At 47.9% G+C, this 286,038-nt stretch overlaps 4 protein-coding genes and 2 long non-coding RNA genes across 54 annotated transcripts; 2 read left to right on the top strand and 4 right to left on the bottom strand.

Moving 5' to 3' along the window:
- Window positions 1-15,337: 15,337 nt before the first annotated feature.
- On the top strand, window positions 15,338-16,363 carry LOC103547899 (olfactory receptor 10AC1-like). The gene has a single exon (XM_008515390.1). It carries the CDS (start codon window positions 15,338-15,340, stop codon window positions 16,361-16,363), a length of 1,026 nt encoding a protein of 341 aa, XP_008513612.1.
- A 6,666-nt stretch (window positions 16,364-23,029) lies between these two features.
- LOC103547892 (zinc finger protein 300-like) lies at window positions 23,030-43,258 on the bottom strand. Of its 48 annotated transcripts, none has more exons than XM_070567397.1 (9): window positions 43,072-43,258; window positions 42,582-42,865; window positions 38,078-38,191; window positions 35,052-35,226; window positions 33,723-33,765; window positions 26,987-27,113; window positions 26,615-26,710; window positions 26,342-26,527; window positions 23,030-24,432 (listed from the first exon to the last, which is right to left on the bottom strand). In XM_070567397.1, the coding sequence occupies exons 4-8, from the start codon at window positions 35,105-35,107 to the stop codon at window positions 26,514-26,516; spliced, it is 336 nt and encodes a 111-aa protein (XP_070423498.1). In that variant the 5' UTR covers window positions 35,108-35,226; window positions 38,078-38,191; window positions 42,582-42,865; window positions 43,072-43,258; the 3' UTR covers window positions 23,030-24,432; window positions 26,342-26,513. The 48 variants fall into 48 exon arrangements, with proteins under 48 accessions (XP_070423498.1, XP_070423504.1, XP_070423506.1 ...); XM_070567403.1 differs by having other exon boundaries at window positions 35,052-35,192; XM_070567405.1 differs by having other exon boundaries at window positions 35,052-35,192; window positions 42,582-42,699.
- Window positions 43,259-74,896: 31,638 nt separating this feature from the next.
- Window positions 74,897-227,916, top strand: RNF216 (ring finger protein 216). 2 transcript variants are annotated; one of them, XM_070567366.1, is made up of 17 exons: window positions 74,897-75,087; window positions 91,738-91,873; window positions 97,306-97,439; window positions 108,389-109,069; window positions 110,545-110,621; window positions 117,554-117,656; window positions 118,795-118,959; window positions 126,105-126,219; window positions 130,447-130,586; window positions 133,839-133,889; window positions 135,070-135,207; window positions 136,861-137,009; window positions 137,522-137,600; window positions 202,082-202,179; window positions 209,320-209,542; window positions 223,886-223,955; window positions 224,840-227,916. In XM_070567366.1, exons 2-17 carry the CDS (start codon window positions 91,807-91,809, stop codon window positions 225,160-225,162), a joined length of 2,613 nt encoding a protein of 870 aa, XP_070423467.1. In that variant the 5' UTR covers window positions 74,897-75,087; window positions 91,738-91,806; the 3' UTR covers window positions 225,163-227,916. The 2 variants fall into 2 exon arrangements, with proteins under 2 accessions (XP_070423467.1, XP_070423466.1); XM_070567365.1 differs by having other exon boundaries at window positions 74,913-75,087; window positions 108,218-109,069.
- Window positions 201,728-208,699, bottom strand: LOC103547893 (uncharacterized). Its single transcript, XR_544122.2, has 4 exons — window positions 208,082-208,699; window positions 205,698-205,814; window positions 202,049-202,838; window positions 201,728-201,958 (listed from the first exon to the last, which is right to left on the bottom strand). It is a non-coding gene; the product is annotated as an uncharacterized lncRNA (long non-coding RNA).
- An 11,373-nt stretch (window positions 227,917-239,289) lies between the features above and the next one.
- On the bottom strand, window positions 239,290-249,273 carry FSCN1 (fascin actin-bundling protein 1). The gene is made up of 6 exons (XM_070566231.1): window positions 249,126-249,273; window positions 247,793-248,721; window positions 241,573-241,729; window positions 241,367-241,488; window positions 240,960-241,127; window positions 239,290-240,500 (listed from the first exon to the last, which is right to left on the bottom strand). Exons 2-6 carry the CDS (start codon window positions 248,622-248,624, stop codon window positions 240,298-240,300), a joined length of 1,482 nt encoding a protein of 493 aa, XP_070422332.1. The 5' UTR covers window positions 248,625-248,721; window positions 249,126-249,273; the 3' UTR covers window positions 239,290-240,297.
- An 8,528-nt stretch (window positions 249,274-257,801) lies between these two features.
- Window positions 257,802-268,841, bottom strand: LOC139074693 (uncharacterized). The gene is made up of 4 exons (XR_011524330.1): window positions 268,714-268,841; window positions 259,915-261,756; window positions 259,485-259,573; window positions 257,802-258,260 (listed from the first exon to the last, which is right to left on the bottom strand). It is a non-coding gene; the product is annotated as an uncharacterized lncRNA (long non-coding RNA).
- Between the last annotated feature and the right edge of the window lie 17,197 nt (window positions 268,842-286,038).

Below are 286,038 nucleotides of genomic sequence, written 5' to 3'. Positions count from 1 at the left end.
CTGGGAACAGCTGGCGCATTCTGCGTGGCAGCATCCCTGGGTGGGGACTGCTCGCTGCGGCAGCCAGTTCATCCTGGTGCCAACCTCCCGTTATCACCCAGACCTGTGCTTGCAAACTCTGTGGGTAGAGGAGGGGGAGGGGTCCCCGAAGCCACACAGGGAGGATCCACAAGCAGTCTTCCTCCTCAGGACCTGCCCCCAGGATCCTTGGGTCTGGAAAAGTGAGAGCTGAGGTGAGGGTCCTGGGGAAAGGAGGGACCCCGTTCTCACTGACGCCGCGGACCAGCCCCGAGGCAGACGGAGATGGAGGCAGAGAGTTTCAGATACAGGACCTACATCAAGGAGTCAGGCTTCCCTGGAAAGAATTCCAGAGCCCTCGAGGGGATGGACTGGGCCAGTGGCTGGAGAGGGGGCAGCTTCCCCCAACTGTACCCAGATAGGAGTCTGGGTAGTGTGGGGAAGAATGGGGAGCCTGGGGAGGCCCCCTCCAGCTGGAGAATGTCCACAGTTCAGGAGTAGCGCAGACTCACCCGGCCCCTCCCAGGCAGCAGCCACTGTACAGAAGCAGGATGAGGTCCAGTGTTGGGAAGTGGGTGTGAAACGGGGGCCCGTAACACAGGCCCAGACGTCTGGCTCCAGTCCTGCCCCAGGATAGTCTCTGCGGAGATGTGACCGCCCCTCCTCTGTAAGTCTGGATCTCCATCTGCCCATCTGCAGAATGAGGACGGGCCCCCCAGTTCCCACAAGAGAGCATTCCGTCCTCTTGGGCTGCTACGCTTGGCCCAGAGTGTGGAGCCCAAGCTTGTGACGAAAGGGGTGTTCTAACCTATTCTTACACATTTAGTTATGGATGATCTGGCATCCGTTGATCGCAAGGCCAAACTACCAGCCAAAGCTGTTTCCATCTCCCCTGGGGTCTGGCTCTTGCGGACAAGCGAAAATCGCCTTGCAAACCCTTCATCCACAGACCCTAACATGTGCGTTTCACTTCCTGCCGGGTCACAAACGCCTCCACCTGGCTGCTCCCCACCACAGCAGCAGTGACGGCACGGTCCCAGCTCCTCTCTGGCCCTGTGTCTCTCCCCATCTCCTGGGTGCGTTGAGGCTTCGCCTGGCCCTGCAGGGTTCCATGTGCCCTGGTTTCTGCGGAACTTTGAGTAATAGACTTCTTTCAATGGCATGGACCTCTCCCTGTCTTCGCTCAGTCATACCTAGAAATGAAGTCCCAGGTACATTTTAAATCAAGGGGGACCCTTCCGTCCCTCCAATTTCCAGAGCCATCTGTGAGGGGTTCCTGAAGAACTCTGAGGGCAGTGCCCCCTTCATCCAACAGAACAGCGCAGAGCCCTGCCCTCTGGGGGCAATAGGTGGAGGTCTCCCCTGTGATCCGCTCTGCAAATGCCCTCCTTCTGCCCTCGGACCTGGGAAGATAGCGCGGCTCCTCCAACCCCACGGATCTCTGACGCGAGGGCTCCACCAGGCAGACAGAAGACTTGAAATTCCAATTTGTTGGGGCAAGTGCCAAATTTCCATCCGGAAAGTTCCACTCCCACCAACTGCGTGCGAGAAAGCCCATTTCCTCTCACCTTTGCCAGTGCTGGATTTAGACATCTTAAAGCTTTTTGCTAATGTTTGTGCAGAAGCAAAATATTGCATCTTCATGTTTTTCATGTATTGAATCGAGAGTCAATCTGAGGGGACAAGCCCTTCCAGAATGGAAGAATAAGGACCTCTGAAAATCTGCTCCTTCATAAAGGCAACAAAAACATTGCCAAGAATCGTCAAAACCTTTTCCAGGACTTTGGAAATTAACCACAATTTGGGGGGAGTTTATTCAAGAGAAATGGCTGAGTATCTATAAGAACTGTGAACTTCAGAGCATTTTAATTTGCCCTATTTCCATCCCCTTCTCCCCAGCTTTGTGGTAGCCTTGGAAACCAGCAGGCTTGGAAACACAGAGGCTGTGAAAAGCATCAGCCTACCAGCCACTGGAGGGGGCCACATGGGCTTGAAGCTTCCCCCAAAAGCCCCATCCCCATTGTGAGTACTTGACCTGTATGGCGACCCCCTAGAAAATCCCCATCCACAGGAGTTGTCCCCATCCACATTCGCTCTGATGAAGAACTCACACAGGGAGTAAAGCTCTCTGCCCCTGGCATTTGTCAAAAACAATCAGTGGCAGCTGGATAATGTTGCAGCTGCCTGGGGTGATGGTATCAGGTGAGGCAAACAAGAGGCTGACCAAAAAAAGGGAAAATTTTGGGAAGGAGAAGCCTGCAAGGGGCTTTGCAAGGCTCTGACATATTGTTCCTGGAGATCTAGAGGGCCGTGCCCGTGCATGGGGCTGTGCACAAGCCCAGGAAATGTTTAGACAGCTGTAACCTCTCACACCCGGCTGGCCTTGAGACTCTGAGCAAGCAGGAGGTGAGAGCTAAGGCAGAGTTGTGGACTGCAGGGGCGTTGAAGGTGGCTCCAACACACAGGGGCCTCTTGGCAAAGCCTGGGAGACTTATTGGTTTAAGGCAAATAAGGAAAGCTCTGTCCAGTCATTAGCTGAGAGCCAAGATAACTGAGCAGGGCTTCACACGAGGAATAAGATCACAGAATTTACAGAATCCATCAAAGAAAATCACTTAAGCCAACAGCATGACAATAACAGAGCAAAAACAACAAACTCTGAGAGGGGGAAGGGAATCTGGTTACTAGAGCTGCCATATCATGTTATTTGAAATGTCTAGTTTTATGCCAAAAAAAAAAAGAGAGAGATTCATGCAAAGCATGTATCATGTATCATCATCATGTAAATGATACATGATACATCTCTGCAAGTCTCATGCAGAGAAGGGTGGCCCATACACAGAAAATAAAAAGCAGTCAATAGAAACCGGCCCTGAGGAATCTCAGATGTTGGATTTACTAGACAATGACTTTAAATGAGCTATTATAAATATGTCCAAATAAGTAAATTATTAAAACTGTGTTGATGGGCTCGTAAGACATAATTAGTAGGATGATAAGAGACAGAGCAGGGGGGTAGAGAATGTAGGTATATTGGAGGAGTGTTTTTGTATTCTATCAAAATTAGGTTGGTATTTATCCAAGCTAGATTGTTTTAAATTAAGACGTTAATCGTAATCCCCAGGGAAATCACTCAGAAGATAACCCAAAAAACATGTATTAAAGGAAGCAACAAGGGAATTAAAATAGTGCACTAGAAAATATCTAATTAATACAAAAGAGGACGGTAAAGGAGAAATAGAGGAACAAAAAAGACATAAGATGTATAGAAAACAAGTAGCAAAATGACAGAAGTGTTTCCTTACCAGTAATTACTTTAAATGTAAATGGATTAAACACTCCAATCAAAAGGCTGAGATTGGCAGAATGGGTTAAAAAATGATCCAACTATATGCCATCTACCAGATTATCACTTTCGATTAAAAGACAAAGATAGATTGAAAGTAAAAGGATGAAAAAAGATATACCGTATAAAGAGTAACCAAAAGATAGGTGGAATGACTACACTAACACCAAACGAAATAGACTCCAAGACCAAAAATTGTAACTGGAGATGAAGAATATTTTACAGTGATCAAAGGGTTGATCCATCAGCAATACATATGATTATAACCATATATACACCCAACAACAGAGCCCAAAAATATGTGAAGAAAACACGGTCAAAGAAGAAATCAAAAAGTAAATGAATAGGTATTTTGAACTGAATGATAAAAATGCAATGTATCAAAATTTGTGCAATGTAGCTAAAACAGTGTTTGGAGGGAAGTAGCCATAAACGCCTATAATGGAGAGGAACAAAGGTCTAAAGTTAACAAAATCAGCTTCCACCTTATGCTGCTAGAAAAAGATCACACTCACCAAAAGCAAGAAGAAGAAATGACATAATATTTGAGGAGAAATCAATGAAATAGAAAGCCTAATAGAGAAAATTAATGAAACTAAAACCTGATTCTTCGAGAAGATCAATAAAATTAATAGTCTAGCCAGATGAATTGGAAAAAAGAGAGAAGACAGAATTTATCACTGTCCAGAGGGAGAGATGACGTAGCCAGAGATCCTGCAGATATTAAAATATGTCAGCAGTTTTATGTCAGTAAATCCAACAATTCAGATACAGTGGACCAATTCCTCAAAAGACACAGACACCAAAGTTCACTCGAGCTTGTTTGTTATTGATTAAGCAGAGGAAATTCCTTTCTCTCTTGGGTTTGCTGAGAACTTACCAGGAATGGATGTAAGATTTGGCCAAATGTTTTCCCTGCATCTATTGAGAAGAGCATATGGCTCCATTTCTCCACATATTACCTGATTTTGATAATTTGTGTCTTTATTTTTTTCCTGATCAATCTACCTACGGGCTTATCAATCTTATTGCTCTTCTCAAAAAAATAAACTTTTGGTTTTATTAGTTTTCTCTATTGTGTTTCTATTTTCCATTTTGGTGATTTCTGCTCTGATGTTTATTTTTTCCTTTCTTCTACTTACTTTGTATTTAATTTGGTATTCTTTTTCTAGTTTCTTAAGGTAGAAACTGAGCTCGTTGATTTTGACATCTTTTCTCTTTTCTAATGTGGGAATTTAGCACTCTAATTTTCTCTCTAAACCAGCCGTTGGCAAACTATGACCCATTTGACAAATCCAGCCCAACACAGGTTTTTGTCCCACCCCTAGCTTGAAAACAACTTTACGTCTTTAAATGGTTGAGAAAAATCAAAAGAAGAATAATAGTTTGTGACACATGAAAATTATGCAAAGTTCAAATCTCAGTGTCCATAAATAGAGTGTTATTGGAACATAACCATGATCATTCACTTACGTAAGGCTGCATCCACACTACGAAGGCAGAGTCAAGCAGTTGCAAGAGAGACAATATGTGGTCTCTGTACTGCCATATGTATCACTGTACTGCAACATTTTTTGAACTTACAAGTGTATATCTATTCTGTAAAACAAGAAAAGTGGGCTTCAAATACTGTGCTTTTAAGACCCAGTGGAGGGGGGCCAGCCCCATGGCCAAGTGGTTAGGTTCGCACGCTCTGCTTCGGTGGCCCCAGGTTTTGCTGATTTGGATCCTGGGCACAGACCTAGCACCACTCGTCAGCCACGCTGAGGTGGCGTCCCTCATAACAGAGCCAGAAGGACCTACAATGAGAATATACAACTATGTACTGGGGGGATTTGGGAGAAAAACAACAACAAAAAAGAAACAGAGAAGATTGGCAACAGATGTTAGCTCAGGTGCCAATGCTTTAAAAAAAAAAAATTTAATAAAAAAGACCCAGTGGAGTGAAGACTATTTTGTTATAGATTTCGATGGCAAAGCACTGTGTTTATTATGTAACGACACCACAGCTATGCTAAAGAATACAAAACACATTAACGTTACTAGACTAAACATTCATCATCGTGATATTCCCAATTCACCGGAAAGCAACAGTTAGAAAAATTTGAAAGTTTAAAAGAGAACAACTGGTCATATCAGAATATCTTCACAAAAATAAAAAATAAAAATGAGGCTGTAAATAAATGAAGTTTCTGAGTGGCCCATTGTATTAGCCAAGCAAGGAGAGCCACTTACCAATGGTGAGTTCATTAAATCATGACGGAGGCAGCTGAAAAAGAAAATGTGTATGGAGAAAATAGACATATTCTAAGATTTTTAGCCTTCTGGCGAGAGGAGTCATTCGAAGAGCTGAGGATGTTGAGAGCAACATCAATAGTCAGTTTCAAAGTAAGGCAGGTAGTTTCGAGTGGGTTTCCTTGCCTCTTGATGAGTTGACGGTTTTTACTAATACTGCTCAGGTTTGAAGTGATTGAAGAATTAGCCTCTATAAATAGCAAGTAACAACAACAGGTGAGAATATTTTCAAAGAAGAAGATTAAGTTCAGAAGAGCAAATAAAGTTCATGGTGGACGCCACTGGTTTATAACACAACAGGCTGAAATAGTTATCAAAAGGTACTTGCTGATAAATAATGCAGTTAATAACCGTAGACTATAAAAACCTTCTATCTTCACAAGCCTTGTACATTTGTCAAACGAAGCCTTTTGCTGCTCTGCAAATACTTTTGCCAACGTCAGTTGCAACACATCTTAGAAGATTCACAGCCGGTGATGAATTATTTGAGCCTTTGTACATTCAGAAATTTTAAAATTTTGTCTTCTTTCTCAAAAGATATTTTCACTGGGTACAGACATTTTTTAATACTTTAAAGATGTCCCTCCACTGTCTTCAGGCTTGCATTGTTTCTGAAAAGAAGTCGGCTGTTGCTCCTGTATTTATTCCTCTGTATACAGTGTCTTTATTACTTAGATATCTTATATTTTCTTTTTGCCATTGGTTTAAAGCTATTTCATTGTTTTCTTGATGTTTCTAGTGCTTGGGGTTTGTTGAACTTCTTGGATTTGTGGATTTAGTTTGCATTGAACTTGGAAATTTGGGGATCATTATTTCTTTCAATATTTTTCTGCTCCCTCCTCTCCTTTCAGATTCCGATTACACACATGTTAAGTTGCTTGAATTTGTCTCTAACTCGATGACTCACTTGATTTAGTCATTTTTTTTCTCTCTGTATTTCATTTTGGATCGTTTCTCCTGCAATGTCTTCAAGTTCATGAATCTCTTCTGCATCGTCTAATCTACTCTTAATCCCATCCAGTGTGGTTCTCATTTGGACGTTGTAATTTTCTTCTCTAAAAGTTTGATTTTCTTCTTTTTTACATACTCCATGTCTCTCCTTAACATGTCCAGGCTTTCCTCTGGCTTCTTGACTGTGTGGAATGCAGTCAACAATAACCGTCTTTATGTCCTTGTCTACTGAACCCATCCTCTGCGTCATTTCTGGTTTGGTTCTGATTGATCGATTTTTCACCTCATTATGGGTCATATCTTCCTGCTTTTTTGCATACCAGGTAATTTTTTATTACAGATCGGACATTGCAGACAGATAGCTTGTAATTTATTCTCCACAGCTAAACTCTGAAGGTTTTCTGGTGAATCTAAAAACACTGAAATTATTTTCTCTGATACCACTAGCCAGCCTACATAAAGTCAGACTTTTCTGACCTCCTTGCTAGTTTACAGCTAATCAATGGACCCGAAAAAATGTGCAAATAGGATTCGCTCTTCCCAGACCGTCGGCAGTGTTTATTCTTTCCTTTCCCTCTTTCTTTTATTTAAATCCTGGTTTTTGCTGTTGTTGTTTTTGAGGAAGATTAGCCCTGAGCTAACATCTGCCGCCAATCCTCTTTTTGCTGAGAAAGACTGGCCCTGAGCTAACATCCGTGCCCATCTTCCTCTACTTTATATGTGGGACGCCTGCCACAGCGTGGCTTGCCAAGCGGTGCCATGTCTGCACCCGGGATCCGAACCGGCGAACCCCGGGCCACCGAAGCGGAATGTGCGCACTTAACCACTATGCCACCAGGCCGGCCCCTGTTGTTGTGGTTGTTTTTTACTTACTTAGAATCAGTCCATGGTTTGGGTCTCCGTTGTATACAACGAAACGGGGTACTGATAGTTCACCATGTGTCTGTAAGTTTTTCCTTGCCTCCAGACACAAAAGAATTTGTACTTTACAGCTCAAAACCAAGCAAAACTAATATAAGTTTCTAACAAACAGAATAATCTTTCCTTTGGGGAAGAGAGAAGGCAACGGTAAGGGGGGATGAGGAGAGTTTGTGGAATTCTGCTAATGTTTTATTTTGTCACTTTGTGAAAATTTATCCAACTGGACTGTTATTTTGTGCACTTTTCTTAGGTCTGTTATATGTCAATTATAATGGTTAGTTTTTAAATCATCTGATTAAATCATCAGATTTAAAACATCTGGTAAAAACCAAATTGGATTCCCACCCCACGTCTTAAGGGATAAAATGAATATGGGTCAAACATTTAATTGTTAAAAAAATCAAACCACAAATGTTTAAGCAGAAAACATAGGCAGATAGTTTTTAGTTGCAGAGTGTGGCTAGTCTTTCAAGTATGACACACAACCTGGAAGATATAAAAATATTGATAAATCTGACTACATTGAAATAAAAAATTCTGCAGTGCAAAACCTGCTATTAACACATCAGAAGACAAGTGGCAAACCAGGAAAACGATTTACAATTCCTATACAGACTAAGTTTAATTCCTTTAATGTGTATATTAGAGACTACTTAGAATCGATAGGAAAAAGAGTCAAAAGCAAAAAATATATATATTAGAATAATATAAACAGTGCAAAAAATACAAATGTCTTTTTAAAATATGAAAAGAAGGTCAATGTCACTTGTTGAGAAATGCTAATTAAAATTATACCTGGACACCGCATTTCTGTCAAATCGTCAATGACAAAACCATGTGATGAGCACTGGGTTGGTGAAGGGGTGCAGAAACAGGTATTTTCATATATTCCAGGTGGGAGCGCAATGTGCTACAATAGCTGTGGAGAGTAACAGGTCAATAACTAACAAAAAAGCTTAGACAGGGCCGGCCCTGTGGCGCAGCGGTTAAGTGCACAGGTTCCGCTTTGGCAGCCCAGGGTTCGCTGGTTCGGATCCCAGGTGTGGACATGGCACCACTTGGCAAGCCATGCAGTGGCAGGCGTCCCACATATAAAGTAGAGGAAGATGGGCACGGATGTTAGCTCAGGGCCAGTCTTCCTCAGCAAAAAGAGGAGAATTGGCAGCAGATGTTAGCTCAGGGCTAATCTTCCTCAAAAAAAAAAAAAAAAAGCTTAGACAATTTAATATGTACAGACCCTTTGACCTACTAATTGCACACGTGACAAAGGCCATAAGGACGAGGTTATTCATTGCAGTATTGATTGGAAGAGCCAAAGATCAGGAACCATCTAAATGTCCTCCAATGGAGACTTGTTAAATAAATTATGGCCTCTACGTAAAAGGACATGTGATGCAATGTGATAAAAGGACAAGGACACTCTTCATCACACGGAGGCACAGCAGGATAGTTGAAAGCCTGGGCACACGACCTAAGTCCAAATCCTACCTCCCCACTTAGCAGCTGTGCGACCATGGCCCAGTTACTCCCCATCTTTATGCCCGAGTGCCCTAGTGATGATAATGGGGCCTACACAATAGGGTTACTGCCAGGATTGAATGGATCGATGGTTTTTTATCACCATAGAACAGTGTCTGGGAGACAGTAAACACTACGTAAGTGTTTGTTAAACTAAAAAATATCGCTATCAAGTGATTTCCAAGATTTACTGCTAAGTGAAAGAGGACATATACGTAATAGTTTGGGGACACTGCTAATATTTTGTCAATTAAAAACAGCAAATAACACATCCATGTGGGTACTATCCTATATAGACCTCACATCTCTCTGTCAGGAGAAACGCAGACCTGAGCAACGCTGTTGCCTCCGGGTGAGTCAGGAGGCAGGATTCCTGGGGCAGACTCGACGTTTCCACCCTTTGAATTGTGAACCAGGTATTTCATATCTTAAAAGATAAATGAAATTAGCACTTGAAATGGACAGTTCAGAAGAATACGTAGCAACGTGGAAAATGTGTGGAATTCAATATTAAGTGGGAACAGCATGACCCAAAACCACACACTCTGCATTGCTATAATTTTCTCTGCAAATGGACAACGAGAACACAAGAAGTCTGCGTTGTGGGGTTTGGTTGCTCAGCACGTTGGAGTATTTTCCGGTGACGATGATGGTGATGAAGATGTCTGCCCCCGTCGACCACACCAGTCAATCCATCCTGAGATCTTCAGTCTCTCGGCCACCCTTGGTTCAAACTTTGGGAAAATGTGGAGAGAGCAGTAACTTTCCTCTCTCCAGGGAGCTGTCTGCCAACCTGCTTCATGCTACTCGCTCCCCCGGGTCCAAGTTTGCCGCCAGCTCTTGCTGCAGACAATCTCTTCATCACTGCCGGCAGGTGGCCTCCTGTCCCCTTGGCCCCGACATCTCAGACTCTCCCGGGAGACCCCAGTTAGGGTTTCCCAAGTCATTCCTCTTCTCATCCCTCCAGCCTCCAGCCTTCTGAGACCCTCCTGCTCCTCAGGGTCCACGGTAGGGGGAGAAGATCACTAATGAGGCCCCGGGGCTTTGGATCAAGCCAGACCCTTAAGTGGGCCCCGGGAAACCTATTAAGTGACTCTTCTCTTCCTGCGAGTCCCTGGGAGCAGGAGGGCGAAGATCAGGCGAGAAGAGGGAGAATGATGCGGTGGCGTCTGTCTGCTCCCCTTTTTCTACAAAATCCTTCCACGATCTACTCTGCTACTTTATTCTTTTTATTCACAAACGAGCTCGCATTTGATCTTGGGCCATGAAGAATGAGTAGATTTCCAGGTGGGGAAAGGTCATTCTGATATGGAGAATTAGTGTAAGGTCAGGGAGAAATGAGCGATGGTGGCGCGTGCAGGTTGCTGTGTGGCTTGCAAGGAAGGAGGGGGGCAGAGGATGGTGGAGGATGAGAAGACAAAGGTACAGTGGGTCCATATTGTGATGGTTGGAACCTGCATCTCTTCCAACCAGAATTCAAGTCACTTTCTCAACCCAGACTGGGTCTCCTCCCGTCTCAGAAGTCATTGCTGGCACGTCTGTTCCCTCCAGGACAGGAGGCTGGGCAATGCGCCTGGCCAACAAGGAGCTGAGGATTTAAGTCGAGCCGCAATTCGGGGTCTGATGGCCCTGAGTCTGGAGGTCTCCTTTAAGTGAATTTCCATATTCTGGTCTTTTTCCTCCAGGGACGCCATGGAAGATGGCTCCTGTGGGGTGTGGGTGCCAGGGATGGAGTGCAAAGCCCCAGCCAGAATTCACCAACGGAAGCCCTCGTGGGCAGGGAAGCTTAGGGCCAGAAGGCTGGGGGGCCACGGGAGAGTGTCTCTCTCTCTCTCTCTCTCTTTGTCTCTCTCTGTGTCTGTCTCTCTCTGTCTCTCCATTTCTCTCTGTCTGTGTCTCTCTGTCTGTCTCTGTCTTTCTGTCTCTGTCTCTCTCTGTCTCTATCTTTATCTCTTTCTGTGTCTCTGTCTATCTCTGTCTCTCTCTCTGTCTCTCCCTCTGTCTCTCTCTGTCTCTTCACCTCTGTCTGTCTGTGTCTGTCTCTATCTCTCTGTCTCTCTCTGTGTCTCTGTGTCATCTCTCCATCTCTGGCTTTCTCTCTCTGTTTCTCTGTCTCTGTGTGTGTCTGTCTTTCTCTGTGTCTCTGTCTGTCTGTCTGTCTCATCTCTCCTTCTCTGTTTCTCTCTCTGTCTGTCTGTCTCTGTCTCTCAGTTAGCCCAGAGCCTGGTGCACCCCTGGGCTGCGGATGCTCTACCAAACAGCACACGTCTTCACTCCGAATCTGTTGGCCACCGCCCTCCGCAGACTCGCCTCTGCCTGTTTCCGGGTCGTCTGCCTCTGTGTCTGTGCCTCTTTGCCTCTGTCTGCTTCTTCTCTTTCCTCCAGTCCCTCCCCATTTCATTCCCCTCATTTGGGCGGGGAAGGACCGACAGATAAGAGAGATACAGAGAAGAGCAGGCTGCCCCTACTTAAGAGCACAGACTTTGAAACCAGTCAGACCTGAGACAAATCCTAATTAAGGGAGACGCTGTGTGTCAGCTTCCTCGTCTGTAAATTAAGAATCATAGTAATCCCCACTACTTCTTAGCGATCTTGCAAGGATTAAACAATACTGTGCATGCAGTGTGCTTTGAACATACCTGCACATTATCAGGGCTCAACAGATAGCAGTAACGGTAATAGCAGTGGGTGTTGTTGTTTTGAGTCTGTTCTCTCAGTCCCATCGGTGTTTAGAGGGAATACAGGGCTATTGCCAATGAAAGGCAAGTTGGAGGCAAGGTCAGTGTCTCTGGGCCATTTTCCAGGAGGAGAAGCTGGGGGAGGGACTGGGGAAGAGAAACAAGTGGCTGGAAACGTGAAGACATCCGGGTCTTGGAATCAGAGCAGAGAGGGAAGGTCATCTGTCTACTGTGGCCTCTGCCACCCAGCGGCCCGCGCTTCCTTCTCCCCCCTGGCTGTCCGATTTCTCCAGATAACCCTTCTATGCTGAGCCTCTCAGCCGGGTGGAACGCAGCAAACACACAGGGAGCCGGAAGCGAACCAAAGGACGAAGGGTGTCTTGATATTGTGGTGTTTTTCATTCAGTTATACTTCCCGTAGGCAGGGACGGCTGTGCGAGGAGCTTTCCACGCATCATTTCGGTCAACCATTAAAGCAATTCTGTGGGGTGGACGAGGCTGTGGGTGCTTCAGAAAGTTAACAGCTCTCTAAGCTCTCCGTGCTGGTCAGTGGAAGAGCTGAGATGAAAACCCGGGGGTGTGTGAACCCAAAGGCCCCATTTGTGCGCTGTGCCATCCTGGCTCCGAGAGAAACAAAGAAGAGAGCCCTGTCCCCTGAGAACTAGACAGTTCTATCTTGGGGGCCACAGAGCCTGAGTCCCTGAGCAAGGGGGACAGATGAGGAACCCATGACCCAGAGAAAGGATGAGACTTGGGCAACATCACAGGTAGGACTAGAAACCAAACCCCCTTCACGGCCCCTAGACATCCCTGTTATCCGAGGCTGGCCCAGAGTGGAGTGATGAGGCAGAACGCATCCCACAATGCACTGGACACTGCACACACATGTGCAAAGGGACCCTTACACGAATGCACGGGTATGTCTAGGAAGAGCTGTTTTGATATGTGCACTGATCTAAGATCCGTAAATTGACGTCAACTACGTTGGGCCTGAGCTAACATCTCCCTTGCAGACCTAATATTCTAGATTAAACTGACGTCTTCAGACTTCTTTATGGGCTCTTGAAACACCAAAATATCTTTCAAAAAATGGTCTACCTTGGGAATAAAAGCATAACCATAAACACAACTTTTGATAGAATCATAAAATATCAGAACTGGAAGAAACTTTAAAGATCATCTGGTCCAACTCTCTCGTCTTCGGGTGAGGAACCAGGCACATCATGGTACGTCATGACCAGCTCCCCGTCACACGGTAGATGGTCAAGGATGGGTTTCATGGTTCGCAATGCAGTGGGTGTTGGTCCAGGCTCTATAAAAATGACCTCGATGCGCTGCCAGCCTCCCGAGAGGAGAGGAGCCATTGGTTAAATGTCAAGGAATGACTCAGTTGACAGCAGAATGGCAGCATCAACATCGATGCCAGCCTGATCTGGTAGTTTGCTGGGCATCCACTATGTTACATATGTAAGTGCCTGAGGTAGCGATTTGACCTCACCAGGTAAGGCTCTTTAGGAAAGAGGAGCTTGAATTAGGTTTCAAAGGGGTCAAGTTTTAAGATTAGGGTGTATGAAGAGAAAGAAGAAGAGAAAAATGCGTCCCTTATTTGAGTGAGTTAAAGGGAAAGCAGGACGATTGATTGACATTTGATGGCTGGGATAGGAGATGAACATGATTCTGGTAGTTTGGGGGGGGGGCCTTGACCCTGAAGATGACTGATTGCATGTACTCCATCTGAGACTGATGGCAACATGGATGGTAAACGCCGAGGGGCATTTTCGGGGAGGAGATGACAGAAGTTGGGGCAACTGGCTGTCGTAAAGGGGTGAGCCTCTGACTCTGAGGTTCCAGGACCAGAAACTCAGGTTAGGGACCTAATAGGGACACTGAGAGGAGGCATACATTTGGGAGAAATGAGGATCGAGCAACTAATTCCTTCACTTAGAGTAATCCAGCAAACAACAAATACGACTCAAACCTTTGATTCCAGGAGACTGAGTTTAGTGGAGTTGCCATAACAACCGTGGAATCAGAGGATGACACCAAACCTGCCTCAGGGACCAGAGACTTCACCCAGGATGCGGCGTGTGAGTTCAGCCTTGGAGGTCGAACAGAATTTTTCCAGCTTTTCCAGGTAGACAAGGAGGGGACTCCAGAGGGTTCCAGGACTCGGGAAGAGCACGTGCAAAGGCACTGTCCACTGGGGACTGGTGGGTCACTCACTCCAGCTCGAGCCTGCGGTGCGGGAGATGAAGCTGGAAGTCCCAGTGGGAAGGGCTGAAGGACCACGGGTGCTGTGCTGAAGACTTTGGACTTGATCTTGAAGGTAAAGAAGGGAGAGTTAAGCAAAGAATTAGTATATGCAGCTTAGAAGGGTCTTTCCAGTGGGTGGCACAAAAGAACGATGAGAAGGAAGCAGAGTGGAGGCAGGAGGACCAGTGGGGATATGTTGTAAACATTCAGGAAAGAGAAAACAAGAGTCTGTGAGGGAAAGGAGAAGAAATTCTGGAGTCTGAGGTGCACTTGACGGGACACGGTGCCCGGTTGTCCTTGACGGTGCAGAAAAGGGAACTCATCTACATGACTTCCTGATTTCCAATTTTGGCGCCGGGCTAACTCTGTGCGCAGAAGAAGGGGGCAGTTTGGGTTAGAAATAATGCCTGTAGTCCGGGACGGATTGCACTGGAAGTGTCGGTGGGACGTGGTGGGAACGCTTGCCGTCTGCAGCTGACAGAAGGGAGTGGGTCCTGAGACGCATTTAGGGTTTTCATCACAGCTTAAGCCCCGGGAGTGGGCGCTATCGCTCGTGAAGTCTACAGTTCATGAGAACACGGGGAGGGGTGGACCGTTTCCCCTTGTCATTTTTTTCCCTCTAGCTGAGTCAGAGAGAAACGACAGGCCCCGGATTACCATGTGTTTGTCCTGAATCCAGCTAAGAGCAAGAAAACAAAAACATCAAATAAAAAGCAAAGATCAGGGCAGGTGAAGAGAAGATTCCACCTGGTCTGGCAGCCAAGCCCTGGGAGGGGAGTCTCCCCCGGGCGTGGAGAGCGTGGGGGCTCAAGTGGGCCTCGGTGAACAGGAGATTCGAATGCCGCTCGAGCCCCTGACCCCATGGCTCTGTCTGTTGGAAGGACCCTCTCTCTCACTCGGGAGCAGCCCCCTCAGTGAAGAGGTTGTCGGTAGAAATCTGAAGCCTTCAGTCATTTTCCACCCTGGTGCTCAGCCCTCAGCTGCATCACTGGGGGCAGGGACTCAGGACGCCTGGCTCCTTGGACAGGGGCCATGTGGGATTTAGGACACTGGAGCGAACTGCAGGGTGGGTGACAGGCATGGAGGAGACGCCTGGATGCCTGGCAAAGCACGGGGCACAGGAGGCCAGAAGGGAGAGCGGACAGTGGCTCCAGACATCTGAATTCCTGAAGGACACTGGACTGCGGGAAACGAGGGGTGGAGAGTACTGGATTGGGGAGGAAAGCCTGAGTCCCTGGGGGAGGGTGGAGTGGAGGTTGTGGGAGACAAGGACAGGCCATAGAAACCTGAGAGCAGGTTCCCAGCCTAGCAGAGGCCAAGGATGCGTATTTTCTTGGAATGGGGTTTGGGAGTCACCATGACTCTCCTCTCCAGCCTGCATGCCTGTCTTCCCCCAGGTCCCAACATGAGCCATTGGCCCGAGTCAAACTGGACCGCCCCACAGGAGTTTGTCATCCTGGGTTTCTCCAGGTGGCCCCAGGGGCTACGGGGGCTGCTCTTTGCCTTCCTCCTGCCGCTCTATCTGGCCACACTGGCGGGAAACCTGCTCATCCTGGGCCTGGCCGTCACGGACCCTGCCCTGCACACGCCCATGTACTTCTTTCTGGGGGCGCTGTCCGCTGTGGAGGTGGCCTACACGCTGGTGCTGACGCCACGCATGCTTGCTGGCTTCCTCCTGCCTCCTGGCGGCCACGCGGTGGCCCCCTCTACCTGTGCTGCCCAGATGGGCCTTTTTGTGGCCCTGGGAGGCTCCGAGTGCCTGCTGCTGGCTGCCATGGCCCTGGACCGCTACCTGGCCATCTGCCGCCCTCTCTACTACCCTCAGCTCATGACCACGGGGCTCTGCTGGTGTCTTCTCGCCTCCTGCTGTGTTGGGGGCTCAGTCCTGGCCTTAGGCCTCACCACTGCCATATTCCGGCTGCCCTTCTGCCGCGGGGGCTCGGTCAACCACGTCTTCTGTGACCTCCCGGCGGTGTTGGTGTTGGCCTGTGGGAACCGGGACCTGCAGGAGCGCGTCCTGCTGGCAGCGTGCCTGGTGCTGCTGGTGTTGCCCCTGGCCCTCATCCTGCTCTCCTACTCCAGGGTGCTGGCGGTCATCCTGGGGGTTGGTGGGGCCGCAGGCCGCCGCAAGGCCTTCAACACGGTGGCGTCGCATCTCACCGTGGCCGTGCTCCACTACAGCTGTGCCACGGCCATGTACGCCAGACCCCTGAGCAGCCGCTCCCTCGAGGAGGACAAGCTCGTGTCCCTGATCTACATCAATCTCACACCACTGCTCTACCCGGCCATCTACACGCTGCGGAACCGGGACGTGCAGGGCGCGCTGCAGCGGGCGGTCAGCCACAGGACACCGGGGACCGTCCGCCAGGCTGATGTCACCTAATGCTGGACGCCAGGTGGTGTCTGCCCTGAAATCCTCCCCCCCATGGATGGAAATCTCACCACTCCAAAGCCATCTGTGGCTCCCCAGGGCCCACTGAACGTAAACCTGAGTATGGCATATGAGGACTCCAAAATCAAGCTCCAGCCTCGTTCTGCTGATATGGGCTTTTTTTTTTTTTTTTGGAGGAAGATTAGCCCTGAGCTAACATCTGCTGCCAATCCTCCTCTTTTTGCTGAAGAAGACTGGCCCTGAGCTAACATCCGTGCCCATCTTCCTCTACTTTATATGTGGGACGCCTGCCACAGCATGGGTTGCCAAGCGGCACCATGTCCGCACCCTGGATCCGAACTGGTGAACCCCGGGCCGCCAAAGCGGAACGTGCGAACTTAACTGCTGCACCACCAGGCTGGCCCCTGATATTGACATTTTGAGCTGGATCGTTCTCCACAGTGGGAGGACATCCCATGCATTGTAGGATGTTTGGCAGCATCCCTTGTCCCAACCCACTAGATGCCAGTTGCACACACCACCCGGCAAGTTGTAATAATCATAAATGTCATCAGACATTGACAAATATGCCCTGGGGAGCAAAATCACCCCTGGCTGAGAATCATTGCTCTAAACTGCAGCCACATGGTATCTTTTGAAGAAAAAATGAGTACCAATGGACAAGGAGTTTATGGCAGCATTATTTACAATAGACAAAACCTGAAAACAATGCAAATGTTCATGAGCATAGCATAGATGCAACTTGTGGCATATTCACGCAATGGAATACTACACAGCAAAGAAAAAGAAGGAACTAAAGTTACCAGCAAAAAACAAGCACAACAGAGACATACTACGGAGCATAAGAAGCAAGACACAAAGAGTACGTACTCCATTGATATAAAGGCCAATGACACGCTAATCTATGGCGGTCGATGTGATAAGAGTGGTTGCCTGGGGGAAGGATTCGGATGGCAGGGGGCATGGGGAGATTGGGCACTGGGAATGCTCTCTATCTTCATTTGGGTGGTAGTTACATGGGTATGTACGTGTGCAAACCTTCATCAAGATGCATACTTAAGATCCGTGCCCTTTGCTAATTGCTTTATTAGTCAGTGATCAGCCCAAATACCATACCTGCTAGAGACTGAATGTTTTTGTCCCCCCAAATTTATATGCTGCAACCTCATCCCCAGTGGGATGGTTTTAGGGGGTGAGGCCTCCTGAGGGTGGGGCCCCCATTCACAGGATTAGTGTTCTTATAAAAGAGACCCCAGGAGCTCGCTCGCCCCTTCCACCATGTGAGGCCACAGCGAGAAGGCAGCCACCTATGAACCAGGCGGCAGGTGCTCCCAGGACATGGACTCTGCTGGAGCCTTGATCTCAGCCTTGCAGCCTCCAGAAGCGTCAGAAAGAAATGTCTGTTGTTTCTAAGCCACCGAGTCTGTGGCAGTTAGTTATCGCAGCCCGAACGGACTAAGACGGTAGCCTGTCCTTCCTCCGCTCAGATACAACTACTGTCACTCTGAAATATCATTTTAGCATCTGCTTCACTTTCCACTCACCTACCCCCCCACACACACACACAATTAGCCTGTGAGCTCTTTGAAGCCAGATCCTGGACCCTGTTTTTATGTTTCAAGATCCATGAACTTGGCAGTTCTCAATAAACACTTACGGAGGAATAAACCATAGAGAAGCTCTGGGTTCTCTGGGGGTCTCACATATCGGCTCTCGGGCCAGAGACACAGCTCTGGAGAGTCTGTAAGACTGCATCCCGCTCCGGGATCTCTTCTCGGAGCATCAGAGCTGGCTGCGAGAACTCCATCCAGCAATTCTCGGACCCAACTTCCCAGCGCAAGAAGTCTCGGAAGCAACAGGTGTGTAACTTGGCAAGTTAACTGCACTCAGAGACCTTCATAGCCCTGACGGTACCCCCAAGGCCGGAGTCCCAGATTCCAGGAGGGGACTTTTCCTAAAAATATCCCCTGGAGGGTCCATTCAGGAACTAGGAGTCTTAGAGGTAGCATCAGTGTGGGTAAATTCTGCCTACTCTTGACTGGAGAAATCGAGCATCCGTGAAGGCTGATTCGGAGCCCGGGAAGAATTCTATCTTCTGTGCAGGCAGCATGGAACGCCAAACACGGAGCTGCCCACTGCGTCGAAGTCCCATGAAAGGCGGTCTCTGTCCGTCCGTCCACGCCATCTCCATTCTGACCTCCTGCTTCCCCCTGAGGTGGGTGCTCAGGAACCTGGTGCACACAGGAGGTTCTCACTATGAAGCATAGACCCTCCCCCTGCCCCCTGGCCCCCTCCACCTCCTCCCCAAGCCCTCCAGGTATGAGGATGTCCTCTCTCCTCGAGAGAGACCCAGGGATGGCATTCCTAATAGAGCCTGCCAGCCCCTGGCACCCGGCCTGCTGTGGTCGTTGGACACGTGGTTGATTTCGTCCCAGCACATCTCCGGAGGCAGGGTTAGGCCCCAGGGTTCTCCTAGCAACCCTGTTATCCAGACCGTACGTGGTAAGAGCAACAGCCACAGCCAAGGGGACCATTTGCCTTTGACTTGGGCCTCCTTGGGGGAGCAGTCTGGGCACTGACCAAGGGGGGTGTGGCTGCTTTGGGGTCTGATGCGGCTCACCTCTCCGTCTAAGGTCAGGTAGGGGCCCGGCCTGTGTCTGCTGAGACTGGCCCGAGATCCCAGGGGTCTTTTAAAAGTTGGGGGTTTTGGAGTACAGCTAGTGGCCGCATTTCTGTGGCCATGAGTAGCGGCTCAGAGCCAGCATCAAACATGCTCCACAGCCAGTCAGCCCCTTTTTTCTGCCTCCTGTGGCACAAAGTCTTTTAAAATATTTTGAATCTTAAGACACGTAAACTATCAATTTTGGTTTCTTTTTTAAAAATGTATTTATTAAGGGGGCTGGCCCCACGGTGTAGTGGTTACATTCGAGTGCTCCGCTTCAGCGGCCCAGGATTCACACGTTTGGACCCTGGGCACAGACATAGCACAGCTCATCAAGCCACACGGTGGTGGTGGTCCACATAAAATAGAGGAAGATTGGCACAGATGTTAGCTCAGCGACAATCTTCCTTAAGCAAAAAGAGGAAGCTTGGCAGTAGATGGTAGCTCAGGGCCAATCTTCCTCACCAAAAAAAAAAAAAATTTATTGAGGTGTATTTGACATACAACATTATATTAGTTTCAGGTGTACAACATCATGACAATATTTGTATATGTTGCAAAAAGATCACCACAGTAAGTCTGGTTAACATCCATCTCCTGAAAAAGTTACCAATTTTCTTTTTCTTGTGATGAAAACTTTTAACATTTACTCTCTCAGCAATTTACAAATAGCAACACAGGTTCAAGTTTCTCATTCTCTATCATCTCTCACCGATTAGACCTTATGGCTCGTTACCAGAAAGATCCGTGGAGGACGTCCCTGGCCAGGAGACTCATAGACGGCTGCTCCCTGTCCAGGGTGTCCCCATTGACCCCCCTGGAATTAGGGTCGCCCCGACTAGCATGAGGGCGGCAGGATGGCTGGGGCGCCCCGCACACCCCCAGGCTGTGGAACCCGCACTTTGGTGCGTCGGTGCATCGAGGCGCAGCGCCCAGGCTGGTCCCCAGGCCTTTGGCATCCAGGGAGGAGCGTGCTAACCTCCTCCAGCCTTACGGGTGGCGCTGGCCCCAGGCACTCAGGCCACTAGATCTTGTGGCACCATGCGCCGGAGGGGGCACCCACGATGTCCCATTGGGTCTGGGGAGGTGGTGCAATAGCGGCAAGGTGTGCAGCAACACAAGGGCCCCTGCTGCACTCGCCTTCTTGGGGAACCCTGCCTCCTGGAGCGTGGGTGCCCCACTTGGAGGGGTTAGGACTGGGGTTAGGAGTGGGATTAGGACTCGGCGTCCGGCGCAGCGGCGAGCACTGCCATCCAGGGAGGGGAGTCTGCCTGTCCTCCTGTGAAGGGCACTCTGGGCGCCTTACTCAGGTAGCCTGTCCTTTGTTGGGGGGCGGGGTCTCACTCGAGTGTCCAGCTGTTAACAGCAGGCCCTTGTGAAAGCCATGGCCTGTCCTCCCACCAGTCCGCAGCCGGGTCCTCGCTTGGAGGAAACTCACTGAAGCCGAGCGCCTGCTCGTGTCTCCGACAGGCGCAGACACATGCAGGTGCCTCAAACGAGCCTGTGACTCCGCTTGCTTCTTCAGAGCTTGCACGTTGGGATGGGCAGGCGGCGCCGATGGATGCCAGCAAGTGGTGGGACACACCCCCCCGCCCCCATGTCCTCCACCCGGCAATAGGACTACTCACTTCGGGGAGCCAGTTAGCCAGCCATTCGCATCTAAAACGCATGGCCAGGTCACTTGTGTGGCCAATTATTATGACTTCGTTAAATTAACACTTGTTCAGTCAAGCTGGATGGTGAGCGGATTCAACGACAAGCACAACGGAAACTGACACAGAGACGTTTATTACTCCCAGGTCCCGGAGGAAGCACATGACACAGCTCGAGGGGACGCACGGGGAGGTCAAAGCAGAGCGCAGACATGCACACTGGATTCAGGGCACAAGCCTTTCTTAGCGTCCCTGGGTGGAGGGCTTTGGGGCTCCCCGCTAGTGCCGGATTGGGCAATTCAAACCAGAAGAGCAGGGTTTTGGTAAGCGCCAGGGGGTCTTATCTAAGGGGCGCAGAAGGCACACAGGCACCCGAGACTGCTGATCACAGGACAGTTGGGGAGGTCAGCAGGAACGTGGGTCTGCCGGTGACCCTGCAGCTGCTGTCTAGGGTCTGCGCTTGCATGAAGGGCTGGCGTCAGTTTAGGGACGCTGCAGACCCCTTGGCCAAACAAAACGGATGCCGAGGCTGTACCACCACCGAGTAGCTTAGCTAAACTCGGACACTAGACGTCTAGATGTTAATCTGTTTGCGTTTATCTAGCTAGGCATACATCGTGCTGCCTAACACGTCTTTTGTCAAATCTGAGCCATCATATCTTTGGAGTATTTACTTGTCTCCCATTTTTTTCTATTTTGTCTTCCAGGAACTCCTGCTTGCTCATCTCATTTTAACCCGTCTGTGACGCTCACCCACTTTTTCACATTTTCCATCTCTCTATATACTGAATTCTATGAAGTGGCTTAGCTCTGTCTTCTGTTCCCTTTCTCTTCAGGGGAGTTTAATCTACTGTTTATGTTGGAGTATTTTAATGTTGTTTTAAGTTTCAATGACAGTGTTTTTCATTTCTAGAAACTCTATGTAGTTCTCTTCCAAATAAACTAGTTATCCTTGTGCCTTGCTTTCATATGGCTTTAATTTTTTGTTTTTAATCATTTTTAAAGATAGTTTTTCTTATACAATTGCAAATTTTTCTATTACCTAAAATACTTGAGGCTCTTATTTTAAAAGTTAAAATGTCTGTTGACTTTCATTGTGCATTATTTCCTCACATTCTGTAATTCTGGATTGTGAACTCACCTGGGGTTTACACGTCAGAATCCTGAGAAAAGTGGGTTGAGAGGGTCTTCCTTCAAAAAGATTTTGTGTTCGCTTCTGGAAGTTGTTTCAAAATCAGGACAAATCTCTACATTAACTGTTCAGCTTTTCAACTGGGATATGAATGGGCAAATTCAAAATTCTTGTATGAGGTACAGATCAGGGCTTATGAATCAGGAGGGTAAACTCTTTCCCCATCTGAGCCCAAGGAGAGACAGATAACTTCTTGTGCAAGTAAGATTTTTCTCTAGTCCACCCCTTCCCTTTATGTATGGACTTTTGAAATTTCTGAATTTGTTTCAGCCCCAACTTTCTGCCTTGTGTGGCCCCAAGGCCTTGTCTCCCGACCCTCTATAGTCTATGACACCCAAGCTTCTGGGTAAACAAGATTAAAGCCACGGGGCAGCAGCAGCATCAACTCACACTGTATTTCTGGTTTTCAGTTCCCTCTCCCTACCTGGCACCTGGAAACTTCACTTACTTTCTTGCAAGCTGAGTTATGCATTTAAAAGAACGTTATCTGTTACCATCCGTCATTTCTAGTTGTTTACTGTGGAATGGTTTTCACTTTAGATAGCCCACCATTATATCGCCAGAAAAGGGAGTCCCAACCTTACACACTTAATATAAACGTAACTTATACACTAGTTGAGAGGCATCAGAAGATGTCAGGAAATTGCTGGTTTCCAGATCCAGGGGGCTCTGTAACATGCCAGCAAACACAAGAGAACTGGCATGTGGTACAGTGTGTGGACTCTGGTTTAATAATAAGTTCATGTTGTTCCAGTTATAAAGTATATTACAAAGACAAAAAGGTATGATTTAGTGTGGAAAGTCTTGACAGACGTTGTTCTATGTGTCTACAAGTTCACAATTATGTTCCATTACAGTGCAGTTCAAAAATAAATGAAATTCTTGGGGCCGGCCTGGTGGCATAGCCGTTAGGTTTGTGTACTCTGCTTTGGCAGCCCGGGGTTCGCTGGTTCGGATCCCAGGCATGGACATACACCCCGCTTCTCAAGCCATGCTGTGGCAGCATTCCACATATAAAATAGAGGAAGATGGGCACGGATGTTAGCTCAGGGCCAGTCTTGCTCAAAGTAAAACAGAAACTTAAAAAATTATTTTTATGTAGGAACATAACCCCTATATACCCCTGGGATTGTTCTGATGGGGATTAGATCTGTTGTCTTAATGATTTAATTTATTCACATACTTCAAAGATCAATATCCACAGTTAATATAGATACAGACACACGTTGTAATTAAGCATATCCTATAAAAATATACCACTCTAGAACATTAATATCCTTCTATTATTAGTTTTAAGAGAACAAGTTTTTCCTAATTCTCCAAATGGGTAGAATTTCACCTCGGTGTGAATGTCTGCCCACAGTGGCACTGGACTTCTTGCTGAAGGGTTTCCCACATCCGGAATATCCACAGGTTTTCATTCCTAGAGGTGTCGTGACTTCTTAAAGAGACCTCCTCCCACCTCACCCATACAGTTTCTCCCTGGTGTGAATTCGGTGATGTCTGATGAGGTTGGCCTTCTGGGAGAACGTCTTCCCACAGTCAGAGCACTCGTAGGGCTTCTTTCCCATGTGAGTTCTCTTGTGGATGATAAGGCATGAGTTCTGGGAGAAGGCTTTCCCACACTCACTGCACTCATAGGGTTTCTCCCCTGTGTGAGTCCTCTGGTGGAGAATGAGGTGTGACTTCTGGAAAAAGGCCTTCCCGCACTCGCTGCATGCGTATGGCTTCTCTCCTGTGTGGATGCGGTAATGGATGATGAGGCACGACTTCCGGGAGAAAGATTTCCCGCATTCCTTGCAGCCGTAGGGCTTCTCTCCCGTGTGAGACCTATGATGTTCGATGAGACGTGACTTGTGCGAGAAGGTTTTCTCACACTCTGTACACCTATAGGGCTTCTCTCCAGCAAGAACCGTCTCCGGGACAGACAGGCTTGTCTTCTGAGAGAGCGTGTTACCACAACCACCGTTTCCACTGTGTCTCTCTTTGGTGTGATTTCCCCGTTCGTTGAGGCAAACTTCCTCCCTGAAAGCAGACCCCTGTTCGGTGCATCCATTGGATTTCTCGCCTCTGTGGACCCTCTGATGTGTAACGAGTTCTGATTTGTGGGAAAAGCCTTTTCCACACTCAGTACATTCGTGGGGTTTCTCACCATTGTCGGTTCCCTGATGGGCGTTAAGGGCTTGGTCATGGCTAAAAGCTTTTCTACAGTGGCTACATTCACGGGCATGCCCTCCGGAACGCGGCGTTTCCAGCTTAGAATAGAGAAATAAGGTCCCCTGTCCATCACACTCAAATCTCCTTCTTGCAAGGTACGCGCTAGGACTAATGTCTACGTTACATTTCAAACTTGTCCCACATGAGTCACATTGGTGGACCTGTTGTCTTGAAGGAACACCGTTTGTGTTCTGACACGTTTCTTTTTCAACTGGATGACATTCATGGTGCCCTTCTGTGGTTGACTTGTTCTTGTCTAGGAATGCAACTTGCCTCAAAAGCTTGTCTTGGTGTTCCTGTTGTCTGTCTTCTTGGGTATCAACTCGCAAAGCTTCTTCTAGGAAAAAAAAATAAGGACACAAACTTGTTAATCTTTTCAGGATCAGATCACAGATCTAAATTATTTCAGAAATGTTTGGAGGGAGGATTAAGTTTGAGGTTTCCAACCTAATTGTCCAGATTAAGTAACCATAATCCTAATCCTACTACAAACACTTTCTATTCCCTTGGCTTTTGTGAAAAAAAAAAAATGAGATGCTGGAAATAGGGATAAAACATTCACGAAGAATGGAAGTCGCTTTGCTATCAACAAGTCTGGCACAGTAAACTGGGAAGAAAGCAGAAAGACACGCAAGGAAAAGTGAGTAAGAGAGAAAAACTGGAAGAGCAGTGGATTCAAGGCCCTGAAGTGCTGAAGAACCAGCTCCGCAGGGGCAGGAAAACCCTGATGTGTGGCATTCACCAATTTCCATGGTGAAAACACACCCCCCCCACCAGGGCCAATTTCAAGCCACCAAGATGACGTCACTGAGTGCAGAGCTGGGAAGGGTCAGGCACAACCGGCTGTCACAGGCCAGCACCAGCTCTAGCATCCCTCGATGAGGGGGGCACATAATAAGGAGGTCCCATCAGGAGACAAGGATATTCGAGCAAACTATGAGCAAAGACTGAAGAAAGACTAGAGTTTCCAGGGGAACCTAGAGAGAAGGATGTTTCGGAAACATGAGCGAAGGACTCAGGCTGAAAGAAGTAAAACCGAATGTGAGTTCCCTCCCTTTACTCCCAGGTTACAGATAGGCTCTTCAGTCGTCTGCACGTCCTGTGTCCTTGCCACCTTGTGTTCCCCTTCCTTCTGCCTCCCGGATGAATTTTCTCGAAGCATCGAGTCCTTTCTTGTTAAAGGACTTATCTCAGGGCCAGAGGTCCATTCTGCAGCGATTTAGTCTCACAGGGACCTACAAGATCTTTCTGATGTCCAGTGTAAGGACACAAGAATAAGTACCCTAGGCACAACGCTAGCCGTCCTTGCTCCGGCAGACTCCCCGTTGTATTCTGATTGCTGGGATGACCGTTTCCTTCAGTCGTGGTTCCCTGATACCAAATCTGGCTGACAACCAAGTCCTGTGTGCCCTTCCCATCGGTCTGACGGCCTTGGCTGCAGACCGGCCCCTCACTAAACCCGTAATAACGTCCCTCGGGCGTGTTGGTTTCCACGTCACTACGGAATCTACTGTGAGAATCTTAAATGTTGGGTTCTCCACCCTCTGCTTAGATCCCTATTTGCTTTTGTCTTCACTGATGTTTGAAACCACATGTGGTACATGTTGTTTCTCCCTGGTACCCATACGCCAATCAAACCATGGAACCTGTTTGTCTACAGATGTGTAAGCCCCAGTGCTGAATTCCTAAGAGACAAAATCAATGCCTCCTGATCTTTCCTCATCAGATTTTCTGGGTTGGGACCCAGCCTGGGGGTGTTTTCCAAGTTTCCCAGGTGATTCTGGTGTGCACCCATGATTAATAACGACTGCCCTGAACAAACGCTTGATAAAGGACCGTTGTCCTGGAAAGAAGAGGGAGTTAGTCAGTGTCCACCATGTGCATCCCACAGAAATAAGGACGAACAAATTAAAGGTCTTCTCCCCATGGGATTACACTGAAGTGGGGGAAAAGCTTTAGTTATAACCTATTAGGCAAAATGGGACCACATTACATGGTTTTGAAAGAAGGGGAGTTTAAAGTCATATAAAAGGTAGCAAATCAGTGTTTGAGGCATTTCAGGGTAAAAGAAGGAAGAGAAAAGAAAAAAGAACGAAAAGAAAAATGAATCCCCCAAAATGACACAGTTATTTTAAAATAGGGCAAATCTACGAATCCCTGAAAGTATAAGAAAGTCTATTTCATAACCATGGGGAAAAGTGTAAGACGGAAGATTCTAGAGAAAGACTGAGCAAGCAAGGTCTTACATGGGGAGAGCAGGGTAGAACCAAAGGCTAAATAAGAATAGAATATGTCTTTCTCTAAAAATCCAGGAAAGGAGAGTGATCATGCAGTGATGTGTGCAGGTGGCAGGAATCATGCGGGCGTCTCAAGGTCTCGGGCCAAATGTCCACAGCTGCTTGCAAAGATCCCAGGCTTTTAAGAACAGTTGCCTGAAACAAGAAAACATCCAAGGTTCTGCTTTGTGACCTCCCGGAAACTGATGTCCACCGTCCCCCTGCAGGATGGTTCTCTCTCACCTGGAAAGCTCCATTCGAGGATCTCTTCGTCCTCCACCCATGCTTCTTGCCCCTGCTCCAACCTGGAGATCACAGCTGGTTTGCTGACTTGACACCCTGTTCATGAGAAATAGTTACAGGATTTATGCTGAGCCACCGGGGGACCATCGAAGGAAGCAGAAGGTTGAGGCTGCATGAGGACCATGACACCTCAGCCAAAGAACAGATACTTCATTTGGGAGGGAAATTCACAAACAATCCGGGTGAGAGGAAAGCAGGACTCATTGACAACTGGAACCCCGGGCCAGACACTTTTAGCACTTAAGATGTTTTACGTGACTGAGAAAGGAAAGGAGCTCAGACACAATCGGGGACATGGGAAGCCTTCCTCACCCACTGAGACCAGGTGGCTATAATTCTCCAGCATGACATCCCGGTACAGGGTCCTCTGCGTGGGGTCCAGCTGCTGCCATTCTTTACGAGTGAAGCCCACGGCCACGTCTCTGAATGACAAGGACCCCTGGAACAGCACATTCCTGATTAATCTGGAGCGCTCGGCACAGAGTATTACAGCAAAGATGGATCTTAGCACCTTCAGAGGTGAGCTTCCCCCCATGTGAAGTTATATGGGAAGCTTAGCATGCCCCTAACTTTGTGCCACATTTTGTGGGAGAGAGAAAAAAGATCATTAGAGAAGATCTCAGTTCTGGATCTCCATTCATTCATTTCATTCATTCAGTGAGAAAGCATCTACTGAAGACCCAGTATGTTACTGGCATTCTGCTTGGTGCTTGGGGTCAAAAGCTGAATGCATGCAACACTGCTCCTGTTCTAAAGGTGTTCACAGCCTGGTGGAGTGAGATGAACATGAAAGATTTCTATATCGTAAGATTACCCTGAAGACTGTGACGGAAGTAGATTTAAGTCAGAACGGACACAAAGAAGACAGCAGGCAAATTCAACGTGCTGACGTCTAGTTAAGCTTCACCGGAGGTCTGGTTTGAGCAGAGTCACAAAAGATGAACAGTGTGTTCTGATGTCAGAACGGTATTCCTATCAAGAGGCACAGCACGAGAAAAGGCCAAGAGTCACAGGAAAATCTGGTGGGAAGTGCAAACAGTTGGGAACGACAATATAAAGTATAAGGGGTGTGTGTATGTGTGAGAGAGAATTTAATTTATGTAGAATATTGTAATACTCTAATGTTGGTGTGTAAATCATTTTTAACACAAGTATAGAAATTAAAAGGCAAAAGTCTAAGAACAACCATATTCACAGATTTGTTAATGAAACACAATGTAAAAGGAAGTAAAACCTGCCATAAATAATAAAGCGTGTGTGGGCCGAAGTAAAGTGTAGAGTTTCTGTATGTGATTCAAGTTAAGTTGTTATCAGGTTAAAATGCTGTTCTAACTATAAAATATTCAGTGTGAGCCTCCTGGGAACCATGAAAAACAATCTATAGGAGATACACAAAAATAAAGAGAAAAGAATCAAAGCATATCACTATAAAAAAAAATCCTCAAACCACAATAAAGAAAACAGAGAGGAACAAGAGAACGACAAAACAGAAAACCACCAACAAAATGGCAATGATAAGTCCTCACCTGTCGGTAATTACTTTAAGTATAAAGGAACTAAATTCCCCAAATTAAAACAAACAGTGTCGCCGAATGGATAACAAACCAAGACGCATCTACATGCTGTCTGTAAGAGACTCACTTTAGACTCAGAGACATACACTGGGTGAAACTGAAGGGGTGGAGAAAGATATTCCGTGCAGATGGGAATCAACAGAGAGCTGGTCTGGCTATTATTATATTAGAAGAAGTAGATAGTCAAAAACTGTCACGAGATGGGGCCAGCCCAGTGGCGCAGTGGTTAAGTTCACACGTTCCAGTTCGGCAGCCCAGGGTTCACCGGTTTGGATCCCAGGTGAGGACATGGCACCACTCGTCAAGCCATGCTGTGGCAGGCGTCCCACATATAAAGGAGAGGAAGATGGGCACGGATGTTAGCTCAGGGCCAGTCTTCCTCAGCAAAAAAAGAGGAGGATTGGTGGCAGATGTTAGCTCAGGGCTAATCTTCCTCAAAAAAAAAAAAACTGTCACAAGAGATAAAGAAGGTCATTATATAATTATTAAAGGATCCATTCAACTGGAACATATAGGGATTATAAATATATATGCACCCATCAAAGCACCTAAATGTATAATGCAAACATTGACAGATCAGAAGAGAGAAATAGATAGCAATACAATAATAGGAGGAGACTTAAATACCCCACTTTCAAGAGTGGATAGATCATCCAGACAGAAAATCAATAAGGAAACAGCAGAAGTGAACACCACTACAGACCAAATAGCCCTAAAAGATATATACAGAACATCCCACCTAACAGCAGCATAATACTCATTCTAGAACATTTTCCAGGATGGAGCATACGCTAGGTCACAAAACAAGTCTTAACAAATTTACGAAGACTGAAATCATTCCAAGTATCTTTTCTAATCACAATGGAAGAAAACTAGAAATGAATGATAGAAAGAAAATAGGAAAATTCAAAAGTACGTGGACATTAAACAACACACTCTTTTTATTTATTTATCTATTTTTTTGGTGAGGGACATTGGCCCTGAGCCAACATCTGTTGCCAACCTTCCTCTTTTTGGTTGAGGAAGATTGGCCCCGAGCTAACATCTGTGCCCATCTTTGCTCTACTTTGTATGTGGGAAGCCGCCACAGCATGGCTTGATGAGTGGTGTAGGTCCACACCCAGGATCTGAACCTGCAAACCCAGGCCACCAAAGCGGAATGTGCCAAACTCAACCACTACACCACCAGGCTGGCCCCAAACAACTCACTCTTAAACACCACTGGATCAGAGAAGAAATCAGGGGCCGGTCCTGTGGCGTAGTGGTTAAGTTTGCACACTTCAGCAGCCCAGCATTCGCCAGTTCTGGGCCCAGGCAGGGACATATGCACCATTTAGAAATGGGTACATTTCTAAAAACACACAACCGACCAATACTGAATCAAGAAGAAATAGAAAGCCTGAACAGGCCAGCAACAAACAGAGAATGAAGTATTAACCAAAAGACTCCCAACAAAGAAAAGCCCAGGACCTTCACGGGTGAATTCTACTGAACATTTAAAGGAGAATTAATACCAATCCTTCTTAAACTCTTCCAAAAAGTAAAAGAGGGAACACTTCCAGACTCATTCTGTGAGGCCAGCATCACCTTGATACCAAAAACAAAGACACTACAAGAAAAGAAAACTGCTGGCCAATCTCCCCAATAAACACTGGTGTAAAAATCCTCAACCAAATAGAAGCATATCAAACTCAACAGCACATTCAAAGAATCAAACACCACGACGAACTAGGATTTGTCCCTGGGACGCAGGGATGGTTCAACATTCGGAAATTAATCAATGTGATACACCACATTAACAGAATGAAGGATAAAAATCACATGATCATCTCAATAGATGCACAAAAAGCATTTGGCGAAATTCAGCACCCTTTCGTGAAAAAACTTCCCAACAAATTAGGCACAGAAGGAACTTACCTCAACACAATAAAGGCCATTTATGAAAAGCCCACAGCTGACATCATACTCAATGGTGAAAAGCTGAAAGCTTTCCCTCTATGATCAGGAACAAGGCAAGGGTGCCCACTCTTGCCTCTCCTATTCAATACAGTACTGGAAGTCCAGCCAGAGGAATTAGGCAAGAACCAAATAAAAGACATCCAAACCAGAAAGGAAGAAGTAAACGTGTCTCTGTAGATGACATGATCTTACTGAGTGCAAGATCTCCAAGAGACACCTGCATTTCCATGGTCGTAGCAGCATTATTCACAACAGCCAAGATACGGAAACAACCCAAATGTCCACCAACGGATGCATGGATAAAGAAAATGTGGTCCATACTCTCAATAGAATATTATGCAGCCACGAGAAAGGAGGAAATCCCATCATCTGTGACAATATAAAGAGATCTGGAGGACATTATACTAAATGGAGTAAGCCAGACGCAGAAAGACAAATACTGCAGGATCCCACCTCTACAGGGAACCTACAATAGTCAAAGTCACACAACTAGCGAGTAGCATGGTGGTTACCAGGAGCGGGAGGAGCGGGCAAACGGGAGGTGTTGGCCAGAGGGGTCAGTCTCGGTTATGGACGATGGGTAAGTTCTGGAGATCAACTGCCTACAGTTAACACTAGTGTATTACATACTTAAAAGTTTGCTCAGAGGGTAGATCTTCTGTTACACGCTCTTACCACAAAAGAAATAAAAAGTATTGAAAAAGGCGGGGCAGGAAGAAACTTGGAGGTGACGGGTAAGTTTATGGCCTTGATTGTGCAATGATTTCATGGGTGTACGCTTAGCTCTAAAGTCATCAAGCTGGATACACTAAATATGAGCAGATTTTTGCATGCCAATCATACCTCAATAAAGTGGCTTAAAAAACCAAAATTTTCTAGTAGTCATCTTTTAAAGTAAAAAAAGAAATGAGCTAATTTTATAAGCCAGCGAGAGAAGGATAATCTGTGTATGACTCCACTCATATGAGGAATTTAAAACTATGGACCAAGAACAGTTTAGTGGATACCAGGGGAAAGGTGGGGTGGGGGGTGGGCACAAAGGGTGAAGTGGCGCACCTACAACATGACTGACAAACATTAATGTACAATTGAAATTTCACAAGATTGTAACCTATCAATAACTCGATAAAAAAAAATAATAAAAAAAGAAATGAGCTAATTTTAATAATACCTCTTATTTAACCCAATATATCCAAAATAATATACCAACATATAATCAGTATTTTAAAATCACTGATACATTTTTGATTCTTTTTTCATACCATGTCTTCAAAACCTAATGTGTATTCTCTACCTACAGTACATCTCAATTCAGAAACTATATTTTCAATTTCCCTTTAGCGAAATATAGTCCTATCAAAATAAAAAAGCTGTGTTTAATGGGAAAATGTTTGACTTTGATTCAGTTTTAAATTTTAAATGTAAATTAAAAATTTGGGCCCACAGTTACGCTAACCGCACTCCGGGGGCTCGGTCCCCACCTGTGGCTAGCGGGTGGCCAAGGCAGGTCTGGATCACATCCTCACCACTGGACTCCCGGGCTGGGGATATGGAACCGGCAGACAAACCACAGTTCAGTTCAGTCCCTAGGGGCCCAGTTCTGCGTCTGTCTGTCTGAATTCAGGTCCCAGCTCCATCCCCTAATAGACATGAGAACTCAGCCAACCTGCTTAATACCCCCAGCCTCCATTTGTTCATCTGTAAAATGGAGGAAGGGTTAACGATAACATCTGTCTCACAGGTTTATTCACCAAATAACATATCAAGAACAGAGACCGGCACATAAGTGTTGGACAGATGGAGTTTTATAACTTTTATTGTCATTATCTTTATGGCAGGCAGCCCTGCAAGGAGAGGTACCCACTGAGAGTAGGTTTCCTACAAAATAACAGCTTCCCCCAAAAGACACCACATCTGGCCGGCTTCGCATCACGGGCGCGTCTGACAGCCTCGAGTCACAGTCGGCTCTCTCCTCTGAGAACGCTGTGGAGTCGCCAACTTGTGTTCAACCCCTCCTACCGGTCCTGCCCCAGATGTTTCTGGTATTAACCACCGAGAGAGTCCTAACTTTCCTAAGCACAGACACGTCGGTCAAGACAGGGTCCTGAGCTAGAAACGAAGACCCTGTGGACGCTTTTCTTCCTGGAGTGGACAGCTGTAACGTCTGCCCACAAGGCCTCATCTTCCTCTGGGACTAATGTCCCCACCCCCCGCCCCAAGCACGCGGTGCTCCCAGGAGCTCCCCAGCACAGACCCAGCCCCTCAGCCTAAACCTGAGCTAAGCTGGACCACTGCAAACCTTCCCCAAAGATCCTGCAGACCGCCTCCATGAAAGGAGACTTGGACCCTTTCCACGGCAAACTCGAAAATGTGAGGCATGGGAGCCGGTGGCCATTCCATTTCTGGCCACATGGATGAAGTCAGTATGAGAGAAGGAAGTCACAGAAACAGGGACAAGAAAGACTCCTGGGGATAGCTGGGTCCAGCTGCACACCTGCTCTTCCCACAGTTCGGGGTGCTGGCCTTGATTCTGTCTTTGTCCTAAACCAGTCCTAGCTGGGTTTCCGGCTCTTATAACGTCAAGGGTTCTGACCAGTGCACTTGACATTCATGCATCCCGAGAGTCCAGGGTAAAGAGAAAAGCCTTTAGGAGCAGAGAAATGCGAGAACACAGACAGGCTGATGGCAAACGAGGATGCTACTGACGTCTGAAGAAAAGCAACGATGAGTGAGCGAGCAAGGACCCAAAGGAGGCCAAGTGCACATGGGCGAGGTCTAAGTCCCGAAAAGAGAGGGAGGCCGCCTCCCCAGACTGGAGGAGAAAAGGCCAGGAGAGCTCAGCCCATCTTCCCTCCCCGGCCCTGTCAAAGACCAAAACTTGGAGCTGTTCGCTCTCCATCTGTGTCCAAAATTATTATGAAAACTAAACTTGAAGAACACGCTTTGCATCCATCCCGCTAGATAATGCCATGTTTATCTAGGTCTCTTTGAGCCATAACAAGGCTGATTATGCAGACCTGAGTATTCTGATTCCCTAAGCAACTGTAATCACAGATTCCTGCATTGGCATAAGATCATCTGTTTACACTGAGGAAAAGGTCACAGGAGATTTGCTGTCGTGCTTATTTCCATGTTGCTACTATTAAGGAACCCGCCTGCGACATCGCACGTATGAAGACCCAGCACATAACTTTCTGAATACCTGAAAAAGCTTTTATTTCCCTTGAGAAGTTGACACGCTTGTCCCAAACAGACGACACAAGTCATATATTGGACGGAATCCATCTTCTGAGAGTACCAGAAATGTCAGACATAAATATATGGGGCCAGCTAGTAACTCCAGCAGCCTCTGGAGCACGTCCACCCCGCCCCTCCCGTGGCCTTGCTCTTCCATCCACTTTCCATCTTCACTGATCCTGATTTCCGCCTGCATCTGGTTGTATCGGATGCATTCTTGTAAGCATCCTGAAATCTTTGGTAAAACAAAGCCCAGTATAAAGGAATCCCACACTCACCTGGCCCATGATCCTTGCCGGCTGGTCTGGGAAGAGGAAACACCTGTGGGGGCAGAGATTGGGGTGGGGGAGGAGAGGACGTGAGAGGCCAAGCTTGCCTTCAGCCTCAGACCCAACTGCTGGAACCCCCCCAGGCGCAGACGGAGAGGCTCCCCCCAGGACCCCTTTGTCAAAGCAAAGCCCTCACCTCGAAATGTGATGGGGACACAATCTTATGAGGCTTGAACTGGATTTTTTTTTCCTACTTAATGAATATATGTATCTGTGTCTCAGTGATCAATATGCAATTTACTACCCTCTCCTCACCATTATTGGTTCTATTAATAAATTAATAGAAATTTATTGTAAAGAAACAGTCATGAGTTCAGGCAAAGATTTAGCTGCCAATGTATTTATTCAATTTGGTGAAACTCTGAAAAAAACAGAAATAACTAAATATCCAACTACAGAGGACTAGTTGAATAAGTCTACTGCATCCAAAGGGAAATAAACATTATGTAGCTATCAAAAACAAAATCATAGAGGGGCCGGCCCGGTGGTGCAGCGGTGAAGTGCACACGTTCCACTTCAGCGGCCCGGGGTTCGCCAGTTGGGATCCCGGGTGAGGACATGGCACCGCTTGGCAAGCCATGCTGTGGTAGGCGTCCCACATATAAAGTAGAGGAAGGTGGGCACGGATGTGAGCTCAGGGCCAGCCTTCCTCAGCAAAAAGAGGAGGATTGGTGGTAGATGTTAGCTCAGGGCCAATTTCCTCAAAAAAAAAAAAAAACATAGAAAACTATTTATTGGTAGCATCCTGATAATTGAAAAAGGTGGTTGAAAACCATTTGCTCCAACACACACACATGCACACACTCTCACTCACACACTCATACAGAATAATCTCTGAAATGATGTAAGACAAACGCTAGTAGTGATTAGCTTTGGGTAGTTGGATGATGACCATTTTTAAATTTTTTTCTTTGTACTTAGATACGTTTTCTAAGCTTTTCCATGACATTTATATACGAAATTCCTTAAAAGTTATTTTTAAAATATCTGTAGCCTACTAATGTTCTAACCCAAAGCCTCTATCACCAGTCCTGCCCCCGGTGTGGAGGAAGATAGAAAAATGGGTTCTTGAGGGCACTCCATTAAATGGAGCTCAGCTAAGGCCACTGGGGGCTATGAACCTGGAGTGCTCACTTCTCCCCAAGGATCTTGCTAAGTAAGCTTTGTTTATTTCTCCTCTGCAAGTCGCAGTTTGTCAACGATAACTTTTATTATCACACAGCTAAAGTGTGCTGCTCTCTGCCCAGGAAGCGGTCTTGGTCTGGCTCTGCCACTTACCAAACATGGGACAAGATCTGGTGACTTCTCCTGAGCCCTCCTTCTCCTTTCCTCATTTTCCCAGGGAACAGGAACACGAAGGTTCAGGAGCAAATTTACTGTGGCCGGAAGCATCAACGGGACCCCACACCTATCTCTCTCCTGAATAGACACGAGGTCGGTCTTAGGTACGTTCCTACTCAGGACAGAGACACACTGGAGTTTGATCCAAGAAGTCTGCAGAGACACTAAAACTCTAGAATTACCGAAAACTCCGTAAAGAATTCTGAGGGAGGTTTTAAAAAAAGTGGAGGCTACGGAAGTGCTTAAAAATAAGAGATTGGTTAATCAATTATGATACAATTAAAGCATGTCAAGCTATGAATCAACTTAAAATATTACAGAAGAAATATCTGACGTGGAAAGATCTTCCAGCAACACCAGTAAGTGGAAAACACAGGGTACATAAGCATATGATTCACAGATAGGTAACAGGAGGATGGCTGGGATTTTCCCAGGTGCCTTAGAGTTTTAGCTAAATCCCAAATGCCCCAGATTCTAAGGAGGAGCGGCTTGACACATCCTAACAGACTCCTTCCTCTGGGAGAGGGAAAGAGCTGAGGGAGAGCTGTCTATTGCGGGAGCATTCTATGGGATTTTCCTCCCCTCCCCACTGGGGACTGCTGCCTCCCAAGCCGGAAGAGAGGGCTGCACAAGGACTGTTCATGGAGACTGGAGGGAGCCTGACAAAAGGGGAGAACTCACCTCGCACCCCAGGGTGGACATGTGCCCAGCTGCAGAAACTCTTAAGGCACATGGTAGTTCACCAGAAGGGAGCATGAGAGAGCTCCTGGGAAAGTTTAGGGAGTGCCGGAACCCACAAACAGGAGCCAGCTGAAGAATTGGCTAGTTAGAGGCTGGCTAAGGCCACCCATGGTGGCCAGGTGGGGGGGGGGGGGGTCACAAGTGGGAACCACCTGCAGAGCCTGCATTTGCTGGAACAAGAATGCAGGAGTTCCCAGGTGCCAAGAGGATGGCTCTGAACTCAGCGGACTTGACCTTTACTGCAAGGATGCTGTGCAAGCAGGCTGCCTGCAGGGCGAGGACAGCTGGCCCTGAGAGGCAGGACCACTGGGCCAGGAGCTGGGGGTCAGCACAGAGGTCTGCTACAGAGCCCCTGCTGGCGTCCTAGGCTGTTTGCCCCACATAGAGCCATCCTGCGGCCTCCTGCATAATGGAGGGCAGCCAGGATTAGGCAGGTGAGAGCGACAGATAGCACCAAGAAAGGAAAAATTGGTGTTATTTTCCCTCTATCTCCCCACCCCCATACAGAGCCTGACCCTGGAGGAGAAAGAGGAAATCCAGTGGGTTGAAGGAGAAGTTAAGGAGAAGCAGAGACAGAACAGACCACAGGCCCTTCATGTGGGGAGGTCCCAGCCTAGGGTTCCCCTGGCAGGAGGCAGAAGCTTGAAACTGGCCGTGAGAGTCAAAGGTCCCTTAGACTGAGGCCACGTGAGAGAGACCACTCTTTACGACAGCCTGAAGGACTGGGCAGCCGTGGGGCTTCCCCGAGACCCCCTCCTGGAGGGGAAGTGCTATGGGTTAAATTGTGTTCCCCAAAGAGATCTGTTGGGGTCATAGCCCCCAGGACCTCAGAATGTGACCTGACTTAGAAACAGGGACTTTGCAGCAGATCAAGTTAAAATGAGGTCATTACGGTGGGCCCTAATCCAGTATGATTCGATTGGTGTCCTTATAAAAAGGGGAAATTTGGACACAGAGACACACACACAGGGAGAACGTCAGGTGAAGAGGAAGGCAGAGGTGGGGGTGACGCAGCAGAAACTAAGGGACCCCAAAGATGGCGAGCAAAGCTCCAGGAGTTAGTGGAGAGGACTGGACCAGAATCCCTCACCGCCCTCAGAGGGACCCAGCCCTGCCGACACCCTGATCTGAGGCTTCCGGCTTCCAGAACTGAGAGAGAGGATGTTTCTGTTGTTGTCTGTGGTGCTTTGGCGGCCCCAGGAGACTAACATGGGGAGGAGGAGGCAAGAGCGTGGGTCAAAAACAGTGGTCAGATACCCTTCACCCAGCTCCTGTTTGCACAGGAAAAATTCCTTAGGAAACGCATGAAGTGTTAACAATCGTTACCCTTGCACGGTAGGGTTTGTTTGTCTGTTTCTACATAGTAGCATTTTCTAAGTTCTTAAGCAATAAACATGTACTCGTTCAATCTTTACATAGTTCATAGAAATATGCATATATCATCTCACTGGGTTTTCTCTCCACCCATCAGAGTCCTGCCCCTGGAAGTCCGTGAGAAAGTCTGAAGCGAGGAGGAGGGAAGGAGGAGAGAAGGGGCAGGCATGAGCGCTGCCAGTGCACACAGGAGGGAGCCCCCTGGGGACAGGCGCCTGGGGCTGCAGCCCGCTCAGCCTCCACAAAGCTGGGTGACTCTGAGCATCTCTCATGCCCATTTTCCTTCATCTTTAACATGAGAGGAAAAATGAAATTCTCTTAGGTTGAGAAAGCGACTTCCATGCCTTGACAAAAGTAGAAGGGGGTGACACATCCCCAGAAGTCGGATATGGGGGCGACACTGGGATGGGATGAGCTGAAGATCTAGCCAGCCAGACAGGAGAGATGAGAGCAAAGGCGTATGAACGTAGAGAAATCGGTGGTCGGGGGTCATCCTCTGAGAGTCACGGGGATCCCTTCATGCTTCTCCCCCCATCTCCTCCCAGCACACCTTCCCCTTAACCGAACCCCAGACGACCCGCCCCCCCAACAACGACATCACCCAAATTCCCTCTGTCAGCAAGCGGGGCTGGGTGTGTTAGGGACATTTTTCTGGGGGCCGCCCATATTGTGAGCCTCCAATGTCAGCCCTACGCTATGGGGAGGTCTCAGAGACGGACCCCTCTTTCCAGAGTAGATTGATGCTCCCCGGGTCGCCGTCTTTACAAGGACCATTTCTGGGATGCCTGGAGCTTGAGGATCGGGGCCAGTTCAGCAGCCAAAGCTCTGCTCTCCTGCTGAGAACTTACCAGCAGCTGGAGGCTCCCAGACTCAGGGGTAGGAAAGAGCCAGACTACGCGGACAGGACTGAGCTGCCTTAGTTCCAGGCTGATTCTAAGCCTTGGCAAAGACACTAAGAAAACCTGCAAACAAACAGACGACATGGTGAGACGCACGTGAAAACATCAGCAGGACCCCTGACTCTGAGTCAGAAGCCGACCGGGCGCAGAAGGGGACGTCGGAAAGAGTGGAAACCCAAGAAGGAGCCGTGCCCCATTTCTGGCTTGGAAAACGGACATGCCAGTTGCTGGGAGAGGACCTCAGCTGACAGCCAGCAAGGAATCAGGGACCTCAGGCCTCAACTGGTCAGAAACTAACTTCTCCTGACGCTGGCAGGAGCCTGGAGCAGACTGCCCCCCAGATCCTTGCGGCAGAGGCCAGCCCGGCCACCGCCTTGATTCCGGCCTCCGGAGGCCTGAGCAGAGCCCAGCCACACCCACCTGGATGTCAGCCTGTGCAACTGTGAGCTAATAATCAGTGATGCTTTAAATCACTAAATGTGTGGTTACTTGTCACCCAGAGATAGAGAACTAACCCAGATCCCCACCAAGCGCTCTCAGGAATGACTAGGGCTGAGGGGGAGACCACAGAGACCCCCTGGGTACGAAGTTTGGAAAGAGGAGACTGGCTGCCATTGTGGGAAACATGTAAAGCCCCATCCGTCCAGAAATTTCTCTCCTGAGAACAAAAGCCTTGCGCTACTGGGGGAAGGACAGCAAACCCCGTGGCTCCCCGAGCACAGGCAAGCCCTAGGGCATCTGGCAGGGAACAGGGGAAACCCTCTCCTATGGAGTGGCACGTGGCCTTGGCTGACTTGGACAGCCTCCTACCACTGGGCGGGGCAGCATCCCGGACAAGGCCCCCGGCCCAACTGAGGGACCCAGGGCTCTCCTGAGACCAAGAAAGAAAGAGCAGCCGTGCCCCTCCGCCACTGGGCTGGCCAGCACTGAGGAGCGAGCAGGAGGAGAGAGCCGAAGGAGGGAGGCTGCCGGGCGCTCCAACAGGAAGCAGCCACTCTAAGCACAGAGCCAGGCAGAGAACTGCGAAGCCGGTGGCCTCATGGTAACCATAGCGACAACAAATGCCAGCCAGGCGCAACTCCCGACCAGTCCAGTCGCATCGCAACCAACCTCCTGGCCTCCCAGCTCCACACACATTAAGAGCCGGAGTCTCTGCTCTCCTACAGACGATGTCCAGCATTCATTAAAAAAAACAGACATGCAAAAAGCAAGAAACCCATTGCAAAGAGACAAAGCAAGGACCAGAAGCCAACCCAATCTCAGGTCTGTGCGCACCAACAAATGTACGTGAGGCATATGCATCTCAGACGCTCATAAAACAAACATTGACGACACGATTTGAAACTGATAAATCCTCTATTACAGTAAAAAGATTTTAGTATACGCTTTCAGAAACGAAGATCTAAGCTACCAAAAAAAACAGTAAGGATATACAACAATTGAATAACAATTTAAAAGCTTGATCTATTGGGATCAGACAGAGGAATGTACTTGATAATCAGAGAATACACATTCCTTTTAAGCAAATCTGTGATGGCTGTAAAAATTGACAAGCTAAAAAATAAACCTCAAAAAATATTTTAAAAAATTGCTATTGTATTGATGTCACTCTCTAAACCAAAAAGCAGTAAAACTAGAAAATAATAAAAAGAATGCAAAAGTATTTATAATGACTACGAAATACATTACATATCAAAATTGGTGGATATTTACAAAGGAAAACTGAAGTCCTAAAATATGCATTAACTGAAAACTGAAAATTAATGACCTTCAACACAGGAGGCTAACACAGAAAAAAAGAGTAAACCCAAAGACATAAAAGAAAAGAAAGAAGTGTGAGCAGAGATTTAAAAAGAAGAAATCAAAGAAATAATCAAGCAGGTGAAAAAAAAATCTTGCCACAAATGTATGACTTCAATCAAATCACGATGAAACACTACATAAACCTAAACTGAGGACCATTCTACAAAATAACTGGCCTATAGTCTTCAAAAATGTCAAGAGACAATGAAAGATTGGAGATTGTCACAGAGTAAAGGGGACTAAAGAGGCATGAAAAAAAAGCAGTGTGTGAGCTGAGATTTCCTTTAGCTAGAAAGGGTATTAATCAGATGACTAGCGAAATCTCAGTAAGATCTGTGGGTTAGACAATGGTATTGTACCAATGCTAATTTCCTGATTTTGATCATTATACTGGGGTTGTGCGACAGAATGTCCTCATTTTTGGGGAAATGCACACTGAAGTATTTGTACACGCACATATGTATGGAGGAGGGAGGAAAAGAAAGATAAAGCAAATTGTTATATAAATGAGCCAAAGATGGCCTCTGTAGAGTGGCCCCTAGGTTATTTCTTTCTTCACAGCGGGCTGAGACCCTTAGTTCAAAAGACCAGCAACACCAAATTCAAATGTCAACACATGCAATTGTCTTAAACAGAGCCCAAACATAAGGAGAGTTTTAGTCATTTAGAACTTGCCTGCTTTGCCTAGCCCGTGAAACCGGACCCAACATCTGGGAGCCACAGATAAAATAAAGCACACGGCTATAAAGACCCCAAGTGCTGATCCAGATACCCAGGGTTTCCTGGTCCTCCTCCCTTCTGGGAAGTCCCTGGGTCCCAGCCTTGGGATGGTATCATGCTGCGAGGGACCCCTCTCCCCCAATGCACATTCATAAATAAAGCTCGCTTGTGCTCCGGCCATCTCATGGTTACACCTTTTTCCTTCACTGGCCCTGAAACCCCTCGGACTCCCTTTTCAACTGTGGTAAAATGTTAATATTTGGGGAATTTAGATGGAAGGTATTTAGGAATTCTTTGTACTATTCTATCTACCATTGCAACTTTTCTTTAAGTCTGAAATTGTGCCCCAAGAAAAATTAAAAAGAGAAAATTAAAATCAGTTCCTGGAAAGGATTTATTAAAACCAATGAAACAACTGATCTGTATTTAAAACTAATAAAATAGACTAACCTCAGGCATGAGTGATGAAGAAAACAAGAAGGCAAAAATAAACAATTTTTAGGCATGAACAAGGAGACAATTCCAGATACAGTAGAGTTTTCTTTTAACGAGACTACTATAATTTAATGCCATGAGTTTGAATTAAATTGGACAACTTTCTAGATGTTACTGAAACTGACAAAGCAACAAAAAACCAAATAAACCACTAAACATTAAATGAAATGGATCCATACTCAAAAATATATCCATCAAAGAAACACCAGCCCCAACCAAATTCCATTCAAGATTTTCGCAATGTGCATAAGCCAAAATGGATTTGTATCCAGAATACATGAAAGAAAAATACTAAAAATAAATAAGAAAAAGACAACCCAAAAGAAATATAGGCAAAGGTAACGAACACACAAAATAATCTTACGTACTGTTTATGGCTACATTCACATCTAGTAAGTAAAAAACATGTGAGGATACACAGCAATTCCCGGAGCTGTTACCCCTGAGCGAGAGGAAGGAAAATGGAATACGGAGGGAGCAACATTTGCTCAATCTGGAGGATGAGTACAAAAGTTTTTTTACTTTGCTATGCATCTGAGATATTTCCTAATATTCCTAATTAACAATCGTAAGAAAGAGTTATGGATTGTAGCAGGGAAAACCTCCTTTATTAAGACCCAAGTTCAAGTCATAATGGAAAAAAATTGATACATTTGCCTTTATCAAGATTTAAAATTATACTACCGATTTCACTGCCCCCGCCCCAGCTCAGGTCTGTCCCATTTAGATGAAAAAGCCTCCAAGCAAGGCAGCTCCTCCTCCATCTCTGCACCACTTCCCACCTTCACTCACCCAGGCAGGGCGCTGCCACGTCTCCACAAACCCGAGATACAGCCCCTACTCACTTCTCTCATTATCTCAGTTCAGTCCCCACCAACTCTCCTCACTGCTGATAAACTCTTAAGGACAAAAGACAAACATAACCAACCGTGCCACTGTCTTGCTTAAAACGCTTCAGGCACTGACAGGACCCAGTCCACACCCCCTAAACTGGCTTGATCTGCTCCCTGAACCACCTCCAGCCTCACCTCCAGGAGGCTCCTCCCAGGCGCCAAATCCAGCAGTACCCACGCGTCCTATGCCTCTGACCTTTCCATATGTTGTTGCCTCCTCCCGGAATACCCTTTTGCCCCCTTGCACCTGCGCAAGACCTTATTTTTCTTAAGTCTCACCTTGAGTCACGCCTCCCCCAGTAGAACTGACCTCCCGCCCTGGGGGTCCATTCATCCACTAGGGACAACTATCAGGGGACCCTTATCTGTTCACATGACCGACATCTCCATAGGACTCCAGCCAAGGATGGAACCCGGTGCTTCCCCAGGGCCTGACCCAGACACTCAAGAAAGGTTTGTCGGATGAAGACAAACACTGTGGATCCCTGACATAACCATCATCGCACATCCTTCCTCGGGGGCCCCCACAGCTCAGAGCCTACCGTTGGCCGTGATGTGGGGTCCGCAGGAGTGAAGGAGGGTCGGAGAGAAGGGGGGCTTTTCCTCAGCAGTCCTTCCTCGCCCACAGGAGGCTCAGACGCCTGAGTGAAGTTCAGGGACCTGGATGCGCAGAGAAGCTCCAGGTCAAGCGATGGGAGCAAATCGACTATCGGGAGAGAGGGGTGACCATTCGGGGGTGAGCTAGCCCCCAGCTCACTGGGGCCAAGGCTGTCACTGGGTCCCCTGCACTAGCCCCCTGTGGATGGTGGGCTCCGAAGAGGCTGAGCTGCGGGAGGACAGAGGAGCAGTGAAACCCCGCTTGCCCGCACCCCCCGCCCACCCCGAAACCAGACAGGAACCCCGACCCTCCGCAGCAGACGTCAGACGGAGCCGCCCACCCGGACCCTGGCGCCGAGCGCCCGCCTGGCTTTGCGGCCGTGGACTCCGCCACACGTGCCCTCTCCACAGCTGGGCGCGGAGGGAACCACGGACCCGAGGGGCAGCGGATGACCTCAGACCCGACCAGGTCCGAGGTGGAGGCCACCGCGAGTCCAGGCTGGGGTCCGGAAGTGCGCAGATCACACTCAGAGACCTCCCAACACCGCGTAGGCGCCCCTGGACTGGGGCCGAACTACGAGTCCCGGGGGCCTCCGCGGCGAGGTGCTTCCGGTTGGCTGCTGACGCGTTTCCGGCCACGGGGCGGCTGCGCTGGCTAGCGTGGGCGGGCGGGCGGGCGTGGCGCGGGGACTGGCTGGGAGAGGAGTCTCGTGGCAGTCCCAGTAGACGGGCGGACTGTCAGGGAAGGCGGTGTATTGCACGTTGTTGCCACGGCAGCAGAGGCCTTGGCAGCTTCCCACCCGATCTGATCTGCTCCCTTCCCAGCCCTGCACCATCTGTAGGGACGGATTACGGCTGCCCCAGGCTTGCAAGTCTAGCTTGGGCCTGGCCTTAGGTTCATCCCAGAAGATCTACTGCCCGAGAGGCTCCCCGTCGAGCACTTAATTTTTTTAAAAAGGCCTATCTTTCAGTCCTCAGGACAATCCCCGAAATAGGTATCTTTATCCCCATTTAGCAGATGAGGAATCAGAGGCAGCCTTTCTCAGTATTTTTACTCTGGAGGAACCCTTGAAATAATTCTCAGGTCTCAGGGAACCCCTGCATAAATATTCTATCAGCAGCTCATGATAGAATAAGGCAATCATAAAATTATACGTGAGACACTGAATATACAAAAGGACAATGGCCCGAGCATATATAAAAACAGAACTCTGACCTACCACCCCTGGCAACCTACGCTGAAACCAACTCTTTCATCTACAACAAACAGCCCAGGGAGCCAGATAGCTATCTCCAGTCACAATCTGGGAAGCTAAACAATAACTTCTCTAACAATTGGCCCCAGGTGACCAAGACTTGATCAATATCTGACAGCTTCCCTAACTTTTGTCCCACTTATAATTTAGGACCAATTAGAAGAAAGTCAAATATGCTCCTCTAACCAGTCACCCAGGAAGCCCCACTTCTAGTTAGCCAGCCTCCAGCTTCCTTGTGCCGACACCCTCCAGTGAGGGCAATACCAGAAGCCTCCCCTTTTTTCCTCTGTAAAGCTTTCCCATTCCTCTGGCTGCCTTTGAGTCTGCCAAAATGCAAGTGACAGCGCTCTGAGTCAATAGACTTTGCCTGTTCTCATTTGATTGGTCTTGGTTTATTTTCAAAGATAGAATTGTCAATACTTTTCTGTCGATTCTGTTTGTTTTGGCTAGCTACTCTTTCGTGGGGTTTTCCCCTCATCATTTGCCATTAAAAATTTATTACTCAAAATTCACAAAGTAAGTGAAGGTAAAACAAATTTAAACTTTAAAATGATGCTTTTTATATGCTTGTAGCATTTATACTGTTAAAGTTATTAAAGCTTCACACTTTGGGATATCCTATATTACATGATGGTGTTAATAAATTAGACATTTTACAGTGTTGCTGGAATTTCCTGTAGGGTTTAACAACCGAGTATGATATTGGTCTAAAATAGATATTCTTTATGATAACGTATCATGTGTGAGAGACAGCGAGAGGTTCAGGCAATGAATGTCATCATGTGATTTTTAAAAAACTAATAAACAATCATTTTAGCTAGCTATTAATATGTTCAAATGGTAAGTTTCATATCAATTAATCTATTTTGCATTATTAGATACAGCCCTTAAGAACTTTTAAAATATACTGGTGGATTCAGCTCATGCTCTTTTTGAAAAAAAAAAAAAGTAATCCTGTTCTTTTGTAGCATAGGATTGCTTCCCTTTTGTTTCTACTTCCTGTATCAGGTTTGGACATCAGCGATTGGTGTCCTTTGCAAATTCAGTTACATAGCTTTCTACCTTTTGGGTTGTTCTAGACAGAATTATAAACAGTAGAAATTATCCCTACTATTCTTTGTGAAACTTCTGAGCGTAGAACCTTTTACAGGATAATTCTTTGGGAGTTTTATGTCTTTTGTTCTTTTCTTCCTGTTTAACCAATTTTGGTGATATATTTTTTTCTTCCAAATTGTCCTCTACTTCAGTATTTTCAATTTTTTTACTAAGTTTTTTGTTACACCTGTTACTTTAAATTATTTAAAATTTCTGGATCTATTTGCAAGAAATGGTATCTCTTTTGTATGAATTAGCACAACCAGAGATTTGTCACTTGCTTTTTTTTTAGACAAAGCTTTAGATTTGTTTACTTCAATTTTTCTTTTCTTCTCTGATGAGGAAGAAAATAAAACTGTCACAGTTATCATCTTCCAACATAAAGATGACATGGGAGCTACTGTAAAATAAATGGGGGAGGGGAGCGTTCCAATTCTAATTACAAAAGGAGAACTAAAAATGGATGGAGCTGTATTATTTAGGATGTGGATAAAAGTGCTGTAATAAAGATGCCAAAACAACAGTGCCTTAAAAAAATCACAGATGATTATTTCTCATAAACCCATCTGCCCAGCTCCAAGGGAGTTAGAAAACTAGGCTCCTTCTAAATTACTACTCTACCATCCCTATGGGGTTTTCCTAATCCATATGGTTCAAGATGGCCAACACCACTTCTGTATCTCAGGCAGCCTTAAGAGGGAATACGGATGTGCATAGACGCTCTTTCTTTTAAAGGCGCAATCCAGAAGAGGCACACGTCACTTCTACTCACATTCCATTGGATAAGTCATTGTCATACGACCACTACTATCTACAACAAAGACTGGGAAATGAAATCTTTATTCTGGGAGGGCAATGTTCCCAGCTAAAAATTGGGGATTCTATTAGAATTTAGGAGTGGAGAACAGATACTGGGAGATTACTAGTAGTCTCTGCCATAGGGGACGAGAAGACCGGAGATGTCACAGAGAATGCCAGCCACACGAGTTTGTGATATTGACCATGAACCACCCCCCACCTCATCGAGTTAGACTATAGATAGCATGGACTTTTATTTATTTTCTCCATTTCACCAGAGGACAAAATTTAATCTTCTAGGGATGGGAGTAGACAAGATAAACAATAATAGCTACCCAGATATGCTGGACAGAGCTGGAGACAAGAGAATCTAAGGGTTCTGATTATAGATTTTCACGTTTTTCAATTTACTTGAAAAACATAATAAAGGTATGGTGTAATAAATCAAACAATTCAAATACAGAAAGCTAATCCCCCTGTCTCCATATTCCAAAGCAACAAACATAAATGGCCTAGTATCTATTCTTCCATATAATTCTCCTGCCTCTATGTGATCAGATAAAATCAAAGACCATTCATATTTAATATGATTATTAACGTGGTTGGGTTTAAATCTCTCATCTTGCTATTTGCTTTCTATTTTTTCTTTATTGTTCTTTTCATCTTTTCCTGCCTTCTTTTGAATTGAATGTTTTTTACAATTCCTGTCTCAGTCTGTTTGGGCTGCTATAACAGAATATCACAGGCTGAGTGGCTTATAAACGACAGAAATTTACTTCTCACAGTTCTGGAGGCTGGGAAGTCCAAGATCAAGGTGCCAGCAGATTTCATGTCTGGTGAGAGCCAGCTGCCTGGTTCACAGATGCAGATCCACTCACTGTGGCCTCACATGGTGGAAGGGGGAGGGAGTTTGCTGGGGTCTCTTTTGTAAGGGCACTGATCCCATTCACGAGGGCTCCACCCTCATGACCTCATCACCTCCCAAAGGCCCCACCTTCTAATACCGTCAATTGGGAGTCAGGTTTCAACATATGAATTAGGGAGGATGCAAACATTCATCCTATAGCAATTCCATTTTATCTCCTTTGTTAGCTTATTAGTTATAACTCTGTTTTATTATTTTAGTGGTTGCTTTAGATTCATAGTAACCATTTTAACTTATCATAATCTGTCTTCAAGTGATATTGTAAGATATCATGTATAGCCCTCTCTGGCGTTCTGTCCTGAGAACTCGACTGTGATCTCCCGGGGCTTCAGATCCAGCTGCTCAACTCAGGGAGTCCACTGGACTTCACCTGAGTTACCCTCTTTGTGCCTAAGCCCGAAAACTCTCCCAAGGCTGTACGCTGGGGTAATCGCAGGGTTCTGTCATTTATTTTCCAGGTCTCAGGAATCACTCTTCATTTCCTCACGTCCAATGTCACACCAATAATTGTTTCATGTATTTCGTCTTTTTTTTTTTTTTTTCCAAGTGGAAGAGTAAATCTGGTCCCTGTTACTCTATCTTCACTGGAAACAAGCTTGTCTTCATTTTTGAAAGATATTTTCTCTGGGTACAGAATTATAGGTTGACAGGGGTTTTTTTTTTTTCTTTCGGCACTTAAAACAATGTGATTCCATTTCCTTCTGACTTGTTGAACATCTTCTACTGCATAGAAATTGCATTTTTTTCCTGTTTTTATTTTTATGCTTCTATATTAGAATTTTAGAAAAAGAACCACAAACTAAACCCAAAGAAATTAGAAGGAAAACGATAATAAGATTGGGGGGATAAATTGATAAAATAGAAAATAAATAAAAGTAGAGAGGACCAAAAATTCAAAACATCTAGTTGTGAAAGGCAAAATTATATCACTTTTAGAAGATATAGGAGAATGTCTTCACAATTTTAGAATGGGGAAGATGATTTCCTAAGAAAAACACAAAAATCATTAACTATAAAGGAACAGATTGGTAAGATTGTATCACGAGTAAGGACACCACACAGAGAATGAATGAACTAGCCAAAGAGCAGGAGAAGCTACCTATAATATGCATGACTTACAAAGACTTATCTGCAGTATTAAGAATTCCTACAAATCAGGGAGCTGGCCCAGTGGCGCAGTGGTTAAGTTCACATGTTCCACTTTAGTGGCCCGGGGTTCGCCAGTTGGGGTCCTGGGTGCGGACATGGCACCACTTGGCAAGCCATGCTGTGGTAGGCATCCCACATGTAAAGTAGAGGAAGATGGGCACGGATGTTAGCTCAGGGCCAGTCTTCCTCAGCAAAAAGAGGAGGATTGGCAGCAGATGTTAGCTCAGGGCTAATCTTCCTCAAAAAAAAAAAGTGGAAAACATTTACACAGCGTAAAACAGCATGACCAGAGTAAAAAGACAAATGACTTACTGGGGGAAATATTTTTGATGGATGTCACAAAGTGTTCCTGTGCCTAATACAGAAAATGCTCCTAAAATTAGAGAAGAAAAAGACAGAAAGCCTATATAAACCTGGACACTGGATATGGAGAGACAGTTCACAGAAAAAGGAAAGCAAATCCTCTTCAACACATGAAAAGTTACTCAAGCTCATTCATTATAAGAGAGACACAAGGAGAGACCGTTTCTCACCTACCAGATTGGCAAAAATTCAAATGTTTGACAACACAATCAAAAAATATTCATTAATTGCCTTTGGAAGATACTAGGAGACCAAGTCATTATTTTGAAAACAGGTGTATTACAGAGGGAAAAAAATCGAACATTTATCTTGTCTTTCTTGTATAAATAGTACCCTTAGGTAACCAAATAACTCATAAGGGGAGATCAATAAATTAGTAATTGATAATCATAATATTTATCATTTCACAATCCCTAATGAACTCTTAGGCAATGATCTCCAATGACCGCTGACACCTTTTTTAAAATATGAGAAAACCAGACATTCTGTTTATCTATGTGGTTGTACACATTACCTATGAGTAATCTTGAGAAAAAAAAAAAAAAAAACCCAAAAACCCGAGTCTGACCAAGCCTCTGGATCTAAGGACCAAATTACAGGAAAAACAAGGGGCAGCAGAAAAATATGTCAAATAATACCACGATAAGACAACCCGCAAAATCCAGGCTGTGGGAGATTCCACACTGTCTTCAACACTTACATTAGCTTCTCCACTGCCCTTCCCTCTCCCTCAGGGTTTTTATCATTGTTATGTTCATTTTACAGATGTGTAAACTGAGGCTCAGAGAGCTAACGCACACAGCACTGAGATACGGGAGAAACTCATACATACAGAGTTGGCCCAGTCATACAGGTCGGAAGTGGCGAAGCTGGAATTTGATTCGATCATCTCGTTCTGAAATGTCCTCCGCCACCTAATTTGCTTCTTGATTCCCCCCAAAATAGAAGCCACAGAGGCCCCTGGGTGCCTGATGGCTGCCAATGTCTTGCATTACGTGCATTTTTTACACAATCGGGCAGCCTCTGGTCTCCTCCCCGGCAGAGCTCCTACTGTCCCGTTTCGAGGCACACCTCCCATGTGCCTGTCCCCTCTCGATAGCCCTGAGCTTCACCACCTGCGTTCTGCACCTAGGGAAACCGTAGCCTGAAGAGGTTAGCGACAAGACAGGGACTAGATGCCTACTCCTCTATCTCCTACTCCGGTGCTATGGTCTCCTGACACCTTTCCCTGGAAGGGGGGAGGGCAACAAAGAAGGACAAGACGCCCTGGGACACCCGGATGTCCTGGACTGAGGGAGAAGGAGGAGGAGTCTGACATGACCATCCTCAGAGCAGGTCTAGAGCAGGGGGTGGTCGACGCGCACACGAGACAAGAGCCCAGACATCACCCCTGCCTTGAAAAAGCAGGCAACACACACTAGCCAATGCTAAACTCGCTCTCCACCATAGAAAAAGCATTTTAGAGACGCTCTGGGGCTGTTCTCCAAGGCTGCCTTCGCCCTGTTCAGTCTGACGCATGGCTTTTATTGAGATAAAATTTACATTTTATGTGAATGCACAGAGCATAAGCATGCAATGTGGTGCGGCTTGACAAATACACACGCTCATGTAACTAAAAGCCAGTCAGGACGTAGAATTGTCCAGCATCTCAGAAACTTCCCGCATGCTCCCTTCTACTCAGTGTCCATCCTACTCTTGCACCACGAGTCTGAGAGGTTCTAACACCTTCTGGAGCACTCGAGTCTTCTCGGTCTTTCCGCTCACCAGTGGGTCCTTGCAAACCACGTAAGCATGAGGCTGCCAGGTCCCTGTGAAACGGAACTAGCTTTCTGAACACCGTCCACGTTGCTGGCTGTCACCACGAGGCCGCCCAGGTCAACCACCTAGTGGAATTTTTCACTTCCTCCAAAACCTTCCACAGAGCTGATTTTTCCTTCTCTTTCGTGGCACCTGAGGCCCCAAGCTCATTTTATCCCACGGCTAAGATCTATGACAAAGCAGGCTCTGATGGAGCGCATGAAGATGCCTGCAATTACCTTAGCAACGGAACATGCTGTGCAACTGAATCATATAATTCCATCCCCATAGCAACCCAGAATCCCAGAATCCTGACCCTTTGGAGCCCAGTGGCAATAGCACTCATAGTCCAACCCCTTAGATTAAAACAGAGCCAAAACCAAAACAAAACAAAAAATGTCACTTTCAGCTCAGACAGCCTTCATATCCTTGTACCTATTCTTGATCCGGATTGTTTATAATGGATACTGACACAAATGAGATAAGCCCAGGAGTGTCCATTTGGGCTCTTGATTCTTAGGCTGACTTTAGATCTAAAGCTTTGTCCTACCCTATTAGGAACAAAGGGGGATTATTTCATGGACGGAGGCAGAGCAAGTCTGCCAGAGAAGAACGTAGGTATGTTGGTATCAGAGACCACAGAGCTGTGGCAAGAATTCCTCATTCAGGGGCCAGCCTGGTGGCGCAGCGGTTAAGTGCGCACGTTCTGATTCTCGGTGGCCTGGAGTTCGCCGTTTGGGATCCCAGGTGCGGACATGGCACCGCTTGGCAAGCCATGCTGTGGTAGGCATCCCACATATAGAGGAAGACGGGCACAGATGTTAGCTCAGGGCCAGTCTTCCTCAGCAAAAAAAAAAAAAAAAAAAAAGAGGAGGATTGGCAGCAGATGTTAGCTCAGGGCTAATCTTCCTCCAAAAAGAAAACGAATTCCTAATTCATTTATCTCTTAATGTGTCTTCATAAGCAAGATTGCATCCTCCTTCTGCCTCTGAGGTTGGCATGTTAGTAATGACCTTCTCTTTTATCAACTGGGGTTAGGATGGTAATAGGAAAATATATTCTCTAAGGTCAAAATGCCTTCAACTCCTGGGCTCAGAGCAGCTCTCCAGGCCAGACGGTACTTTAATACGAAATGTAAACATGGGGTCTGGAGAGGTGGCACCTCTTCCTGGTATCTGCTCTACCTTCTAGATACATCTTGGTCTCATTCAGCACCAAGAACTCTGGAGCAGGGTGGTGTCTCTCGGCCCGCCCTAGGAGGCCGCTACAAGCTGAGATTTACAGAGCGGGGAACATCTGAGCTGGCCCTTGAAGGATGCATGGATTCCCTCCAGGCAGGTGGGCTGGCAAGCGCCACAAGAGAGAGAAGGGGTCTGCCTGATTTGCTGCTGCATCGCTGGTGTGAAGCCCAATTTCTGGCATAGATAAGTCACTGAAAAAAAATATTTTAGTGTGACAGGTAATGGTGATAGGTTTGTCTTGAATGTTCCCACTTCTAAAGAACTGAACAAAGCCAAAAAGGATAACGGGGCGGGGGGGGGGGGGGGGGGGACCGTGATATCCACAAACTATACCTGGTCAAATCCCCACAAATTTCCAAATTCCCATAAAGGCGGACAAACTGCCTAAAAATGGACAGGACTCTAGCTTTCAGTCCAGCACGTAAGGAGCTTGGAAGTGGCCACTCCATCCTAACAACAAGTGAAAAGCTGAACAAGCTGAAAAATCAACAATTCTTCTTAGATCCATCCTGGAAGCGAGGTCAGGGGGCAGAGGTCGGGGGCAGAGGTCAGGGGGCAAGCCCGCTGCCCCTCAGGTTAGAGAGATCGACAGAGAATACGGAGAACCATAACTTACCAGAGCAGAAGCACACAAGCAGAACCCTCCAAAGGAACCAGTGCCGGGGAGCAAAACCTGTACTGTAATTGATGAGCTGGAGGCTCTGCGTGGACAAGGCTGAGAGTCAGAAACTCCCAGTTGGGGGACCCCACACTTTCCTGAGTTTTACCTCCAGAAGCTCCACCAGATTCTCACAGCAAATGCCGGGGGAAATCCCTTCCTGCTTCCTGCAGGGGGAGGGGGAAAGCAACGATTTTGAAACACACCAGAGCATTCTGTCCCTCTTAACAAGGCCTCCCCTCAGGAGAAACTAGTTAACCACAGCCTAACCTGCTGGGGTCTTCTCAGGGTCTAACCCACCTGGGGAAGGGAACGACCTCACTCAAGCTGACTGTAGCCTTCCTCATGGGGGAAGCGACATACCCACTGCAGCCCACTCTAACTACACTATCCCCTCTAAGCCGGAGGGGGCTGAGAAGCACTTGTGAGGGTCACGCAGTCCAGTGGCACAGGCTCGCTAAAAAGACTGAGACCTAATCATTGGACTATAGACCACTTCCCCTCCCCCAAAACTCACCAGCACATTACCAAAGGCCTATTTATAGCAGTTCCTTCTACCCAGTACATGATGTGAGGCTATCAAGAAAAAATTACAAGGCATACTTAAAGGCAAAAAAAAAAAAAACCAGTTTGCAGAGAGAGAGCAAGCATCAAAACAAGACTCAGATATGGCAGGGATGTTGGAATTATCAGACCAGGAATTTAAAACAACTGTGATTGATATGCTAAGGGCTCATGGATAAAGAAGACAGCATGCAAGAAGAGGTGGGCAGAGTAAGCAGGGATATGGAAATTCTAAGAATTAAAAGGAAATGCTAGAGTTCAAAAACACTGTAACAGAAATGAAAAATGTCTCTGATGGGCTTATTAGTAGATGGGACGCATGTGAGGAAAGAACCTCTGAGCCTGAGGATATCTCAACGGAAACCTCAAAAACTGAAAAGCAAAGAGGAAAAAGAATGAAAAATACGGACTATCCAGGAACTGTGGGACAACTGCAAAAGGTATAACATATGTGTAATGGAAATACCAGTAGGAAAAGAAAGAGAGAAAAGAACAGAATCAACATTTGAAACAATAATGACTGAGATTTTCCTGAAATTAAACCACCAAACCAAACCACAGATCCAGGAAGCTCAGAGAATACCAAGCAGGATAAATGCCAAAAAACAACTACAGCTAGGCAGATCATATTCAAATTTCAGAAAATCAAAAATAAAGAAAAGATTCTGAAAGAAGCCAGAAGAAGAAAACAGCTTGGCTATAGAGGAGCAAAGATAAGAATTATATCTGACTTCTCCTCAGAAACCATGTGAGCAAGAAGAAAGTGGAGTGAAATATTTAGAGTGTTGAGGGGGAAAAAAACTCTACCAACCTAGAATTCTTTACTCTGCAAAATTATTCTTCAAAAGTAAATGAGAAATAAAGACTTTCTCAAACAGAAATTGAGGGAATTTGTTGCAATAGACCTGATTTGCAAGTGATGTTAAAAGAAGTTCTTTAGAGAGGAGGAAATGATATAGGTCAGAAACCAAGATGTTCATAAAGGAAAAGCATTAGAGAAGGAATTAGTGAAGGTAAAATAAAAACGTTTATTTTTCTTATTCTTAATAGATCTAAAAGATAATAATTTGTTAAAAATAACAGGAACAATGTGTTCAGTTATGCTTGCTTTATTAGATGAAATGAACCAATTTCTCAAAAGAAACAATCTGCCAAAATTCACAAAAGAAGAAATAGACTATAGAAACTAAAGCAATTGAATCAATAATTAGTAACCTTCCAAAATAGAAAGCACCAGGTCCAGATGGGTTCACTGGTGAATTCTACCAAACGTTTCAAGAAGAAATTATACCTAGTATCTACAATCTCTTTCTGAAGATAGAAATAAGAGGAAATAGTTCCTAAACTCATTCTATGAGGCCAGCCTTACCCTAATACCAAAATCAAACAAAGATATTACAAGAAAATCACAGCTTATACCTCTCATAAATATAGATGCAAAAATCCTCAATAAAATATTAGGAAATTGAATCCAACAATGTATAAAAAGAATTATATGCCACAACTAAGTGGGATTTATCCCAGGTGTGCAATGCTGGTTCAACATTTAAAAATCAATTAATGTAATCCATCACGACAACAAAGGAAAAATCACATGATCAAATCAATAGATGCAGAAAAGGCATTTGACAAAATCCAACACCCATTCGTGATAAAAGCTCGCAGTAAACTAGGAATAGAGAGGAACCTCCTCAACTTGGTAAAGAACATCTCCAAAAAAACCTACAGCCAACATCATACTTAGTGAAGAGAAACTTAAAGCTTTCTCACTAAATCAGGAACAAAGCAAAGATGTCCCCTCTCACCACTGCTTTTCAACATTGCACTGGAAGCCCTAGCTAATGCAATAAGACAAGAAAAGGAAATAAAAGGTATATTGATTGGGAAGGAAGAAATAAAAGTTTCTCTTTTTGCAGATGACATGATCGTCTATGTAGAAAATCCAAAAGAATCAACAAAAAAACTCCTGGAACTAATAAGCGATTATATTAAGGTCACAGGATGCAAGGTTAATATGTACAAGTTCATTGATTTTCCATATGCCAGCAAGGAATAGGTGGAATTTGAAATTAACAACACAATACCATCTGCATTAGCAACCCCCGAAAATGAAATATTTAGGTATAAATCTAACAAAATACGTACAAGATCTGTATGAGGATAAGTACAAACTTCTGATGAAAGAAACCAAAGAAGAACTAAATAAATGAAAGGATATTCCATGTTCATGGATGGGAAGACTCAATATTGTCAAAATGGCAGTTCTCTCCAACTTGACCTACAGATTTAATGCAATCCCAATCAAAATCCCAGCCAGTTATTTTGTGGATATCAACAAACCAATTCTAAAGTTTATATGGAGAAGGAAAACACCCAGAACAGCCAACACAATACTGAAGAAGAGGAAAGTTGGAGGACTGATACCACGCAAATTCAAGATTTACCATAAAGCTACAGTAATCAAGACGGTGTGGTATTGCTGAATAAAATGCAAGCTGTTACACATTATACCTCCTACTATTAAGAAAGAAGCTGAGCATTTGATAGGCCTTTACAGATTTTGGAAACAACATATATCACACATGAGAACAGTTTTACAATTTTTTTTTTAGGTGACTCAGAAGGTTGACATTTTTTACTGCTACCCTGAGCTGGTGGTTCCCAGCAATATCTAAGAAGATTCCACGTTTAGTGAGGGCAGACCAGATTTCTGGGATTAAGAAAATGGAGATTGGCGGGGCCAGCCCCGTGGCTGAGTGGTTAAGTTCGCGTGCTCCACTTTGGTGACCCAGGGTTTTGCCAGTTCAGATCCTGGGCGTGGACATGGCACCGCTCATCAGGCCAGGCTGAGGTGGTGTCCCACATAGCACAACCAGAAGGACCTACAATTAGAATTACGCTTCTCAAAGCAGAAGGGTAGAGAGCGACAGGGGCCTCATCTAGAAATGAGTGAGTAGGTTTGGAGATGAAAATTTGAGGGGGTCTATGAAGCATTCGCCAATATAGGCTTTCTGTTGATGGGAGCTGGGTAATGTAGGATTTTCCTCAATTTAATAGAAAGTAAGATCGAATTATGGGCAGGCGTAAACCCCATATGGAGGGCTGGAAAAGCTGGTGTGGAAAACGTGACACACTTTGACCAAGGGAAAATAAGGACTAGCAGAGTGGGAGACCATGAGACGTAGCGGCCTCAACCCACATTGTTGCGGGAGGTTCCTCTGCAGCCCACAGGAGGAGCAGAAGAGTTCCGGGCTGTTTTCAGGGCTGGATGTGTTCAGTTAGCAGATGTGCAAAGTCAGGCAGTGGCAGGCTCATAATTCCAGAAGGCCTCTGAAGTGCTGAATGGTCATGGAGACTGAGCCAGCACTCTAGAACTGGCGGGCAGCTGTGGATGGGGGAAGGGGGGTGAGGATGGAGGAGGAAGTTCCCAGGGGTAACCAGGGCTTACCCCCATACATCAGAAATAAAGCCTGGAGCAGCAGGAATCATTTACGATTCCAGGAGAATAGGAGATTCCAAAATACCTCCTGTCTCGGCAGTGGGGGGCAGGATGCAGCTCATATCAGCTTGCAAGAGATGGCTTTTGCATTTTTAAGAATTCTGCAAGCCAGTGGACATCAAGTTGGTGGTTGAAATCGGCCACAGTGGGAGGATTTACCCACCCACAGAAATCATCAAACAATGCAAGTCGTGGATTTTTTTCTTTTCCTGGAGAGCAGATGGTGAAACATTTCCCAGAAAACCACTGTGCTCTGGTAAAAGTTGGCCCAGAAAAAGAGGAAGTGTGAACGTGTCAGGGCAAGGTCCACAGCTGCTCCTAGCAGGAGAAAGCCTCTCCTGCCATGTGTCTGTCACAGCTGGGGAAAACCCGGAATGCAGCCAGCATGATGATGAGTGGCTATGCAAAGTGGAAGCACACATCTATGCCTGGCTCACACTAGTCCCCGTGATATAACAAACTATTCAAAGTGAGGTTAAGAACATCCAGGAAGCAATTAAACACAATGGAGGGTACCACCATCTCTAGGGGAAACTCTAGTGATCCCCGGGAAAAAGGGCATGAGTAAGTGCTCTTGGAATAGCTTCCACTTGCATGTCCCAGCCTTGGCCGTTACCAAACTTGGCCCATTCCTACAACACAAGGCTGCCATTCACAAAATTTAAGAAATCGGCCTTCTGGGACACCAGTGATGTTGAGGCTGAATCTTGTTGGGTCTGATAACTCAGCTCTGATCCTGTAATTGGCATTTGGACCCCAGGTGTCTCTCCATCTTTTGGTTGACTTCATGGGCCATCTCTGATCAGAATCCTCCATTCTAGCCTTGGGGGCGAATACATCTTTCTCTTCCTACTGGGTGGGCATCCCAACCAAGTCATCCCAGTATCACCAGGACAGGCAGGGGATGGGGCTGTCAAAGGAGAGGCATTCGGTCATCGAAACCAAGAATCTTTGGTTCCAGAGTTCAAGCTCGTCTTCTTGACATTTTCAAGACAACCACGGCATGCGTCCCTTCTGCTGCATTCTACCAGTCAAAGCAAGCTCAAGGCCAGTCCAGATTCAAGGGGAGGAGAAATAGATGGCATCTCTTTGGAGAGGGGTGACAAAGTCACACGGTATCTTACATGGACACCAGGGAGGCATGATTCATTGTAGGGTTATTATGGTGACAACCAACAGTCCTTGGTTTCCATTTCCATAGCTGAGCCCGCTCTTAGAGAGACTCCCCCAGGCTCCAGCCCCCTCCTCATGGCCCAGCCCCCTGTGTGGTCCTGAGCTTCTGCTCCAGCTGAGCACTGCCAGCGGGACCCGGAACTGAACCATGGCCTTTTTTCCCAGGTAACTGAATAAAAAATTAACTGGAGACAAACTTTTTTGCAGTTAAACTTTTTCTTTCATAAATGTGGTGCAGCTCAATTTCTCAAACTGTAGCAGGAGTTCTCAAACTTACTGGCCTCTTGAGCCCTTTACGCTTCTAAAAAATTTTGAGACCCCCACCCCCACCCCCACCCCCGCAAAGAGCTATCAATATAGCTATTTCCATATTAGGAATTAAAACTGAGAATTCTTTAAATGTTTACTTATTAACTCATTTAGAAATAATAATGAACTCATTACAAAGTGAGAAAAAAAATAAGGAACTCATTGCAAAGTAACATACATTTTTATTTTCATGGAAAATAACTCTATTTTACAAAACAGAACCCAAAAAAGCGTTAGTGAGGAGAATGGCATTGTTTTGCATTTTCTCAAATGTCTTTAATATCAGATTTAATAGGAACCCAGCTGTATTCTCATATCTGCTTCTGCATTCCGTCTGCTGCAATATATTGTTTTGGTTCAAGTGTGTGAAGAAATTATGGCCTGATACATATATATGTGATTGGAAAAGGAAGGAGTTTTGTTTTTTTTTTTTTGAGGAAGATTGGCCCTGAGCTAACTGCTGCCAATCCTCCTCTTTTTGCTGAGGAAAACTGGCTCTGAGCTAGCATCCGTGCCCATCTTCCTCTACTTTATATGTGGGACGCCTGCCACAGCATGGCTTGCCAAGCAGTGCCATGTCCACACCCGGGATCCGAACTGGCGAGCCCCGGGCCGCCGAAGCGGAACGTGCGGACTTAACCGCTGTGCCCCGGGGCCGGCCCCAGGAAGGAGTATTTTAACAGCTTTTTCAGATTGTTGTGGATGTTCTTCTTTGATATCTTACCAAATCTTACGTGCATGATTTTGTAACATCAGGCATTGATCATTTGGAAAATATTGGTTCGCTGAGTTATGCGGCTTTTCCAAGTGTTGACACATTTCACAAACTATCAGAAAATCACATTCATTAATATCACCCCCATCTCATCAGAAAAGTTTCTAAGTATTGGTAAACTGTCAAGCTCACAGTGGCAGATACAAATGTTCCAAAATTCTAATTTTCTCTCGAAACCTCAAATTTTTTTTTTTAAGATTTTTATTTTTTCCTTTTTCTCCCCAAAGCCCCCCAGTACATAGTTGTGTATTCTTCGTTGTGGGTTCTTCTAGTTGTGGCATGCGGGACGCCGCCCCAGCGTGGTCCGATGAGCAGTGCCATGTCCGCGCCCAGGACTCGAACCAACAAAACACTGGGCCGCCTGCAGCGGAGCGCGCGAACTTAACCACTCGGCCACGGGGCCAGCCCCTCAAAACCTCAAATTTTATCACTGGCAGCAAATACAGTTATTTTCCTTCATTCATTTTTCAGAAAATGTCTGCCAAGTACCCAAGTCTGAATAATCATAGTTTGTCGGCCAGTCATTCTTTCAAGAGGATGTTCCATAAAGAAGGTAGCCAGTTTAGCTCGCGACTCAATGACACAAGGGCTTTCCCTCGAGACAGCCACTGTGTTTTGTGCATACTTCCCGTCTCACTATTCAGAGTATGAAAAAGACGTGTACACAAGGGTCCAGATTTAATGACGTCAATACTTTTCTTGCTTTTAATGAAGTACGTTCTTGAGTGAAACTGGACTTGTTTCCTTGCAAGCGTATGGTGTGAATAATACAGTGACCACGAGTGTAGTTTGGTGCCGTTGTCTTGATTAGTGCTAAGACACCAGCAGTTTCCCCCATCATTGCTTTTGCATCGTTAGTGCAAATAATGCCAAGTGTTATTATGAAAACAGTTTTGACCCTGTGGACTCCCTGAGCGGGTCTACGAGACCCCCGGGGCTCTCCAGACCACACTTTGAGAATCACTCTACAACAATGAGAATGAATGATTTACAGCTACATGCAGCTACATGGGGATGACCCTCACAATCATAATGCTGAGATTATATATTGTATGATTCTATGTATATATAGGACATAAAGGGTCAAAAAACTTGAAAACCCAAGCTATGGCATTAAAAGTAGTATAATGGATACCCTTAGAGAGGTGGGTAGTGCCTGAAAGGGAGAAGAATGGGGCTTCTGGGGTGCCAGTCAAGTCCTTTCTCTTGTCTTGGATGCCAGCTATACGAAAGCGTCCACTTGGTGAAAACTCATCAAGCCTAAGATATGTGCACTTTCCTACATGCATATTATTCTTGAATTAAAAGGCGTTTACAGCATGGTTTACAGCAGTATCAAGTGAAAATAAGCATTCCCCCAAAACCAACAACAACAAACCCTGAAAGATTTTCCTAAATGAAAACAAAATGTCTCTGTGGCAATAACCATGACAAATATTTGCCAAATATATGTTCATAAAGGGATCTCCCCAATAATTCTTTCATTACTTATGTGGCACCTCCTACCTGCCGAACAGGTGGGAGAGAACCGCCCGCTGGAGAGGGATGACAGTGGGGGGCGGCACCTGGAATGTTTGCACAACGTTAAGCAGGGGCATCTTTGTAAATTTCTATCAGAGATTTGGTCAGAAAGATTCAGGATGTTGGGGTATGTCAGCTGCTGCGTGCACCTTTCCAAAAGTTCCCTCAAGAAAGAGACAAGCTGAGGCTCAAAATGACTCAAGTGAAAGCAGAGAAGGTGCAGTTCTGGGAGAAGAGGCTCCTTGCCTCGGGCCTGCTTTCCAGGAGGAGCCAGACTCCACCCTAGGTTCCAGGCAAAGGGAGTGAACATTGGAGGGTCCAAGTGTGCCTGGGGGAAAGTGGATTACCAGGCTGGTCAAAAGCACCTCCCTTTGGGCGCCCTCACCCGACGGGGGTTAGCTGACTCGTGATGGAAGACAGTGAAATGGGCAAACAGTTAGCCATTGATGATTAAGTAGCTAGAACTAAAGGTTCTTTTCCTTTTTTGCAATGACTGATTATAGCTTTTAGCTGTTTTAACCCACTTGTTAAGTGCGCTGCTTAGGCAATATGCTGACTCCCACTAGGTTCCTATGGATAATATCTCCCTGGAGCCTGGGTCACCATGGTAATGGGTGTGTGAGCTGTTCTTCAGGAATTAGAACACCTTTGTCCACTCCAGGCTGGTTGAGACCACCAACTCATCAACTGGGCCCATGCAGATGTCCAACAGGCGACCTTTTGATGTCAAGAGGCTGAAAACTGCACCCTCAAATCATGCTCACGCCGCCATTTTGTGAACACGGGCCCTATGAAGAGGCACGGAGTCTGACCACGCCTGCACAGATCATCAATGACCTCACCTCTCCTCACCTCCAATCACCTCTCTCCACATTTCAGACCACCTTGCCCCCATCCCATAAATATCCCTGAGTCCCTATTTTCGGGGAAGCAGATTTGAGACTCACTCTCTCGCTTCCTTGCATGGCTGCCTTGTGATTAAACTCTCTCTCTGCTGCAATCTCGTCATCTCAGTGTTTGGCTTTCCGAGCGGAGGGAAAAATGAACCTGGCACAGTAACAATAGCTGAGGTGCATGGGGGCCCAGCATCTCAACCCAGACTGTCCCGGCTGAACTCACGGCTTTGCCCTCCAGGATGGAAGCTCCTCTGTGCCCCATCTGTCTAGTTCCCCAAGTCAGAACCTTCATCCCCCTTCCCTAGTCACATGAAGCCCTCAGAATCTCTCCTGGGAAATGGCCAGGGAGTGACCCCAGGCGCAAGCAGCCCTGAACATCCAACTGACCCCTCCGGATCTCTGCCCAGTAATGACTCAATATCTTGTTAGCTCTTTGACGATTTTAAGAAATTTTCTTTATGTGACATCCAGATTACTTTTGTCGTCTCCAGTGGAAGGCTTGCCTGAATGACCTTTGCTCTTATTAAATGGACAGAGCCATCCTCCAGGTGGGTTTTTTAAAAGGAAGCCTGTACACTTCCACTGGCTTCTGACCCTTCTCCGCTGCTCTGTTTGCCGCCCCCAATGAAGTTCAGGTTTCTGAGCTTGGCGCTCAAAGCCTTTTGTGATTTCTTTCCAGGCTTTCCATTCCCTGCCTCCCACCTCCCGCCTCCATCTCTACTCCCTGTGTTATTTCTTCAGCCTGTACATCCTCTGCTCACTGTGCTCCTTCTAACCATCAAGGCTTTGCTTCAGAGCATCCTTCACACTCTCCTCTCCTCCCCCAGCCCAATCTCTTCACCTAATAAATCAGTGCTCATCCTTCCAGAATCTGTCTCACCTGCTGTGGATGGAGCCACCCCTCATCCCTCTCCCAGGAGTGAGTGATCGCCCCCTTCTCTGCATCTCTACAGTCCCTGCTACATTATAGATTGATGCAATTTTTTTTTAGTATCATGCATTACAACATTTATTAACAAAGTTTTCCCCATTTGAATATCTCTCATCATTTCTTTACTTGATTAGTACTGCTAGTTGCCTGTATCAGTTGGCGGGGGCCGCCATAGCAAAGTACCACAGAATGGATGGTGACTGAAACAGCAGAAATTGATTTTCTCACAATTCTGGAGGCTGGGAGTCCAAGATCAAGGTGTCCACAGGTTTGGTTTCTTCTGAGGCCTCTCTCTTTGGCACAAGATGGCTGCCTTCTCCCTGTGTCCTCACACGGTCTTCCCTCTGTGCATGTCTGTGTTCTCATCTCCTCCGAGTCATATTGGATCAGGGCCCACCCTAATGACCTCATTTTAACTTAATTACCTCTTTAAAGACCCTGTGTCCAAATAGGGTCACATTCTGAGGCATTAGGGATTAGGACTTCAACACATGAATTTGGGGGGACACAACTCAGCCCATAACATCACCCTACTAAGAATTTGACACTAAGCTTATTATTAGAGACGAAGCACGTTGTTGCTGCATTCCGAAGTCGAGTGAAGAGCATTAGACACCTATTTTAATTTCAAGCAAAAGCACGAAGGAAGTTATTTCAGCACCTCTCAGGTGCCTTGCTGGCTCTCAAGGCAAACAAGCTGAGGGCGATCGTTCTGCAGAGTTTCTCACGGGCAGGCAAAGCATTGGAGCCCACAGGGGGACCGCTGTCCTCTTGAAAAGGCAGTTTGCTGTCCTGGTGGGCAAGCCCCTCACCAAGGATCCTCCAGTCACACTTTGACTACTAACAAGAAGGGTTTTGTCCTTCAAGGTTCTGTGTCCACTTCTTCTTCTGCAATGCCAACAGCCGATGAGCGGTGAAATTCCCAGGATCACTGTTAGGATGTCAATCCTCGCCGTCCTTCTTGGATGAGATGGTCCCTCCATCTGCTGGCTGGCCGTGTGTGTGTAAAATTCCTTCTTTGGTTCTTAATCTTTTTGTTCTCCCTGGTCTGGAGTCCCATGATGGTCGAGACTTTGGATTTCTGATTGGTCATCTGTGACGGCTGGATCTCAGGGCAATATCAAAGCTCACATCCCCTGGTGATGCTGGCTAATTCGGGCGGCTTCAGGGTGCCCCGGAATTCTTCCAAGGTGGAGACTGAAAGGTAGCTGGCATCATCTCTCCCAGAGGGAGCTACAGGACCAGATGCCACATACTGGGGTCACTACTATGGATCTGAGGTCATACTTTCCAGCTCTTTTGCTTTTTGGAGCTCAACCAGGAACCTGATCAGATCATGAACATGCATCTCCTTGAGCCTTTAGTAGTTTACGCCTTCTCTATTCATGCTCTTGTTACTATATTCATTCAACAAATATTTACTGAATGCCTTTTATGTCCCAGGCATTTTGCACTAGAGGAAGAGTGGTGAGCAAAAAAAAAAAGAGAGAGAGAAAAATGAAAGAAACCAGCCCCGGCCTCTGTCCTTCTACAGTGTACCACAGTGAAGGAGAAAGCATTAACCAAATAATCACATAATTTCAAATTGTAAATAGGCTATGAAGGAATGTTTCAAAAGGAAACTGATCTAGCCTGAACTGTTGGAAAAGGTTTCCCTGAGAAAAATAGCATTTGATCTGATAACTGAATGATGAATACGCAAAGAGTAGGCCCTCAGTACACATCTGTGGAATCTGATTCTTCCTCTAAAAGCTTCCTGTGACCTTGAGCATGTCACTTGCCCTCTGTTTTCCACCTATGTATACCACTTAGAGATTAGACGGGGCGGATGCCACTGGTGCCAAGCAAAATTATTTTAATTGGTTCATGTTTGCATGTTAATAGTTATTTTAACATAAATACAAATAATATAAGTACCATATAAAATCCATGACTTCAAAAATATGACTGCTCAGGAGAAGGTTAAAGTAAGAAGTGCTGGGACCTCCACTTTTTATGTTGATGAGTAATAAGGACTAGAGTCATCATCCTCCCACAGTAAACACCTAGAAAACTGAACATAGTTATGAACAACAGTTTTCAGACATTGGACAGCACGCAGCACAGGACCCGATGCCTGAGAGAAAGATAACAAACGAGATGAGCCCCATGACCACCCCAGCTTCTGTCTGGAAGTAATTTCCGGACCAGAGGCACAAAGAGGGAAAACCTAATCAGAGCTCAGGAGCCTTACTGGGTGGAGGAGATAGAGATCAGAACTCAAGGAGACTCAGGCAGCTTGAAGGTGTCGGGCATGATTTTGGAAAGGGTAGAATTGTGGAGTTCATATTATCTGTGGAAGTAAAAGCACAAAAGATGGGCAGGGGAGATGAAAGCATATTCTTTATAAGGGTCTCAGATTACACATAAAGCAGCAGAACACTATGGGAAGATGGGTTGTCCTAAGGTAAGGATGCATGTTGTAAACCTTAGCGGGATCATTAAAATGTTAATACAAAGAGGAATAGCTAATAGGCCAACAGTAGAGACAAAATGGAAATCTCAAAATTACTCAACTAAATCCAAAAGAAGGCAGGAAAAGAGGAAAAGAGAACAAGAATATGAGGGTCCAGTAGAAAACAAATACGAGGCAGCAGATTTAGATCCAACCATATCAATAATTACATTAAGTTAAAATGGCCTGAACACTTTGACCAAATGACAGAGATTGTGAGATTGCATAAAAATGCAAGACCGACTATATGCTATCAATAAACCTACAACGATAGTTGGAGATTTCAAGACTCCTCTCTGACTAATTGCAAGAACAAGGAGACAGAAAGTCAGTAAAAATGTAGATTCTAACACTGACCTAGTTGACATGAATAGAACACTCCACTAAGAACAGCAGAATACACATTCTTTCCAAAGGTACACGGGAAATTCACTGAAATAGACCGTGTCCTTGGCCACGTAACAAGTCCTGATAAATGTTTTCAAGTTGGCAGCATGCAGAGCGTGTTCTCTAGCCACAAAGAAAGTAAATTAGAAATCAGTTACAGAAAGATATCTAGGAAACTCCCCAAGTTATAAAAAACTTAAAGCACAGTTCTAAATAATCCATAAGTCAACAGAGACATCCCAAGGGAAATAAGAGAATGTTTAAATTGAACGGAAATTTAAAACATATATCAAAACTAAAACTTCTGGGGACCAGCCTGATGGTGCAGAGGTTAAGTTTGCACGTTCCACTTTGGCGGCTCGGGGTTTGCCAGTTCAGATCCTGGGCGTGGACCTACACATCGCTTGCCAAGCCATGCTGTGGCAGGTGTCCCACATATAAAGTAGAGGAAGATGGGCATAGATGTTAGCTCAGGGCCAGTCTTCCTCAGCAAAAAGAAGAGGATTGGTGGTAGATGTTAGCTCGGGGCCAGTCTTCCTCAGCAGAAGGAAGAGGATTGGCGGTAGATGTTAGTTCAGGGCTAATCTTCCTCAAAAAAAAAAAAAAAGGCCAAAAGATTGAATAGACATTTCTCCAAAGAAAATATACAAATGGACAATAAGCATACGAAAAGATGCTGAATATCATTAATCATTAGGGAAATGTAAATCAAACTACAATGAGATACCACCTCACACCCATTACTATCAAAAAAACAGAAAAGTGTTGACAAGGATGCCGAGAAATTGAAATCCTTGTGCACAGTTGGTGGGAGCATCAAATGGTGGAAAACAGTAGGACGGTTCTTCAAAAATTAAAAATAGAATTACCATATGATTCACCACTCTGCTTCTGGGTGTATACACAAAAGAATGGAAAACGGGGTCTTCAAGAGAGATTTGTACACTCATGTTCATAGCAGCATTATTCACAACAGCTAAACCATGGAATTAACCCAAGTGCCCATCGACAGATGAAGTGATAAGCACGATGGGGTAATACACACAATGGAATAACATTCAGCCTTAAAAAGGAAGGCGATTCTGACATATGCTACAACATGGATGAACACTGAGGACAAATATTCCAAGTGAAATAAGCCAGTCACAAAAAGACAAATACTATATGGTTCCACTTACATGACATATTTAGAGTAGTCAAAATCATAGAGACAGAAGGTAGAACAGTGGTTGCCACGGGCTGGGAGAGGGGGAGTGGGGGGTTATTAACAGGTATAGTCTCGGTTTTACAAAACGAAAAGAATTATGGAGATGGATGGTGATGGTGGTAGCGCAGCATTACGAATGTATTTAATATCACTGAAGTGTACACTTAAAAATGGGTCCGATGGATTGGGGCTGGCCCCGTGGCCGAGTGGTTAAGTTCGCGCGCTCCGCTGCTGGCAGCCCAGTGTTTCGTTAGTTCGAATCCTGGGCGCGGACATGGCACTGCTCATCAGACCACGCTGAGGCAGCGTCCCACATGCCACAACTAGAAGAACCCACAACGAAGAATACACAACTATGTACCGGGGGGCGTTGGGGAGAAAAAGGAAAAAATAAAATCTTAAAAAAAAAAAAAAAAATGGGTCCGATGGTAAATTTTAGGGTTTTTACCACAAAAATTAAACATTTGTTGAGCAAAAGAAACCAGACACAAGAGGACATGCTTTATGATCTCATTTATCTGAAATTACAGGGAAAAGAATTCTAATCTAAAGTGACAGAAAGCAGATAAGTGGTTGCCTAGCACCAGGGATGGGGGTGGTGGATGGACTAGGAAGGAGCATAAGGGAACATTTTGGGGTGATGGAAGTGATCTCTGTCTTGTTTGTAGTGGTGGTTACGTGGGCATATAAATCTGCCAAAACTCATAGAAACATACACTTAAACTGAGTGCATTGTAATGTATATAAATTATACCACAATAACATTGATTTAAAAAAAAAAAAGCAGTGGGCCAGAATGGCAGGAAATTACTACTTCTGAAAGCAGACAGAGTTCAGGAATAATTTCCTCCAAGGCCAGACTAAAACAGCTTCATCTAGATAAAGCTGATGGCAATACTCACAGCTATTGGGAACAAAGTGACAATGCACAAATTGTGTATCATGGCAGTCCTCTACTTTTATAAGTGATTTTACAGGTCACAGGCACATTAAACTAATTGCAACCAGACAATGAAATAAACGAAGCAATGCTGTGATGACTCACTGAAGGTATGAATTATACCACAGCTTTCTGGAAGGCTTGGAGCGCTCATGTATGTTTCACACCGTCCGCCATCACTGCGTGGAAGTGTAGTCAGTATGGATGATGCCAATTTCCACGCTTCTCCCCAGGAAAATAGCAAAATCACTTGTTGACAATAATTTTGTCTGCAAGTAGATATCTTTTGCGCTTTCTGATTCTTGGTGTTGGTTAACGTTGAAAGCAAAAGAAGTGACTCCTCTTATCGACATAGAACTCATTTTTCCCTTCAACTGAAAACACGGACCAACTATCCCTCTACTTCTAACTGATCACAAACTATTCCATTCTTCTCTTAAGGAAGCTTATTTTCAGTTATACGTTTCCCACCTTGATTTGATTTAACTTTTACTTGTAGTTCATTGGTTTCTTTACTCTAATCATGTATTTTTAAAAATTCAATAACATTGCTTTATTTCATTGCATCTATTTTCACGGTTCCTTTCTGCTTATGGAAAGTGAGAGTTGTCTTCTATTATAGTAGTGAACTAAAGTTTCCTTTTTAAATAAATATCTTTTAACAAAAAAATGAATCAGTCAAAAGAAAAATACTAAGAGTGGGTAATAAGCGGATTAGGCAAAAATTGTGGTGGTACTGCCCAAATGTCTGAGGTTTGGGAAAGGCTGTCTCCTTTTCAGCTCTACTGTGTTGTGGTTCTATGAGAGGGTGGGTGTGGGCTCGCCTGTGGCATCTTGATAAGATGGGGCAACGTCAGTCTGACTTGCTGTGGGACTTGGACATGTCCCTTGTCAACTCTGGACCACCTACTCCCTACAGCCCTTTCTGGCCCTCACATCTGATGACTCCATACCTCTGTCCCTTCCTGTTGGCCCTGTCTTACTCCCTTCACCTGGTTTGTGTGAATTTCAGTGCACAAACTCCTTTGTGCAGAACATACCACTTTTCTAATTATCTAGGACTCAATTTAGTTGTTTTTTTTTTTTTTTTTTGAGGTCCCGATACAGTGAGAGGTCAGAATCTAAGTCCCAGATAATTCACTGTTCCCCACACCTTGCTTCCCTGCTTAGGGTATATCTAAGGGTTTGGGCAGCACCAAGATGGTGATGGAGAGTATCTGGTACTCATGTCACCTGCCCGCAAAGGCACCTATTATCCATCCATTTTCCAATGGAGTGCATCCAATGCACTCTTAGCCAGGAATCAACCATGCAGGTCACCTCTGGCTCCTGCACCCTGGTTCCTTCATGTCAAGTGACTCTTGGTAGCCACTTGCATGACACCACCAGGGCCTGCCTGCCTGGACGCAGCACCATATATCCATTCCCTCTCTGGCCTACTCCCAGAAACTGCCTTTGGCCCTACAATCATCACCACTCTCAACATTTTCCCTCCATTTCTTCCTTTCCCCAGCCCAGAGGGTTCCTTTGACTAATCTCCATGATTAGTAAAAATGACAGTAGAAAATCACTTGGTATTTTCTCCTCAAATGTACGCCTTCTGTGTTGAAGTCTCACTAAGAGACACTTAGCATCATCTCTCCAGTGGGGTTAAGCTTTTAGAAGACAAAGGCAACAAGTCAGGTCACAAACCTTCCCAAAGATAGGAAGAAAAAAGGAGAAATTTTTTTTTTCAGTTTTTTTTTTATTGAGTTATTGATAGGTTACAATCTTGTGAAATTTCAATTGTACATTAATGTTTGTCAGTCATGTTGTAGGTGCACCACTTCACCCTTTGTGCCCACCCCCCACCCCACCTTTCCCCTGGTATCCACTAAACTGTTCTTGGTCCATAGTTTTAAATTCCTCATATGAGTGGAGTCATATACAGATTATCTTTCTCATGCTGGCTTATTTCACTTAACATAATTCTCTCAAGGTCCATCCATGTTATTGCAAATGGAATGATTTTGTTCTGTTTTGCAGCTGAGCAGTAAAAAAGGAGAAATATTTGAAGAAAATCTAAGACAGGAAGTTAATATTGCAAAACATTATCCTGCCACACTTGTAGCCTTAGCTAGAACCAGTTGCCATGGGAATAAAGGCCTGAGGCTTCAAAGATATGCAGAACCATTCCAGGAAACCAGGAAGGAGAGAAAAGGCTCCCTATTGCCCTCACTAGAAGATAATGCAGAGATGGCGAAAAGAGCCTTTATGGTTCTTCCAATGTTTAAGACACCACCAATATCTAGACAAATAACTTCTCAATTCATACATGATCCCATTTTATCCTTGCAAGAACACTGGGCAAGAGATAATATGAAAATACATATGTTAGAGAAATTACAACAGATACCACAGAAATGCAAAGGATTATAAGAGAATACCATGAAAAGCTACACACCAACAACTTGGATAACAAAGAAATGGATAAATTCTTAGACTCATACAACCTCCCAAAACTGAATCAAGAAGAAATAGAGAATCTGAATAGACCAATCACAAGTAAAGAGATTGAAACAGTAATCAAAAACCTCCCCAAAAATAAAAGTCCAGGACTAAATGGCTTCCCTGGAGAATTCTACCAAACAAAGAAGATTTAATACCTATCCTTCTCAAACTACTCTGAAAAATTGAAGAGGACAGCATGCTTCCTAACCCATTCTATGAGGCCAACATTACCCTGATACCAAAACCAGACAAGGACAACACAAAAAAGGAAAATTACAGGCCAATATCGCTGATGAACATAGACACAAAAATCCTCAACAAAATTTTGGCAAATTGAGTACAAGACATTAAAAGGATCATTCACCACAATCAAGTGAGATTTATTCCAGAGATGCAAGGATGGTTCAACATCCACAAATCAATCAATGTGATACCCCACATTAACAAAATGAATAATAAAAATCACATGATCGTCTCAATAGATGCAGAGAAAGCATCTGAGAAGATCCAACACCCATTTATGATGAAAACTCTCAATAAAACGGGCTTAGAAGGAAAGTACCTTAGCATAAAAAAGGGCATATACGACAGAAGCACAGCCAACATCGTACTCAACGGCGAAAAACTGAAAGCTATTCCTCTGAGAAAAGGAACAAGTCTAGGATGCCCACTCTCGCCACTCTTATTCAAGATAGTACTGGAAGTTTTAGCCAGAGCAATTAGGCAAGAAAAAGAAATAAAAAGGATCCAAACAGGAAAGGAAGAAGTAAAACCTTTGCTTCTATTTGTTGCTTCTTTGTTGCTATTTGTGGATGACATGAATTATATATAGAAAATCCTAGAGAATCCATCAAAAAATGATTAGAAATAATCAATGAATACAGTAAAGTTGCGGGGTACAAAATCAACATACAAAAATCAGTTGCATTTCTATACACTAACAATGAACTAGCAGAAGGGGAACTCAAGAATACAATCTCATTTATAATCACAACAAAAAGAATAAAATATCTAGGAATACATTTAACCAAGGAGGTGAAAGACCTACACACTGAAAACTATAAGACGTTATTGAAAGAAATTGAAAAAGACGTAAAGAAATGGAAAGATATTCTGTGCTCATGGATCGGAAGAATAAACACAGTTAAAATGTCCGTATTACCTAAAGCAATCTACAGATTCAGTGCAATCCCAATCAGAATCCCCATGACATTCTTCATGGAAATAGATCAAAGACTCCTAAAATTTATATAGAATAACAAAAGACCCTGAATAGCCAAAGCAATCCTGAGAAAAAAGAACAAAGCTGGAGGTATCACATTCCCTGAATTCAAAATATAAGACAAAGCTATAGTAGTCAAAACAGCATTGCACTGGCAGCAAAATAGATACAGAGATCAATGGAACAGAACTGAAAGCCCAGAAATAAACCCACACATCTATGGACAGCTAATCTTCAACAAAGGAGCTGAGAACATACAATGGAGAAAGGAAAGTCTCTTCAATAAATCATGTTGGGAAAACTGGACAGCCACATGCAAAGGAATGAAAGTAGACTATTATCTTATACCATACACAAAAATTAACTCAGAATGGATTAAAGACTTGAATGTAAGACCTGAAACCATAAAACTCCTCAAAGAAAATATAGGCAGTACACTCTTTGACATCAGTCTTAGCGGTATCTTTTTTTTTTTTTTTTTGGCTGGGTAAGATTCTCCCTGAGCTAATGTCTGTTGCCAATCTTCCTCTTTTTTTTTCCTCCCCAAAGCCTCAGTACATAGTTGTATATTCCAGTTGTAAGTCCTTCCAGTTCTGTGCGAGCTGCCACCACAGCATGGCTACTGACACATGAGTGGTGTGGCTTGGTGCCTGGGAACGGAACCCAGGCCGCCAAAGCAGAATACACCAAACTTTAACTACTAGGCCATCAGAGCTGGCTCTTCACAGTATCTTTTTGAATACCATGTCTACTCAGGCAAGGGAAACAAAAGAAAAAATAAACAAATGGGACTGCAGCAGACTAAAAACTTCTGCACAGCATAGGAAACCATCAATAAACAAAAAGACAACCCACCAAATGGGAGAAAATATTTGCAAATCATTTATCTGACAAGGCGTTAATTTCCACACTATATAAAGAACACATACAACTCAACAACAACAAAAAATGAACAACCTGATAAAAAAAAAAAGTCAGAGGATCTAAACAGATATTTTTCCAAAGAACATCTACAGATGGCCAGCAGGCACATGAAAAGATGCTCAACATCACTAATTATTAGGGAAATGCAAATCAAAACTACAATGAGATATCGCCTTATACCTGTTAGAATGGCTATAATGACCACGACAAAAAATAACAAATGTTGGAGAGATTGTGGAGAAAAGGGAACCCTCATACACTGCTGGTGGGAGTGAAAACTGGTGCAGTCACTATGGAAAACAGTACGGAGGTTTCTCAAAAACTTAAAGATAGAAATATGATATGATCCAGCTAGTCCACTACTGGGTATTTATCCAAAGAGCACGAAATCAGTAATTCAAAAAGATATATGCTCGTTGCAGCATTACCCACAAAAGCCAAGAAGTGGAAGTAACCCAAGTGCCCATCAACAGATGAATGGATAAAGAAAATGTGGTATATATACATACAGTGGAATACTATTTAGCCATAAAAAAGACGAAATTGTGCCATTTGCGACAACATGGATGGAGCTGGAGGGTATTGTGCTAAACAAAATAAGTCAGACAGAGAAAGACAAATACCTCATATATGGAAGATAAACAAACAGATAGATAAGAAGAATAGATTAATGGTTACCAGAGGAGAAGGGGGATGGCAAAAGGGATAAAGGGGCACATATGTATGGTGACAGATAAAAACCGGACCGTTGGTGGTGAACACAGTGCAGTCTACACAGAAACTGAAATATAATGACGTACACATGAAATTTGCACAATGTTGTAAGCCAACATGACCTCAATAAAATAATTTTTAAAAAAAGAAAATCCTCATTTTACAGACGAGGACTTCTCAATTCAGCAAGGTAACGATTCTGGGAAGAGTACGTTTCCGTCAGCCTTCACACCAACCACAGCAGGGTTCAAGGGTCCAGGAAGATCCTTGTACTCCTGCTAAGACCACCAAGCCCCACTTCTCAACATTCCCTGCCTCGACATTACAAATGGATCATGGGAACGGTCCCAAGAAGGGGGCTATAACTGAAAGTGACTATCCGAACCCGCCCAAAAGGAGTGGCATGGAGGATAATCCCATCAGGCCAACGCCCCTGTTTTACCCACCAGGTTATCCCAAGACCTCATCTTCCTAAGTCTCAGTATTAAGCTCTCACTCCTGTCTGCCCTGTAAACTCTCCCTTCCACTGCGCCCTCTGGAACTCATGGTCTGCTACCAGTAAAATCCCCATATCCGTACCTTCTTCTCTAAGCAGCTTTCACCTTCTCTGTCACTGAAACATGGCCATTCCCTCAGGACACTGCTTCCGTGTAGCCCTCTCAAGCAGCGGTCACGTCCCTCCAGGGTAAACCTCCATAAGCCACGATCCTCTGACCTGGAGGAGGGGTACTCATCGCTGCATCCAGACTCTGGTTCCTCCTACTCCCCTTAAAACAAAGCAAAGCAAAAATGACAACGATGACAGTTAACCGACTCTTCGGAAGCACATGCCATCAGACCGACTGGACCACCTTCTTGCCTGTGCAGCTGTCTGCTGGCCTGCTGGTCATTCCTGCTCATTCACTGATATCTGAGGAACTGTCTTATTCCTTGCCCCCTCTCCTCATTTCTGTCATCTTTCTTGACGATTTAACATCCTGTTAAATAATCTATCCATACCCGGGTCTCTTAGTTTCTTGATCCCTCTCCTTCAACGATCGAGACCTCCTCTCTACCCCAGTCAGCCACTCTCACAGTCACACCCAAGGCTTCGTCATCACCAGCAACTGCACCATCTCCAAGACCTCAAGTTCAAGCACGCCCCTCTTTGACCCCCTCCTATCTCTCCAGTTCTTCTATTTCCTCTGCATTTAAGCAGGTGGCTGGAGAAAGACCCGCATCCTTTCTGCCTGGCCTCACTTTACATTTATGATCACAGAACTCCAGGGCCAGCAAGCCTACTGCATTCTGCTGGTCATTTCCCTCTCTACTCTTTCCTCCACAAACCTCCAAGACACTCTCTCTGACCTCACTCTCCTTCTTGTTTCATTGAGACTCAGATCCATTGTACTCAGTCTCTGAGCAGCATTTGGTACCACCGCTCCTGAGAACACTTTCTTTCCTGGGCCTCTGGGACACCACACTCTTCTAATTTTCCTCCTCCTTCACTGGCCTTTCCTTCTCAGCATCTTTCTCTGGACTCTAAATGTTGAAGTGACCTCCGTATTCAGCTGTCCTCTCTCCTCTATCTACACTCATTTGCTAAGTATAAGTATAGCCAGTCCCATGGCTTTATATATTATCTATATCTTAATGACTCCCAGTATAAATCATTAGCTTCCAAGTCCTCCCGTCTTTCTTAAGCTGCAGACTCATATATCTAATTGCCTGTTGACATCTCTACCTGAAAGACCACTTGGCAATTTAACATGTCCAAAATGCGTTCACGTCTCCCAACCTGGACCAAAATCTGTTCCTTCTGATTTCCCCCCATATTTGTGAACGGAACCGCCATTTACTCAGTTGCGCAAGCCAAAAACCTCATAGCTATCCTTGACTGCTTTCTTTCTCTCTCACCCCACCCCCAACCCATCAGCAGATTTCTCTATTCTACTTTAAAAAAAAAAAAAATCCCCCATCTGACCATTTCTCACCACCTCCTCCCTGACTGTACTACTCCAGGTCACCCTCACTTATCATTTAGACTCCTGCAATAGCTTCCTAACTCACTTTCCAGACTCACCTGTCATCTCTCCATAGTCTGTTCTCCAAAGAGCCACCCCAGTGATCTTTGGAAACCATGGGCAGATCAACTCACGCCCCTGCTCCCAATTCTCTAATAGCTTCCCACCACACTTAGAAGAAAATCCAAATCCCTTATTAAGACCTTCTATTATTTGACCCCCCGCCACCTCGCCAAACCCATTCCCTACCACTGGTAGCGGTAGGACATCCCTGCTGTTTTTCCAACACACCACGGATATTCCCAGCTTGGGGCCTTTGCCCTTTCTATACCCTCAGCTTGAAGGGTTCTTCCTCCGAGTGGTCACCAGGGCTCACTCCCTTACCTCATTCAGTCTTCTGCTCAAATGTCCCCTCCTCAGAAGCTGCTTTCCCTGATGACGCTATTATCCCCATCACTCTCCATCCCTTTCTCTGCTTTATTTTTCCTTTTTTCTCAACACCTCCTGCCTGAGGCAGGATTTTAGTTAGTTCGCTAGTTATTGACTTGCCCCCTAAAATAGAAGCTTCATGAGCCCCGGGACCCTTTATACCGTTGCATCCCCATTCCCAGAACAGTGCGTGGCACATAGGAAGCCCTCCAAAAATATGTGTTGCATGAAGGACTTGCCAAAGACAACGGATGCAAATAGGTGCCTATCCAGATTTCCACGGCCACCTGCCCCCACGCCCTTTTCCACTCCAGGGAGACATGGTGACACCTCAAGGGGTTCAGGGGGCCTCCGCTGCTTTCGTCCTCCCGCCTAGTGGGGGAGTCAAGACTCAGTGGGCGGTGAGCGGGGTGGTGGGGTGGGGTGGAAGAGCCGACGGGCGCCCCTCTCTATGGTCGGAGTCCCCAGGCTCCTCCTCCCAGCACCCGGCGTGCCTCTATGGTTCTTCCTGTCATTAGTCGGGAGGGGGCGCTGTGCGCAGGCGCGAGGTGACGCCGCGGCGGGGCCGGAAGGAGCGCGGCGGCGGCCTCGGCGGCGGCGACGGCGCTATCGGCGGCTGCCTGTGGTGACTGGAAGCCGCGGCGACAGCGGCCACCGAGCCCGCCTCGTGAGGGGACGAGCCGAGTGGCGAGTAAGTGTCGGCCGCGGGGCGCGCCCGGCTCCTCGGCGGGCTCTGTGAGGCGAGTGGCGTCTCCGCCTCCATGAGCCCGGGTGGGGGTGGGGGCGTCGCCGTGAGGGGCCGCGGGGCCGGGGGCGCGGGGCTGGCCCGGCGGCGGCGGCGGCCGCACGCGAGCGGGCCCGGGGCCGGGGTCGAGGCGGGAGCCACAAAGGCGCGGGCTGCCGGCGGACCCTCCCGCCGCTCCCGCCACTTCGGGAAGTTTCGCGGGCCGGTCGGTCGGCCTGCTGCGCGGCTGCGGCGGCGGACGCGCCGAGAGTCCGCGAGTCCTCGGCGGCCGCGCGCGTGGGGGCGGCGTCCGGGGAGCCGAGCGCGGCCCGGAGCCGCGGGGGGCGAGGCGCTGCGACTTGCAACTCGCCCGGGCGGGGCGGGGCGGGCTCCCCCTTCCCCCGACTCAGCCCCGGACGAGTGTCCTCCCGGGCAGGGCGCGACTCCCCTCCCCGCCCCCCGGCGCTCTGCGAGCGTGCGGACCCCCTGTGCGCGCGGGGAACGTGAGCCCGACACGTGCGCCCGGAGCCCGGGCGGCGGGCGAGAGCGACGCTCCCGCGGGGCGGGCGGCCGGAGCGCGGCGGAGCAATTGTCAGACTTGGGGCCGCTTCCGTCCGGGGTCCTCCCCCCATTCCCCGCCGAGTGCCCGCCGGGTCCCGACGTTTCTAGGGGGGTCCCATGTAACCCAGGCGGGGGGCCCCCGGAGTGCGTAACTGGAACGCGCGGGGATAAGCGCCTTGGGATGGCGCGATCTGGACGTTTGGCTACGGCAAAGAGATGACTTAGTCGGCTGGGGGAGGACAGGGGACCCCTTGGGACGGACCCCAACCTGAGAGCGCTATGGAATGGCTTTGCTGGGTTTTGTTTATTTGTCCTAGTGCTTTATTGTGGCTGGGAGTAGGGAGTGGCCGAACTTGAACAAGTAGCTGGAGGGCCTGGGGCCAGACTTTGGACCTCTCTGTAGATCGAAATGGAGGCTTTAGATTTTTTTGTCCTGGAGGCTGGCAGCGGCGGAGAGGAAAGCCTTGCAGCCGCTACGGAGAAATCTAACGCTGAAAGTTTATGAAATCGGTTAAACGAGAGAGCCTCCGTTTGCCAACTAGCATAGCCCCTCCTTGATGGGGGTTTACTATGTTCTAGGCTGTGTTAAGGTCTCAAGGAATGACAGACGACACAAGTAATTCTCACGCCTGACAATGTTGTTGTTTTATCTTCGTTGTTAATAATAATAGGACAAAACCTATGCTGTGTGCCAGATGCTGTCCTAAGATCTACCATATATTAAGACTTTTAATCCTCAGTGACGTAGATTCTGTTAACATCCTTATTTTAAAAAGGAAGCAGACACGTGCTGAAGAGCGGCTTAGCGCGTCACGGAGCTTGTAAGGGTCGGAGCCGGCACTTGAACCGAGTCTGGTGGCAGAGTTCCCGCCCCTGATTATCCTGCTCTACGTACTGGGAGGGACATTTGATATTTATTCTCAGTTCATCCGGAGCATCTGCTTGGTGTCAGGCAGTGTGCTGTGTCCTGGGGCTCTGGGAAGAAATGAGGGGCAGGATCCGACGGTCTTGGACCTTGTTTTAGCAGAGGAGATAAACGTGAAACGTGGTTTCCTAAGCAATTCTGTGATTATTATTGTGCTCAGTACTTGGAAGAAGTGAGAGACGTGTGAGTGAACGCTGGGGATAGTCAGGAAAGGTTTTTCTCTGAGGAAGTGACTTTGAAGCTGAAGAGCTGAAGGATGGGTAGAGTTAGTTGGGTCAGAGAGAGGCAGTGAAGAAGAGTAATCCAGCCTGGAGTGGAAGAAAGGAGCGTGGCATGTTCAGGGAACTGAACCATTGTCACAGGAGAATGAGGAATGGGGGGAGGAGGTATGAAGCGATGCTAGCTGTGTCAGCAAGGGTCATATGAGGCAGTTTTTCAGGCCATGGTAAGGATTTCTTTTTCTTGAGGAAGATTGGCCCTGAGCTAACATCTGCCGCCAATCCTGCTCTTTTTGCTGAGGAAGACTGGCCCTGAGCTAACATCCCTGCCCATCTTCCTGTACTTTATATGTGGGACGCCTGCCACAGCATGGCTTGTTGAGAGGTGCCAGGTCCGCACCCAGGATCCAAACCTACAAACCCCAGGCCTCGGTAGCAGGACGTTTGGACTTAACTGCTACACCACCTGCCGGCCCCCACGATGAGGGTTTTGGTTCAACCGTGATGAGATTTGTGGTTTAAAAAGACTCTCGACGCGGGGCCGGCCCCGTGGCAGTGGCCGAGTGGTTGAGTTTGTGTGCTCTGCTTTGGTGGCTCAGGGTTTCGCCCGTTCTGATCCTGGGTGCGGACATGGCACCACTCGTCAGGCTATGCTGAGGGGGTGTCCCACATGCCACAACTAGAAGGACCCACAACTAAAAATATACAACTATGTACCGGGGGGCTTTGGGGAGAAAAAGGAAAAAATAAAATCTAAAAAACCCCCAAAAAACCTCTCGATGCTGTATGAAAATACATCAATGGGTAGAGCGTGCAGGCAGTATTAGGATAGAAGGAGCAGGGTGTCAGAGTTTACAAAGGATTTAACTGTAAAAAGGTCATTGAAAACACTGATTTTCCCCCTTGTGGAGGAGAGTCTGCTTACTTATCTGTCCCAGTTTCTGAACCAATTTTCAGTTGACAGTTGAGAAAAATCTTAATGATATAAGTTCAGCTTTTTAGCCCACCCACTGAAGATTTTGAATTTAATTTTTGGTTTAAAATCTTTCCTGTTGTAAAAAGACACTGGTAACGGGATTTTTAGAGCTCTTTTAAACTCAGCTTGATCTCCAGACTAATTGTTCACATAATTATTATCTGTAATTGGGAATGCTGTTTTGCCTTGGTTATTTCATTTTGTCTACATCTTCAAAGTGACACTCATTGCATTTTCTTATTCTGAACTCATCACTGCCTTATTCATTCTTAGTAGTATCACCGTCCTCCAGTCGCCTGATCTCAGCATCTAGGGCAGCGTTGACTCCTTTCTTCCTCTTGCCCTCATGGCCAGTTGCATACAAAAATTCCATTGAATCTAACTCTGCAGTCAGTACCTTGTCCCCTTTTCCTCCCCCTGCCTACTGTTAGCTCTGGTTCAGGCGTCACTGGCTCAAGTTTCCTAGATCTCCTGCCACCAGATGTCCTCTGCAGTCTGTCTTACACGTTGCAGCTAGTTTGACTCTCATTGCATTGCTTCCCATTGGTGAGGAAATAAAAATTTGAGCTCTGCTTCGGTTATGTTGACGCGTGGCAGAGCACCCCCAAACTTAGTGACTTAGCACAGCAGTTTGCTTTGTTGACAGTTTTGTGAGTCAGGAGATTAGGAAGGGCTCACCTAGGCCGTTTTTTCCTGGTCCTCAGGGCTGTCAGCTGAGGTGGCCGAGGCCCCAGCCACCAAAATCAATTTCCAAAATGGCTTCTTCACTCACATGCCTTGTCAGAGATTGCTGGAAGCTTGGGCTCAGCTGCCCCTTCCCTCTCCACGTAGCGTGAGAGCTTTCTCTCCAGCAGGATCGTCACACTTCCTCCAGGCTGAGTCTGGGCTCCCGGAGCCCTCGCTGGAAGCTGCTGTTCTCTGAAGGGCTATTCTAAGCCTGGAACTGGGACAGCGTTCAGTTTAGCTGAAATACTGCTGTCTCCACTGAGCCTTCCCTGACCACCTGCCCTCCTCCGACGGGAGTAGGCTCTTTATTGAATTAATGACTTCATACTTTGTAGGGTACTTATTTGTGTCCATATTTTCTCTCAGGACTCTTAAGTTCTTTGAGGCAAAATCCATGTTGGATTTTCTTTGTTTGTATCCCCCGTGGTGCATAACACAAATACTTTACGCCACGTAGCAAACCCACAGTAGTATTCTTTTAACAGCTGAATTCTTTTAACGTATTTTAATTTTAAAAGGTAATGTAAATCATACCAATTTAGCATTAAAAAAATCAGAAAATATATAGAACTAAAAAAATAAAACTACCTTAAACTTACTACTTAGAAATAACCATTATTAGTTCTTTGTTGGGTTGATTTAAGATGATTAAATACTAGTATGAACTTACAAAGAATGGGTATCCAAATAATGGTTAAGATGAGAAGCTAGTATTTGAGTGAACAGCAATAATCATTTATAGACACTTAAAAAAATATGCTAGGAAGAGGTGTTGTGGGGGCTAGTATGACATGGGCTTGTCACCTTCTCCCAGCCTATGCCTCACTCTGCTTTGCCTCCCTTTCTCTGGAATGTTCAAAGAGATTAACTCATTGAATTTGAAACATCTTTCATTACCCCAAAATTGATGTTGCAGAAGTGACAGGCATATTTATGGAGATTACTCTAGAAAATGTTATCTGACTCTGGTTCTGTGTGGCTAGGCTGAACAGCCCGGTCTCTGACAGAGGAAGATGTTTTTGGAGCCACTCATTCATTCAGCAGCTGTGCGAGACGCTGGAAATATGGCTGCGAATAAGACATAGTCAAGGGCACATGGCGAAAACAATTAAAATGTGAACTCTTTGTTGTCATGTGTTGATTCATCCATGCAAGGAAGAGAAAGGGATTAAAAAAAATCATTAGGACAGTTGTAGGAGGTAGAAGAGAGCATAGAAGAACTGTCGTCTGATTGTCTTAAATTTTTACAATATAGTGGTAGTACATAAGATTCTCCACAGGGTCAATGAAGTGCTGAAATATATGCTAAATGTGGGTTCTAATTTGGAAGGATTAAATCCTGTGTTTGACTATATAGTCATAAATGTACATATGATAATTTTTGTTATAAAAAGAAGAGGCAAGAATGAAATAGTCTTTCTTGGGTGGCATTTCCTATTTCTGGACTGTACTTTTATTTAACTTTTCTTCAGCCATCTGAGAAGAAGTGAAAAGACTTACATAGAGCATCTTGCTACTTCCAGAGGGAGAATGAAGTTTCTTATAGAAGCAAATAGAAGTTATACTGCAAATAGTTATCATACTAGTAAAGAGTAACTTGGAAGAGGAAAGTAAAGGTCCCCTCCGCTGAGTTTATTATTAATAAACACTGTGATCTGTTGTGTTCTTGTGATAACAAAGCTCTTGTGTTAATGGCGTTTACCATATACAAAGTGGCTTCTCATATTTTATTTAATCTTGAACATAGCCTTAGAAGGTAAGAATAGCTATTTCCATTTCACAGGTAATAATAATAGTCATACTTGTTGTGTGCCAGGCACTATGCTAAACGCTTTATATATATTTAACTCAATTTTAAAGTGACCGTTTCTCATTTTACAGATGAAGACACTAGGCCCCAGAGAATAAGCAGTTTATACAGAGTCACTGATGCGCTGACTGGTGAAACCAGCGTCCGTGCTTAAGGATTTTGATCTGGAGTCCAAGTGAGAGGACTGAGTGTCAGAGTTGAATGACCTTTACGGAGAAGCTAGGCAGGAGTAGAAATTCCATCACCAGGCTTCTTTTCTCGCTGCAGTTGGGGCCACTGTGTGTGCCACTCGTGAGGACTCTTGCTTTAAAGCACCACTAGTAATCTGCTTAACTACAAGCTTGACATTTTAAATTGGATGTAAAATGAACCACATTTCCCTTTGATTTCCAGTGTAAAATGGAAGGGATCTAGTTGTGGTAAAAGGAGAAATAAGAGACTTGGCTCTTGGAATTCTGTTCAGAATACTTTTTAAAAATTATATTTGAAAGAAAAAGGGCTTGATTAGATGCAGTTCAACTTTGACAGCAGAGCTCTTTCCTTTATACCATGCAATTTATAAATAACATTATTATTGTTATTTTAAGTGCGAGACCCAAACTTAGACTTTAATTTGTAAGTTTTAAAAATTGAGATACCTTTGTCCAGTTATAGATACCAGAAGGTTCTGTTGTAAATCTTAAACATAGTCTTGGAATACAACTTTGTATCCTCATAAGTTGGAAAAATGCTGTTATTATTCGACTATTAACGCTTTGGGGACATCATTTAATGAGAAGCCCGGGTCTGGGGCCTACCTCCTCTGAAGCAGATAATTTCTTTCAGGAAGGCAAAGCCAATTGAGATTGTCCGAGAGAGGAAGACCAGTGTTGAATGGCTAGGTTACAGGTAGGATCTTGGAACTAAAGAGGCCCCAGAGTGATTGTAATTGTCCCTCTTTGGTTGTTATTTATTGATTTTCATTCTTCTAATTTTCATCAAAGTAAAGAAAGAAAATGTTTAAAAAATCAGGCTACAGAAGGACTTAAGTAAAAGCAAAAGCAATTATCTTCTCTTCCTGACCCCCAGCTACTGTTTCACAGAGGCAGCCACCTTTTTTTTTTAATAATGGCTTTTTTCCATTATTTTCATTCTGAAATACAGCACACACGAAGAAGTTTTACCCCAAGCAACTAAGTTTAGGCCTATGCCTAAATTTTTTCTAAGCGGAGTCATTCAATATATATTCTTTTATGTCTGGATTCCTTCCCTCAGTTGTTAGGTTTTAAGATCCATCCATGTTGTGTGTGATTGTAATGGCTTCATTTTTGTTGCTGTATAGGTTTTCATTGTATGAACATACCACATGTATTTGTCTATTCCATCACTGATGTGAGTCCTCCATTTTTAGCTCCTTAGAAAACTGCTGTGAACATCCTTGTTCATAGACCTGGTGCATATAAGCATGCGCTTCTCTAATGTAGATCTCTAGCAGTGGATTGTTGGGTCTTGTGGGTCTGTATCTTCCCTTAGAGTTGGTAAAGTATCAAGCATTTTTGCACAGTTGCAGTACCAGTTTACTCTCCACCAGTAGTATAGGAAAGTCCCCATTGCTCCAAATTCTCAGTAACACTGGTCATCAGTTTTCAGACTTTTAGCGATTGTATGAGTTTGTAATATCTCATGAGAGTTTTTTACCCTTTCAAAATAAAGCAGTATGTAAAACCACATAAAACAAATGTATAGCTTAGTGAATTATTATAAGGCGCTTGTATCCCATACCCAGGCAAGAAGTAAACCATCCCAACCCCTCTGTGTCTCCTGTCCTGTTCATAGTTCATTCCTTCCCCCAAGATTAATTGTTAGTCTGACTTTTATAATCATTTTCTTGTTTCTTTATGGTTTTCTCACCCAAGAGTACATCCCTAGATGCTATAGTTTAATCTCACCCATTTAAAAAATTTGATAGATCCTTTAAATCAAAAGTTTCTCTTCCAGTCCTTTCTTTTTCCTTATAATTTATCTGTTGTTGAACATGAACCTTTTGACCTGTAGTTTCCCAGAGCCTAGATAAGTGTTTGTCAGACTTTAAAAAAATTATTCCCCATTGTATAGCCTTTTTAGATTTTTTTTCCCTATGTCTCCCCCATTAAATACCAAGGAATAAGATTTTGCTGGGATTGTATTTTGGAGGGTCACAAACCATTGCAATATGTAAGATCTTTTCATGCCCTTGTGAAATCGCCCCTGTTGAGAATACGTGGTCTGGATTGCATACTTATGGTACAATTCAGAAATTTCATTTTTCCTCTAGCTTCTATTCTAGAATTTTGGCTGAGTCCAGAGTCTTGACCAAACTCTATTTCACTGTTTGGCGTGACTATAGATAGTGTTATTTTCTCAGAAGGCACTGATGTATTGTTGGCTCTATCACGTTAGCAGCCAATGATAATTCAGTGTCTAGATCCGGTAATTCACTGAGAAATGCATAGTGATGATACTGTAATTAAATTTTTTAAATTGATATTAGAATATTTTTATAAAGAAGCTATTTTCTCGTCTACTGTTTGATTATCCAGTCATATCGTGCATACGGGAAAGGCAAGAAAGATGCCTGATTCTTTGCCTTTATTTTATCAATTTTAAAGATAATGTCTTGGTTCAATGTCATCCTCTGAAAATGACCTTTTCTTAAGAAAATTATGGGCTGGCCTGGTGGCGCAGCAGTTAGGTTTGCATGTTCCACTTTTGCCGGCCCGAGGTTCACAGGTTCGGATCCCGGGTGTGGACATGGCACCGCTTGGCAAGCCATGCTGTGGCAGACGTCCCACATGTAAAGTAGAGGAAAATGGACGCTGAGGTTAACTCGGCCAGTCTTCCTCAGCAAAAAGAGGAGCATTGGCAGCAGATGTTAGCTCAGGGCTAATCTTCCTCAAAAAAAAAAAAAAAACAAAAAAAAACCCGAACACTTATACATCTTCTTAAAAGATTGATGCCATATCAATTATTAGCTTTATTGAAGCTCAAAATGTCCCGTCTTTGGCCACTGGGAGCCTCTTCAGGATTTTTTTTATGAGTTGTTCTGACAGGACCCAGTCTTTGATAAGTAGTCTTTGATAGCTTCCTTGCTGTCTGATGTGACAAGATGTTCCAGGCTCATTTTGTATGGTTCCTGCCCCAGACTTGGAATTAGTAATTTGTCCCAGAAGCCCTGGTTTCTTTTGGTGAGAAATAGTATTTCAAGACCATAATCTAGGCACTGTGGATGTTCATTGCTACAAATAGGTCATTGTTTTCAGGCGTTTTTTTCCTGGACAGAACTAAAATATTTTATGAGTTCATACTAGTATTTATAATTCAAATGTAGGACTATAGGGATTTTACTTAACTTTACTACTTTTATATTATAAATGTAATTCCTTTTTTCCCCCACTAAGAATCTTGATCCTCAAGGACAGAGGGATTGATAGGATTAGAATATTCCATAACTATTCATTTGTTTTAACCCATTACACACACAAAAATGTCAGAATGTCACAACCAATATTACTGTAAACAATTTTAAGGTTTTCCATATGTTTTCCCTCCCTATAATTTTTGTGATTGTACTATATCATTTAATTTTAGTTCTCATTTAATCTTAGTACTACAAGTAACTATATATTTAATGTTTACCACCAGTCTTTGTGTCAGTGTCTCTCTAGTCATTTCAGTTGCCTGAAGCTTCTTTTTCTGTTGATTCCTTAGGAAGTGCAAGTATAAACAATATTCCATAAGTTCTTGTATGTTGGTAAGTTTGTTTGTGCCCTTTACCTTAAAATTAGTTTTACTGGGTATAAAATCTCTGGCTCACTTTTTTTTTAAGTATCTTATTCCATTTTCTAATGGCATAAAGTATCGCTGTCAAAGTCTGTTAATAATCTAATTTTCTTTCTTTTGTAAGTCTAAGCCCAGGTGCTAAAGGATCTTTTCATTAAAGTCCAGTAATTTTGCTAGAATATTTCTTGGTAGTTGTCATTCCAGGTGGTTTTTCTTAGGTGTATACTGTGTTCTTTTGAAGTGCAGCATTAACATTTTTATTTTTGGTAAGTTTTTTTTTTCAGTTATAATTTTTAGTATTTTCTTTCCTTTTGATTTATTCAAGAGCTCCTGTTGTCTGTTATGTTGTATCATCTTTGTCTTGAATTTTGTTCCTTTATCTCTTATTTTTTCTATTTTAAAATTTTCTCCTTTCACCTTTTAGTTCTAAAGCAGAATGTTGTGTTTATTCATGCTTGTGTTCCTTCTAATTTAGTCTCACTCCTGAAAGATTTTTTTCTTTTATTTCTGTTTCTTTCCTGAGATTTGTCACTCCATTTCTAAGTTTTTCTGGTTCTGGTTTATGCTATTTGTATTATTTTCTTAATGTCCTTTAGTTTGTTATATCTTTCTGGCGTGTTTTCATTGTTTATAGGGATGTTTTGCTGCTTGTTTTTCTTGTGACTTCATGTGAAATTTGATATCAGTTCTTTTCTTTGCTTATTTATTTATTTATTTTTTGAGGAAGATTAGCCCTGAGCTAGCATCTGCTGCCAGTCCTCCTCTTTTTTGCTGAGGAAGACTGGCCCTGAGCTCACATCGGTGCCCATCTTCCTCTACTTTACATGTGGGACGCCTGACACAGCATGGCTTGCCAAGCGGTGCCATGTCCACACCCGGGATCCAAACCGGCGAACCCCGGGCCGCCAAAGCAGAACGTGCAAACGTAACTGCTGTGCCACTGGGCCGGCCCCTTCTTTGCTTATTTTTAATGAAATTAGTTTTCTTGGCTCTTTAGAAGGAGGTATAGTTTAAGATACTTTCCCTAACTTCACAGAGCTCCCTCATACAGTCTTCAAAATATATCAGCTTGCTTTTTGAGGTTTCTTGCCTCTGTTCTCTCTCTATCTGGACCTACCTTCTCTTTCCTTTGTCTCTATTTTCTCTATCTTACTCAATTTAACTTTGTTCCCAGCATTTTCTTCTCATTGTAGGGGCATGTCCTGCAAGGGAGCCCTCGTCAATTTGAAAAGTTCGTGGGTCCTAGAGTGCTATATCTCTTTGAAATCTTGCAGTGGACTCCTTGCATCCACCCACTATTGAATTGAGCAAGACCCCTTCCTAGTGTTAGTTGCTTTCTCAGATTGGCCTGTGTGCTTTCCAGTGAATACCTTTCAGTTATTTGGGGATTATCCTGTTCTCAGGTCCCAGTGGTACCCTGTGCTTTCTGAGTCACAAACGTTGATGCTTCAGAAATCATGTGGCTCTTAGTGGTTTGTCCTCATCTGCTATTTTGGAGTTTGTGGAGACTCCTTGCTGGGTTTTTTTTTTTGTAACTGAGTTTTTGTAACCATGGAATTTTTTTCTGTTTTTGTGTGTGAATTTGGAGAGGTTCAGAAGCTTTGGTGCTGCCATTACTGCTGTCTTCCCAGAATTTCCTTGTGGTTTTAGTTTGCATTCCTCTGATGTCTCATAATTTGGGCACTTTTTCATTTGTTTATTGGCCTTTTGGGTTTCCTCAAGGCACTCAACATTGTGAGTTCACATCTTTTAGCCCATTTTTCCTTTAAGTTGTCTGAATTTTTTTTTTTTTAATTAACGTGTAAGAGTTCTTTATATTTTCTTGTTAGGAGCCTTTTGTCAGTTACATGTATTGCAAATTTCTTCTCCCAGTTGCTTGCCTTTTCACTCTTAATTTCTTTAGTGAATAGAAGTTTTTAGTTTTTAGGTACAATATTTCAGTCTTTTGTGGATAGTGCTTTTTATATCCTATTTAAGACATCTTTCCCAATCTCAAGTTTGTGAAGATATTTTCTTATGTTACCTTCTAGAAACTTAATTATTTTACCTTTCCATTTAACTCAAGAGTTCACCTAAAGTTGTTTTTATCTAAGGCTTGAAGAAGTCTAGTTCCTTACTATTCCTGCCTTTCCCCTCCCAAAATAAGCTTTCTAGTACAGCAGCATATAGTAAAAAAATCGTGTTTTTCCACTGCTCTGCAGTGCCACTGTTGTCAGAAATCAGATGTCCGTATATGAATGAATCTGTTTCTGGACTCTATTTTATTGGTCTGTTTTTCTCTTCTTTGCCAATACCACATTGTCTTAATTACTGTAGCTTTATAATAATAAGACTGACTGTCTTTTGTTTTTCTTTGTGAATACCTTGGTTACTCTTGGCTCTCTGCATTTTCCTGTAAATCTTAGAGTCAGCTAGTATATATCCATTTGTAAAATCTCATTAAAGCTATATTAAATCTAAAGATCAATTTGGGGAGAATTGACATCTTTACAAAATTGTTTCCCAACCCACAAATGTGGTATGTCTCTCCATTTATTTAGTCTGTACTTTCTTTCAGTGATGTTTTGCAATTTTCTGTGTAGAGGTCTTGCACGTCTTTCATTGCATTTATTCCTTGGTATTTGTTGGGTTTTGATGCTACTCTAAATAATATGCTTTTAAAATACCATTTTCTAATTGTTTCTTAACAGTATAGTGTTCATTTTTGTGTATTGACCTTTTATCCAGTGACTTTGTTATTCATTCATTCATTCACTTATTCATTCCAAAGATATCTCTGTGTACAGTTACATGTACAAATATGCATAATTTTGTTCTCCTGTTATCTTCCAGAATTTTTATTGTTTTATCTTTCCTTGGTAATCCATCTGGAATTGATGGTTATGTGTGGTATAGGAATGGATCAAGACTCATTTTTTTCCTCTGTAGGTGGATATCCACTTGACCCGGTAATGTAAAGACCACTCTTTCCACTGCATTGCACTAGCACCTTTGTTTTTATGTGGGTGACAAAATGTGTGTGAGTCTGTTTCTGAGTCCTCTGTTCTGTTTTTCTATCTTTGCATTGGTACCACAATTTTCTGCAAATGTTGCAACTTTTATTTCTTCATTTCAACGTGACATTTTATTTCTCTTTATTGCCCTGCTCCATTTGGTACAACCTCCAGTACAATGTTGACAAGAAATGGTGAGAACTCTCCTTCTCAATTTTAGAGAGAAAGCTTTTCAGTCTTTCAGTGTTAGGTGTGAGGTTTGCTCCAGTGTTTTTTAAATGCCTTTAATTAAATGAAGGAAGTTCCCTTCTAGTACCAATTTACTAGGAAAGTTTAGTCATGAACAGGTGTTGAATTTTAATGCTTTTTCTTTTCATCTCCTGTGACGATTATGTGGTTTTTCTCCTTTATTGCAGTAACGTAAGCTGCATTCCTTTGGTTATGATTTTTGTATTGGTGTTCATGAGAGATAGCAGTCTTTCTGGTAATGTTCTTACAAGCTTTTTATAAGAGGTAGCTTGAGCTAACCTCTGCCGCCAATCCTCCTCTTTTTTTGCTTTAGGAAGATTAGCCCTGAGCTAACATCTGTGCCAATCCTCTTCTATTTTTTTGTACGTGGGACATCTCCACAGCGTGGCTGGTGAGTGGAATAGGTCTGTGCCTGAGATCCAAACCCATGAACCCGGGACACCAAAGTGGAGCATGCGGACCTTTAACCACTTGGCCTTGGTGCCAGGCCCCTTTCAAGCTTTTAGTATCACAATTATACCAGCCTCATAAAATGGTTTCAGAAATAATGTTTGTTCTTTTTATATATTCTCTGAAAATTTTTATAGTGTTAGGTGCATTTCTTGCTCAAATGTTTAGAAGACTTTACTGGAGAAACTTTCCAGCTTGCAGTATTCTTTGTGGGAGGGTTATTAATTATTGATTTAATATGTTTATTTGATCTATTCAGATATAAATTTTTCTTTGTTTGTTGTGGTAAGTTGTGTCTCAAGGAGTTGATCCATTTCATCCAAAATGTCTAATTAATTGGTATAAAGTCATTTATAATATTCTCTTTATTTCATACACTCTTCAGTGATATCTTCTTTTACATTCCTGATAATAGTAATTTGTATTTTCTTTCTTTTTTCCTTAATCAGTCTTGATAAAGGTTTATCTATCTTTTTTTATTGTTTTTTTTATTATTGTTTAAAGATTGGCACCTGAGCTAATGACTGTTGCCAATCTTCTTTTTTTTTTTCTGCTTTTTCTCCCCAAATCCCCCCAGTCCATAGTTGTATATCTTAGTTGTGGGTCCTTCTAGTTGTGGCAAGTGGGACGCCGCCTCGGGATGACCTGACCAGCGGTACCGTGTCCGCACCCAGGATCCTAACTGGTGGGACCCGGGGCCGCCAAAGCGGAGCACGCGAACTTAACCTCTTGGCCACGGGGCCAGCCCCTATCAATCTTTTTAAAGACTCAACTTTTTACTTGGATTTTTCTCAGTTGTGTGTTTGTAGTCTTTTCTTGATTTCTGCTCTTATGATTTTCTTATGTCTACTTTTTCTGGGTTTAATTTACTGCTCTTTTTCTAGCTTCTTGAGATCAAAGCTTGGATCGTTGATTTTTCAGTTGTTTTTCTTCTCTAAAATACGCATTTGGATCTGTAAATTGCTCTCTAAGCACTGCTTTAACTCGATCTCACACATTTCCATGTGTTTTGTTTTCATGATCTTTCAGTTCATTGAGTGAAAATAGTTTCTCATTTTCAGTGTAATTTCTCCTTTAACCCGTCAGTTGTTTAGGTTGCTTAATTTCCGATATTTAGAAATTTCCTACTTGTTTGTCTTTTACTGGCTCTTGTCAGATAACATGCTATATGATTTCAAGCCTGCGAAATTTGTTGAGGCTCAGCATATAGACTGTTTTATAAATGTTCCTTGTACACTTGAAAAGAATGTGTGTGTGCAGTTGTTGGCTGGAGTGGTCTGTAAATACCGGTGACGTCAGGCTGTTTGATAGTGCTGTACAAGCCTTCTATACAGCGCTAAGTGTGGATTTGCCTTACTTCCCGAAGATCTGTCAATTGAAGCTATGTGTATTTTGAAACTGTTATTAGAGTCATACAAATTTAGGATTGTGTTATCTCCACTGAGTTGACTCTGTTTTCTGGATGAAATCTCCCTACTTGTCTCTAACGATACTTCTTGTAATGTCTATTTTGTCTAATAGTAATATACAATTTCTATGGGTTTTCTTGTACCGAAAAAAGGGAAAAGATAAAATAGTTGAAAAGAGGATTGTGATTTATTTTTTAAAAATCGGATGAGCATTTTATAATGGAAAAATATAATATTGGAAATTAAATACTTATGAGTTGTTAATGTTCGATATGTTGCTTTCCATCCTTTTACTTTTTTTGTTCTTCCCTGCTTTATCTCCCCAAATCCCCCCTGGTACATAGTTGTATATCTTAGTTGCAGGTCCTTCTAGTTGTGGCATGCGCGACGCTGCCTTAACGTGGCCTGATGAGCGGTGTCATGTCTGCACCCAGGATCCGAACTAGCGAAACCCTGGGCCATCGAAGTGGAGCATGCAAACCTAACCACTTGGCCACGGGGCTGGCCCCCTTCATCCTTTTACTTTTAAACCTTTCCGTTTTCTTGTACTTTTAGTGTTTGTCTTGTAAAACAACACTTAGTTTGGTTTTATCTGTTCTGATAATCTTTGTCTTTTGATTGGAGTAGTCTGTATATGTAATATAATTTCTGATAGAATTCAGTTTTTTAAAGTTGTACAGCATAATGACTTGACGTATATGTTGTGAAATGATTATCACAAGTTTAGTTAACATCCATCATCTCATATAGATACAAAAAAAAGAAGAGAAATGTTTTTTTTTCCTTGAGATGAGAGCTTTGAGGATTTACTCTCTCAGCTTTCAAATGTACCATACAGCAGTGTTAACTGTAGTCTTTATGTTGTAGATTACGTTTCCAGTACTTATTTATCTTATAACTGGAAGTTTGTACCTTTTGACCACTGTCATTGAGTTCCCCCACCTCTCACCTCTGGTACCCACAGGTCTGATCTCTTTCTCTGTGAATTTGGTTTTCTTTAGATTCCACATGTAAGTGAGATCACATGGTATTTGTCTTTCTCTGTCTGACTTACCTCATTTAATACAATGCCCTCGGGATCCATCCATGTTTTCACAAGTCATAGGATTTCCTTCTTTTTTATAGCTGAATGGTATTCCATTTTCTTCGCCCATTCATCTGTTAATGGACACTTGGTGGTTTCCATGTCTTGCCTATTGTCCATAATGCTGCCGTGAACATGAGGTGCGGATGTCTCTTCAGCATAGTGATTTCATTTCCTTTGGATATATACCCAGAAGTGGAATTGCTGGATCATATGGTAGTTCTATTTTTAATTTTTTGAGGAACCTTCATACTATTTTCCATAGTGGCTACGCCAGTTTACAGTCCCATCAACAGTGCACAAGGGTTCCCTTTTCTCCACATCCTTGCCACTAGTTGTTCTCTGATCTTTTTGATGATAGCCATTCCAGCAGGTGTGAGGTGCTATCTTATGCTTTTGATTTGCATTTCCCTGATGCTTAGTGATGTTGAGCACCTTTTCATATACCTCTTAGCCTTTAGAATATCTGACTTGGAAAAAAGTCTATTTAGGTCCTTTGCCCATTTTTTTATTCTTTTTTTCCTGAGTAAGATTGCCCTGAACTAACATCTGTTGCCAATCCTTTTTTTTTTTTTCGCTTGAGGAAGATTAGCCCTGAGCTAACATCTATGCCCATCATCCTCTATTTTTTTTTTGTATGTAGGACACCTCCACAGCCTAGCTGGTGAGTGGAGTAGGTCTGTGCCTGGGATCTGAACTTGTGAACCCAGGCTGCCAAAGTGGTGTGCACAGAACTTAAACCACTCAGCCACTGGGCTGGGCCCTGCCTGCCTTTGCCCATTTTTTACTTGGATTATTATTATTGGGGTTTTTTTGCTATTGACTCATATGAGTTCTTTATATATTTTGGATTTTTTTTTTAAGTTTTTATTTTTTTCCTTTTTCGCCCCAAAGTTCCCTGGTACATAGTTGTATATTCTTAGTTGTGGGTCCTGCTAATTGTGGCACGTGGGACGCTGCCTCAACGTGGTTTGATGAGCAGTGCCATGTCCGTGCCCAGGATTCGAACCAACGAAACACTGGCCGCCTGCAGCAGAGCATGCGAACTTAACCACTCGGCCACGGGGCCAGCCCCTATATATTTTGGATTTTAACTGCTTATCAGATATATGATTTGCAAACGTTTTCTCCTGTAGGTTGCTGTAATTGAGTTTTTAAGCATACTTTTTGTTTTTTATGTATCTCATTGGTTCTCTGATCCTTTATTCCTCACTTGTGTGTTCTTTGGCAGTAATTGGTTAATTTTTTATTATTCCATTTTTTCCCTCCTCTATTAGCTTTTTAGTTATGCATTCTTTTATTTTTATTTTTAATGGTGTTTTCTCCATAGGCTTAGAATGCTACCTTGATCCTTGATCAGATATGGGGGAAGGGTTTCAGTAGTCTCCTATTCTTAGTGTTTTTTTTTTTCATTTCAGATCCTTTGGAACAGATAGTCGCCATGTTTAGATATTAGCAAGTGCGTATGTTTTTGTCTGCATTCGAAAATGGCAGAGGGAAACAACAATGAAGAGGTAATTCACTTGAACAACTTTCACTGCCACCGGGGACAAGGTAAGTGTTTGTTCTCACTTTCTCCCTTTCATCCTTGCTTTTTCCCTTAGTATTACAGTTCTCTCTTTTTTTAAATAAACTTATTTTGCACCATGTAGAACCCAGAGATGTTTCATTTTTAGACCTGAGAACATCAGGTGTAAATGGACTCATCAGACTAGAATGTTGTGTCAAATGGTGATACCTGCTGGCATGAATAAGTTTAAGAATCTTCCATCACAAGTAAATTAATAAACTACTAATTAGCAAGCCAAAGAGAGGTGTGAATGTGCAGTCACTGGATCTTGAGAGATGGGAGTACGGGGACAGTGGCAGGTCTGTGCTTTTGAAGGAATAGTGACTGCAAGGGAGTGTCGCTCCTCCACGCCGATGTGATCTAAAAGTACTAAAGTTACGCTAAACGTTTTTACCCCCTCATACAATGCTTAATTTCTTTTTTGCTAGAAGATTCTGGTTTAGCCTCACAGGGAATTTTCATTTTAGGGTGTTTAAAATTTGGGAGAATTCGTTCATAAAGGGAAGGGAACCTGCGTTTCTATAACATCCCTAAATGGATATGAAATTTCCTGTCAAATCCTAATTTACATTTACACCTGGACTTAAAGAAAAAAAGTCATGCAGATGACTAAGAAAAGATCATTTTTTAACAAGTATCAGTTCCATGGAAGGAGTTGTGCCAGTTTTTGTTTTTTCTCATTGATAATATTTTGTGCTTATGAGGATGATTTTTTTTCTACATTATATATATATATGTGGTCTTCGGAGCATTTAAAATTGAGCAAATTTTATTAAGCAAATAAATTGAGAAAAACAGATAAAATTGCTTATGCTATTCAAGTTATGAGTACAAAGGAAATACTAATATTTTAGAATTTTATTAATAGTATATTCTATGTTGGTAGTGATTATAGCCATAATTTTTTGTGATTCAGAAGGTTTTAAATCTTAGCTATAATTTGTATATATGATCGTTTTTCAAATTTTCTGAACATGTATATCAAATTAATGTTGTTCTTGTTTTTTAATTGGGTCTTAAATATACTTGAACAGAGTGTCTTTAAGAATAACTAATTCCTTTTGGGAAATTATTGACATTGAAGGTAGTATTTTTCTGTTAGACAAGTTTGGTATATTCTTCATTCATTATGAGGATTTTTTTCAGACATACAGAGTTTTTTGTTTTTTAGGTGTACAGTATTAATAATTTTTATTATGCCAACTCCTGTGGAGTTTTTTTTTTTAATTTTTAAATTATCTTTATTGAGGTATGATTTGCATACAATAAGTGCACACATTTTAAGTTCAGTGAGTTTTCAAAAATGAAAACACCCATATAACCATCACCTTAATCGTGATATAGAACATTTCTATCATCCTAGAAGGATTCCTTTCCAGTCAGTCCTCACTCGGCTCCTGGCCTAAGGAAACCACTGATCTGCTGTTTGTCACTGAGCAATTTCATATAAATGGAACCATACAGTATTTACATTTGTGCCTGAATTCTTCTGCCCAATATGATTTTTTTTGACATTCATCCATGTTGTTGCGTGTATCAGTAATTCAATCCTTTTAAATTACTGAGTAGTATTCACCTAGAATTCTATACCCAGTGAAAATAGGCTTAAGAATTAAGATAAAAGAAAGGTTAAAAAGTACAGGAATGAAAAAAGACACATTATGCAAATGGTAGTTCCCGAAAAGAGCTGTATGTCTATATGTTGTCAGATAAAGTAGGCACTCCAGACAGAAGTATTAATAAAGTGAAAGAGTTCATAATGATAAAAGGGACAATGCACTGGAAAGATAAAACAACCCTAATCTCTGTATGCTTAGTAGTCTGCTGTCAAAAGAGAGAAAGCAAAAATTAGCAGAACTAAAAGGAGAAATGGACAAATCTGCAATCATAGTGGGAGATTTTAACATGTTTCTTTCAATAACTGAGAGAGCAAGCACATACAAACGTTTGTTTGAATATAGAACATTGGAAGAACATGATCAACTTGACGTAGTAGACATGTATGAAATGCTGCACCCAAAGTGTTTACCGAAATTGACCATATTTTGAACTGCAAAACAAGCTTCAAGTTTCACAAGATTGAAATCATATAGATTATCTTCCTTAACCACATTGGAATTAAGCCATAAATCATTATAGAAATATAATTAGAAAATGCCTGTGTGTGTGGAAAATGGGAACATGCTTCAAAACAACTCATGGTTCACAGAAGAAATCACAATGAAAATTAGAAAATATTTTGAATTGCATGATAATGAAAAATAATATATTGAAGCTTATGAGATACATCTAATGTCATGTTTGGAAGAAAATTTATAACCTAAAATGCATATATTGGATAAGAAGTAAAGCTAAGAAATTAATAATCTAAACCAGAACTTAACAGACTTAAAGAGCCAGATAGTCACTATTTTAGGCTTGCAGGTCATGTGGTCTGTGTTGTAACTGCTCAGCAGCTATAGATAATACATAAATGAATGAGCGTGGCTGTGTTTCAGTAAGGACATGAAGTAACAGGACAGTCTTACACTGCTGGTGGGAGTGTAAATTGGCACAAACAACTTGGAAAATTGTTTGACATTGTCTATTAAGATTGAACATATGCTTTCCTATGACTCAGCACTTCTAGAATGTACCCAACTGAAATGCATATACCAATAGACTTGTGCAAGAATGTTCATAATGGCATTATCCAGAATAGCCAAGGCTGGAACCAACCCAAATGTCCATCAACAGAAGAATAAATAACTTAGGATATAGTCTTATAGTGGATTACGTCCAACACAGAGAACTGCTGCAACAGGCAGAAACATGGATACATTTCAGACTTGGTATTTGCAAGAATGCCAGAAACAAAAGAATGTATGCTCAAAAACAAGCAAAACTAAACTGTGGACTTAGGAGGCTGCTAATGTGCTAGAAATGTATTTATTGTCCTTAGTGATGGCCACACAGGTATGGGCCTTTTGTATTGATTCATGGAGTTATACACTTAATTCAGTTATACACTTAATTGTTGCGTGTATCAGTAATTCAATCCTTTTAAATTACTGAGTAGTATTCACCTAGAATTCTATACCCAGTGAAAATAGGCTTAAGAATTAAGATAAAAGAAAGGTTAAAAAGTACAGGAATGAAAAAAGACACATTATGCATATAATATGCATATAAACACAATAATGTGTTTATATATGTGGTTTCTGGGGAGTATCTTGTTAACCAGTGGGCTTCACTCGCTGTAAGGTGATAGGTTTCAGACCAGCTTTTTTGTTGAGTCCCCCAAGATCGTTGTCTGTGTCTTTTTCTTGGGCCAGTTCTTCCAGAAAGGAATCTGATTTCCTGCCTATGGAATCTGAGACTGTCTGCCAGCATTCAGGGAGCCCAGCAGCAGAAGGCACCTGAGGTCTTATTCGTTAGGCTCTTTGTGGCACCCCTTTCCTCTCTTGACCCCGTGCCAGGCGTCTAGTGCCCCTCAGCCTCTGTCTCTTTAGAATGGACCTCTATGGGGTGGGTCTTCTGGAATAGCTGAGTGAGGAGCTTGGCAAATCCTCTCCCCAAAATCAATGATAAAATTAGACAAAATTGTCAAAAACAACCAGTAAAGACTGGAAATCAACAAAGGCCTACAATAATTGAGACCATTTATGCAAGAATATCTAGGATTCTGCAGCATGAGTTAGACCACCCCTGGTTGGCTGCCCCCTCTGCAGGCTGTGGGTTTGATCCTTCTCCATTCTGCTAGAGCCCTTGCCACCTGTAAATCTGCTGTTTTCCAGAATTTTGTTTTAAATCCCCTGCCAGCTATCATCTCCTTTTCTCTTCTTTGTGTACTTGAAAGGTTGTAGTCTTCAGCTCCTTTACTCTCATTTTGGTGGGGTTTCGGGAGGTGATGGTGATAATCTCTTGGATTCGTTCTGCCAGGTTTAACCGAAGTCCTCTATAATGTACTTCCTGGACCCTCAGTTCAGTTGGTGGTTAGATGTATCAGTCTACTTGAAATCATGCAACTTTACTGTGTCTCAAGTACTATAATAAACAAGCATTTTATGTGGGTTTTCTCACTTTGTACACTTATTTGAACTAGACATCAATGTTAATGTGTTTTAATGTTGAGGAAATGGAAGCTTAAAGAAGTTAGGTAACGGTGTCATGCTAGCGTGTGGTGGAGCTGAGATTTGAACCTGTGCAGTCTGACCTTAGATCACACAGACTTACCTGTTTTAAGCTACTCTCCCTGCCATCACCACAGCTCTCTTACAGGAATGAAATGAGAGAATTGATTTTAGATTGCTTTTCAGATTGTTGGGTACCATGAAAATACACGAGCCATTAACCTTGAGAAAGGCATTAGAGCTCTAATGGAGGAATTTCAAAATTTGTAATGATAATGCCTCTTTTTCTTTCTTTCTTTTTTTTTTTTTAACCCTTTTTGCTAGGACACTTAATGCATTTCCTCTTCATTGCCCATTTTAACCTCCAACATTCCCACAAAACCAGATAGGAAAAAATACCAGTTTATGTTATCCAGTAATTCGTATTAAACGTGATCCATCTTCAAAAAAATAAAAGGAGTTAGAGGCCTTGAACAGAATTATGATGTCTCCGTGGTTAGTTTAACTCTAGTTCTATTTAAAAGGAAACTAGGAAAGTTAAATTGCTTACTGTCATAGATGCTAAATGAGTGTTTGACTAAAACAGTGAAATATGTTTGCATAAATAATAGTTAAAATTTATGTCTAAAGTGAGCAAATTTTAATATTTTAAATGTTACATGAAAATTTTAACTATTTTTTTTTTTTTTAAAGATTTTATTTTTTCCTTTTTCTCCCCAAAGCCCCCCGGTACATAGTTGTGTATTCTTCGTTGTGGGTTCCTCTAGTTGTGGCATGTGGGACGCTGCCTCAGCGTGGTCTGACGAGCAGTGCCATGTCCGCGCCCAGGATTCGAACCGACGAAACACTGGGCCGCCTGCAGCGGAGCGCGCGAACTTAACCACTCGGCCACGGGGCCAGCCCCAATTTTAACTATTTTTAAGTGAAAGTATTTTCAGACCTATCAGTTTGGATAAAACAATGTTTCATTCCCTGGGAGGAATAGAGATGAGGTAGGAGGCCACGATTTCAGTCAAGAAGATTTTATCAACAGATTTTTCCAACCTAGTATAAGAAAAAGTTGATAATCTTGAGCATAGTAATTTCGGATTTTCTCTAGTGATTCCCGAAACGTTTTATTGGCAAAGATCAGCATAGATACATGGCTTTTAATGCTTGGCTGCAGGTGCTGCTTGAGGAGTTCACACACCAGTAGCCATGAACTTGGCTTTAGGCTTGACCTAAAAAGTCATGCCAAAGTTGAATGAAAGGACTGAATGTGCCTATTCCACCTCCCGGTAACAGTGTTCTCTGCCTCCTTTTAGGCTGGATCAGCCTCAGAGATGGACCCATCACCATATCTGACTCCTCTGATGAGGAAGGGGTTCCAATGCTGGTCACCCCAGCTCCTCAGCAACACGATGAAGAGGACCTGGATGATGATGTCATCCTGACGGAAGTGAGTTTTCTTAAACTTACCGTGATGAGGCGTTACTGCAAGTTAGTGTTCTGGTTCTTCAGCCGCTCAGTGGTGGGCACTGGGGCCTCGGGGCAGAATAGCTCAGAGCGGCACTTGGGCTACGTGGTTGGCGCGTGGTCTGCGCTTGTTCCACGGTTCTGAGGACCATGCCCTTTGCACCCTGCCTGATGTCCGCTTAGCCTTAGAAGCCGTGTTTTGGTCTGTTTCTGGACCTACCTTTTGCACCATTGCTGTCTGGCTCTACATGTGCTAGTCTACGCTGTTGTGATTACCACAGCCTTATCATGCATCTCGATAGCAGGCAGTGCTCATCTCCCCTGAGTGCTCGGCAGTTTGCAGAATCGTCCTGGGTATTTTGGTGCTTATATTTTTATAGAAATTTTAAGATCAGCTTTTCTAGTTCGGGTAGATAGGTGGTTTAATTCAAAACCAGTCTTATTGCTGTACTTACAGAACAATTTATATAGTATTGACCCTTTCTAACTAAGAACAAGTTTTATCTTTCCATTTAGTCTAGCCTGCCTTTATATTCTTCAGCCAGAGCATTTTGAATTTTTCTTACTATAGATCTTAAACATATTTCATTAAGCTTGTTCCTGGTTATTTATCTTTTCTGTTGCTTTTGAAAATGTCATCTTTTCTTCCATTGTACCTTTTAACCTTTTTTTTTTTTTTAATTTAATAGTCTCTTGGGTTTTACATTAGTTTAATACCCAGTCACCTTATTTTTATTGTCTGTAGTTGTTTTTCAGTTGACCCTCTTAATTTCTCAAGGGATGGCGTCTGATCTATCTGTAAATAATGATACTTAGTTTCTTCCTGTCCAGTTTTATACTTAGTCTTTCTCTTGTCTAATTATGTTAAGTGATAGCTCCTCAAAGATTTTAAGTAGTAGTGGTAATAAGAATAAGAAAAATACCCACTGACATAAACAGGAATTTTTTTTTTTAGTTCATAATAGTTTACATCAATGTGAAATTTCACTTGTACATTATTTCTTGTCTGTCACCACAGAGGTGCTCCCCTTCACCCCCTGTGCTCACCCCCAACCCCCCTTCCCCTGGTAACCACTGAACCGCTTTCTTTGTCCTTGTGTTTGTTCATATTCCACATATGAATGAAGTCATCTGGTGTTTGTCTTTCTCAGTCTGGCTTATTTCGCTTAGCATAATTCCCTCCAGGTCCATCCATGTTGTTGCAAATGGGATGGTTTTTGTCTTTTTCATGGCTGAGTAGTATTCCATTGTGCATATACACACCACATCTTCTTTATCCAATCATCAGTCCATGGGCACTTGGATTGTTTCCATGTCTTGGCTATTGTGAACAGTGCTGCCAGTGAACATAGGGGTGCATATATCACTTTGGATTGTTGACTTCAAGTTCTTGGGGTAGATACCCAGTAGTGGGATGGCTAGGTCATATGGTAGTTCTATTTTTAGTTTTTTGAGGAATCTCCACACTGTTTTCCATAGTGGCTGCATTAGTTTGCATTCCCACCAGCAGATTATGAGGGTTCCCTTCCCTCCATACCCTCTCCAACATTTGTTATTTTTAGTCTTAGTGATTATAGCCATTTTAACAGGCATAAAGTGGTATCTTAGTGTAGTTTTTGTTTTCTTTTTTTCTGCTTTTTTCTCCCCAAATCCCCCCAGTACATAGTTGCATATTTTAGTTGTGGGTCCTTCTAGTTGTGGCATGTGAGATGCCACCTCAGCATGGCCTGATGAGCAGTGCCATGTCCGTGCCTGGGATTCGAACCAGTGAAACCGTGGACTGCTAAAGCGGAGCACACAAACTTAGCCACTTGGCCAAAGGGCTGGCCCAGTATCTTAGTGTAGTTTGATTTGCGTTTCCCTGATGATTAGTGACATGGAACATTTTTTCATGTGTCTATTGGCCATCTGTATATTTACTTTGGAAAAATGTCTGTTCGTACCCTCTGCCCAATTTTTTGATGAGGCTGTTTGTGTTTTGTGTTGTTTTTGATCAGGCTGTTTGTGTTTTGTTGTTTAGTGGGTTGTCTTTTTGTTTTGGTCCTAGTTTCTTTTGCCTTGCAGAAGCTGTTTAGTCTGATGAACTCCCGCCTGTTTATTTTTTCTTTTGTTTCCCTTGTCTGAAAAGACATGGTATTTGAAAAGATCTTTTAAGTTTGATGTCCAAGAGTGTACTACCTATATTATCTTCCAGGAGTTTTCTGTTTCAGGACTTATCTTCAAGTCTTTGATCCATTTTGAGTTTATTTTTGTTTACGGCATGAGATAGTGGTCTACTTTTCATTCTTTTGCATGTGGCTGTCCAGTTTTCCTAACACCATTTATTGAAGAGACTGTCTTTTTTCTCCATTGTATGTTCTTGGCACCTTTGTCGAAGATTAGCTGTCCGTCTATGTGAGGTTTTATTTCCGGGCTTTCAGTTCTGTTCCATTGATCTGTGTCTGTTTTTGTGCCAGTACCATGCTGTTTTGATCACTGTGGCTTTGTAGTACATTTTGGAGTCAAGGATTGTGATGCCTCCAGCTTTGTTCTGACATAAACAGGAATATGTTTCTTTATTAAGTGTGATGATGGCTTTTTGCTTGAGATACCATTATTTAAAATAATGTTAAGGAAGTAGCCATCTACTTTATTTCACGTTTTAATTATAAGTGAAGGTAGAATTCTGTCAAATTCAATTTCAGCATCTGTGAAGATTATCATATGATTTTTCTTCTTTGAGCTGACAATGTGGTAAATTATTCTGTCTTGGGACAGACTCCACTTGGTAATGGTATTGTAATGGTAATGTGCTGTTGGATTCCATTTGCTAAGATTTTATTTAGGGTTTTCTCTGTAGATCTTGTAAGTGAGAATGGCTGATAGGTGTTTGTATATGCCTGTGCTATCCTTGACAGATTTTTTATAAACATGATTCTGACTTCAGGAAAAGAGTTTCGAAGTTTTCTTTGTTCCTCTGTGCTCTGATGCAGTATTTCAAATAACATTTGAGTTCCCTGTTCCTTAAAGATTTGGTAGAGTATACCCTAAAGCCTTGTGGGCTGTTGCTTGTTGTGGAGGACGGTATGAAAACTGTCTCAGCGTCCTCTGTGCTAATTGATGTGTCTAAGTGTTCTTTCACTTTCAATATCAGTTTTGTTCACTGCTATTTTCTTAGAAAATCATTTATTTATTTCAAGGTTTTTTGATATACTTAGTGGAATTAAACAAAATAGCCTTTTGTTCTTTCTAATTCCTCTGAATCTATGGTTCGTCCGTTTTTCTTTTCTCTTTTTGTACTTGTGTTTTTTCCTGATTTTATGAGCTAACCCTTCTTCCCTCCTCCCTTCCCTTCTTTTCTTCCTTTCTCCTTTACCAAAGAAACTTTGCCAAACTTCTTAGTTTCTGCTTTTGTCTCTATTAATTCTTTCCTTCTGCTTTAGCGTGTTTAACATACTTCTTTAGCATTCGTTCTGTGGTGCTTTTACTAACTTCTTGGGTTATTTGTTCTTTATTCATTCTTTTATATTATTATTCTGGTTATTTATTGCTATGTAATGTATCACCTCAAAACTTAATGGGTTAAAAAAACCGCAGTCATTTCACTCTCTCATGGTTTCTGTGGGTCAAGAATTTAAGAAGGGTTCAGCTGGATGATTCTGGTTTGCGATCTCTCACGTGGCTGTTCTCAGATGGTACTGCAACTGGGACAGTGGGGGCTGCAGCACCTGGAGGCTGGCAGGCATTGCTCTCTTCAGGACTTCTGCGTGGGCTCGCTTGCTCTCCTATTTTTTAATTGAGATATAATACAAAACCTATATAATTTCTCCATTTAAGGTGCACAGTTCAGTGGTTTTTAGTGTATTCACAGAGTTTTGCAACCATCAACACAATCAATTTGAGAACGCTTTCATTACCCCCCAAAAAAGCCCTGTGCCTATTAGCAGTGACTCCCCATTTCCCCCCCACTCTCTACTCCCCCCCAGGCAACCACTGATCTACTTTTTATCTCTATAGATTTGTCTCTTACAGACGTTCCATATAAGTGGAATCGCACAATATGTGGTCTTTTATAACTGGTTTCTTTTACTTAGCATAGTATTTTCAAGGTTCATCCATGTTGTAGCATGTATCATCAGTACTTCATTCCTTTTTTTAAACAATTTTATTGAGGTATAATTCACATGTCATACAATTCATCCATTTAAAGCATGCAATTCAATAACTTTTAGTATATTCAGAGTTGTGCATCGATCACCACAGTCGATTTCAGAACATTTCCATTACCCAAAAAAGAAACCCTGCTCCCCTTAGCTGTCATCCTCCATTCCCCCATCCCAGCCAGTCGTAAGAACCACTCAGCTACCTTCTGTCTCTATAGGTTTGCCTATTCTAGACATTTCATATGAATGGAATGATACAGTATGTGGTCCTTGGCGACCAGCTGCTTTAATGTAGCATGTTTTCAAGGTTCATCTGTAATGTAGCATGAATTAATAATTTCGTTCCTTTTTATTGCTGAATAATATTCCCTTGCATGGATAAACCACATATTGTTTCTCCATCAATTGATGGACATTTAGGTTGCTTCCACTTTTTTGCTATTATTAATAATGAATAATGCTGCTATGAACATTCACGTAGAAGTTTTAGTCTAGACATATGTTTTTGTTTCTCTTGGGTATTGTCTTACTCCATTCAGGCTGGTATAACAAAATACCACAGACTGGGTAGCTTATAAACAACAGAAATTTATGACTGCAGTTCTAGAGACTGGGAAGTTGAAGATCAAGGCACCAGCATGATCGTGTTCTGGTGAAGGCCTTCTTCCAAGGCACGAATCCCGTTCATGAGGGTTCTACCCCTTTGACTTAAGCATCTCCCAGAGGCTCCCCCTACTAATACCATCACCTCCGGGGGTTAGGATTTCAACATACACTTGGGCTGGGGGAGGAGACGCAAACATTCAGACCATAGCAGGTACGTACCTAGGAATGGAATTGCTGGATCCTGTGGTAACTGCGCTGCATTCTTCCAGACGGTTTTCCTTAGCAGCTGCACCATTTTACATTCCCGCTGGCAGTGTACAGGGGTTCCGGTTTCTCCGTATTCTTGCCGACAATTGTTATCGTCGTCTTTGTATAGCCATCCTTGTGAGTATGAAGTGGTATCTCATTATGGTTTTGATTTGCATTTCCCTGTAGCTAAAGATACTAAGCCTTTTTTGATGTCCTTATTGGCCATTTGTATATCTTCTTTGGGGAAAAGTCTGTGCAAATCCTGTGTAGCCCATTTTTAAAGTGGGTTGTCTTTTTATTATTGAATCTTTCTGTATTCTGGATACTATATACTTTATATATTCTGGATACCTTTATCAGATATCTGATTTGTGGACATTTTCTCTCATTCTGTGAATTGTGTTTTCACTTTTTTGATAGTGTTCTTTGAAGTACCAATGTTTTAAACTTTGAAATTCAGTTTATTTTTTCCTTTGTCACTTGTTTTTGATGTCATGTCTAATATATATGATCTATCTTAAGGGCTAGGTCAGGCTTCCTCACGTCATAGAGGTCTCAACATTAGTATAAATTAGTGCTTTAAACTCATCCTGGATAATGTAAAGACTTTAAAACACTTTAACTCTATTTATTCACCTCCTGACTGAAATACTGTTTTCTTAAAAATGTATTTCAATTCTGTATACATTTTTTAAAACCTTATAGTATGTTTTTTGTTTTATATAGTCAGTATTCACTTTGCCTTCTCCAAATATTGACCTTTTTTGTTCTTCATTCCTTTCTGCACCTCTGCCTTAAACTGAGATGATTTTTCTTCTACCTAAAGAACACTCTTTAGGATTTCCTTTACAGTAAATTTGATATTTTCATTGAGTATAAAATTACATGTGGCAGTTATTTTCTTTGAACACTAGGAAGATTCCAGTATTTTCTGGCTTCCATTTTTCTGTTGAAAAATCATTTGGTCTTATTTTTTTCTATTGAAAACAGTGTGTAGTGCTGCTTTTAAGAATTTATTTTTGTATTTGAATTTTGCAGTCTTTGTATGCTACCTAAGTTTCTTTTTTTCTTTTTCTTTTTTTTTTTGTGAGGAAGATTGGCCCTGAGTTAACATCTGTTGCCAGTCTTCCTCTTTTTTTTCTCCTCCCCAAAGCCCCAGTACGTATTTGTATATCCTAGTTGTAGGTTGTTCTAGTTCTTCTGTGTGGGATGTTGCCACAGTGTGGTTTGATGAGTGATGCATAGGTCTGCACCCAGGATGCGAACCAGTGAACTCCAGGCCGCTGAAGCAGAGTGTGAGAACTTAACCGCTTGGCCATGGGGCTGGCCCCCATAGCTAAGTTTCTATTGTTTGGGTATTTTAATTCATCCTGCTGAGATCTTCAAAACTAAAATCAAGCCACTGTCCTTGAATGTTTGTATTTTGTCTTCAAATATTGCATCTTATCTCTCCTCTCTCCTTCTAGAACTCCAATTACAAGTTGATAAGAAAAAACCCTTTTCACTGTATTCTTTCTGTCTTCTAGTCTCTTATCTAATTTTCAGTCATTTTGTGTCTCTATGCCTTATTCTGGCTATTTTATTCTGACTTGTCTTTCGCTTCACTATTGTCTCTTCATCTGTGTTTATTTAAAGTGCTTTCCACCCATCCCTTGATGCCTAACCTTAATTACTATATTTTTCCATTCTGGAATTTCCATTTGATTGGTTCTTTTATTTTTCTTTCTTTCCAACAATTTCTAATTCTCTGCTAAAATTCTCAGTCTAGTCTTTTATTTCCTTAAACATGCTAAGGATGTTATTTTAGAATCCATGTCTGGTAAGTTTACTATTTGAAACTTCTGTAGGTTTATTTCTGTTGTCTGTTATTTCTCTTGGTTTGGTTTTCTGTTATGTTGCATCAGTTTCTTACATGCCTGGTTATTTTTTATTCCATGGTAGTCATTATTGTATATGAGAATTTTGAGGTTTTAGATGCTGTTGTTGTTCTTAGAGAGGGCCCCCATCTTCTCTTGGAGAGAATTAGGGAGACCAGCAATCACCGATTCAGGGATTTAAACTGTCAGGACAAGGATTCAGTTCCTGGAAAGTCCAGCACATTTCCAGTTCACCCTTACTTCAGTGGTGCAACCCTTCAAGGACTCACCCTAGAGCTTGAGATTTACCAGAACCCTTCCCCATGCTGTGTTCTCATATTCCAGCTTTTGTGCCTTTACCTTCTCAATGACTGTATTAGAAGTTTTGTTCATCTTCTCATTCTTCAGCCAGGTCTGGAATTGGCAGATGGATCTGTAGGAGAAAAGTACCCCAGTCTGGGGCTCGTTTTGTTGGATTTCTTCATCCTGGACTTTGTCCCCCAGTATCTCTGAGGTCTTTGAGTAGATGTTTTGGTTTTGCTTTGATATTTTGACTAGATTTTCTGCTTTTACACAACAGAAGGGTAAATCTTAATGATCTAGCATGTCATTACTGGAATCAGAAGTCCATTTTTGTGTCTTTATTCATATGCTTTCTGAATCACTTGAGTTGCAGTAACTTTTAATTATGTAGTTGAGTTTTGCCTAGTGGTTCTATTTAAAGAGACTTAAATTTAATAGGTGAATTGATCTCATTTATATTTATTAGTGTGACCAATATAGTTTGTTTTTAGTTCTCTCATAGTGTTTAATATGCTTTATATTTTTATCGCTTTAAAAAATAATCTTTCACTTTGTTCCCTGCATCTTTGAGGTTTTCATATTGAGAGAGTGTGTTCTTGCTGATAATTTAAAGGTTTTTATCTTTAGTTTTATTCTTTTTAGTTCTTCTGGTAGTTACTTTTATACTTTGAAATGCTGTCCTTACTTATGTAAGTTGATTTGTCAGGTTTAAATGTATGTGTTGACCCCCATCTTCTCCACTTTTGATGGTTACCTTATTTCCCAACCTTTTATTGTCACCTTATTTCTAAAAAAAAGAAAGATTAAAAATGTTTCTACTAAAGAGATAATTATTTTGTCGCTTCTCTGTGTTCTTGTTTCTGTGTTTTGTCATTATTTCATCCACTGTGTAGTACTTTTCTGGTATGTATTACTCATCTACCATTTCTTCTTTTTTTAATGATTAGGTATCTTTATATAGTTTCTCTGCTGGTTATTTTTTATCATCACTCAGGTTTGAATGTAGTTGAAGTTTTCCTGAACCAGCTCTTTGTAGGCGGTTATGTTGGAGATGGGCTCAAGCACTCTTCTTGGCTAGCAGGAATTCTCCTCATCACAGTGGCTGTGTGTGTGTTGGGGGGAGGGGGTGTTTGCACACATGCATTTATATTTATTTAGCCTTTTTCTTTTTTATTGTTTCTTTAGCCTTACACGTATATTTTTTAATGCAGGGTCTAATCAGTGACCATACTTTGCATTTAGCTGCCATGTCTCTTTAGTCTCCTCTAATGTAAAACAGCTCTACAGCTTTCTGAGTCTTGTTTTGGTCGTTCGTGCCATCCGCATTTGTGAAGGGTCCAGGCCAGCTGTTCTACGGAACGTGCCTCCACGTAGGGTGGCTGCTTCTACGCCATCTGATGCAGGCTGGATGTTTTCAGCAGGAACGCTGCCTGGATGAGGCCATGTCCATCACACTGGTTCTCACCAGGTGATGCATGATGGTGGTTTGTCCCTCAATTGGTCCTCTCGGTTTTAATCTCTTGGTTAAGATGGGTCTGCCATGTTTCTCCATTGCAAAGAAAAGTTTCCCCGTTCATCAGTAATAAGTAATCCGTGGGGTGAAATTTTGAAACTGTGTGACTCCCCATTCCCCAACAACTTTCACCCAAAGATCTTTGCCTCAGTCAGTTATCATAACAGTTACTATAAAATTGTGATTTTCAACACTTGTTTCTAAATTCATTGGTTATAATTTTTCTGTAAAAAAAAAAAAAAAAAAGAGCTTTCCTTCAGCACCACTCCACCACCCCCATACACGTAGTTTTTAGTATCACTGTGAGTTTGGAGAAATGACTGATTCCGGAGTGGGGACAGGATGAGCCTGGGACATTCTCTTGTGCTGCACAGTAAAGAAAGACTCAAGGAATGACCAGCATTTGTCAGGACAAGGAGCTGGATCCAAGGAGCCCCAGGTAACCCAACTCGGGCAATTTGAGAATCAAAAAGAAGAATAACAGTGATGGTTTGTAACATGTTGAATAAAAAAATCCACAAATTCACAGTGATAATATTCTTCTTACCAGCCAGCAAAGATTGCCATTCCAGAGCAGCCCAGTTCAGAGTTCTCTGCATCCTGCCCCTCTCCATCCTTCCTCACTGACAGCCTGCCTCCAGCAGAGAGATGCATGTCCTCACTCAGTCTAACCTCAAAAACGCCTTGCTGCCAGATGGCGTGGAGGTTCCCATTGTTCCACACATGAGATTGCTGGGTTTTCCCCCCAGGGCACACCATCTACTTTGAAAACTCTGCCTCTCTGAAGCTTTCTCTGCCTTGCCTGAAATCTGTGGCTGTACTTCCCTCCCTGCGTTTATCAGGTCCTCCTCATATACATTGTGATTTGAGATTGCAGATGTCTGCTGGTTTCATCAAAGATACTCACTTCTGTGTCTCATTCTCTTCCCTGGATTGGTGTGATTTCAGAGAAGAGAAGTATTAGAGGCATCTTGATTCTGCTACCTTAAAATTGGACATCTGTTTTCAGTTTTTTAAATTTACAGGTAACACGTGATTACCTTCGCTATAGAAATTGAAACAATGCAGATAAAACTAAAGTATATCTTCACCAGATTCTCCCTCCTCAGGGATTTCCAGAGGAACTGTTGTTATCAGCTCGGCATATATCCTTCCAGATCTTTTTCTTTGAATTTGTGTGTGTGTGTGTATGAGCGTGCACATGTGTGAGTACATATATATGCATTTATAATTGGTTATGTTTATGTTTGCTTTGATTTTTTTTTTTAAATAAGTAAAATCACTCTCTGTATGTATTATTTTGCAAGTGTTCTTCACTTAATGACATTTCTTGGTGAGCTTTCCATTTCGGTAGGTGGTGAGCTGCCTCTTTCTGGGAGAGGAATTGGGGAGTATTTTATAGAGCAGATAAGTAGTAGTTTACTTAACTATTCTGTTAGGGACAAAATTTAGAATGTCTCCAATTTTTTTCCTTTTATGTTATAAGCAACGTGGTGGTGAATATCCTGTATAGGCCCCATTTAGGTACATAAAGGTTTGTAGACTAGATATGGAAAAGTGGTATTGATGCATCATAAGGATATACATTTTTTATTTTAATAAATAATGCCAAATTGCTTTTCTAAATTCACCAGCAGTGAATGGCAGTGTAAGAGTTTTCCCACATCCTTATCAATGCTTGATATCATCTAACTAGAAAATTTGCCAGTCTTATGGGGGGAAAAAATCTTGTTTTAATTTGCATTTTGCTGATTACTAATAAGATTTAGATTCATTTCATATGTTTATTGGCCATTTTCTCATTCCTCTATTGTGTTGTCATTCTCTCATTATTTCCTATACTATGCAGTAATTTTTGTTTTCGTGGTCTCAGGTGAAATTACAGGCTTCAGTCTCCGAGTGACTGCTTTGATTCTTTAGTGACTGTAGTGTGATCAAATGTTGAGATAAATGTGAAGAATAGGTTTTGTTGGGGAGGGTGTTTTGTTTTTGTTTCTTTCCTATTCTATCTCAGAAGCTCAGTATAAGTACTTATGGAGGCATAGACATAGGAAAGAAATTGAATTATTATTAAAATTTCATTTTTTCTTAGACAAGTAAACCTCAGACATCACGACCCAATCTCATCAAACCAGCTGCCCAGTGGCAAGATCTCAAAAGATTGGGAGAAGAAAGGCCTAAAAAGTCTAGAGCAGCCTTTGAATCAGATAAAAACGGCTATTTTTCAGTGTGTAACAGCTCATTGTTTGATTCTGGGGCACAGGATGATTCTGAGGATGACTACAGTGAATTTCTGGATCTTGGGCCTCCTGGAGTTTCGGAATTCATCAAGCCAAGTGGCCAAACAGAGAGAGAGCCCAAGCCTGGACCAAGTCATAATCAAGCAGCAAATGACGTTGTCAACCCCAGATCAGAGCAGAAAATCATTATCTTGGAAGAAGGTAGCCTTCTTTTTCCAGAAAGCGATCCTTTGGACACTCAGAACCAGTCATCTGAAGACTCAGAGCTGTCATCAAACCTCGGAGAAGCGACTTCTGTCCTCGATGATCAGGCCATCGAAGAAGACTGCTGGTTAGACCATCCTTACTTCCGCTCCCTGAACCAGCAGCCCCATGAGATAACAAACCAGGTTGTTCCTCAGGAGCGGCAGCCTGAAGCAGAGCTGCGCCCGTTGTTGTATCAGCCTGAGCCTCCAGGGCCAGCTTTTCCAAGGCCGGCTTTTCCAAGACCAGAACCCCAGCAGGATGGGATTCCAGGCCCTTCTTCTCCTCAGCCTGCCCATCCTCTAGGCGAGCTCGAAGACCAGCAGTTAGCAATAGATGATGAAGAGCCAGGTCCAGCCTTTCCACTGCGAGGATCTCAGGAACCCAATTTGGAAAACCTTTGGGGGCAAGAAGCTACTGAAGTAGATCAAGAACTTGTTGCACTATTAGTGAAAGAAACAGTAAGTTTTATTTTATTAAGTAAATAGTTATAAACGCTGAATATTTTGAGTTTTCTTTTATTGCAAAAACATTATTTGTGTGTGTGGACTTCATTTTCCTAAGGGCTATATAGCTAGATGGATAGACTAGAAGGAGAGAAACTCTGAAGACGTGAAAGTTGAATCAGGATTCCTTAATCCATCCTTAACTCCCCAGCAAGTCCTTTGGGATTCCAGCTGCAGATCATGGGTGCCCTGGTGCTAAGCAGTCTCCTCACTTTTTAAAAAGTTAACTCCACATTCAAACCCTTAAAGCAGATCCACCTAGAGCTACACTGTCCATTGTGGTAGCCTCATGTGGTTGTTTAAATTTAAATGTCTTACAATTTAAAATGTAAAAATTCCATTTTTAAATTTTCCGTTTTTTTTTTTTACAGATTTTATTTTTTCCTTTTTCTCCCCAAAGCCCCCCCAGTACATAGCTGTATATTCTTCGTTGTGGGTCCTTCTAGTTGTGGCATGTGGGACGCTGCCTCAGCGTGGTTTGATGAGCAGTGCCATGTCCGTGCCCAGGATTCGAACCAACGAAACCCTGGGCCGCCTTCAGCGGAGCACACGAACTTAACCACTCGGCCACGGGGCCAGCCCCAAATTTTCCATTTTTAAGTGACTGTCTGGCACAAGTCACATTTTTAGGTGCTCACTAGCCACATGGGGCTGAAGTACTGCCGTATGGGAAAGCACAGAGGAGAACATTTCCATTACTGTACAAAGTTTTATTGGACAGCACTCATCTGCAAAGTAATGCAGGTCTTTATGTCCTGGCTTGGCTGCTGTTTGCCTTTAAATAGTCTCTGAACCCTTCTTGCCCTGGGTTGTCTTCACCTGGCCCACTAGGTCGTGTGCTTCTTGAAGGTAGGCACTAGGTGGCGCTTTGTTCATCTTTGGACTCCCTTTGCCTGGGCAGAGATGTTCGATATTAATTGAAAGAATGAAGAATAATCATGCAGAAGGAGGGCAGAGGACCAGGTGATCTCTAGGGACCTTTCTAGGTCTGTATTCTACGGAGGCAGATAAATCTGGGCACTTCATGTAGAGTTTAAGCTGGACACAAACCTGTTTTACAGCCCTTTTCCAGTCTTTAGTTATTTTATATACTCTTTTTTTTTTTTTTTGAAGATTGGCAACAGATATTAGCTCAGGGTCAGTCTTCCTCTTTTTTTTTTTTACTCCCCAAAGCCCCAGTACGTAGTTTTATATCCTAGTTGTAAGTCATTCTAGTTCTATGTGAGATGCCACCACAGTGTGGCTTCATGAGTGGTATGTAGGTCTGACCCAGGTTCTGAACCGGCGAACCCCTGTCTGCCAAAGTGGAGTGTGGTAACTTAACCACTCAGCCGTGGGGCTGGCCCCTTATATACTTTCTTGCCATCTGGTTTTTATTGCAATTTGAAACCCTTTAGTGATGAAATATAATGTTTTTAATTCCTTTCCAGGAAGCAAGATTTCCAGATGTAGCAAATGGGTATATTGAGGAAATAATTCATTTGAAGAATTATTATGATTTGAATGTGTAAGTATACCACCATGTCTTTTTTCTTTTTTTTTTTTATTGTGGTAAAATATACATAACGTACAAATTTACCATGTTAATCATTTTTATTTGTGCAGTTCCGTGGCATTAAATATACTCACATTTTTGCACAGCCATTACAACCATCCATCTCCATGATTTTTCATCTTCCCAAATGTAAACTTTGTCCCCATTAAACACTAACTCACCATACAACCCCCCGCCCCCGGAAACCGCCATTGTACTGTCTGTCTCTATGAATGTGACTACAGTATTTGTCCTTTTCTGACTGATGTATTTCACTTAGCATATGTCGTTTTTTTTTTAAGATTTTATTTTTCCTTTTTCTCCCCAAAGCCCCCCAGTACATGGTTGTGTATTTTTAGTTGTGGGTCCTTGTAGTTGTGGCATGTGGGACACCGCCTCACCATGGCCCGATGAGCAGTGTCATGTCCACGCCCAAGATCCGAACCGGCGAAACCCTGGGCCACCAAAGCGGAGCCCACGAACTTAACCGCTCAGCCACGGGGCAGCCCAGCATATGTCTTTTTTTAATGATTGTGTTGAGAGTTCTAATTTTAGTCATATACTCTTTGTTTCCGGGATCTTATAGAATCCTGCATGGTTATGGAATTAAGATGTTTAGTTAATTCTGAGCATTGATACTACCTATGTTTTGATCAGGATGTTAAAAGATATTTTCTTCCCTATATTTGTAACAGAAAGTGTTCTGCAACCACTCTGCCTGTTTGGAGAAATGTATGGAAGTGTTTCTTTAGTTTTTATTATAAAAATCATAAATATGTTTTTTAAAAAATGTGTCCCAAAGAATACAAAATGAAACATAAGTCTCTTCCTCTTATACTCTTTCCCCTCCTAGTCTGCAGAGGTGAAATAGTTGTAAATTTGTGAAGAACAGTAGAGTATTGAAATTAATCAGATTTTCAGTTAATTAATACAGATTGTTTTAATTAAATGAAAGAGGTCATATCCTAAACCTCTGTCCTCAAAAATTGTATCCTCTACTTGGCTACTCAGTCAAGGGTGCAAATGGGAGCTAAACCCTGCCATGACGAAGAGAGAAGGGCCCCCTTTCCCAGATCAGCCTGGAGGAGGTATTCTAATTCGTACAGACACTGTTAGTGCCCACAGCAGCCTTGTCTGTCCCCCTTGGTCCAGAGGCAGCCACTGTTTCAGGTTTTAAATGAGGATCGAATCAAGGATTCCTAATGTATGTATTTGTTTCTCTCTAGCTTCTTAATCTAGAACAGTTCCCCACTTACTTTTTTTTACTGTCACTGATTTTTTCCCCCCAATATTTCTTAACATAAAAAATAGAAAGACTGGGGCTGCCCCAGTGGCCTAGTGGTTAAGTTTGGCACACCCCACTTCTTCAGCCTGGGTTCGATTCCCAGATGCAGACCTACACCACTCATCTGTCAGTGGCCATGCTGTGACAGCAGCTCACATACAAAAAGAGGAAGATTAGCAGTGGATGTTAGCTCAGGTGAATCTTCCTCAGGAAAAAAAAAAAAAAGTTGAAAGACTGTACAATGAGCACCCATATAGCCACCACCTAGATTATTATCTGGCATTCTGTTATAAGGAAGATTTTACCTTTTTACTTCCTCTTGCTGTTTCTTTTTTTTTTTAATCACTGTGGACATAAAGGTTTTGTATAAGTGGTGTTCTATCAGTTAAAGTCATTTTTCTTTTCAATGCTGAATTATCCTAAATTTGACCAGTAGGAGCCTCTTAAGATGCGTGTGTGTCTTTTTGGCATGACCTCGTTAATTTGAGCACTTCCTTGCTTTCTAATATACCAAGTTGCCCCAGGCTTACTTGGAACTTCTCTGCCCCAAATCTGGAATCTGTCATTTCTCCAAAAAGTTTTATTTTAATATTTCATTTAGCATTTTTCATTTTTCAGTGGGAGACTGACTGCCTGGGTACTTAATCTTCCGAACTGCAGGAAAAGCAAGCCATTTTGTTATTTTACATGCCATTTATTTACTCTTCTCAAGCCTTCCCTCCATATTCGGGATTTGTGTGTGACTTTTGAAACCTTTTTTGTTGTGGACTATAATACACATACAGAAAAATGTACAAAAAGATATACAGCTTAATAATTTATCATAAATCAAACATTCGTGTAACAACCACCTAGAAATCTTCAAAAAATACAACATTGCCCCCATCTTTGAACACTTTATGAAGATTTTATGTAGTCTTCATTCTTGTGTGACTGGCTTCTTTCACTCAGCATTATGTTTGTGAGGTTCGTCCATGCTGGGTATAAGTACATTCAGGCATTTTCATTGCTGGGCCGTATTCCGTTTATATCGAAATACTGTGATTACATTTTCCCTCTACTTTTGATGGACATTTGGGTTCTTTCCACTTTTGGCTGTCACAGATAAAGCAGCCATGAGGGTGCTTCTGCGGGCCTCCTGAGCGCCAGTCTTCACCAGTTTGGGCTGCTTCACCGTCCTGTGGAGGTAATCCTCTGGATACCTTCCAGCAGAAATTGTTTGTTTTGTTTTTTCACTTTTGGTCTTGTTTCTCATTTGAGAGGATTGGTCTGCCGTTACTAAAAGTGCAAGTGCTATTTTATTCTAAGCTTTTAAAGTAATTTTTTTTGAGTATGTAAACAACATGACATTAGCTACATTATTTTTAATTAATAAACTTAATGTGTAGAGCAGTTTTAGATTCACAGCAAAATTAAGCAGAAGTAACTACCTTTTTACAATGAAAAATATCTCCTAGACTTTCACTCAAATAAAAAACAACAGATTTTATTTTTATGTACCCTTTTAGTTCTTCTTAAAATGAAAACATAATTTTTTCATCAGGTAAATACAATTTTGGGTGTCTCGTTTATGAAATAATGTTAAGTAAAAAGTGTTTTCCCTTTTTTTTCCTTCATGGTGTTAATAATGGTCACCTTTAATAACAGTTATGCTATTGAATTTTCCTCTTTGTTAAATACTTTGTTCGTAGTTTTCACTAGTGTTCTGATGAGCATTATTCTACCTATACCCTTTTCCTTTTTTTTTTTATTATGTATTACATCCTGAAGCCTTAAAATTTAAAATTTGGAGTCGGGGATTATAAATCCATGGTCCTGGAAACACATTCCAAAGAGCTTTCCAGTGGAGTTATACCAGTTGATGTTGGAGATGTGTGTGAATTGCTTTAATAATTCCTCAGCAGTATTGAGGAGTAGTGATGTTTTTGTTAACTAGGCATAGAGTAATCTAATATTTTAGGTAACATTTCTTTGATAATTGGCTATGTGGCGTTTTTCATGTTTGTTTACTAACTGTATTTCCTTCCTATGTGAATTGTTTACTCCTTCTCTTTTCTCCTTGAGTTCCTTTCTTTTAAATGTTTTCCTGATTATAAAACATAGTACTTGTTTGTTCATTTTAGAAAATATAAATGATAAAGTATAAACCTTGCACATTTAGTTACAAAATACGATTTGAATAGGAAATACCAAGGCTAAATATTTTTGAATAATTTATAGTAAACATTAAAGTAACCCTTCAGAAATTTAGTATACTTTGTTTCCGTGTCATTCTGCAGGTGAACATATTATTTTTTAAAAATGTCTGCAAGATTAGTTGTCTGTAAAATATCAGTAAAATGTGATCAAATTGACAGATTCTATGGTGATTCTGTTTTCCTACCTCCCGAGTCTCATATATATCCTTTTCTCTAGGAACTCACTGACTCTTTGCCTTTTGCATCACTCAGAAGTAAATATTCATTCTTAAACACAGAAAAATCCTTGTGAATGTACAGTAATTGTATTGCATCTTTTATACCGTCTGATGTTCCTGACACCACTTTCCTTCTGTCGCCGGGCTCTGGCACTAAGTTAATTCCCACAGCTAAGCTAAATGTTGTTAACGTAGAGCCAAAAGCAGGCCTGGAGCAGAGCTGAGCAGGCTGGGAGTTTGCGTAGCTGACTCAGTCACCTTATGTGCAGTCTTTAAATCACCTGTGGCTGTAACCAGCTGGTCACGTTAGCAGGAAGGGCCTGCCCACCAGAGAGGCTCCTGTGATGGTACTCTGTCGTGAATTGGCTAAGACTTTTCAGTCATCTCTGGTGCAACTTAAATTGGATCAAGGCACCACAACTATCTAAAGAATAAAAGCTTGGAATACTCACCTTGTGTGCTTGGAAGAGTGCTTTCTGGAGACCCTTTAGCTTGTCGGGTCAGATCAAGCGTGAAATGATGTAACCAGGTGGGCCGAGGTGAGTTCAGACGAGCCTCCCACTGCCTTTGCCCCAGACTGTAAGTTTTAATGTGTTGGGTTGTAGCTTATTTCTGTAGAAGGGAACTTTGTCCATAATTGCATGTGCCACTGAATGTTATTTAACCTCCGGGAAAGTTCTCTTGGTATGGGTAGAGAAGGTACTAAAATAGCAATGGGGGACCGGCCCTGTGGGCGAGTGGTTAAGTTCGAACACTCCGCTTCAGTGGCCCAGGGTTTTCTCAGTTCGAATCCTGGGTGCGGACATGGCACCGCTCATCAGACCATGCTGAGGCGGTGTCCCACATGCCACAACTAGAAGGACCCACAACTAAAAATGGACAACTATGTACCGGCGGGCTTTGGGAGAGAAAGGAAAAATTAAAAAAAAAAATCTTTAAAGTAGCAATGAATTTTGACAGTTGAAAGTGAGAGCCTCTGATTTCTGCCGTGCGGAATTCCACATCTTGCTGCATTTCAATGTATGAGGTTCTTAACATTGTTGAAAATACAGAAGGAATTGGTAAGAAGAGAACCCCTAAAATGTGGGGGTTTTTCCAGAAATTATCCCCACTATTCTACTTCTGTATCATTATACTGTAGTTCTGTATCATGTACTTTAGAAAATACAAAAAAATAGAAAATTTTAAAGGGTGAGATTTTTAAAAATAGAAATAGAAGTCAATACTTTCTTCCAGCACTCTAGCAGGTCACCTTCCAGGCACCCCACCTGGAGACCACTGGCTCCACTCATGGTTGGCCATTCTGTCAAAGAAAATTCTTTACTATTTGACCTTTTTATCTTTCTCCAAATTCCTGGTATCTGGCAGTTTGTTGACTGTGGTAGCCACACTTAGCAGAACATTATAAACAGGCAAGTTTTGTAATGGTTTACATTGCACTTGGTTTGTGGTCAGTCCAGGTGTGCATGTGAAAGGAGTTATTGGAACTCCAGGCCTTTCCCTACAGATACTGGATTCTTCTTTTTTTTTTTTTTTTGCTTAGTAAGATTTACCATCAGCTCACATCTGCTGCTAGTCTTCCTCTTTTTGTATGTGAGCCACTGCCACAGCATGGCCACTAACAGACGAGTGGTACAAGTCCATGCCCAGGAACTGACTCCAGGCCGCTGGAACAGAGTGCGCTGATCTAGGCCGCTGGGGCTGGCCCAATACTGGATTCTTAATGGTGGCTTATTTTCAGGTCAGCCTTCAAAGATCTGTGTAACCTACAGTGTTGATTAGTTGTACTAGAACAAAGAATCACCGTCAGTGACCGTGGCTTTAAAGAGAGATGTGCTCAGAATTCTTGACTAGGGGCGTCTCTCCTTGCTACAACTATAACGTGGGAAGATGGGATTTTTCCCCTCTCAGGGCCTCTGGCGTTGTACACCAGTAGACTGGGCATGGTCATGAGGAAGAGGAGAGCTTGGAGAAAAGAAGCATTTGGGGCTCCTGGAAGTGGTGGTGAAGAAAAAGGTGTTGAGGTGTGCTGACCAGACCTGGAACAGAATGAGGAGGGGGCTTGGCAGTCAGGCCAGTGCTGAGAGTCCTCCGGGGGTTGCAGAAGTGTGTCTCCCCATTTTTTTGGTCCCCAAACATTGGCCTCTGGGTGAGAAGAGGAGCTGGAGGAGAGCACTTTTTCTGTCCTCTTCCTGCTGGCCCTGTCTTACTGTTAGAGGCTCCAGTATTGACAGTGGACAGGAGAGACCTGGGAAGAAGAGAGGTGAGAGTCATACGTGGGGCATCTACGAAGGGGTGGAGTCATCCTAAGAATCTGCAGGAGCAAGAGAAGGCAGAGGGATGGAGGAGAGGGGGAGCCCCCCTGGCCTTGAGAGCCGAGAAGCTTTCTCGCTTCCAAAGTGGGTCGTGCTGCACACCACCCAGGCTGTCCTCGTCACTGGAATCATCCCAAGAGCACACTTGGTTGCCTTACTTGGTTGTTATAGGGTGGAGAACTTTGCTGGTTAACATTCGTTAAATCTGGGTGGTGATACATCTGTGTGTGTCATCTTGCTCTCTATATCCTTACCTTTGAAGTATTTCATAGTAGTGACAAAGACACAGGGCTATGGGTTTGGTACAAAGAGTCTGTTCTTAAGCAAACATGGTCTGTTCCTTGAGCCTTGCGGTTAGCTAAGTAAACTGAGCAGCACTTAAATCACTCATAGGGATTTATATCACCGTAGGGTTACAAAAAGTCTTAATGAGTTAACATTCTTTTCTGTTCCATTTATTAGCTCTCTTAGAAACCATTTTTAATGGTGAATGTGAATACACACTTTTTCCCACCCCTTTATTTGTTACAGTTTCCTGACAAACGATAGATACTTTCCATCTAAATTCTCCAGTTCTATACAGATCAACCAGTAAAAACTTCAGTGACTTCATTCCACTGACACCCAACTAATAGAAAAACTTGAGAGGAGTGTGCATTCATCAGTATGTTTATTGCTTTTTAAACTAGCAAGCAAAAAGAGAAATTCAATATAATAATCTTTCATTTGTCTATTTGTTTTATTTTTTTGATCTGCAAGCATTTTAATTCTTTGATAGGCCAATTGTAATGTGCCACCAGGGACTTTATTTTTTGGACATTGCGTTTGAATCAGTGGGCAAGTGTGGGATTTAGAAGCAGTGTAAAAGTAACATCAATTATTTTCGCAGACTTTGTAATTTCCTTCTGGAAAATCCAGATTATCCAAAGAGAGAAGATAGAGTCATTATCAACCCCAGTAGCAGCCTGCTTGCCAGCCAAGATGAGACAAAGGCAAGTGTCGTGCTCGTGTTTTGCAGTCTCTACCTGGAAGTGCCCTACTCTTTTCGTCTTTATGGGAATATAGTGTGCTTTGTCGGGACACATTTTTAAAGACTATCCAGGAAAATAGGATTTCAGAATATATTTATACTTCAGTGGGTTTCTGAATGTGAGCAACGTTGAATTCCGTATTTAACTTCTTTTGTTGTAACTCTGTCTTCCCTTTCCCCACAAAGAATTAAACAAATCCTCCATATCTTTAATCCTACAAAGTAAGTTCCTAAAATGAAACAAGATGGGCCAGGGTTCTTTGTATCATTTTAGTGTTTTTTTTTTAACATTTTAGTGTGAAAATTTTCAAACATAAAGTCCAAAGAATTTTACGTTGATCACCTATATACCCACCATCAATACTAATAAAAGTTAATGTTTTACCGTGTCCACTTTGTCACATATCCATCCCTCTGTCCATTAGCACATCTCTCTTATATTTCATTTCATAACTCACTTCACAGTAAATGCAAAAACATCAATACCCTGCCCCCATAAGTACTTCAGCATTCAGATCATTGTCTAGAGTTCAATATCTGTTTATAATTTCTCTTTTGTTGTGAGATTAATATACAGTGCAAACACACCTGTGTAGCCAAATCCCATATCAAGATATAAAGTTGGATTTTTAAAAATCTTAAATATTGTCCTCATTTGTGATCCAAACTAGCATTCAGTGTGCTCAGTGGTTGAAGGAAAGACTAGTTCAGAGCTGCTTCTTTGGGGTCTATTGCTCATTCCTTCTACTCCCCACAAATTCTTTTGACTGTCTCTCTCACATGATCTGTAGCAGGAAAAAAATCAGTTTTTTCTAAACATTTTGTGGAAAGAAGTAGCCTAAAAGATTGGGTTCAAATCCCCAGGCATACTTTTTTACTAGTTCTAACTAGTAAAACTGGCCTTCAGACTCTAGACAGCTTGTTTAGCCTTCCTGAATCACCGTTTCTTCACCCTATTCAAGGCTGATAACATCTCTGTAGAGTAATTATGAGTACAAGTGAGGTTATTCTATTCTGTAATAACCAGTTCTTCAGATGGTTTCCCCTTCAAGGGGAGTTCACCATATGGCCTCTCATGTTGTCCCTCTCTCTCGTTTCAGTTGCCTAAAATAGACTTTTTTGACTACTCTAAATTGACTCCTCTTGACCAGCGCTGCTTCATCCAAGCTGCTGACCTCCTGATGGCCGACTTCAAGATGCTCAGCAGTCAGGACATCAAGTGGGCCCTGCATGAGCTCAAAGGACACTATGCAATCACCCGAAAGGTGCTGTACTTGGTCTTCCTGGTGGGGACACAGCTCTTGACTGCTTCTTCCCGTGATAACAGAGTGAAGAGTTCAGTTTGCGGAAATTGGGATGGTTTATGATGGCAGGGAGTTAAGGGGTTGGTCAGGGTGAAGATAGATAGACAGAGGTGTTTGCCGATCAGGAAGTACTGAGTGAAGCCAAACAATAGATGAGAAGCAGCGAAGTTCTGGTTTGACCATAAAGACGTGGAGGGTGATGAATTTTACTGTGGAGTGCAGGATGTCTAGACGTTGAAGGATACATTCCAGTGCTGCTCCTCCCTGATTGGCTTCCTGGGAGGAAAGCACACACTCCTCCCCAGGGTGGCCCAGTTCTCGATTACTTGAGGCAGAGTCTATGAAGAGCCCGGGAGCTCAGCGCTGTCCACTGAGTGGTGGTTTGCCTCAGAAGAGAGTGGGCAGCTCCTGCAAGCTCCCAAGGTTTTTTCCCCAGGGTCCCTAACTAAGATTCCCCTTAAGGGCCCTGTTTCAAGGCTTAGGAGGGTGCTGGTCCCTAGTGGGTAATGGAACGTGCCTTGTTTAGTGAAGCCCGCCACATGGGGCTGTTTCACGGTCAGCCAGGACAGAAGAGTGAGCACCAGCAGGTGCTTGGCTTGCTCCTCTTCCTCTCTCCTGCTGCCGCTAAATCCATTTCTCCCGCTGAAGTTCTTGTGATTCCCAGCAAACACTTTGCTGTTTCTCCAAAAGACAAACAAATGTGGACTTATTTTAGTGGTGAAAACATCTACTGGGTCTCACCTGAAGGAAGGTGAACTCCAGGTGAATGTGGCCTCATGCTGAGTCGAGGCCCCTTCCACCTTTAGATTGCCAAGAAAATCCAGGCAACTGTCAACAAACTCCTAATTGTAGGTTAATTTTAGGTAAAATTATTCTGAAGGAAATACAGTCAGTGCTTTCTATTTCTGAATCTCATTCCCCGTGCTAAATAGGGAATGCCTGTACCATCGTTGAAAACTGCACAAGCCTCCCCCGAAGACAGTGACCGCAAGACAGAAAGGGCTCTTCCGTCTTGAGGCCCTGCCTGGCGTCTTCACTGCTGATGAAGAGTAAAAGGGCAGCAGCAGGAGACAGTTCCTTGGTCTGGGGGTGGGTTGGTCCCCGTTAGTAATGTCCCTGCCACTCTCCTGGGACCAGTAAAAGGAACTTCGCTATTAGATGCTTCTCCCAGCTGAAGTTCTGATTACGTTACAACCCACTTGTTATTTGGGTGGGAAGTTGTAGGATTTGTGGTCCAGTTTTCCTTGTTCATACCTTCCTTATCCCTTTCCTCATCTTTCTGGCCCTTTATATTTTTTATGGTGTCTGCTTGTTTTGAGTGGGTAGTTTGATTTACAGGGTTTTGAAATGGGGTGGGTCGGGCTGTTTGAATGAAAGTGTTCTGTTTTGCAGAAGCTGAAACCTGATGCGCGCAATTAGAACTTAGAACTTCACCCTGCTGTGTGCAAATGGTGCACGAGTTCTGCCCTGCAGAACATGATGCTCGTGTGGACGGGGATGTGGAAACGTGGCGAGATGCATTCTAGTTACAGCAATCGCACGTCTTCCCTGTGCTGCTCCCCTAACAGGATGATAGCTTAGGCGAAGCATGTTCACTCTGAAGACAGAGTCCCACTTCCTGGATTTCTTGTTCACTTTTAGACATCAAACACTTAGAAAAATAGAGATGGTGTTGTAATGAGCCCCAGCTCCCCTGTCACTCAGCAGCAGTAGTTATCAGCTCCTACCCACTCTTGTTTCACCTCCTCTCCTACCCGCTTCCCCCTCCGAGACTGGGGGGAAGCAAATTCCAAGGATCATTGCATTTTCTTTTCATCTATAACTGTTTCAGTGTTTACCTTTAAAAGATAAAGACACTTTCTCTTAAAACATAATCAGAATACTATTATCATACCTTAAAAATGAGCATCATTAGATATCTGGTCAGTGTTCAGATTTCTCTTAATGTGTCAGATGTCTTTTTAACAGCTTGTTTGGTCATATTGGGTTCTAAGTAAAATCTCTTTAATCTCTTAAAGTCTTGCTTCTCCCTCCCTCTTTATTTTTTCTTGCTGCTTGTTTGTTGAAAAGATGGATTGTTTATTCTACAGGTTTTGACAATCTAGATTTTTGTGACTGCCCTATGTGGTGTCATTAACCGATGTTCTAGCCCCTATATTTCCTATAAACTGATGGTTAGATCTAGAATCTTTATCAAACTCAGGTTTGATTTTTCCCCGTGAATTTTCGTTCCAGTTTTGCCGCTCCTCACTCTGTGGCTTTGAGCAAGTGTCTTACACTTGCAGAGCTTCACTTGTCTCTCAGTGAATGCCCTGCACAGCTGTTAGGGAAATTAGATGAGATAGCAGCACACGGTGAGCCCGCACACAGTGCGCTCATATACCAGGTTTCACTCCCATCCCCTCACACTTCGTTCTACATGCTACAGAACAATCTTCAAGTCTTTGTATTTAAAAATTACTCTGTAGCTGCCTCACAGTACTATCTTCAGAGTCAGTCCTTAGCATACTATTACAAGAGCCTTCTGCGATTGGTCTTCCGTGGGACGGGGGCACTGAAGTCACGCTAGAGAGGCCTGTGACCTGAAGGGACTGCTCCGGTTTGTTCCCAGCCTCTGGACTAGAGACCCAGAGTGCGAGAAGACATCACCTGCATGTGTGTGCAGTTGTAAATATTAACATATTTAACGCTTTTAGGGGTGTATCCAGTGGGTAGGCTTCCTGGAGACCCCAGTGCAGCTGCAGTAGTGTCTTCTGCTGGTGAAGCTCTGTAGGGACAAAGGTGCCATCACCGCTATTTTTAATGAATAACTTCTAACCTGGAGGGAACAGGTAATCCTTAAAACTCACGGCAGGAACCACTTCTTGAAATGAATGTTATTTTTAGCAAAGTAGTTCATTTCTAGTTTAAAAAATGAAATAGTGCTAAAATGCTTATTTATAATTTTTTAAAAGACAGGCTGAAGCCCCCTTCTTCAGTCTCTTCCTCTACTCTCCAGAGGTAACTCTCAACTCTTCTATTTTTTTTCTGATATTTAAATTTATGAACTTATGCCTCATCCATCAGTTTTAGAAATTATTTTGGTTTTCTCTTATGGTAGATGAGGATTCTAGATCTTACACACACACACACACACACACACACACACATATACATCTTTTCGATATATACATAGTTTCTTTTAAATCTCTTTTCAGAGTTTTCATTATCATGACTATGGAAATGTTCACTGTTAGGGTAAGTAATGTACTATGATAATGTTGCCTTTCTTGAATTTGCTATTTTTCAAAGTTAAAAGTATTTGCCTGTTTTTTCATTTACTTTGGTTTCTTTGTTGGTTTGGTTTGATTTGGTTTTGGTTTTTGGCTCTGTGGCTAAGTCTTTCACACCTGACAGCCCTGAAACACGCTTCTCGTTACAGTTTTGCCTGTTGTCAAACCTGTCAATTAGTCCTCAGTTCATTTTATTTCTCCGGAGCCCTCCTTCCTCCTCCAGTCTGTTCTGATTGTTCTCTGCGCCTGCTGCATAGCCGTCATCATGGAAAGGCCCTTTGCCTTTGGACAAAGATTCATCCTCTGTATTCTAGATCCTGATGACTTCCCGTATCTTGGTTCACACACTAAAACTTGACTGAGAGTTCCCCTGGGTTGAAAATTATTTCCCCTCGAAATTTTTGTCAGTAATTCTGCCACAGATGTGACTACCTCTTTCATTCAGACAATTTGTTGTATGACTGCCATGGGGCACACTCTGGGAATGTTGTGGTGGACTGTACAAGGTCCCTTCCCTTGTGGAGCATAATACTAGTGGACAGGGCCATCTTTTTTAACGCATCCTTTAACTTCTCTTCTCTAACATTCTGAGGGTCTTCACTCCACAGGCTTCCTCGGTTTCTCCCCCTGCATGCTTTACTGGTCGCCTCTGTCTCTATATAGGTGATATGTCCCCGTCTCTGGACCTGACCTCTCCCCAGGCACCACTGGGAGTCTCTGTCCACTCCTCAGCTTTTATGTCATCAAATGCCCATTGTAGTGTTTTTAGGTCATTCCTTAAAGGAACTTTAGCTGTTGTCACAGATGTCCTAAAAATCTTACCAGACTATACTCTTGATTCTCAGAACTAATACCTTGGGTAGGTATTTGGTTTGTAAGCTGGAGGGAGAAATGCCAGATAACAGCAAAAGGAAAACTCATTCTTCGACGTCTCTTGTTCCTCTGTGCTGTGTGTAGGTTTTTTGAGTACTCACTCCGTGGTAGTTACCAGCTAGACCCTGAGCCCTTGGTGGAACCCGGATTAGCTTCCTTCCAAAGAATTTTTGGTCTGTTTGAGGAGATTAAAATAAAGAGATTAAAACAGTGTGATGAGTGTTATAAAAGAGAGTGAATAAAGGTGTATGAGAGCACCGGGAAAGAACTGAAGAAGGTGTCATCAGAACAGGGTCTCAAAGGAAAGATGTTTTCACTGGAGGAACGATAATGTGCAAAAGCAAAGAGGCAAGGAAAAGTAACCTGTGTCTTTGGAACATAGAGGTGTGAATTGTAACTGGCAGCCGTTGAAAGGAAGGAGTTCTGATTCCATAATCGAATTCTATCTGGGCTACTTAACTAGACCTTTAGTCCATGCTAAGATAAGTGATGACTATTAATGTATCTATTAAAGTAAGATTTAGGAGTTTCCTTTTAATTTGTAGACATTTTGTTTTAAGATACAGTTTCCTGACAAGTACCGATTTGTGTTTATGAATATGGATTTCTTCCTGCTAACTAGAAACAGTATTTAAGTGGGACCAAGGTCATGACCCCAGTTGATGTCCAGTCAGGAGTCTGCATTTTTGTGGCAGTGTGGTGTGGTTGAAAACCCAGTGGACAACCAGTTATGAGCTCTGGGTTCACATTCCAGTTTCATTAGTTGCCGATAAATGGCATCTGTGCTTACTTACCTCATTTATAAAATGCAAATTATATACCTGTCCTGCCTTCTTTCCTGAGTTTTTGCAGATAGCCCTGGTTCAAGGGTGGCATATTTGCCTTTAGGTAAAACTTGGTAGAAATTAGTAATCTTGAGCTGAGTACAAACATCTGGCTGTAAGATTAATGCCTAGGGGTTTGTGGGGAGCACCGTGGGTAGTGGGAATTCCAGAAAGAAGAAACAGAAAGCAAGAGAGGAGGACACTGATCAGGGAGATAGAAAGGTAGCAAGATGACTTTTGCCAGCTCTTGATGGGGTTTCTCTGCATCTGTCTGTGAGGGCAAAGTGAAATCAAAGAGAGGAGCTTTCATCAGAGACTGGCCTGAGTTCAAATCCTAGCTTTAATTAAGGTTTGACTGGGGGCAGGTTTCTTCTCCTCTCTAAGCCTTGTTTCTCTCTACTGTAAAGTAAGTGATGCCTCCCTCAGAGGATTATTGTGAGAATTAAGTGAGATAAGGAGTAGAAAGGTCCGTGTGTGGTGCTTAGCTCATAGGAGGGATGTGTAGCAAATGGTGATTCCCTTCTGAAGCCCAAACCTAGGAGCTTTGAAAGGGGAAGGGGTGGGAGACAGAGTAAGTTGAAAAGGTGATCCTTCCCTCTTCTGTGGCTGAAATACTTGTTTTCTTTTGTTATCATTTTACCCCACAGATAGACAGCTGTTTCTCTGAGATAAACAGATTCAGAATGTGAATCTTTCTGAATTCAGGTGCTTTGAAAGAGAGGGCCTCCCTGGGCATGTGACATTTCATCACCAACCTAAGTGTTAGATAAGTAGGAGTTCGGTAAGGGGGTCATGGGAGATGGTGGTGTCATTTCCTGGGATGGGGAATACTACAGAAGAGCTAATTTGGAGGGAAAGGATCATGAATTCAGGACAGGAAATGTTGAATTGCCAACATGGTGAGTAGGGCCTGTGAGACATCCAAGTAAAAATAATTCGTTGGTTGAGCCAGCCCTGGTAGTCTAGTGGTTAAGATTTGGCACTTTCACCACCAGCCCTGGGTCATTTCCTGGTCCTGGAACCACACCACCTGTCTATCAGTTGTCATACTGTGGCAGTGGTGGCTCACATGGAGAACTAAAACTAACAACTAGGATATACAACCGTGCACTGAAGCTTTAAAAAAAAATTCATTGGGTGGTTGAATGGGCAAAAAAGGTGGGAAATATGGAGTAGAGTCGGGATTTTGAGAGTCATCAGCCTATGGAAGTAACCTCACAGCCTGGTGAGGTACCCAGAGAGACTGTCGGGTGAGAAGAGAGCCAAAGCTGCCTTGAGGTGTTCCAAGGTGTGACGTTGAGGAGGGTAGTGGAGAACGAGCAGGAAGTCAGGAGACTGGAGCAGTCAGCATTGTTAACACTGCTGAGAAGTCAAGTAAGACAAGGACTGGTGTGGAGGCAGCCCCGTGTGAGGAAGTGGATTAGCAAGAGAGAAAGTGGGGTTTAGTGTCACATGGGAGGGAGGTGGAAAGCTCATGGGCGTTGAGGAGATGAAATGATGGACAGACAGCTCCTTTGATAAGTTTGGCTACAAAGAGGAGGAAGAAAAAAGGGGGCTGGTAGCTGAGAGGGGAAGGAGGCCAAGAGAGGAAGGGTTTTCTTTTTTTAAGATGAGAAAGACTCAAGCACATCTAAATGCCAATGGTAAAGACCTGAAAAGGGGAGAAGCTGAAGGTGTGGAAGAAAGGGGATTGTCACTGGCATAAGAATTTTGTCCTCCAGTGTGCAGTACAAAGTGGGGTAACGGTGAATGCCACAAGGAGTCTGGGGAAGTGGAAGAAGGTGTGCTCACCAGAAAAACACCATGTAGGATACACCCGCAAAATAGAACTGGCCAGCCATTTGTGATGGGATTTAACCTGTGCGTATTCAAGGACAGCTTGAACAGTTTCTCTTTTCTTGTGTCACCCTTTAAATTTGTCAGTAAGCATTTTGGTTCTGCCGTTATAGCAGTTTATGAGTCAGAGGAAATGAAAATAATGAAATGCTACCTGTTTATTTTGCCACTACCTATTTCTGGTAAGCCGTGCAGAGAAGACAGCCAAAACTCAGAGTCAGAATGAGATTTGGGGATTGCCTGTGTTTCATGTTCTTGTGGCCCATTTACAGTGTCTCATTTTCCTTTCTCAAATTTTTAGGCCTTTTCTGATGCCATTAAAAAATGGCAGGAGCTGTCGCCAGAAACCAGTGGAAAAAGAAAGAAGAGAAAAGAAATGAATCAGTATTCTTACATAGACTTCAAATTTGAACAAGGTAATAGCAAACTGAATGTTGCTTACAGTGTCTGAAGCTGCTGGGCAGAACCGTCCTCTTCCCAAACAGCCCGTAGAGGACGCGGTGGTGCTGCTGACTAGAGAATGCCCCCCCAGACCAGTCCAGGGAGTGGCTCTGACGCGGACTGCTTTGACAGCACATCAGCATTTTCAGAAAGTGGCCACGGTTGTCTTCCTTCTTTCTGCTTAGGATACACCGTGACAGGAAAATTGTGTGCAATGTTAGAGAATTCATGTGTGGAAAAGTGTTGGAGACCCCCTAAGCTTGGGGCAAAAAGTGGTCTTGAGGGTTTGACAAGAATTAGCTTTATCGCTAGTAAAAACTGTCTAGACCAGTGATTATTGCTTACTGCAGAGGGGTCACTTAGACACCTGAGAGAGTGGCTTCTGCACAGGAGAAAACAGCTCACAAAGAGCCACTTGTTTATTTAAACTTCTTTTATTTTTATTGATGAAATAACTGCTGAAAGCTCTTTCAGAGAGGTTACTTCAGGTCTAACCCCCCAAAAGGTAAACTTGTTGAATTTTGCAACAAATTTGATCTGAGTTGCTCGGTTCTAAGAAGAGCGTCTACCACAACTTTTCCTATAGTTTCTGTCATAAATAGGACTGTTTTCCTTCCTTTTCTCCTGTTTGTCTTTCTGATTTCAGGTGTGACTAATTGGAAACTCCATGAGATAGCTGAAGAGTTGGAAAATATTTGAATTTCTGAACTCTTCGGAATCCAAAAGAAAACCCCGTAGGCTCTGACTCCTCAGGTCCCCAGCTAGTCTGTGGAGCAGTGTTCTCCCAACATGACATTCTCACGTGTCTGTGGCAGAACGAGAACATGGGGATAGTGTGTAGGTGGTTTTTCATTCAACTAAATGTAGGCGCAGTTTAGACTAGGCATCCCTAACACGTAGTCCTTCCGTAATTGTTTCTTTGTATCAAGCCAAAGTGTACCTTCCTGCAATTTCTTGCCATGGTTGTAGTTCTTGCCTCTCAAAGGACTCAGAATATGTCCATTGCCGCTTCATCATCCTGACTGCTCTTCTCTTTGTGTCCTTCTCTAGCTTGTCAGTATCTCTGAGAGGCTGAGTATGCAAGGCTAGACAGAGTACTCCAAGTGAGGTCTGCTGTGTGGAGACACCACCTGGGATTTAGATTCTATCCTTCAATCCATAAGCCTAAGAGTGCATTAGCTTTTAAAATCAAAGTAGGTCTCACCCTTGGCTCACGTTCAACCTGGGTCTTTCTACTCACGTGGCTATAAGTCATAAACGACTCTCTCAGTTTTACAGTATCTGACGTTTTTCTCTAACTTCATCTTCTTAGTTCCAGCCCATTGTTTCAGGTATGTCCTTTTATTTTAGATTCTGAATCTTAAATTCCACTTCTTATATCATCTTTCAGGACACTGAAAGTTAAATACCCTTGATTTACATTAGTAGTTTAATATTTGTGCCTAATACACTTAGCCTTTCTTGCCAGCAGTTTGTAAGCACAGAGGCTGAGGAGCCTTTGTCTGTTCCAGGAATCCCGTTTTTCCCCTTTTCAGCTGTTTTCCATCCTAAGCACTGCTGTTTGGGCTCTACAGTGCTTGGCTCAGAGAGAGAGATTCTCCCTCCATTGTCCTTTTTATGGCCTGATGAGCTGACCACCACACAGCCTTTCATGAAAAGTCTGGTTAGAATTTGAATATAACCTGAACATCAGTAAAAATACAACGTGTCACCTGTATCAAGGCTCACCAAGAAAAAAAAGAGAAGACACAAATTACCAGTATCAGGAGTGATCGCTCCTCATAGGGGATATCACTGTAGACCCCACAGCGTCCAACGGGGAATACCGTGAACTACTTTACACACAGAAACTTGACAGCTTAGTTGAAGTGGACCAATTCTTCAAAAAACACAAACTACCAAAACTTACCCATACAAAATAGATAGTTTGGATAACCCAGTAGCTTTTCAGGAAAGTGAATTCGTAATTTTAAATCTCCCAAAAAAGAAATCTGTAGCCCCAGTTGGTTTCATTAGAAAATTCTTCCAAACGTTTTTAGAAGGATCAATGCCAATTCTACACAATCTCTTCCAGAAAATAGAAGAGTAGGAAATACTTCTCAATTTGTTTTCTGAACCTAGTATTACTCTGATAACAAAACTAGAGAAAGAGAGTACAAAAAAGAAAACTACAGACCAATATCATATAGATGAAAGAATCCTTAACAAAATATTAGCGGATAGAACTTACATGTTTAAATACGTAAGAACGTTTTTTAAATTGTGCACCATGACCAAGTGGGGTGTAGTCCAGGGGTGCAAAGCTGGTTCAATATACAAAAACCAGTCAGTATAATCCATCATATTAATAGACTAAAGAAGAAAAATCACATGACCCTATCAGCTGATGCAGAAAAACATTTAACAATATTTAACACCTCTTCATGATTAAAATTCACAGAAAATTAGACATTGAGAGGAGCTTCCTCAACTTGATAACATCTATAAGAAAACCTGTAGCTAACATCATACTTGATGGTGACTCCTTTCCCCTTAAGATCAGGAACAAGGAAAGGATGTCCTATGTTCACTGCTGTTCAACATAGTCCTGGAAGTTCTAGCGAATGCAATAAAGAAAAGGAAATAAAAGGGACAGACCAGAAAGGAAGGAATAAAACTATCCCTATAAGGAGATGGCATGATTGTCTATAGAGAAAACTCCAAGCAATCTACTCCCAAACTCCTAGAACTAATAATGAGTTCAGTAGGGTTGAGAATATAACATCTACCTACAAAAACCAATTGTATTTCTATATACTAACAGTGTGAGCATGTGGAAATCAAACTTAAAAATACAGTACCATTTATAGTTGCTCCAAAAAACGGTTTAGATACTTAGGTGTAAATCTGACAAAACGTGTACAGAACTTATGAAAACTATAAAATACTGAAGAGAGAAATTGACGATATAAATAAATGGAGACATATACTGTGTACATGTCTCAACATAGTAAAGATGTATATCCTCCACAAACTGATACACAGGCTTAATTTCTTTCAAAATCCCAGCGAGATTTTTTTGGTAGATATAAGCAAGCTTATCCTGAAATTTATATGGAAAAGCAAGGTACTAGAGTAGCTAAAATAATTTTTAAATAGACTGTTTTCTCACATTTTATTCTTCTATCTGATTTGAAAACTTACTAGATAGCTACAGTGATTAAGACTGGGTAGTGCTGGCAGAAAGATAGGCACAGATCAGCAGAACAGAATAGAGAACCCAAAGCCGGTTTTCTAAATAGTAAGCTAAAAAATAAAAACTTTTAATTTTAAAAAACTAGTGAGAATGAACAGGAGAAAAAAATAAAAATAAACTATATCAGGAACCTGATACAGTAAACATTGATAAAATCAAAAGAGATTACAAAGAACAGACTTTTATGAGTAAGTAGAAAATCTGTATGGAATAGACAGTTTTCTAGAAAATGTAAATTACCAAATCAACAAGAAATACAAAACCTGAATAGACCAATTACATGACTTGATATTTATCATTCTGTTATCTTTTATACTAAGTGTTACTTACTGTGAATTTGGGTGCTACAATTTCAGCTCTTCTGTTTGACATTTTCAAAATAAATAAATTTAAAAACTTACATAAAACAAATATACACCCACCAGAATGGCTAAAATTAAAAACTGACGGTACCAGGTGTTGAGGATGTGGAGTGGCTGGAACTCACATACATTGCTGGTGGAGGGAGAGTGCAAATTGAAACAACCACTTTGGAGACTGGCACTGTTTTCTAAAGCTCATCCACTAGTTCTACTCCTTCATGTATGCTCAACTGAATTGCAGATAGATGTTCAGCAGCCCTGTTCATAATGACCCCAAACTGTAAACCCACCTGTTTTCCTTCATTAGTAGGATGGATAAAAAATTGTGGTATATTCACACAGTGCGATACTGACAGGATAGGAGAGGCCCTCCTGTCACTAGAGCATGACGAGGGAGAAAAAAGACGTGAGAGTCAAAGAGTGCATGGGAGGTCAGGGAATGGCAAGGAGCCCCGTTTTCCCAAACGCGGGACTACGTTACAGGAGAGTCCCAAAACCTGTGCTAGAAGGTAGCTGGGGCCTTGGCCACAGCAGACTGGAATGGCCGGCCTGGATTCCTAGCGAACAGTTGTCTGCATGATTTTGCATTGTCATGTGTCTTCTAGGTGACATAAAAATAGAGAAGAGGATGTTCTTTCTGGAAAATAAGCGGCGACATTGTAGGTCCTATGACCGGCGTGCCCTCCTCCCAGCTGTGCAACAAGAGCAGGAATTCTATGAGCAGAAAATCAAGGAGATGGCAGAGGTAGGAAGACGTGCTTGGAATGTGTTTCTGGGATTCTGGTCGACTGTGAAGACCTAGTATAGAACTGTCTTGTAAGATTTGCCTTCTCTGTTGAGTGATTAATTTGAAGAAACTATGAAGTTTTTAGAAGGAAAACAAAACTAGATTTTGTAATGATACCAACTAACGTTCGCAGTTTCATAAGTCAGATTTATGTTAGAGAATTTTAATTGGGGTTTAGCAAACATATCTCTTTTACCTCCCTCAGCCCCTATGGTAGAGAAACACCAGAGAGAGATTCCATTTAGCTCTTTAATTCTTCCAAATAGACTATTAAATGTGTAAGTCAACCAGAATATATATTGGTTGTTTAATATGTATTTTCTAGACTAGCGGCTCTAATAGCATGGCCTGTGGAGCCCTGGCTTCCCCAAGACTCTAGGGGTTCTGCAAGGTCAGATCTCTTATAACAATAAGGCATTACTTGCCTTTTTCATCAGACTGACAAAACAAGAGCAGTGGTGCCTTAGCATGAATCAAGCCAGTGTCACCAAATTGTACCAGTAATCAGTATTTTCTTCACTGCTATCTACTCACATTTTTTTAAAAAGGCAAAATTGTCTTTAATGAAGCAGTAAAAAATTTTTAGTTTATCAGATTTTTTGATAAGACATTTTTTGATGCTCTGACGAAATAGGAAGTATGCACAAAGTACTTCTGCTGCATCCTGACTGTGATGGTTGTCTCAAGGAGAAGCACTTATGCCATCGAGTTACAAGCAGCTGAATTAGGCACTTTTTTTTTTCCGGTTACAGAACACCATTTTTACTTGAAAAAATGACTGACAGAAAAACGATGATTATCCAGAATTAGGTATTTAGCAGACATTTTCTCTAAAATGAATGAAGTGATTATTCATGGCCAATGATAAAATTATAGATCTCAAGCAGAAATAAGAAGTTATCATCTTGTTCCATCCATCAGAGTCACCTGTCCACCTGTCATCTGTTACGTTAAAATCTGTTAATGTAGCTTGCACTTTGAATGGATGTGTCACACATGCATGATTTTATCATGAAAAACACTGATTCACTGGGTTAAGTAGGTCTTCCAGATGTTGGCACATTTCACGATACAGTATCAAAACATGGCATTCATTAATGTCACCACCAATCTCATCAGAGAAGTAGTAAACTATTGGCAAGGTGTTGATGTGTTTTAGTTCATTGTAGTCGTCATTCTTTTTGCTGTCCAAATGGTCCCGTCTGTGCCCGGTGGCATCCCCTTTAAGTCACTTCCTCTGCTTCGGCCCCAGTCGTCTTGGACAGCAGCCTTGCTTTCTAGCACTCAAGATGATCCCGGTTCAACCTCTGCTTTTCCTGACCTGGACCTGGACTCACCAGGTTCTCCAAGTTGCCTTATTTCTTTTAGTGGGAATTTATACTGAGATTTCTGTTTCGGATTTGGTTTACAGGCTTTTTACTTCTTTCATGGTAATGTTTGTATTTCTTTCCTCTTATACCTAAAAAATCTTGGTTCTTGATAACATTAATATAATGATTTATTTCCTGTATCCTATTCCTATATTTAATAGTTGCAAAATAACAGCCCAGTATTATTACCAATGATAAGACTGCTAAAGTCTAAGATTTAATTATAATTTTCTTGTCCAATTATATCAGATTAGGAATATGACATCAAAATACAAAGTCACTGAAATAAGTCTTTGTGTGGTTATGCTATTAATTTGATAAACAGTGAAGTTTATTTCTGTTTATTTGAGTTTTAAGGTATTGGTTTTTTGTTTGGTATCTAACTTTGTTCTTCAATTGTGTAAAATATTTTTAGTTCTGGGGCTGGCCTGGTGGCGCAGTGGTTAAGTTCGCACGTTCTGCTTCGGTGGCCCAGGGTTCGCTGGTTCGGATCCTGGGTGCAGACATGGCACCTCTTGGCAAGCACGCTGTGGCAGGCGTCCTACATATAAAGTAGAGGAAGATGGGCACAGATGTAAGCTCAGGGCAGTCTTCCTCAGCAAAAAGTAAATAAATAAATAAATAAACTTTAAGGACTTTAAAAATATATATATTTTTAGTTCTAAAGTCAAAACTATAAAGCAAGGAACATTCAGAGAGATCTAGCTTTTGTCATGTCCCTTCCCCCATATTCCCTAACTCCCTCCATACATAACCTTTTCTTTTTTTTTTTTTTTTTGAGGAAGATTAGTGCTGAGCTAACATCAGCCGCCAGTCCTCCTTTTTTTGCTTTTTTGGCTGAGGAGGATTAGCCCTGAGCTAACATCCATGCCCATCTTCCTCTACTTTATATGTGGGACACCCGTCATAACATGGCTTGATAAGTGGTGCATAGGTCCGCACCCAGGATCCAAACCGGCAAACTCCAGGCCGCCAAAGTGGAGCCTGCAAACTTAACCACTGCGCCACCAGGCCGGCCCCCATACATAACCATTTTTAATAGTTTTGCGTTTGTGTGTCTTTATTTCATGTAAAAGATATGTGTGTGTGTGTATATATTTTTTTGTTTGTCCCTCGTTCTTACCTGAAAGGTAGCACATTCTTCTGCCCCTTGTTTTTTTCACTTAACAGTACATTACTGGCAGTCTCTTCACAGCAATCCATAGAGTACCATTATCTGCAATACCAGAGTTGTTTCAGTTATTCCTCCATTGGTGGACATTTAGGGTTGTATCCAGTTTTTTGCTGTTGTAAATAGTACAATGATAAATCACCATGTGCATACATCATTTCATGTTTCTGAGATAGATTACCAGAAGTGGGATTGGTGAAGGGTAAATACTTAGGTCCTTGTTATATAGTATCAGATTCCCTCCATCGTGGTTGTACCACTTTGCATCCTCACCAGGAACCCCTACGCAAGAGTGCCTGCTCCCCCTCAGCCTCAACAACAAAGGATGTTGTAGCATCGTTTTTACCAATTCGATTTTTTGTTTGCTTATGCTAGTCTTTACTGTTCAGAAGTGTTTTATGTGTCTTTTCCCTTATTCCTTCCACATTTTGAATCAGATTTAAGAAAGTTTTCCACATATTTTCTAGTACTTGTATGATTTCCTTTTTTATATTTAGCTTTCTGAGGCATTTAAAATGTATTCTGAGGTAGCTTTTTAAACTTCTAAGCTATGTAAGTGGAGAGATGACTATTAATAGAATTCTTTTATGTTTACGGAAATAAATTCTACATGTTTTGTGGCATCTTTACTAAATTTATATCTGCACGTATGGTTTTTTTGTTCCTTAGCATGAAGACTTTTTGCTTGCCCTGCAGATGAATGAAGAACAATATCAAAAGGTAGTTTGAAAACTCACCTAACTTATTTGTTCTGGGTACTTTAATGGACTGTTTTCTCTTATCACATTTCCTTGGCATTTTGATGGCAAACTAGTTCCTGTATAACCTCCTGTGGATCTGCTGAGTTTTTGGTTCAACCAAGTTCCCGTCAGATACTTGAAACATAGCCACTCTTAGTACCAGACTGGATCAGAATTGAAAGGAAGATAATGATAGAGACGGTGCTCTTAAAAACGCGACTGAGAATCCAGTGGATAGATTCTTACAGGAAAATTTGGAACTTAGATAATCACTCACAGAGGTGGAAGGAAGAACTATGTCTAACCTCAGGGCCAGATGGGTTTCATACTATGTCCACCATCCTCACATAGTGGCTTTTCTAACATGGGAGGTAGGAATAGGCTAGTGACCGGATCAATTACTGCCATTAATAAGAAGAGTAAGTTTCAAGCCAGCCCTGATGGCCTAGTGGTTAAAGTTTGGCATTTACTGCTTTGGGGGCCCAAGTTCACTTCCCAGTTGCAGAACCACACTACTTGCCATGCTGTGGTGGCGGCTTACATAGAAGAACGAGAACCATTTATAACTAGGATATACAACCATGTGCTGGGGCTTTGAGGGGGGAAATTGACAACAGATGTTAGTTCAGGCTGAATCTTTTCTTGCAAAAACAAAAAAAAGTAAGTTTCCTGGTATTCATGGTCCTAGGGATTGCTGCTTTAGTTAGCTGCAGTAGTCCCTTAAGATAAAGCTCTGGCTGAGACACGACTGCCCCACACGCCTGTCTTCTAACAAGGAGAGCAAAATCCAACTTTTGAAGCCTTTTAGATAACATCTCTCCTACCACTTGTCCCTGACTCTTATACTCATGTTAGTATCTGATTACAGATGTTATACTTCTGCTGGCAACAGGGAATTCATGATATGGGAACTTTATGTAGAGGAAGACGTCAAAGAATCCAAAATCCACGTGGAAATCTCACTGTCTTTAGCTGTGTATTAATATTTGTACTAGCATCTTGAACTAGATTATACAACAGAAAACAGCTCACCATTGCTTTATGGCTTCTAGGGGTTGCATTTTACCTCAGAATATATTTGGAGGTGGGGGAATATGAAACATGACTGCTGCCTCTACTTGAGTGTAGGGAATTTCACGTGTGTTTCTGATGGCCTGCAGGATGGCCAGCTGATCGAGTGCCGCTGCTGCTATGGGGAATTTCCATTCGAGGAGCTGACACAGTGTGCAGATGCTCACTTGTTTTGCAAGGAGTGTCTCATCAGATATGCCCAAGAGGCAGTCTTTGGATCTGGAAAGGTAAGAACTGTGTAATATTTGCACGTAGGAAACGTTCATAAAGTCTGAGGAGACCACGTTTATAGACAGGTGTAAATGCCTCATGGAAGTGTCTTTTCTGGGATGAGATGGAACTCTACTAGGACATGCTTATGGGTGTGATTCATAGACAGTCCCTCATTTGTCTGATTATGTTGTAATCACAGCAAATTTTGTCTTTAGAGAATGCCGTAATTCTTCCATACCCCCATGCCTACCTCCACGGGGGCACCTGCTTCTTCACTCACCTTCCTGTTCCTAATAAAAATGAAGGATGAACTCAAAAAGAGAGAACCGTGTAAACTGTTTGAATGTATGAGAGTGCGTTAGTATTTTTACAAAATTTTTAAAGGATTTTATAGTTGTATTCAAATGAATTAACTATTTCATACAAGATCATATTTCTCTGTCCGAAGACATTTTCTCTTGACACCAGGGTAACACAATAGGGAAAGGAATTTTGTTTCGTTCAGTGAACACTTAAAAACCAAAATTGCTTTTCATAAACACCTGACCAATAATCAAATCAGTTGACATCACTTCTTCCAAGGTCAGTTGTAGTTTAGTCAGGGATTGAGCAAGAGCTATGAGCAGAGTAGTTATGATTGGCAGAATAATGGCCCCCCAAAGGTGTCCATGTCCTGATCCCCAGAACCTGTGAATATGTTACCTTATGTGGCAAAGGAGAATTAAGGTTGCTAATCAGATGACCTTAAAATAGGAAGATTGTACTAGATCATCCAGGTGGGCCTAGTGAGTTCACAAAGGTTCTTAATAATGGACGAGAGAGGCAGAAGAGAAGGTCAGAGTGATGTGGTGTGAGGACTCAACCTGCTGTTAGTGGCTTTGAAGAGGAAGTCCACAGCCCTGTGGTCTAGCTGTTCCAGAAACCGTCCTCCTTTCTGTTGGGAGAGTTTTAGTCCCCTGACTCCATCTGGAGAGGGTAGGAACTGGAGGCTTTTCAAACAATCCCCCTGTTTTCAGTTTATATTCCTGTCAGTCCCCTCCCCTCCCACCACTCACCTCTGCCTTCCAAGAGGTCTAGACCTCCAGCCTTTTGAGGGGCCGTGGAGGGAATCAAGTTGTTTCTCACGAGTGTCTCCTTTTGAGACACTGAGCTGTGACCTTCCTCTTCCTGTCTGCTAAGCCGTTTACCCTTCCTCATCCACTTTCCATCTTTGTGTATAGTCACGCACCACATGACATTTCGGTCAGTGACGGACCACGTATACGGTGGTGGTCCCGTGAGATTAGTACCATGTAGCCCAGCTGTGCTGTAGGCTGTACCGTCTGGGTTTGTGTAAGTCCACTGTATGATGTTCGCATTTCTCAGAACGTATCCCTGTCGTTAAGCAATGCGTGGCTGTATTGTGATTTGGGCTGATAGATCCTCTGGTGTTATCAAGGATGGATTTTGTGTTTTTATTTCCTGGTCTCCTTGTTGCTTTGTGTGTGGTTTCTCAGAGAAGAGGGGACAGAGAAATCTTGACCATCTCAAAATCTGTGTTCTTAACCACTATTTATTTGCTTCCCATTGAAAGATGCTTTTAACCACTGAGGCTTTTTATTTTTCTGAAAACTTGGTTGAATTTTCTTTTTTTTTTTTTCCTTTACCTCTTGACCTTATCATTCTAGTCAGAGCTCAGCTGCATGGAAGGCAGCTGTACATGTTCATTCCCAACCAGCGAGCTGGAGAAGGTGCTTCCCCAGACCATCTTGTATAAATACTATGAGCGAAAAGCCGAAGAAGAAGTTGCTGCAGCCTATGCTGATGAGCTTGTCAGGTGAGTTCTCAGAGTTGGAGGGTGCCATCTGTCAGCTCATTCCCTATTGGGAAGACTGCCTGAGCACTTTCGTCACAAAATAAAAATTCTGTAACCAAGCCGTGTCTTCTAGGTTTTCTGCCATTTCTTGCTGAGAAATAAGAGAGTAATTTTATGAATGGAAAAATCTGCAGTTCAGATTTTTACCTGCCTTCTTTGGCACCTCTTAGTCATCCGGCTTATAGGTACAATCATTGTGCAGTGGGTTGGAGGAAAAGTGGCACGTGCAAGGAGTCCTCAGAAAGGAAGGGGATATGTGTTCATTGAGCGGTTTACACACCTAAAACGACACCTGCATTTCTCGATAAGAGCCAGCACTAAGGAGAGCCTCAGTCCCTGTTTTAATGAAAAGTAAGGAGTGAAAGAAGATAGGGCTGTCCAGCTGAAAACTCCGTGTTAGTGTGAACGGCCCCGTGGAACCTAATCAGGCTCTCGTGTCCTGAGTAACGTCCCTTCTGCTGTTTGGACTCCAGGTGCCCCTCCTGTAGCTTTCCTGCTCTGTTGGACAGTGACGTGAAGAGGTTCAGTTGTCCCAATCCTCGCTGCCGAAAGGTACGGAGGCAGATTTTTTTCTAGATTTATGTTTGAATTATGGTATTATGGGCTACCCTAATGGCACAGATATTTGCTAGTTCTCTGCATGCTAACCCCTCAGAAGAATTTGAGTGCTCTCCTTTTCAAGAAGGAAAGTAAAGATTGGTACATTGTGAATAATTGTTGACATAGTTACAGAGATGGGGGCCACTTGGGGAATCCAGTCACAAAGCTCTGGATCCCTGGTTTTATGCCATCTTCCAATAAGGGCAGCTATTGTAATGTAAAATGGGAAGGGTTTTGTGTTTTCCCGTTGTGCCAGCATTTTTCTTGCTTGCTCTTTTCACAACCCTGTTATGCTCAAATACCTCCACTCTGCCCACACATGCTCTCACTCACACACACACTTCCTGCCATTTTCAAGGTCCAAGTGACACTTCTTTGATTGAAGAACTGGGTATTATGGCGACATCTCTATCATGTCTGTTAGATTATTCACTCAGCTGTTCTCATAAGAACAGATGATGTAAGGTGAGACCAGAGCTGTCAGGTCACCCTGCTGCTGAAAATCTTTCTTCTCTTTAACCAGACTCCTGCTCTGTGAACTAAGAATGTCTTAAAATTTGTCAATTTATTTATTTATAAGCCACTTAGAATTTTTAACAAATATTGGCATCCACCTAGACAAGTTTTAAGCCATTTTTCTAAAATAGCATGATCAGAGTTGAACATTATAATATCTCTCCCTTGTGGGGGAGTGAAGAAATAAAAGTAGATATTGAAGAAGGAAGGAGAAACCAAACTAAAGGACTAAAACTTTATTGCTTTTGTTTTCACCATTAACATTTCTGTGTAAAATGTGGATGTATTCTTACAAATGACATATCCACTTAATAATTTGTCCCTACCCCAGGCTATTGTTATAACAATTAGCCCAACAATCTCTGCCATCTTGAACTAAGAAAGCAGAGTAACTGACTGTCCCTCTGTGTTTCCAGTGTGTCGGACACTGGCATGCCTGGGAAGGCAATGCCTGAGCTAGGATACAGAGAGCAAGGACGCGATAGCCAAGGGAAGGGAAGAGTAGGACTGAAGTGAAAGTGAGTATGTTGGAATGTTCTAGGTCCAAGGAGAGTAGCATTCTGGACACTGACTGGTACCAAGAGTGTGAAGGGGAAGGCTCATGAGCTGGTGGAGCCAAGGCCATGCAGGCCTTGAACTCCATTCTGAGGCAAGGGGACATGGGGAGTGAAATATCGGGGAGAGGTGTCGGGCTGTTGAGTCGTGCAGTGAGGGATGCATAGCACTACCACCCCCTCTGGAGTCTCCACGAATTGCCAAGAGGAAGCTGGAAACTACATTTCCTGTATGATTCCAAATTAGACTTTACCAGTGAAACTGCTCACACGTGATTAGGAAGGCCAAGGAGAAGGGGAAGCCAGTATTATCCAAAGACAGTTAACAGGCAGGCATGAGGGCACACGTGAGTCTGAAATACAGTCCCAGGAGTGTCTTGAGGACATCCAGCCTGGGATGTCAGTGAAAGCCTCCCAGAGGCTCTTAAAGCTGCCTAACTCCTGGCTTCTCTCTGGGGAGGGAAAGAGAAGACTGAAATATACATCTAACGTTCACACTGCTCAGGCCACTGCCCAAGGGGCTGGCTTCTATCTTTCCTGAATCCAAGCACTCCAGGAGAGGGCAGCAGGTGGGGACTACTGAGAACGAAGGCAATGTTTTTGGACTAGCATACACTTACTCGCCATTGCCCTTCTCTTCTGCTTAGTGTGGAAAGACCAGGAGAGAATCCCCAACTCCCATTTCTTCCTGGGGAGGGAAAGAGGTTGGAGTGTGCGTCTAACATTCTGGCTTTTTGGAGGTCTACCCAAGGACCTGGTTTTTGTCTCACCTGACTTGGAGTACTGACAGGACCACGCATGCTTTGGATGCCTGGAGGCCTCCGAGAACGAAGGAGAGCTAGGAGACTTGCTCCTACTCCAGACGACCCGCAGTACAGCAGACAGAGGCTGATACAGCTCCACAGCTTCCATTTGGGGAATCTTCTTCCCTGGATTCAGGAAAGATAAGAGGAAAGGGAAGAGTAGAGCATACAACAGCGTTCTAGCTTCTTGGGGGAGTGCTCCAGAGACCTGCCATCTGCCATACTCTAGATGCCTGGGGGCTGCTGGGAACAAAAAAGCTCATCAGGGGCCAGCCCTGTGGCCAAGTGGTTAAGTTCATGCGCTCTGCTTTGGTGGCCCAGGGTTTTGCTGGTTAGGATCCTGGGCGTGGACATGGCACTGCTCATCAAGCCATGCTGAGGCAGCATCCCACATGCCACAACTAGAAGGACCCACAACTGAAAATATACAACTGTCAAAAAAATTTTTTTAAATAAAAAAAGGGGCTGGCCGGTGGCGCGCAGTTAAGTGCGCATGTTCCGCTTTGGCAGTCCAGGGTTCGCTGGTTTGGATCCTGGGTGCGGACATGGCACCACTTGGCACGCCATGCTGTGGTAGGCATCCCACATACAAAGCAGAGCAAGATAGGCACAGATGTTAGCTCAGGGCCAGGCTTCCTCAGCAAAAAGAGGAGGACTGGCAGTAGTTAGCTCAGGATTAATCTTACTCAAAAAAAAAAAAAAAAAAAATATGTATACACACACACACACACACACACACACACACACACACACACAAACAAACAACTGCGTACCAGGGGGCTTTGGGGAGAAAAAGGAAAAATAAAATCTTAAAAAAAAAAAGGCTGAGCAGCTTACCGCAGCTCCAGAGAACCTGCAGTACTATAGACAGACACCAGAGGGCGCAAGAAATTATAAGTGCCTGAGAAAAGAAACTGGCAAAACCTCTTTAATTGGGAACTTACATGCATAAGTCCAGAGAAGACACGTCCACAGAAAAGATTTGAGAGGCCCCCAAAAATGTGTTTTTCAAATGTGTGGATCCCAACACAAAGTAACAAGACACAAGAAGAAGCATGGTCCAACCAAAGGAACAAAATAAATCTCTAGAAACCAACCCTAAAGTAATGGAGGTATGTTAGTTACCTGACAAAGAATTCAAAATAATCATCGTAAAGATGCTCAGTAAGCTCAGGAAAATGATATGTGAACAAAATGAGAATGTCAACAAAGAGAAATTATTTAAAAGAACTGAACAAAATATGGAGCCGAAGAATACAGTAACTTTTACACTAGTGAAAATATCACTAGAGGGGTTCAATGGCAGACTTGATCAAGCAGAAGAAGGAATCAAACTCAAAGACAGGTCGTTTGAACTTATCTAGTCAGAAGAGCAGAAAGAAAGAAGGAAGTGAGGAAAGCTTAAGGGATGTATAGGACACCATCAAGTAGACCAGTGTATGCACTATGACAGTCCCAGAAGGAGAAGAGAGAGAGAAAGAAGCAGAAAGCCTATTTGGAAAAATAGTGGCCCAGAACCTCTAAACTCTGGGGAAGGAAATGGACGTCCAGATTCAGGAAGCCAAGTGGAACCCAATTAAGATGAAGTGAGACGCTTTATAATCAAATTATCAAAAGTCAAAGACCAAGAGAATTTTGAAAACAGCAAGAGAAAAGCAACTTGTATGTACAGTGAAGCTCCTGTAAGATTCTCAGTGTATTTCTCAACAGAAACCTTGCAGGACAGAAGAGAGTAAGATGATATATTGAAAGTGCTGAAGAATACAAGGAAAACTACCAATCAAGAATACTGTATCCTAGGGCCAGCCCTGTGGCATAGGGGTTAAGTTTGGCACACTCTGCTTCAGTGGCACAGGTTCATGGGTCCAGGTCCCAGGAGTGGGCCTCCACCACTCATCAGCCATGCTGTGGGGGCAGCCCGCATACAAAATAGAGGAGGATTGGCACAGATGTTAGCTCAGGGCTAAATCTTCCTCAACCACAAAAAGAGGAAGATTGGCAACAGATCTTAGCTCAAAATGAGTCTTGCTCAGCAAAAAAAAAAAAAAAAAAAAAACTATATCTGGGGGGACTGGCACTGTGGCCTAGTGGTTAAGTTCGGCACACTCTGCTCTGGCAGCCTGGATTTGGTTCCCAGATGTGGACCTATACGACTTGTTGGTGGCCATGCTGTGGCAGTGACCTGTTTAGAAAATAGAGGAAGATTGGCACATATGTTAGCTTAGGGTGAATCTTCCTCAGCAAAAAGAAAAGAATACTGTATCTGGCATACCTGTTCTTCAAAAGTGAGGAGGAAGTAAGACATCCCTAGATAAGCAAAAACTGCAGGAATTCATCACCACTAGACCTGCTTTCCAAGAAATACTGAAGGGAGTCCTTCAAGTTGAAGTGAAAGGATGAAGGATGCTGGATAGAAGCACAAACGCTCATGAAAGTACAAAGCTCACTGGTAAAGGTGAATATGTAGACAGACGCAGAATACTGTAGTGTGTGTGTGTAATCACTTTTAACTCTGGAATAGAATTTAGAAGACAAAAGTGTGCAAAGTAACTATATGAAAATATATTAATGGCTACACAATATACAAAGATGTATTATGTGACATCAGTAACATAAAGGGGGTATAAGTAGAGTTTTTGTACGTGGTTGAAGTTATCAACTTGAAATAGATTGTTATAAATACGCACAAAAGAAAGTGAGAAATGAATCAAAGCATATCACTGTGAAAAAATCAACAAAACCCCAAGGAAGACAGCAAGAGAGAGAGACAACAAGGCTACAAGACAGAGGGAAAAAACTGGTAATAGTAAGTTCTTTCCTATCAGTAATCACTTTAAATGTAAATGAATTAAGCTCCCCAATCAAAAGACATGGAGTGGCTGAACAGATTTTTAAAAAAAAAACAAGATCCAGCTACAGCCATGCTGTCACTTAATGATGGAGACACATTCTGAGAATGCATTGTAGGGCAATTTCATCCTTGTGCAAACATCATAGAGTGTACTAGACAAACCTAGATGGTACAGCCTACTACACAGCTAGGCTATATAGTACTAATCTTATGGGACCACCATTGTATATGTGGTCCGTCATTGACCAAAACATCATGATGCGATACATGACTGCATGTATTTTCTACAAAAGACTCACTTTAGGTTTAAGGACACACATAGGCTGAAAGTGAAAGGATAGAAAAAGTTATTCCATGCAAATGGTAACCAAAAGAGAACCAGGGTGGCCATACTTATATCATACAGAATAGTCTTTAAGTCAAAAACTGTTAGAAGAGACAAGGACATTATATAATGATAGAAGAGTGAACTCACCAGGAAGAGCTAACAGGGATAAGTACATACATGCACCCAGCATCAGAGCACACAAACATATGAAGCAAACCTTGGCTGATGTGAAGGGAGAAATAGACGGCAAGACCATAATAGTAGGAGACTTCAGTACTCCTCTTTCAGTAATGGATAGAACAAGCATACAGAAGATCGATAAGGAAACAGAGGATTTGAACACCATAAACCAAATGGACCTAACAGACATACACAGAACATTCCACCCAATAAGAGCTGAATACACGCTGTTCTTGGGTATACATTTTATGAGGCCAGCATCGCCCTGACACCAGTGCCAGACAGAGATGCCACAAGAAAAGAGAACTAGAGAGCAGTATCTGTGATGAAAGTAGATGTAAAACTCCTCAACAAAGTCGTAGCAAACTGATTTCAGCAGCACATTAAAAGGATCATATACCATGACCAAATCGAATTTATCCCTGGGGTACAGGGATGATTCAACAAAAATCAGTCACTGTGATACACCACATTAACAGAAAGAGGGATACAAATCATAGGATCATCTCACTAGACGCAGAAAAATCATTTGACATAATGCAACATCCTTTCATAATAAAAACACTCAACAAATTAGCAATAGAAGGAAATTACCTTAACATAATAAAGCCCATATATGAAAAGGCTACTGCTAATATCATACTGAACAGTGAAAAACTAAAACCTTTTCCACTAAGATCAAGAAAAAGGCAAGGATGGGGGCTGGCCCAGTGGCGCAGTGGTTAAGTTCACGCGTTCTGCTTCGGCGCCCCACAGTTCACCAGTTCAGATCCCGGGTGTGGACCTACACACCACTTGTCAAGCCATGCTGTGGCGGGCATCCCACATATAAAGCAGAGGAAGACGGGCAGAAATGTTAGCTTAGGGCTAGTCTTCCTCGGCAAAAAAGAGGAGGATTGGCAGCAGACAGATCTTAGCTCAGGGCTAATCTTCCTCAAAAAAAAAAGAAAAAGGCAAGGATGTTCATTCTCGCCACTTGTATTTAGCATAATCCTGGAAGTCCTAGCCAGAACAAGAAGCAAGCAAAAGAAATAAAAGGCATCCAGATCAGAAAAGAAGCAAATTTTCTCTGCTCACAGATGACATCATCTTACATGTAGAAAACTATCAGGATTCCACAAAAAAACTGTTATAACTAATAAGCAAATTCAGCAAAGGTACAGGATACAAAATGAACATCCGGAAATTAGTTGTGGTTCTGTACACCAGCAACAATCTGAAAAGGAAGTTAAAACAATCCTATTTACTGTAGCATAAGAGTAGGATACTTAGGAATAAACTTAACCAAGGGAACAAAAACCTGTACACTAAAAACCATAAAACGTTGCTGAAAGAAAGATGACAAATAAGTAGAAAGACATCCATGTTCATGGATTGGAAGATTTAATATTGTTAAAATGTCTCATACTACCCAAAGGCCTCTACAGATTCAGTGCAATCCCTATGAAAATCCCAGTGGCATTTTTTGCAGAAACAGAAAAAAAAATCCTAAAATTAATATGGAACCAAAAAGGATACCAAATAGTGAAAACAATCTTCAGAAAAAAGAACAAAGCTGGAGGCCTCACACTTCCTTTCAAAGCATATTACAAAGCTACAGTAATCAGAACAGTATGGTACTGGCATAAAGCCAGGCATTGAGACCAATGGAACAGAATAGAGAGCCCAGAAATAAGCCCGTGCATATACAGTCACAGGTGCCAGGACTACACAGTGGGGAAAGGATAGTCTCTTCAACACATGGTGCTGGGAAAACTGGATGACCATGTGCAAAATAATGAAATAGGACATTATCTTATGCCATGTACAGAAATCAACTCAAAATGGATTAAAAGACTTAAATGTGTGGCTTGAAACTATAAAACTCCCAGAAGAAAACATTGGGGAAAAGTTTGAGACATTGGTCTTGGTAATGATTTCCTGGATTTGACACTAAAAGCACAGACAACAGAAACAAAAATAGACAAATGGGGCTACATCAAACTAAAAAGCTTCTAGGCAGCAAAGGAGACAGCAGTGAAAAGGCAACCTGTGGAATAGGAGAAAGTATTTGCAAACCATATATCTGATAAAGGGTTAATATCCATAATACAAAAGGAACTCCTGCAACTCAATACAAAAAAAAAAACCCAGTTAAAAAATGGGCAAAGGACCTGAACAGACGTTTCTCCAAAGAAGATATACAGATGGCCAACAGGCACATGAAAAGGTGCTTGACGTCACTAGTCATCGGGGAACTGCAAGTCAAAACTACAGTGAGATATCACCTCACATCTGTCAGGATGCCCACTATCAAAAAAACCAAAAACAAAACAAAATAAGTGTTGGCAAGGACGTGGAGAAATTGAAACCCTTGTGCATTGTTGGTGGGAATGTAAAGTGGTACAGCCACCATGGAAAAAGTATAGAGTGTCTTCAAAACATTAAAAATAAAACTACCATATGACCTAGCAGCGCCACTTCTGGATATTTAGCCAAAAGAATCGAAAGCAGGATCCTGAAGAGATACTTGGATTTCCATGTTCATTATTCACAATAGCCAAGATATGGAAACAACCTAAATGTCCATCGATGTATGGATGGATACAGAAAACGTGGTCTATTCATACAATGGAGTGTTATTCACTATTCAAGGAGGAGATCTTGTCATGCTACAACGTGGATGAACCTTGAGGACTTTATGCTAAGTGAGATCAGCCAGCCACAAAGAGACAAACACTGTATCATTCCACTCACAGGACGTATCTAAACTATCAAACTTCTGGAAGCAGAAAGTAGGATGGTGGTTGCCAGGGTCTGGGGGAGGGAGAAATAGGGAATTGTCGTGCTGTGGGTATGTAATTTCAGTCGTGCAAGATGCAGAAGTTCTAGAGATCTGCTGTACAACAATGCACATATAGTTAACAATACACGTAAAAATGTGTTATTAATAGGGCAGATTTCATGTTATGTGTTTTTTTGTTGTTGTTGTTGTTTTGTTTTTTGGGTTTTTTTTTTTTGAGGAAGATTAGCCCTGAGCTAACTACTGCCAGTCCTCCTCTTTTTGCTGAGGAAGACTGGCTCTGAGCTAACATCCATGCCCATCTTCCTCTACTTTATACGTGGGACGCCTACCACAGCATGGCTGCCAAGCGGTGCCATGTCCGCACCGGGATCCGAACCGGTGAACCCCGGGCCGCCAAGAAGCGGAACGTGCGAACTTAACCGCTGCACCACCGGGCCGGCCCCCGTGTTATGTGTTTTTTACTACAATAAAAAGAGAGCATATGGTTCACCATCACTTTTCTTCTGCTAAGATGGACATGTAGAAGTAAATCTGTTTGGAGCTACTGAAGTCTGAATTTGTTCCAACCGCATAGCCTAGCACATTCTGACTGATACAGATCATGAGAATCAAAACTGACTATGGGGGTGGAGAAAAGGGAGCAGATTTGAAAGATAATTTGGAGATAGGATTAGAGGAGATATTCTGACTGGGGGGGGTAGGGAGAAGTCCAAGATGACTCAGTTCTCTGGTTTGGGCTACTAAGTGAGTGATGATGCTATTCACACAAAATTGGAAATAGAAGATTGCAGGAGAGAAGATGATCAGTTCTGTTTTGGACATGTGGAATTTGGAGGGTAGAGGTATTCCATTTGTGTATGTTTTCCCAGTGCCTGGGACATAGAAGGTGCTCAGTGATTATTTGGTAGGTGACGAGGGTCAGGAACACAAGGAGTGATTTAGGCTGGCATAAGATTTTAGAGTCAGGAATAAGAAGCATTGAAAGGGTGGAGCCCTGGGGACAGACAGAGGGCAGGGGACCCAGCAGGGAGCTCGGGAAGGCCAGGGCAGGGCCATTTAGCAGTCACAGGAGTTAGAGAATACTGCTAAGTGTTTTGATTAGAATCTCATCAGATTTCTAGATGGGTTTAGGGAGATAATTACCTTAAAGATGTTGAGTCCTGCTATCTGAGTTCAAATTCTGTCTTTCCATTTATTCAGATCTTTTTATGTCCCTCAGTAATGTTTTACAGTGGAGAGAATGCGTCATAAGGCATCATTGATTACCGTGCTTCAGAGCTTGATGCTCACCTACAGATAACAGCATTCACCTTCCAGACTTGCTTTCCACTGTTAGGGTAGGTCTGCAGGTGTTTGACCCACCATGGAAGATAAAGTGAAAACTCTCCTGAGTGCCTGAGGCAGTTGACAGCAGGTTGCAGGCAGATTACAATTACAACCAAGTCCTTCTGTCCTTGTGACGAGCTGTGGAAAGAGTCACCACTAGGTGGCACTGATACTCCGTGAGGAAAGGTTTTTCTCTTAGGCGTTTCAAAAGTATGAGTGTCAGGGCGTTTCAAAAGTATGTGTGTCAGCAAAACACTGTCTCGTAAGCAGGATTGACAGAATTCTGCTAGACTTAGTACCAAAGCAAACCACTGCATGCATTCAGAATTTAACATCAAAGATGTCGGTGTTGTTCGAGCATACGCTTTTATCTTCTTCACTTGTACAAATTCTCCTTATGACATCCTTTCTCTTCAGCTAGGTGGCTAAACCAACCGTTAATCCTTGAGGATTCCTAATGTTTAAGAAATGAGCCACAAGCTAAGTTTGGCACGTGTGAGACTAAGGGAATCTGCTTCCGCATTGCAGTATCTTTGCCAGTAATCTAAACCCTGGTTAGATTTCCAGGAACTTGTCACGCTGAGATGAGGCGTTTGTATTAATGAGTTATCTGGAGGAGGGCTTGAATGCCTGGAATCGTTCCCCTGAAGTCCGTGAAGAATAAGACACTGTGTCTTTGATGAAATGGGGAGAGAGTCTTTGTTTCACTGATATGATGGAATGCTTTTGTCAAGGCCCTCAGCGCCCTGAGTGTTCTCAGATAAAGGATTCATCAGTTTGTTTTCAGCATGCTGCTTTTGGGAATGAATTGGATGTGTTTGGTGTGGGACTGCAGAGTGTTAGATAAAAGGAGATTTGTAAGTGATGCTCCTGGAATATTTCTTTTTATGGTCAGAAACTTCCATGTTAATTCTTTTTCTGCCTTTCCGGAACCGTAACTTTGCTCCATAAACTCAGAGGTATGTAAATAAAGCTTTGCTAGCCAGGGCCACAAGGTGGAGGTTTAAGAATACTAATGCAGCAACTGCTAAGAAACGGAGACCATGCGGTGGTGAGAGTTTAGTCAGGATCATTGTGAAGAACACCTCATTAGGTGTTTTTAGTGGAGCCTCTGAATATGTAACCACCCATCTTTTCCCAGTGTCACTTATAGTTGTTTTTATGTCTTTCTCATTCTACATCTCTCTTCCTTACTTATCTTTTTCCACCCTTTCAAGGCCTCATCCCGTCCTTTGTAGCATTCAGTGTTATTGACTCTATCGCAATGAAATATAACCAAAATTCACATCTGCAGTGAACCAATTTGTTACTAAAAAACAGGCATCTGCAGCTGCCTACAGTAGCTGAATGGCTGTGTGAAGAGAATGTCAATGAGTCTGGACCAGCTGCCAGTGCCAGGGCGGCTCCAGCTGTGACAGTGGACGGGTGGCACTTATTAGCAGCACTGTAATTTGAGGCCCAGCCAGTCAGCTGACTTCTGTGCTGAGCACAGGCCTTTACATTTATCTAGATGTGCATGAAGCTTCATCCTGTTATTCTCACTATCAGGGAGAACTTTATTCAGGAAGTAACATTGGCAAGAACCAAATGTCTGGGTAACAAAAGAATTAAGTCCATGCTGCTTAGTGCAAGTCCACAAAAGAAGTGGGGTGGGATGGGAATTCCTTCCCAGGGATTTGGCCTGCCCCTGCTTCTCTCCAGCTAAGTCACTTCCTTGGGAGTCCAAGGGCTCTGGCTTAAGACCTGAGGCCATAGTGGCATGCAGGTGCGTTGGGTAGGGTGCCTTGCAGATCTCTCAGCTCCCATTGGTCCCCACGGCCACGCTGTGAAGTGGACACTGACGTGTGAAGTTGAGTGATAGTGAATGGTGGAGCTGAGAACTCAAAGGGAGATCCCTGCCCCAAACACAGTCCCGGAGCAGATCCCAAACTCCATCCCTCTGAGCCATCCTCTCATCAAGCACTGAGCAGGGCTAGTGTAGCAACGGGATTTCAGGATTTAACTCTATTTTTATCAGTTTCCCCTTTTTAAAATTCCCCATAGTAAACAGCATAGTGAATCCATTCATCATAGGCTTTTTGGTCCTTGAAAGATTTTGGTTGATAATTACACACACTTCCTTATCTATCAAATACTGGGAGTAGAGAACCTGGTTTTTTTCAGTGCGGGTGTGTGTGTATTTCCAAGAAGAATAAAAGCAACCAAAGGCAGATACTGCTTCCGTCTCTTCCACCCTGCCTTCCCAATAAAAGTCACATACCGTATCTGCTGGTGTTTGCAGTGCTTGTTTGAAAGGAAGATAGACATCTACCCAGTAGGGAAAGGTGAAAATATCCGTGTGTTAAACTAAAATGCCAATATGAATAAAACATTTGGTTTTGTTTCCCCTCAGCTCTACAGAAATAGTTTTTATTCCTGTATTTCATCCTCTTTATCCTTGATTTCGGGCACTGACTAGTGACAACAACTGCCTTCCCCTCTTGCCGGCCTTAAAGGAGGCCAGGGGGCTGGTGAGTGTCACTGGTGACGCAGCCATGCCTGCTCCCCCAAGAGCTGGCTCAGCCCTCAGATTTCTCCCCTTGAAACTCGCAGAGGTTAGTTGCTGACTTTCCAGCAGCTAGCAGAGTGCGTTTCAGAGCCAGGGTAGTCCAGACAGGCTGAGCTGTCAGTGTAGGCTCGAGTGTTTACCAGCTTCCCTGATCCCCAGGAAATGGACATTATTCTGCTTTGCCCCTAGAGATGTTCCAGTGCTTTTTTTCTTACCCAGTGATATGGCTTTAGACAGTTAAAATCTTGCCACCCTCCAGGAGACAAATCACAGAACTTCCTGTTCGGTTCAGAATGAAGAGGCTTCTCGCTTCTCCTCTGTCAGCATTGCTTGGGACAAGTACTTATGCTGGCTGTTATTAGTAGGTTCTCTTTTTTGAGAGTTCTTTTGAAGACGGTTTTGTAAGAAGTATTCATTGATATGCTGCTCTGGATCCAGTCCTATGCTAGATGCCATGAGGCTGTAAATACCAAAGAAATCCACGGCTGTCGCTTACACTCCAGCTCAGGAGACAATCTGGCATAGTGATTAAGATGAGAGATTTGGGGCCAGCCCCATAGTGGAGTGGTTGAGTTCGCGCACTCCAGTTTGGATCCTGGGCAAAGACACGGTACCTCTCATCAAGCCATGCTCAGGCAGCATCCCACATAGCACACCCAGAAGGACCTACAACTAGAATATACAACTATGTACTGGGGGGCTTTGGGGAAGAGAAGAAGAAGGAAAAAAGAAAGATTGGCATCAGACGTTAGCTCAGGTGCCAACCTTTAAAAAAAATAATAAAAGACAAGGGATTTTGTCTCATACTTTAATTCCAGCTCTTCCACTTCTTGGCTTTGTGACATAGGGTAAATACATCATCTCCCTGAGCCACTTTTTCCTTATCTGTAAAATGAGAACAATTGGACGAACCTCCTAGAGCTTTGGTGAAAAGTAAGTAGCATGTCAGTTGTATCTCAGTAAAGCTGGGCGCGGTGGGGAGAAGTAGTAAGTGACCCGATGCAGGTGAAGCACTTGCTCCAGTGCCTGGCGCTTCCACTGTCAGTAAACAGCGGCTCCCTGACGAGGAAGGCCGAGACTGATGCCAGCAGTGTGCAGGGCGCTGCAGGCTCCGGTGAGGAAAGGGCTTTGGAACAACTTCCAGGTTTAAATGATCTGCTACCACAAGAGCATGGAGTTCCCCTAAAGTGGGCACAAGAAAAGTCCCATCAGAGGACCAAAAACTGACTCCTCAGATCCCTTAGTTTTTTAAATCATGTACTCAGAAAACACCTCTCTTAGTAGCATGCGACAATGACAAGGGGAGAGGTTTTTGAAATTGCACTTTGCTAAACAATATGTTCTGTACGAAATGGCTGTTCTCGCTTTAGTCCACATTGTTCACATTCCAAGGACCCTGTGCTACCCTGGGGAGAGCTATGTCCTGAGAATGCTGCCCATGGGTTTGCTCTCCACGTCTTGTTGCATGGTCCACAGTGCTGCTGTGTCCTCTTCTGTCAGGTTTCTCATTGATTTATTTTGGTGAGGAAGATTGGCCTTGAACTATCACATGTTGCCAATCTTTCTCTTTTTTTTTGCTTGAGGAATATTGTTGCTGAACTAGCATCTATGCCAGTCTTCCTCTATTTTGTATGTGGGACGCTGCTGCAGCATGGCTTGATGAGTGCTGTGTAGGTCAGCGCCCAGGATTGAAACTGGCAAATCCCAGGTGGCCAAAATGGAGTGTGTGAACTTAACCACTATGCGACTGGGCCGGCCCTATCTCGTTGATTTTTTTGTCCCTATCCAGAAGGATTGACATCTCAGGGAATGAATGATGTTCAAAGAGGTGAGCGTAGGAAGGCCCTAGAAACCAAAACGATAGTACATTTTGCTGGCAAACTCAGAATTAGTCACAAAGTAAGAATAAAAATACATGGTTTGTCTCCGTGACTCATTGGTAATGATTTTCGTCATCCTGGGAGGGCACTGACCTTTGAGTCCTGACCACCCCGCCCACTCCCAGGGCTGCAGGCAGGCCTGGAGGTCGGTGCTGCTCCCCTTTTACCATCCTTGTAGTGAAAGGACACACCTCCTATCTTTCTTTTGTTGCTTTGGTCTCTACTAAAATACACTGTCTATAGTACTTAAAGAAAAAGACTCTGGATTTTTAATAGGCTTGTATGGGCACTTTGTTAAAATAGAAACTCTGACCCTTTTTCATGGTTTTTGTGGCCACCATTAGCCATTGCTTATCAGACTCATCTCAGCCTAACCCTGTTCACAAGTCATACAGGGTCATAAGCTTTTGAGTGCCTCTCTTTCTGGAAACCACGCGTTATTTGTTTAGTGCCTTTGTGTGTTTTGCTAAAATAACTTAATGGCATTTTTCTGTGTCTGTGGTCTCATCAAAGGAGAGAGACATTTTTATTCAAAGTGTTTAGAAATCTGGCATTAAAAAATCTCTCTAAGAATTGATATCTACAAAATATCTTTTTATAGAGTCATTTATCTCCTTTTTGTCTTTACATTAATTGTGTGTTACCAGATGTCATCTTAATTTGTTTTAGTGATTCTCATTGCCATGTCCTTGAGCAAAGAGTGTATGTGTCTGCATGTGTGTGCATCCTGTGTGTGTGTGTGCATGCATCAAGTGTGTTGGAGGGGCATGCAGAGTGATAGTGTCCCCTCTTTGCATTCTCAGCACAGAACACTGCAGGGCTTCTAGCCTTCTAGGTAAAAGAGAAATTGTTGCTATGGTAATAACACAAGCATGAAAACACCCTATATCCCCATGGGCGTCTGTGTCAGGGAGGAGGAATGTGGGCAGGGGATGCGGTAGCAAAGAGGAATGTTGTGAGCATCGAGCACAATAAGAGGGAAGCCTAAGCTAAAGCTGCTGCTGGGTGGAATTGCTTGTATTTACTGTTGAATTCAAGGTCATTTTCTGATTGCTGTGTGGTAGCTGAGAAATGTAAATGGCCTGTTACTCCTCAGTGTCCTCCCTGACTTTGAGACAAACATACAGAGAGTGAGAAAGGCCTCTGTCACCTCTCTAGTCCCCAGAGGCTATGTGACCGACCTTCTCCCAGACCACGGTTAGAAATGTATATCTGTATCTGTGGCCAGTGCACTGTTGCAAGTGGGATCAACCACCCACACCCACACCACCCACTGCCCTTCATCTCCAGTGTAGCAGGCTCAGGAGCCAGCCCTGCCATCTCTTTTGAAACCACATGGCAGCTGTGCTCTGTGTCTGTACTACATGCTAATGTCCTTGAGAAAATGGACTCAGAATCACCTTGGTAACTCAGAGCAGTGCTGAGAAACTCAGTCCAGTCCGCTGAGGTTGGGGTGAGGAGCACAACCGAAAAGCTAGTGTGCTGTTCTCCCAGGAAGTCAGAGCAAAGGTCGTCAGGGTGCCATGAGCTGGGAGCTTGGCATCATAATGGAAACAGGCAGAAGTCAAGCTGCCTGACGTTAGAGCTCTTACCGGGTTCTAGGACTTGCTACTCCTTATCTGCTCAAAGTCACACAGCTAGCAAGTGACAACATCAGGATTCAAAACCAGGGCTTCCTTACTTACTGTTTCTTGTGTGTTTTTAGGGGTGATTTTGATATGATGGGTCAGTTTTAAGAGTCCTTATCTTTTGGAGATACAAACTGAAATACGTACAAATGGTGTATAACCTGGGATTTGCTTCAAAATTATCCTGGAGGAGAGAGGATGAGAGAATAGATAGAGTATAGATGAGCTAAGATTGGCCATGAGTTGATAATTATTAAAAATGAGTGATGGGTACAAGGGGTTCATTATATAATCTACTTTTGTGAATGTTTAAATTTTTTCATAATAAAAACTTAATTTAAAAAAAAACACCAAATGAAGAAATCTAGGTCTGTTTGACTTCTCTGTCTGTGCTCTTGCCTACTTGGCTTTGCTTCTTTGGGGGCACTTCACTCTTAGGGGCTGGAAAGACCCTTACTCAAATGTTCTATTTTCTTGTGTGGTCACTTTTTTAAGAGGTGAAGAGAATTTGTAACATAACAGGAAAATGTCAGCAGCGACTTGTAGGAAGATTGAAGGGCTAGTCGTCGTCAAGGAGGGAAGGCTTCATGTGTGTGGTTTCTCTGTTTGTACGAGATTCTTCCATAGACGTGATGGTGAGGTGATGTTTTCCGACTTCCCTGAGAAAACAGACTTCAACTCCCCATAAGAAATTGAGGATGGATCGCTAGACCATAATGTAACCAGTGAAGCGGGTTCCGGGAGCCTGGGGCCCTGCACCGAGGCCCTGCTGGCGGCTCTTGTAGAGGCTCCTACAGCCTCCTTTCTTTAGCGTGACTTCCAGCATGCAGTCCAGCCTCAAGGCCAGGAGAGACACCAGGTGACCTTTCCAGTGTCCTCCAGTCCAGGGTCTATGATTCCTGGAATACTGAGGGTTTTCAAGCTAGGTTGGCATTTGGTTTTCAAAGAGAAGTAGGCTAAGAAAGTTTCTCACATCAAATCCCTGTAGCCTCATAAAAGCACTCTTCAGTTTTATTTCCCATCAGAAGTTCATATGAAAAGCAGTTTAAGTTTCAAAAGCTCCCTATATCTGAGAAGCTGATCCAGATTCCAGCCCAGAGAAAGTGGGATGGATCAGAATTTTTTTCTTCTCTTGTCTCTGAGTACGGTTTGTTCTTTTGCCTTCCTCTCCCTTCGTGTCATTTTTTGCGTTAAAAACATCTCCTATTGCTGCTTCTGTTACCACAGCTCTCTTGGCTCCAAGGCCCTCTCACGTCCCATAAAAACCTCCTTTTCTCTCCCAAGGCCAGCACCCACTCTCACCTAACGTCTGTCTCTTTTTTCCAGGCAGGCACCCTTGCCCCTCAGCCCTTCCTCACTGTGGCCCTGCCTGCCATGCAGGTCTTCCCTCTTTCCCTTGTGCTTTCCCTGGACTCACTCTTGGCTAAAACCTTTGCCAGGCCGTTCTGCAGAAGAAGCCGGCGAGTCTTGCCCCTTATCCTCCCTGACATTTCTTCCCTCTTCCTTGCTCCCTCAGCATAGGCTGGAGCCAAGACAGATGGGCTGTCACTGCTTTGGCTGGAGTCTGGTCATTCATTCAGCACATCTTTGTTGAGCGTTGCTGTGCCTGAGGAAATACAGAAGGGGCAGCCACAGCCCTGATCCAAGATCTGGGCGAGGGAGGCCAGCTTATACACAGACAGTTAAATAGAGAGACGGTGATGGTGACTACTCCAGGGAGTCAGAAGAGGGGACAGTCACTTTGATTTGGCTCAGTCAGGAACCACTTCATGAAGGAACTGGCTCTTGGCCTGACTGGGCCCTCATGGAACCTAATGGTGGACATAGGGAGGAAGATACTCCTGGGCCAGAGAATGACGTTAGCAAAGCTGTGTGAAGGGTCAGCCAGGAGACAAGTGTGACCGAGCAGGAGGAAATAGGACTAGGAAGATAGATAAACCCCAGATGGAAGAGGGCTTTGCAAAGCGGAATAAGGACAGTGAATTCTGATTCTGGCCCTCCTGGAGAGCAGTTGCAGGCCTAAGGTAGGGACAATGTGATCAAAGTGCTGTTTGGGGAAGGTGGACCTTGTAGAGCCATGAAAGAGAGGGGTGGGCATTGGGGCGAGATCAGATTCAGAAATGTCAATCTAGTTTTCATCCTGAGTTGTTTCTGGTACCCTGGTGACCCGTGATCTGGGAACACATAGTGCTCCCGTAGTCCTCAGTTTGCAAACTCTCCGTCCCAAAGCCCATTCATGTCATGCTGCAGGTATTTATTGTGACCTTTGCCCTTCTCCAGAAGACCTCAGTGGGATCAGATGGGCTTGAAGAAACACCAGTCTTCTGAGGGCTCATTGGGGGACGGCGGGGGAGAGGGGGCAGCAGTCAAGAGCGATAGTGAAGGCAGCTGATCTGAAGCTAGTGGTGGTCACAGTCTGGGCACGTGTGTCCAGGAGGCCGCTTCAGGTGTTGCTCTTCCCTCCTATGGCCGGCTGTCCCTGGAGCACGGCCCCCTACCACAGTAGAAGGAGTGTTGTGTTGGAGGGAGCCGCGTTGCTGCTGCAGAAAAACGAGACTCTGCGTCACTGAGTAGCCGCTGCTTTGCTGCGGTTCCCTGGCCAGCAGGTTTTTGTAGTCCTCGGGTGCTTTAAATATGGAAGAAACCATGTAACTATCAGAGCTTCCCCCACCCATTTAAAAAGGCTTGTTTTCCAGTCGAAAGTATGTTGGATAAGCTTCATTTCTCTGACTCAGATAAGCTTAATTTCACTAACTCCGATCTGTTTACAGAGAATTGCCTGGTTCTCCTTTTGCAATGTGTTTTCCCAGCTGCTGGAGGGCCTGCTTTGTTCCTGTGGGTCTCCTGACAGGAATGCTAACAGTGCAAGGCCCCATGATACCGACTGCTGTTTATTACCACAGGGGCTTGAATGTGGGTGTGTTTTCCCAAGGAATGTATTTATCTGGAGTTTGTGGCTACTTTCCTGTCCCTCTGAGCTGAGCAGGAGACAGGGACCAGCACAGCTGCAGCCCCTCCTTCAGAGTGAGGTCACCTCCCTGCCCAGCTCCAGTCCTGCATCCTCGTGCAAGGAAGTGGAGTCGGTTCCTCGGATACAGTCTGACTGGAATCGTGTTCTGGGCACCTCTGCTTGTATCCTTCAGCAGGACACAAGCAGCCTTTTTATACCTTGTTTTGTAAAATGTACATTTCCACAAAAATAAGGCTTGATGCTGTTCATAAATAACATAGCCTTTTGCAGGCAAGGCAAGGAAGGAGTGCATCTGGGAGCGGTTGGACTGGGGATTTTGCATTTCCCTCACTGAATGCCTGGCGTGCACTGTCCATCCAAGGGTGGCTGAGGGGAGAACACTCTATTCTCTTGCTGCCAAAACCACAACAAATGACAACTTTCCGTTCTGTCATCTCTCTCAGCTCCACTGCTGGGCAAGCAATTCATTTTTCTACCATAAAAGGAGAACGAAGCTTGTGTAGAGCCGTGGTGCCTTCTGCACTGCAGTGAGGAAGCAGAAGACAAGCTGGGGAGAGGGATGCGCGCCACAGGAGGTGTGGCAGCGCTCTCGCTGAGCCCACAGCGCCGCTGAGGCCGGGCAGCGGGGCAGCGGCACAGTCAGCGCAGGGAGTGGAAGGCCTGCCCTCTCACTGGGCAGTGTGAGGTCCAACAGGCTTGGGTATCATTGGTGTCCCGTGCTCGTCTAGCAGGACACGTGGATGTGTAGTTGAAACCCTGTTAGGAGGAACTGCGCTGAGCCTGCCTAGGTGGTTCTGTATTCATTGGCATTTGATTCGCTCGATTTGTAACTGTAGGTGCTGGATTTATAAGGGGACCTCTGCGGGATCACGTAGCCCAAACACCTTCATTGTTCACATGAAGAAAGGGGTTAAGTGCAGGGTTCATACAGCTTAAGGAAATCGTCGAACTTCCATCTTTCAGCTGTATATGGACTTTAGGTTCAGGGAGAGCTCTCTCAGCTGTCTATGTCCTCAGTGTCCATTAGTGTGCAGTTTGATTCAGTTAGAGGTGAGACACACAAACCTTGACTCATAGAAATACACTTCTTAGTTGGTGAGTTTGTGTGTCAGTCAGTCAGGGTCTTTAGGAAAATGTCTGTTCTTTGTAGTGTTACCTGTAAGATTCACGAGTCCTTCAGGTGATTATAAATAAATGTTCAAAATCAATACAGGAGTAGGTAGAAAGTAAACACTTAGCTGTTTTGACAACATTTAGAGCACTTTGGAGACAGTGGTTGCAAAATTCCTGCCCTATGCAACCTGGCAAAGGAACCAGGACACCAACTCAGCTCAGAGTGAGCGGCAGCACAGAGAACACTTTCAACAGGAGCCCCGCACCAGGACGTGGCCACCCACACAGATCTCTGCTTCGGGCCTCTGCCTTCTCCGCGGAAGCAGCAGTTGCCCTGGAGAGAGCAGGCTCTCAGACTGAGCCCAGAACAGTGCCCACATCTTTTTGCCTGGCTCTCTTGAAGACTGTCCTTCAAAAGAACTGAGATTCATTTTGTTAATTAAACTTAACTCTGACTGCACGTCTGATTTCATAGCGGAGGCTGGAACTGAACTGAGCACATTCCTGAGGGAATAAAAATCATGTCCAAGGATCTTGCTGATCTGGAAGTTTGGGAGGAAAGCAGGGATTTTCAAGGTTAAATTTTATTACCCAGATAGTGCTAGTGGTCAGACTAGATTCTGAGCTCGTTGGCTCAGAATCAAAAGTTAACTCAGAAGTCGTTCCTGAAGGAGAATATCACTGAGCAGAGATGGCGGAAACGAGCTAAGTGTGAATGATTCAGTATCGCATACCCACCTTGTCGAAAACTGTGAGACTAGTTTAAAACCTTACCGTTCAGCACATAAAGCAATTGGGAAGGCAGTCATAAAATGACGAGTTTACACAGTTGTTTTTTAGCATAACCTTTCTACATTCCTTTTGTCTCCATAGTGTAAAACTGACTATCTTCTTAATCTGTCGAAGAGCTAGTTGATATATATTTGCTCTGGTCCTTCTCGAGATGTTCACTGCCCTGAGAATAAAGAGAGCAGTACCCCAAAGAACACCTCACACATTCTTTCTTTGTGGAAACCTTGGAAGCCCTTGGTTTTTGTCAGGAGCAGTAACTGAATTTCGTGTTATAGAACAATTATTAATTCTTACGAAGTGCAATTTTTATAAGGCTAATTTCTCAACCAAATAGCATTTCCTTCTTGGACTGAGTCTCTCCTTCCCCATCCATCACTGTCTAAGCATGCCTGAGCGTCCTGGCCATGTGGTGACCAGCTTAGAGACATCAGCCTGCTTGCTTCCTAATTTGGTCACAGTATGCTTCAGTCAGCCTTGCCTAACTTAGAGAAACACAAACAGGGAGTAGCTTTGATATAGCAAAGGGGAATTTCCTCTTATCAAAAGACCTACAGTTCGCCTCTTACTTCCTCTAAAAAGAGGAAGTGACACTTGGGGAGGTTATAGCTTGCCCTGAAGGTTCCCTCTTTAAGCCTGCTTCTTCATGCTGGCTTCTTCCCAGCTAGTTCCTGCTCTTTCCTTTCTCATCCTTCTCAGTGCCTCTCAACATTTACAGAGATTAATTTTATCCTGAGGATACCCATTTTCCATTTGAGTGTTCATCAACAAGGAACAGATTAAATATGTTTTGGTACATCTATGCGATGGCATACACCAGAGGTCAGCAGACACTCTCTGTAAAGGGCAAGATGCTAAGTATTTTAGGCTTTTTGGACCCTATGATCTCTGTCACTGTTAGTCAGCTCTGCCTCTGGCTTGCAGGTAACTGTAGAGAGTATGTGAACAAATGAACACAGCCATGATCCAGTAAGATATTTACAAAAAGAGGCAGCAGACCAGATTTGGCCTGTGAACTGTTATTTCGCCACCCCTGGCATATGCCATAGCATCAAAAAGAATGACGTGGGTCCAGTTGTGCCGATATGGAGCTGTCTTCAAGATAACTTTAAGCGAAAAAGGCAAGGTGTAGAATGGTGGGTAGGAGTGTGCTTATATTTGGGTCTCAAATGGGAAGAGGAGGAGATGTGTGCTGACACATACATAAAATCTGTGTGGAAGGATAGATAAGAAATTGGTCATGGGGCATTGCTGGGGGAGGGGGTCTGTGTGTATTACTTTCTCAATTAAAAAATAAGTGCACCGATTTTCATCAACCCAGTCATCTCTGAACTTTTAAAGCAAAAAGGATTTTGTTTTGTTCGATTTAAGAGAACTTGAAAAGAAAGATAGAAATGTGATTCTAGAAATGTGCTTGTATGTTTTCAAGCCCATAGCCATTTCTCCCGGATCCTTGTGGGGGCTGCTTTTACCACCCTCAAAAGGAGCACTTTGGCCTCAGGTTGTAGGTGAAAGCGTGAGGATTTTGTGGTGTGCGGAAAGAGCTGGAACTCAGCAGCTCTGCCTTTCTTCTTGCTGGCCTTTCTGCAGGAGCCCAGTCCATAGCTCATGTTCAGGAGCTGCTGGACAGTATGCAGCCAGTGAGAAAAGCTTGGCCCAGAAGTCAGTCTCATGGGAATAAATACAGCTTTCAGTAATTGTGATTCAAGACTGTTTCCAACTGCTTCCTTTTCCCACAGAGACTATTTCTGACTAACAAGTAGGGATCGGTCCTGATTCACCCAGGCATTGCTATGACCTGTTTTAAAAATGTCTGGTTTGGGTTGTGAAACCAGCAGATAAAGTTGTTACTTTCCTCATATGTGAAATAATTCTCTTTTAGTATGAGAGAGACAAGTGAAAGGTTTAGCATCAGACCCTTCTCTGCTTAGAAGACGAAGTAGATATAAACAGCTCAGGAGTCACGGATGGCTGTCAGCCTCACTTCGTAGCCACCTCCCCCAATCTCCCAAGCAAATATTTTTCAAATAGCCACACTAATCCTTTTCTAGGCATAATTTGCAGGCTTATTTGCTGTCATTCAGTTCTTCTACAAAGCTCCGTATAGGCATGTCAGATATTGTACCTTTTGAAATTCCCCCGTGGAAACATGGTGGTGTGGGGATTTGCAGAGATACGGAAGCAATTGTAACAACAGAGTCTTCTGTCTCCTCCACTAAAGGACTACTTGGCTGCCAAACCCAGGGCCTGTTTTGCATCACTTGTCTTGACGTTCCTGTAAAAGCATTAAGCGGGAAGGTACCAGTTCTGCTGAACACGCAGGTCTTCCCTTTTATAAGAGAAGTCATTTAAAACATCGAAAATATGTTTGAAAGATACTGGTGTAGTTTCCTCTGACCTCAATTTCATACACTAGTAACTCTCCAGCGCCCGAGACTTAGCACCGATACACTCCCTGCGAGGTGGCCGGAGACATGTGTCCACTCCAGAGGAGAGACGAAGCTGTACTTGGCGTGATCAAGGACACTCAGAAGTTGTGCTTTGCCATACGTATTGCCCCTAAAGGGAAGCTGGGTGTTTTATAAAAAAAGATTTAAAACTAACTCTCTCTCTCTCTCTCTCTCTCACACACACATACACACACACACTTTTCCTCCTCTTGTACCAACACCACCTGCACCGCCCCCCGCCCCCCGCCACCCTAGCTCTCTCCATTACTGCTTCTAACCTTGAAACCTCTGTTGCGCACTTAAGCATTCATCCTATTCCCGCTCTTGCATTATTAATGGGCCTGGAGCGATCCAGCCAGAACACTGACATTACTAATTACTGCTTATAACTGAGGAGTGAGGAGTGAAGTGGGTCACAAGACAGTGTCATAACGATGGGAGACTGCTGTCGGGCACAATGGCGTGGCGTCTGTGCTGTTTTTTGTTCAGGGTGGGAGGTGAGTCTTCACCCCAGGCCGACCCAGCAGAGACCCTGCTGGTGGGAGAGGAGAGGCTCTTCGCATCGGTCACCTCAGCCGCTGTCTGTGCCCAGGGCTAGAGAAGGGGATTCATTTCTGTTAGAACTTAAAAACATCCAGAATTCTTATTCTGGCAGAACAGCACCTTGGAAAACAGGCTGTTTGCACTGGCTGTGTGAGCCCAAGGGGGACTGCAGTAAAGTGGCGGGAGAGGCGTTGCACAAGGCAGAGTGTGGAGAACCAGCTTCCGCCCGCGCTCGGCTGTGTGCTGTGTGCGCTTGGATCAGCCCTTCGGCTCCCGGTCTGAGTCTGCTCGTCTGTTAGTTAAGTCTCCCAGCCCCCAAAGCCCAACTCCGTGGTGAGTTGCGTACGTTTTATCTGCATATATCTGTGTTGGCAGAAGATGTAAGCTTGGCAGACTGAGCACATGCACATACCTAACGGACGAAATAGCGGGCGGTAGTTTTATCATTGGAAAGCAAGAAGGACCGTTTTGAGAAGACATAGAGCTTAACTTTTTCTTGAAAGAAAAACAGCTTCATGAAAGTGAGGAATTGTTGATCACTTGACAGTGGAACTGAGAGGATAGAGGTTTCTGTGTGCCCTGCCTCTTGGTCTTGAGATGTTCTGCCTTTTTCTTTTCTTTTTCTTTCTTTTTTAATACTACAAATATGGCCATAGTTGAGAGAGTGTTGGGGTGAGTCGTGGTTCTCAAAACTGAAAGTAAATCCTGCCACTTTCCCCACATCTCACACTCCAGCAAGATGCTGAAGCAGGCTGTGTGGGAAATACAGGCACCCGGCGGGAGGGAGGCACCGACCGAAGCAGCGCTGCCCCGGCGCTCCCTCCAGTCTCCCGTGCTGTCAGCTCGCCAGGCGGGCACACGTGGTACTCAGGGTGGGGCTCCGTGCTGGGAATACATCGTGTCTTATAGTCTTGACTTCCTGTTCTTCACAAGGGACGGAGCCACACCAGAGTCATATATATGTATATATCCCCCAAGCTTCTCAGATCCACCTGAGGGGAAAAAAGCTTATTTCCTTTATTCAGTTCTTTGAACTCTTTTTTTTCTGTTCCCTCATTCAGTCAACTTTTGAGTTCAGGGTCTCTTAAATTTTACTTTAAAAAGCAATGATCTGGGGCCGGCCCAGTTGCGCAGCGGTTAAGTGTGCACGTTCTGCTTCAGCGACTGGGGGTTTGCCAGTTGGAGTCCCAGGTGTGGACATGGTACCACTTGGCAAGACATGCTGTGGTAGGCGTCCCACATATAAAGTAGAGGAAGGTGGGCACCGATGTGAGCTCCGGGCCAGTCTTCCTCAGCAAAAAGAGGAGGATTGGTGGGTGTTAGCTCAGGGCTAATCTTCTTTGAGGGGGAAAAAAAAAAGCAATGATCTGCATAGTAATGTTACCTGTTGTCATAATTTAGGAGCCCATATCATGCTGTATCAAAAGCAACACTTTTATTGATAAGACAGTGAAATAAGTCAAGAATTGCTCAATGCTAGAAAGAGTCATCAAAATTTTGTGTAACCCATTCCAAACGAAATAAGATAGACCTATAGGTACCGATCAGGAAATCTCTCCAAGAAATGCACTGTCAAGTGAAAAAAAACAAGGTCAAGTGTCTGCAGCGTGAGCTCTGGGCTCCTTTTGTATAAATGTAGCATTTGTTAAATATGTGCGTTATTTTTTTCAGGAATGAAACACAAACTGCTAAAGGCAGGCTTGAAACGAGGGGAGCTTTCACTCTTGGTTTACACGTTTTTGTATTTCTTAGCATGTACGTGTATTCTTTTCATTCACCAGTGTCAACAGATTTAAAACAAAAAAAGAAAGAACTCCTCCAGGATAGAAATCCAGGTTTTACCTACACGCTTCCCCTGACACTCAGTCTCTGTGGAATGAACCAGTCAGTAGTTCCTGCTTCTCTTTACTCATCGATTTTGGATATGTGTGTCATGTTATATACAGCTTTCACTGTCCTTCATTTCCTTCCTGCTTATACTTATATAGCTTTTTACTCTACTTTTACTGTCAACATAAAAATAATTGAAGGAAGACTAATCATTGCTAGAAAAGCCTTTCAGTTTTACACAATTCTGTGCTTTTACCAGTATAATGAAAACCTGGTATCCTCCCTGGCCAGCTGTAGGAATCCAGGACTTGAAGCAGGAATGTCTTCTGTTACAAATACTCTCATGACTGTTGCAGGAAAGCTTGGCAGACCTTCCTGCATTTTAGATGCTAAAACTCCATTTTATTCATTTGAACTGAATCACTCCCTCCATCTGTTTGACCTAGAGTTGTGTCAGGGCCTTTATTTGTAATCGTGTAGAAGTAAGTGAAATTCGTTAGGCAAAAACTTTGATATTAAAATATGTTTTTAAGTTTTCTCAGTTTAGGAACAGAATCAGTACACAAAACACAAAGACTTGTTTATCAAATCAAACTGTTCTCTGATGTTTATTTACTGCTCAAATCCCCTCTGTAGTTTCATTTCCAAAAGCCAGTACCTTCCATCAAACTTAAGTAAAATTGTCAGAAAAGCTGTTTTTTCCTGCTAAGAACAGAGGACAGAGTATGATAGGATGTTAATTGTGGTCTGACAGTAAGAATTCTCGGCATAACCTATGTAATCTAGACAAGTTCTTCAATCTCTTAGTAACTTTGTTTCCTCCTCAAAATGGGTGTGATGATACCAACCTGTCTTCCTGGGTTGTCTGAGGGGTGAATGAAGGGATGTTTGTAAAATTCTTAGACAGTACCTTTAATCTTTAGGTCCTTGAAAATGGGGTGGGTTCGTTTATCTTCTCCCTCCCCTGAGGCTTGGGAGATAAACAAAAGCTGAGTGTTTTCGCTGTTCTTGATTTCTCGTCTTTTCTCTACCATTGGTTTTCTCCTGTAGAATGAAATTATTTACCTCAGAATCTTGCAAGATGCAGAGGAGCTTATCAGACTTTTGGACCTAGAAGAAGCTTGAGGTGTTGTTTAGATCCACAGGTGTCCATATGAGAATTCTTCTACAGTATCTTTGTCCAAAAAGTAGATATGAGTACCCTCTCTTTGGTTTCTAAAAACTACCTGTTCCCTTAATTTCTAGATTTTGATATTGAATCTGGTGTTCCTGACAGATACATTCAATTGACCATGGTAATAAATTCAGTTGGAATAATCAGGACTTCTGCTTTTATCCTGTAAGATCTTCTGTAGGTAAAATACCATTACCACAAATAGCACTACTTTAGAAAGCTTTGTTGACAAGTTTTCCAAACCCAACTGTCTTAGCTCAGGCTGCTGCAACAAAGTGCCATAGGCCGGGCAGCTTAAACAGTAAACATTTATTTCTCTCACTTCTGGAGGCTGGGAAATTCAAGGTGCTAGCAAATTCAGTTCTGGTCAGAGCCCACCTGATCTGCAGACAGCTGTCCTCTCTCTGTATCCTCACATGGCAGACAGTGGAGAGAGCAAGCTCCCCTGTCTTTTCTTATGATGAATCCCATTCGTGAGGGCTTCACCCCCTGACCTCGTTCCCTTCCAAAAGCCCCACCTTCTAATACCATTGCTTTAGGGGGCAGGATTTCAACATAGGATTTTTCCAGGTGACAAACACTAAGTTCATAACACCAACTCCTATGTCTTTTAAGAAATAGTTGATAACTACAGGTCTAATAGAGCCAAGCACTTTAGACAGATTATGGGAGCCCATTGTATGTGATTTGGCCTACATTGTGACAGCCTTTCCCAGAGGCGCTGACCGGTAGCACTTAATTGCAGAACTGATAACATTCAGACTCTGAACTACTTGCTGTGTGACCATCAGCACATCATTTACTCTGTCTTTCCTCATCAGAAAAATGAACACGCTAATTCCTGTTCCAGCTCCTTTCAGGGTGGTTGTGAGAAGCAAATGAGGTTCTAGGAAGTGGGGGCTCTGAGAAAAGAGTCAAGAGCTAGTCAGAGACCACATGGCAGCAGCAGTGTTCCTTGACATTTTTGACAAGTGCACTATTTTAGAAATGGAAGATTGGATGCCTTCCCTCTAAGACGCACAGTCTTTTTCAGAGTTGATTGTCAGAGATTATCCCTGGAAGATGACACCAAGCTGTGTGTTTTAACAAGGAAATAAAATAGAGGAGAAGATCCCAGCACAGCAGAAGCAAAGGACTTTTCCAAGATGTATGTGAGGGCTGTCGGGACCTGGAGGGATGAAGGTGGGAGAGAGTTAAAACCAAGTGGAGGTTATCATTGGGTGAATTATGTGGAGCCTGAAAGTAAAGATGTTTATCAAAGCACATTTTTCTAAAGCTCAGTATGGACTGAGATTGTATCTGCATTCTTTCTGCCATGTTTTTACAGTATGTGCTTCACTGAATTTTTTACATAGTTTTCTATAAGATCAGTACTTAGAATGCATTATGATTCTGCTAATGTAAAGAATTCACATTTTGAAAATGTTTAGCTTTTGTCCAAGCCTTCTTAACATACATATTTAATTACAAGGCATGAGGATTAGTGCAGCTTTGAATATTTAAAGTTCTTTTCCCAAGATTAATTTGATTTAATTACTCCTGAGATGGATGTTTACAGCCTTGTGACTTGCTGTTTGGATGTGGCTGTGAGAAGAGAGGGGCTAAACCACGACCTCTGTCAGGTTCAGCTTTTGGCTTCTTACTTCCCTCCCCACTATACCCCCTCCCCTCTCCTTTTCAGCTCATCACTTTGTCCTTTTGGTTTGGGGAGGAAAGAGGAAAAGTTAATAGAATTTGCCTCTATGGAGCTCATCTCGTAGCTTGCTATGTTTTCAAAGTAGTAATGTTTAATGTGTGTCCTTTAACATCCAGGAAAATCAGGTAACAGAACAGTGTCTACAGCTGTGCTCTCCCAGAGACTTAAAGATCCTCTCTTGCACCCTGGGTCCTTCGACCCAGTGGCCTGTGTGAAGAGGAGTATGCACGGGCCCATGAAAGAGCTCGGAGGCCAGTGGGAGTCCCCCCTCTCCTAACATTAGTCACATTCATCCATCTAGTTCTGAAGGCAGAGGAGGTCAGGGAGCCTATGGGACAGAGAGGAGGAGGTGACTTTGTTCAAATTCACTGTGTTCCTTTCCATCTTGGGCTGCCACCACCAGTGGAGCCACCCCTGTGTTCACATGTCTGCGATGGATGACAGTTGGGGAGCTCCTATAAGAGAGAGAATGAACAAGAATGTAAAATGAGCAGCTAGTGGCAGAGGTGGCAGGGTTGAGGGGAGGCAGAGGTTTGGCTAGCAGAAGCTGGCTTCATCTGGTGTGCAGCTTACCATCAACAGTCCCCGGGCACCCTCGTCCGCACCCAGCTTGTGCTCAGCAAGAACGGGTGCTCCAGTTGAATGATGGTCCTTCTCTGTGCAGCCTGAGCCTGTGGGTGGGGAGCAGCAGCAGACTGCCCCAGTGGGAGCTCGCCTTTCCTTCTTGGGGAGATAAATAAGGTGTTGCGCTGACCTCTCCTTTAGCCACTTCAAAAAAATAATAAGTTATATTATTTGGTTTGCCAGAGGAGAGGACTCTACAAAAGCAAAGGTTTTGTGTTTCCTTCCTGCTTGTGAGGGCCTTGAGCAGACGCTGCTTGGGAGCCCATGGGAGTACCTGTTAAGATATCAGTGGAGGCTCTCCCCTGCCCTGCCCTGCCCTCCCCCCCAGGCACCTGAGCCTGGGGGAACTGGGGGCTCCTGCTACATCCGCTCCTTGGGGTGATGTCTGCAGCCACTGACGTAAGCCAAGCTCACATCTCCAGAAACCCCAGGTTGTGTCGTACAACAGGAGTGGTGACTGGTGCTTCCTGGAGCAGGCCAGGGAAAGCAAAATCTGGCAGTGGTTTGGACCTCAGGAACTTTCCTTTTTTTGCTGCAGAGGCTCAGCTTAGAGAGCACAACTAATGGAAACCCACGTTCAGCCATCACAAATCAGTGCCAAATGTGGGCCTGGCTGAATGCTTTTCTGCTCCCTTGTACTTCACACATCCCCGTCTGCTTTTGTCTAGGCCTTCACTCAGCCATGGCCAGCCTTCTCGCCATATGTATGCGACTTGTCGCACCGTAATGTTCCCATTTTTCTTCAAACAAAAGCTACCCCCATCCCCATCCAGAATGAAGTTGGGAAAGCCTGTCTCTCATTTGTCTCTATGATAATGGCCAGAGTAACTAGCCTGTAAACTCTGCTCAGCTCGTTTATGAGCTTTTTACAGATTTTATCCCAAGACACTGATATGCCTGCCACCACCCTACATCCCCCAGTAATAAATATCTGACTCATTGATTATCCGCTGCTGTGCTAAGCAGTTTAAAAACGACCGCCAGTCCTCAGAGTAACCTTGAAAGGCGTCATCATCATCCCCATTTTACCAGATGGGGACACTGAGGCCAGGGGCTAAGTGTACCGTAGACCACAGAGCCAGAAACAAGGCCAGCGAGTCTGTTTAGAGAGTCCTAGTGAAGTGGTTAGGATCACCATGCCCAGCTGCCTGTGGCCTCAGTTTCTTCAGAGGGAGAGTAGGGGTGATGCGGAACCTGCCTTAGAGTGTGGGGAGGAGCGAGGCAGCAACCCAGCCCGGCTCTCGCCTCACTGCCGAAGAATAGCAGCTGTCATTTATTGAGCGCTTACATTTTCTCATTTGTCTTTACAGAAATCCTGCCAGGTCCTTGTTTCCCTGTTTTTATTGATGACGAAGCAGAGGGCAGGACTTGCTTGTAGTTACAGGGATTCCTTTGGTCCTCGGTCTCCTGCTCTGCCACGTGATGCTGCCTCAGGACTAGCATCGTTTTTTTCCCCATCTGATTGCAAACATTTCATGTATACAGCGCTCTGCTCTGCTTTTTTTACTTAGCGTGACATCATCACCTTCTGCATTCTTAAACAGCTTGTAAATCTGTGTCATGGGCAGCTGTCATTCCTTCAAACAGATGTGCTTGGGTTTCCTTACACACACCCCTGTGTTGGAAATGGAGGTGGTTTTCCGTTTTTGCTTCTGCAGATAATGCAGTGCACAGCTTTCTACATAAAGCCTTTTCTTTTTTAGAATTATTCCTTACGATAGATCCCTAGAGTGGGACTCCTGGGCCCAAGAGAATTTTCTTAAGACTCTTGAAATATAGCTCCAAATTTCTTTCCAAAGGATTTGCCCATGGTTATGTTTCCTTTAGTATGTGCTCCTTGTTTTAAAGGGGAAAATGTTGGGGCCGGCCCAGTGGCACGGCAGTTAAGTTCGCACGTTCCGCTTCTTGGCGGCCCGGGGTTCGCCGGTTCAGATCCGAGGTGCGGACGTGGCACTGCTTGGCAAAAGCCATGCTGTGGTAGGTGTCCCACATATAAAGCAGAGGAAGATGGGCACGGATGTTAGCTTAGGGCCAGTCTTCCTCAGCAAAAAGAGGAGGATTGGCAGTAGTTAGCTCAGGGCTAATCTTCCTCAAAAAAAAAAAAAAGCAGAAGAAATGTCATCTGTTCTTTAGCCCTGAGACTGACTCTCCCAAGCTGAACAGTGACACATGCTGCATGGCTGCCCCTCCAGAGGAACACCTGTGAAGTAGCCTTTGAGACGATTCCAAAGAATTTTAAAACTAAATAGCAGTTTTTGAAGTCCAGATTTGAGCAAAAGCCAGTACGTAGGTACAGGATCTGCCAACTTTGCCATCTAGAAAAGGGGGAAACACACAGTTTGTCCTGGCAGCATGCACCCACTGCAGTCTCAGTTGTCCTCTGAGTGTGCAGCTGTGCTGGCATTTTAAATGCGGGCGTTTCTTGATTGTCTCTGCCATGAGGAGAGCAGCTGCTGGGGCGAAGAAACAGCATGAGAAGAACCAAAACAAACGGACATGCCTTCGAAGCCGCCATCGTGAAGGTGTGTGCATGCGTTCCACACGGACGTGCCTGTGAAGCCACCATCTCGAGGTTGTGTGCACATGTTCCATCAAGGTGGTTGTTGGCTCAGAGTTTGTGACCTTTGGTCACCTTTGTAGCATTCTCTAGAAGATCTCCGGGGGCACCACCTTTTGAGGCTACACAATTCCTGTTTCGGCTCTGGACTTGCTTTTGATCCTGGTCTTTTCCCTTCCCGTTCTGGATCTGTTTCCCGTTTGTAAAATCAGGATTGAGCGGTGGCACTTGACTGGACACCAGCCAGCGAATAAGTACTAAAGCTGGCCATGCTCAGGCCGTCTGTGGCAGCTGTCCATTGTGGCCAGTGCGAGGCCAGGGCCAACACACCAGACAGAAAACTGTCTCATGTTGAGGTTCAAGATTCGTTGTTGACGCTTCCTAAGCGAGGACAGAGAGGGGTTCTTGGAGTGGTCAGTTGATTGGCTTAGGAGGGAGGAGGACACTTGTCCTTGGTGCTCACCTTCCTGCTGGACCCTTGAGGCTTTGAGAACACGCTTGGAATGAACTAGAGAGAGATGTGCACCGAAGCAGGGCTAGTGATTTTCCCCCAGAAGCTTAGAAGCTGTTGGAGACCTAGTAATCGAGACTCATTTATCTGCAGCTATAAAATGTGGCGCTTGTTTGAAGCCAAGGGTGACTTTTCTTTCAGGACAAAGCCAACAGTAGTTTGTATTTTTTTTCTAAAATAAATATAATGCTGGGAGATCAAACAGGATTAGAATTCAGATTCTGACCCCAGGTAATAATAGATTTCCTAACACAGGAAAGATAGGTTTCTGCGTGAGGCGTGGTAACAAGCAGCATGAGGAGTACTGGGCGTGGCTGAGCTGGCTCTTCAGTGCCTCTGAGTGACTACACGCAACTCAGGTACAGCCCACGTTTTTTAGTAAGAAAGTGCTTGATCCAGGAACGGAGAGCTGGGAAGGCCTCTCTGAGAAACATTTGAATGGTGAAAAGTTAGCCGTGCATATAGTCAAGGGGAACCCTCCATGTGAGGAGAGGCACAGGAGCCAAGGACCCGAGGGAGGGAAGGGGCCGTGTGCTGGAACGTCCATGTAGCTGGAGCATTGTGAGCAGGTGAGCAGGGTGAAAGGACATGAGGCGGAGTGGCCTGAGGCCATGTAGTAAGGACCAAAATCTAAGCTCCTTACACGTCCAGGCCGGAAATGATGCTGGTTTCTGGACACAGGCAGGAGTGGGTGGATTTGAGGTAGAGCTGAAAGGACTGGCTGGTGGAATGAGTGCAGAGGGGTGAAGAAAAACGAATCCCTGGTTTTTTGCTTGAGCAGCTAGTTGGTGGTAGTGTCCTTTGACGGTATAGGGGAGACTGAGAACAGTTCTGTGGGAGGTGAGGGATCAGAATTCATGCGTCAGATGCGTCAGGGACGCTTTCAGACGTCCAAGGGGAAGTGTCCAGTAGCCAGTCAGATATACAGGCCTGCCGTGAGGGGAGCCCGAGTAGAGGGAGGCACCAGTCCTGTCACGGAAGAGCCTCAGAGCCTGGGGCCCACGTGGGCTGGGGAGGGAGTGGACGAGGAGGGACTTAGATATTTGGCTGGGAGAGCTGGAGGAAACAGAAGTGACTTTGGGATTGGACCTGGAAGGCTGCTAGGAAAGCTAGGGCAGAGGAGTAAGGAGAGGCCTCCCAGAAAAGGACACAGAATATTTCAAATGTTTCCAAGGGAGTGGTAGGGGGATGACATGGCTGGAAGCTTCAGAGCCAGCTGGTGAAGGGGACAGTCCCTGTGGGAAGAGTGTGGGCTTCTTCCTGTTAGCAATAGGAAATCTGTCCGGGGTGGGAAACAGGAAGGATATGATCAAATTCATTTTTTCAGAAGATTATTCTGGTGGCAGTTTGGAAAAAGGACCGAAGGTGAGAAGGGATTGAAAGCAGGGAGAGCAGTAAGAAGACAGCACAAGGGTCCAGCTCTGCTGGGTGAAGATAGCACGGTGCAAAGTTAGTGCGGCCACGCTGCTGCCATCCTCTGTGGGGTGCGTCTTGTACGGTGGGCCAGCCTAGGGCGTGGGAGGGCGGTGCTGGCGTTCTCCATCCAAATGTGATGGGCTCGTTGCTCTCACTCTGCCTCCTGAGGGCAGTTCTAGAGACGCTCCTCTCCCTAGTCCTATAAGACCAGTTGTTAAAATGCTCACACCCACTCAGGTCTCCTCATTTTCTCAGTGTTTTTTTTTCTCTTTTTAAAAAAAAAAAAAAAAAAAGATTGGCACCTGAGCCAATCTTCTTTTTTCTTTTTTTTTTCCTTTCTGCTTTTTCTCCACAAACCCCGCCCCCCCCCCCCCAAGGACGTAGTTGTGTGTTTTAGCTGTGGGTCTCGCTAGCTGTGGTACGTAGGATGCCGCCTCAACGTGGCCTGACGAGCAGTGCAATGTCCGCACCCAGGATCCGAACCAGCGAAACCCTGGGCCGCTGTAGCGGAGCACGCGAACTTAACCACTGGGCCACGGGGCCGGCCCCCTCTTTCTTTCTCTCTTTCCTATTTTAATTGCATCCTGCAACAGCACATTCCACTGGCAGATTCCATGACAGGAATGCTCTTTCGCTTGCTTGATTTCAGTTGTTTGATGTTGTGGTCTGTTGCCATAGCTCCTGGAGCTAAGGCCTTATCAAATAACTACTCCTCTAGTGAGGACCTAACTCCTGGAAACCTGAGGCAGGAGGACTGTTGAGGGGCTCTCTGGTCAGCTCTCCCACTACTGGAAGGCCTCACCCAAGTTCTCCTGCCTTCCTGACAAGCTGTTCCACTGAGTAGTCTCTTTAGTGTATCAGTACACTCTCATCACCTGCAGGCCTCGGTCCTCACGATTATCCCCTTGTGAGGTTGGCCAGGCCACGGTTTTCCCTGTGCTGCACCTTTCTGGGGCTGGAGGATTTGCCCCAGTGCCTAGATGGTGGCAGAGCAGGCTGTTGGTCCAGATCCCAGCCCCTCGGCTTGCCAGCTGTGTGGCAGTACACAGCCACCTCACCCTCTGCCGCAGCTTCCTCAACTGTAAAAACGGAGCGCCCTCCTGAGAGCTTTGTTCTGAGTTGAATGACGTAAGATAAGTTAGGCATTTAGTCCATAAGCACTCATTGAATGTTAGCTGCTCTTATTATTCATCCCGCCGCGTGTCTGATCTCTCCTGCTCTTAGATGTGGCAACTTTACTCAATAAGCCTTTCGGTACTCTATACCTGTAGTTCCCACAAATTGCCCTGGTGCTCTATTGGCCATTTCCAGTCCCTGTGTGGTCAGGGCTATTGGAGAACAACCGGTAGACTGACCTGCTGCCCGTGCTGTTTCTAGGTGCTCACACTCCACTCACCTGCAGCATCTTAAGTTTCCTCAGTGGTCTCCGCAGACCTGGTTTTCAGTTCTTTAATGCTCCCATTGCACTATCTGCTCTCGCGACTTCGCTTTCCTTTTTCAGTTGGCAAAGCCAGCTCTCTTTTGGTGAGCTGGTGTCCAAAAGTAGACTCTGTCACCTTCTGTGTGAGACGCCTCCAGCTCATCTTATTGCTGTAGACCCCCATGGGGCAGGTTTCCCTGCAGCTGCTCTTGAAGGGCAGGAGGCCCTGGAGCCCAAGCGTGAACAGTTGTGGTGACGGTGGGAGTGGCAGAGCAGCAAACATGTACTAGTCACTGCGTGTGCTGCCACCCTGTTACATGCTGAAGTGCCTCATCCCATTCAACCTGTAACCTTATTACGCCCTTTCCATAGACGAGGAGACTGCGGCTGGGGGAGATGAGCCACCTGCCCGTGGTCACCACTTAGTGAGTGGCCAAGGCGGACTACCCAGGTCTGCCCAGAGCCAGTCTCCTGACCACCAGGTTATGTGGGGAGCCCGCGTCTCAACCTGTCTGAATCTCGCTTTTCTCATCTGTAGGATGAGATTAACAGTACGTACTTGGCAAGACTGTAATGCTGATCAGAGGCAGATCCTTGACTGTTAGTTCCTTTCCTAAGACTGGTCACAAGCCTTTCTGTTCTGCAGATCCTTTTTTACAGTAAATATGGATAAAATATTTGCATTGCAGGAGCTCAGATGACATAAAGCTGTGTTGCATATTTCTGTGCAGTTGGATGTTTTAAATTAATTGTAAGCTTGTAGATGGCAGTAAGGTGGGAAGGTTTCTGAGGGTGATTTTCTTGTTGGTCTAGTGAGGAGCTAACAGTTACAGCAGGCAGCCAGCAGGGGGCCCCAGAGCCTCACAGATAAGCCTGGACTCTGGCCCCGGCAGGATGCCTGCCCGTTCCCATGCCAGGCCCCCTTTGGCTCATCGGGGGTGTGTTCAGGCAAGCCCGCACTGGAGTGCACATCTCTGAACTGGGAGGAAACTCCAGCACCTCCAAAATCAACATAGGTGTCAGGTGGAAGGTAGAAATTATAGTTAATTACAGAACACTTGCAGGATCTGGTGACCAGATAGTCGTGAGTGGTCTTGCTTTGAGGGTGGGGCGTGGGATTGTCCGCCATGTTAGAAGAGGAGCCCGTTGGCCTCTGCAGGAACCGGGAAGGGAACAAGAAACTGTTTCTCCAACTCCTTCACATTCCAGTGTCCCCTCACTCTGATTTTTACTGGGTTCTGATTCAGTAACCCTAATGGCTTCTGCACGTGTGTCCCCTGGGCAGACTCTTTCCTTAGGAGGTCCTGAGCAACACTCCCAGGACTATGGACAGTAAGTGCCAGTGAGGTAGTGGCAGGCCACCCAGGATGGGATTAAGCTGTTTGGCTCTTAACCCCCAGTATTAGCAGTTGAATGGCCAGATTCCAGACTAATTCTTACTCATTTCTTTCCAATCAGAGGATCCTGACTGTAGGTGTGATGGATTGATTGATTGATTGAAAGAGAAAGAAAAGTTCTTAGAACAATGCTTGTATAAGTGCTTGCTATTATTATAAAAGCCTTTAAATGATGGCCTGAATCTTATATTTCATTCCTATTTTTTCCTATATTTCTCATTTTCTCTCCTTTATAGTAAAAAGCTTGGGGAAATGGCAAGAAAGCCAAAAAAATGTGGTTGTATCATTAGCAATTATACCCTGTAATGGGTATTATTAGCTCCTGCTCACCGTTAGTGAATTCAGGAGGTACTGCCTGTGCCCCGCAGACAGCGAGTAGAGCCTGGAGTCTTCAGGGGCCAGGGAAAATGATTCGTGACTCCGTGATTGACGCAGTGGAAATGTGTGTTCAGCAGTGTCTACGTAATATGCATTTGCTTTGAAATGAACACCTTGACGGTTTAGAAATAATACCAGTACAAAATAAAATCATTTGCAGCTTTCAACGCCATATAAACTATGTCAGGATAGCCTAAAATGTTGGGCAGGAAGGCTGTGCGCGCGTGCGTACGTGTTCTGTAGCGGCATTTTACTTCAGTTAGTTCACTAGTTAGTTTTCTTAAGAAGGTCATTTAATACGGTTGAGTTTTTGTTTTTGGTTTGGTTTTGTTTTTAAGAAACAATAACCCCTACCCGCTGGAAATGCAGGCCTTGGATGAGATTATATCCGGTATTCTCTGGTCCCCATTTGGAGCACCCCAGCTGGATGCACACCTGGTCAATAAGCCCAAGGTCGACCTTGAAATAGTAGCATGGACAATGGCTGGAGGGGAAGCACTTGGAAGCTGAGGCCCAAGGAGGGCCAGTGGTTTTTCTGTGTGGCATGGTTCTCATACTGCAGTGTGTTTGTGAGTCCTTTCTTTCTTTCCTAGTTGTTAGGCCTGAAGTGCCATTCTTCCGTAACAGGCTGAGATTGGACCAGCTTTTTCTGACTCAAGGCTACTCTTTCCACTTGTGGACCTGTCCCCATCCTGTGCCCTCACAAGGTGTCCAGGGCATTGTTTGTGTTCCAGGAGCACCACTGAAACTGTGGTAGCCACACAGCCAGGCAGACAGGGCTGAGGCGGTGGGTCTGGAGAGGACTGCACATTTTCTTCTGTGCAGACAGACATGCTCTGTGGACAGAGGCTGCAGGGAAGCAGCTCACCACCTCTGCTGCAAGTGCTGCTGGGAGATTGCCCCAGCGGCACCTCTGACAGGGCTTGTCTTGAGTTGTGCTTATTTTTTGCACCTGCTTTCAACACTTTTGCCATCAGCTTTGTTTTGTGTCAAAGTTTGCCCACATTTTTAAGTTACGGAGCTGGGGGGAAAGGTATTTCTTTGGATTGAGGAGAACTCGATTAGAGGTGGTGCTATGAGCTTCGTGGTCTGTGTGGTCCTGCCACCCTCCCCTGTCCACTGAGATCCAGCCCAGGAACGTTACTTCCCCTGCAGGAGCCTCAGCTTCTTGTCTGTGACAGACGTGGTGTCTGTATAGGGGGTTAGGAATTGTCAGGATGTTGAGGGTGAAGCACCCAGTATAGCAACTAGCACGTAACAGGCGCTTAATAAACTGGGCTTTATCTAAGTGTTCCAGAGCCACTACTTCTTTCCGTGCTATTATTTTATTTTTATTGATTGGGGAGGAAGATTGGCCTGAGCTAACACCTGTTGCCAGTCCTCCTTTTTGCTTAATGAAGATGGTCGCGGAGCTAACATCCATGCCAGTCTTTCTCTACTCTGTATGTGGGATGCCGCCACAGCATGGCTTGATGGGCGGTGTGCAGGTCTGCTCCCGGGATCCAAACCCGTGAACCCCAGGCTGCTGAAGTGAAGCACATGAACTTAAACCACTACGCCACTGGGCTGGCCCCACCATGCCATTATTTTAAAATAAGTTAACCTTTCAGTTAAATTGTGGGAGTGCTGCTATGTTACATACGAAACTAGCTTTTTCAGACATTATTTTGCATCTAGATTTTTTTTAAAGTCTCTCCTCTCTGTGCTCCTACAAATGAGTGAGTGTCAGCACCTCTCTGAACAGTCTTCCCAAGGATTCCCTGGCTAGCAGATTTTTCTAATAGGCTGTGATGACTTAGCATTGTTTGGGTTTTTTCTCCTGAAGCTAGGCAATTGGAAGAAGTTCTTCAGAAACTCCCCTCCTCCCATTTCACCTGGTCCAGACTCTCACTCTTGGACTGTGGCCTTGGCCTCCTGTGCTCAGCCCCCTGACTCTCTCTTCTCCTCCCTCCTGTCTGCCCCATAATATCAAGGTAGCCATGTTGTTGGTTCTGTCACCCCAATTAGAACCTATATTGGCTTCTAGAGCCCCAGGTTTTTGACACTTGTTCTAGTCCAGGTCCTCCTGATTTCTCACAAGCCAGACCAGTCCCCCACCTGCTTGCATCTGTTTGTGCTGATGCCTTCCCCCGAACCGTCCTCCCCCTTCTCTTCATCTCTCGTCCTGCTGTCTCCACAAAGCCCTCTCCAGCCCCCACTGCTCTGTTGATTCTGTCTACTCTAATTACCGTCTGTAGGCAGGTGGGTAGGCAGGCAGGCAGGCAGAGGCCCTGTTTTGCATTCTGAGGCTCCATAGAAGAATCTCAGTACCACTGAGTGTTTAACTTACGTCCCCCATTGAAGGGTAGTGCAGGTGCCAGATGCGGTACCGCCCACAGGTGGGGCTTGGTGTTGGAGAGAGTACATCTGTCTGAGCGACAGACTGGTCAGTAAACTTGAACAGTAAACTGGTCTCAGGCTGTCCAGATAGAGTGGAAGGGATGCCCACACTAGGCACACATGTCCCACCGAGTGAGCAGAGGCTGCTAGACACCAATGCATGTTTTGTTAAGACACAACAGACCTATAAATTGCAGCTCCTTAGGCCAAGGTCCAGGAAATCTCAGCAATTCTGTAGATTTTCTGACCAAGGGATCCCCAAAAGTCAAGCGATAAAATCCAGAGAAGAAACTCAAGCACCTCTGGCCAAGGGAGCACCTTAGCAGTGTCCAAGCAAAGACTGGGCTCCATGTGTCCCGAAGGGCCTTGGCTCTTACCTCCTATCCTAGACCCCCACCCTCCCTGCTCCCCATATTCCCCTTCACCTCCACTTGCCCACTTTTCCTCACAGTCTACAGCCAAGCCCTCGCTCACATCTGTCCTCCACGCTACACCACTCGCCTGGATTACCACAACAGCCTAACTGGGGTTCTGCTTCCGTTCGCCCCCTTCCAGTTCCATGCTCCATGCGCTGGAGTGACCTTACCAGGCTCCTCTCCTGCATGTGTTCCTTCTCCCGATATCTTGTTCCAGCCACACGTGACTTGAGTTTCTGCACTAGCCAGGCTTTCTCATTTCCACGCTTTGTACTCATTACACGCTCCATCCTCTCCTGGGTGACTCTTCCTTAGCCTTCAAGCCTCAGCCAGACCCTCTCCTTTGTGCAGCCTTCCTGGGCCCATCCCACCCATCCCCTGGGCACCTAGAACACCGTGTGACTTGCATTTTTCCTTGTCCCTCACTACACTAGCCAATCCCTGAGCAGAAACACTAGGATTTCTCTCGTTTAACTGGGATGTACTTAGGACCTTGGCATAAGCGTTTGTTTGAATGAACAAGTGAGTTAGTCATGAGGAGTAGGCACCACTACTCCTCGATGGTGTCTGCTGTATGAGAAGACAGCCTTTTTCACAGGGGCCTTTTCCAAGCAGCACTAGCCAGGAACTCTCGTACTTGTCTTTGGGGCAGGGAATGGGGGAATATTCTCTTGATGGCTGAGGAAAACTACATTTGACACCTCTCCGGAGCGGGGACAGGCTGGTGGGGAGGGGGGCTGCTGTTGCCACAGGGGATCAGTGGGCAAGTGCAGCAGTTCGGTGGATGAACATGCAGACACACCTAGACCTACAGCACAAGGTACAGATGTTTCCTTGGTGCCCACTGTCGTCCCCCAGCTGTATCCAGTGCTAGACCTGGTCCATGAAACGCAAAGCCAGAAATTGTAAAGTGGTGTCACACACACCACATCCAGCACATAGCCATATTTCTTTGGTCCTCGCCAACATTATAAACTATTTTTTTTATTAAGATTATGATAGTTAACAACCTTGTGAAGTTACAGTTGCACGTTATTGTTAGTCATGTTGTAGGTACACCACTTCACTCTTTGTGCCCTTCCCCCACCTCCCCTTTCCCCTGGTAACCACTGATCAGTTCTCTTTGTCTGTATGTTAACTACCACCTATGAGTGGAGTCATACAGAGTTGTCTTTCTCTGGCTGGCTAATTTCATAAACTATTTTTTAGATAGCTACTGGTATATAAAATAAAATTTTATGTAAAATTCAAGATTTCTGGCTTCTCTTGAAACTTTAGGCAAACTGAGTCTCACTTTTGCTTGACAACTGTCAGTCACCACACTTGGTTGTTACATTTCTAACAGTTTTCATTACCTGCTGCCCATATAGGGGTTTTGAGTGTGTAGTTCCTGGTCTACTGTAATATCCTGAAAGTCAGGGACAGAGTCTTATAGTTTTTTTCCATTTCCTAACACAGTGTCTCGCTTGCTTGGTAAATATTTGTTGAAACAGATATAATTAATGACACCTAAGTATAATAACTATTTGTTGTTGGGTACTGGCAAGAGAATGCAGGGAGATGGATGCAAATGTAATTCAACATATATTTTGTGAATTCTGGAAACCTCTCTTTAGTCCCAGAAAATATGTTCAGAGTCTGACTGCTGTTGAAATAGGTCAGTAGCACAGACTTTATACTCCAAGCGCTGCATCGCGTGGGGGGTGTTATTCTAAGGCTGGTTGCTTTGCTCCTTTTTGTTCAGTTTAGCAAACGTAGCTCTCCAACTTGATCTTTTTCTAGAGTGAGATCATTTGATATTATCATTAGTAAAGACAAAAGTAACTGATAATAGCTGCAGGATTACTGTTTCCCCAAAGTAAACATGTCTTTAGAGGCAGCTACTTCCAGGAAGCCGTGTGTTCTTTTATTTGGATGAAAAATAAATTGGTGGCCCTCTGGGTTTTCTGAAACATAGCCCCAGTCTCTACAGCCTGTTTCCCATCTGTCTCCCACCAGAATCATGACTTAGAGTCCCACCATGTATGAAGCAGACCTGAGCATGCCAGTGTGCACGAAGAGATCAGGAGCTCTCTGGGCCCACCAGCATCTAGAATTCTCGTTGAAGGCCACTCTTAGTTTTGTAGGGCCGCCATAACATAACAAAGTACCACACACTTGGGGGCTTAAACAACAGACATTTATTGTGTCACAGTTAATTGGGGGCTGGAGGTCCAAGATCAAGATGTCAGCAAGTTTGATTTCTTCTAAGATCTCGGTCCTTGGCTTGTATATCTCACTGTGTCCTCACATGGCCTCTCCACTTTGAAGGTGCGTGTCTGGTGTCTGTCTGTCCAGATCTCCTCTTGTGAAGACATTGGTCAGAGTGGATTAGGGTCTGCCTTAAGGTCCCCGTTTCCACCTCGTCATCTCTTTAAAGGCCCTGTCTCCAAATAGATTCACATTCTAAGGTACTGGGGTTAGGACTTCAACATCTGAATTCAGAGGAGGACACAGTTCAGTCCATGACAACCACAAATAAGTGATGTGTCTGTTTTAGCATGTATGATTCAGTTGGGAAAGCAATACAAAGCAGGAGTGGTTATAATTGGGCTTATAGTTGAGCCAAAGACAAATCTATTAAAATATTAGCAGGTATGTCTCCTGTGAATTTCCGGGTTATCCAGCCTTCATCCGGGTACACAGAGCAATTGCTGCTGAGCCTGAGTAGAGAGAGCCTGGGGTGTGTGGCAAAAGACTTCTAGTGACGTTTTATCCTGTGTCCATCTGGTGTTCCTTTGAGCAGTTGCTGCAAGGAAAGAATTAAGAATGGAAAAGATACTCACAACACAGAGCAGGCTGCCACTCTGGCAACTCTCCATGGGGGCAAATGTTCCCAGAAATCACTGTTGGCCTTCCAGGGAAGGGGCGTGAGGGGTGTGGGTCCCATCGGGTAGAGCTGCAGTTCTACCTTCCTGGGCTGGACTCCTGCCCTCAAGAAAGGCTATAGATAGGCTCCTTATATGGTCAACATCACAAGTTCCCCCTGCATAGGCCACATAACTGGAACTGAGAATTGGGGCTATGGATTAAGGCTGAAAGACAGCTTGAAAAAGATGAGAGGGAAGTCACATTTGCAAAATACTGTGTTACAAGACCCATTTACAACACCTTAGTTGCACTTTTGCTTCCAAAGGTCACCTTTGGGTTTTTGAACATGAGGAAACTAATGAAAAAGTGGGGGTGGGGATTAAGCATGCCTTGGGTTCAGAGCAGTAGGGATGCACCATTGATTAATTTCTCCCTAATGAAACAGTTTTTGTTTTTGGGGGGGTTTTTGAGGAAGATTAGCCCTGAGCTAACATCTACTGCCAATCTTCCTCTTTTTGCTGAGGAAGACTGGCCCTGAGCTAACATCCATGCTCATCTGCCTCTACTTTCTATGTGGGACGCCTACCATAGCATGTCTTGCCAAGCAGTGCCATGTCCGCACCCAGGATCCAAGCCAGTGAACCCCAGGCCGCCGAAGCAGAAGGTGCAAACTTAACCGCTGCAGCACCGGGCCGGCCCCAATCAAACAGGTTTTGGGGGGTTTTTTTAAAAGATTTTATTCTTCCTTTTTCTCCCAAAGCCCCCCGGTACATAGTTGTGTATTTTTAGTTGTGAGTCCTTGTAGTTGTGGCATGTGGGACGCCACCTCAGCATGGCTTAATGAGCGGTGCCATGTCCGCACCCAGGATCTGAACCGGCGAAACCCTGGGCCGCCACAGCAGAATGCACGAACTTAACCACTCGGCCAGGGGCGGCCCCCAAACAGTTCTGATAGTGTTTGAGGTAGTGGAATCCTACGCTTTGTTTTATACTCGAGTGACAGACTACACCAAAAACTTAAATCTGAGCATAAGCAAACAAGAAAGTAAAGGACGATTTGTTTGATCAAACAGTCAGTTCAGCACTGTCCCCTGGTTCTGAGTGTCTCTTCTTGGTAGCTTCCTCGACATGGCCTCGGCCAAGCCTGCCTCCCTGCATGACTGGGTCCTTCTCCGTCAGCAAGCAGCTGCTGTGATCAGGCAGGTGTGTGCTCAGTGCAGACAGTTTATATGCAGTCCTGAAGACCCTGTGTCGGAGCTGTCTACAGGAGTGCTTTCCAAAATGCATTGTCTGCCGGCTCATTTTCAAGTGTTTGGCAAACTTGGTATGAAATTTAGACCTTGCTTTACAAACAGGAGCGAGTGTGGATTTCACTGCAGCTTTTCCTCTCGCTGCAGTGATGCCTTTTTGGTCTCTTACTGTTAAGTCTGTTGATGCCTTCCGCTTGAAGCAAGATGAAGTGATGATTTCATGAGCATTGAATAAACTCCGCCAGTCGTCTCAGCCATGCTGGAAAGAAGGACAATGAATATACTGAATTTCCTCATAATTGCCAATAGCAAAATTTGATCTTCTAAACAACCCAGCTTGTCTGGTTTTTTTCTTTTTTGGATAAAGGATCAGCAGAATTAACGTCTGTGTAGAAAGAGGTCAGAGCTTCTTGAACTTTACTGTGTATCAGAATCACTTGGCAGTCTTGTCAAAATGCAATTCTAATTAGTGGATCTAGAGTGGAGTCTGATATTCTGCCTTTCTAACAAGCTCCCAGGTACAGACAGTGCTGTTCATCCTTTGAGGAGCAAGGGGCTAGGCAATGATCCCCTGAGGGAACCTCGGGAGCCACCCCCCCCACGTTAAAGTGTTCTCTGATGTTCTTTGTAGTCTTATGTCCCACAGAACTAAGAATCGTTGATGAAATCACTTGTATATCTGACAGAGATGACTAGTTTTCAACTGATGAGGAGCCATGTGGGCATGTGTGTAGACGTGTAAGAAGAATAGTGTCTGGAGACATCAGATGGGTAATGCACTAAGCAAATGATGGGGTGCTACTTCCCACAACAAAAATCTGTGAAAGATTTCTTATACCATACCTGGAATTGCCAAAGCTTGTGAAGTGGGAGAATGAAAGGAATAAGGCATTGGAAGAATAATAGCATGCCACGCCGTGTATTATGAAGTTTCTATACCGAGACCCGTATTCATGTCCCTGTTTCTATGCCTTGCAAGCTGGCAGTCTTCCACTTGCACTTCGTATCATGCCCCTGTGTCAAGTTGACATTTTTTTCCTCCCTTCTCTGACCCATGTACTCAGTTCATCTCTCCTGCACCCAAGAGAAGCTTTCCTTTTTGTCACACTTCAGTAACAAGGAGGGAAAGATTGACAGCCCACCTTTGCTGTTAAGTCTGAGGAGAGTTTTGTGGTTTTGTGTGTGTGTGTGTGTTGTTATTGTTGCTGTTTTAATGAGAATGTGAAAAAGTACTAGTGTAGGCGGCAGCTTTCTCTATGCAAGCCTGCTGTATGAGCAGCACTGTGGGGCCAGCCCCGTGGCCGAGTGGTTAAGTTCACACACTCCACTTCGGCGGCCCGGGGTTTCCCCAGTTCAGATCCTAGGCACTGACCTAGCACCGCTTGTGAGGCCATGCTGAGGTGGTGTCCCACATAGCAGAGGCAGAAGGACCTACAGCTAGAATATACAACTATGTACTAGGGTTTCAGGGAGAAGAAGAAAGAAAAAAAGGAAGATGGTCAACAGACATCAGCTGAGGTGCCAATCTTTAAAAAAACAAAACGGCGCTTGTGAAGCATGGTACCAACTCTGCCTCCAGCTGAGGTCGAGGAGAGGACCTTCGTTCAAATACCAGCAAAAGGAGACTGTCATCTGCAACACAGCAGCAAGCCATGTCACTCTTGTTTCTTACCCTGCTTAATAAAAATGACACAGCACGTTATCATACCTCCCCAGTTGATACCAGAACAGAATTAGTGAATGTTGAGGTGGCCATTAGGGACCAAAAGTGATGACGCTCTTTCATTTGCTTTCACTTTGTTTGCTCTTTCCTTCCTGGAAAGTTGGTGAGGATTCTGTCTCCTTGTGGTATAAAGAATTTGGGAGAACTCTGAGTTCTTTGGAGGGAAGTCATTCTAAAAACCTTAGTGATTGTGTGGTCTCCTTGATTCCCGTCCCTTTTCCAGGAGCCAAGTGTGGCTTTGGGCAGATGGGTGGTTTATAAATGGCCGTCAACTCCCTGGGCAGTGAGGAAGGCCCCGGATTTTCAAGACAAGAGCTTTGTGATCAGATGTAGTCCAAAGAGTATGGCCAGGGGCCACAGCTGAAGGATTAGGTCCAGGATTCAAAGGTTTTCCAGTATGGGAAGTGTAAGGTGACACAGTTTGATAACTTCAGGCTTTGCTGGCAGCACCCCGACACTCTGCTTGGTCCCCAGTTGGCCCACAGTAAATATTCTAAGTGGATGATGTCAGCATGGGATCTGCCCTGCAAACCTTATAAACAAAGAAAGAAGAAAAGAAAAAAAGAGAGACAGACTCATACCTAGGTTGCACTCCATGCAAGTGTAGAAAACAAGCCACAAGGAGCATCAGGCTTGTGCTGGTGCTCTAATTGTTAGAGAGTTAGAAACACAAAGGACAGAGTGGTGAGAGGTACAGCAGGGAAGTGGAGCCCCTAGTGAAGTCAGCATTCAAAGGGATAGCCTCTGCGTGCCAGGCACCATAAAAGAGGTGGCATATTTTCTCATTTAATCCTTAGGCTACTCCAAGGAGATCTGAATAGTAAATCTGTGAGAAGAGACTGGGGAACCTACCCATAGCAATAAATAGCAACACATCGTTTGTCTTATTTTCCAAAACCTAGGCCCCCTCTGCTGCATTGTGTTGTCTTTATTCCTTTCAGAAGGTGTTGGGGCAGCAGGTGGGGAGGATGGGTGAACTTTAAAAACAGAAGTGGAAGGAAATCCAATGGGACTTTCCAATTACCAGCCTAGAAGTGCACCTGAAACCAAGCCCCAGAAACCATTACTTTAAAACAAAAAAAGTGAGTTTCTGAAAACTAGCTTCCTAAATGTCATTTTTTCTGTGATCTGTCTACCCAGAGTGATGAGCTGTAAAATCCTTCCAAAAGAACATGTCTGTGAGTCTGTCTTGGGGAACAGGAAGCAAGTGGAAGCTAGGGAGAGTGTGTTATCCCAAGAAGCCCAACAAAGAGTGAGTGAGCACCACACTCGAGGGAAAGGACAGTAGACTTCTCAAGGGAAGGGCCCTCATGTGGCCGCTACCTCCTCATAAAGTCCAGTTGCTAAAGGGGAAATGAACATCCTTGGAGAAAGAGTAGGATTGGGGAGATGGGGAGGAGGCTTATCAAGAAGATAGGAAAATGCAGACATACAGGGCCTGTCAGAGGAGTGGCGGGGAGAAAGCAGCCACTGTAGAGAAATGATGTGAAGAATTGTTTTCCTCCCCTTCCCGCTCGAATGCTCTCTTTGGCTCTTTCCCACCCCAACCCCCACCACTCCTCCAAGACCTGTTCCCCTGCTCAAGTTTTCCAGAAGTCATTATCCGCTCTTGGTATCACAAATAGTCATACGAACTGTAACTACCAATTTTAACAGCTATATGGAGGTCATGTTCTTGTTATACATACACTCCCAGGCATGAATAGCTGCCATAAGCCCAACTATACTGGAAGGGTATTACTGATACATTCCTATTGGATGTCCACCTAGGAATGCCTTTTTTGTGTGTGAGAAGTGAAGATTGTGGTTCCAGGAAGCTGCTACTAACTTGTGCGCTTATGTTACATGAATGTTGCCATTCTGACCCACCAATTATTAACAAAATTTGAGCCAAGAATTATCTGAGTGTTATCTAGTGGTTGACTGGGTCCCAGAGTTAAGCTGGTTGCTTGTATCCCTCTCGGTTCCAGGAAGCCCAACACTAGCAGAGCTTTGGATTCCTATCACTCTAGGACTACAGAATGACAGAAATTCTGTATCAAGTTTTACAAAACATCACCAGAGGGAAATGCAAGTAGGCTGTGCCTCAGCACTCAAGCAGAGAGAGATGAGTGGGATGTCCTTAACTGGCCCAAAAGGTAGAGGTTGCTGATCCCTAGCGCATGTCAGTTCTCCCCACTCTCTCTCTCATTTGTCATCTCTCCATTTTAGAAACCCAATCTAAAGGTTCCTAAACAACCTCACCACTCAGAAGCTTCCTAGTTCTCCCCCTGCACACCACTCCTGGAGCACCCTGGGGCTCTCCTCTGTCCCCACTTGCCTGGGGTGATCTTATCCAGGCTGTGTCTTTAAATGCTTTCTACATGCCAAAGTCTCCCCAATCCGGACTCCAGCCCCACCCCTCCCTGAGATCCTAGCCCATCTCACAGGCTCAGACCACACCTCCCAAACAATTCCCAAATCCACCACATAAAATCTAAACCCGTCACGTGTTCTTCAAGAATAACTCCCTTCTCCCTGAGTCCTGGGGAAAAACAGACATGATTACAGAAAGTCCCCATTTTGAAGAGGTGAGTTCCTGAGACGTCTGTTTGAGGAGAGTTGTGTTAAGTGCCAGTCCGTGGCGTCTGGGGTTGCTCTGTGTGCTGTTTGAGTTTTCGTGCAGTTAAGTGAGTCTCCCAGGCTTGTTCTTCTGCTTCATCAAATGAGGGAATACACATAAATCCAGGCCCCACTTAATCCCTTTGGTAAACATATGTTTGCTATTACAGTTCCAGAGACTATGTCTCTGTGATGTCTTCCTTTTAAGCCTCATTTTCCTTTTTCTTTTCCTCCTCAAAACCCCTCAGTGCATGGTTGTATATTCTAGTTGTAAGTCATTCTAGTTCTTCTCTGTGAGCCGTCACCACAGCATGGCAGCTGACAGACGGGTGGTGTGGTTCCGCAACCAGGAAATGAACCCAGGCTGCTGAAGCGGTGAGAGCACTGAACTTGAACTAGACCGTCAAGGCTGGCTCATAGTCTTGTTTTCTTGACAAAGGGCTTCATAAAGACAACTCCTCATAAATCATGGGCCCTAAAAAGTTACAGTGAGCCTAATGACACCTGGGCAACCAGATCTAAAACAACTGTAATATACGTGGTCTCCCACTGTCAGAACCTTGGGTTAGGTGAGAAAGCCTGTTGATAGGAACGGGTTGAATATGTCCTAGTGAAAGAGGGGCTTGCCATCTAGTAAAATGAGAGGACATAGGCCCCTTTCTCCACCCTAATAACTAAAGACGGGTGGTGTTCTGAACGGCGCCCTGCCTAGGCTGGAAGACCACCTCGGAGACGCTGAACACGAGGTGAGGTGATTGACCTTAGTACCCTGCAGCCCATGCACGCGTCTGCTGAGAGAGAGTGTGCCTTTCCTTGCACATTGTTGGCCCGGTAGGTGAGGACAGTCAGGTTGGGAAAGGGCCATCAAGGTCAAGCCAGGGCAGATTCTGCAGTCCTTACCAGTTTCGAGAAGAATTTTCCATGGCTGCCTTTTTCATCTTCCCTGCTGAACTGGTGGCAGGAGCTAATCTGAAAAGCCTTTGAAGCATCCAAAAAAGTTAACATTACAGTCTGTGATGCTCTATCCTCCAAGGTGAGGCCTAGAGATTTGCCTTCAGGTCGGTCTGTTCTTGTTTGAGACCCAGTTCTAAAACGCTTAGTTATCCGGTTTTCGATTCCTTAACAGACAGATCGGGAGAAAGGGAGAGTGTTTCAGGCAGGGATTGAAACAGCAGTGAAAAGGGGCTGTCTGAAATCAGGACGAACGTTCAAAATAAACATGAGGACTCGGAGGGCCCAGCGGCCTGGGGACATTCAGGGTAGGAGCAGATGCCCACACATCGGGGTAGACTCCAGTGGCTTTCCTGGTTACGGCTCAGAGTGGCTGATGTGCACCGAGACCGTAACTGTGAGTCATCAGGAAAAGATTGAATTTTGTTCCCTCCGTTCTTAAGAATTTTATCCTAAATGGTTGAAAAATGAAGTCCTAATATGGATAAAGCTGTCTAAGAAATGGAGAACCAAAGGTACCCCAGGATCATAGATTCCACAAGATCCTCTTACAGTTATCAGGACTCATCTTTCTGAGTATATGCTAGTTGTTATTATTTTGATTTTTAACTAGCCAGAGTTTTTTTCAAAGTATTCTGAAACTGAGTCATTTTTAGACCAAGTCAGTGAAATGAATCCTCAAACCTAACCAAAATGGAAGCATTAGTGAAAGATAACCCCAGAATATACCCCGCACTCTGAGCTTACATCCTGTTGCTAGTGCTTTGTGTTTTGATTTTCGAATATGGAGGTTAATCAGTCATTGTACCCCTGGTTTTAAATCCTGTGGAGGGTAGGGGGCAGTAATAGCGATTTGAGCCCAGAGTGTGTGGGCAGTATCTTTAGTCTTGGGGTGAGGGCTGGAACCCTCAGGTCCTCAAATCTGAGTCAGTCACACCTTGCATCTCAGGTCACCATCAGAATCGCCTGTGCAAGACCCCTCTCTTGTTTTATTTCTTTTCCTTCTTCGTCTGCAATCCTTACTTCTATTCCCCCTCCCCTTAGACACTCACTTGAAATGTTCAGTATGTGTCCTTGGATATGTGTGTATCTTGAGAAAATAGAGAGGGCTATGTGTGTATGATTTTCGTTTACATAAATGGTATGTGCTATAGACTCATTTTTTCTTTTTTCATTATATTTTGAGGTCTGTCTGTATTGCTTTCTGTGAATGTTTCTTCTTGCCTGCTCACCATCGTATCCATTCTCCTGTGTACCCAGAGCCCCTGTCTGCTGCCGTAGACTCCCAGATACCTCCTGCTGGGCCTGGGGAAGTGACTCCAGGCAGGGGTGGCTGGACAGTTGATTCTCCAGCTGCACACAGTGGCTCCCTTTGACAGCCTCACCAGCACTTGACCCTGACTGACCGTGTGATTTTGGCCAGTCTGCTGAGTGTAAAGTGTTTTCATATGCATTTCTCTGATAACTTCTAAAGTTGCTCACCTCCCCTCTGTGATTTACCTATTCATATATTTAACACATTTTTCTATCAGATTTCTTATTTTTTACTTCCTTATTTTTACCACTTCCCTGTACTCTCTAGATAGTAATTTTGTTTCAGTTTTAAGCGTTTCAAATTTCTTCTTCTAGTCAGTCACGCGTTTGTCACTTTTGGCTAGGGTGTCCTCCTCAAAATAAAACTGCTCAGTTCAGTTATTTCATCTTTATAGTGTGTACTTTTGGGGACTTGTTTAGGAAGTCCTTTCCTAACTGAAGAACACAAAGGTATTTGCCTACGTTTTCTTCTATCAGCTTTAACATTTGAGAAAGTACAGTTTCTAGTAATGCCTTCCCTGCCTGAGAGCCTCGCTAACCTGTGCGGCACAACTTTCAGTCCATGCCTCTTTGGGAAGGATTTCTCATTCTTTTAGAATTATTTGCCTCTTGGACTCCTCAACTCAGGGATAGACCATCTGCCGGGCTGGAGGAGGGGGTGCTCAGTGAGTGGCCAAGGTATTTCTTGAGCCACAGGCTACTGTGACTGGCCTACGGGTGTTTACCTCTGGGAAACTTCTGCTTATAAAGTAAAAAGCCTAGGTCAGAAACCTTTTGAGCTGTCCTCTCTGATGTCCACGGAGGGGTATTGTAAACCCTGAGTCCTTCGGATCCTGGGTGCACGTGGTACCACTGCCAGCTGTGTAGAATGCCCCCTGAAACTACACTTGCACCTTAGAATCAGCACTTCCACTGAATGACCATGCGTGGAGTCTCTGCTTCCTCTTTCCTGCTGTGCTTGGGCCTCAGCGGTGCTTTCACCCCACCTGGGCAGCCTATTTTAAGCCCAGCTGAAAAAATCTCCCAGCCGCTCGCTAGACTGGGCATGGGGAGGAGTGCTAAGATGACCCTCATCCCTGCCTCTTGGGCCTGCCTGGCAGGGCCTGGTTTCTCCACTTCTCTGGCTTCTAGTATGTCATCAGACCTAGGGTAAGATAAAAGTGGACAGTACGTTCAGAAGACCTTTTTTTCTAACGTCGACAAAGAAGAAAAGAGTGAGAAAAGTGTATGTGCTGTCTGCTCAGGAATCCATAAAAAGAAGCTGGGCAGCCTATTGGGCGAGGGACATTAATTAGCATGTATTTGTTCTTCGCTGGAGGGAAAACCAAATCACCACAGAGAAGTCAGGACTGTCCTAGAGGAAAGCCACTAAGGAGGCAGTGCTGTGATCCGGGACAAGGTTTCTTAAAACACAGTTCATAAGCCAGCTGTCACAGTGTCCCGAGATGCTGTGTACGCAGGCTCTGGGCCCACCGAGGCCCAAAGTGCTGGAATCTGCGTCTTTGATGAGCAGCCGCAGTGATTCTTCTGCACACAGACAATTTGTCCCAGGGCCAAGGGTTTGCTTTGACACTACTGGTCCCGAAGCTGAATTTTCTCACGCTGGCTCAAACCAAACCCACATAAGATTAAGAGAGAAACCAAAATGATAGTTCAGTCACAGATGTGACTGCCACGTAGACACTTAGGTTGGCCCTCTAGCACATACTGTCTGTCCCCCTTGACACATCTGAGAGGCAGCCCAAGGCAGGGGAGGGATCCAGTCGTCTCGTGACCACTTGTCACCCCTGCTGGATGGTAGCCCTGCGAAGGCCAGAGCTACTTGAGCTGGCGAGTGCAGTTCCCTCTCCCTTCGAGTGTATGGAGGCAAGCTGACCAGTTCTTGCTTCCCCCTTTCTCTAGCCTCAGATGACGCAGGTAGCATCTTTCCGCTCCTCAGTTGATCAGAGCTGTGCGTTGGCTATAGCGCTCTTCTCCTTGGTCGTGCCTCCTGTTTGATTTTCAGTCTTCCTCCCTGAGCCGTTCCGCCACTTGCCTGTCTCCCCCCAAAAACATGTGCGTTTCTCATTTCGGCACTGAGGGAGAGGGGAGCTCCTCCAGGTTCTGGGCTGTGAGGAGCCGTTTGTGTCTGCTTCCACCCACTGCCCCTGCCCAGTTAGCTAACACCATGAAAATATATGTGTGGTCCCGAAGCATGTTGTGGGAGGTGCATCTCTGGGGGGTGTTTTAAAACCTGGAGCCTATCTTCCAGGGCAAGGGGACAGGGAAGTCTGAGCAAAGAAGAGCTGTCTTTACTGGCCACTCCTGCCATGCCAAGTTTCCCAGAAGCTCCAAGAAACCCAGGAGTAGCCCTTGCGGTGAGCAAAGACGAGATCTGCCTGGGCTTGTTTCTGCCCAAGTTGTAGCAGCATTTATTTTTGACAATTTGAAATGGTCTATTATTAGATCCACCACTTCCTAATACATTGCTTTGCTACTGAGCCGTCGTGAAGGCTGTCATTCTGCCTGATTCTTATGATTGTTCCTCACTAAAAGCATTACCTACAGGGTAAGCTGGAGATGAGGCCGTTTTTCAATCCCTCACAGGGGTCCTTGGGAGTTCCTATTAGGAGAAAGACTCTCTCTGATCCCTTAAAGAAACTCTCTGGGTTTTTTGGGTGGTTTTTAGAGATTTTATTTTTTATTTTTCCTTCTTCTTCCCAAAGCCCCCCAGTACATAGTTGTATGTTTTAGTTATGGTTCCTTCTAGTTGTGGCTTGTGGGACACCACCTCAGCATGGCTTGATGAGTGGTGCTAGCTCTGGACCTGGGATCCAAACCGGTGAAACCCTGGGCCACCGAAGCAGAATGTGTGAACTTAACCACTTGGCCATGGGGCTGGCCGCTCTGGTTTTTGAATGAATCCTAAGTTAATGGCTTTCAAACTGTTTTGCCTGTGATCTATACTAAGAATTTATTTTACCATAAAACCAATACATACATAAACATACATAGATGTAAGCCAAACAATACTTTTACAAAAAAATACCTGGCATGTGGAATGCACTTTAGTATCTTTTCTGTTCTAGTTAAAAAAAAAAAAAAAAAAAAATGGTCATAATCTAAAAAGATTTCACAACCCATCAGTGGGTTGCAGTTCAAAGTTTAAAAGCATAACTGTGAGTAACTTTGGTTCCACAAACTTGTATTGTTGTGTTGAGCCTCTACTGTGAGCAAACCCCTTTGGACAGGGCTGTCACAGCCTCTGCCCTCCTGCCCTGTGACTGCAACGTGGAGGCGTGGAGAGGCCCAGGGCCCTGGCAGAGGTGTGGCTCAGAGGCAGGAGAGCTCTTCATGAAAGGGGTGCAGCAGATGGGAGTTCTTTGGGACTTACCTCATGCAAATCCTTGTAGAGAGAATCGTCATTAACCTCATTTACTCTGGGTACGTGCCGAAGGCCTTTATCCTTACCTCGCAGACCCCAGACCCTGCACCTTCCATTCAGCTCTTACTGGCCTTCCGCCTTACTCCTGGCTGTTCCCATGGCCTCGAGTTCTTTCTTCCAAACATCACAAGGCTTACTTCCTCACCCTTCTTAAATCTTCACTTAAATAGACCCTCTCAGAGGGGCCTTGTCTGCCACCCACTTTATGATTGTGAATGACTTCCCTCTCTGCACCCTAGCACTAACAGTCTTCCTTCCTTTATTTCTCACCTGTAATTTTTCTCCTGTAATGGTGTCTTACTGTGTATTTTGCTTATTTAACGTATGGTGACTTCTGCCTGCCACCCCCGGTAACTTCTGGGAAGGCAGGGGGTTTGTGTTCATTTTACTCCCCAATGCCCAGGTTGTCAGTACCTAGTAGGACCTCAGATATTTTTCTTGGGATTTGTATATAAATGTGCACCTCCTGGCATTGCCCTGGGTGTTGCCGATATTGTCCCAATGATTCTGGTAAATGGGCATTCGAGAGAAACAGTCATCAATATTTAGATAACTGCTGTAAAGGAATTGGTGTTCTTGTGGTTATTCTAATGAAGTAAAACAGAAGTTATGTTTATTCGGGGAAGCGTTCACCTCCCACTTCATCTTAGAAGTGCCAGTCCCCTCACTATAGTAAAAGCACGCAGCTGTGGCCCTGGTGGAACTGGCTTTCCCAATCCGTATTTCTCACGCATTGCCCTCTCCCAGGCTGTGTAAATCCCCATCAGTCCCGGTGCCTTTATAACTTTCTATCTCTAGGGGGCAGCGTGAGCACAGAAACCAAATTTGAAGCCTCCTATTCCAATTTGTCACCTCATCCTGGTGGACCTAAAGGAAAGCAATGTTTGGCTTCTTTCTAATCTGCAGGAGAGATTAGAGAGAGAGATTTCTTTTTTCTGAGTCTGCTTCTGTGCATAGAAATGATGGGTACATAGAAATCCAGTGCACACATTTTTTTAAATCCTCTACTCTATGTATATGACCATCAGAAAGTTGTGAGAACCGTATGAAATCTTCCCCTAAGAAGTCATTTTCTCAGTAATGTTGTCCAGAGCTGTTGCCTGGCCACTCCCAGATTTGAATTTCTGTATTTAGAAACCAAGAGGTTCTCCTGCCCAGAAAGGTTATTTACTTTGCGGGAGAAAGAGAAATCCCCTGCCCAGAGACCTTGGCTTCTTGTGGAGACGAGATGCAATGGGATAGAAGACATCATTAAAAGAATTAATGTTAGAATCTGTTTTTCCTTTGAGAAAGTGGACCCAGGCCGGCTGGGCTCTCTTGTTCCAGTGCATGGGGCAGGAGGAGCCTGTGGTCAGACCTCGGGTAGTAACTGACCTTCTGGAGCCCCTGGGGAGGGGAGGGAGAGAGCCAGGCTGACTGTGGTTTTTCAGTCCTGACCCCTGTAAACTAGAGGTGCTCACAGGCACGCGTTTGCGGGCACTACTGTTTGTGAACCTCCTCTCATTGGACATGAAGAGAGATCAGTTTCCACATTTTGGAGCTATAGGAGAAAATCAACAAAGAACATCTTAACTGAAATACATGCAGTGCTTTCTCAGGCACCAGCTGCAGACATTTGCCCATTCGCTTCTTGGTAATAACTGGTCTTTGCAGTTTTATGCATTAGATTGGAGAAGGGAGCTGGAGAGCAAAGGAACCACAATGAAAAAGATAGAAACTGTATTCTTAAGGCATAAACTCCAATGAATTAACCTGAAAGTGTCTTATGTATGACTTGATTTTCTCATAAAATCATTATTATACTTTGCATAGTTTATAAACATGAAGACCTGATAGGGAGGAAATAGTATTCTTTGGGGAAGGGGATCAGTTTACTGAGAGGTTCTATGTGCCTTTTTTCCCATGTAAAATGCAACACTCTCAGGAGTAGGGGTGGGGCTCTATTTGTAACTCTCTGCATGGAGACGAATGTGCTTTGTCTTGCCACCCTTCTCTCTGTAATTCTTCATACATTCAGCCCCTTGTGTCGGTCAGACCTTGTGCGAGGCCCTAGAACCCAAAGATAACTGAGACGTGTGGCAGATTGTAAGCTCCTTGCAGTTAGGAATTTTGCTGGCTTATTCACCAGTGCATCCCCATGTGCATGAAATAGGCACTCAAAGGACAGCACGTTTTTGAATAGAGGAATTGAACCCTCCGTTCCAAGCCTGTCTGTAGTGATCAGCAGGGCAAACTGCCTGCAAGGAGGGCTTGGCTCTTTGGAGATGTGATGTAATCAGATAATTACAAGATGCTATTAAAAGTTCTGTGAGAGAGTGGGAGTCAAGTGCTCCAGGAGTCCAGGGAAAGAGTGCCAACTTTGCCCAGGTCATTTGGGTTTCCCAGAGCCACTGGTGTTTGAAATGAGAACTGATGAGTATGTGTTGCCAGAGGAGAATGGACATCTAAGCAGAGCAATTTGTGGTTGAGGGTGTCAGGCATGTGACGCTGGCAGGAGGCCAACCCTGCTGGCCCTGGACGCTGGCTTGGGACAAGTTGTGAGACCCTCAACGGGCAGCTTCTCTGAGCTCCTCTCCTTGATCACTCCACCATCTTGCTTGCACTCTTCTACCAGATACCCTTCAGGTTTGAGCTGAAGTGCCACCCATGCACGAGGCCGTCCTCACACCGTGTAAAATGGCAGCTTCCCTGCCCACACTCCCCCCCCTCACCTGGCTTTAGTTCCCCCAGAGGTGCATTGCCTTCCTATTTGTAAGCCCCCCACTCACACGCTCCCAGAACATAGACTTTAGAAGGGGAGGGACTTCATTTGTTTGCTTATCCTTTGCTGAGAACAGAGCCTGGTCGGGCCTGTGGCAGGCTCTCAGGAGGTATTTGTTGAAGGGGGCGAGGGAGGGAAAGTGAGCGTTATCATTCCTTTCAGTGCAGGACTTGTCTCTCTAACCTGTATCACTTGGAACAAACCGTTGACCCAGAGCAATGTTGTTGATGGTGATGATCGCAAGCATTGTCGTTAGCAAGTCTTCATATATTGCAGTCCTGGCCACCTTTGGGGAAGTGAGTGGTGGGTATTTATAAGTAAAGGCCCAGGAGAGGGAAGAACCAAGTACCTGATATTTGGTTCTGGTGTGGAGCACTCACATCGAGGCGTCTCTGTTTGTCCATCTAATGGGAATCTAAAAACATGCTTCCTTCCATGCCCTGCCAGACGTGCAACTGGCTGTAGGGAGCAGGAACAGCTGCTTCCTCACACATGTCCAGTCTGAGAGCGCTCTGTGATTAGCAGCTTCCTATCATCGTTCAGAACTCGTGTCCTCAGATTGAATCCCAATCCATCCTGCTTCATGGGTCGTTCCCAGCTCTCCAGGAAGCACGGGGAAGCAGGCATCCTGCACAGCTGCAGCGGGGTGTCCACGCCTTTCATACCATGACGCTCGGTTCTGCGCGGCCTTGCCGAGCTCTCATCTGTGGTCTCCTTACACAAGATGCCCATTGTAACCTCAGGGCTTGTCTCATACCCTCGTGTCCTCAAGTTTTCCAGTAAACAATGACCCATTCTTGCTAGCAAACACCATGCTGGCAAGCGGTGAGAATGGAGCAGAAAGAGTAGATTTGGAATCAAGCAAACTTGAGTCCATAGCTCTGTGATTTTAAACAACTTAATTTGCCTGTCTGAGCCTTTCTTATCTCATTTACTTTTTTTTTTTAAGATTTTATTTTTCCTTTTTCTCCCCAAAGCCCCCGGTACATAGTTGTGTATTTTCAGTTGTGGGCCCTTCTAATTGTGACATGTGGGATGCCACTTCAGCATGGCTTGATGAGCGGTGCCATGTCGGCACCCAGGATTTGAACCAGCGAAACCCTGGGCCGCCAAAGCAGAGCACGAACTTAACCACTGGGCCATGGGGCTGGCCCCATCATTTACTTTAAAAAATAATGAGGGGCCACCCTGGTGGCACACCAGTTAAATGTGGATGTTCCAGTTCGGCGGCCCAGGGTTTGCTGGTTCGGATCCCGGGTGCGGACGTGGCACCACTTGGCAAGCCACACTGTGGTAGGCATCCCACGTATAAAGTAGAGGAAGATGGACACGGATGTTAGCTCAGGGCCAGTCTTCCTCAGCAGAAAGAGGAGAATTGGCTGCAGATGTTAGCTCAGGGCTGATCTTCCTCAAAAAAAATGGGGCTAATGGTCTAGTACTTCCCTTATAGCATTGCTGTGAGGATTGAAGATGTGTCTGTAAAGCACCCCATACCGGAAGATGGTTTGGAACTTTGAGCCAGTAGTGCTGGGTAGCGGGAAGGATGTGTGAGTTCAGGACGCCTCTTCAAGATATGTCCCTACCATATAGACGGCATTTCAGTGGGAATGTCATCAAGAGCCAAAACTGAAAAACAGTCTACTTTTAAAATTAAAGTAATAATGAAATACCTTTCTGAAGTCATATAGAAAAAGCTGTCCACTTATTCCTAACAGAAAAAGATAGACATGTTGCCATTTCCCCAATCACAGCTTGGCCTCGCCCCTGCCAGGTTCAGTGTTGGCACAGCTTGGTTCAGGAAAGAGGTTGTGGCCTTATTTATTTGTGGAGGAAGTCTGGCCAGGAATCGAATCCAGACTCAGGGCTTGTTCCCCAGAGGTTGTTTACTGGCTCTAGTTTAATGAGGGAGTCACCGCAAGGTCCTACAACCTAGTAAGCACCGAGTGCTGTGCCTTGGCCATCAGCAGCCAGAATGATCTTTTGAAAATGTAAATCAAATCATTGCACGTCCCACCCACTCAGCCTGCCTTTCCAAACTCCTCCCTGCAGCCTCTGCATCTACACACAGGGTTGACCACGGTCCACTCTCAGCCCTCCCTTAGGGCTCCATCCACACCAGCTTCCTCTGTGCTCCTCGACTCAGACAGCCCTCTCCGAACCAAAGCCTTCACACCTCCTCTTCCCTCTGCCTGGAGACCCGCTACCTCTGCTAATTTCACTCTACTGTTTTACTCTAGAGCACCTGGCGCTTTTCCTCTGAAATGTTCCCATCACAGCTCTAGCTTTATATCCTGTTTTAATATCTGTTTTCTTCAATAGAACATAAGCTCCAAGAAGGTAGAAACTGAGTCTAACTTGCATATCACTGTATTCCCAGCATCTCGTATGGCACTTGGCAAATGATAGAAATTCAGCAGTTAGTGAGAGTAAATAAATAGCTAGTCTAAAAGTAAACTTATGTTCTCACCTCTGCCTCCCACCCTCACTCAGATCTGCTCCTCCTCCTGCATCACTTGATCCAAGCTCTTGTTTCCACCAGCGCAGCTGGTGTCCAAAGGCGGAAACCCAGAACACACTCTAGACTTCTCTCTCACCTTCATCTCTTTCATGGATTCTTCCAGTTGCTATTTAACTGTCTTCCTGCCTCAAGCCTCAGCCAGTTGCATCCATCAAAGCATCGGAAATGCAGGCCCGGACAGATGGCTGCCCTGTCTGGATCCCTTCCGTGACTTTCCAATATCTAGAGCGGTAGATGCACGACTTTGTGATTGCTCACTGTATCAGAAAAATTGTGTAGAGAACGCCCCCCCGTGTATGTGTTTGTTTATTTATAAAGTATGTCTATGTACTACTGTTGCAAAACATACATAAATAGAGAAAATTTAAAAGAGTGGGATGAAATAAATCTTACTTTTAAACAATTTTATTTGGTGAAACGAAAACCTTTTTATGTTCATTAAAGTATTAACATATTGCTATATCTCACTTGAAGTGTTTGAGAGTCCAGTTCTACACTTCAGGTACTGGCTTTCAAGGCTGCGGTAGCTGAAACAGGCGCTTCCCAGAGCGATGTCGGCCCGGTTCGGAGGAGCACTTGATCAGTTGCTGCGTGTTCTTGTCACTCGCGATGCTTGTTTCATTCAGTCCCGTGAACATACCAACTCCTCAAGGAATTCTTGTCTGACCTAGCCCCTCCCCCCTTCTTTTTTTTTTCTTTTTGTTCATTTTTTTTATTAATGTTATGATAGATTACAACCTTGTGAGATTTCAGTTGTACATTTTTGTTAGTCATGTTGTGGGTACACCTCTTCCCCCTTTGTGCCCTCCCCCCACCCCCCCTTTTCCCTGGTAACCACCGATCAGATCTCTTTATCAATATACTAACTTCCACCTATGAGTGGAGTCATATAGAGTTCGTCTTTCTCTGACTGGCTTATTTCGCTTAACATAATACCCTCGAGGTCCATCCACGTTGCTGCGAATGGGCCAATTTTGTCTTTTTTTATGGCTGAGTAGTATTCCATTGTGTATATATACCATATCTTCTTTATCCAATCATTAGTTTCTGGGCATGTAGGTTGGTTCCACGTCTTGGCTATTGTAAATAATGCTGCGATGAACATAGGGGTGCAAGGGACTCTTGGGATTTCTGATTTCAGGTTCTTAGGATAGATACCCAGTAATGGGATGGCTGGGTCATAGGGTATTTCTATTTTTAACTTTTTGAGAAATCTCCATACTGTTTTCCATAGTGGCTGTACCAGTTTGCTTTCCCACCAACAGTGTATGAGACTTCCTTTTTCTCCACAACCTCTCCAACATTTGTCGCTCTTGGTTTTGGATGTTTTTGCCAATCTAACGGGTGTAAGGTGATATCTTAGTGTAGTTTTGATTTGCATTTCCCTGATGATTAGCGATGATGAACATCTTTTCATGTGTCTATTGGCCATATTTATATCTTCTTTTGAGAAATGGCTATTCATGTCCTCTGCCCATTTTTTGATCGGGTTGTTTGTTTTTTTGTTGTTAAGCCGTGTGAGTTCTTTGTATATTATGGAGATTAACCCTTTGTCGGATAAGTGGCTTATAAATATTTTTTCCCAATTAGTGAGCTGTTTTTTTGTTTCAATCCTGTTTTCCCTTGCCTTAAAGAAGCTCTTTAGTCTGATGAAGTCCCATTTGTTTATTCTTTCTATTGTTTCCCTTAACTGAGGAGTTATAGTGTCCGAAAAGATTCTTTTGAAACTGATGTCAAAGAGTGTACTGCCTGTATTCTCTTCTAGAAGACTTATTGTTTCAGGCCTAATCTTTAGGTCTTTGATCCATTTTGAGTTTATTTTGGTGTGTGGTGAAAAAGAATGGTCAATTTTCAATCTTTTGCATGTGGCTGTCCAGTTTTCCCAGCAGCATTTGTTGAAGAGACTTTCTTTTCTCCATTGTAGGCCCTCTGCTCCTTTCTCGAAGATTAGCTGTCCATAGACGTGTGGTTTTATCTCTGGGCTTTCAATTCTGTTCCATTGATCTGTGGACCTGTTTTTGTACCAGTACCATGCTGTTTTGATCACTGTAGCTTTGTAGTATGTTTTGAAATCGGGGATTGTGATTCCGCCGGCTTTGTTTTTCTTGCTCAGGATTGCTTTAGCAATTCACGGTCTTTTCTTGCCCCATATGAATTTTAGGATTCTTTGTTCAATTTCTGTGAAGAATGTTCTTGGGATTCTGATTGGGATAGCATTGAATCTGTAGATTGCTTTAGGTAGTATGGACATTTTAACTATGTTTATTCTTCCAATCCATGTGCATGGAATGTCTTTCCATCTCTTTATGTCGTCGTCAATTTCTTTCAAGAAAGTCTTGTAGTTTTCATTGTATAGATCCTTCACTTCCTTGGTTAAGTTTATCCCAAGGTATTCCCTCCCCCCTTCTTTGCTGTCTCGTGTGTGCACGTGTGAGTCTGTGTACGCTGTTACACTTAACTCCATTGTGCTCTACTTGGTTTGCTCACATATCTGACTTCCTCAGGAGACTGTGCGCATCCTTACCCTAGGAAAAATAGAAGTTCTCCGATTCCCTTAGGGAAAGGAAGGAAAGCCCACCTTAGTGAATAGTCAGAACACCTTGATGCGTCGTAAGGACTAAAGAGCAACATAAAATGTAACCAGAAATCCCTCATATCATGAACACCATGGACTAATAGCTGCTCCTTAATGAGTTAACCAGTGTGTGTGCGCCTTCCTCATTTAGAAGGAAGGAGCCGCCTTCTTTGTTGTCTTTGGGATGATGATGAATTCAGCTGTTTCTTCCTGATCTGAAAGTGCACACGGGCGATGGAAAGCATGGTCTCCGATTAGATTTGATAGCTGGGATAGGCGTGTCCTTCGTGTTTTGAAGTTATTTGTCAAAATGTATCCTGCCTTCTAAAATGGTCCTTGGGACTTTCTCATTAACCTTACTTTGAAGAATGTGATTATTTTCATGGTAGAAACGTTCAAGAACATTTCTTCTGCCTAATATTGTTTAAGCATTTGTTGAGTCTAGGAACAAAGCCCAGCTGTACTTAAGGAGAGAATTACAACTGAGTGAAATATACACTGTGTTTAGAAGAGAGGGTACGTTTTAAAGAAACAACAGAGAAAGCTGCAAATGTTAAGTTTACCCAGCCTGCTGTTTGCTTGCCTTATTTTAATTGTGGGTTTCAGTGTCACATTGTCAATGGCTGGTGTCTTCAAAAGACATTTCACTTTTATTCTCTGGGACCCCTGGCTCCCCAGTGAGAAGTGCTGTGGCTGAAGGTCCACGTGTAGACCTACAGGGAAACCACTGTGATTTTAGGAGGGAGCAGTGGCTTCATAGTGACCCCTCACTCACAGCTGCCTCCACTTGGCCAGGTCATCTTGCTGTCAGGGACCTGTGCCTCACCTGGAAAATGGGTTCTTCCTACGTGAAGAAGGTCCCATGAATTAATAACTGGGTCACCAGGGCTGCTACAAAGCACTGTCTAAATGCTGTGCATTGTTTTCAAGCCACTGCTCCTGATGGGTGGCTAGGTTAGTATTGTTTTGAAGGTTAGAATCCAGATACCAGCTCATCTATTCTGCAGCTGTTGTTTATCCTCCAGTTTCCGGGATAGTCAAGCACGGAGTCTTTTAAAAATGGATCTTACACTGCTTTACGTTTTGGTGTGTAATAACTAAGCCACTGCTGAGTTAGTCTCTGTTTGCTGACAGGGGTACAGGTAGTGGACCAAAGAACATCATAGCTCTTGGAACCAACGGCTTTTAATATGGAATCTCCTATCAGCTCCTCTCTGCACCCACCGCATTCCGTTGATGGAAACCTTTTTACAACCTCCACCAAAGGCTTGTTCAGGTTCTCAGCTCCCTGAGCAGTCCATTTCATTTCTCGTACGCTTTTTAAATTTTACTTATTTTAGGGGCCGACCCCGTGGCCGATTGATTAAGTTCTCGCTCTCCACTTCAGCCCAGGGTTTCACCAGTTCAGATCCTGGGTGTGGACATGGCACCGCTCGTCAGGGCACGTTTAGGTGGCGTCCCACATGCCACAACTAGAAGGACCCACAGCTAAAATATACAAGTATGTGCAGGGGGGATTCAGGGAGAAAAAGCATTTTTTAAAAAAAAGATGAAAAAAATTTCATTTATTTTTTAATTAGAATAGTACATTTATATGGTATAGGGTTCAAAAGATACAAAAGAAGCGTCACCCCTGCCTTCCAGCTCTTGGGACACTCAGTACTACCGTTTCTTGGGTATCCTTTCAGGTTGATTTTATGTATCCCGGTATTCTCCCACCACCACCTTTCTTATGTAGAAATGGTAGCATCTATACTATGCATATTATTCTGTGCCTTGTTAGAGTCACCTTAGTAGTGTATATTAGAGAAAGTTCCATTGTAAGTAGAGAGTACAGATAGATGTTTCTAGAATTGATGTGAAGCTATAATCTAGTATATCTCCTAGTGACCTAGCCCAGCCACTCCCAAATGATAAACATTTACCCCCAACTCCCGGCCTGATCTCTTGGCCAGGTGTCTCACAGGTCCCCCTGTATCATCACCACCCAAATCAAACTCAGGATCTTAACACCTGCCCTCCCCTACCCAAGCCAGGCCTTTCCTGCTGTTCCCACATTCCACCCATGTTGCTGTTATCTCGGGTTGCACAAACCAGAAACCATGGCATCATCCTTGACACTTAGCTCTCCTCACTCCCAGGGCCGGGCCATCACCAAGCCAGCCAGTTTTACCTCCTAAACTTGTCTCACATCAGCCGACTTTCCTTCACGTCCGCCCCTCCCTCCCTAGTCCGGGCCTCCTTCGTCTCTCTCCTGGATGACTTATAGCTTCCTGCCTGTTGTTTACACCTCCACTCTCTCCTTCCTCCAGTCTGTTCTCCACGGAGAATGATCTTTTAAAATCACAAACCTCATCCTGTTACTTCCATGCTTGATGCCTTTTGACTTCTTCCTAGTGCTCTTAGGATAAAGGTCAAACTGATAATTATGCCCTACAAGACCCCACATGGACGGGCCTCAGAGGGCCTCGCCAGGCCTGTTTTCACTGTGTCCAGTCCAGCCATAGGAACCAAACTTGCCCAGCTTCCTCTGCCAGAGTCTTCTCTTACTCTTCCTCTGTTGGGATGCTATTCTTCTTTCACTGTCTTTGACTCATCTTTCAGATCTCAGGCTCCCCTTCCTCAAGCCTTCACTGTCCCCCTAGACTAGATCGGGTCCCCGGTTAAGGCTGACACCACCATCTTTTCCTTCATTGTTCTTATTAGGGTTGTAATTTCCATTTATGGAGATTAAATTAGATTAACATTTCTTAAAAATAAAGTCTTGTTTTGATGTGAGATAGTTCCTGGCACATTAAAGTATTTCATGAACTATGAAAAATCCTAGAATAAAAAGTAGTAACTTTATAATTCATGCTCATAAATGAAGTTAAGCTATGGAGGATGACATCCATGTTTATGAGTGAGGGACAACTGAGGGAATGGAATGTCTCCCTTAAGGAGCCCTAGTAATCCTGATCTAGACCATTCTTCAATTCAACAGAAGGATTCTGTGCCAGACCAACACTGGAACACGGGGCATAAGGACTGCAGAAAATCATAAAACCCAGACAGTCCCTGCCCTCAGGCAGCTCGCAGTATTTTATATTAAAAACCCAAGGTCACATAAATCTGTCTTCTGTGGTTTTTTCAGGTAACTCCAGGCATTTTAGACAGCCTTCTGCAGACTGGGTGATGGGAGCAACACTTTCTTTTGATCTAAGGAGAGAAAATTTTCTCCATGCTTTCTTCTCATCATTCTTAGTTCTTCTATCAAGGCATGTCTTTAGAAATACCCTTGCTGAAAGAGAGAGAGATCATCTGAAAGAATTCAGGCCAAGTGTTTCGCATTCCTTGTTGTTGAACAGAAACTTGTGTGGTGTCTACTCACCAGGAGCTGTCTTTGTCTCTCCCTTATCTGCAGGAAACCTGTAGGAAGTGTCAGGGACTGTGGAAAGAACACAATGGCCTTACCTGTGAAGAGCTGGCTGAAAAAGATGACATCAAGTACCGAACGTCTATGTGAGTAACTTTGATTCCCACCCCACTCCCACCCCCCCCCCCCCATTAACCTGCCTTTTTGGCAGAGGGAGCGGTGAGTACTGTGGGAAGAACAAGCTCTCACGCCACCCAATCTAGAGTGGTCTCAAGGAAGAGACTCTGTTTCCTTGTCTCTGCAGCCTCATAGAGCTATTCCCGGGGTCAGATGTAGCATAGTAAGTACCTGGCACATATGAATTCAATAAATGTTGGTTGCTGTTCTCCTTATTATCTAAGTAAATAAGCAAGTAACACATTTTAATTAGATTAGATTTCATTAGTTTTGCTTATATCTGTGTTTCCTTTAGGATACTGGTGGCCTGAGGCATTAAATGGAATTACAACCTCTAGAATGCAAAATAATGTAATCAGTAAGCAGAAGAAGAACCATTACTGTATAGCACTCCCTATGTGGCTGAGCACTTTACGAATATAAACTTATTGTATGCATTGCCTTAAGTTAATATGGCAGTCTGTTTCTCTCCCATATAAGGGTCCAGCCTTGCCAGGCACATGGGGCAGATCTGTCCGGTGAAGTCGTGCAGAGACCAGGTTCCTGTATCTTGTTGCTTCACCATTCCCTAGGGCGGTGGTCTCATCTGCATGATTGTGATTGGATTGCAGCCACATGTACACTCCATCTGATAGGAAAGGAGAAAGAGACAAGTTGCTAGGCAGGTAGCTTTTCTTTAAGTTGTAAGTGATGCAGAAATTCTATGTATTACTTCTGCTCGTATCCTTTTGGTCTAGACTGAGTCATATGGCCACAACCTGGCTCTAAGACAGGCATCATTTGTAGTCTCTAGGGGGTGACTTTATGTCCAGCTTAAATTTGAAGGGTAAGGAGTGAGTTTTGTTACTAAGAAAATGTAGTGAGAAATGGCTATTTGGGGCAGTCAGCAGTCTCCAAGCTCCACACAGTCAGGTACCATTATCCTCATTTACAAATGACACGACTGAGGCCCAGAGAGCCCAGGTAATTTGCCCATAGTCACACAGGTAGTAAGTGGCATAGCAGGGACTTGAACCTAGGCAAACGGCTTTCTGACTGTGCTCTTTACCACAAGTTTGATAGGCAGAATAATGGCCTCCAAAGATGTCCATGCCCTTATCTCTGTAACCTGTGAATATGTTAGCTTACATGGCTAAAGGACTTTCCAGATGTGCATAAGGTTATGAACCTTGAGATCGGAAGATTCAGATAAACTCAGTCTAATCACGTGACTCTTCAAAGCCGAGAGCCTTTCTCTGGTCACATGGAGATGCAGTGATGGACAGAGAGTCAGAGAGACATGAGATGGACTCGACCTCCTGTTACTGGCTTTGAAGATAAGAGGAAGGCCGTGACCAAGGAATGCGACAGCCTCTAGAAGCAGGGAACCCCCTTCAGCTTGCAGCCACCAAGAAAACGGAGACCTTGGTCCTACAACCTCAAGGAACTGAATTCTGCTGACAGCCCAAACAGCCCACAGATTCTCTGCTCAAGCCTCCAGTAGGTAATGCGGCCTGCCACCACCTTGATTTTAGTCTCATAGACCCATGCTGGGCTTCTTACCTACAGAACTATAAATAGTAAATTTGTCTTATATTAAGCTACTACATTTGTGGTAATTTGTTGCAGCAGCAATAGAAAACTCATACAGATTTTGGTACCAGAAATGCAGTGCTGCTGTAACAAATACCTAAAAATGTGGAAGTGAGTTTGGAATTGGGCACTGGGTGGAGAGTGGAAGAATTTTGAGAAGCATGAAAGAAAAAAAACCTGGATTGCCTTCAACAGACTGTTAGTAGAAATATGGACATGAGAAACTCCACCACTGAGGGCTCAGAAGTAAGTGAAGAACGTTATGGGCAAAACCTAAATTGCCTTAGAGAATACTTAAATCACCATGAACAGACTGTTAGTAGAAATATGGGCATTAAAGGCACTGCTGGCGAGAACTCAGAAGGAAATGAGGAACATGTTATTGAAAACTGGAGGAAAGGGAATCTTTGTTATCTGGGAGCAGACAGCTCAGCTAAGTTGTGTCCTGCAGTTATGCAGAAAGCAGAACTTGTAAATGATGAAACTGGACATTTAACTGAGGAGATTTCCAGGCAAAGTATTGAAGAGTGGAAAATGTAAGTGGAAAGTGATAGATAGAAGGAAGAAGAATCAACAAAAAAGGAACAGGACATGATTGTTTCTGAAATTCTTATCCTATCCAGACGGTAGAAGATCCTAAAATTAAGACTTACTGTCAAGAAAAGCACGCTCTAGAGAAAAGCCAAGGATGTGTTCACAGTATTCAGTCATACAAAGACTCTTTGAAGAAACTGAGGGAGTGACTCACAGACCCCCTCAATCTAACCAGGGATTCTCTGGGAAACTTGGATGTTATCCCTCAGCTGGCTCAGCAGAAGTCAAAAATAGAGATGGGATTATCTAGGAAATACCTGTGAATGAGCTTCATGGATAATGGAGTGAATCCCTGTGACATACACGGAAAACCCACAAGGTTCTTGAGAATTTTATATCAACAGAAACACTGCAAGCTTGGACTGAAAGAGACAGAGAGAACGAAATGAAAGAAGTCTGTCAGAACCCCCAAATTCTACAAGCAGGAAACAAGCTGATTAAAAACTATTTAGCTGCAAACATATGCCACCTTTCTTGAAAAAAGAAGGATTACGCAGAGAGTGGAGCCGTGAGCCAAGAGGGCAGAGCCTCAAGCCTCAGAGGATTATTCTCAGATCTAAAGTATAAGGGAGTTTGCCTGGCTGGATTTCTAAATTGATTGGGAATGGTGACTTCCTTCTTCCTTCCATTTTCTCCCTTTTTAAACCAGAGGATCTCTAGCTGTTGTCCTATCCCTGTTCCTTTGTCCTATTTTAGGAACAGATAGTTTGTTTCTTTAGTTTCTCAGGACCACAAATGAAGAAGCAGCGTGTCCCAGAGTGGATCATATCCAGAGTCTTACCTATACCTGATTTAGATGATAAGATTTGGCACTATTGAGCTGAGATTTAGATGAGATTGGGACTTTGAGTTGATACTACAGTGGATGAGATCTTTGGGGTCCATGGTTTGAGATAGCTGTAGTTTGTGTGTGGGATCGATACAAATCTTTGGAAACCAGAGGGCAGACTGGTAGGCAGAAGGATGTCCTCCAAAGATATCCATTCCCTGATCCCCAGAACCTGTGAATATCTTTACCTTACATGGCAAAGGGACTTTGTGGGTGTGATTAAGGTTATGGCAACAGTAGAAAACTAACACAGCAATGTGGTATATGTTGGTTCCAAAACCCAGAAAGGCCTCCCGAATGTCTGACTTGTTCTTCGTGGTCAGGGATACACGATACAGCAACATGGGCTTAATTTCAAAAGGAGTAGCCTGCTAGACACACCTGACCTCCAGACCACCCAAACTTCATAGAAAGTACAGATCTCTCTCTTTTCAAGGGAGTTGTCTCCCACTTTCTGGCATGCATACTCCATATTAATGTATCCTAGAGTACCTGCTACTTCCTGTTCACCAGGTTCTATCTGCTGCGTGTCATCTGAATATTAGTCCAGTGTGTTGTACTGTTGGATGACAGATGATCAAGGTCCTTGCCAACTGCTTCTGGTATTCTCTGCTTATTGGATAGAGAATAAAAGCATTTTCCAGATCAATAGGTACGTACCAGTTGCCAGAGGCTATGTTTATTTGCTCTGGTAAGAAATGACATCTGGAGGAGCAGCTCTAATTAGGGTGAACACCTGATTAGGCTTATAGTAATGCACTGTTTTCCAAGACCCATTTTTCTGTACAGGCCAAACAGAGAAGTAAAAGGAGATGCGGTTGGGAGTCAACACCCCTGCATCTTTGAAGTCTTCAGTGGTGGCACCAATCTCAAAGGTGCCCACGAGACTCTGGTATCACTCTTTGTAGGGAAGGGGTACTTCAGGGGCTTTCACTTTGTTTCCCTGCCATATAGCCCTTACGCTGTGTACCGGAGAGCCAAGGAATCCTGCTCATTGCTGGGGTCAAAAGTAAGAAACAGCACAATCCACACAGGGAATTATAAGCAGGTTATTGTTGCTGAATAGTAAAATACAGCATAATCTGTGGTGTGAGATGAGGCGGGTGATCCAACAAAAACTTGGACGAGATTGTTCATAGCAGTGCTGTTTACAGTAGCCAGAGGGTGGAAGCAGCCCAGATGTCCATCAACTGATGAATGGCAAACAAAATGCAGTCTGTCCATTGAGTAGAATATTACGCAGCCATAGAAAGGGAATGAAGATACTTGCTGCAACATGGATGAACCTGAAAACCTGCTAAGTGAAAGAAGCCAATCACAAAAGGCCACTTCTTGTATGACTTCATTTGTATGAAGCACCCATAGGCGTGTGGCCGTTTGCCTGTGTACAGAACAAACAGATCCATTAGAGACAGAACGCACATTCGCAGTTGCAGGGGAGGGGGGCGTGGGGATGACTGCCTAATAGCTATAGAATTTCCTTTAGGGATGATGAAAATGTTCTGGAACTAGATAGTGGTGATGGTTATACAACATTGGGAATATACTCAAAGCCTCTGAATTGGACACTTTAAAATGATTTAAATGGTAATTTTTTGTCCATTTTACCACAGTAGGAAAAAATGCATACGCAAAGGAAAACTGTTTAAGGTTTTGGATAGTATATGCCACAAGAAATGAAGACAGCTCCCAAAGAGGCATTCCTAACATATTTAAATAGTGGTGGGAACAAATAAGTGGAATCCTAGGATCTCGATCGGTTATAGAGGAGAGGGCAGTGCGCCTTCCTGTTTAAACACAAGGCCAGCAGACGCAGCTGCAGCTCAGGCTTCTCTTCCTGTGCTGCCCAGGGCCATATCCTGTGGGGCTGTTTGTTTCCTGCCTAGTTTAGAATCTAGTTGCCAAATCACCCTCCTCCCAAAAGAATGAACTATGATTTCTCCCCAAGCCCATTTTGTGCTTCTGTGTTATTGGATACGTGGTCCCCACATCCCGTAGTAGCAATCCTTTTTTTGGTACAGGGCCATTGTGGCCCTAGCTAGTACTGTTCTTGTGAATGCAGAAGCAAAGGGCTTGAATAGATATTCATGCAGTGTTGAATAGCTGTTTGAACATTATAGCAATGTTGAGTTGTATGCGTTCTTTATATATTCCTCTATCTGTTTATGAGTGCCTTTTCTCTCCTACCACACCCGTTATTATTTCACATTGGCAACTGACAGCTTGGTGGAACAGAGCAAGCAAATGCACCCTCTTCACAGGCCTTCAGAAAAGAACTGTGTAACCTTGGTTCTTTTCAGCCATTTCTTTCCCACACTACAGCATAAGCAGCTGCCCAGGGAAAAAGTCAGCCAGCCCCAGGCAACCAGACTGCCATGGCTTAAAGCCACACCTCAGTCTTGAAGGTGCTCTTACACAGAAAGTTTGTGCTATACAAAATTGCAATTGTGTTTTGGTCACAGCTTTTCAAATTAGAAACTTTTTCATGAGAACCTTTGTGAGTCTTCCTGTGACGCGTTGAGAAGTATCTTCACAGTTGCTGAGTGACTGAAATCACGGGCATGTGTGCTATATTATTAAGTTGACAGTAAGAAATTCACTTCATTTCAACTTTGTCTCCTTGACGATGTTTCCTATTCAAAAAAACTTAGAACTCATTTGTTCTCTTGTAACCTGAGCTGGGTTTCAGTTCTTTTCAGGCCAGAGTTCTGCTTGCTTTCATTTTGGGCCATTCAAAAATGAAACCTAAATGAATAGCAGTCAGTTTCCTAATGCATTTTTCTATTTTTAAACACAGGAGCTGGCTGCTAAGGAGCATGCTCCAACAGTCTTCTAAGTATCAGTAATTAAAAACACTTGCCTGCCCCCAGACTCACCTGGCTACTCGTACTTAGCAGAAAACTTGGGAGCAGTGAGAGAAAGAAGGCTGCATTTTCTCAGCCTTAGGAGAGAGTCAGTCTGCAGATCAGAACTCCTCCCCACACTATTAGAGTCTTTATGTTGAAGCAGTCCCCTGGTCACCACTCTGAGTTCCAACTTGGAAGGAAGAGAAGTCCTCAGAGCAGTGGGCTAAGTCCCAGCCTCAGGGCTGTCCACCCTTTGGGTCCTTCATGCTCTTCCCTCATCTCGGTAGGCAGACCTTCTGACTGCCAGCCATCAAGACCATATTTTTTCATTCCAGCTGGGTACTGCAGCACAGTCTCTGCCCTCTACCTTCATGGAGCTCAGCTTAGTAGAGGAAGACAGACACATACACAGGTATAGGCCAGGATGGCACGTGTTATTTTAGAGTTATGAACAGAGAATCATGGAAGTAACTAATTCAGCAGTGCCAGCTCTTGACGAAGAGCCAAGACCTCGTTTTCACTCTAGTCATCTGCCCCTCCATATCAGTTAAAGTGCTCCTGGAAACAAGCAGTTTTCCTACAAGCTTTCTGTTGGCCAGGATTGAGTCATACACATGCCCATCCCTAGCTGCAAGGGAGTCTAGGAATGTGGAATTGTGACATAGAGGAGGCTCTGCCAGATGCTGTCATGGGAACTGGGCTCTGCCAACAGGAAGAAGTCATAGACTAGCTATTGGATCATCCCCAACTGTGTCTACCCTACCCCCATGCCCAGTATTTAAAAATCCAAGGTGTGTATGTAACTAAAGTGCAGGCTCACTAGCTCTCCATTATCCAGCTTTGTATCATAAATAAGTAAATAAAGAAAAGACATGATATAGGAAGACCTTGAGCTTTTTCTGTCCACTTTAAGCCTACAGGAACTCCTGTGACAAATAGAATAGTCATTTTCTAAATGCTGAGTGCCAGGCACTGAGCCAGAGTACTTTATATCTTATCTGTAATCTCAAAACACTGTGAGAAAGTTGGGTTTTCCCAATTTAAAAATGAAGGAACTGAGTCTCCAAGCAGTTGAGTAATTTACCCAAGGTCATACAACTGATGAACTGAACCCAGTCCTCAGGCTCCAAGCGTAGGCTCTTTTCACTCTTTGAATGTCACCAGAAGGGCTAGGCAGTCATTGTATGTGGAAAGAAATACTTAATGGCCATAATATTTTTCTTTCCTCGTCTTCCCTGCTATCTCCAATCATGCTTTCTTTTTCTCAGTGAAGAAAAAATGACTGCTGCTCGCATTAGAAAATGCCACAAGTGTGGGACCGGCCTCATCAAATCCGAGGGGTGCAACCGCATGTCTTGCCGCTGTGGTGCCCAGATGTGCTACCTCTGTCGAGTGTCTATCAATGGATATGACCATTTCTGCCAGCATCCTCGCTCACCTGGAGCACCTTGCCAGGAGTGTTCAAGATGCTCTCTCTGGACCGACCCCACTGTAAGTGAATGCACAGCTGCCTGTTGCCTTATAGGGGGACAATATTGGTAAGGTAATATAATGACAAGAGATTTTATAAATTCATAACATGTTTTGACTCATGAGAAGGTAGGAAATTACATAGAGACAGATAACCACAGGAAAAAAATTGAGAAAGTAATCAAAAGGCTACTCCTCAGAAAGTAGCTTGCTCAAGCAGTTTATGGGTAAATCCGTTTCAGTCTTTTTAGGGAATAAAATTTTTCTGTGCCATCTGAAATATCCCAGAGCATAGCAAACTAAAGTTTTACATCTGCAGCCATGCACTGTGTAACTTTTTGCATGATGGACTGCATATATGACAGTGGTCCCATGAGATTAGTACTATATAGCCTAGATGTGTAGTAGGTTATACCATCTACGTTTGTGTAAGTGCAGACTGTGATGTTACACAGCGACGAAAACACCTAGTGATACATTTCTCAGAACATATCCCATGTTAAGCGACACACGACTGTATTTGTATAAAGCCTGATACCAAAATCTGACAGTGATAACTGTAAAAAAGAAAACTACAGATCCATCTCTCTTATGAATATAGGTTTCAAATTCTCTAAATAAAATTTCAGTAAATAGAAACCATGACCAAGTGAGATTGTTCCAGAAATGCAAGGATGGTTCAATACTGAGACCTCTATTAATAAAATTCACCATATGATATCTTTAGATGGTAAAAAGACATTTAATAAAATCAAATATCCATTCTTGATTGACGCCTTAAAAAATAGAATTAGGACACTTTACTTAATATGATTTTTTTAAACCCCATATTTCAAAACAGTCATTAGCATATATTTAGTAATGAAATACGTATACAGAAACATTCCCCAAAAGGCAGATATAGACTATCACCGCTGTTTTGTTCTGAACTGCTAGTCAATGGTAAAAGAATGCTAAAAGAATAAAAGGTATAGATATTGGAGAAGATAATCACTAATGTTTATTGGGCACCCACTGCCGTCAGACACCGTTCTAAGCACTTTTATAGGTAAAGCAGAAAGGCAAATCTACCATTTTAAACCTGAGAAAAGACAAAATAATCAACTGGAAAGCCACTAGAAGCAGTGGAAAGATGGCTAGATACAAAATAAATAGCCAGAATGCCATTCACAGTAACAATATAAATCATAAAATACCCTAAAATGAACTTTAACAAGAAGTATGAAGAAAACTAAAACTATTGAAGGACATGAGGAGACAAACATATGGAGAAATAAGCTTTGTTCTTAAGTTTTAGTATTGAAAATGGATCAGTTCTTATTAAAATAATTTTTAAGTGTGAAACTATCACAGTCAGTTGTAAGCTGATCTATGAGAATGGCAGTGTGACGGGGGCCGGCCCCATGGCCGAGTGGTTAAGTTCTCACATTCTGCTTCCGCGGCCCAGGGTTTCTCCGGTTCGGATCCTGGGCGTGGACATGGCACTGCTCATCACGCCACGCTGGGGTGGCATCCCACATGCCACAACTAGAAGGACCCACAACTAAAAAATACACATATACACAACTATGTACTGGGGGCCATTAGGGAGAAAGAAAAAAGAAGAATAGCAATGTGATATGTGAAGAAACTTGTTCTACCAAAAAGTGACTCAGCGTAACAGAGAATGCCTGCTAACCGAGCAGATGAGGACGCGTGTGCACCAAACCCCCCTGAGGCCAGTGCCAGCCGGTCACTCCTCAGCTTGCGCTGGGACAAGGGAGGGTGACCTGGGTAGCGGAAGGGCTCCTTGTCCCTCTAAGGGGAGACTCAGTATTACGGAGAGATCACTTCTCTCCAAAGTAATCTACGGGTTTACTGCACTTCTCACTTAAATTCACTGACATACATTTTTTTCTTGAAAAATTACCTGTAATTTTGAAAATGAGGCTAATTTTTACTCCAAAGCAACACTAATCAAAGCAGTGTAGAGTAACACAAGAATAGGCAGATACATCAAAAGGGCAAAATAGAGACCAGAAACAGCCCCATAAGAATTTAATGTGTGGTGAAAATGCCATTTCAGGTCACTGGAGAAATGATGGATTCATCCATTCTTTCATTCTTAACTTTAGTGTTGCCAGGACTGGTCTGAACAGCACAGCCCCTGTCCTCATGGAGTTGACAGTTTGATACAGTCTAGAAGAAGAATCTTTTGTGTAGTTGGTGCTGTGTAGGAATCATAAGAGTGAGGTGATGGGGAATGACAGGATCTGAGGGGAGGAGGCCCACTGGAGAGTGATCAGGACAGGCGTCTGTGAGCAGCATTTGCAGTGACACCTGCATGCAGAGGAGGAGCGAGGCAGCCGAGGAAATGAAACAAATTCAGTCTGTTTAGGGACCAAAAAGGTCCCTGTGGTTTTCAGCTGGTGAGCTGGGGGAGGAAAGTGAGAGGGGGGCAGAACCAGGCCATGGGTCTCACCGAGGGCGTGGGAGCTCTTGCAGGGGTGACGTAGGGGAGTGACTTGGCCTAATTTACGTTTTCATGATCACACTGGCTGCCATGTGGGAGAGAAACATTCTGTAGCTGTTTGGGGGCACTGGGCTAACCATTTGGAAATACATCCAGAAAACAAAGGAGATGACTTCTGTAATCTTGGAGGAGAGAAGGTCCGTCTTGGTGTTATATCAAGGCCAGACTAAAAATAAATAAATTCTCTTTGGCGAAAGACACCATAAACCAAGGTAAAGGTAAATGAAAAACTGGGGAAAATAGTTGTAACATACATATGCTATAAATGAATGTTGTTAATATGTAAAGAGTAATACGACTCAAGAAGAAATCAAGAAGTAGCCCTATATTAATAAGGATCAATTGGCTTCAAATAACAGGAAACCCAAAAAGTACAGTGGCTGACGTAAGATAGAAGTTTATTTCTCCCTCCTGTGTAAGTACAGCCGTGGACAGACCAGGGGTGGTGGCTGTTGACATTAGTATAGTACGTGGCTACAAAGAGTGGTGCTATATATCTCTATTTAAAAACATGGAGAGAAAAACGTGGAAAGATTACACATAGAACATAAGCAGCATGTAGCTGGGGTCGCAGACTCAGGTTGCCACAGGGGCAAGTAGTAACGTAAATGATTGATGAATGTGAAGTAGGCCAGGTCTAGGAGACAGCGGGGTGTAGTGGGGACTGTGGCAAACAGGAGAGGCTGTGGGCCCGGTCTACGGGGCTGCTGTTCAGCTCTCACAGATTGTTGCCAGATGAGACTGTGCTCAGTTACCACAGCCTCAGATTTTCCAGAGAGGTTGGAAATCAGTATTTTAGTGTGAAATCTCCCAATTTTTAAAGATTGTCCATTAATCCAAATATCTTTAAAATACTGTGCAAGCCAGCACTTTATTAAAAGCCAAAGGAAAAGTCATGTTAGCCATCAGTCTTTACCCCGATGCAGAACATCTCCAATATGCCCACCAACAGAGAGCATCAGGGTAATGGTCTGGCCACTGTGGGAAAGCCACCACAGCCCATTCCGGTGCCTGATCCTCATCCTCAGAGCTGCCAACAGCTTTGGAACGCAGGGAGGCCTGTGGAAACCCAGCTTCCTCAGTGGGTGGAAAATTGGGCTGGGGCGCCCAGGAATTGCTCCTTCCGTGGCTCTGTGGCCCAGTAAGACGCTTAGCTAGCCCGCTCCTGTCACTGAGGAAATACACGAAAGAAAGAGGAGGATTTCTAAGGAGACAGTCATCCTTCTGTTGCTGGTTGAGTGGAGGGAGGTGTGGCCACGGTAGGAAGTGCTTGGCGAGGTGACCCCGGCTGCTTTTAGTGACACACCTTCCCAGGACCTGGCAGTTCTACTGACTCACTTGCTCAGGCCCATCCAGCTAGCCAACTGGGGGCCTTAGCATCTCTAGGAACTTCGTGAGGAAATGGGATCCATTTTTTCAGCTGGAACTCCTAAGAAGTATGCCTCCCACTGCATTTCGTCTCCAAAAACAGGGAGCAGAGTGGGAGTTACCACATGAGGGAGGGTGTTTAGCAGTCAAGCCTATTCTCAGCTCTGTTTTTCTTCCTTCTCCCTCTTGTTCTTGTCCCTTCTCCTGCCACCTCCCCTTACTTCCCACGTGTGGAATTGATCAGGGGGGTTTCTCAAGTTCTGTTACCTTGTTTGGGTGCTGTAGCATGCGACTGCCCCCTTGTTTTCTCGTTGATTTGTCGTCTTCCACCCTGAGAAAAGTTATGTAGTGGCTCAAAATAAAGTTCGAAAGGAAGGCCAGGCAAATAGAAATCCCCCCCATTGCCTCTGGCGGCTGCAGCCAGAGGTTTTATCCCGTCTGTCCCGTTCCCATCAAAACCAAGGTCCGCCCCGTTTCCTTGATTCTCACCAGGAGGCCTATTGAATTCCAACCCGGCATCTGTTGGGGCTGCTGAGAACACAAAGCCATTCAGAAGTTCAGGGAAACAAAGCATGCCCTGTCATCCGAGCCTTTGCTCCGGCTTAATTAACCAGCAAGGCCAGGAAAATCTCTCATTTGTCAGTGAGGGAGTTGTCCCTTCATGGTTTGGAGAGAAGTTGGGTTTTCATCCTTAATGACTAGAGATTGCTTGGGAACCTGCACTGACTCCATATTAGAGTGCTAAAATGGTGAATAGTAACTTTCTTTCTCTGTTAGTTATCAAAAATAAGCCAAAAACGTTCAACCAAGAGTCCTACAAAACAAGATGTCTTTTTAGGAAGGGGGAGAAAAACCAGAAGCAAACACAGTCACAGCAAACCACAGTTTTCTGGTTTAAGAGGTCAGAATGCAAAGCCAGATCTCATCACAGAAATGAACAAATGTTATTTTGCAGTAGGGGCGGGGGTATCCTGGTCTTTACTGGATTAAAATATGCTGGCTCTCTTGGGTCCACGTGTGGCCATGTGAGTGCTAGCTAAAGGAGTTAACGAGTTGTATCTGTTAGAAGCCGCGTTCCGAAGAACAGTCACCTGGCAGTCTGGATTCCAGAAGTGGGGCACATTTCATAACAGCATTTTCTCTTTAAATGCAGAACAAAGTCTATGTTTATCTTGTGCTTAGACTGCGAGAAACTGCAGAGAATTGTTTTCCACAACTTCTTTGTTGTTTGAATGTTAAGAGTTTGGAGCATGCTCACTTCAAACAAAGCCTGGGGTTTCTACGACCAGGCTCCTGTGTGGCGCCATTATCACCCAGCCATTTGGTGGGGAGACTTACTCATTTTCCCCAAGCCTACAGTGGATTGAACCTGACATAAATATGTGTTAATACATTTAATTCTGTCATAATTCCTAAAGGCAGATGTATTGTCCCAGTTTTACAAATGAGGAAACTTGGTGAAGATTGTGGTCAGTACATGGTAGCACAGGTTTCTGTCCCAGGTCATTTGTTCTCTTAGCGTCTTCAGCAAAGCCACCACCTCCTGCCTTCTCCCCTCGGTGGCTCTCGTAGTACCCAGGCTAGACCAGTGTGCACCGTCTTCCTGGTGGGTCGATCAGGCATGTGGAGGGCACCAGGCACTTTTGAGGCCCTTGTTTGAGTGGCCAGGGCAAAAATGAAATGTTGCAGGAATAAAGGGAGAAGAATATTTCAGACAGGATTGATGACGAAAAGGTGGAAACCCCACAGGAAAAATAGTCCAAACTTTAGGTCGGTGACTAATTTTGGGGTCAGGTTTTCCTTAACTTTTTTAATTTATCTTCTGCAAAAGGAACAAGGTAGTAAAGTGAACCCCCGTGTAGTTCCGTCACCCAGTTTTCACAATTGGCCTTATTAGCATTTTCTTTCTAGTCAGTGTTTGAAATACCATTGTTTCCCTTACAGCAGGGGGGTAGGACCACTTTCCTGTTCTGCAGGTGAGGAAAATGAGACTCTGATCACGGTGAAATCAGGGTCCAAACCCAGGTCTTCGACCAGATACCAGCCCCTTCACTCCACGAGTCTCCACGCCCCGGAGCGGGAGGGCACCGACGCAGGAGATCGCCAGTATGCCCCCGGGTCCCTGAGTCCAGTGAACCAGGCGAGCCTCTGCAGAGGGCTGGGGCCCTTGCTGGACTCCTTCCCCACTGAGCAAGTTGCAGATGGTAGAAAGGGGGCCTGGCAGCTCCAAACGGTGATGGTGTCCCCAGGTTTAGATGTCACTAGAGGACTTTACTAAGAAGGGTGGCAGGGGGCCAGCCCAGTGGCACAGTGGTTGAGTTCACATGCCCCACTTCGCTGGCCCCAGGGTTCACAGATTTGGATACCAGGCGCAGACCCAGCACCATTCATCAAGCCACGCTGTGGTGGCATCCCACATGAAACAGAGGAAGATGGGTACAGATGTTAGCTCAGCAACAGTCTTCCTCAGCATGCAGAGGAAGCTTGGCAACAGATGTTAGCTCAGGGCCAGTCTTACACACACACAAATAAAGAAGAGTGGCAGCATGGCTCAGTCAGTCCAGTAAACACAGTGTGTTGGTATGTGCTGTCTTCAGCAAATGCCAGCAGGCCCCAGGCTAAGCACTTGACCCTGACAGGAGTCAAAACATGACCACATTCCCTGCTGCATCAAGGTCCCTTTGGGAGAGCTCTAGATAGAAAGGTGTTTGGGTGCTGGACCTCTGTGACCTGAGGAGACAGCTGCAAAGGCCAGCTCAGAGCCTGTCCAGTCTTTGCCCCTCCCCAGCACGTTGTCCAGCCCCCCACTGGGCTGTTCCAGACCCCAGCTGCACAGCATGTGCCGCTGCAGGCTGCGCCTCACCCTCCTCCCCCCAGTTTCCTGTTGCAGGGGGACAGCTGGGGCTGGGGGCTTAGGGTCTGGCGTTGCTCGGTGATCTGCAGCCGATCTGGGAAGAATTTGAAACGAAATCCTCAGCTCTTTGGGAGCCTTTTATGAAATCATTGCAAGTTTATTAACAACAGCTGCGGCCACACAGGACCTGGATCCCTGCCCCAACCCCACCCCCAAAATCACAGGAGGGAAGCAGCAGTTGACTTGTAATTCCCAGTCATCTTTTTAAGGGGAGAAAAGTGAAATGAAGAAGAAAAGCCACGCATCCTCCCTCCGTGGTCACGGGAGGCTGGACAGCAGGCGAGCGGGTGGCCAGCCCTGGTGATGAGAAATGCTGAAGAAAACAGAGGCTCTGAAGGATGTTTAAAAGCTTCAGCAAGAACAGCCCTGGGCCAAGTGCTCAAAGGTCTATTTTAGGAACCTTCCGCCTATGGCTGGCGATGATTGTGAATATCTGATGGTGGAAACATTCTTTTTCCCCTTTAACCACTTGAAGTTTCTCTTCCTTCATTTTCTTCCGTCCAGACCCTGTTGCACAGGCAGAGCTGCAGGGCCTCGTTGTTGAGGGGCAAGTTGACGAGTGGGTTTTGTGGTTGTTTCTTCTTAATTCAAACCTCTCTGGTGACTTGTACCTCATTTCCTGCCGGCGACTCTTGTGCTGAGTGGGTTTTGGAGAGGCCGGGCCTGCCGTCGCCTCATGCTCCTGCTGCCTTACTCCCCACCCACCTCCATGTGAAGCCAGCATGTCAGAGTCTTCCGTCTTGGACCGGCACTTTCTGTATCCTGCTGAGCTCAGAGGAATTCAGGGAAAGGAAATAAAACCTTCTCCCTGTTAAGATGCAACCCGCTCAGTTGTTTATTTAAAGGACTCTTCCAGATCTCCTGGGCAGTGAGACTCCATGTCGCTTTCTGCTTTAAGCCTTTCTCCCCGACACTGCTGTCGGGGTGCGTCAGCCCACCGTGGGTGCTGCTCACGTTCCCTTCACGGTTCTCATTGCATCTAGTTGTGGTCTCTGGCTTCCACTCCCAGAGTGGCTGTGGGTAGCGATAGAAAGTGCTAGGTGGTTCACTTCTCTAGCGTGGTGTCTCGTTACACTCAGTCTTTTGAGTCCTGCCCATGCTGGGACATACTATGGTTGCTAACCAGTGTCCACTCCCTCCCATCTCAGCCTCGCCTTGCTTATAGGCACACTCTGTGGATCTCTTTGAAAGTTTTCACTGAGACTAGGAGAGGCCAAAAAGAGGGCAGAGAAGGGGACTCATCCAGGCCTACTCAGTCAGTCTTGAAGCCCTCACCACAGGCCAGGGAGAGGCGTGCCAGGGCCAGGGGCGCTGCATCTCACCCTTGATTGCCGTTCACGAGAGCCTGTTGGGGTGTCCAGTGTGGTGGGGAGAGAGAGAGCGGTCTGCTCCTCCCGCAGTTGCCCGCTGACCAAGGCAGGCAGAGTGTGAAGGGGAACTCGAGTCTCCGGCAGGTTCCATTTAGCCTCCAGCCCTAGTGAGGGCAGAGCAGTGGGGGGTGTCCTAGCAGCCCACTCTCGAGGCCTGTGGCTTCGACTGCCTGCAGAGCTGAGACCCACCCAGGCTCCCCTGGGGCCTGTAAGCCCAGACCTCCAGCCCCAGGGGCAGCTGGTCCCTGCCCTGGTCTGATTTCACGCCTCACCACTTGGGGACCCTCAGCATGTCACTGCCTCCTCAGAGCCTCAGTTTCCTCACGGATAGAATCCTGGCCAGGCCCCACCCCTATCCTCCAGGACTAGGAGAGACACTAGAGAGCGGGCGTGTGAGAGCCAGAGCAGTCCAGGGCCTGGCTGTGCAGAGCACGGTCTTCTAGAAGGAAACCTCTGATTTTTGGAAAGTGAGATATGGATGCAGAAACAACCAGTGGGAATTAGGCCAAAGTGTTCCTGGGAGTTATCTGCAGTGAGGAATTTACCGGTGACTTTTTTTAGTTTGTGTTCTGTTAACCTTTGTTTTTCCAACGTTGCTTTAACGTGTGTGAGAATCAAAACCCTGTTTTTTGTGGCAGAAGGAGAAAATTCCACAAGATCCCATGGTATACAAGTAACTTGGTGGTCTCATGAGGAAATGTGTCAGGCAAGAAACGTGGAAGTGTTCGTTTCCCCCCTCAAGGTGGGCCAATGACAGCAACCCAGTCAGGAGCGATAGAAGGCTCAGTTCCCGTGAGCCAGTGAGAGAGCCTAGCCTGCAGCTCAGGTTTCTGGCTCCAGAGGTGAGGTTTACGGGTGCCCTGAGCTCCCGGCCCCACTCTGGGTGAGAAGGACATGCTGGCTTCGTCTCCAGGGCCAAGTGCCAAGGAGGCCAGTCAGAGACCGTCGGATGGGTCATTTTAAAGGATGGCACGTGTACTGCTGGGTGAGCTGACCCCGGGAACATACTAATTCCCTAAAAATTTCCAGGGACGTGGCCCCCTTCTCTGCTGTATTTCTGTTCATGTCCTTGAGTGGAGGCGTTTTTTGTTTTGCGCTATCCTCTTCTCGTATTTAGTGGAGAAAGGAGATTTCAGAGTTCTGCCCATCCCTGAGAGAAGAAGCCCTCTTGTATTTCAAGGAGGGTAAGATGCACTCTTTCTGGAACAAAGCAGAGCCTAAAAATAGTCAGCTCTGACAGTGCTGAGGGCGGGATGGGGTGGGCACAGTTCCCAGGGCCCTCCAGTCCCAGCACTGCAGAAGCTCCGGTCCAGGACCTGCTGGGTTGTGTGGTTAAGAGCTCAGAGTGTGGGATTGCCTGCCTGGACTGAACCTCACTGTGCCTCGGTTTCCCGATTTGTAGCGTGAGGATGGATTGATCATCCCTAACTCGTGGAGTTGTTAGGGAGATGCAGTCTCCGTGAATCTTTAGAACAGCAGCTGGCACATAGGAAGGCCTCAGTAAATATTAAGCACCGTCACTATTGTCAGTGTGCTTGGTGCTTTATAAGAGAGACATCATTTGCCTCTCGCAATAAACCTGCTGTGGAAAGGAATGGGTTCCAGATTAGATCGTGGTGGGCAGAGGGGACCCCACTCCAAGGTCTGGGGAGCCCCAAAGCTGAGTTCTTCCCATCTCGCCAGCTGCCTGTCCGTTTCGAAGCCAAGCTGCTTTAACATAAAATTCGGCGTGTGCGTTCGCCGTGCTCGGGGCTGCTCCTGCGGGCTTGGGCTTCCTCTGCTGACTCAGCCCTGCACGGGCTGGAGGACAGTTCACTCTGATCCCGCCCACACACGCCGGCCCTCTCATCATCTGCTTTCCTCCTATTGTTTCCCATTTCCAGCAGCCTAGGTGTGTCCTAGATTTGCAGAATGGCAAGCCTTTTTCACAAGTGTCCTTATTCACCATGAATGATGATACTCGGGGTGCCCAGAATGTTTCCCGAGAGAGCGCACGTCCAGAAAGGCCTCAGTGGCCCCATCTGTCCCTCAGCCCAGACCCAGGAAGTGTTCTGGTGAGGGACCGGTCTTCATGTTTAATCTCAACACCAGCTCTAAACTTGCCTTCGCTTTTTTTTTTAACATTATTAATTTTTTAAATTGTGGCAAAATATATGTAAAATAAAATTTGCCATTTTTAAAGTGTACAATTCAGTCTGCCTTCCCTCTCAACTTGAAGAATTAAAAATGCTTAAGGGAAACTGCTTGTGAAAGGAACTTTCAGCCCAGATGAAGTAAGAATTCTTCCCCTTAGTGTCTAACGTATTTGGCTGACAAGTAAATTTTTCTTTAAAAAAATATTGAAAAGTATTTTAGTTCTTAGTTTCTAAACACAGTGTCCTGTGACTCCAAGCGGTTGGGGAAAGTTGAAGTCTGAAATGTCTAACCCATATTCTGGGTGTGACTGACAATTTATTCATTGTGGACGGTGACAGTCACTGCTCAGGATGGTTGAGTGCTGACATTTTCTGGTGAATACAGACTGTATTTAGACTCTCGGGGCGCTGCCTGCCTGGGGAAGGACAGGGCATAAGGACAAATGGTCTTGAGTCCACCTACCAAATCAGGAGAGATCCGAGCAATGGCAGGAAGGGAAGAGGCTCCAGGTGGCTCTCTTCAAAAGGTGACGGGCTCTGGGCTCCAAGTCTCCTCCTCCTCCAGGAAGAGCTCGCGGTGGCCCCCGGGCGCCTCTGCCGGCCGGGGCTGGACCTGGCCGCTGTGTCCTCGAAGCCGGCAGCTCTGTATCAGTAAGCCGAACCCACACTCGCCTCTGCAGGTGCCTCAGGCCCCCGGGGGGTTCTGCCATTGTGTTACTCAGTGACGAAGCTTGACCAGGAGCATTCGGATTTAGCCCAGGAAACTTAGCATTGGGGAATATCAGATAGATGCCCTGCATGCTCACACCCTCAGCAGTGCCATCAAGGACCTGGAATCTTCTGCCCAAAAGGGATACTTCTCTTCTCCCTCATTCTTCCTCTGTCCTCACGGAAAGGAGAAGGGTGGGTTAGCGATTAGTCTCTAACGCTGTGAAGTTACCCTTTAAGCCCATGTACAATTCCACAGTGGAATGCCGGCTCACACTGTGATCACAACACAGAAACGTAAGCTCCACACGGGGAGGGGGCAGGTGAGCCTTGCTCTTGGCTGTCGTCCCGCACAGGGCCTGAGCATCCTGCACCCTCGGCACATAGTCCCAAATGGAAGAACGTGCATGCCCTCCAGATTTCCACACCAGACAAACGGTGGAGACAGGGAACCTTCAAGGGACTTGTCCGTGCATTTTCTCCAGGAAAGCTGTTTGACACTGTAGAATGGTGTAAAGCATTTGCCTAGCCCACCGCCAGCTGGCCATAACTGAACACCTTAGTGTCTCTGCGACCTCAGTTTCTGTGCTGTCAGGAACTTGGAATGGGTGATTACTAAGGTACCCTCCTGTGCCATCAGAGGCTTTGAGTATCCTTCTGGAGACTGATGGGCATAACCGCATTTAGGCGATGCGGCAGGGACCGGGATGAGGCAGTGGTGCCGGTGGCGGTGGTGATATAGTGCTGATGGTCATAATGAATAAATAACCAGAGTCAGGAACCTGTCACTCGTACCACAAAGAAGCTACTGAGAGAAATGTTGGGGGCATCTACCAATCTGTACCACCTTTTCCGGAAACTTCTTTTCTTTCTAAAATCTTCATCCCTGCCATTGTTTACGACTCTCCTGCCTTTAATAATGAGTGCTTACTTTGTCCTTGACACACGTCTGCTCCTTCAGTCCTTACAACAACCCATTTTACATACAGGGGCCCAGGCGCAGACGTGCAGGAGCTTGCCCCTGTCACAGCGAGGCGGGTAGAGCCACTGCTCTCCCACTTTCCAGTTTTCTTAATCACTTTCTCTCTCTCTCTCTTTTTTTTAATCTTTCTTTCTAGGTCTGCCGCTGGCACCAAAATGAAGAGGTTTGCCAGCTCCTAATCTAGACACTTGGTCGAATTTGTCTTGACACTCACATGGGGACTTCAGACTGCCCACCAAACCCTTTTGAGTTACTGGGGCCCTTTGTGTTGATTGACTTAGTGATCACTCTGTAGAGTACTAAGTTTCCTTTTTGGGAGTTTTGCAGAGAGCCTAGATGACCATGTTTTGGGGTTTTTATAAGACTTTTTGTGCATAACCTGGGAGATGGACATTATGCCCACCAGGATTCCTCCTGGATGTGTGATTCTCTGAAGGGAACTTAACCTTTGTCCCTTCTCCTCTTCCCCTTGCCTTGCTCAGAACAGCTGGACAGGTGAGGCCGAAAAAGACTTGGGTGTATGATAAGAATTTCCAAATATCAGAGTTGGAAAGAAGCCTTGAGACCATTGAGTCCAGACCGTCATGTGGCATCTTGAGGCCTGGAGAATGTAAGCTCAAGTAATAAAGCCTCCTGCTGTTGCCAGGGAACCTACAGTTTCTGGGAACTCTGTCTTAAAATGTTTTAATCTTCCAAACTAAGGGAATATATTACATAGCTATTTATTTATTCCATCAATATGACCTTCAGTTTCATTGTTGATCAGAAGTTTAACCAGTAAACTTAGAACCGTGTCTAGTGCAGAACAGGTGTCTGATACACACTGATTGCGTGAAATTCATGGCTCTAGAATCCTTGAGAGTTCGTAACTGTGTGGTGAAATCATTAATTACTGTCTTGGCTTGATAATTAATAACATACTAACTAAATATGCAAACTGTCCGTCGCTCAGCTCCACGATGAGGCTGCCGCATTCTCCTCTGGTCCAAGGATTTCTGGGTATCCTTTCCAGCTCGTGTGCTCTTCTCCGTGGGCCTCCATTCACATCTCAGAAGTTCCATGGGTGTTATCAGCCAACCAGACCCTCAGATCAGCGTGAAAGACCGAGTTAGCGCTGATGTTGTTCCGGCCCGGAGCGCGCATCGGCTCTGATGCCTCGCCTGGGGCAACACTTGTTTCCAGCAGGCTTCTTGCAGCACTGAAACCTGCTCATGCCCTCCTGCCCCCCCATTCTTCCCAGCTTGACTGCTCTCAACTCCTGGAGAAGCAACTGGAAGACCCCAGAAAAGAGGCCAAGCCTGCCCATCACTCAGTTTGAATCCATGCAGTTGATGTGGTCAGGTGTTGGCTGCAGTGTCCCGCCCTGTTCACTGAGCCTCAGCCCTGCGGGGTAGCCCGTTAAGTCCCACGGCCCTCCACGGCTGTGCTGCCACATCAGCAGCCCTGGGCTGCGCAGCAAAGACGTGCACCGTCTTGGTGGCTTTCTTCAATCCACTGAGTGTCCTTTCAGTCCCCAGATACATTGGAAAGCCTCTTTGCAGGGCCGCTGAGGAGTGGCTCAAACTCCAGCACATTACCCCCACCACAGCGCCTGGGCAGGTGGAGTTGTGGGAACTGCATGTGGGGTGGACCTGGTCTGCTCACCCGGCGTGGCCCACAGACCTTCCCTGATGAAGCCCCATGTCTGCCTGCGTGCACAGTGCCTCTGGCTCCTGGCCCCAGGGGGAATCGTCCAAACTGGAGTTGCCAGTTACCATGGCCAGCCCACCAAGCGCTGAGTTTGGGAAGGGGAGACATCAAGGTCTGTAAACTTGGCCCTTCCCACTGTACCTGAGGCCTGACCCAGGCCACCTTTCTGCTCTGCAGCCCACCGGCCATCTAGGAGCTAAAGGCCAGTTTCAGGGCTCAGGCAGCCTGAGTGGGCGCTTGTCCAGCTCAGTTCAGGAAGTCAGCAAGACTCTGCTGGACTCTGCACATGGGCTGCTGTGCTCAGAGCTTGTAGACTCGCCATCTGAGACTCCTCAGGCCCTGCCCACCCCAGACTCACCGCCTTCCCACACCGTTGGGTCATCAGTCTGCCGCCTCCCAGCTGTGGAAGCTCTCCCTCTGCTTCCCCTACAGCTGAGGGAGCAAAGCAGGTTCCGGCCCCGCCCCCAGACAGCCACCTGCCATGCACACGCCCCGCTCCTCGGTCCCAGCCTCTCAGATGGGCTTCCTCATGGGAACACCATCCAGTGATGACGGAGGAAGATTCTCGGGGAACCAGGAATGAGTGGTGTGCTGACCAGCAGCAAGCCGGCCTCCCCTGTGTCCCAGTGGGGCCTCAGTGCCACATAGAGCTGGTTGAGAGCAAGCTTATCTTGTTTTTTTTCCAGGAAGATGATGAGAAGCTGATTGAGGAAATCCAGAAGGAGGCCGAAGAGGAACAGAAAAGAAAGAATGGAGGCAAGTTCTCCCCCAGCACAGGCCCCAGGCCCTCCATGTGCTCAGGGGAGAAGGGGACCCCACTACTGGCCCTCCCTGGGGCTCCTGCACTCCACCCAGCCAGGGACGACCCAGGGAGTGCTGTCCCCCACACTGCACCTGTGTGTCCAGCTGCCTGTGGGAAAGGCTGGGAAAGCTTAGATACAGTTTCGGCATCTCCTTGATGGTGAGGAAGTCCCAAGGGGTGGGTTTAAGCTTAGGAAGCAAGTAGAAGCCAAACCAGACTAATAAGACAATAGGCTGGGGCCGGCCCAGTGGTTAAGTGCACGCACTCCGCTTCAGCGGCACGGGGTTCACCAGTTTGGATCCTGGGTGCGGACCTACATACCGCTCATCAGGCCATGCTGTGGCGGCATCCCACACATAAAGTAGAGGAAGCTGGGCACGGATGTCAGCTCAAGGCCAGTCTTCCTCAAAGAAGAAAAATACATTAGGCCCACCCTGACCCTTCTGAGATTACAGGGGACAAAATGGAGTTTCTGTGAGTGGCCATCCAGGCCTGGCTCTAAAGGAAAGTTTCACAGAAGCTCCCCCTGTTCTGAGCTCGATAAATAACGCCGCCTTCCAAGGTGACCGCTGTCGAGTGTAACACTCATTCAGAAGTGTGATTTTGTCCTTGGTGATGGGGCGGGGCTGTTTCTGCATTTTCTCCTTTACTCGGCCTTATCGACAGGTAAGAACGATGCTGGAGGTCAGAGGTTCCTGGCCTCGCCTCATGCTCCGGGCTCTCGGCCCCCAGCTCAGGCAGGTGGGGCCAGGGTCAGGGTGTGCAGGCCTGGCCCCGAGCCCGATGCAGGCACAGTTGGTTTTAGCTGTTCCCCTACTAAATCCCGTCTCTGTTTCAGAGAACACCTTCAAACGCATCGGGCCTCCCTTGGAGAAGCCTCCAGAGAAAGTCCAGAGGATGGAAGCTCTGCCGAGGCCCGTCCCGCAGAACCTGCACCAGCCGCCCATCCCACACCCCTATGCCTTCGTGCACCCACCCTTCCCGCTACCGCCTGTCCGGCCTATGTTCAACAACTTCCCCCTCAACATGGGCCCCATCCCTGCGCCCTACGTGCCCCCTCTGCCCAACGTGCGCATCAACTACGACTTTGCCGCCGTCCACGTACCGCTGGAGCACAACCTGCCTATGCACTTCGGCCCGCAGCCGCGGCATCGCTTCTGATAGCTGGGGGCGCTGGCGCAGCCCTCAGCCTGTGCGGGCCGGGCTTTGTAGATGCCCTTCACCCCCGAGGCTGCTGGCCCTGCCCTGCCTTCAGAGCGCGGTGATGGACGTGGCCCTCAGGAGGACAGGCGGGCTTTCTTCCTGCTCCTTCCTGGGAAGGGCCACTGCCCCTTGAAGAGTGGCCAGCAGGCCAGTGCCCTCTGGGTGCCTGTACCAGGATTGGTCTGGCACTCACCGGGCCAGAGATAAGAAGGCAGCCAAACCCTCTTCCTGAAGAATTCTGCCATACTAGCAGCCAGTGCAGGGGGCCTGGCCACAAGGTGGCTCGTCTCTGCTATGTGGCTCATGTCCCTGCGGAGACCTCCCTCCTTCCCTCCCCTCCCACCGGCAGACGACAGAAGTCTCCCAGTTAAAACCCGCTGCCGGCCTTCCTCCCTGCAGCCCTCGGACCCCTAATAAAGCCGAAGTCCCCACGCGCTTCGGAAATTGGTGAGAGGTCTGAGCCCTGCAGAGCGGCCCCGGGGCTGCTGCCACCCGCCGCCCCTGAGGCCCACCAGAGGGAGGCGCGCCCTGCTGCTCCGAGCCAGTGCCGTGTCTGTAGTTGAGGGCTTTCGGGCCCTGTTGTCCCTCTCTGGGGGGCCAGCCCCTCAAAGGCTCAAGGTTGATCCATGCGAAGAGGTGACAGCCATGTCCATGGGCCTGGGAGCGTCGCTCAGGGTGGGAAGGCTGCAAGGCCGTGTCCCCCAAGTCCAGAACCCCAGGCCACCACCATGGTGACCGCTCAGGGGTCTCCTCTTCCCTCTTGGCCCACTCAGATGAGACCGCAGAGAGTTCTGTTTTTAGTTTATCTAAAACGTTTGCTGTTTACTCACTTCAAACTTACCAGTTTTCCATGGCCTACTAGAGTTTCTCTCTCTCAGTCTCTGGAAGGTCAAAGAAGTGTCTTACCCCATGCCGAGCAGCTGATGAGGGCAGGGTGGTCCTGAAACGGGCCAGACAAAAACTGCTTTTCCCGTGGCTCTGACTGGCCTGGGGGCTCCCGCAGGCAGCCGATTGTCGTGAGCCTTCTTTGCACCAACCAGCTGCTGACCAGCTTCTCCCCTGAGGTTTGGTGGAGGCAGTGGGTTCCCTAGGGGACCAGGGGGCGCAGATGGCGCTCAGCGGCACCCTCCCCCCCCGAGGAGCTGCACTGCCGGCTGTTCTGCAGGCCCGACGCTGCCCTGTCCTGCAGGCGACCCGCTCTGGGGCTGCCGGGGGCCCTGTGTGTCCCTCACCCTTGCCTGCCCGGCACCAGCGGGCTTTGGAGCTGCGCCTGAGGCCTCGCCCTGGCCCTAGCCCGCCGCTCTGTGCTCCTCACGCTCCAGCCCGCGCGCAGAGCCCAGTCTGACACCGGTCGCCAACACTGTCCTGCCCTCCCGCAGCAGGAGGCCTGCCCCTCCAGGCTGCCCACTGCTGTGGGGACCTCACCCTGGCACCAAGCATCACCACGCATGGTCGCCCGCTGCCATCAGCTGCTTAGATGTATTTTGAGGATGGAAATGGGAAAATCTAAACTGCCCATTCTTGCTCCCTTCATTCTGAGTGAGGTCCTTGCAGGCAGGTTGTCATCTGGGCACATCGTGGGGCCCCCGGGAGAGGCCAGCACCAAATGTCCCTGCCGGGAGCCTCTCCCTGTTGGGCTGCCGGGTCCTCACTGCTGGCCTCTACAGCAGTCTTGGGGTTACCCTGCAGGGCACAGTGACAGGATTTCTTTACCTTAAAAGCATGTTCCCTGCTTCCCCAAGAGAGGGTCTCTGAGAGCAGCAAACCACTAGCAGTTGTCCCACCAGAGGGAGAAGGTGACCCCAGGTGCTGCCCACCTGCCCCAGGGCACATGGGACCCTCCTTGACCTCCTGAGCCAATTCATCATCCACCCAAGGAAGCAGGTTCCGCCTCTGCCCTGTGGCCAGGGTCTGCGGCTCCACCAAGGGCCTGGGGCAGCTGCAAGGACAGACCCTGAGGGGGCGGCGTGCCCGCACCGAGTCCCCTAGGGCCCAGCTTTCAAAGGTCCCCCGGCATGGTAGGGAGGAGACCAGAGTGATGGTTCCCCTGAATGCCCGAGCGAGGACTTGTCCTCTGGGGCGAGTTCTGGCTGTTTCTAGCCCCACACAGCTGCTGGGGAGCCACTCTGGCCTTTTTGAACCAGGGGCCTGATTTCTAAGGTTGCCCCTGAGCCGGACTGCAGGGTGGCTCACAGGTCTGTCATGGAAGGTTATTGCCGCGAGTTCTGCCCCTAGCGCCAGTCCCTGTGCATCTGTGAGATGACCCTCCAGGCACCGCAGTGACCCTGAGGTGGGACCCGGACTGCGGGCTACTGGAGAAGCTGTCTGTGCCAGTGACGCTCATGGAGGTCTGCCCCTGTCTGGGGGGCGCACAGGCGTCCAGGGGCAGCCTAGCCCCTCCCCTTCCCAGGGCCGCAGCGCTTGCTCCCCCACCCCAAGCGAGAGGCTGCGCCCCGACGGTCTCGTTCTACTTGCCTTAAAACTGGAGAGAGGAATCTAGTATTTGCACTTAGAAAGAGATTTAAAAACTTTAAAAAATGCATGACGTGTCGCTTTGTATAAAATAGCAAAATGATTAGTTTATTAAGTTTTTTTCTTTAGCTTCTGTTAGTAAAAATACAGAAAATAATTCCGTTTAAACTACTGTGTGTAAAAAGCCTGTATCATATGTAAGTGGGACTTTTTGTAAATAAATGTTGGTGCGCTCTGCTCCCTCTGATTGCATTTGTCCACGCGGCCCGATCAGGCAGGCCCTGCCGTGCACACATGCGCACACCCCACCATGAAGTTACAGGGGCCGCGCAGACAGGGCCCGGCAGCTTCCTGGGGAGCAAGTAGATGGTCGTGACACCATTCCCGGAGCTGCGGGTGGCTGCTGCAGGAGACCTGCAGGGTTTGACGCCCACGGAGCACACCCGAGGGCCTGGCCCTGCAGAGGAGCAGGAATTCCCCGCCGCTCCCTGACCGCAGCATGGACAGGTGATCCCTGTGCTGACCGTGCTTGGGAGGCTGCTGAGGGCCGGGTCAGGCACAAAGGGTTTGGTTTCTGTTTTTTCCCTGGCACAGAATCCCCTTCAGGAAAGTGCAGTCAGCCCCTCTTTGGCCACCAGCTCAGCCCTGGGGAGCAGGCTGCAGAAGCGGCCCGGCCAAAGTTTGGGAGGAACAAGAGAAACCTGGTCCTCCAGGAAGGGACAAAGGCCCGAGAACAGGAAGTGCCGAGCCAGGCAGCCACAGTCTTGGGCCCCGGCCCTACCTGCTGGGAGGCCTGCGGCTGCCCCTCCTTCAGGCACAGCCTCTTCCCTGCTGAGTCCCTGGAGCCAACTGCCCAAGCAGGGACCTGCGTGTGGCAAGCGAGCAGGAATCGGCCCCAAGGCCTGGAGAGCACCTGGGCACGGGCGGACCACAGCACACTCAGGCTCAAGCCCAGCTGAAAATGTTAATGAAACACGGGGCTGTTCTCACCTGACGTTTGCAAGTTTCTATTGAACGATACCTTTTTGTGTGTGTGTGTGTCTGAGAAAAGTATGGGAATAAATACAAGGTGAAAGTTACGCTCATCCCAGCTCCTCGCCAATTCAGTGTGTGGTTTTGATTTATTGGCGCCATCTAGTCCTTGCTCCTGCATGTGTTCCGTATTTTACATATTTGCAGCAGTCCCACAGACCCTTTTACAGGCTCAGTAAGTAGATGAGCAGTGGCTGTTTTCCCCATCTGTGGCCATCTTTGTTCCACCCTCCAGGTGATCAGAGTCCTCCTGCCTTTCCCCACGCGCCTGCCAGCACATTTCAACACGCACGCCCGCGTATCCGGGCTCTGGGACATTTGCTCTTAAGAGAAGCCGTTTCCTGCCTTTCCTGCAGCTGCTGTCCTCCTTTCACAGCTAGGGAGGGTCCCCCAGGTCTGCGGATCTGCATACTGGCGCCAACTCCTTTCCATGCCTTCCGTGACCCTTGTTTGTATAGATTTACCCATTATTCAACCATTCCCCTCTTAAGGAAAATGTGGATGCTTCCGATGCTTTGCCACCTCCCACAGCAGCTCAGTGAACGCTCCCTTTGATGTTGCAATAGATGTGCTTCCCCTGGTGGAGCTGCCGAGTCAAAGGACGGGGGTGGAGGCAGCGTTTCGATGGCCGTTGCCGAATTGCTCCCTGCAAAGCCCTGTCAATGTCCAGACTTTAGTTTTTCCATCCTTAGAAACTATCTGTATATATATCCATTTGCCAATTATAAATGTTTTAAATAGAAAAATTTGGAAAACACAGGAAAGTATAAAGAAAAGGTAGAAATGTTTTATTACCCAAAGGTCACCACTCGTAACATTTTGATGTATTTCCTGCCACTATGGTTTTCTTCTACGATATATATAATGTGTGAACCAGAGTGCGGGCGTCCCTCCAGTCTTGAGCATCAGCAAGGCATCCTGACCAGGTGCTTCCGAGACGTGACTGTGAACGAGCTCCTTCTAGAACCCCTGGGAGCCTCCCCTCTCTTTGGACATCTTGGAGTCCCTTTTCTGAAGGCTGCTGCACAGCGACCCCGCCCAGCCCGCTGGCCCTTGGTTCCTGTGACCCCTCGGGGGAAGCGGTCACATCCCGGCTGAAATCCCAATCAGTGTCTTCCCTCTGGGTCAGGATTAACTTGGAGCACCAGTTCCTCTCGCTGCTCCTCTTCCTTCACCAGCACGTTTTTGGCGAAGACAGCCCAGAACTGATCACTGGCTCGGCTTTGCAGTAGAAGGTGCCGGTGAAAACCCTCGGGAGAGGGGCGTAGGGCGAGCACAGGCTGCCGTGAGGGTCACCTCTGCCTGGTCCCCGGCCAGCCTTTTCCATAAGCGGGAGAGAGCCCAGCCACAGGCCGCCACAGGCCATCCCAGGCCGTCACGCGTTCAGAACCCACCCAGTGGCCTCTGCAGGCATGGGGATCCCAGCCCTGCCACCTCTGAACGAAGTGGCCCGGCGAGTCACTTTAGCCTGCTGCTCGTCCCAACAGGTCGTGAGAAGCAGACGAAATGCGGGCTTGGCCTGAAGCCAGCACGGTGAGGGCAGAGCAAGGCGCAAGGGCGGGCCGTTTGAGTCCCCTCTCACGACCCTGAGAAGCCTCTCCCAGGTGCGCCCCAGGTCAGGCCCGTTTGGATCCACAAGTGTGTTGCTCCTCCCCACACTACAAGGTAACTCCTTGGGGACAAAGTGCTTGTCCTCTTTACCGGACAAGTCCCATCCACCGGCCCCACATCTCAGATAGGCATCAACCCCCATATGGGGGTCACAGGGCACTGAGTCCGTGCCCCTGCCCCGCACATAGTGCATGTCCATCCACACCTGGGCACGTGCTGCTGCACAGGGCAGGCCTGGGCTGGCCGAGGAGGGCGCCACTGAGCCGGGCAGGCCCGGGGCTGCCAGGTTCCCCAGCAGGGGCGACAAGAAACACGCAACTAAAACACTAGGCAGGTGGGAACGGGGGGCGGCCACTAAGGGGACAGTGGGGCAGCCCAGGGGTCTGGGGAGGCAGCACGGAGGGGGTGCCTGGAGTTGAGGCCGTGGGGAAGAGCCCCACCTTGTCCTCACGGTCTGGAGTGTGTCCAGATCCAGGTTCCAGGGCCTGAGGCTCTGGTGGTTCCTGGCATCTGCATTTTCAACCAGCCCCACTGCTTGGGCCTCGGCAGAGTCCCAGGGAGGAGGTTTGGGAGGGGACGGGGGACCTGGGAGGAGGCTGCTGTCTGGCGTCCAGGTGGGAGCGGGCCAGGCGGGAGCTCATCTTGGAGGGGTTCAGGAGGCAGTCCAAGGGAACTTGGCACTGATGGAGAGAGGGGGCCCCACGGTGACGTCCCGGCCCTGTGAGGGCAGCCAATGGAGGGAGCAGTGGGCCAGGGCCGTTTGGGGTGGCTGGGAGGCGCTGGCTTCGAGCGAGCATGGTGTCTGTCAGGGAGGTGCCTGGCTGCAAACAGTCCTGAAGGCCTGGGAACGGCCGAGCGGGCCACAATGGGCCCTGAGGGGCAGCCCCATTGACAGGACAGGCGGAGGCAGCCGAGGCGGCAGGAGGAACCCAAGGGGTTGTCCAGCAGCAAGGGGGTCCTTCCTGGCCCTTGGAGCCTTCTCTCTGGCCCTCTGCTTCCTCCGGGTGTCTGGAGCAGCATCCCCCATCCACGCCCATCCAGGCACTGTCCCTCTTGTGCGCCCCAGACCGCCCCCCCCCCCCCCGCCTCCTGGAGCCCGCAGCCCCTGCCTCTCCAGCATCTCGTCCACTGGCGCTCTGGGCTGACAGGTTCAGCCAGGCAGCTCTACCCGCAGCTGGGGCTGGGCTGAGACTGCAGCCCTGAGACGGCCCCCGCCCAGGGCTGCTCTGCCCGCAGCCTCTCATCAGGGCAAGAGGACGGGAGGGGACACTGCCAGCCTGTTGAGGGCTCACCCCTGAGCACGCACAGCAGCCCTCCCACCTGGTTCTCGCGGCCACAGCAAGCCCCAAGGCCAGCCCAGAGGAGGTGACAGCAGGGCCTTGGTGTGTGAGTGGAGATGGGGGCAGAGGAGGCACCACTCCCATCTTGTCCCCAAACTAAGTCCTCTGTGACCCGTGTGTGCAATGGTGTTCACGGCCCAGGAGAGGTGGCCATGCACCTGTACCCAGGGACACCGACGAGGTGGGGATTTTTGTCCTCAGGTCACAGATTTATTCTTCTAACAAATATTTCCTGAGCATCCGAGGCCCCGAGCCGGGGCTGGGAGACAGCGGCCCCAGCCTTCATAAGTGGCTGTCAGTCTCTCCTCCCTGTCTGCTGCTGTCTGGTCCTCTTTCTCTCTCTGCTCACTTCCATCGAGTTTGAGGCCACTTACCAAAAAATACACACGACAGGAAAACAAACAAGAGGGGCCGGCCCGGTGGTGCAGCGGTTAAGTGCGCACGTTTGGGGTTCACCGGTTTGGATCCCGGGTATGGACATGGCACTGCTTGGCAAGCCATGCTGTGGTAGGCGTCCCACATATAAAGTAGAGGAAGATGGGCACAGATGTTAGCTCAGGGCCAGTCTTCCTCAGCAAAAAGAGGAGGATTGGCAGCAGATGTTAGCTCAGGGCTAATCTTCCAAAAAAAAATAACCAGCATTGGAGAAAAAGAAAAGCTATGGTAACAAAATGAACACAGCCCAGAATCAGGGTTCGGGGGGGCCTGCAAGTGGGCTTGGAATGGCTGACCCAGAAGCTCCCCAGCCTGCACGGCCGTCCCAACCCACTCAGCCTCAGATCTCGAGGGCCGCCGCCACCTCCCACACAGACATCTCGTTTCTCATCCATCCAATGGGGGGCGAGGCCAAAAAGGCAGCCTGGCGCTGCCTGGAGACAGAGGCACTCAGTTCCTACCCAGCCCTGCCATTTCCCGGCCCTGAGTCGGGGCCCACTCCCCTGGCCTGCGTGCCCCACGAGGCATGGACCATCTCGGATGGATTCCCACCTCGTGGAATATTTCCCATAGTGCCCGCCTCCCCGAGGACCGGGAGCACCTTCTGCTCAGCTCTGTGCCTCCAGCCCCGGCTCAGGGCCTCGGATGCTCAGGAAATGTTTGTTAGAAGAATAAATCTGTGACCTGAGGACAAAAATCCCCACCTCGGAAGGGCGTCCGTGGGGCATTAACTGAGATATTGTCTGTGGAGACACTGAGCTACAGAAGCCCACAGATATTAGCTTAATTGTTTTTAGAATCCGAAAATGTGTGTGGGGGGGTGCTCTTTCCACAGGTGTCATGGTGGGCGAGCCACCTGGCAGCTGAGCCTCAGTTTCCCCATCTGTAAAGTGGAGGCGTTGGGCTGGGTGGTCTGAAAAGCTCTCCCCACTTACAATGGGCTCAGATTTTACAGGGGTCCCGATGGCACAGGTATCAAGAGCTGGCTTATAAGTCTGTGGAAATGAGTCCCTACAATGTTCTTAATACAATGAATATTTAGCGTTATTCATAATAGTGGAAAAGTGGACACAACCCAAATGTCCGTCATCTGACGAACGGATAAACAAAATGTGGTCCGTCCATACAATGGAATATTATTCGGTCATAAAAAGGAAAGAAGTGCTGACACACGCTACAACGTAAATGAACCTTGAAAACGCGTCACCGAGTGAAAGAAGCCAAACACAGAAGGCCACATAGGGTATGAGCCCATTCGCATGAAACGTCCAGAGTTGGCAAACCTATAGAAGTTAGAGACAAGACGTACATGAGTGGCTGCTCAGGGCTGGGGAGGTGACAGCAAAGACTACGGTCTTTCTTTTTAAGGTGAGGAAATGTTCTAAAACTGACCACAGTGATGGTTGCAAATACCTGCGAGTATACAAAAGCCATTGAATCGCACACTTTACATGGGTGAATTATATGGTATGTGAATTATCTCTCAATAAGGCTGTTTTAAAAAAGAAAGAAAGGGGCCGGCCTGGTGGCATGGAAGTTAAGTTCGCACACTCCGCTTCAGTGGCCCAGGGTCCACCGGTTTGGATCCTGGGCACAGACATGGCACTGCTCATGAGGCCACACTGAGGCGGTGTCGCACATGCCACAACTAGAAGGACCCACAACTAAAAATATACAACTATGTACCAGGGGGCTTTGGGGAGAAAAAAGAAAAAATCTTAAAAAAAAAAATTACAAGACATACAGTGAAGCAGGAAAACACAAACCATTAGGAAGAGGGGGAAATAATCAATCACTAGAAACACAGAGTTAGTCAACAAGGACCAAAAAGGTATTATAAATGGATATAAAGAGATTCCTTCAAGAAGGGAGAAGCAGACATGAGCATGATAAAGAGAGATATGGAAGAAGGAAAATGCCCAAATCGAACTTCTAAAGATGAAAGTATACAAGGTTTTATATTAAAAAGAAAATACACTATGTGGAATTAATAACAGATTAGATGCTGCAGGAGAAAAGATTACTGAACTTGAAGACATAGCCATAGAAACCATCCAAAACACAGACACACAAGAGAAAAGAGGCTGAAAAAATAAACAGGAGGAGGAGAGAGCCAGACAGGGCACAGCCAGCACCTTCAAGGACGGCAGCCTTCGAGGGGAGGCCATTGGGCCAGGGGAGCGGGGCACCGGCCAACCCCCCCAGCTCAGGCTGCGGCAGAGCCCCCACGGCCCATGAGGAGCTGCCAGGACACAGGCCTCCTTGGTTCCCAGCTCCTTGATGAGACTTTGTCTGGAGTCCTGGGAGATGTGGCAGGTTTTTATTTGCACCCCCCCCCACCCCTGCCCCAAATCTACCAACGGTGCTTTGGGAAAGAAGGAAGCTGAGTGGGCAAGAGGAAGAAGCTGATAAGCCCCCTGACCCTACCCTAGCCCAGCCCAGACGCCCTCTGCTCCCCGTTATCACAGACTTTCCCAGACGCTCCCGACACTCTGTGCCAGCAGCACCAGAGAAGTGCATTCCTGAAGGGCAGCTGCAGCAGGCGCAGCTCCTTCCTCTGCCCCCCGGTCCCCCCTCGCTTCTGTGCCCAGCCCTCTCTCCCTGTGCCACCCCTTGTCTACGCCCCGCTTTCCAGAGAGGCCCAGGGACTTTAGGCAGAGGGTGAACCCTGTGGTCCATCTCCTTTCTCCCCCACAAGACGGTGCCCTGAGCCATACGGGCCCCCTAGCCACCCAGAATAAAGGCCACCTCCCCGGATGCTTGGCAGCTGGGGACACGTGACTAAGTCGTGGCTGGTCAACTGTGGCGCCCTCCTAGGAGAGCTGGCTTGCACCCTCCGGCCAAGGTCCAGTCCCACTGGGACATTTGTCCTTTGGCTCCCAGCACCCAACATCCTTCCTTTTCGAGAGAAATCCCCCAGGTGAGTGACAAGCAGGGGTGTGCTGCTCACTACACAGCCCACGGGCGGTGGCAGGTGGCGTTTTCCAAGCTGGCAGTCCCCACTTGCTATTTCTCCCAGGCAGCTCGTCTGTGCCGCGGATCAGTGGAAGGGGGTCTGGTTGCTGCCCTGAGCCGGCCTCGTTCCAGACAAGAGCCGAGACGCCGGATGTTTTCACTGCAAAGCAGCTGCTGGCACAGCCCCGTTCTGGAGCACAGGAAGCGGTTCCAGTGTCCTCAGGACCTCTGTTCTCATTTCCCACGCTGGCATCCGTGGCGTCACGTCATAGCTCCATCGCACAGATGAGCGAGCCAGGTCCTGGCTCAAGGTCACACCTGGAGCTCTCCAGGGGCCCAGCCAGGTGGAGCCAGTGCTCCAGTCTCAGAGGCAGACACACCTGGGCAGGTGAGCCCAGCAGGCCGCCCCTCCCTCCCGCCACGTGGCTGTCATGGCACCCACCTCACCAGCACCAGGTGACCATTGCTCAGGCAGACGTCCGCAGACGCCCGTTCCCACCGCACAGCCTGGAGAGAGCTGGGCAGAGTGGGAGGCGCCCACCTCCACAGCCGGGCTCCTCATCTCCTGGGGGGCCATCTGGCCACATCCATCCAAACGAGGGGTAACCCAAGAACTGGCCTTGGTGTATTTCCAAATACAGTCGCATTCCGGGGGTCTGGGGGTTAGGACCTCAGTATATGAATTTGGGGGAACGCAATGCAGCCGATCACAAGGACCAAATGAGTGAACAGAGGGCTCAGTGCCTGGCACGTAGTAAGAGCTATACATTAATTCTTTAAAGAAAAAATACGATTTTCCAGAAGAGTGTAAGAAACTGCTAAGAGGGCTGCCTCTGGGGGAGAGGTGTGGGGCTGGGGCGCCCTTTGACTTTAGACTCTGTGGATTTGCGACCTGAATTCTTAAAAGAATAACAAAAATCATACTAATAGTAATGCTTTCAGAGCACCTGCCCAGTGCCTGGCACGAGTTAGGGGGTCCGGAAAGGTGGGTTTCCCCACCTAGGGGTCAGGCCCAGGCTCCAGAGAGGGGGAGGGCAGTGCGGCTCCCCTCCCCCATTCCCATGCAGCTTTTGTCTTGGTCATCACCCCTCAGGGAGGCCCAGCCTTCCCCTTGTGAAGCCCCCAGCCCCACTCAAGGGCACAGCTTCAGGCCAAATGCTCAGCCCGCCCAGCCCTTCCCAGGCCGGCCCCTTCTCCAGTCCTCCTTGCGCCTGGGGAGACCCCATCTGTTCCCTTCTCTGCTGCCCCAGGGGTCTCAGAGTCCCTCCCCCATCTGGACGATCTTGGGGCCCACGGCCCAGGGAGGCCAGAAACCCAACTGCCGGTTGCTCGAATAGGGGAAACTGAGGCCAGAGTCCCCAGGGAGTCAGACAGGCTGTGCGGGTGATTCTTTGCAGCCTCACCTACCTTAGGCTTCAGCGTGAGTTATGAGCCCCCAAGGTCGTTCAGGGTTACCTCTCATCCTTCCCAATTCTAGCAGGTCCTGGAGGATATGGGACCCAGCCAGGTCTGGGGTGTCCTCCACTGAGGTCTCCCCAGAAATGAACAAGAGAGGAGCCTGAGCGGGGAGGACAGGGGGCCTGGAAGGGGTGTCTCCTAGAGGCATACGTGGGCTCAGAGGCCTCCCCACCAGAGAGACCTGCTCAAGTCCTCCTAGGGCTGGCGACAGCTCCACGGCCCCCCAGCAGGGCTCGGGGGTCCCACCCCGAGGAGAGCCCTGCAGGGCCAGGCCTGCGGGGCTCCCAGCAGACAGGAATGGGGAGGCTCAGGACGGGGGTCAGGTCCTGGGACGCCAGGTACTCCAGCCAAACCTGCCCCCAGCTGCCCGGCCTCCAGCACCCCTGCCCCCCCAGGGACCAGGAAGGACCCTGGAGGGTGGATGGCTTCCCTCTCCTTTCTTTTTTCCTTACAAATTTAAACGAACATGTTTCCTTCAATTGTGATCTTTTGGGCTCACAATTACCCCTGGCACCAACCTGGAGCGCCAACAGCTCCTGCTCAGACTCACTGGGCACCCTCCCGGCCTCAGTTTCCCCATCTGAGCAATGAGAGGCTGAGCTCTTGCTCGGCTCCCATGGCGGGCTTGGGGGGCACCCACCCCCAGAGCTGGGGGTCCCTGCTGGCCTCTGACCCAGCTGGGGTGGGGAGGAGCTGCGGCTCAGCGTCTGGGTCCCTGAGGCCCAGCGGTGGGAACCCCATGAGCTGTCAGTGCGGCTGGTGTGCAGTCACAATGGGCTCAGTGCTCCTGGGAGCAGGTCTGGGTGCGTCTGTTGTCTGTGTGCAAGCACTTGTGTCTTTATGTGCACACGTTTGTGTGCATGGGACTCTGCACGTACCTGCGTGTGTTCACGTGTGCACACGCCCGGTGTGTGTGCAGGGTCACAGGTCATGGGCCACCCCCTTGTGAATTGGGAGTGGCTGAGGAGGTCAACAGCGACCGACCACTGCTCTGGGATCCCAGCCTCGGGGCCCCCCAGCCAGTTCTGACAGGAGAGACCTGAAGCTTTGAAAGGACCGGGGAATGGGGTGCCCAGGAGGGAGTCTGGGGGTCCCCAACGTGCTCCCAGGGAGAGTCCAGCTCGTTTGGAAGATGCCGGTGGGCTTCACTGGCTCAAACCCTCGCTTCCTCCAGGACCCAACGAGGCCCCAGCCCATCTCCTGCCTGGCTTCCTTCCCTCGAGCCTCTGCTTCCGCGGTTCCCTCCACCAGGAGCCCTTCCTGTCCCTTGTCTTGGCCCAGGTCCTCCTCCTCCGCTAGGGGCGACTCCTCCCCCGTCAGACTGGGCGCCTCCTTCGCCGCCGGGAACCCACAGTCCCGAGAATGAGCAGCCACGTGCTAGGCGCCCATTTTTGCAGAATGAATGGAATCCAGAATCAGGCCCCGGCGCGGAGGATGCGGGAAGGGGACCCTGGGGTCATCACAGGACAGGTCGTTCCTGTTCCGCGGGTGGGGCTGGGTTGCCCATGTGCCCCAGCACAGCAGGGAACCGCTTCGCCCAGCAGGATCTACAAGTGCCCATCTGGGGACCCGCCGCCCCGAGCCCCTTGCAGAGCCCCCACCTCCCATGATCGGGAAGAGCCTGGCTCCGGAGGACTCATCTGTTCCGTCCACGTCATTAAGACTTTGCTGGCTTCCAGCCTGGCTTTAACCGGAGCTGCGGTTTGGCCGCCAGGACCCCGCTGGGGGCCCAACATCCTTTTGTGGCCTCCATCTGCCCTTGTCAATCTCGAGTCTCCCGCCCCCGAGGGCCACCAATCACAGCGCGGGCCTCCCAGTTTCGTCATCAGCAGCCAATCAGCGCTTCCGCTGACCGCTCGGGCCGCAGCAGCTCCGGACAGCGTGGTGCCCCGGCTACCCCGCGAGACCCCTGCGCGTCCAAGTCCGTCCTCGACCACCGCCTCCTGTGGGGGACACCCACGGGGCGCCCCGTTGCACCCACAAGGCTGTGCCTTGCCACTCTGAACCTCAGTCTCCTCTTCTGTAAGATGGGAACAGCACTCCCCTGGGGATGCTCTGGGGTTAAATGATACACTGCACTGAGCGGCCCAGCCCAGTGCCTGTCCCCGGGGTCCCCGCAGCTGGCCCCGTGGAGATCTGCCAGGGGCAGAGACCACAGCTTGGAGTCAGGACCCAGCTCCTTCCTCGCGGCTGGAAACTTCCAGCTTCTTGTCCGCCAGGTGGAGAAGGGCCTCCCGGCTCCCAGCATGGGGCCTGGGGGGTCCTGCTTTGATGGTGGGTGCCTCCAAGGGTAGTCCATCCAGCTGACTCCTTCCAGGGCCTGGACCAGTCCTTGGAGGCCACCTGGACGGCACATCCCAACCCCAGGAGGACCCGTGCTTGGTTTGGGGGCTGTGGATGGAGGCACACAAGGAAGGCAGCCCAGGGCCCCCGACCTTCAAGTTCTAGTCGAGGCGCACCTGCAGAGGCAGGAGGAGGAAGCGCCTTCTGCTGCCTCAATCTCTACCCGCTAATCATGCAGGTGGGTGGTACCCAGGCCGCCCAAGGGCGCCCCAGCTCGAGGCCTCACTGACAGTGGAGGCGCGACATCGAGGGACCACAAAATCAGCCACCTCCACACCACGGAGCTCCCACTACGTGCCTGGGACACCGGGGGCTCCACCGCCTTGTAGGCCCTCCTTCCTCCTGGAGGTGTCCAGGCTGCTGAGACCACCCATTGGAGCCTCGGGCCCACCCTCCACGCCCGCCTTCGTCCCCCAGACACACACAGGCCGCCTTGGGCTGCAGACTTGCGTTATTTTATTTTGCTCTTTCCAGTCTGAAGCTACTATCATGGGCGTTTAAAGTTATACAAATGACACTTACAAAAAATAAAAGACCAGGACACCCAGAGTGAGATGCATGGCAGAGACGACCTGGCGGTGGCGGGGAGGAGGAGGAGCTGGTGGGGGCAGGACTGGGGGCCCGGGGGGGGCCCAGAGGGTGAGGCCCGGCTTCATCCCACCCCAGGAGTCCAGTCAGAGAAGTCCAGTCAGACGAGGAGCACCGATCACACCGGGGGCTCCGGCTGAGGCGGCGGGGGGCCCAGCACCACCAGGGGGCACACAGGCCTGGGACCGGGGTGGGCAGAGGGACGGGGGCTCCCTGGGGAGGTGGGGGCAGGTTCTAGATTCAGGGAGGCACCCACCTGCCGCACCCCTATTGGGTAGAGGGGGCACCGAGGCCCAGAGATGCCATCTGGAGACCCCCGACAAGCCCCCTTGAAGACCACACTGGGCTACACCCAGGCTTGCCAGGGGCGCCTTCAGCTGTAATGTTCCACTAAGAAAAAATACTGATTTGGTCATTTTCTGCTTCCAGTCAGGCCAGGGTGAAGGAGAGAGAGGCAGGGCCCCGGACCACGTGGGCCATGTGGGGATAGGGCAGCGACGGGCATGCTCCAGGTCCCGGCCACCCTGTGTGGCTTCCCTGCGGCCGTGGGCCAGGGCGTGTGCCCAGCTCCTGGGTTGGGGGGGCCTCTCGGGAGGGGGCAGGGGGATTCCAGTTACACACCCCGCCTCGCCCAGGGGCTCGGGGAGGCCTCATGGCCCCCCGCTTCTCCTCGGCCACTCGGGGGAAATAAGGCTCAGAGCTGTCTGAGGTCAGAAGAGGTGCCAGCCTCGCCCACAGCAGAGAAGAGAGGACAGAGGGAGCTGGGGTCCCTCGGAGGCCCAGGCCACCCCGCCCGGCCGCCCGGGGAGCCCACCTGGCAGGGAGCGAGCGGGGCCGGGCGGCCGGGTGGGCAGCGGGCCTAGTACTCCCACAGCGTGGCGGGCTCCACGGCCTCGGCGCAGGCCTTCAGGACCCCCGCGTGGTCCCCCTTTAGGTAGCGCCCGCCCACCTTGATGGCCACCTTGTTGTAGTCGCAGAACTCGAAGAAGAAGTCTACGGGGGTGTCGCTGCTGCTGGTGACGGAAGAGTCGCTGCCAACCATCCAGTACTTGCCCGTGGAGTCTGGGGGGCGACAGCCCGTCACAGCCCGGCCCGGCCCCGCTCCCCACCCAGCCATCAGGGCTCCAGACCGGGGAAGGGGTCCGTTCCACCCACCCGGGCCTCCTGTCCATGCTGGATGGGTCCCCACCCCCAGTCCTTGGTGTCGCATCTCAGGTGTGTGACGCCTCCCCTGCCGACCCCTTCTCGAGTCCCATCTCCCTCTCTGCCCGCCTCCCCGTGCCCCTTCTCTGGCTCTGTCTGTGGTGGGCAGGGAAATCTCCCTCACTTCCAGACAAGAGGGGCAGGGGCTGCCCCCAGCCCAGAGCCTGGACGGCCACAGGACGGCTGTCCCAAGGGGGACTGGAATGGCCCAGGTCAAGTCACAGGTGGCCAGACTGAGAGGGGCGGGCGGTTCCCTCTCTGTGCCCCAACACCGATCCCCAGGCCCCACGCGGCAGCCACCCTCGAGGGGGAACCTGCCTCTGATGTTGTAGGCGCCGTCGTTGAACTCCAGCTGGAAGACATCGTAGCTGGAGCGATTGGCATCCAGGGTGCCCGTGACCTTGCGGCAGCCGATGAAGCCGTGCTCCCCGCGGAGCACAATGATGGGGCGGTTGATCAGCTTCATGAGGAAGAGCTCGGAGTCCCCTGTCCCGGGAGGGGCAGAAGCAGTAAGCCTCATGGGGCTGGGGCTGGGGCTGGGATGCCCAGGGTGACCCAGAGAGGGAGAGCAGGAGCCTGCAGTCACACAGCACACCAGCCCTAGGGTGAGGCTGGGCAGGGCCGGTTTAGGGGGGAACGCCCAGCACCAGGTGGGCCTCAGCGGAGTGACCTGTGGGTGGACGCTCCGGAGAACCGGGACTCAGGGTGCACCCACGGGGGGGTACCTGCTGTTTCCACCGACGCGGCCAGCTGCCCATTCTTCTTGGCCGTCACGAACTTGCCATTGGAGGCACGCAGCGTGATCCGCCGGTCACGCCACTCGATGTCAAAGTAGCAGCTGGCGTTCCTGAGGGTAGTGGGATGGGGTTAGATGGGACCAGCCAGGCCCCCAGGCCAGGGTCCCACAGGAAGGGCCGGCCTCGACACTCACTTGGTGGAAGCGGTGGACTGCACGCCCCCGGTGGCCGTCAGCGTCCAGTACTTGCCCGTGTGGGTGCGGAAGGCGCACTTTTTGGTGTCGCGGTCGATCTCCAGCTGGAAGGTCTCCTGGTCGGTCTCTTCGTCCTGATTGGCCGACAGGTCCATCCCTGCGGGGAGAGCCTCCAGCTGGCACGGGGACCCCACGCCCCCACCCCATTCCAGCCAACCCCCCTCGGCCCCACATCAGACGGCAGAAGCCAGGACCCCCGGGCACAGGAGGCAGGCACCACGGCCGCGACCCCCGTCTTCACATCTCTCTCTCGGATCCTAGGAGCAATACCTTCCAACAAACCCACAGCAAAAGACGTTCGGGAACCAACCGGAAGAATCTTAACGCGGCCCAGGACAGGTATCAAGGCTTAATTACTCTCCGTCACATTGTGGTGATGTAAGAAAATGGCCTCATTTTTCAGAGATGCAGACGGAAATGTTTTGAGATGAAACACCCTGAGGTCAGGGGTTTGCTTCAAATATAACCAAAAAACGATGAATCACGGGGCAGATGGGGCTGGCGTGGCAGGATATGGCACCTGGGGGGGTCGGCATATGGGCTCCTGGTACCCTGCCCGCTTCTGTACGTGTGTCAAGTGAAAAGAGAACAGCACGCGCTCCTCTCAGGAAATAGGGAAAACTCACAAAAGCACAAAAAAGAAGTCAGGTGTGCCCCCCTCCCCCCCCCCCCCGCCCAGGCCCACCACACCCAGACCGCCCTCCCGCCTTCATGCAGTGTCCTTTGGCCCTGAGCGCGTGCAGGCTGGCGACCGGCCCAGCATCTCTCCCCTGCATCATCTGATGGGACGGGGCTGGTCCCCTGGCCCACGCCCACACTCTGCAGCACAGTCCACAGCCTCTGCGGCCACATCGTTTGGACACCTGTGTGGACTCCTCCAGCTAAAGGGGGATCTTTGGTTCCAAGAGACCCACGTTCCCCGGCACCCCGGGGTGACTGCCAGGGCTCGGGCCTGTCTGGAACAGTGGGTGGGTCACTGTTCGGGCCTCGAGGCCTTTATGAAGCTGGGGCCACAGTGGCGGGTGATGGGCGTCCCTTCAGATGAGGAGGTGGAGGCTGGCAGGCGGGAGCTGGGGTCTGGGCTGCCCCCCGGGCCCTCCTCCAGGGCCCAGGCTTAGATCCACCCACTCGAGAGCTGGATGGTGCCAACCCCGTCGTAACCCATGACATGTCCACGTCAGGGCCACGGGGCCCACCTTCACCCCCACTTTACAAGAAGAGAGACTGAGACAGAACAGCGACGTGTCCTTGGTCAACGTCACCCAGAAAGGAAGTAAGGGGTCCCGGTGGCTCTCAGGAGGGGAGGTGGGCAGACTCAAGCCTCCTGCCACGCCCTCCCACCTCTGCCTTTTCCTCCTCTCTGTGGACTGGCAGACGTGGCCTCTCTGGGTCGCCCAGGGCCCTGAACCAGACCCTCACGGAACCCCCCGGCTCAACCCTCCAAGCCCACCAGGCCCCTCACCCCGATGTCGGGGATCTGCTGACCGCCCGGGACCCAGGGGTTGAGCTGGATCCACCATCATGCCCCAGTAAAGCACCGGGTGTGGACAGGAGTCAACAGGGGCTGGGCCTGCAGGGCACCCGAGCCATCACCTGGAAGGGGACCCACCTAAGGCCGTGGCCGGCAGCAACACTTGCAGCTGGGGTCCCTCCTTGCTCAGACCTTGCCCAGCAGACCGAAGTCCTGCCACCCCCACATCCCACCTCCGCTCTGCAGAAACCGGCCCTGAGGGCCCCAGCCTGCTGGCCATAGGGCGCCACCTGCCCACTGTGTGGCCAGCCCGCTGATGGGAAGGAAGGGGGCAGACAAGAGGAACAGCCCCTCTGGGCGCACCCCAGCAGCAGAGACAGAGGGGCTCCCAGAAAGGGGGGCAAAGCAGACCCGGAACGGAAGTCAAATCTGTAGGACAGCCTCATCCTGGGGTTCAGAGAGCCCGTCTCAATGCAGCCTTGCAGACAAACAAGGTGCTTCCCAGCTTGGCTGACAACAAACGCAGGAAGCTCCTCCATGACACTGGGGTCACGGTGCCCTGGGCTCCGTGCGGATGTGGACAATCCTCCCGGCAGCAGCCCCACGGCACCGTCACTAACATCCTCTTCCCGCAGAGGAACAAAGGCAGGACCCCCCCCCCCCGGCCCCCACCGCCATGGTCATTACATGCCCGGGGCCACACCACTGCCACCATCTGCTCACTTCCTCAGACCTCGTGAGCCTGGTTGTGTCCAGTCCTGGAAGCGCTTTGATGACAAGGCCGAGGCCGGCCAGTGGGATTCCTAGAGTGGGGCCAGGCACCCTTGGGCGAGCGTCTTCTCCTCCCTCAGCCTCAGTTTCCCTCTCTGCCTGTCCAAAGGGCCCGGTCTCTCCATTCTGCCAGGAGATTTGGAAGGATTTAGGAGCCTGGTGCCAAGGAGACACCAGATCTTCTGACCCCAACAGGCAGGGGTAGGGGGTGGGGGAGGAGACCCCCGCCACCATCCAGCGTGACCCCTCCCGGCTCCAGGGCCCTTCCTACACGGGAAGGGCCCCTCTTGGCCCTGGAGCCTCCAATCAGAGCTGGGTTGCTATGGGAACGCGGTTTTTTCAGGATCTTTCCTTTCATGAACAGCAGCACAGAAAACCTGAGTCACAGAACATGTGGGGGCTCAACGGAGCCCACGGGCGCATCTCCCACTTCCCTCCGGGGAGTCCTAGTGAGCCCCCTGGGCCCCCGCCTGGCCCCCTCCACCATAGCTTTCCCGTCTCCAGTCTCAAACATTCTCACGCCTCCCCGTCTAACCCCCTTCCCGGGTCCCCACCCACTCCGTCCTCAGCAGTTCTCAAGTCCCCCTGGTTTGTTCGAAAGAGGGAGTCCCCACCACCCCCACTCAGTTTAGAGGGGAGCCTGGAAGCATCTGTGTCGTCCCCCCCCATTTTTCCAGTCAGCTCTTGCCACTTCCTGACGGCTTCGAATCCCGCACAAGCCAATCCCGGGGCCTGAAATGCCCTGCCTCGCCGGGAGAACTCCTACACATCCTGCAAAGCCCAACTCGACCAGGCCTTCCTCAGCCAGCCACCCGTCGCCTTTGAGCTGCTGGGACAGAGCACTTCCTGAGCACGGGATCCCCAGGGCACAGCTGGACAGAGGCAAGGAGGCCACGGGTCCAAGTGAGAAATGCCGGCAGGCCCTGCCCAACCCGCATCCTCACCCCGCGAGGTCCTCACAGGTGCACTGCTCCCCAACACCTGCACCGGATGTGAGCCACCTGCCTGGTCACATCAGCTCTTAAGCAGCAGGACCCCACTCACGGGGTGGGGGTGGGGGGCCGACCCTGTCTCTAACGGTGCCTGTGACGGAAGACCTCCTCCCAGAGATAAAGCCTGGCTGAGAGAACCTGCCCAAGGCAGCCCTTCACAGATGGGGAAACTGAGGCAGGAGAGCAGGCTGCAGCTTCAGCAGGGAGCGCCCCACCCCCACGGGGGCCCGGCGTGTGCAGGCGCGCGGGGATGATTCACACCCCGCAGCCGCCTCAGCACTGACCCTCCTCCTTCCCCGCTGGCGTTTCCCAACATGTGCCGGAAGCTCGGCCGCCGCCTCGCTGCCACGCAGGCCCGTCCAAAATGGCCCCTGCAGACACGCCCCCCGCCCCCCATGCTGGCTGGGGGTCCTGCGGTCATCCTCCATCCCACCGGCAAGATTCGGGGTCAGCTAACGTAAGAACGAGATGGGGACCCCAAGACCCGAGGTCAATGGAGCCCCGATCTCCGCCCCCGGAGCCCCCTCCCCCAGCTCCCCCTCCCTTTAAAGTCACAGATGAGCCAGCACGTCTCTGGGCCCAATTTCCAGCTCCTCCCGCGCCGTGAGCCTGAATCACACCCTGACGCCCCGGCAAGCTTTACCAGGAAGGAGGCATCTGCCCAGGCTCGCTGGGGGCTGCCAAGAACATCCCCAGGCGCTCTCTGCGCCTTCCGGGCCCCAACAGTTACAGACAGAGCCACCTGCCTCCACCACGTCTTCCCCAGGAGAGGTGCTGGACACAGCCCAGCAAGCATGCAGCATACCTGAGTCAAGGAGCACCCAACACGGGCCCTGTGATCCTGCTGGCTGCTCCAGTCCCAACTTCCCAGCCACAATGGGCATTCTCCTCCATCCTGCCTCGGGGCCTTTGCACAAGCTGCGCCCTGTGCCTGCAACACCTTTCCGCACACCTGATGCATGCTACCTTCCATTCATCCTTCGGGTCAGCGCAAGCGTCCTCAGAAAAGGACCCCCTTCCATCTAATCTGGGGCCCTGATATATTTCCTGGACCCCCAAGCCTTTTCTCGACACCTCTGGGATATTGCTCCTGTCCGATGGAGAGCACCAGCTCCAACAGGGAAGGGCCCAGGACACGCCCATTTGTCCACCACTCAGGTCTCAGCCTGTCCCACTTGCTAAGGGCTCAATGTTTGGGGCACAGGTGGGGAGCCCTGCCCCACCCAGGACTGTGTGAGGCCTACTGCGCCCTGGAAACCGGGAGGCATCAGGCGGTTCAGGTAAGAGCCCATTCTGGAATCAAACGACCCCGTTCTGCATGCTGCTTATTTGCTGTGTGACCTTGGGCTCATGGCTTCACCTCTCTGGACCTAAACCTGTCCGTCTGTAAGATGGACAGGATACCGCCCGCCTCAGCCAGCAAACTCAGGCACCAAATTGCCGGTACCCCACCCGGGGCCTCCACTCCCGCAGCCAGGGGGCTGCGCCCCCCTCCGCAGAGCCCAGGCAGGAGAACGGCCATGTGGAGAGAGGCCTTCCTCCACGGAAGGAGGCCCCTGACTGGGCTCCCATCCAGCCACCTCCAGAGGCTGGGGTCCAGCTTCCCATCCAGGGGAGCGAGACCCCCGCAAGTCCTCCAGCGGGGCCTGCGGCAGCCAAGAATCAACTACCTTCGCCAACGCAGGGGCGCAGGCGCCAGAAGGAAGCGCAGCCGCCTGGGGGAGAACCAAGAAGGGAAAAAGGGGGGCTCGCTTCTGGCGCGCAGGCCGGGAGGAAATGGCCAGGCCAGCAGGAGGCCGGAGCAAGGACGCATCGAGTTGCGGCCAATTGTTCCCGGAGGGAGCCTCGGGGCGGGGTCGCTCCACGGCAGGGGCTTCCCAGTGGAGCCGGGCTGGGGTCCCCAGGGGCGCGCGCGGCCGCCCTCGACGCGCGCAGGGCAGCGCCCGGCCTGGAGGCGCGCGGCGGGCGCTGGGCGGGGAGCCTGGCCGGCCGCCATCCGCGCCACGCCGTCCCCGGGCCGGGGCGCGAGGAGGGAGCCGCCTCCTGGGGAGGCTCCGGACCCGGGCGCTGGACCGGGGACGGCGCGCGATGGGGGGAGTGGGGGGGTCCTCAGCGGGGGGACCCGCAGCAAGCCCATCCCCTCCCCCGCCCCGCCGCATCTGGTTTTCCCATCTGCAGAGAGTGAGCAGGACAAAGGGGGCGAGGGAGGGCCCTGTCGCGGAGCCCGCCCCCCTGCTCACAAAGGCCGCGGCCCCGAGCGCTGGGCAGGCGCGGGAGGAGGGGCAGGGGGGGAAGGGCAGACAGTCAGGGCGCCCCCCCGACCCCCAGCAGAGGCCGACCCCTCCCGGCAGCGAGAGGGGGTGGGGAAAGGCCCGGAGAGCGGGGAGGTGGAAGCGCATCCCGCGGAGATCAAACGCTCCCCTCTCCCGGCCGCGAAATGCGGTCGCAGGGGGTGGGGGCGCGCCCCGCGCCTGTTGCGACCCCCGCCTCCGCCCTTGAGCTAAAGGCCACCGGCGGGGGGAGGGGCACGAGGAAACCGGCGAGAGGGGCGTCTCCAAAGGACTGGGCCCCCGGATGCAAGGGATCAGCGCGCGTGGGGAGAGCCTACATTGGGCTGGGGGTTCGGAGGGTGGCACACAGGGCGATGCCTTACGGGGGCCTGGGGAGCCTCAACCCGAGGCCGGGTGGGGGTTGCGCAGCGACGCCCAAGGATGGGCAGCGCCCCACCCCTCGCCCCCTCCTCCGGGAGGCGAGCGCACGTCCCGCGGCCGGGCTAAACGGCCTGCGCGCCCAGCAGGGGCGCACCGGGCGTCGCTCGGGCTGGCAGCGGCGCCGCGGGCGAGAAAGGGCGGGAGGCTGGAGGGACGGGGGTGGGGGTGCGCTTTGTGCGGCGGTCGGAGAGGCGGGGGGCGGCGTCCCCACTCACCCTGGCGCGTGGACACGTTCCTCTCGTTGGCCGCCTGCAGCACGACCTGGGCGCAGCTCTGCTCCAGGGCGAAGAGCTCGTCCTTGCCCACCTTGGTGGCCTTGCCGGCCTTGAGCGTGCCGCTGGGCCCCGACGGCGCCAGGTAGCGGCCCTCGCAGTCGCGGAAGGCCACCTTGCCGGAGCGGAACTCGAGCGTGTAGCCGGTGGCGGGCTCGGGGCGCGCCACCAGGCGCCCGTCGTGGCGCAGGAAGCGGTGGTCGGCCGTCTGCACGCTGTAGCGCTGGTCCTGGAAGGCCAGCGTGATGAGCGAGTCGACCCCCCAGGGCACGTCGCGGTCCACGGCGATCTCATCGGCCGGCCGCGCGCTCAGGTGCGCGTAGCGCTTGCGGGTCAGGCTGTAGATGTTGACCTGCGGGTGCATGGCGATGTGCACGCTCCACTTCTCGGCCGGCGACACGCTCTGCGCGAAGCACGACAGGCGGTCCTCGGTGCCGCCGAAGTAGCGCCGGTGCGCCTCGGACTGCAGGGACCAGCGGCCGTCGTCGTGCGCCACGATCAGGAAGCGGCAGTCGGCGCCGGGCGTCTCGCGCTCGCAGGTCACGTTGCCATCCTTGTCGGCCGCCAGGTAGCGGCCCAGGTGGCTGCGCAGGCACACGGCCGCACTGCCCGCCTCGTCGGGCGGCTGCTCCAGCGTCCAGATCTGCTTCTTCTTCAGGCTGCTGGCCGACGCGTTCACCTTGAACCCGAACGCCTCGGCCGTCAGGTACTTGTTGCTGCAGTTGATCAGGCCGAACTGGATCTGCACCGCCTCGGCCGTGCCGTTGGCGGGCATGGTGGCGGCGGCGCCCCGCTCCTTTGTTCGGCTCGGCGCCCGCGACCCGCGCGCTCCCTCCGCTGCGCTCCACAAAGCCGGCCCGCCGCGCCCGCGCCTTTATAGGCGGGGTGACGTCAGCGCGCGGCCACGCCCCCGCGCGCTCGCCACGCCCCCGCCGGGGAAGGGGGGGGGCGCCTGGGGCGCCTCTGCAGCCGCCGACGCCTCCCACCCAAGGCCGGGGTCCCCCTGCCGCGGGGCCGCAGCCTGAGGAGCCACCCAGAGCTCGGACCCCTCGGAGAACCGCCCCCCTCCCCAGGCCCAGCCCGGGGGAGGGAGGGACCAGCCAGATTTGAGGTTGTGACAGAGACCAGAGGGACCACAGAGCATGCGGGTGCTGCGCGCAGGCTGCTCGGAGGAGGGGGCCTTGGAGGAGCCGAGAGGGGCCCCCGCGAGGACCTGTTGGCCCAAGGAGGGGGTGCAGGGCAGGAGCTAGGAGGGGGTCTGCAGCCCCCAACTCACCCAGCCTGGGCCTTGCAGCCTGGCTCTCCAGAGCAGGGGCTGTGGTTCCCTGAGGCTTCCCGCCCTCCCAGGACACTGCCCTGAAGGCCACGGGGCCCCCTCCCTGTGGCCAGGCTCCCAGACCCGCTGGCCCACTTTGGTGTCCGTGGTAATGGCCGAGACAAGTGACCAGCGGTCCCGTTCTGGGGATGGGGATGCAGACGTCACAGTGTTCTGATCTACGGGCAGTGGGGTGAGCAGTGCGCCCTTTTCCCGGTGGCAGCTCGGGGCGGGGCAGCGCAGCCCGCAGGACGCAGCCGGGGTCTCGGCTCTAGGCCAGCGTGCCTGCCACTTTATACCCCCAGGTCCTGACTTCACAGCACGCCTAGCGCACCGCAGGAAGGGTGACGCAGCCGTCCCCCTTCAAGACCCCAGCTCTTCATCCTCCTCCAGCAAAGGGGACATTCCCTACAGACGCCCACCCCACCCCGGGCAAGGCACACTTCCCTTTTCTGAGCCTCTGCGAAGGCTGACACTTTTGCTGGGACATTCCCCACATGCCAGACAGGCCCCTGGAATGCCAGCGTGACCACAGGCTGCCCACAAGGTCCCGGGGCCAAAGGCAGAGAACCACAAGGCCAAAGGGCACTGGGCTGGCTCCGGGGTGGTACGTCTGTCTCTGTGCCTCCCCTCAGGAAGTCCCCTCTAGGGATTTTTATCTTCCCTGGGGATGGTGGTGTCACCTTCCCATCGGTGTTTACTGGCAGGGCCTTGAACCCCCGGCAGGCACGCCCATAACATTCCCTCCCGTCATCTAATGGGTCAGATAGACCGTCTCTTGAAACCCAGTCTCTCACTGGCTGGGTGACTTTAGGCAAGTTACTTAACCTCTCTGAGTCTCAGTTTCCCCTCTTGTAGAAGAGATACGAAGCCCTCATCTCGGGGGGGGGGGGGGTCTGAGAATCCCTGGGGGCCTGGAGCTCAGATACTGTCCTTGGCCACCCTTGGGACCCACTCCAGTCCCCAGGAAGCCCCATGCATAGATAGGGAGACCCCAAACCTCTGGCCAAACCAAGGCTCAGAGGAGAGAATCCAAATACCCGTAGATGTTTCCAGAAGGCTGCAGGTGCCAGGCTCGGCGCTGGCAGCCAGGCTGGAGGATGCTGAGACCCACCCAGGGGGATGGGGGCTGGGTGGCCCCCTCCCTCCTGGGTCTGCAGCTCCCCGGTGGCCCGAGTCCCCCTCCTGCAGCTTCACAGCCTGCAGGCCAGGACAGGCCTGGGGTGAGGGCTCCTGCCTCTGTCACACCGCGGGGGGAGAGAGGGACCAGGCGTTGGCAAGAGATCCTCCCAGGGCTGGGAAGACTGGCGAGTCCAGGTGGGCACGGCGGCAGCCTGGGCCCCCGCGCTGGGCTTCCTGGGCTCCGATGGCAGCTCTGGCTCATGGTTTGCTCGTCTCTACCAGGGGCTGGACGATAGCAGCTGCCCTGGGGTGGGGGGGTGGGTCACGAGCACTGGAGAAGCTGCCACTCGGAGACCCGACTGAGGGGGCTCCTGGGTCGCGGGACCCCACTTTCGAACCAGAGGCATCTCCCTCCTACGGGGACAAGTCACGACTCTACACATCCGGCGCCTAGAACAGTGCCTGGCCTGTGTCAGTGCTCCATAAACACCAGCTGTTTTATTATTCATTCAACAACCTTGACGGGAGCGTGCTGGGGACACAGACCGCCAGACTCCCTCCAGCCTTTCTTCCTCTTATTCACATTTTTTCCCGAACAGATAATACATTCATGTACTTCAAACATCCAAAAACATGCAAAGGCCTTCCTCCCCCGCCATCCGCACCCCGCCCCCTGGAGAACCGCTTTGAGGTTTGTTTCTTGCGTTTCCCTGTATTTATGCAAAGACAAGCGGACGTGCGTCTGTACTCTCATTTTTCTCCTCCTTTTTAAGCAGTATTTTGCGCCCTGCCTTTTTTACCTGATGTATCTTAACACCGGTTCTGCTTCAGACCTTGATCTTTTCTGCAGCCGCGTAACACCCCCTGGTAACGTGTAACCGGCACCCTGTGGACGGACATGTGGGTTGCTCCCATCGATGCCCTGCTTTGGCCAGAACCCCTCCCAAGGGTGAAGCCTCCAACCGCAAACCAACATGTCCTCGTGTTTCTCTTGGCCTGGCTCTGGCCCATGCACCACGTCAAAAATTAAGGCTGTCCAGCTTTGCCTTGAATGCCTCCGGTGATGGGGAGCTCACTCTGTCCTCTGTGCAAAGCTCATGTGGGTGATGCATATTTGCCCTGCTCTAGATTCGGTGGAGATTTGGGGGCCCACAACAGCTGCCAGGAAAGAGGGGTGACAATAGACAGGGCAGGCTACCAGGGGCTGAGTCTCTGACCACAGATCCTTGGATGGGGGGAAAGTATCTTGGTTTTTAAAAAATTATTATAATCAAATATTGTTGGAAAGCCGATATAGGAACAAAAGCTCAGGCAGTTTTGGCGGAAGAGCATTTTCAAAAATCTGTCCCAGCTCTGCGTCTGTGCCGCGTTCCCTCCTCTCGCCTTCCCCGAGTCTGGTTACACCGGGCACCGCTGTGTCCCACGCCTTCGCACAGTCCTGTCTGCACGCCCCGCCTCGGGTCCCTCTGGGGAAGGATGGTGACACGGACGCCGTGTCCCTGAGCCCCACGGGAGCCGGGCGCCACCTGAGCTGCCCTGGAACGAGGGCATGGCACGGGGAGGACGGAGGTGCTGGGCGGGGGCGAGGCCCGGCGGCTCCCAGGCTGGCACCGGGCGCCCTCCTGCCTGACCCAGGGAGGGAAATGAGGGCACGGGGATGCAATGCTCGGCTGGCCCTGAACCAGCTCCCTGAGCGAGGACTCTGAGCCACGCACCTCAGACCGCTTCTCCCCAGCCGAGCAGCCTCGGAGAATTCCCTGCGCCCCGCACCGACGCACGGTGGCTTTCCCAAATGAAGTCCCGAGGTGCAGGCCGGCCAGGAGGCCAGGGAACGGACGCTGGGGTCAGGCGGTCCCGGAGCTGACGCATCCTCCCCGTGGGACCTTCGACAGGTTTCTTCACTCACCTGCCTCAGTTTCCTCATCTGTCAAATGGGAATATAGTACATGCCGTTTCTCGTGAAAACACAGGTGTAGATATCATAATGGCACAGTGTTGGTTACGTAAAAACAAAAACAAAAACAAACGTCTTTAGCTGTCAGAAACGCCCAGAAAGATCTGCCTGTGAAATGACAAGATGTCTTAAAATGTTCTAGGCAGAGGGGTGGCCATGTGGGGGCTCCTTCCGTGGTTGTGTCTATGTTAATAAATGTTTGGACGTTTCCATCATGAAAAGTTTTAGGAAAACACGTGAAAGATAAAAATAAACAATTAAATATCCCACATATCCCTCCCCCCAGAAAGAGCGGGGGTGGAGAATGGATGGAATGTGAATTTTCGTGCCAGCAGGGTGACAGGGTGACAGCGCGAGAAGGCTCGCTACACTTCAGTGTTTTCTATGTATGTGTGAAATTTTTCATGACGGCAATAAAACCTGACAGAGGCACTGAAGATTGAAGACCCTGCTGACTGTGTCTTAGTACTGTCATGTGTGCACTGTTCTGTTGTGTTTGGAACGCATCCTGCCAGACCTTTCTCTCTACGTTTATTCACAAATGTATCATGTAGATATAGACAGATGATCGATCAATCAATAGATAGATAGATAGATAGATGGATAGGAGGTATCAATAGATATTTAGACAGAGAAGTGCTTAGCTTTATTTCTGAGGGTTTTGCTTGTTTGTTTGGTGTAGGCTTCAGTTTTCTTGCTCTGCATCTTGCTTCCAGCCCTTGGTGCCACTTCCCGATGAGCCCACGTGTCAACACGGCTACTCCCGCCCCGGTCTCCCTGGCATGTGGAGACTCATCAGATTCCTCCTGGGCCACCACGTGGGGTGACGCTTCCAGCTTGATCCCTGGTGGATGGCTGCCTGACCAGCTGGGCCCTCGCCTCCACCCACCCCAGCTGGTGGAAGCCGGTCCTCCCACCCTGAGCCACATGCTGGCCAGGGTCTCCAAAACCCGTGCTCCCCGAGGCTCCTCCTTGCGGAAATCTTCCCAGCCCCCAGAATTGGGCCCCGGCTCCCACCGGCCCCTGGACCCCTCCCTCGGGGAGCATAGAGCGTGGGGGCGGTGAGGCAGCATGCAGCCCAGCAGTCATGGGAGCGCCAGGCAGCGTGCCAGGGTGCCTCTTCCTTAACCTCCGACAAGCCTGCATCTCACGGACGAGGGCCTGAGCCGCCAGCTGAAGGACCATGATCGGAGGAGCAGGCTGGCAGCTGCCAGGGCAACGGGAGTGACTGCGGATGGGTACGGGGTTCCTTCCTGGGTGACGACAGTGTTTTGGGACTAGAGAAGAGGTGCGGGTTGCACCACGCTGTGAAAGGACTAAATGCTGCAGAATCTGGACACTTTCAAAGACTTAATTTTACGTTATGTGAGTTTGACCTCCATCAATCTTAGGGGGAAAAAAAAAACAACCCCCGAATCACTCAGCTGGGAGGTGATGGATGGAACAGGATTCGAACCCGGGCTTGAGACTGTTAACTGCGGCCAACAACCCTACCAAGCGCCAGGCCGCTCCTCCCGGCCGCACCCCTCCCAGCCGGCAGCCAGCGGGCGGCTCTCCCCCGCCCCCGGCTCCCACCCTCCCTCTGCCTCTGGGGGTCCCAGGGAGATGGGAACCTCAGGTGCCACCTGCCCAGGGCTCTGCCTGCTTTTCCGAGACTGGGTCCTGCGCTTGGTCTTGACCATCACCAGCATTTGGGGCCCCCAGGATGGCCCTGCGCAAATCACAGCCCCCCGGAAGCTTCGGTTCCTCTTCTGAGAAAGGACGGGGTGTGACCTGGTCCTGGGAGCTGCCCGCCAGCATCACTTGGAGCTGTGTCACGGCCAGGAGGCCCCGGCCTCTCGAGCCTGTTTCCCTTCTCTCAAAGGAGGTCAGCGCACCCCAGGCGGGCGTGAGGGACAGAAGGGCCATCCCCGCCACAGACGCACAGATGTCCCTGGCTCGGCCACCGTAAGTGACGGCCTCGGCCCGGAGCCTGTGAATGGCGTCTTTGTGGTTCTGCCTCGGCCGCCTCTGTGGCCCCTCCGGGCAGCCTGGTACGGCCGGCCGGCGCCCCTCATGCGCCTCTCCGGGGGAGGAGCCAGTCCCAGGGTGTGACTCCAGGACAGCTGTGCCATCAGGGCCACAGGCTGAAGCCAGCATCTCAGGGTCAGGGCCCTCATCACCCCGTCTCCACAGCATCCCTGCCCATCTCTGGCTCCAGGGCCTTCAGGTTACAGATAGAGAAACTGAGGCCTGGACAGAACAGAGGGACTCTGGCCCCGCTTTAAGGAGAGATGTGCAGTTTTCAGGGTCCCAGGCGCGTGGATCTCATCAGATTTGCCAAGAGATTTGTGACCCCCCCGCCCCTGGCCCTAAACGGTCCCCCCTTGAAGGCAGTAGCCAAACCTGTGGGTGCCCAGGGCATGTGGTGAGCTGTCCAGGCAGCAGGACCCCAGAGTGAGCCGTGAGGTCCAGGAGGGCCTCCAGGAGGAGGTGATGCCTACGCTGGGTGAATGGGAGCTCAGCAGGGCAGAGCCAGGCAAAGCTGGAGCAAAGCATGGAGGCCGGCCTGCCCCGTGTCTGCTCCTGAACGCATATCCCTGGAAATCGTTTCTATTTCTGTCGTCCTGGATGAAGATGCCCTTGGAGAGAAGCCTGGATTGGCCACGGCCGGCAGCTCAGAGGCCGCACCCGGCCGTCCACCCCACTCACGGTATGGCAGATGCTGGTCCAGGGCCCGAGGTGTTTTGGAAAGTGAGGCCATGGCGGCGTCTGCTTGGCAAATGCCCGGCTAATTAAGAGGGCATTAGCACCCTGGGCCGAGCCCCACTCCTGCCAAGACGTCCTTGCCAGGAGCGCGGCCGGATTCTTGGCCGTGGAGAGCCCATCGGCTGCTGCCAGACCTCAGCCTCCCCGCACCTGGCCGCCACCCCCTCGGGCTCCCCGGATCCTGCGCCCGCCCTCCTCGGCGCCCCCGCCCTTCCACCAATGCCCCTGAAGCCCGGCAGGACAGGCCGGCTCCGGCCTTGCTCCCATCCGTCAAACGGCGTGGTCATCCGTCCCTCCCTGAGCCATGGGAACCCTGTCTGTAAATGCCCAGAAGTCCAGGGCTGCAAGGAACAGGGGGCCCGCCCTTCCCCAAGACCCCTCAGTTCTATTCTGATGGACTTCTGATGCTCAGGGGGGAGAGAATAACAAGCATCTCCCACAGGGACAGCCGCCTCCATCTTAACCCTCGTCACCCCCACCCCACCCCCCGGGGCAGCAGGGTGACTTCCTAAAAGGCAAATCTGGTGTCTCTCCCCAGCTTGAACCTCCCCCATGGCTCCCCAGTGCCCAACGCCCAGGGCGCTGGGGGCCCCCGGTGGTCTGGCCTCCGTTCCTCTCTCCTGCCTCCCCTCCTCCTTCCCTCTCCTCCTCTCCACCTGCCAAACCCCCGCTCATCCTCAAGGCCCACTGCAAACCTCACCCACCCTCTCCGGGCAGGCACCTGCCCCCTCGGTTGTATTCTGAGCTCCCAGATCCTTCCAGGAGCTCATGGAGGGGGTTTTGGCACTTGTCACCCAGGTCTAGGTGTCCCCGGGGGGGGGGGCTTGTCTGGCATCTGGCCCAGCACCATCCAAGAGAACGTTCTGTAATGATGTTTCCAGAATGTTCTAGAATCTGCTCTATCCAATACGGGAATACGGGAGCCTCCAGTGACACATGTGGTTCTTGAGCATTTGAGGTGCGGCCAGGGCCACCGAGGAAGGGACTTTCCATTTTTACTTCACTGCAATTAATGTACATGTGAAAAGCCACCCGTGTCGTGGGCAGCACAGGGCTGGGCACCCCTGGGGTGGGCTGGGCAGCCCCCAGGAGGCTGGAGCAGAGTTTGGGGCCTGAGGGGGTGTCCCATGAGTTGACAGATGTGACAACAGATGCCGGCACCCTGGGCAACGGTGGGTGGCTTGGCTCATTTGCCGTCCTGCTGTGCCTCTGGGCAGGGCCGTGTCTGTGCCCTGTGCCACAGCTGCAGCCCCGTGTCAGGCCTGCGCAGAGCACGGGCCCCACAGACCCTGCCCAATGCGTCCCCAAGGCCACCCGGAGGCCAGGCAGCCCGGGCCAGACAGACAGTGACCCAGAGAGGCCCTCCCTCACCCTCCCTGCCATCCAGGCCATTCCGGGCTCCCTGCTCCCTGGCCAGCAGATCCCCCCACCCCCGCCCCCGGCTCCAGAGCCCAATAGTCCTGGAGTGGGCACTGGGCCGCGAGAGAGCCTGGGGTGGGGCTGCCTCCAGAGCAGGCACTCCAGGACAGGCCGGGACATTTGAAATGCTCACATGGGGGAGAGAGACTCCTTACCACCTGCCAGCTCAGGGCGCCCGAGCTGGCACAGTCGGCCCCTCTCGACCCCCACCATTGGTGTCCATGACGCTTTACAAGGGTCCAGGCCATTGATGGGGGTCCTCATACGGGGACAAGCACAGTTTGGGGCATGAACAAGGGGCACATCTGTGGGGAAGCCCCAGCGGAGGAAGGAAGGTCCATGCCAGCAGGGGACCGGGGTGCGCAGGCCGTGGTACAGGTCATGTGAGGGGCTCCCTCCAGTGTGGCCCGAGGGCCTGTGTGTGAGGACTGGCTCCTGCAGACCCTGATCTCGCCACACGCCCCTCCATGAAGCCCACCTGCTCTCCTCAAACTCGAGGTCTTCTCCCAGGGCCTCCGTGTACAGTTGCACAGGTTGTATCCCATACAAAGACTGCGCGGGTGTGAGAGCCGGTTCCAGCCCCCCAGACAAGCTTTGGCCCCCAGCTTGGGGCTGTGTCAGCCTGGAGGAAAAGGGAGGTTTATTTTTGCCAGGAGTCATAACGCCCAGCCAGCACACTTTTTTTTTTTTTTTTTTAGGAAGATTAGCCCTCAGCTAACATCTGCTGCCAATAATCCTCTTTTTGCTGAGGAAGACTGGCCCTGAGCTAACATCCATGCCCATCTTCCTCTACTTTATATGTGGGACGCCTACCACAGCATGGCTTTTGCCAAGCAGTGCCATGTCCGCACCCGGGATCCGAACCGGTGAACCCCAGGCCACCGAAGCGGAACATGCGAATTTAACCGCTGCGCCACTGGGCTGGCCCCAAGCCACCCAGAGGAGCACCTTTTTCTAATTCATACAAAGGCTCTGGACATGCCGGCAGGCTTCTGTCCTCCCCACTCTTTCCCTAGGCCATTCCTGGACTCCTTCGGAAACACCCTCTTTCAGTCACGAAACCTTCAGTGAAAAAAAACCCAGAAAACTGACTCACGGGCTAAACAACAAGGCCATTAGTTATGATAAGAAATAAGAAGCCCTGAAGAGGGGAGTTTCCAGAGTTGGTTGATTCCGACAATAGCTGGGAAAGGACCCTGGAACTTCCCCGACTCCTCACTCTGCTACCCTTATTGAGTGAGCTTTGCACTCAGACTGAGCCCCTCAGAGACACAACATGGCTGCCAGGGTCCAGACATCACATCTCCCCAATATTATCTAAACTAGGCTTCTCGGTATCATGTTTTTAAATGCATAAGACAAAATACCTAGGATTACAAGGAAATCGGTCACACTGAAGTTGTCCACTTTGTTTAATTGTGATGTGTTAATATATGTGCTTCTTATTAATACATTAAATAAAAATACCCAGTGGTGGATTTAAGAACTACCGTGATGTGAGTCTGAACGATATTCTGAAATTTCTGCAATAAAGGTAGTAGGGTCTGAAGCCACCAGTGATGCATTTGTGACAAAGCCACCGGCCCTCCTGGGGTTCGTTGCTCACATTCACAAAGGAGGGAAATGCTAGATCCAGTTAGTGGCGATCAGGACGTGACTGTTGTCTCCTCCGAGTTCACAGACTCCAGGCTCCTTGATTCCAGCAGCTCTTTGCCGAGGGCTGTTTTTGCACGTGGACAAGGAAACAGTCCTCGAGGGGGGCGGTGGGGCGGTGGGGCAGCACACGGCCGCCCGGGTTGAGGCCCTTGTCCATCCTCTAACTTCCTTTCTCTCTCAAGCCTCAATGTCATCATCTGTAAAATGGGTACAATACTGCCCACCTCACGGGCTTGTGGGGGAAGTTCTGAAAAGGCAATGCGTCCGCTGGAGCCAGCAGAGGAGGAGGAGTTCAGGGACCAGCTGGAGACCAACGCGGGGTGCCGGGGAGGGGAGAGGGTGTTGGAGAGGTCAGCTTCTGCAGGGCTGAGCTCAGGGGTTTCTCCTGAGAGCACTAGGGAGCCATGGAAGGTTCGAGCAGGAGAGGGACATGCTCCAGTTGCCGTCTGGTGGAAGAGGGATGGGAGGGGCGGCCTGGGGCTGAGATGGGGGGAAGAGAGAGGTGTGGACAGGACGGGACGGGACGGAGTGCAGGAGGCTGACTCAGCATGGGGGGCAGGGCCTGGGAGCCCCAGATTCTGAGGGCCACGAGGGCAGCAGGCCCAGAAGACGTGTGCAGTGTGCAGAAGGCAGTTTCTGTTTCGGGGGAAGAATTTTGACACCATCTGTGGTTTTGGGGGGGGGGCAGGAGGCATGATCAGGGCCAGATAGGCCCCGGGGGGCCACAAGCCTGCTGAGATCAAGGCCAACAGTTGCCTCGAGGAGCGCCCCTCCCCCAGCCCCAGGCTCCCCGCACGGGGCCAGACCTCACCATCCCGTCTGCCTCCCACGGTCCCCCCCAGCTCCCGCTGCATCCCCCCGACCCCACGAGGCCACGGGGGAGCAGGAAGGCAGCTGGTGGGAGGTTGGGGTGCAGAGACCGGGGACTGCCCGCAGGGTCCACTTCCCGCTCCAGCTGCAGCTGGCCCTTGGCAGGGGTCACAGAGGGGCCAGGGGACTGCGGTGTCCCCATTGGGGACTCTGGGGTTTTTTTTTGTAAAACCAACGCAAGGCAAAATCCTAAGAGGGGAGTGCCTTAGAAGCTGCTGCCCTCCGGGCATTCCAGGGCTGGACACGGTGAGGGCGCCACTGGGGGTGAAGTCTCTCCCTTTTTCATCCCCAAGTCGTCAGCGTCACTCAGGAGCCAAGCTCGGAGCACCCCTGGAGTTCAGAGGAACGATGCACCCCCCCACCCCCACCATCTGAGGTGCCGTCCAGCCCTGGGCGGGAGGGTCTCCATCCACCGTCAGCTGGGCCTCTCCAAGGAAGACATTGGGGCTCAGAGAGGTGCATTTCTTGCTCACGGATGCCCAGCTATTCAGGGTGGCCCTGGGGCGGAGCTGGGGCCTCAAATCCGTGCTCCGTGAGGAGACCTCACTCACCTGCTGCCAGTGCCTCAGTTTCCCCTCTGTTCCTGGGTGAGTGGTGCTCCGGGAGCTCCCCCCAGGCTCCATATATGAGCGTCCTGTAGCTGCCGTAACAAATCAGGTCCTTTCAAATAAGGTCACGTTCTGAGGTTGCGGTAGACGTGAACTCTGGGGGTCACAGTTCAACCCAGTCCAGCGAGGTGTGGCCTCGCATGGCCCGGGTGCCCCTTCCACTCTGCAGGCCCTCGGACGGACCCCCGGCAGCATCCCCGCCATTTGTGAGCCCCTCACGGTAAGGACCCTGCCATCGTGGTTGCCGTTGTGACTGCGTGCCCCGTCCATCCAGGGCCTGGCTTGTCAAATTCCGTGTGACCGTGCCATCACACGAGGGCCACAGGTGACTCTCATGGACAGGAAAGAGCACTTGCTGTGTGAGTCCACTTACCTGACGTCCCGGAGGGGTCAGGCTGGTCCAGGGGGACAGCAGCCAAGTGACCTCTGGGGAGATGCTGGCCGGGGAGGGCTTGAGGGGGCGTCCAGGGCTGGAAATGTTCTAATCCAGCCACGGCCGTAACTTCAAATGTCCCAGCAGCCTCATTAACAGAGTAAAAAATAAACAAGGGAAACCAATATTAATAATACACTTTATTTAATCCCTTAGCATGTCCAAAACATGATCATTTCAACATGCAATCAATATAAAAATTCCTGAGAAATTTGAGGTCCCCCCTAAACTAAGCCATCTGGGGCCACCTCCGCTGGGCCGAGCCACACCTGGCGGGCCCCCACCACGTGGCCGCCTGGGCTCCGCGGGCCGATGTCCCGGCCCAGACACACGTCTCGACACACAGGGAGTCACGTTGCCCCGGTGACCCCGGCTTGGCCCTCAGCACCTCCCTTTCAGGTGAGTGCGGAGAGATGGGGCCCGGAGGCCCTGGAGACGACATGGTGGCCTCTCCCGCCCAGGTCATCCTGGGGGAAGCCGCCCTCCCCAGGGCCCCTTATCTCCCTCCTCTGTGGCAGGCGGCCCATTGTCTGGGAAGGCAGGGCAGGGGAAGGGGAGGAGGCCTGCCCCGAGGGCACCCCAGGCCCCACCCGCCCTTTCCAGCCCCCCCACTGGAGGCCTAGGTGCCTGCAAACCTGGAAACCACAGGCCCCCTCCTGGGGCAGCAATCCTACCTGGATGGACAGGGGGGTGGGTCCCGTGAAAGTGAAAGGAAGCGTGCTCTTGACACAGTGTGCCCTTGGCAGGAGTTTCCAAGATAAAGCGAGGAACAGAGAAAACCTCTTCCTTCCTCTCCCCTTTGCCCCTTCCTTCCTTTTCCTTCTGGAACAATTCAGCCCTAAAGCTGTCAGCTGGGGCCCTCGGACGGACCCCCGGCAGCATCCCCGCCATGGAGCAAGGTGGGCCCCACGCAGAGGGGGGAGCCACGGTGGCTGTGAGCAGGGTCAGGGCCGAGGGCCCCGTGGGTGATGAGGCCCCCCCGGGGGGTGTGCGGGCATCGGGGGGGCCGGCTCCAGGAGTCAGCCCGGGAGAGAGCTCAGGTGGGGTCGGGGAGCGCGTCTAGGCGGGAGAGGTGAGGGGCGCCCCCACGGAGGCAGCAGCGAGGCTGAGCAGGACAGGAGGGTGTCCCCAGGGCGATGGGATGACAGCAGACTGAGAAACTTAGCAGGTACGTGAGGACCAGGGCAGCCAGGTGCTCACTGGCCGAGGGGGCGGTTGTACATATGGAAAGAGGGGAGGATGGAGTGAGCCATCACTGTCAACCTCTCGCCTTCAATTTATAGAACTAGATACAGGAGTTAGTCGAGATGTATAGTCATGCGCTGCATCACAACGTTTTAGTCAACGACAGACCACATAGATGACGGAGGTCCCATAAGATCGGTACCATGCAGCCCAGCTGTGTCGCGGGCTGTCCCATCTGGGTTTGTGCAGATGCGCTCTGTGATGTTCCCACAACGACGGAATAGCCTAACGATGCCTTTCTCAGAACGCATCCCTGTCGTTAATTGATGCATGACTGTACAGAAATACGTTGCGCGTGGTGTGAACACACACGTACTTCCTAGCTCTGTCCCCGGAGGGTCCTGGGAGCAGCCACACCTCATGCCTACATACCCCTTTCTCCACTAAAGCGGTCAGGGCTCCCGGGAGGAATAAGTGATTCCAGGGCTGGGACATCTTCTTGTGCACAAGAACCACGAGGTCACATCAAAGGGATACGGGTTTCTCCGAAGAAGATGCACGAATGGTCAACAAGCACGTGGGAGGATGCTGGATGCCCTTTGTCATTTGGGAAATGCAAATCAAAACCACGGTGAGATACCACCTCACGCCCATGAGAGAGACCAAAAATAACAAAGAAAAGGAAAAGAAGAATTGTTGCTGAGGACAGGGAGAAATTGCAGCCCTCCCACATTGCTGGTGAGGATGCACAATGGTGCAGACGCTGTAGAAACGTTCTGAGGTTCTTCAAGTTAAAAACATCAAATGCCGGTATGACTCAGCAATTCCTCTCCTGGGTACACACCCGGGAGAACTGAAAACAGGGGTCCTAACAAAAACTTGGACATGAGCAGCACGGATGCTCACAACAGCCCAAAGGTGAAGACAGGATGAAACGATAAACAAAATGTGTCACATGCACACACTGGAATATTACACAGCCATGAAAAGGGATAACTACTGACCCACGCTCCACTGTGGATGGACTGCAAAAACAGGATGCTAAGTGAAAGAAACCAGACACAAAAGGCCAAATATTGTATGATTCCATTTATATGAAACATCTAGAATAGGTAAAGCTGTAGAGATCAAAAGCTGACTGTGGTTCCCAGGGACAGAGATGGAGAATGGAGATGCGTAACAGGTATGGGGGCTCCTTTGGGGGCGATGAAATGTCTTGGGACTAGATGGAGATGGTTGCACAGCACTGTGAATACACTAAAACCCCCCGAATTTTCACTTTAAAATGGTTAATTTCATGTGATGTGAATTTCACTTAATTTTTTAAAAGGACGTGGGAGGGCTGGCCCAGTGGCGCCGTGGTTAAGTGTGCACGTTCCACTTCGACAGCCCAGGGTTTGCCAGTTCAGATCCCAGGTGCGGACATGGCATCGCTTGTCAAGCCATGCTGTGGTAGGCATCCCACATAGAAAGTGGAGGAAGATGGGTACAGATGTTAGCTCAGGGCCAGTCTTCCTCAGCAAAAAAAAAAAAAAAAAAAGGGAGGATTGACAGCAGATGTTAGCTCAGGGCTGATCTTCCTCAAGAAAAAAAAGAAACGTGCAGTTGATTACATGTCAACTTGACCTCAATAAAGCCGTGAAAAAGACAACGGAACGTGTCCCAAGGACACAGCTAGGAGGCGCTCCCACTGGCCAAATCTGAGACAATTTTAGCATCCAAAAGAAATTATTATAGTAACAGATTGAATAAAATAGGAAAATATGATTCCATAGAGATATAAATACACGAAGAAGGGGAAAGTTTGATAAGGAACGTGTCATTTTACAAGATAGCCCCTCCCCCAAAGATTATTTACTGAGGGGAAAAGAGTCGCTTTCTAGGGAGAAAACCCAGCAGACGCCCCCTCATCGAGTGATCAGAGTGGCCGTCATCAGGAACTGGATACACTGAGAAGCCAGCGTCACCTCTGTGACAGTCCCACCAAGGAGGCAAAATCTGAAGGAAATCATAAAAGGAGTCAGACGAACCCAAACCGGGGAATTTCTACCTGGACCTATAACTGGTCTGTGATCTTGGAAAGTGTCAAGGTCACGAAAGCTGAGGATGGGCTGAAGAAGACGTTCAGACTCGAGCCGACTAAGGAGACGTGATAACTAAACACGACCCGTGGCAGGATCTTTTTGCCACAAAGGACATTTTTGGGTCCGACCATGAAACTCGAATGCAGTCTGTTAGGTGTAATGTATCGTTACAGAGTAACGAGTTACATTCCTGATTCCAGCGGTTGTACTGTGGTTATTTACATAGAAGAATGAACCTGTTTGAAGGGAATATAAGGGGCGATGGGCCATCAGGTTGGCAACTTACATTTTTTCAAGAAAAAAAATTATCTTGACTTGTACTAGCCTTTTTTTTTTTTTTGAGGAAGATTAGCCCTGAGCTAACATCTGCCAATCCCCTTTTTTTTTTTTTTTTTTTTTTTGCTGAGGAAGACTGGCCCTGAGCTAGCATCCGTGCCCATTTTCCTCTACTTTATATGTGGGACGCCTACCACAGCATGGCTTGCCAAGCAGTGCCATGTCCGCACCCGGGATCCGAACCAGCGAAACCCAGGCCGCCGAAGCGGAACGTGCGAACTTAACCGCTGTGCTACCGGGCCGGCCCCGTACTAGCAATTTAAAGCTGCAATTGTTTCTAAATTTAAAAATAAATTAGAGAGACATTTTGGGTCGCAGAAGCTACTCAGGAAACAGTGTAGGGGAGCCGGGGGTCCGCTGGAGAGGTGCGTGCTGTGGGCAGGTGCCCCTTAGGAAGGCTGCTCCTGGCTGCAGGAGGCCGGGCAGGACGCCAGGGGGCAGAGGGTGGTACCCGGGCACAGACGGACCCTGGACGTGGCAGGAGGGTTGGGATTCCCGTGTTCTGCAGGGAGAGTGGAAAGGCCCCAGCCACCAGCCAGGGACGTGGAGACGGCTGGAGGAGGCTCCATCCAGGAGGACAGGGCCACTGACTGCGGGACGGGCGAGGGGACAGCCCCCGTCCCTCAGGATGCAATGGAAAAACTCCCACCTGGAGATGGGCCACAGGCTTCAAGCCTGCACCCAGGGGTCCCGGCCAGTGTTCCCACACTGGCCCACCCTCTCCCAGAGCCTCTGAAGCAGTGCGGGGTGCTTCTGGGAATTCCCGGGAATGCCCATTCCCCTCCTGGTCCTTGCTGGGCCCCGCGAGGCTCCGTCCCCATCCTCCCACTTCGCACTGCCCCCTGCCCTCTACCCCCTGTCCTCAAGCCCGGATGTCACCTCCTTCCCACGCTGCCCCGCCCTCCAGGCTCAGGGCCATCCCACAGCCCAAGACCCACTGGCCCACCAGCCCCTTGAGCCGGACGCAAATGCCCCTGCAGGACCCCACTGGGCAGGTCCCCTGCGACAGCTCTGCGGCTGCTCCGTGGACCTTGGCCCCTTGGTCTTCACAGCACGCAAAGGGCACCGCATGTCCACCCCTCCCGTGTGCCGCCTCCTGGGTGCCTGGCACCCGGCAGGGGCCCATCTAATCCTCACAGCCATTATCATCCCATTTTACAGGTAAGGAATGCAAAGCGGGTGGAGGCAAAGGGTGCCTGGGAGTGGAGGTGGGAACAAAGCCTGTAGAGCTCTCTAAACACCCCAGCCAAGGTTTCTTCCTAAAATCCCCTCCTCCAGCCTGCAGGCCGGGCGCCTGGCTGGGGACACCCTTCTCTCAGCCTGAAGATCCTTCCCTGACTTGGCCGTTGGGTCTCGGGTGTGTGTAGGGGAATGTGGTGGCGGAGGAGGAGCGAATGATTACACCACCCACAGGCTTCTCCCTCTCTTCCCATCCCTCATTATTGTTTCTAGGCTACCAGGCTGCTGTGTGACTTGAGGCAGGTTACCTACCCTCTCTGAGCCTCAGTTTTGTCATCTGTAACAGCTTCAAAATCAAGTAACTCATAATCAAGTCAGTCCACTCACCCTCAACCCCAGCACTACGGGCAAGGAGGGGAAATGGAGGAACGAGGGGGACCCGGAGGTTCCATCCCTGGGAAGGGGGAGCCCCGGGGGCGGGGTCTGGGTCGGGAGATCCCCGGTTCCCTCTCCCACAACCCAACCGAGGCCTCGGCAGCGCAGGCCCCCAGGCCTGAGCCAGCGCGTTTGGGGCTCCCAACAACCTCGACCGCGATTACTATTACAGCCGCTACGTGGGGGCGGGGCCCTGCTAGGTCGGAGCGCGCAGGCGCGGAGGCGCGCCGAGCCGGTCCCGCTCTTTGTGCCGGCGAGGGGGCGTGGCATCGCGGAGATGGACCAATCCGGGGAGGCCCCGGTTCCGCGCAGCCAATGGCGGGAAGTGGGCGGGGCCTGCAGGGGAGCGGGGGCGGGGTCGCCGCGGGCAGCGGGTTGGGGGGCTTTTGGGGCCCGGCTGGAGCAGGGGTCGCCGCGGGGCGAAGGGGCCTGGGGCCAGCGGTGGGGATCGCAGCGAGCAGAGCCCCGCCAGCCAGGGGACGCCCCCAACCGTGGGCGCGGCTGGGAGGGGGGCGCCCGTGGCCACGCCCTGGTCGCCCGGCTGAGGCCGCAGATGCCCCACGTCCCTCCTCCCTTTGCGACCCCTGCTCCGCGCTGACGTCCCTCACCCGCCGTGGCCAGGACGGCGGCTTCCACTCAACTCCTGTGCCCGGGACAACCCCATTCCCCTCCCCAAGCCAGGCCACAATCATTGCCCCAAGGATGGGCAGATGGGCAGGCGATCTAAGTTGCCCAGTGGGGAGCAACCTCAGGGCTCTTTGTAGCCATGCTGGACCACAACCCTGCTCTCTACACCAAGTCAGTGTGGTCTTATGGAGGGGGCACCTGGACCCGTAGCCACAGAGGAAAAGGGGATTCCCAAACTCTCAGATCTGGGGGCCTCTGCCCAGCAGCAGGCGGGGGTAGCCACAGTGTCCCCTCCACCCTGCTCTTTGCCTAACTGGGAATGCAGGGGCCCAGAGAGGGGCCAGGCTTTCCTGGAATCACCCAGCACCCCAGGGCAGAGCTGGGGGCAGTGGCAGCTCCAAGTCCTTCTCAACCTGTTGTCATTACTCTCCCGGGATCCCTGAGGCAGGTGGACCAGAGTGGGGCAATGGGAGGGGTGGGGATGAAATGGAGAGGGTGTCTTGGGTATACATTTGGAGATAAAACCCATCTTGGGGGTGGAGGAGACAGCCCAAGCTGGAGGATGTGGTCCAAAGCCCTTTAGCTAAGGAAACTGAGGTCAGAAGGGGTGAAAATCACCCGAAAAGTGGAAATGAGGCCCGAGAAGGGTGCGCCTGAGGAGGAGTGATTTCTCCAGCAGCTTCTCTTTGCCTGGCTATTTACATTCAACGAAGGGCTCAGACTGGGGGACGTTACAGGTTAACTTGCGCATCTGATACGAAGACAACACCCAGGTTACTCTCGATTGCCCCAAAGAACATTAAGTCAGGGTTTCAGGTTGTTTTTTCTTTTTAAAGCAAATTTAGGAATCTTATCCTAGCATTTCTTAATAGACTCTATAAACCCCCCCCCCAGTTCCTCAAATGCTCTTTGTGTCAATTTCACCATCTCACTGTCGCCTCATTAATGAGGGAGTTGAAGTAAACCTTTGACAAATGTTCATTGTCTAATTGTCTGAGACTCACGATTTCAGCATCTTGAAAATGAGACTTTGGTACCTGTGTCCCAGCACCGGCCCTTCCACCGCCCCGACCTTGATCAAGTCTGGGTGGGGTCTCCCTCGATGCTGACCTCCCCCCCCCACACACACACACACTGCCCCCAGGTCAGAGTCACTGCCCGGCCCACTCTAATTTTTTTTTTTTTTTTTTTTTTGAGGAAGATTAGCCCTGAGTTAATTGCTGCCAATCCTCCTCTTTTTTTGCTGAGGAAGACTGGCCCTGAGCTAACATCCATGCCCATCTTCCTCTACTTTATACGTGGGACGCCTACCACAACACGGCGTGCCAAGTGGTGCCATGTCCACACCAGGGATCCAAACCCGCGAACCCTGGACCGGCGAGAAGCGGAATGTGTGAACTTAACCGCTGCGTCACTGGGCCGGCCCGGGGCCCACTCTAGCATCGTCTTACCTATGCCTTTCTGACTCAAGGAGATCAGAGGTCACTCCTGTTCCAGCACCCCACAGACACAGTTCCCTGCCCTCGCCCTGCCAGGCATGTCCGGCTGCCATGGGCACCCAGGTTCAGGCTGAGGTCCCAGGTTTTGTTTCAAGGGCCCTGGGGAGCTATGGATGATGTTAGGTTGGGAGAAAACAGGCGGGCCCGCTGTATCCCCAGGCTGGGCACAGCCCACGGTATTTGTCACTGCACCCCTGTCTATGCCACTTGCCAAACTCCACCCTCTTACTCACCGGGATGTACTCCTGCTATGTACTCATTGGGACCAGTTCCACCTCCCAGCCTAGATACTCCCTCCCCTCCCAATTCTGCCCACCTTTCAAGGTCCCGCTGAGACCTCCCCGCTCTGAGAAGCACCCCATCCAGTTCTCTTCCCTCCAACCCAGTCAGGACGGGGTTCTCGGACCCCTGCTGTGGACCCCTAACTCGGAGGGATGCTGTGGCCCCTCTCGGCCTATGAGGGTAGCCCAGCTGTAATTTGACCATATAAATGTATAACGATTGCTGGTTATTAATTAAATTTGTATTGATTCCTATTTTGCCTTTTTGGAACCCAGTACCTTTTTTGGGGGTGGGGGAGGCAAGGGGCTTCTAAATGGGTCTGGGGTGGGCTTCGGGGGGCCGGGGGGTGGGACCTGGGCCAGGACCAGGGAGCCCAGCCCGCTCCGCTCGGCAGGCGCGTGTCGAGCACCACCTGGCGGCCGCCAGGAGCCCCGCAGCCCAATCGGGCGGTGGGAGGCGGAGCGGAGTCTCCCGGGGCTGCGCAGTCCTGGGTGGGGTCCTTCCCTCTCCCGCCCGGAGGAGGGAACAGGCAGTAGCTTTTGTCTTGGTGGTCGTGCACGGCTTCCCTAAGGAGGCAGGCTGGAGCTGGGCCATGCAGGACACATTCATTCTCAGTCCAGCCCCCCCCGGGGTGCAGGGGCCCGAGCCTGGTCTCGCCCTTAATTAGGTGAATTCTGCACACAGCACCAGCAAGTCTCCCTTCTTGGGGTCTTTATACCCATTTTATGCATTGGAAAAAGGAGGCTCTATTCTTGGAATATTGGCGCCACTGCCCTGGTCCAGGGCTCAGACGTTCATTCAAGCCTGCCCCAGCCTGGGGCGGGGGTTGGGGGTTGGGGCGTTGCTCCCGCACCCCTCCCCCGCCAAATGCCCAGTCTGCCACCAAGGAGTTTATGATCATCCTTGAAGCCCTGCTTATTGAATGAGTCCCTTTATTTAGAGGAAGGCAGTTAGTCTGGGAGAGGGCCTGACCCGGCTGGGTCATTCAGGGAGTCCAGAGGGGGCGAACTCTGCTGGCCCAGCCCCCCGACTAAGTCCTGGGTCCTGGGATTGAAAACAGAGCCAGCCCCGCCCCCCAATAAATCCTCCGGCAGCAACCCCCCGCCACTCACCCCCTGCAGGTGCCTGCTCCGGCCAGGAGGGGGTGGGGTGGAGAACTCGAGGGTGGGTGTGCCCCGCGGTCAGTTCCAGCAAAGGGGTGGGGGCGTTGCCCGCGCAGCGCCCCCTCCCCAGTCCGTTTGGAGCATCCCTCCCACCCACTCCCAGCTCCCAGGAATTCCGCTGAGTCACTTCCGAGGCGGCAGCTGCAACCACTGTGAGAACAATAAGTCATTCAATTCACCAGGCAGCGGCCCAGCGCTCACCTGGGAGACCGGCCACTGCCTTGTCTAAACGCGTCTTCGTGGCCACCGAGGCCAACCCACCTCATCCTCTGCCGTTCTCCCGCAGCCACCCCAGTGGTCACGCAGGCTCCCCCCCTCAGGGCCTTTGCACTAACTATGCCCTCTGCCTTGCACACTCTTCCCCCGGGGCACCTGTCGTCTGTGCATCTTCCCCACGGCCACTGCCAAGGCCTGTGCTCCGGAGGGGGTGTGTCAGGGAAGAGCGAGGGGTCATCTGCGAGCCTGACCCGCAGACACTCGGATGGGCACTTAGATTGGCAGAGATGTGCCGGTGCAGACTGCATACGGGGAGCGCCACGTGCTGCATGGTGCAAGCAGACAGGTGTGTGCGCCGGTCTGTGTGACCGTGCGACCGTGCGCGAGGCCGTCCGTGGGCAGCGTGGGGACAGGCGCGCCGAGCGTGCATCCCGCGAGCTCCCCAGCCGCCCGGATGTCGGTTTCGCAGCTATTGTCTCCCAGCCCCAAGCCCACCCTTTTGGGCGAGGCTCCGGCTGAGGGCTGCAAACTACAACTCCCAGAATCCCCGGTCGCCCCAGCATTCCTGCCAGGCTCGGCCAATGGGAGGCGGCGGGGCAATTAACCTGTCGGGTGCCGTGGACCGGTGTGGACGCGTCTGGCATCCGAGGATACTGAGGGACCCCCCCTACCCCCCGCCCCGGAATCATGCTTTTTAAAAAATTTAAGCCTTAAGTTGTGTGTTTGTTGCATCCTGTATGTCTTAAATTGTGGTAAAATACACATCACATAAAATTGGCCATCTTCACCCATTTTAAGCGTACCGTTCAGCGGTGTTAAGTGCGTTCGCACTGTTGCGAAACTGCTGCCCAGAACTTTTTCATCTTGCAAATCGGAAACTCTACACCCATTAAATTCCCCTTTTCACCCTCCCCCGGCCCCTGGTAACCACCACCCTTGGACTTTCTGTTTCTATGAATCTACTTTCCATATCACATGAAAGTGCAATCCTACAGTATTTGTCCTTTTGTGACTGGCTTGTGGACTCAGCACAATGTCCCCCAAGTTCATCCACCTCCTAGCACGCGTCAGAATTCCCTTCCTTTTAAAGGCAAACCCTACTTCCGGTACCTGTGAAGCACATTTTTTTTACCCATTCATCCATCAACAGACGCGTGATCAGAATCTCGCTGGTAAAAACGTAAAATAAAATGCATAGAATTACAAAGGAGACTAATTATATTGATCACAGTTGTCAACAAGTTGAAAGAACAAACGTGTGATACGGTAACAAACACATGCATTTCTCTATTTTTTATTTTATTTTATTTTATTGAGGAAGACTACCCCTTACCTAACATCTGCCAATCCTCTTTTTGTTTTTTTTCTGCAGAGGAAGACTGGCCCTGAGCTAACACCCGTGCCCATCTTCCTCTATTTTATATGTGGGACGCCTGCTACAGCATGGCTTGCTTGCAAAGCGGTGCCATGTCCGCACCTGGGATCCAAACTGGGGAACCCTGGGCCCGCCAAAGCAGAACGTCCACACTTAACAGCTGTACCACCCAGCCGGCCCCCTGCATTTCTTTATTAATGCATTAAATAAGTAGCGTATCTCCAGCCTAGGAACTCTAGTTATGGGGACTCCAGTCAGGTTTCTGCCCATCAGACCTTGAATTTTCCAATCTTATAGCTCAAGGGTACATCAGTGTGTGGCCCACCTATTCTCTTCTCTCCTAAGACCACCACGATCAATTAGCCTCCATCAAAAATTCCTGCAGGTCAGAACTTAGCGGAAACAGCTCCACCTCTGTAGAATTTGCCCACCTTGTCTCTAGGGCCGAAAGGGTTGCTGCTCAGCCTCTGCCATCCAGGGTGGCATCAGGCCGCTGAGATGAGGGACCCACGGCAGTGGAGCGTTGCATGAGAAATCGCTCCCTTCAGATTCTTCCTCCAGAGACGCCGGGGAAGTTCTGCCACGCCTGCCTCACTGCATGGAGGCCACCGATGGGTTGAGACCTCCGACAACAGACCAAACCAGCTGCACCGGCTGACACATGACATTCTGACTCTGGGGGATGCACGCTCATGCCCACAAACCCAGCCCAATCCAGTGGCACCGTGGCACCCCCAGCGCCCGTCTCCAGTTAGGGCCCCTAGCTTCCTGCTGAGGGAAATCAGCAACAGTTGTCTTGCTGTTGGAATATAAGCCATTTCCTCCAGGGTCAACCTTGACCTCTGACCCCTGGGGCATGCTGAGCTCTGACTCTGGTTGAAGGCCACTAGGGGTGGGGGGGGCTGGAGCCCACAAGAGGGTCCCTTCAGGTGAGGGTGTTACAGCATCATCTTCCACCCGGATTCTCGGCTCCACCTGCATCCGCCTGGATGTCTGGACACAGGGCGCCCAGGTCTGCAGTGAGGTCACGCGCACGGGACATGGGAGGTGAGGGAGATGGGTGCCATGCATAGGGGTGCCAACAATGGGCTGGGCCGCACAGGGAGAATCCAGCCAGCCCCTGATGCATTTTGCCAGGGACAAGAATGTCATCACTAGAGGGCACCCGAGAGGAGCCCCGTGCAGCTGGTCCTGCCCCAGCCATCTGTCCCTTGCTGCTCTCGGCACCCCGCCCTTCTCTGGGCCCCACCCCTCCTTCCTTACTCCCTCGGCTCCCTTTCACTTGGGCTGCTTCATGCCCCCTACTGAATGCTCTGTTGGCCCCCCCACGCCTGTCAATCTCTCTCTTGCTCCCCCCCTCCCTCCCCCTGCCCCTGCCCCTCAAAGCTGGGTCACCTTGGCCTAACCGCTTAACCTCGCTGCAGCTGGGGGTCCTCATTCCCCATCAGGGCCACGGAGGGGGGGACGGTGCCCACACAGCGGGGCTCGTGAACAGGAGGGAAGGCTGCCTACTCTCCTTCGCTTTCTCTTTCTCTTTCTCTTCCCTCTCCTTTCCCAGATGCCCTTTCTTAACCCACCCTCCTTCCTTCCTTCCTGCTGGTCACGATGCCCACAGCCCCCCTGAGGCTCTCTGGGCCTTCCTCCCTCAACAGTGCTCCGGGGGCAGGGCTCTAGGCCTGACCAGCTGGCACCCGCCACCCCAGGGTGTCCTCTCTGCCCACAGAAGCTGCTCAAGCATCCGGCCACCTGGAATCTGAGGCCAGGTGACCTGCCGGCCTGTGTCCTGCTGGCTATGCTAGCCCTGAGCCTCCTCACCTGGAGTGACCCTGGCCCCGGGGACAGGACAGTCCGGACAGGACAGGACAGGCAGGGGCAGGGGGTTGGCTGGCCCCATTTGTCAGAAACTCAAGCCATCCCAGCAAGGCCACGCAAGGCCATTGGCCTAAGGGAGCCGTCGCCCGAAGACCCTCCCACCCTGGCCCCCCACCCCCGCAAGTCCTCCCTTCTCCCAGCGGAGCTGAGGAAAAGGGGAGCCCCACACCAGACCCCTTTTTCGAGCACCTACTGTGTGCCTGGGGCACATGCTTGGCACTTTGCAGGCACCATCTCATACAATTCTAACAAACTTGCCCCAAAGGGATTATTGATTGGCCCACTGTACAGAAGAAACCGAGGGTCAAAGAGGTTGCCTCCATGTCCAGCTCTCGGCTCTTGTGCTTTCCCCCCCTCCTTTTTGAGAAGTGTGAACTACTTCAACCATACAGAAAAGATCAGGGAGGAAGACAACACACCCCCAGACCCAATGATTACTTCACCATATTTTGTTCAGCTCTGTTTTCCCAAAGAAATACATGCTGTTGGACTCAGTGGACCTCACCCTTCCCACTTCTCCCTGTGCCCCTCCCACCTCCAAGAGGGACCTGCTTGGCCCCTTCCCACCGGTGGTGTTTCCAGGCCTTTCCACTGACAGGGAAGTCCTTAGACAATCGACCGATGGGAGTGTCCTGGGCGCGCGTTCTGTTCTTCTTCTTTTTTTTTTTTTTACAACTCTGTATTTCTGTATTTGGGTACAATTTACCTACAGCCGAGGTCACCAACCTGGAGTGTACCGCTGCATCCTGAGCGCACAGCCAAGGAGCCACCACCCTAATTAGCACACAGAACATTTGCAGGAGGGCTCCCCACCCCCCCCCCCATTACTGCCCCCTCCAGATAACCACCATCCTCACGGCTGCCTCGAAGGGGCCCCTGCACCAGACTGGGGGAGGGTGTTCGCATCCCGGGCGCCCCCTCCCGCCGCTGTGCAGGCCTCCACCCCACCCTGGCCCTGCCGACAAGTATGGGGGCTCCACCGCGCGCTCTTACACTTGACAGATCGGACCTGGCCGCAGGGCACTTGTCTCCCCAGGGGACCTCGCTGAGATTTATCTGGGCGGCCACCGAGGCCTCCTTCTCGGCATCTTCTGGAGGCCGCCCTCGAGGCCCAGGTGCCCGCTGGCCGGGAGCTCACCCCTCCCCGCCCGCGCCGGCGCCGGCCGTCTGGCAGCGCCGGGGTCAAAGGTTAAAGTGCCGCGGGCCGACTCCAGGGGGCGGGGCGTCAGCTGCGGGTCCCTAGCCCGGGATCCTGCCTCTCCCACCCCGCCAAGCCCCCAGCCTCCGCGGGGACGTCCCCTCCCCGGGAACCCCCACCTCCCAGCCTCCGCGGGGGCGCGCCTGGCCCGAGATCCCCCTCCAGGCCATGCCCCCCAGCCTCCGCGGGGACGTCCCCTGCCCGGGACCCCCACCTCCCAGCCTCCGCGGGGCCGCGCCTAGCCCGGGATCCCCCTCCAGGCCATGCCCCCCAGCCTCTGCGGGGATGTCCCCTGCCCGGGACCCCCACCTCCCAGCCTCCGCGGGGACGCCCCAAGCTCCGGGTCGCAGCCCCTGCCGGCCCTCGGGAGAGGCCGGGGCGTTTCGAAAGGCCCCGCCACCCCGCAGCCCCCTGCTCGGCACCCCCCCCCCCGGAAGACGGGAAGTTCGGGGAGGAAGCTGCGCGCCGCGGCCCGCGGGCCGGATGAGTCAGTGCGCTGCGCGCCCCGCCGCCGTTTGCCTTTTAAGGCGGACTCGCGGGCAGCGGACGTGGCCTGCCCGGGACCCACCCGGCGGAGGGGCGACGGGGACGGCGGGCCGGGGGCTGGGAGGGGACGCTCCCCACGGGCCCCTCACTCCCCACCCTGCCCTGAATTGACACGGAGGGACACTGGGCCCGGAGAGGGGCGGAGACCTGCCAAGGTCACATAGCACGGCGGGGTGGAGCCAGAAGACACCCAGAAGCCTGCTTCCCAGCTCAGGGCCGGGCCAGAGATGACTCACACTCTCTAGGGGTGGGGAGGGAGCGGCGGGGCTGCATTTATTGAGCACCCACTGTTTGCCTCCACCTTTCTCTTCCTCGCAGCAGTTCTGCAGGGCGGGCGGGGTCGGGCCCAGCTCAGCCCGGATGCGGGCTCTCCCGGGAGGGAGGGGAGCCGCTGCGCCCCTCCCCATTCCCTCCCTCTAACCGGCCCGGCTGGGCGTAGTACTTTACATTTACACAAATTCAGATGAAAATCGTCTTCCCCGTTAACAGACGGGGAAACTGAGGCCGTGAGCAAAAGTAACGTACCCAAGGTCACACGCGAGCTAAGCGGCAGTGCTGGGCCTAATTAAGTGTGTCTGGGAGCAGGTTCCCCAGTCCCTGGAGGTATGAAAATGCACGAGCACCGCACACCAAGGAGAGTTCCTGTGCATCTGTTCGGCGCTGAGTTGCAAGGGGACCCTCGTGGCACGTTTGCATTTTCCCGATGTCCTTCAGCGCCCAGCCCCGCAGCCCCTAGCCCTGCCACGCTGCCTTGGGCCCTGTCAGGGTCAAACGCGAAAGAGGCACCGAGCGCGTGGCGCACGGGGTCGCCTGGAGCCGCGGGGGGGTTGGGGAGGGGGGTTGCGAGGCCGGTCGGCGGGGGGGGGGGGGGGCACGGTCAGGGTCGCGGTCGCGGGGACGGAGCAGGGCGGGCGAGGGAGGAATTTGCAGAGAGCCGGCGCTGCGCTGCGCCCCCGTCCCCACCCGGGCCCCAGGCAGCGATCCGGGCAACCCCCGCGCCGACGCCCCCTCCCCGGCGGGCGGGCGCTCCCAAACCTCGCCTTTTATGGAGAGGAAGTGGGGCCAAGTGGGCCGGCCGGCCCGAGGGGCGGGGTGCGGCCCGGGCCCGCGGGAGCCTGGCGCGCTGGACACGCTCGGGGCGGGCGGCCACCTTATCTCCCGGCCCGCGCCCGGCCCTGGATGCGGGAGGCGCCGAGGCCGCCGGCCACGTGAGCGAGATAATGTCCCCCGCGCCCGCCCGAGGGCCGCACCCGGGCTGGAAGGGCCGCGGGGAGCGGGTCTGACCATCGCCCTGGGGCCCCAGGCAGTTACATCCCTAGGAGGCCCCCCCCCCGCCCTCTGATGAGCTCAGACCTAGACACCCCGGTCCCCCCAATCTGGGAGAGTGGGGGCCTCTGTCCTGCACCCCGGTGCCTGGGCCTGGACCCCTTCCCCCTCAACTTTCAGCACCTCCAGCCCTGGCCACTCGGTGAGAGGAGAGCTGGGATGGGCTGTGCAATTCTGAGACCCCAGTATCCTGCCCCACCCCGAGGTCCAGAGTCCACCGGGGGCCCTGGGAGTCCAGTCTGAGGCCGCTGGGCTCCATTAAGTTGTCCCAGGTATTCCCAAGGGAGGGCCCCCTGAATGGCCTGTGACAGGCTGTGTTCCTCCCAAGCCCCCCCAGAACCTCGCAGGCCCTGAAGAGAGTTGCCAGGCCTGAGGAGCTGATCGGCAGGGCCTGAGGGCTGTAGTCCAGCTCTTCTGCAAGGGCACCTGTCACCTGCTCAGTCACCTCCATCCTCCGGGGGTCAGCAGGACCCGGCCATGAGTCTGACCAGCCCTTCCTCACAGAGGTGCTACTGAAGGTCTCTAGGCCTCTGTTTTTGGACTGTAAGGGCTGGCCGCCCCCTGCCCCCAGGCCTGGGACGGTGGCTCAGTGGGAGGGTGGGGGCAGGGAGGGGCGTACCTGCAGATCGCTGAGCTGGAAGGCTAGCACCACACCCAGTGCACCCTGGGGAAAGGTAGCTGTCCTGATTAGGCCTAGATAATGCCTATAAGTGGCCCCAGGATGACAGGGAGAGGCAGACTCCAGCCCTTGCCCTTTGCCCTGGGGAAGGGTGACTTGGGGGGCCTTGGGAGTGGGCTAGGGCTTGGCCAGGAAGCTCAGCTCATCTGCTGATCCATGAACGCTCTCCTCCTCCCTACGCCCTCCCCCACCCTCCACCAAAGCCAGCCAAGGCAGGAGCCACAGAGAGACCACTCCTCCCCACTTTTTTTTTTTTTTGAGGAAGATTAGCCCTGAGCTAACATCTGCTGCCAATCCTCCTCTTTTTTTTTTGCTGAGGAAGACTGGCCCTGAGCTAACATCCATGCCCATCTTCCTCTACTTTATATGTGGGACGCCTGCCACAGCATGGCTTGTCAAGCGGTGCCATGTCCACACCCGGGATCCGAACCGGTGAACCCCGGGCCGCCCAATCGGAACGTGCAAACTTAACCACTGCGCCACCGGGCCGGCCCCTCCCCACTTCTTCCCTGGGAACAAGAGCACTAGCGAGCAGCTTCCAGCCCAGCAGCCCCGTGCGGCACTTTTCTGACCCCTCAGCACACACTCTGGTTTCATCCTCCTGCAGCCCCCAGCAGTTTGACCCTCCTTTTAACACATGAGAACATCAAGGCCCAGGTAAAGTGACTTGCCCAGGGTCACAGACATGGCAGACGTCGCCCCATCTCACCATCTTCCCCTAGTCCTGTGTGACCTCGGGCTGTCCCCTCCCCTCTCTGAGCCTCACTTGTGATTGGGGGAACTATCAACCCTGACTCATGGGGCAAGTGACACCGGAGTGAGCAGGACAGGGCCTGGAAGGGCATCTGGCCAGGACAGGACAGTCAGTCCCAGCTGGGCGCTCCCCACCTCACCTCATCCAGGTGAGCACTTGTCCAGGTGAGCCCAGCCCTGTGCAGGTCCCCCACCTCGACTGTTGGCCTTGGTCCCCACAACTATAAAGCCGTGTAGCTAACACGTCCTGTCTACCTCTCCTGGTTGCCATGGGAACAATCAAAGTATAGAGCATCAGAAAGGGGAAGGACCATCACAAGCAGGGGTATAGGGCGTTATTCTCCTTACTATTATTATAATGATCCTTTTAATTCTAGTATTCCTAATACAAATGCCTCCTTGGCCAGAGGCCAAGGAAATCTGAGGCTACAGTTCTTTTCGGAGCCTCCTGGGCCCTTTCGTAATACAGGGCCATCTGCTGAAGCATCAGCCTTGGCCCTGCCCCTCACCTGCTCCGACACCCTCTATGGCTACCCGTCACCCTCACAGGACAAAGTCCCAGCTCCAGAGCCTGCACCCAGCCCTACACTGTCCTCCTCTGAGGACACACCTGCCCCGGGCATTGTGGGTGCCAGCTAATCTCTAGACTGACGCACTCGCCCACCTCCTGGCTGAGTTTCAACGCTGGGTGACCCTCCAGCTCGCTTTCCCTCTCTGGGGCAGGGCTGAGGCTGATGAGGGGAGGAAGGGGCACCTGACCAGCTTTGGGGGAAGAGAGCACAGAGGTCCTGCAGCTGCCAAGCGGGAAGCCTGGTTCAGAGTTCCAGCTCCGGGCTTCCCACAGCTTCTTTGGCAGCCCCCATGCTGGGCCCCAGAGGCTGGCCCAGGAAACGCGGGTCTGCAGCTGCCTGTCCCTTGTCCTTCTGGGCTCCAGAATGCAAGCTGAACCCGGGTGGGCGAGCCCAGGCGCTGTCCACGCCCACCTCAGTCTCCCCATCTGACAAGGGGCCCTGAACCCAGGGCCCAGTACATTCCTCCCGAGCGGGAAGGACTCAAGGCCCCCTCTGATCTCCTGTCCCCAAGCTGTGTCCTGGGAGGGAGCACAGACAGAAAGGTAGGCAGTGCTAAGAGGGCGCCCCCAACCCCATGCCCACCCCCACCCCCTCACCCAGTTGGGCTCTTTCCCAGTTGAGGCCTCCATTTACTTTACAGGGTGTTGGCCAGAATGGAATTGGTGTTGGGCCCAGATCTCCCCACCGAGAACTTTCCAGACTCAATTCCCCAAGCGCCCAGCCACATCAGATGTTTGCAGTTCCCCCTAGCACACCCTTCTGTCAAGCCCTCCCTAAATTGTCTCCTTGGTGGACTCCTATTCAAACTTCAAGGCCCAGCCAAAAAGACCCCTCCTCTGGAAAGCCTTGCCAGACCCCCAGGCTGGGTTGCTGCCTCCTCCTCCGGGCCAGCCCCTCGCATATTCAGGATGTCAGACAGTTGCTTCCCCTGGGGGCCTCTGGAGAAGGAGCCTGGAATCTGACCCATGAGTGTTATCAGACTGGTGAGTCAGCTGCAGCCCAGAGACCCAAGGACTTCCTGTGACACCCAGCCTACCCTACACCCCTCCCGCCAAGCGAAAGCCGACATCCGCTGTAAGGTGTGAGCCCTGAGCCAGCTGGCCCAGCCCCTTCCCTCCCCAGGTCTATTCCTCACCGGCTTTGGCAGTCCTGGGACACCATTCCTGCCAGAGATGTGCCCACACCCTCCTGGGACAGGATGCTCACGCCCTCGAGAGACAACGCATCCCATCCTGCTGCCTCTGTCCCTTCCCATAGAGGACCGGGCCCTCCTTCCTCCTTTCCTTCCAACCAGCCTTCCTTCCTTCCTTCCGTTTGCAGCTGGAAGCTGAAATCTTCCCTAATCTGGGGATCCGCAGTGACCAAACCAGATGTGGTCCCCGCCTGTGGAGCCGCGAGGGAGAGCAGCCTGTAATCACACAGACACATCTAATTATCAACTGCGAGGAGGAGGACAAAGAGGTGCAGGAGCCCTCGCCTAGGAATCAGGGAGAGCTTCCTGGAGGTGGTGATGGGTACACGGAGCCCTGAAGGATGAGCAGAACTTAAAACAGGCAAAAAAGATGTGTGTGTCGGGGGAGCATCCATTACAGACTGAGAGAACAGCAAGTGCAAAGGCCCTGAGACAGGCAGGAGTGTGATGCTCTAAGGACCAGAGGCCAGCGTGTCTAGAGTGGGAGGTGAGGCTGGCGGTGGGGGCCACACCCCCAAACTAGCTGCCGTCTCAGGAAAGTGCACACACCCTTAGTGTGCGGCTACACGAATTGCCACAAACTGAACACTCTCGTGTAACCAGGACCCAGATCAAGAGACATTTCCAGCTCCCAGAAACCTCCCTCCTGCCCTTGGCAGCCGCTGCTCCCCAAAGGGCGCCCCTCTCCTGAGGCCACAGCAGACTCACTCCCTCGTCCCTGAACTCTAGGAACTCAGACTCACAGAAGCTGCTCTTCCCTGCCTGGCCTCTTTTGCTCCACGTTACGTTCGCGAGGTGGCCCCTGTCGATTTATTCCATCGTCTGCACACACCACGACTCGTGTGTCCATCCTGCTGTCGATGCGCATTTCGGGGATTTTGAGTTGGGGGTATGACGAATGCATGTGACACAAATATATATTATAGACGGGTGTCTGTGAACATTCTCGTCCAGGGTTCTTGGTGGACACATGGTGTCATTTTTTTCTTGGATAAAGACCTAGGAGTGGAACCACTGGGTCACGTTTTAAGAACATTTTGAGGGGGCCGGCCCAGTGGCGCAGCAGTTAAGGTGCACGTTCTGCTTCGGTGGCCCAGGGTTCGCCGGTTCGATCCCGGGTGTGGACATGGCACTGCTCATCAAGCCACGCTGTGGCAGGCGTCCCACATAGAAAGTAGAGGAAGATGGGCATGGATGTTAGCTCAGGGCTAATCTTCCTCCAAAAAAAAAAAAATATTTTGAAAAGTTTTCCAAAGTGGTCGTGGAACTCTGCGTTCTGCCACCAGCGGATGCAAGGTCTGGTGGGGTGGCTCCGCATTGTCAGTGCCACTTCGTCCTGTGGGTCTTTCTCATTTCGTCCATCCGGGTGGATTCTTGGTGTGGTTTCAACCCGAAGCGCCCGGATTTAAAGTGCTCATTCGAGTCTGTTGTTGCCCCCCCGCCGCCCCAGTCCTCTCCGTCTTGCCCAAATGCTCTGCCAGGTTCTCTGGTGGAAAAACAAGGCAGAAGGATGTGAAGGAGAATGGGGCAGCCATGGGCTCCCTCCCTCTCACCACCCGCCCCTCTCGGGCCCTGCGCTGTGAGTGACAGGCATGGGGACTGAGGAGAGGCCATGATTTGTCTTGTGGGCTCACACACACACACCCCCAACACTTCCCTCCTCCCCCTCCCCAGTGAGCACCTTCCTGTCCTCTTTTTTTTTTTTTTTTTTGAGGAAGATTAGCCCTGAGCTAACATCTGCTGCCAATCCTCCTCTTTTTTGCTGAGGAAGACTGGCCCTGAGCTAACATCCGTGCCCATCTTCCTCTACTTTATATGTGGGACGCCTGCCACAGCATGGCATGCCAAGTGGTGCCATGTCTGCACCCAGGATCCGAACCAGCGAACCCCAGGCCACCAAAGCAGAACATGCGCACTTAACCGCTGCACCACCAGGCCGGCCCCCCTCCTGTCCTCTGTCAGAGCCCCTCCCCTGCTGTAGCCCCAGCCAGCAAGCCTGGAATGGAGAGGAGGTATCACGGCCTTCATGTCACAGAGACAGGGCCAGAGGTCACCAGCGTGCAGCCGCCCTGTGCCTGCTCTGGGCAGGCCCCACCTGAGCATTGCTGTCCACTCTCCTGTCCTCTCCCTACAGCTCTGTGGCGCAGGTGAACCCTTTGCCCAAGACCACCGACACACAGCGGGCTCAGCTGTGTCCTCCCCAGGGACACAAGCCCTCCGCAGTCCTGCTGCCTCCTGTGTGCCAGGAACCACAACGAGCCGCCTGGGCCCTGCGCTCTGGGGTCCCTCGGCCCCCAGAGAGGGAGCAGCGGGGCCTCGGGAGCAAGAAGGGGAGGCAAGGAGGGTCCCCCTCACTGCCCAGGCGTGGCCCTGCACCCATCCTGGACAGACCAGCCGGGCCCTCCCAGCAGCACACATCATGCAACCCCTCAGCCCTCCAGGCCTGGCTCTGGCTTGCCACGTGTGCTGTGTGATGCTGGGTGAGCCTCCGCCCGTCTCTGGGCCTTGGTTTCCCCTTTGGTAAGGAGGCAGGTGGTGGCCAGCTCCCAGAGTGTCTGTGACGAGCCCCCAAAAGGCCCAGAAGGCCCACTCAGATGGCACCCTCCACACATGGTCTTGCTACCCCTGGCGGGCTAAGAGTGGCTGAGTCACTTTCTGAGGACGTCCAGTGGGTGAGTGACAGAACTGAATCCTACTTAACACAAAGTCTGAAAGCGGTTCAGAGCAGGACAGGCCAGGGTCCCCAAGGACATCGTGCTGGGCTGGCCATTCTGTGGGGCCTCACGGCCGGGGGAAGATGCTGCCTTCCTGCCCGGGGTACCCCACTTGCTCTGGGGCTGTCCTCACCCTGGCTCCCCTAAGAGGGCACCACGTGGCCCCTCAGCTCTGCGCACAGTGGGCTTATTGCTAAGTGCTCCCTGGGCCAGGACCGACCCCCCAACCTTGTCGTAACAAGTTCTGGGTCACTGCCGTGCGCACACGTTGTCCTCAGGCACACCTATGTGGCCCCCTCACTGTCACCCCCAATGCCACCAGTCTCAACAGCGAGGGTGACAATTAGCCCAAATTACTCCCTAGTGACTAGGAAAGTGGAGGGAGCAGGGCCCTTCTTGGGGGAGGGGCAGCCTTGGTTGCTGTCCCCGCCCCCCGGACAGAAGCCACCATACCAGGGTGACCTTCCCCGCCTGACCTATCAAATGCGAGCCCATGAGTTCGGGGCCTTCTCTGGGCTCTCCCAGGACCAACCTCACGGAGTCAGGACTGTCCCCAGCAGACAGCACAGGCCGGGGTGGGTGGCCCTCATGGCCCGTCCCCTGCAGCTGGCATGGGGCTGGGCCTGGGGGAGCCATCAGGATGTGCAGGCTCCATGGCCGGCTCAGGTTCCTGGCCAGCCCAGCAGGCGGCTGAGATTTCTGGACAAGGAGGGCCTGGTTACACGGCGACGCTGGCCACCGCCGATCAGGTTTCTGCTTGGCTGGGCCCCAGCCCCCACGGCCAGAGGCACGGCACCTGCTGAGGAGTGCCCCATGTGGAGCCCGGTGTGCACCCTGCAGCCAGGCAGGGTGGCTGAGCGCAGCCGTGGAGCCCAGCGTTGCCACTGCCCACTCTGACCCTGAGTTTTTTTTTTTCTTCTGAGGAAGATTAGCCCTGAGCTAACTACTGCCAGTCCTCCTCTTTTGGCTGAGGAAGACTGGCCCTGAGCTAACATCCGTGTCCCTCTTCCTCTACTTTATATGTGGGATGCCTGCCACAGCATGGCTTGCCAAGCAGTGCCATGTCTGCACCGGGATCCTAACCAGCGAACCCCGGGCCACCGAAGTGGAACATGCGAATTTAACCGCTGTGCCACTGGGCCGGCCCCTTCTTCTTCTTCTTTTTTTTTGGTGAGGAAGATCGGCCCTGAGCTAAGATCCATGCTCATCTTCCTCTATTTTGTACATGGGACGCTGCCACAGCATGGCTCGATGAACAGTGTGTAAGTCCACGCCTGGGATCCAAACCAGAGACCCCCATCCCCGAAGCAGAGCACATGAACTTAACTGCTATACCCCCGGGCTGGCCCTGAGCCTCAGTTTGCCCATCTGGAACATAGGGCTAAGAACAGCCAGGCCCTGGACTCCCAGGTTTGGGTACATTCGGGCAATAGTGTGCGATTAACTGCAGGGCCAAATCTCGCTCACACTGGTCTCAGTTTGGCCATCTGGGAAATGGGGAGATTCCGGCTTAGCCGGCAGAGGTGTGGTGATCACCCTGGGAGGTGTCGCAGGCCCCGGGAACGGTGCCTTTCCTTGTCCTCTCCTGGGCCGGTCGGGAGCCTGGCTGTGCCCGGAGGTGGGTGAGCCCGCTGAGTCAGCGGCCGCCCCGCCGCCCACCTGCGCTTTCCCACACCTCCCTCCCTTCTTCCCCTTTCACTTCCTCCGGCCCTCCCGGAGGGGGTCTCCCCCAAGTCCCGGGGTTTTCTGAGCCCCTGGGCCAGGCAGGCCAGTGGCAGGGAGAAGGCCACCCAGCCAGGAAGGGGTTGAACCCTAACACTGACCATGTTCCTCCTTGCCCGGCCCGGGCCTGGGACTTCAGAGCCCCTGTCACTGCCTGCTCCTGGCCCCCTGGGTGACAGATGCCCTCAGCCCTTTTCCACAGCTTGGGGACAGAGGCCTGCGGTGCAGGGTCTGCAGGGCATGCCACTGGGCTTCAGCCTCCACTCTGGGCCCTTCCCGCTGGGCATGCTGGCCAATACCCCCACTCCCCGAGGGCATTGGGCCAGGAGCCTCCAGAACCCCACTTGGCCCGGACTTGAAGGTGCTGCTGACCCCTCCCCACTTGGTCGAACACGTCGCCCAGCTTCTCAGGCCCTTGTCTGGAAACCGGAGAGGCCCGGCCTCCCAGGGCTGCCTTGACCTCTAGGTGGCTTTGGGCCGGTCACTGCCCGATCTGGGCAAGTTGGCAGGGCCCAGGTGATGAATGGGCTTCAAGAACCTCCTGGCTGGGGGGCCGGCCCGGTGGTGCAGCGGTTAAGTGCACACGTTCCACTTTGGTGGCCCGGGGTTCGCCGGTTCAGATCCCAGGTTCGGACCTATGCACCACATGGCAAGCCATGCTGCGGCAGGCGTCCCACATATAAAGTAGAGGAAGATGGACAAAGATGTTAACTCAGGGCCAGTCTTCCTCAACAAAAAGAGGAGGATTGGTAGCAGATGTTAGCTCAGGGCTAATCTTCCTCAAAAAAAATAAAAATAAAAAGAACCTCCTGGGACCACCGCTGTGGGCAGGCCTGTGAGCCCCCCATACCCCTAGCCTGCCTGGGAGGGGCTTCAGGCCCTGAGGGACCCTTTCCCTCTCTGCTCTCGGGGTCTGTCTGGTGGCCTTGGTTTCTCATCTGGAGAATGGGGACAACTCGCCCTCCCTGCAGAAGGAAGGGTCCGGAGTAAGAAGAAATGTGTGTGGAGGGGGAAGCCCGGGAGCCTTATTTTCTGTTTCTGAGAAATTCAGTGACACGAGCTGGACTGGGAACTTCCCAGGAGGCCACCGGCCTTTCTCTGGGTGCCCTGGGGACGGGAGAGAGACGGTAGTTTTTAAGGAGTTTTAAAAACTCTCCCAAGAAGTGTCAGGAGTTCCCAGGGTCTCCGGGGCTGGGATCCCCCTGGGTAGGTGACTCTGTCGGCAGCAGGGGAGGCCCAGGGCCGCTGGGAGAGCCTCTGGCTCAAGGCCGGACCTGGGTGGGGACCGAGGCCCTAGCTGCTGCCCAGGAGAGCACAGAGGGCCCGACCCACCCCTCCTGCCTCCAGGCCTCCCTTCGGCTGGCTGGCCACCTCCTCAGAGAGGCCTTCCCTGACTATCCTGAAGGGGCTCCCTTCTTCCCAAAGAAACCCGCCGCTTCCTTTCGCGTGCGTCGGAACTCGCGCTGACGTCTTCCTAAGGGATCACACCTGCTTTATTCAGGGTGATGCTCAAAACAGTGCCGGGTGCTGGTCCGCTCTGGAAGCATGCATGGCTGGTCGGTGCTGGTGTGTCGGATGCAGGAGCAGTTTGATCCAGCAGGGCTGTGCCCTTGCTGTGCCATCCTGGCTGGGCTGCTCCTCGTCTCCGAGCAGGAGAGATGCTGCAGTTGTGGTAGAGGAGGGGAGGAAGTCATGGCAGGCTTCCTGGAGAGGGCAGCCCAAGAGCCAGCCCTGGAGGCTGAGGAAAAGGAATCCTGAGGTCCAGAGTCTCCTCTGGAGACCACCCTGGGAGCAGGAGAGGAGGGCGGGGAAAGAGGTGGCAGGAGAGAGCAGGCTTGGGGCCTCAGGACCCATTGCTGTGTGACCAAGGGCTGGTGGCTGTCCTCTCTGGGCCTCAGGAGATAAGCGCTGGGGAAGGAGGTGGGACCAATTGGAACAATTGGACCAGCCTTTGGACCCAGTCCTTGGGGACACTCCAGGGACACTTTACCCGGGGAGGGGCAGTGTGGGGCCTCCGGGGGGCCCTTGCCTAGTGTTCTCACATCGGACTCTGGGCCCTGGGTACTTTTCCAGTCCTGCCTCAGTGTCCTCATCTGTAGACAAGGGGTGCGTGTGCCAGAATGTCTCGTCCCCTCATCCCTCAGTCCCCCTCACTGAGCCCTGACCCTGTCGGGGTCTCTTGCCCTCCTGGAGCTAACAGTCCAGGGGGCGAGGTCTCCTCCCCTTCCACCCCATCTTAGTTTCTTCCTCTGAAAAAGGGAGTTTGGGGTCCCCACCTGGCAGGGCAGCAGTGGGGCCCCACCACCCCGGGCCATGCGGCTGGGGGGCTGTCCTGGAAGAGGGCGAGAGAGAGGTCCTTTGGGATGGACGGTCCCCTGGCCTGGAGGCCTTGCAGGGTGGGGGAACCGCAAGAGGAAAAAACAGCCCCAGAGAAGCAGGTGAGGTCGCCGCCTCATTGGCTGAGCGGCTCAGGGCTCCTGCGGGCTGCGGCTGCCCCGTTGACAGCTCCAAAAACTCCCTTCCAGGGCAAAGTTCCCAAGCGCAGAACCTGTTCACTTCCTCTCCCGGTGGCCCCGCCCCCTGCCCCCGGGCTGCTCCACTTCCTCTTTCCTCCTCCGCCTGCTTTCTCCCCTCCGCTCCTCCCCTCCCCCAGGCTTGCGGCCCAGACCCCCCACCTCCGCCCTCCATCTTCCCAGGGTCCTTTCCGAGGGCTGAGAACACCCAGGCGATCACTTATTCATTCAACAGAGCAGGGCCCTGGGAGGGTACGGTGGGAGGAGGTGGATGTGACAAAGGGCTCACAGTCTGGCAGGGGAGGCTGACTTATAAATGCCGGCCAGTGCAGTGCTTAAGTGGCAGGAGGGTGTGTGTTGCAGATGCTAAAGGGCTCCCCCAAGGAGGGGCCTTCCGGGATGGGCCTTGAAGGATGCATAGGAGAGCACCAGGAAATGGCTGCTGCCACACAGAGGGCCAGAAATGTTCCAGCCCAAGGTGGGGTGGGGCTGGTGCTCCTGACCCTTGGCTGGCCCCTGGTTGAGAAGAGGTGAGCTGGCAGCACAGGTCCTGCTTGGAGACCAGGCCTGCTCTCCACCCCACGGAGCTGCCTGGA

Source organism: Equus przewalskii, chromosome 12 (genome assembly GCF_037783145.1).
Source record: "Equus przewalskii isolate Varuska chromosome 12, EquPr2, whole genome shotgun sequence".
NCBI lineage: Eukaryota > Metazoa > Chordata > Mammalia > Perissodactyla > Equidae > Equus > Equus przewalskii.
Note: the sequence above shows the minus strand (reverse complement) of the source record. Positions and strands in the feature narration are given on the sequence as shown.

Coding starts and splice junctions, on each gene's coding strand:
- LOC103547899 (XM_008515390.1), top strand. CDS start 15,338: ATGACTCTCCTCTCCAGCCTGCATGCCTGTCTTCCCCCAGGTCCCAAC.
- LOC103547892 (XM_070567371.1), bottom strand. CDS start 35,107: ATGAGGAAAGGAGAAGGAGGGCTCAGGAGAAGTCACCAGATCTTGTCC. Junction 27,114..33,722: donor CGGCAAGGATCATGGGCCAG/GTGAGTGTGGGA, acceptor GTGCTGTTCCAG/GGGTCCTTGTCATTCAGAGA. Junction 26,711..26,986: donor TAGCCACCTGGTCTCAGTGG/GTGAGGAAGGCT, acceptor TCTCATGAACAG/GGTGTCAAGTCAGCAAACCA.
- RNF216 (XM_070567365.1), top strand. CDS start 91,807: ATGGCAGAGGGAAACAACAATGAAGAGGTAATTCACTTGAACAACTTT. Junction 97,440..108,217: donor ATGATGTCATCCTGACGGAA/GTGAGTTTTCTT, acceptor ATTTTTTCTTAG/ACAAGTAAACCTCAGACATC. Junction 137,601..202,081: donor CCAATCCTCGCTGCCGAAAG/GTACGGAGGCAG, acceptor CCTTATCTGCAG/GAAACCTGTAGGAAGTGTCA.
- FSCN1 (XM_070566231.1), bottom strand. CDS start 248,624: ATGCCCGCCAACGGCACGGCCGAGGCGGTGCAGATCCAGTTCGGCCTG. Junction 241,489..241,572: donor CAGTCCACCGCTTCCACCAA/GTGAGTGTCGAG, acceptor CACTACCCTCAG/GAACGCCAGCTGCTACTTTG. Junction 240,501..240,959: donor CGGCGCCTACAACATCAGAG/GCAGGTTCCCCC, acceptor GTCGCCCCCCAG/ACTCCACGGGCAAGTACTGG.